The sequence below is a fragment of the Pocillopora verrucosa genome, chromosome 8 (genome assembly GCF_036669915.1).
Source record: "Pocillopora verrucosa isolate sample1 chromosome 8, ASM3666991v2, whole genome shotgun sequence".
Lineage (NCBI taxonomy): Eukaryota > Metazoa > Cnidaria > Anthozoa > Scleractinia > Pocilloporidae > Pocillopora > Pocillopora verrucosa.
Genome location: NC_089319.1, coordinates 261,277 through 525,981, shown reverse-complemented (window position 1 = coordinate 525,981; position 264,705 = coordinate 261,277). Strand labels below are relative to the sequence as shown.

Here is a 264,705-nt window from a genome sequence, read left to right as displayed (position 1 = left end):
TTTTTTCTTAAGGGACAAGTGAACCTTGGAAAATGACTGATTATCGAACAAAATACTGCGCTGTAATATTTATCGGTACTATTTATCAACATATTCAGCGTTACATTTTCTCCGCTTTGTGTCTCTTAATTAATGTTCTATTTTTAGTTCCTCCCCTCTAGAGAGTGTACTTTGGGTAAAATGAGTTCCTTTTGCTTTTCATCTTGGCAATTGCAAGCTAATGATCAACGCCTTCGTTGACCAGACGGAATTAAGTTTTCGTTAATGATGCGATGCTTTATATCATTTTGACTTCTGCAATACAAAATCGCCCTCAAATATCATCGGCACATTTAGAAGAGTAAATTCTGGGCTATTTCGAGGCCCGGCCTATTTCTGTTCACTTTCTGGTTCTATAATGTTATTAATATTTTCTTCCAACTCAGATGGCTTTCTTTAATACTGTGTAAGTGAGGAAGATTGGCTAAAAGGAAAGAAAACCAGAATGAACTATCTGGCTTTCTGGTGTGCCTTAGGTTGAGATGCATTTACAATCATGTAAATCATTTTTCAAAGAGGAAAATATTCGCCAGCTGCAGTATGTGTTAGTCTTCAAGCCAGAAAGAAAGAATAATTTTAAATAATAAACGTGTCGCATGTAAAGGCAACTATTTCTAAATTCAAAACAATCGACATGTATTCATTTTCTATTTGCTCTTTGATTGTCGTAAATACAACTGAAAAGGTGTCCTGTGTATAACCGACAAAAAATATTTAATATAGTATAGTATCATAATATGGTAGGATATAATTACCCAAGCGATGTGTTTATTTGAGTTGAAGACTCTCTAGGGCATACGAATTAAATCGCTGACCCTTCCTACAAAACTACAGTAATGATCGTTTTCAGATTCGAAGTTTTCAACTTAGGAAGGAAGGCCTTTGTTTCGGAAGTAATATTTGTTAATGGCAAAATAAATTAGATGTGGATTACGAACAGAGCTTTGTTCCTACGAAGTCGAAAGTGTCATAATCACACCATATATAGAGTTTGTTTGCAATATATGACGTCAAACGGAAGCCAATACGAAACAATAGAGGGATCGTCGGAAGCGCCTATCAATGACGTATTTACACTCAATTTAGAGCGTCTAGAGGGGCTTTTCCTTGCTGCTATCTAATTGGTTATAATATTAGCTTATTGTCTTGTCATTAAATGAAATGATTCTCATTGGTTAACGATGACGTTGTTGTCTATCTTAGAAACCAATCAGTGATGAGATTTGCGAAGACGATGCAAATATACTTTGACTCCTCTCTATGTCTTTCGCTTTACCATCCTACTAAACTCGAAGTAGAAAACCTTAGTGAGACATTTTATATATTTTTTAATAAAATCTTAGTCAACGAAAGGCCAATGGAGCTTGAAATACAAGTCGCTGTTAACTTCCTCATCGGCTACCTCGTCAATAAACTGCCACGTCGAAGAGTACAGCTTTTTAACGAGGAGGTTGTGAAGAAACTGACGAAGAAATTTGAAGGCCATTGGTACCCCGAAAAACCATGTAAAGGAAGCGGATACCGTTGCCTCCTTATAACTGACAGCCTAGATCCTGTGTTGGGTTCTGCTGCAGAAGCAAGCGGACTTAGCGCAAAGGATGTGAAAGCCAATTTGCCGGAAAAGCTCTGTCTGTGGATCGACCCACAAGAAGTATCCTTCAGAATCGGTAAGTGCTGTTTGAGCCCAAGGCTAAAGGGATTTTATTTCGCAGCGACTGTTCTTAGATTTTAAATGGTATTTTCTGACAAGTTTCGTTACCCTTTGTTTTTTACTCTTTGAAGGGATTATTCTTTGGTTGATATTGCGAAAGGGATATTTTAGAACGCGTTCGAATACTCGATTGAATAGAGTCACGTAGGGTAACTGCATGCGTAAGCAAATATGAATCCACACGTCTCGAGTTTGCTAAGGACTTGCTTCGGTAAGCATTTTCTTTAGAAGGTCAGGTTCTTTTAAAAAGAGATCCTGTTAGATAATCCCATTTCGTTGTGATCAGACTGTAACCTCGAAATCAATTTTCCTGGCAAATTATCGCCCACGCGTGTACCTTCTACCAAATGTCTTCTTGGTTGTGTATGCATGACTAATGTTTCTTTTCATTTGTTCTTTGTGTAGGCGAACAAGGGTCCGTGAAGACGATCTATAAAGCTGAAAAGAAACCTGATGCAATCTGTGACGAAACCACTCGCTGGGTGAACCTTTTAAATGGCCACAACAGCGGTAACTCAAACAGCCCAGTTCCATTCCGTAGTCAAAGCCCTCCAAGAATCATGGCGGACCGCTCTTCTCCTGTGTTGTCATCCGCTTCCAGTTCTTCACCATCACCTCCCTTGTACAACTCACAATACATGCCTTACAATAGCTGGAGCGCAGCAGAGGAGTCTTCTTTGTTTAAATTCAGGGCGAAAAGAGCTTCTCCGACATCTCTGTCGCCAAACGCGAAAGAGTTCAACTATCGGACCCCGTGGGACAACTTCAACTATGGAGCACAACAAAACAGTGGGCTGGATACCACTCGTGGCGCGTTCATTTCTTCTTCTTTTTTAGACTGGTTTAATTACAACGAGATTGGAAATTTCAACACTGCTGCCCAGCTACCAATATTAGCCTGAAAAATGTTAAGTGTTGGGTGTGCGGAGTTATACATTGCAATTTGAAAAGGTGTTAAAATAATATTTGTATAGATAACCATAGGAAAAAGATGATGTGAAATTCTTCACAGAAAATTGTAAATTTTTACAAAATAAGTTACAGTATTTCTCCAACGCATGTACATTTGTACAAAAACGTTTTGTTTATAAATATAAAATGTATAGTGTTTCTTAAAAGAGATGTACGAGGTATTTTGTTCTTGTTTCAAAGAAACTCCGAAAAAATAGAGCCACAATGGTGTTGAATTTATTATTGGATTGTATTTAAAAATTTTGAAGAAAGAGGAATAAAGTTTGCATACAATTTATCTATCTGTTTTAATTTTTTTGTCTTGACATCACAACAATTGAGAAAGTGATATGATATGTATTGGACACTAATTTAACAAAGAAATGCTAGAGGATTTTACTCCAAAATGGTTTTTTTCAAGCACCTGCATCATTCGGTTTGTTTGAGGCAATTTTATTTTATTTCTTCAGGGTTTGAGTAAGTTAAGGTGTTTTAAGTTTGGTTGCTTTCATTTATGAACAAGTCAAAACATGTACAAGCTGGGTAAATATCTGGAAGCATTTCATGTTAATGTTCAGCTGTTAGTGTCAAGGATATATTTCTACATTTATTCAATGGGGTTAACATTGTCTACATTTTATACAATGGGGTTATCATTGGTGCACAGCTGTCCTTTTGAGAAGTTAAGGGAACAGCAGAGAAGCTGTGGTTTGCTGAATGTGGTACCTCATTACTTGTCACCTTCAATACAGAAATTGTTGGTTAAATGTCTTTCAAATTGACTGTAACACATTTACTGGTTGGTGGGGAATATTGTCTAGACAACCTGTTTAAACAACACTGACAGTTAATCTTATGGATAGAGAATGATTTGACATTGTGATCGATGATGATAATTGTGTCTTCTTCATGAGTTAAATACATATTAGCTGTTGCATAATGCACATACTTGCAAGGGTTGAAAAGTATGAAACAAAAGAATTTGAAAGATCCAAGAATTTTTAAAGCTATTTTAACACACTCTTGTGTCTGTTTTTGTTCTTGAGCTAAATCATTTTCAAAGGTGCTCAGACGTTTCTCTATACCTGGGAAGAATACTATATTGTGGATGGTCTCCATGTTAGAATTTATTTAAAAGATAGCACTTTCTTTATAACAACTTGTGAATCAAATGTGACAGCTGACTCTCGTTGTGTTAGAATTCCAGGTCTGCTGTATCTAGGGTGCATTCAGTAGGTAAGATGGCCAAAGAACTGAGAAATTAAGAGAGAAAGTTTTCAATGTAATTTCTGAATTAAAAAGCAAACATTCATCAAAGTGCAAAAATGTTTATGGATTAGTCTTTGAATCAATTTTCATACATACAGACAACCTAAAGCATACTCCATCGAAATCAAAGCTACAAGCTTGTAGATTATTTATTGGTAGAGTGTGTTAATAGCAAACCTAAGCTGGAAGAGTCATTGTATTCCTTTATTTCATTCTTCACCTAACTTCATTTTACCTTATTGCATTAAGACTACTGAGCTTTAGGAAGCTTCCCTCTTTCTGGGTCATAAAGTGGTGCCAGGCAAGGTGTTACCTGTCTGACAGATCAGGCTGGGAGCTCAGGCATCTTTCAGATGACTTTCAAGTGTTTGTACCACTCAGGTGCTCTGTGATCTTCTCAAATAGCATTGGGCCTCATTGTCTATCCATAACAATGACCCTTTCACCCCTTAAAGTCTCTAGCATCCAATTTCTCCCTACACATTCAGGTCACAAGAAAGGCCAAGGAAATGATCCCAACCGAAAAAGCTTCTGGTTTTTAAATAAATTCTCCCTGTTAGCAGTTCAGAAAATGAATAGAGAGAACTGCAGAGAAAGTGCACACTAATATCACGGGTTTAAAATCCCTTTCCCTCCCCACTCCCACCTACAACTTTCTTTCGCCTTGCTACCACAATATCTTGTACAGCGGCTGATTTCTAATCTCACGCGCATTACTTATTCCTGATTTAAGATGGAAGGCGGCAAATAGTAATAACTGAAGAGCATTAGGGGGAGAGGAACATTTGAATTAAAATATAGATCTCCTGTATAACAAAGATCGGTTTTCAGCTGTACCTTTCTTTAGGTCATTCTCAATTTAACGTAAACAACTAGGTGGTATTTATTCCAAGACAGTAAAAAATAACTTACTAATGAAGGACGTTCGGATATTGTTGGTTGGTGACCGTAAGTAAATGTAGCTTCTTGTTGTTTTGGACTTACGTAACAATAAGCAGAAGTAAGTCATACGTAAATATATATGTATTTATGTTCTTTGAAATGCGTTATATTACAGCTCAAGTTGGAAAAACGTCGCTTATTCTGTCGCTTGTAAGCGAGGAATTTCCTGAAGAGGTAAGCTAAACAAGGCGCGGTATATCCAAAAAGGGCACGACGAAGCTGATCTTCTGTCAATATATATATCTGTTAAAGATCTACATTCGATCCCTGTTTATTTCATGTTTCTCTTGGAATGAACATGCAGAGACCAATTCATAACACAGGGAATGCTTTAGTTGCTTCCTGTACACCTGTGATTGCACAACTTGTTAGGTGCCGAGGAAATGAACATTGACAATCTGCCGCAGTTATTATTTCCTCTACGTCTGTGACAATTCGTCTCGTAGCACAGAAGATAAGTTATTCCCAGGTCTGCTACCGTGAGAGGAAAGGGAGCTCTTGATTTCTCTTTACCATAAGGAAAAACATATTGTATGAAATTTTTATTTACATACATGTATAATGTTTCAGGTTATAGGGTAACTGGCATGGTGAGGGAGAAACAAAAAGATTGGGAAAATTTGTTATTGAGCTTCTTTTATTGATATTTGAGCAAAACTTTTGTATGATAGTTTCAATGGCTATCACCATGAGTCTGTTTACTTGCTTTCCTTATTACTCTTCCTTCCAGCTAGTCTTAGGAACAGCAAAAAATGTTTACATTCAACCTACTTTGCTGCTAATGAGTTATCTCATTTATAATTTTTGAAGGTCCCTGCGAGAGCAGAAGAAATCACCATACCAGCTGATGTGACTCCTGAAAAGGTCCCAACACATATTGTGGACTTTTCTGGTCAGTAGAATTGTGATCATACATCTTAGAAGGGAGGGGATATCTGTGAAGTGCTGTGGAAACATAAGGAAATGCAAGGGTGTGTGCGTGATGGGGGGGAGGGGGGGTTGGGTGAGGCAGGAGGGTGGGAAAGGTAGGGTAAAACAGTGTGGTAAATGAAGGACATCCTGACCCCTTCTCCTTTCACTAGTTTGTTATCCTTGCCACATCTTTCTACTCAATTTTTTTACTAGCCCCATGCTGTCCTCAATCTTACCAATCCAATATTAAGGCAAAAAGCTAGTCAGGGAGATTTCAGATATGTCCTCCAGGAAAAAGATGTAATTCCTTTTATTTTGTCTTTTGAAGATGGGTACCCTTTTTTTTTTACCAGACCTTGATCAGTCAGAAGATATGCTGATTGATGAGATTGTGAAGGTAATATTCAAAACATGGATAATGGTGCACTATTATACATGAAATGTACATTTTAAAATCTTCCTTTGTAGCATTCCTATAGAGTTCTAAGGGCAAATGTTTCGCTATTCAGGGAATGATCATTCATAACCAAAATGCAATCCTGTATTTTTTGGTTTTGATGGCAACCTACCCTTTTTAGCCCTTTCACTTTCACTCCCCTAAATTGATGTTTTTTTACTTCTCCTCATCTTTCTGCCTGAAAATGTATTGATAGTGAAAGGAGAAATTCATTTTTGGTCATTCCTCACTAGGTAAAGGATTAATGATCAAAGTTTTGTCACAGTTATATGTGACTCCAAACCTATTGTTGGATGTGATAATCATTTAGAAATTCAGATATTTATTTCATTTTTTACGAGAAAAATATGATAATTAGTCACAGTCCAATATGATTTGACAGGCCAATGTTGTGTGTGTGGTATATGATGTCACATCAGAAGGATCACTTGAAAGGGTAAGTGTAATCTTATGTCAGTCTGCATTGAAAAAAAAATAAACATTTCCTAAGCATTAGATTATCTAAGTTACTTTAGATCAAGAATATACTTTTGTCCATATGCCCTAAACTTCCTCAAACACTTGACAATACATACTTTTGATAGTTTTCCAGATATTCATAGGATGTAATGGAAAATTCGGTTTGTCAGCAGTGAAATGATCAACATGAAAATAATTATTGAATAGAAAGCAACAAAGTTTTGTTTAGTTTCATCATTCATGAATATGAATCTGATCATACCATTAAATTATGTAAATTTATTTTGAACTGGGGTTGAAAATCAAGGTAAACAATTATCCTGGCAGGTGAGCTGCAATCTAAATAATTGCAGAAAAGAAACCTGAACAACTCTGGGCTTTGACAGGATTCAAACCCAGGCCTCCCGGTTATTAGTTGGGTGCTACCTACAATTAAGGTATGAAGCCATATGCTGGGACTGGGGCACATTATAGACTAAGGGTTCTTCTTTTGCATGGAGGAATCTGAATCATTGACAGTGAATATCAGTATACATATTGTCTATGCTGTTCTTTACATTTTCTAAAGTACTGATAAGGAGAATTTGTTTAACAATCAAGAGTTCCTTTGGTTGGTGATCACTTCCTCCACTCTTGTGACAGTAAAATTTAATGCAGGGATGATGTGGCAAGGAGAAATTAGATGCAAGTCATTCTAAGGGATCCATGAATTAAGGAAAAGCTTATTTAATAGAAAAATCCATGATGGACGTCATATATTTATTTACAATAAGCCATTTGCTCCACTGCCAACTCATGCTAAACCACTTGATATGAATGTGTGCGGGTTTGTTTGAACAGATTACATCTTATTGGTTGCCGCTGATAAGACAAACTGGAGAGGAAGATAGTTCAAAGCCTGTTATTATTGTTGGAAACAAGGTAGTTTAATTGGCATGTTTTTAAGTTATTGCTTTTATGCTCAAGACTGCTCTTTGATTTACTTCAGGCCCTTTTTGAAGGTTGGGAGGGGAGGGAGTTCATGGATGTGTTTTAATGTCAAAGAACCTTGCTTAGGTTGCGTCAAATGTTGATACACATGGATACAAAAGAGAACATTAGAAACAACCTCAACCAATTGGCTCTAGTACTTTTCTTTATAAATATAGTTATATTAATTGAGTAACATTCTAATGTAACACTACAATTACAGAACCCTTGTCACCATTGTTGAAACACTTGGCAAACAAACAATAACACCATACTGAACACTATTTTGAACACTGCTTTGCCCTTTGCCTCCATTTTATATGTAAGTTACAAGGTACTTTTACCCAAATTTTCTTTCAAATGAGTTGTTTAAAGTGTTATAATGTCTTTTTATTATTTGTATTTTTTGGTTTACAGTCAGACCTTATGGATGGAAGTACAATGGATGTGAGTGTAAATGGGCTAAAAATATACATGGTTGTTACAAAGAGGTCCTTAGGAACCTGAATTTGATTATGAGGGTGATTTTCACTGTGATGAACACTACTTAAGCAGTAGTGAAAGTAAGGCTTCGAAAAAAAAAATCAAAACATCTAGGCTAGTATGGAAGTTGAATGCATGACCTCTACGATACCAGTGCAGTGCTCTACCAACTGAGCTAACAAGCCAACTGGGAGCTGGTCATTTTGTTGGTTCATAATAAAACTGTGAAGTGATGAATGAATAACTTTGAAGATATGAATATTATAATTATGTGAACTGCAGATTGATAATTTAAAATGAATATGATAGTGATATTTACATAGGCCTGAGGATATAGAGGAATAATTCATGGTAATCACTAAAGATGAAAGTAAAATGTTGAAATATAAAAGGTGACTCAAGATTTAATTTTTGAAAGCATTTGATAGGCTACCATAAAGTCCCTGAATTAAGAAAATTTTGCATTACTTTTTTGTATCAAAAATGAAACAAAAAAATGGCAGGTCATTGTATACTTGAGATGTTTTTAGTGTTTAGTAAACCACTCTGATGCATCAGACATCTGTTTGTTTCTGTGGCATGAAATTGTGTTGAAAGTATCTTGTAATTTGTTCAAGTCTTATGAAATTATTTCAACTAGTTCTTTATGTAACTGCATTGTTCAAGGGGAAAGTAATCTGTAATTTAACTCTGATGAAGGGGTAATGCTCTCAACATCAGGTTGAGAAACTCTTTGTGGTGGCCAGTTTACGTGATCAACTTGGTTGATTAGATCAAATTATCATGTAATTATACCATTTTGATCTAGTTGGTTTAAGTATTTGTGATGTTCTTTTTTTTTTTAATAGACTGTTTTACCAATAATGAATGATTACACTGAAGTGGAAACTTGTGTTGAGGTGAGCATCTGGCAGTTGCAAAAGTTAAATTATTCACTTGAGATACTTTAATGAGTCATTACTATGGTAGGTTAAAGACAAACCTTATGAAAAATGTGGCAATTGTGTTTTGTACTTCAGTGCTCAGCAAAGGATCTGAAAAATATATCTGAGATGTTTTATTATGCACAGAAGGCAGTCCTCCATCCTACTGCTCCTCTCTTCTCTGCTGAAACCAAGGAGGTCCGTATCAACAGTAGGTTCCTCCTAAAAATGATTCATTTATAATTGAACAAAGTACTTTTTAAACAAACATTGAATACTCAGAAGATAATTATGATGAATAAGTAAGAAAACTGAAAGAAAGGATGAATAAGTAAGAAATCTGAAAAAAAAGGATGAATAAGAGTAGTTATGTGGTATATTTTTTAACCTTTGGATTGTGAGAATAGCCATGTGAAAAATTGTGTGGATCTGCATCAATCTACTTTTTTCTGCCAATTATTAAGAGATAGTTGTTCATTTTTGTTGTCTTGTTTGTTGCAGTTAAAACCATTATGCCAGGCTGCTCTCACAAGAGTTTTTAAGGTACCTTTAAAGTATTCCTCTGTATAAATTTAAATTTATGATATTTTTGTCTTTAATTGGCAATTAAAAAGAAATAACACTTACAAAACTTATCCCTTCTTTCATTTTGTAGATATCAGATAAGGATAATGATGGCTTACTGAGTGACAATGAATTGAATGAGTTCCAGGTTAGTTAGCCCTGATTGGTTTAAAACTTATTGTGTGTTGCACTGATAAAGCCACAGAAAAATGAGGTTTATTTTTTAATAGCAATAGAACACACTTTCTATCAGTTTAGTGGTGTTAACAGCCCTCTTAGGAGAACACTTAAAAAAGTGTGTAGATCACTTGCCTCTGGTTTGTAATTTTTCTGTGTGGCCCTACAGCTTTTTTGAACTATAAGGTCTGTCAATCAAAGAGCCACTCTGTGGATGTCACTAGGATTATCACTTCTCTTTGTTTTTATTATTATAAACATCTGATTGAAGCCAGAGGATGGGAACATGGGCTGTTACCATTTTTTGAACCATTGTATTGGTCTTAATCCTCTCTCTGTTACAATTTATCCATAGAATCGATGTTTCAATACCCCTCTGCAAGGACAAGGTTTACAAGATGTTAAAAATGTAGTCAGGAAGAATGTTGAGGGAGGATTACAAGATGGTGGACTTACATTAAAAGGTAACACACATAAAGTGGTCCAGAGTTTTTTCCTTAGACTAACCCTCATGTTCTTATACAATTGTAGAAGCTTTTGCCTACAACATGAACCCAAACATCTCATAGTGAGCATTTCCACCCAGACATGGTCCATAACATTAGCTTTGGGTACCATTTGACAATATTCACCTCACTTTCAATCAATAATTGTTAAGCATTTTTTGTAGGTTTCCTGTTTCTTCACACACTCTTTATCCAGAGGGGGAGACATGAAACAACATGGACTGTTCTCAGAAAGTTTGGATATGGTGATGATCTTAAGCTCAGACCTGATTATTTGTGTCTTACGTAAGTTGACATGAATTTGTTAGATTGTATTAGGTAATGACTAGTTTTCCCTCAGCAGTGGTAACAGCAAAAGGCTTGAGAGAGTTGGGTAATAAATTAAGTGATATTTTCACAAAGAACTCAATTAGTTGTGAATTCCAGAGAAATCAAGCTTTCCAAATATTTGATATTGTTACAGGATTGACATGGGGGCAGATCAAACAGTGGAATTATCAGATGCAGGATATCAGTTTCTTATTGACCTCTTCCAGAGACATGACAAGGTGTGTATGAATTCCACTGAGAGTTTGCAAGGCATGATTGTACAGGTAAAGGGAGACAGTATAATACTGTGTAAAGATAAATTATGATAAGAATTGGGACTCACTGGAGTTGAATTTTGCTTGATTTATTGAAAAAAACACTAGGCAACTGATATTTAATTTCATGATTTCTGTTGCCTATGGACCAAACTTGCTCATATCACTGTAGATTGCTGAAAATCAAGGAACATCTATTTTCAGTGATTATTATGGGTTGTTTAAAGATAGAGCCCCTCACAATGACCATGATTCCAGGATTAACTAACACCTTTATTTGTCTCTAGGATGAAGATGAAGCCCTTTCTCCTGAGGAACTTCAAGTGAGTTGAGGAAAATAATAATGATGAGAACAAATTGAGACAGTTTTTAAAAATGTAATATTCATAATATGGTAGAAAAAGTTTCCAAATGTCAGATTGTTTTCTGTTTTCTGCTTTAGGCACTCTTTGGTACCTGCCCGACAATGCCTTGGGGTGAAGATGTTCTTAGCTCTGTTGAAACTAATGCCAATGGATGGATAACTCTCCAAGGATTTCTAGCTCAGTGGGCGTAAGTGTTACTCTGAATTCCTCTATTCAACCAAATGTTTAAAAAAAGGGATAAACTGTGAGGCAAATATATAAAGAAAGAAGCAGCTTGACATGGGTAGTTTGTGCTTTGATGCTGTGAGACAGAGACAAACATCAAGGAAGCCACGGGGGATGTCACTTGTCTGTTGACTGGGAAACAAATGAACAAGGCTAAATGCTGATATTCGTTTTGTTTGCATTTTTCATTCACTGGGGTGAATTTTTAACAATTTTGAACTTTTTATGCATCAATAATGATGACTATTCTGTTTTAAAAAAAAACCTACTAGACAGTCTACCAATTAATGAAGAGCACAAAAAAAAAATTACTTCAGCGAATCTCTTGTTTTCTGTCATCATTTTTTTTTTAACAAACTTGCAATTTTTGCATTTCCCTGAGGAATATTTTTTCCTTATCATTTGCAGGCTAACAACTTTCTTGGATTACACTAGAATGTTAGCATATTTAGCATTTTTTGGTTACATTCATCAGGAAATTGAAGCTTCCCTTTCTACCGCAATAACAGGTAAAATAAAAAACACACGCTGCCTCACAAAGCATATACTTTACTCAGCCAGTGAGAAATATTAAAGTAATTTTTCATATATCTGGAAGTGAAAAGTGTTGTTAGTCAAGGGCATTCTTGCGTCAACATAAGTGTAATTTTTTAACCAATTTTCTTTTTTAAACATCCATGATTTTAGTTGATGTTTAGATGAATGAAAATAAAGCTGTATTTACTTTAAAACTGAACAAATCAAAAAGTTTAACAATAACCCTCTGACTCCATGTTGACTACAAACAACCAAGGAGCAAAAGTAACTGATTTCAATATCAGCCCTGAATCACACATTAAGATCACGAGAGTAAATAAAATGATCACCAACTAAAGAAGCTGTTGATTGTGAAAAAAAATTCTCCTTGTCACAGAGAACAGTCTGCCTGCTGATATCAAGGTGTAAAGGATTAAAGAAACTGTTTTGACTCCAGAATGATATTAAGGTTACTAATAGACATTGTCATAAGCACTTAACTAAAACCCATTTGACCCTGAAGTATTACTTATAATTATGTCATCCTGCTGCTTTGTAGACAGAAAATTAACTCAACTTGATAGTCTACTAACTAATGTTTTCTTGATTTTTTTTCCATCTATCTCTTCCAGTCTGTTCCCCTCTTCCTTTTACTCTGGTCTCTTCTGTCTCTCGCCTCATTCAGATGCGAAAAAAGTTACGACTTTTACCTTCCTCTTACTCTCAGTGGGGCCAAGCAAAAACTCAACTGGGTATTTACTACTTGTCAAAAACGTTTGATCCGGAAGTAAATTTTGTTGTAAATTCAATAACCTTAAAACATTTAAAAAACTGATTTGAGTGTGATTATCAGTCAAGTAATCTATATACTATTTGAGGTGATAATGGCAAGAGTTGAGAAACTTGAAAAAAACACACTTTGATATTGGTTCTGTTCTTTTCATTTCTGTTTCTTTACTTTTCTTTTCCTTTCATCCACTTTGCTTATTTCTTTTTTATTTCTTCTGTTCTTCATAAGTTTTGTGTATGCTGAACAATTATTGATTTCTGGTAATTTTAATTTGATTTTGCTTTCAATTATCCGTTCATTTATTCATCTGTTTCATTATTATTTTGTTTCATGTTATTTGTGCGTGCTAACTGATCTCCCTATATTAATACATGTACAACAAGTGAAATGACAGAGAGTGCTGAGTTGTGGTAAAGACTGTGATCAAGTTTTCTCTTGTTACACAGTTTCGTGCAAGTAATCATAATATGTGTAATTGAAATTCCTAACCGCTCGTAAGCACATGCGAACAGTACTTTTAATTTATTCATTTCCTCTTATCCAAGTTACTCGGAGTAAAGCTGTTGACCTACAGAAGAAACAGACATCTCGCTCTGTATTTCAGTGTTACGTATTTGGACCACCAGGCGTTGGAAAGGTACCACCCTGTTGAGTTAAATTTTACAGCAGTAATTGTATCGTCGAACAAACGGCTGTAGAATAACTCTAAAATTATCACCACCATCAGCGCCTTTGTTTGGAGGCTTGGCATATTAACTCCGCCCACACTCCTTTAAATCGTGACGATGGCGGCTTGCTTCCTGACGCCTATTCACACCTCGTCAGAAAAAAGGCAGCTAATTAGTGATCATATAAAAGGATCTCTTGTTGCAGCGTTTAGATCACCCCTGATGAAGGCACTAGACAGGAGTGTTGAAACGTTGGGTCTATAAATTGTAACTTCTTCGGTTACATTCATTAAATCTGTAAACCAGAGTAGCATCAAACCATGTCTGGCCGTTACGGTTGTTTGCGCGCGTCGCTGAGAATACGGTGATTTTTCGTGATGCTTCATCTTCATCAGATTTTTTTGTTTTTATTTCTACAGACGTCCTTCCTTCAAGCATTTTTAGGGCGAACCCTTGAGGTGAGGGTGCTATGAATTTCCATTCCTTCCCTTCCATTAACTTGCAGAAACACTCAGACTACATTTACAGACACCAAGGACAAGTCATGCATTAAGTGTTCTTGTTACCAGGCCTTGGCAAACCGTCAGGTGGAGCCCGGCTTGTCTCGGTTGATGCAATACTGGGATGAAAGTCTTCTCAGTAAACAAACACAGAATGCAGCTCAGTGACGGAAGCTGACCATCACTTTCATGTAGCGCCTCTTAAAGGTGTCTGCGCTGTTAAGAGACTCGCCCCTTGTTTATGGTAATCTTTCCACTCTGGAAAACTTCACTAAGTGCTATAGGAATAAACGAAAAAAAAAGTCGTTTATGCTTCTTGCAGTTTCTTTCATATCCTACAATTCCCACCACCAAATTATCTTTGTTTCTTTTTATTCTTAGCCTGGCGAATCAGAAAAGGAATTGTCGAATTATGCCATTAATCTACTAGAGGTGAACAGGCAAGAAAAATACCTAGTGGTGAGTAGAAGGACTGAACTTCTTTAAAATTGCGTTATATCGGCACACTCGAGTAGATAAGGTGATGTCTAAGCGTCAGACGGACGAGTTCCCTTTTTGTGAATATGGTTGACTATTGTTGTCACTCTCAGTGTCTTTATCACGAATTGATTTTTAATTCGTGAAAACAATTTGTAGATCTCCTTTGTAATGGCGAAATATTTCCAACGGATTGATGGCCGTCCTCCTCCCAGCAGGTGCCCAATAGTCATTTTCATGATCAGTCGCTTTGATAAACATATTTTCTATGGCAGTTTGTTTCAAGTTTATTCGCTGATATTTCTGATTTCATTTCTTTTTTATTTACTTCAGTTACGTGAAATCGAATGGGAAAATTCTGGATTTCTGTTGCACGACAGACGATGTGATGTGGCCTGTTTTCTTTATGACTCGTCGGATCCAGCTTCGTTTACACAAGTGGTACAACTGCGAGAGGTAATAACTATAGCTTGGTGCTAATAATGTAACACTCCAGAGTTACTGTGGATTTGCCGCTTCCAGTAACTGAAGTGCACAAAATATTACAAACATGCAAAAGGCTTCATTTTGTACTCGGGGGTCTTAATTCAGTTTTTCACGTAAAATGACAATGTCTAGGCATCGAATTAATTCATATTGTGATATTTTCTAGAAAACTGGGTACGTATTTGTCGGTAGAATCTGATGTTAGTCTTAATAAGTTTCGGTGTCCTTAGTGACCTGATTCAAGTTCAAGTAAATATTTACCGCCATGGATACTTGGTGCGTAATACAGGTCTGTAGTACTACTGAGAAGCGTCTTACAAAGGGTGTAAAACAAAAGTCAAAAACTTAGTAAGATTATGACTACGATTTATCTTTGTGTGTTTCCAGAAACTTCCCAAAACAGTTCCTTGTATGTTAGTTGCTGGCAAAAGTGAAGGCGTTGCAGCTAAACAGGTAATAATTTCCAGAATTTTCTTTCTGTAAAGAAATTTGATCAGAACTGGGATACAGGAAATAAATCACAATTGATGTGTGAGTATCAAGGCTGACACATGGTGTATTGCATTTTTTCGTAGGATTTTGAAATGCAGCCGTCTTTGTACTGCTCGTTAAACAAGTTACCGCCACCTCAGGTTAGTTATCATTTGGATTTCAAGTGAAAGCTAACAATTGAAACTGTTCATGTGGAATTGTCTTCTCTTGACTTACTTTTACAAATCTTTTAGTTTTGAACAACTATTAGGAAGACTTTGTGAGCCATCGAGAAAGCTGTAAGAATAGCAATGAGCCTCTTTGAAGAAAAATTTAAAATTTTCAAATTAAAAATTTTCAAATTAGCCTAACATTAACAACTGTTTTTGTTTGTGTTCATTTTGCAGCCATTTTCATCCCTTAACAGACCAGACATACACAGAGCTATCTACGACAGCCTCGCCCAAATGGCCGTTTATCCGTAAGTAAAGTGGATCATATGCTAAGGGCAGTTGTAAAAGGGGAGCAAAACTCTTAAGTCATGATTTGCTAACTTGGCTGTAGTAGTTCTAGTAGACTTGACCGGTTCGTCAAGTATGGTAATAGGGTTTTAAAAATAAAGGTAAATACAAAGAAACATGGCAGTCCCCGAATTCTCAGTTAGCAGGGAAAGATCATAACATGTCGTAACATGCAGGCCAACCTGGAGATGAGGTAACTGATATCTCCATTGTCTGTGTTAGTTTCTCGGTTGTTTGATAGAAAATGGACTGAATTCTCGTTTCCTCCCTCGCTCGCATTGCTTCTTCGCTCGTCTTTACAAAATGACTGCCTGGGAGAGGCAAAGATCTTGAAATACCTAGCGTTGTTGCTTTTTGTTTCGTAGGCACCTCTGCGGCCCTAATGCAGACAGTGTGACGTCATATTGGATTATGGCAGGCTTAACAGCCGCGCTCTTAGCAACCGCTGGAATAGTGGTGTTCAGATACTTGAAAAAGGGAGGTTCGACCACGTGACAAGAAACAAAGCGTATTAGGAATATATACTAACAAGGCGTTTATTTTGCCTTTGTATTGAACCACGGGGTTCAAAATGTAAAGAGGTTCTAAATTGAAAAACTATAAGCCAAATGTGGAAACAAGAGGATCAATCATAACAAAGTGGACATATTTTTATTTTCAATGGAATTGTAAAAGTTTCCTTTTTACCCATTATTGTAGTAATGTAGGAGTTTGTGATGTGAGCAATTTTTGTGAATCTCGATCTTTAGCTCGGTTAATTCTCGTATTTGAAACAAAAACCAGGATTGTTTGAATTTGTTTTTTCCTTGCGGACAAGTTTCATTAAGGAGTTCCTCCTTTGTCCGTAGCTGTGTAATATCGTCTAACAACGTTTAAATACCTGTTGTCCAGAAACTTTTAAAATTTAAACATGAAAATATTTTATTTTGTTTTGGCTTGATAATGTGGGGAGTTTTGTAACGGAACACGTAGAAATGTTCAGTTCTCGCTTTCACAATCTCTTGTCCTCGCAGATCAGATAAGTAATTCTCTCTTTTAGCTGTTAGACATACCTTGGTAAGTCATACGAGAATCTGGTGTTATAACAAAATTACACCCTTAAGCTAGCAAGTTTGAAATGTATCGAAATTGTAAAATGTCAACACTCCTTTTTTTCGTGGAGTCTTATGTTTTTTAAACCGCTTTGTTTGCTTTACCTCGTACAGTTCATGAAGCACGAAATATGTATCTATAATATTTCTACTGTTCCGTTACTTTGTAAGTGATGATCATTCATAAATATTCCATAGAGTCCTAAATCAAACTCTTTTTTTCTAAAACTTTCTCCAAACTTTTCTTGCAAGGCGGCGTAGTTTTGCAGAATTAGTGCTGAACACGGCGTCTGTAGCAAAGCCTTAAGGTAACATTGCCTCCACTTTGTTGTCTCAGGCCATGAAAGATGGTTCACTACTACTTGATCAAATATTTTCTTCTCGCAGTTCTTGTGAATATCAAAAGCACATTTTTCAGGAAGCTGTTGTATTTCTAAACGAGAAAAGAAAATTTCAGAAGCACGAAAATTGAAAGGCAAACTCGGAAGGAGAAACGTGGTTTTCTTGCTCCCAAGCCTGAATTATACAATAGAATCGATAGTTCACGTTTGGTCGCAGGCCAAATTATCTATCACGAGCTCGACCCAGTCTACCTGTATTTCATTCAAACATATCGATCGCTGAATCGACCATGGGATTCGTAACAAGACATGAACAATGTCTTTCAATGTCCCCGCCATTGAACTAGCTTAGATCAAAGGATCGACAAGAGGACGCCCCTGTGCCTGAACAATGATAAAAACAAACAAACAAATGATTAAACGAAGTGAAACACATACCCGTAGGATACTCCTTAGACAGCTTCTGTGCAGCAGCTGAAATATAACAGAAAATATTGTCTGATATCCAAGTCTTTTTAAACTTTATGCAAACGCTGGCTGTAGAATGAGAACTTGTCCTACTTCTTTGAACGCGCCGGACAGGCAAGAACATGAAGTTACGGGTGAAAAAATGGAGTTTTTTAAGGTTTTACTCACCGGAGTTCTGAATAGAGTCCTGTAGCTTTTGGTAGTCAAGGTCAGGACACATCAGTACTTTATCCACTGTTGCAGACTTGAAAAGAAGAAATCGATCCTGATCTAACAGGTCTCCTGAGCCTTCGCTTTTTTCAAAACATGTTATCGTTTTCTGTATCAAGAGGGACAAGGAAAGTTCTGAAAGCAATATTAACTGTAGATTGAGAGAATTCTCTCACAAATTGAAAATGTTGGTGAAATAAAGTAGAGCAGGGTCTGTGAAGAGGGAAAATTTCCGTACATATACCCCCCTCTGATATGGAAAAGTGATTACGATTGATGGTAGGGCATTCCCCATAGGATCCTAACTTCCCATGCCTGTAGGACCCAGCCCACCCCACCCAGCCCCCTTTCTCCCCCCCCATTAAAGAAAAAATATCAGAAACTTATAGACTTGTCCGATATTTTAAAAACTGATTTGGTAGATTTTATGTTGTTACAAATTATATTTTTGAACTGTTAACCGGCTATAACCTTTTCCTTAGTTTTCGTGAGGCTAAATATCTTCGTTTACGTTATTCTACGATCTGCCGAGCATAATCAACGTTTATGAACAAGTTACCGTATAATCGACCTCAATCGGGCAACAGTAACAACTCACTCTTCAGAATAAGCCATCGAGAAAAGTACATAGCAAATGTTTCTAAGGTGTGTATCAATTTTGACGGCATCTAGTAAAAATAAACCTATTTTTTTTCTTGTTTTTTTGGTTTTTTTTTATCTAAACAATCAAGTACTTAACGACAATCAAAATATACAGGACGGAACTGCTCGTTGATGCCGTAGAAGTCTTCGATTGACTTCGATATGGTCTGATATCCTTTTCAGGCCAGCTTCTACATCGAACCCAAGAGATTACCTGTTTTATTTCGCAAGCTGTATCAGGAAATGGAGGTTCGCCTAAGTCTACCATCAACCGATACTGGATACTGTTACAGTCCTTGATAATGTAAGTCTCTGATTTAGACGTATCAACTGTTGAATAAGCCACATCAAGGAAAAAACTACAAAGTGAGGTTAGCACTGGAAATAACAGAGCAGAATTTGGGCTGACCATCATCTTCGATTCTTTGACTGACTTACAGTTCGTGGGGATTCCTGTATATGCAAGGTTTACTTGTTCAGTCAAGAGTGTCATAACACCTGTTCAGTGATTATTACAAGAAAAATAGAACACCGGTAAATTTCTTGTTGAAGAATACCTCTTCAGATGATGAATGTAATAAAGATCGTGTAATGATGCTTACAGCTGTCAGCAGGATGTTTAGTGCTCAAGAAATTGAATTTCAACAGTGCATAGCATGGAAAACGCCAGTGCCTAAATGAGGCGGTGAAGAAAAACTCTTTGGCCTTCCAGCATACCCTCGACGGCTTTTTAACAAAAAACGATACACGCACAGGGTTCTTTGGCGCGTTGGTAAACGAATTTGAAGTTGGAAAATTTTCCTGCTCTCTAACGGCTTAGACTCAGTGATCTGACTCTCCAGAAAAGTTAGGTGCTAGAATCCGAGTTTGGCTCTAAAGATAACTGCGAGGTAAAAAGCCGTTAGACCATTTAACGACCTCCAACTTGACTTACTAAATGAAATAAAGGGAATAAGTTTCTTAAGAAACTGTGGTGCTGCGTTGGTGGGAGAGTACAACAGGGTAATTTAGTTTTATCAACCGAGTTGTAAACGTAAATTGGCCACCATAAAGGGTTTAAAGGCAGAACAGGGGCTAGCGCTCGAAACGTCAGCCTTTAAACTCTTTAAGGTTGCCAATTTACGTTTTCAACTCAGTTGATAACACTAACTCACCCTTAGTAAATGAAATGATTGCGATGTGCAGGCCCACTTCGCACAAACTTGCTTACAGTGTAATCCTACAGGTCTGAGACTTAACAAAGATGTTACCTTGTTGAATTCCAGGTTATTGAGCTTCAGTTAACCCCATAAAACCTCATTAGTTGACCCAGTGAGTTGACTTTCCCACCAACCAAACAGTTTCTGTATATGCAATTTTGTGTAAGTAATTAATAAGTTCATAGATTTGAAAGGGGGCAAAGCAGTCCTGCAAAGGCTTTGTGCTCCAGCCAAAGCAGAGAGTATTAATTATACCAACACTGCAAAGTGGATGCCCAGGGCATGAGCACCTCTAAACACACACCTAGAAGGTGTCTCATAACCACCTTTCACCGCAAGGGATTAATTGTGTAGTAATCTGAGCATCAGCTTTGCAGGGGGACAAGAAAATTTCCATCAGTGAGAACTGCAACATATACAACCAAGTGAATCCAAAAAAAGGCTTTACACAGAATTTTTCTCTGTTTATTTATAACGATTTCAGTCAGTAGAAAAACCCAAGAAGTTTTCCACCAGTGTGCTTTCTTCTGGCTTCTTCGTGATCCATGATGCCACTCGATGTGGTGATCACAAGGTATCTGCAACAACAATGTTGGCATTAAATTAAAAAAGGCAACTATTTTATGAGCAAGTACCCTTGCTGTGTCATCATCTAAGAAACAAGAAACAAATCTTTTCTCTTGCCCACTTGCACAATCAGTCAGTGTCTCCAGTGGGCCATATCCTCACTAAACTCACCTAGAGAGTCACCCTAGGAAATGGATTGCTGCTTAAAACCATTTACCATTTGATGTCACTGGCAAATTATTGTAAGAGCGTAAACAAAGCTTCATTTCAAACCATATAAATTCCTTCTTTGATTCCCAGCCTAGTTGTTTGAAAGGGGGGAAAAAACAACCATCCATGCAAATTGCTATCCATCAACAAAAACTACTGGGACATCAAGTGAACTGTAATTTAAAGGGTGGCTGGCACTATTGGCCCTTCAGATACATGGTTCTAAACCTAATGCAATACTGCTGAAGTCTTCCATTTAATCTGAAATACTTTCATCTTAGCAATACTAATACTTACCCAAACTGTCTTGATGGTAGAAGATTGCTTGCCCACTGTTCAATGTCGTGAACTTTCAAGTCATAGCGAGGACTTATGACACCACACTAAAAAAAAAAAAAGAAAACAGTACCAAAATTATTGGTTGATCATATCAGAGAAACTCCTTTATGTACTCTATATGACTGAAATACTGCCCTAAATGTACTTATGAGTATAAAGATATGGATCCTACAAGAACAAAGAACAAGAGGAAAAAGAAACAATCACAGAAGAAAGAGTTTCAAAGAAATCAATGGTTTTGCTTTTCTCTGTAAAGATCATTTATGAAATAAATGAATAAAGGATGAAAGTTTCTAAAGAAAGTGTGGTGTTGTGTTGATGGAAGGTAATACAAGATAATTTTATTTTATGACCTGAGTTGATAATGCAACTTGCTCACCCTTTGAGCACTATCCTTTGCTCAGTTGATAGAACCAAATTATCTTGAATTTATAAAGTAGTTTTCTTCCACTACAAAACAACACTTAGTAAGCAACTTCTGCAATACCTGGAGGAGGTAGCCCAAAATGGCAAATTTTTCATGATGGTTAATTTTTTTTTTTTTTAAGTGTTTAAGACTGTTTAGTGCAAGACTTTCATCACTCAAATAATCTCTTTTCACCTCTATCTGTATAGCGACAATACAGTACTAACCTTGTTCAAACGTCCAGTAAGGTTAACAACGATCTTGCCTGATCTGTGATCATCCACAATTTCAAATTCACCAATATAACCTGAGACGAGCAAAATAATACACAAAAACATCAGTTGTGATAGTAAAAGATTATATACACTTGGGGTGTCAAAAAACCACACACACTCACACATGCCCATTATGCTGTGTGGCACGTAGGGCAGCATTTTTCCATTTCCGTAACATGGGTGTTTTACAGGACAGGGTTGTTAGCCCTGTGCCCAACCCCCTAATCTGGAGGACCAGTGGATTGCACTTCATTAGACCTCTACCCTTCGACCTATCAGGCTTGGATAGCCCTACCAGGAGACAAACCTCCCGCCAGCATAGTTCTAGGGGTCTCCAAGACACTCAAGCCTGCTGACCACGACAAGGTGGCGATCCTTCAAGGGAAAAAACCATACAGAGGGATACAATTCCCACTTTTCCACCACAAATAATATTTTATATTGTTATGCATCAAAATCTATCATATGGTAAAAAGTGCCCAACAAAATATCTCCAACCACAGTTCTTGGCCAAATTGTCAAAATACTGCGCGATGAGAATTTACATGTACTCCTACAGGTCGTAACCAGGCCGTTCATCTGACCTAGCTGATAGAGAAGAACAGTTTGAAAGCTTGGGTCAAAATTGACACTTTTCTGTGAAAAATCAAATAACGAGAAAAGAACCAAGAGATATGCGAAGGCCATAAGACTGGATTACCTTTAAACTACCCTTGCTGTATTTATATGCAGTATAACCACGTGTTCGAGGAACATTAATGGTAGATTTCTTAAATGCTACTTTGGGGAAAAAACAAAGTTTCGAGTCACTCACCGTGTTTCATCATCACGGTTAAAAACTTGATTATAACCTTCGAGGAGGGCCGTAGAAGAACCTGACGCTTTCCTCGTCTTTCAGCATTGCATATGGAATTGAGAGCGTCGCTTAATACGTTAATTCGCACCATGTTGAATCCTATGATAGAAAACACTTTCGTGTCAGCAGAAGCGTCAAAACAAATCCCATAAAAAGCAGCATTCGATAAAAAAGTAAAAAAATAACGACACAGAACTCAAGAAGAGTTCTTGCTTTATTCAGAGAAGGAGAAAAATATGGGTATTCGCCATTTCAGTTGCGGATGAAGGCAGATTTTTGAGAGATCTTGCTCATACCTAGGTGGAAGTTTGCGATCGCAAGAGAGAGAGAGAGAGCATTTTAGAGCCTAGACCATAATACAATTCCCGGTTGCCTCGGTTTGAAGTCATGTCCAGTTTCCAGGCGCGGTTCACAGCGGAGAGCGGGTAAACAGAAATCAACAAATGGCTCATCTGAGCTTTCAAGTTTATTAGTGTCAATATTTGAGCTCTATTTAAGGATGTTAAGTTTATCAGATGTACTCTACGTGTAGATGGCAGAATCTTTTCGTTAGCCAGGAACAACGAGGGTTTTTAACCACCTAGCTTCACTACAACTGCAAATGTATGGTTGATCGATGGCCTCTTGGGAAAACATATTTAAGTTATTGTAGTTCACTTGGGAATTTATTCGAATTTGGTTTTCATCACTGGAGAAATAGATGGATGACTGATTGGTAAAAAAAGGTTGACAAGGGATTTTTCAGTTATGATCTGTACAGTTTAACTGTTTTGAGAGAAGTTGTATCACTGTTGTTAGCGTGACTTTTTAAGGTACTGGAAATAGACGTGAATGTCTTACAATGTTTACAAGAGAAAAAGTGAAAGTTGACCCAGCCAAAATCACTAACAAGAAAGGAAGAAAGGGAAAAAGTTCCAAAGCAGCTTGGGAGACGCTTCTTTCTGGCTCCCAAAATGATTCTTCAGGAAACATTAATGGTAGATCACCTTCCCCAGACAAGAGGAATGGATACAAGCATGTGCAATGGTCTGATGATGATGACGATGAAGAAGATGACTATGATAAATATAACTCATCCATAACGCCAAATGCTTCTCTAAACTTTTCTGGTGATCGATCACAAAGTTTTGAAAGCTTGTGGCGGGCTGCAGCTAATGGAAGATCCAGTTCATCTTTGAACAGAAGCTTTGAATCTCAACGCATTCCCATCTCTGACTTTCAGGTGCATACTGGCCAACCACCAATACCCAAAGAAATTGTTGCTAAAATACGAGAAGGAAGATATATCAACTTTCAGGAAATTCTTCCAGAAAACCTTGAAAGAGAAACTACTGACAGCTACAAATCCATTGATGAGACTGAAAGAGTGGATGACATTACTAAATGGACTGATTGCATGGCTGCTTATATTGCAGTGTTTACATGTGATCATCCCAATCGTATAAGAGACTTATTGGCATATCAGGGTATTATAACTAAGTTATACCGTGAATGCCAAGATAAGAGAGCTTGGCAAAGGTATGATGTAGCATTCAGGCGTAAAGCATCCCAGAATGAACTGAAGAACTGGAGCACAGTGGATGAGAACCTTTGGATTATGGCATCATCTAGGGATGCACGAAGAGCTGTCCTTTGCAAGGCTTGTCTTTCTTTGGCTCATGATCAAGCTTCTTGTCCATTTGTTCCCAAAGAGGAATCTTCAAGAAAGCGGCACTCTTGGTAAGGTTTAATTATCAAATGAAACCTGTTTTAGATTTAATAATTGCCAATCAATTCACCATCATAATTTGAAGTTAATAATAGAATATTTGTCAAAAACTTTGAAAGAATTCCTAGAGGTTAAAAATGTTTCCTGAGAAAGAAGCTTGAAGAAAACTCTGAACTTTTCAAGTGCATGACAAAGCATTTATGTGAAGCTTAACAGCAAAATGCTTTCAGTGTAAGCTGTTCATTTGTTTAATATGTGACTCATAATTTTAATTGCTTCATGAAAGGTTGTCTAAGTCTGCAAAGAGAGAGACAGTGTCAGAGGAAGAGCGTCCACGATCAGTCAGTCCAACAAGAGGAAAGAGGGGTCCTAATGAAGGCCTTGATCTCAAATTTGCATTTGGGTATGTTGACAATTTCTAGTTTTTTTTTAGAAGGAACTGCTTTCTAATATTAGTTGAGAGATTTCTGTAGATATCAAGCCAGAGTGCACAACAGATTGGTTGACACATTATTTTCTTTAGCCAGTATTAAGTGAATATATGGAAAAGAACTTCAGAATTTATTATATTTTATCCCTGAAAAAATAATCCTTTTCACAGTCAATGCTGTACAATCAACAGAAACAAAGTTCAATTTTTTCTTGGGAAAGAGGCTGTAAATAAGAGTATTAGGAATGAACTAAACTTGCTAGCACCTGTACTCAAGAAAGCAATTTCAGTGGCATTCTTGAGCTCAGGTACCTAGGTAAGTCAACTATTCACTAGTAGTTTCAGATTGTAGCTAGAACTGTTTATATTAGTTTACAGCTTTTAATCTGGTAGGTCTTGTGCTTTTGTTGCCTCACAGGTATCATGGATACAATGCATGTAACAATTTATTCTACACACAGTCAAACGAAATAGTATTTCATGTGGCAGCTCTTGGAATAGTATACAGTCCAGCCAGTCATCAGCAGCGCTTTTACAAGGGTCACACAGATGATATTCTGTGTCTGACAATTCATGATGACAAAGACTTTGTAGCTACAGGACAGGTCTCTGAAAGTTAAATGTTTATCATATATATTAGTAATATTATTTGCTTATAGAGCCTAATGAAAATTACATGTACACTGCAGCAACTTTACAAATTTTTGCTGATATCTTCCATTGTTTTCCATTAGCAATTCTTGTATCCACATGTACATCACTGGTTTAGTTGGGTTAAAAAGGCACTAGGGAGGAAATTCCAAGTTTGCCATGTGAGAGCCCTGAAAGTCACAACAATAACAGAAGTCAAAGGAACTTAAGAATAATTTTTGATTGATAAAGAGACTACCTTTAGTTGTGGAATTTCCATCCAGACTTAACCAAACATTTTTATTTATTGCTGCACTTTGTCACTTACTTGTTATTAAAGGTGGGAAAACAGGCAGAGACTCATGTTTGGGATGCCAGTTCCATGAGGACTGTGTCTGTGCTGAAAGGCTTCCACAGGAGAGGCGTCATATGTGTTGACTTCTCAGGTACAGTAGGTTAACAATAATTGTTGCCTATCAAAAGAAGAGTGGAATTATATTTTGTGAGGATTGTGCTACCACCATGTGCATATATTTGCATGCACCTTATTTTCAAATTTTTTAGGTGCTAATGACCAAGAATTAACTGAAGTAAGACATTCTTGATCCTGTACCGGACACAAATTGTTGCTACACTGTAAATGTAGTTGTATTATACTGAAAGCAGTTCTCAGTTGGCTTCAATCTTCTTGATGTAGGAGATGGAAAGAAATTAGCCGATGTGGGCTTGGATGATGACCATAGCATCTGTATTTGGGACTGGAAAAAGGAAGAGAAACTGGCATCAACAAGAGGTCACAAGGACATGATCTTTGTTATTGAATGGAATCCTTTCAACATAAACTACCTGGTGTCTGTTGGAGAGAAGCACATCAAATTCTGGACACAGAAAAGTAATCAAATTTGTGAAATAAGTTTGTCTCCTGGTGATTGAGGAAATATCCAAATGTACAGTATGCAACAGTGTAGTTTATTGGATCAACATAGACGCATATTTATCGTAGATTTTTCACTGTATGCAGATGTGAGTACTTTTGGAAGGAACTTAGCATGTTTGACAATAACAATCTTCTCTGTGATTTTAGATTCAAAGCTAGAGAAGCGTCCTGTGACATTTGGTAAAGCTGGTACTGCTGCAACTATGCTGTGTGTTTGCCATAGTCCTACAGATGACTTGTGCTTTACTGGGAGTGATACAGGACTAGTATATGTGTGGCAAGGAACCACTCTTCGTCGCTCAGTACAAGCACACAAAGGACCTGTTTGTGCCATGTACTCACTCAGCCAATTCAAACAACAGGTATTGTACAAGGCATTGTATAGATAATCTTAAAATACAATTCTTTCCTTCTCTTGTTGCTTCTTGAACACTTAACTATGACAGTATTGTTGTTCTTGAAAGATTGATTTCCTCAATCATAGCCTTACAAATCATGTGACACTGTTTTGAGCAAGATTTACCTAATTTCTCTTTTGTTTTTGTGAAAGCCAGATTTCAGTAAGACATTTGAAATACTGACCGCATTTGTTTGTCCTGTGCGTTTGATATGCATCACATTTCTTGGGGAGATGTAGTGATTCAATATTCATACCTATATATGTACCTCTCACTCATTGTTATATAATGAAGTTTAGTGAGTGGCTTGCAGTCAAACTTCCTTGTTAAACTAAAACCCCTACTTATCATTTCTTCTTCTTCTTCTTCTTCTCCTTCCTCTTCTGTCCTTCTGACCTCACTGTCTCTGTCTGTCTAACCAAGCAATCTTTGGCAGCTGTAAGTTGTTTAGTTTAATTGACTGTGGTTTTTAATTTTGTTTAGTTGATATCTCAACCTCTCCACTTTGTGTGTTGAAGGTTATTTTTGTGACAAGGAAAGGAATCATTGTATAAATCACAGTACCCCTCAAAGAAGGTTGTTATTGGTTATGGTATAAGTATGGGGCTACAAAAAATAACTGAATTCTCTTTGAGGAGATTGGAACCCTTGACCTTTTTATGTTTGCAAGATGATGTAGTACTTCCAATCTTTAGTGAACTAAATAATGAGCATGGTCATTACTTGTCTCATGCACACTAAGCATGCTGCATACTGCTTGGATTGTTATTGTTGAAAGAAATCATAACACTCCTTGCTTGTAACATTCAGGGCTATGTGACTGGTGGAAGAGATGGTGTGGTTACTATGTGGGATCCACTTTTTGAACAATGTCTTAAAGCTTTCAAGGTGGAAGATGCTGCCATGAATCCAGGCTCAGTTCTTTTGCAGAATTTGCCACCTGTTAGAGCCTTACACACTGATGAAGGAAAAATACTTATTGGCACCGGAAATGATGAAGTTAGTTTGTATTTAACATAGTTCTGCAAAGTTTTACTCATTCTCAGTCGTCATGAAGTCCAAAATAACTACAGCTTAGGGTCATGACATGTGATACACAGGGAGTGATTAGTTATTCTCTTCTTCACCAGTCCCCACATCACATGCCCAGCATGGTTTAAGGGTGACTGGAAAGGAATCAGTTTCAAGGAATCCATGTAATTGTGTACTTTGGATTTGTTGACCAGAATGTTTTATTCATTTTGCTAAGTAATCACTTATGAATTTATTATAAGGCCTGGGGCACTTGTTTTATTTTCGTGTTATGTGGTTTTGGTTCTTGCAACATAACATGTAGTTCAACCTTAAGGTGCGCAGAGGCAGTGATTTATTATTTCAACTAGAGTCCTTAAGTAACAATGTTTATCTTCTTTAGATCATTGAAATTGAAGAAGATGGCAAGATGACAATTTTGGTGCAGGTAGCTGTCTTGCCTTAATTTTCATCTGAAAGTTGTTGCACGTCATTTTGATAATTCATTGCATTTTCATCGTTCTTATTTACGTTTCATCAGGGCCACGGTGAAGGGGAGGTGTGGGGCCTAGACACGCATCCAGCAGATGATGAGTGTATGACCGTCAGTGATGACAAGACACTTAGAGTCTGGGACCTAACTAAACTGAGACTAAAAAAGGTGAGTTTCACAAAATCTCTGAAATTGTTTAATTTCATCATCCAGTTTCTTAGAAGATGCAAAACACCGAGTCGCAACATTGTATTTTGTAATTAATTAAGTTAATTGAAAACATTAACATCGATACATCTGTTCCTTTTTCTGTAACCTGCGTAGGTAAAGAAATTAAAGAAAGGTGGTCGTGCTGTGGCATACTCCCCAGATGGTACTACTGTGGCTGTGGGTCAGAACGACGGGGGTTTCCTCATTTTAGATGCGGAATCATTGGAAAAGATTGTTGGATTCAAGGACAGAAAGGAGGGCATTTCCGATATCAAGTTTTCACCTGGTAAACTTTCATCTGAGTTGTTTGTAGCGTTGTGCTACTAATATTAGAAATACTTCAAAGGATAGCTTGCGATTAGGCCCTCATTATCTGCGTTTCAGGAACGCGCGTTTCTTCGCTTGCGAGAAAGTTTGAGGCTTTGGGCAACGTTAACTAGCGTGAGGTCTGTAAGCGGTCTGGCACTGTTAGTTAGTGCCAGACCCTCCACAAACTTCTCTCCGACCCGAGCGGAGAAATGGTCGTCTAATGAGGACCTGTCCGTATATTAGTCACAGGATCACCAAAAAGTTGTCTTATAGGAATCTCTCTTCGCGACTGGCAATCGACTCCTGGCAGAGTCACCTGCAAAATTTCGATCGTTAGCGTTTCGATCATTTTGCAAAGTAAACCGAATATTGTATTTTTCTTCCTTTTTCGTTCGAATGGGACAGAATTAGGTAGGAAAAATTGCATGTGAATGTCTTTTTGTTTGTATCTTACTCCCACAGATGGTAAGTTATTAGCGGTCGGTTCACATGACAACTTTGTGGATATCTACAGCGTAAGGCGAGGCAGACGGACTGGTGTCTGTAAAGGAAGCTCTAGTTACATCACTCACTTGGACTGGGACACTAAAGGTAAAAATGGTATTTGTTAGTACCAGATAGTACACGGTTTGAATTGTTCACGTACAGTTGTCGCTTTAGGATGCCTCTATTACTGCATTTCCTCTCATTTGGTCCAAAACTATGATGGACTTTGGCACACGCTCGCTTTCTTGATTAGACAAGTAGTTTCTGGGAACAATGAATATAGGGGGTAACTTTATAAAGAAACTGTGGTGCTGCGTCGATGGGAAAGTATAGCAGGGTAATTTAGTATTAACAACTAAGTTGATAACGTAAGTTGGCCACCGTAAAGAGTCACAAAGCTGACGTTTCGAGCGTTAGCTCTCCGTCAGAGCGAATGTTTCTAGGACACTTGTCACATATGAACCTAGAACCCATTCCATTGCGAAGTCCTCCGCTGTTTCTCATATTATTCAGCAGATCGGGCGGCGGAATCGGAACTGGCTTTTGTTTGAATCCTTACTGGAACCCAGATTTTCTCTGTTTCACGCACTTAAAAAAATTTGTAATATCTTATTTTATGATGAAACTTAGTGGAAAGATGTGAATTTCAACGTGAAAGTGCGTCATTTTTCAGGAAAGCTTATTCAAACCAACTCCGGAGCCCGCGAACACTTATTTTACGAGGCGCCATTCGGCAGTCGAAAGACCATCAGTGTTCCGGATATTGAGAGATTGCAGTGGTCCACGTTCACTTGTGTCCTGGGTCCAACTGTTAAAGGTGTTTTCCCGCCCGGAAGTGACGTCACTGATGTCAACGCCACCTGTCGCTCTAAAGACGGAGGCTTATTGGCCAGTGGTGATGATTTTGGTCTAGTGAAGCTTTTTGAGTACCCAGTGTCGGTAATAAGTTTTTGATAAATAATTGCTTCTAGTGGTATTTTGCATAGCTTTTTGATTATTTTACGGATCAATTGAAAAGGACCAGAAGAAGTATGTGTCCATCTTGAAGTAATGCACAAATCAGGAACAACCATAGAGATAAACAAAGGATCCTCAAAGATGAAAGTACATTTTTCAATTGAATTTTCGGCGGAAAATTGGACACTAGTGTCCTAAATCCAAAATCGGACACTGGTGTCTCAAGTCCAAAATCGGACATTTGTGTCAAAAATCCGATATTGGACACTGTTGTCTAATACCGTCGCTCTCTCATTTAGATAACATATGTGGCTTCGTCTCCTATAGGAGGCAGTAGCCACAAAAATTGAACGTTTGTCTTTTTTTCAGCATCGTGGGGCACGTGGTCGGAAGTATGGAGGTCACTCCTCACACGTGACAAACGTTCGGTGGAATTATGATGACCGCGTACTTGTGTCAACCGGAGGTCTGGATACCGCCGTGCTGGTCTGGGACCGACTGGTTGTTTCAGAAGTTGATGAACCAGGTGAGAACACTTAAAGTGGTTGAAGCAAAAATGTGGGAGCAAAAATTTTGATTGTTTTTTTTGCATGTTATTTTGGTTTCTGGATCAGATATATCTGAATTTTCTTTTTTGAGCGCTTAACCCTTACCTTTTCTGCTTTAGACCTATCCTAAAATATTTCAGTCAAGGGGAAACGTTCATGCGATTTTGGATTGGACATCGCGTGCAAAGAAAAAATGTCTCCAAATGATAGATGTTTCTTCCGCCTTTGTCTTTTAAGCTTCTCAGTTGTCAGCTGTTATCCAATGATGATGTGATTTTGTTTTATTGATAATCTTTTCACAATTGTAACTGTTGTTCACAGAAAAAACCACGGAAGAGAAGGTTCTTGTTCAACCAAAGTTTATCCCAACTGGACCCATAAAGAATCCAATTGCAAGAGGAAAACCTCAATGGGACTGAAGCACCTGGCTTGTATTTAATTCGTGGTCACTTTGTGGCTGGGTCAGTTGCTCTGCAAATTATTGAACAGTTTCAATCGAGTGTCGAGAGTACTATTCTTTACATTCTCATTTTCTTGCTTTTTTCATCGAGTTTTTATGAGCCCGTTGTCTTGCTTTTTTTTGGTCTTGATGAGCAACTGGCATTACTTTTGGTTTTACGACACTCATTCGAAATGCACTCCATTAGTGACTTGGGGGTCTTTTACCCTATGGGCGACTATTGTAATCCAGAATGCGTTGTATATCGCGTTGAATCTTTTTCGTCAGATTATGGCAGAGATCTTGCCCAAATTCTGAAGACAGCTACGTGCAATAATATATTCAGTCGCAATATGTCGTATGTTTATTTAGTCTTATTTAAAACGATATTTAATTATGAGAATCATTGTCGTTTCAAAGCAAAGCGTGCTTTGAAAGCGTTGAAGAGAAACTCTTACAGTGCGGCGGAAGATCAAATTGTAACTATTCCATTTTCTGTACATTCCCTCGAGAGTTCGCTTTGGGTTTCAAGCCTTGTTTTCCCTCAACTCATTGTACATGTATTTTTCCCAGTGGATAGAAAGTGAAAGAGATACGAGACACTTTTATAACTTGCACACATTAGACAAATTCATGTAACAAGAACATCCTTACTAGTGTTCTCACTTGGTATGGGTTGTTAATAAAACGTACCTTTCTTTAAAATTCACGGGTCTGTGTTAGTCTATTGAAGAGACTGAGAATATTTTTGTACTATGATCGAACCATTCCTCTTTTTATTACATGGTTGGTGATAATGTGATAGTAATAATTTGTCATTCCAGATTTGTACAGGCGTAAATGAGATCTTTACGAGGATGGTATTATCCCTAATTCCAAATTTCTGCGAGCATTTTTCTTTGTAAATAATTAGCTTAATTAGCTGCGCAGTTACAGTAATTACCGTTACAGTCACCACAATCGCTTATATAAAGATCGACGTGCGTTATCCTCAGAATCAAGTTTTAGACCTGACTCAAATTGAGAGCCAGCGGAGTCAAAGGGTACGATTGGTGCGCGTCAGTAGGTTTATCGTTAATGCTCCATATATTTCCGTTACAATGCTTCTTTCTTTTCTTCCCTTTAATATTATTTCTCCAATTCACCGGATGTCTCTAAGTCCAAGTCTGCCACAATGTAGCGGTATCGATAGCTGTTCCTAAATCCTGTCTAAATCGTGTGGGTTGTTGCTGAAAAATACGTGAAGTTCGTGCAAAAGTTTAAAAACTTCTGGAACGCGCATTTTCATGATGGAAAGCTCGAGAGTAGGTTTAGGACAAAAACTTTACGGTTTTAGTAGACTTTAAAAGAACATAGTGTTAGTTTAAGGATATAACCTGTACTGAACGTTGAACAGTGAACAGTACTCATCATCAACCTTACACTGAATCATTTATTTAAATTAAAGTAAATTTACAACTGAGTGGTAGAATATTTACCGTTTCGTAAGAGAGTGAGGTAAATGTTCTGCTACTAACTATCGATATTGTGTCAATATACACTCTCGAAGTGTTCTCGGCAGTTTTTGAAGAGGCAACCACGGAAAGTAAAAAGTCCATTTGACAGTTGTGCACTTATGTCGTAAAATGAGTTGTGGTTATTCATTGTGGTAAATAACACTTCAAAGGAGAAATATAATCTCATGATGTGGTTGCTTCGGACGTGGATCGCGACGTTTCGACTCCATACTGCAGTCTTCTTCAGGTGCGACCTACTCGCACATCCGAAGCGACCACATCGTGAGACAAACGATTATAATTCTCTCTTGAAGTTCTGCGTTTAGTTGCCAAGCCTTTGGTCAGGAATGGTATTAATGCTGAGGCTGACCCTAAGTGACAGATCAAGAGACGTGAGGAAACAAATTAGCAGTACAACAAAGTAGTATGTATCATAACAAGGTCACCATTATACCCAAAGGCATAGCAGCTTAGCAGAGAATTGTTAAAGGACCACAATATTGTGCATGAGCTTTTTTGTTTTTTTTTCTTTTGAGAAGTTGTTCAGTTTACGCATGCGCAAACTACTGTTGTGCTGCTGTGCTGTGCTCAATAATTTATATGAATTAATATTTTATTTACTGAGCAAAAAATATGTTCTTTCTGATTGAATGTCAATCCCCCAACCCTATACATTTGGATGAGAATTGAAATTATAGGAATTGTTAGTGCTAGCCACTGAAATAGAAAAATAATTATTGATTTAAGAAACGTATTGATGCATGTTTTGAGATCTGCGTCAGCTTGATTGATGAAAAAGGATAAAAGAGTACTTCGAGTTGATAAGAAAAATATTTCGAATGAAAAATCTCATAGAAAAACGATCTCGGAACATGAAATGGCAATTTGTACTTTTGCTTCAACTAAGTAAGTTGTACATGCGTTCGCAAACACACTCAGTCATATCTCACGATCAAAGAGGAGTCAGTGATATCGTTGATGACATAATTTTATGCTAAAAAATTAAGACTTTACTTCAAAGCGTGACGGGCCCCTAACGATTTGAACGCTGAGAAATGTCACCTGGACTTTTGTCTGTATATGTGGGCTTCTTTTTCGTTCACCTGATGCTAAAGACCGACGGTTTCTCTATTTTTCACGCTTTTAACTCCCACTGTAGCACAACTAATGTTTTATGAACACTCCTCCTCTGTTAATTTCAATTTTAAAGGTTTAATGACGCATCCGATAGAATTGAAACTGCTTACATACAGGTGCACTGACAGAAAAAATAGACAAGCCTTTCATATAATTTCCCTATCTCAATCTTAAATTTGACGCTGTGAGTTTTTTAATCCTGGAAGAATTATATGAACAATATTTAAATCATTGAAGGAAAAGGAGATTATGTAAATTTGAATCAAGTTATTTGCCATTTGAAATGTTTATTTGGTAGATTTCACAGCCAGACAATACTGTATAATCTTTGCAACTTTCTATTAATTTTTTAGATAGAAGTCTTGCTTTAAATTAATAAGAAAAAAACATCACAGTCTCGTAAATGAGTCATCTCAGATATAATAAAATCGTTTTATTAACTGACCAGATATAATAAATCATTTTATCAGCTATCCAGGTGGTAAGAATACGTTCGTTTTATTAATTTTTATCCTTTTCCAATCAATTTAAAAAGTGATTTCTCCTCAAAATTCTCGCCTTTCTACAATTGCGTTAATTACAGTTCATAAAGAGTAAACAGGTCTCTCTCAACATAATCTATATCAGATGTCAGTCGATTACCAAAGCGCTTTTCTTGTTCTGAGATGAAAAGCTTGCTGAGAATTGTGCGTACAATTATCATCGGATCGTCGAGATGCAGTGCGTATTTACAAATATTTTACGGATTGGAAAAGATCAATAGGACGCTGTAACTCCTGTAAAGTGCAATCAAGGAAAAGTTTCCACGCTAGGCACTGAACAGCTTTTTGTTTTGCAAAATATGAATCGCAGCACGACGGTACTTCTTCGCGATTTGAATGAGGAAGATAAATCTCAAGAAAATCAAGGTTTGCCTTTGTCGCTTCTCCGACAATTTTCAACCAAGGAGAGAGGAGTTGCAAGGCGTCGCCAAACCATGACGAGCATCTTGCGAAGAAGCATTTCAGATTCAGTGGAAAGAAATCTCTGTTACCGTGTTGGTTTGCATCAGGTATTAAATAATGTAATGACAAAATTGGGACACGAAAATCGATAAAGAGCTGAAAAATTTACAGCAGCGAAAAGTCGGAAAGAAGTTAGTAAGACACTGAGACATCATTTTATCCGAAGCCGGTCTATTATTACCATTTCTCCCTTTACGTAAATCATTCCGTGGTGTAGCCAACAGCGTCATTGGAAGATGTGAGGCTCAACTGAATACTAACGAAAATCTTACATTTTTTATGTGTGGGGAGGAAAAGTTAACATCGTTCACTGTTATTCGTTGTATTTCAATTTCACTTGCTGCTCAAACGCTGAATCACAATTGAGTATTTGAGTATTTATTGCTGACCAGTTTCAGAAGAAATAATCAGAAGAAATCGACTCAATACTAAACTCAAAATGGATGTGACCATCAAGTCTCTGAAAAATTTTTGTTAATCTTGTTTACTAGTAATCTCAAGGAATTTTGAAAAAAAAATAAAAGAGAAGTAGATATGACATGTGCGGTATCGACTTCAGCAGAATGAAATATTTTTCCATATCACATGGAATGCGCCATACAATGATAATCTAAAATTTGTATACAATGATAATCTCCGTTCTTTTGAGAATGTGTAATTGCTGTTAAGGACAACGGGTGATCTCTTGGAAAAGGAATGAAAGCTTCCACCGATCTGTAAATTAATAATTAATTTTTCATGGAACAATGATTTGTAATTTGATTCAACTTTAGACGACTTTAAAATATACATTTATGTTCTATCATCGATCATCCGCTCTGATAATTTTCTCATTGGGGAGGAGAAATCCATTATATGCTGAAATCATTTCTTGATTTTCAAAAAAAATATATTTATATGTTTTAATTCTTACAGAGAAACACCACGAAACTATTGTCACCTACATTAAGCTTCGTTTGCTCACACTTTTACTAAAAAGTTTTTTTCTTCCTTGACAGGCCTGTCGGGATGGTCTCGTTGATATCGTTCGAGCATTACAACAGAGAGGTGTACCTACCATCAACACCTTAGACAAGGATGGGTTGGCCCCAATCCATTACGCAGCCCGTTATGACCACGAAGAGATTGTGCAGCTACTAATTGAGGGAGGTGCAGGTAATATTTCATCCGAATATTGTTTCATTTTCTCTGCGATAGTTTTCCCTCGAAAAGTTCTTTTTTTGTGTGGCAAATCGTCGCCCATTACTCTCGATGACAAGGGTCTTCTTTTCAGTGTCGTCATTATATTCCGTTTCATGATAGGAAAACTTATACAGCTCATACATTATACAATACCTAACTATAAATAAGGTAAACATACCTTTTAATGTTTTAGATCTGGACATATTCTCTGGCTGTGAAAGCAAATTTACTACACCTCTTCAAATCGCAGCAAGATTTAACAGTCCTGCCACAGCTCGGTTGCTGGTACTGAATGGAGTAGATGTAGCAAAGCAGTCAAGTTATGGACAACAAGCTTTACACTATGCTGCAAGAAGAGGAAACTTAAAAGTCGTTCAGGTGGGTTTTGGAAATATCGCGAACTTTTGAACTCTAAAACTCCCTCGATCCAAGATAACATGAAAATTACCAGACAGATAACTTTATAACAATATCTCAGTTATCTACTCTGTGTGCATGTTTTAATTTAGGTTCTGCTCAGAGAAGGAAAAGCAGAGGTAAATGCAAAGGACAATGAGAATTCCACCCCACTACATGCTGCATCTCAAGAGGGAAAGCTAGATGTTGTCGAAATTCTGGTGAGGGTATTATCGCAACGCAGAAAAAGATGAGACCGCGGAGTAGCAGTCGATCGTGTATTCTGATATAATGCAGTCATTAAAAAGGGCTGGAGACGTTAACAACGAATGACTTTACGTCAACATGAACAAAGGTTATCATCCGACTTACGAGGGAAATAGTTTGTCAACGAGTGTTAACAGTCAAGTTCATTATACTGAACTGATTGGTCAGTTTTCGCCTTAATGTTATTGGCTGTAAGACTCTAGTAGCGTAAGTCAGTTGTGATAGGTCATCTTTGATCTTTTTGGTAAGGTCGGCTTGTTACCGTCTTTGATTCATTGATTATGTTAGTGTGTTAACTGTTCTGTTCTGTTCCCTTAGCTGCAATATGGCGCTGACCCGAGTTTAAGTGATAACGACGGATACACTGCAGTGCATTTAGCAGCTAAAGATGGATACGATGATGTGTTAGAAAAACTACTTTCCACAGGTGAAAAATCGGAAATTCAAGTAGTCTGTTCCTTAATTTTGTAATTTATAGTTCATCTCGATGATTTAAAATTTTTAAAACGCCTTTGGTTCGCACAATTGAGAATTGTTGAGCCAGGATCTATTTCAAATTACACGAGCTCACAGTCAAAATATCTCAATGGTGTATGTTCATAGAATAACTGTTTCCAGAGAAGAACAAGACCTAATTTGACGCAAGTAAGGTATCATATTAGGGAAATATTACATTTTTTAAAACTAAAATTTTCCTTCAGCGAAAACCTGTGGTGTATCATGTCCAGCTATTTTGAACAAAATGGATAATGATGCCAACTCATGTCTGCATCTGGCTGTCAGACATGGCCATATTAAAGTAAGCTTGATTTACTTCTGTTTATTCGTTTGAATGATTGTAGTATATTAGAGGTGTGATCTATTTTCTATTTTTTTTCTGAACAGTATTCCTTTTTTCCACTTCTTTTTCAGTCGGCAGAGGTTTGTATAAAATACGGCGCTGATACATGCGCAGTGCAGGTAAGTTGATTAATTTACAATCCCAAAAGTAGCAAATTAACATTCGACAAACGGTGACGCGATCCATTGCTTACAGAGGGACAAAGTGTTTGAAAGTGTTCGTCTATCCTAGCTTTTTAGATTTTTGTTTTCTATATAAAGAATAGATATTGCTGTCATAAAGCAACTTCTATAATCGCCAACTAACGATTTAACAAACGCTATTGAAAGATACCTAGTGCCGAGTCAAGAGAGTAGATGTATGATTACTGGTTTGGAATTCAGTCTCAATCGCAGTTCTTATTCACATAGGATGATTTGTCGTCTCCTCTTCATGTTGCCTGTGTGAATGGTTATTATGAGATTGCAAAACTTCTCCTGTTGAACGGGGCCAACATACACGATGAAGATGCAGAAGGAATGACGCCCATTTTGAGGTAAAAAGTAAACAGATGTTTAAATCATTTAGGAATTATTTCATAATCATTGCATCAATTAAAGCTGCATTTCTCCCTTGAATGTAATTATTTTTTTTTCTTTCTTAACTCGTCACAGGGCGTCACTGACTGGAAATGTAGAAATTCTCGATCTTCTTCTCTCAGAGGTGAGTGTTTATTTCCCTCAGTGTGTGGTTGCTCTGATGGTCAGCGTGAAAAACTTTTCCCGGCACGCCTAATTACCAAATGAGCTACATGTTTTTGGAAGTTCCAACATACCTGCTACACTATTTAAGTTCTAACTACACATCTAATCTGAAATGTCTTGCGGTGCTTTTTCTCTACATAAGGGAGCTGATATTTCATCTGAAGAGAACACTTATTCCCCCTCACCACTGATGTGCGCAGTAAAGAGAGGCCATCCCAATGCAGTCAGATTTCTTTTACAACGCGGATCACCCATTGACCTGAGAGACGTAAGTCACAGGACTTCTCTTCACGTTGCTGTTTTTAGCTCTGATGCTGAGACACTGAAAGTAATTCTTCAGGTAAATCTTGATTAACTTTGAGTGATTGTTATGATTATGACATCTGAACCCAAGGTAGACAGGATTCTTACGACTCAGAGCTGAAAAATAACAATTAAGACAACCAAGGGAAATGTATCGAGTAGGCAACTTAGACCTCTACTGCAACGGGTGGGATTATCCAAGTTTACAATATATCGTGCGTTACTTTGCTTTATATAAAAATCATAACTCTAAGAAATTCGAGTTTATATTTATTTCTAGTCATTTTTGGTTTCCACGATTTTAAATGCACACACGTGCCTACTCAAATAGGCGTATCTGCTCTACTGCACAAACAAGACACACAAAATTACTTTTCAATTTGCTTCGAGTACATGGTTGAGTACATAAGATTCCCCTTAGGCAAAATTTTTTGTATCGAAGGATCTCCTCATGTCAGGAAAGACTCATTGAGCTAATGCAGGTGTGATGTAATTGCCCTTTCCCTTTGTTCTTGGCACTTTCACGTCAACAGTTTTATATGTATTCGCTAATGCCACATATTGTGACCGACTGCAGGCCGGGGGAGAATGTTTGTTAAACAGCAGGGACAAAAACGATCAGACACCACTCCACTATGCAGCGACTAAAGGAAGTTTACAGGTAAAACAATTGTCTGGACGCACAGGCTACAGTGCTGGAGGTACCACAGTCAGGCTTATTTGCATTTCTGTCTCTTTCTCTCTTCTCTTCTCTCCTTTTTCTTTTCTTCAAATAGCTCATTCAAGAGCTTCTCAAAACTGGGGCCAAAGTCGACGTCAAAGATGAAGACGAAAGGATTCCACTTCATTATGCTGTGGAGTAAGTAATACAAAATAAGCTGCAGTGTTTTTTTCTTGTTAATTCAATCGATACTTCCAGCCACCATAACAGCAAGACACCGAACGTGTGAGCTGATGTTAAACACGTTGTACAATGGATCCCTGATTTAAGTCCTATATTCTATTCTGATTTCCATAAGGTTGAGATGAGAATATCTTATTAGACGTTTTGGTGTGTAGTGTCGCTGAGTATTTTTACGATACTACACACCAAAACTTTTAATAAGTTATTTACTATCCAACTGCTTTAATTCATGAGTATTTCTTATAAAGTGGGGAAAGCGAAGCAGATAGAGAGGCATAGCGCGCAGCCGACAGGCTAACCCTTCAACGACCAAGATCCTATTGTCAATTCTCCCCTCTAGCTGTCACAGATTTCCTTATAAACTAGTTATGAGAATTTGGTGTTAAATGAGGATAACAAAAATCTACCTGATAAGTTTTAGAATTCTCATGACCTGTTTGCTGGATAACGTAGGGATATTATCGGGAGAAGTTTCATGCATGTCTCTTGTGGAAATTAAAAGGTTAAGCAGTTTTTTTTATAGTACAAAATAACCAACTACTCATCTAATATCTAAGGACATTTGTACTCGATACGCGCTTTATTTATACTCTACTTAGTACATTTGGATAACAAATTACTTATACAAAAGCTGCCAGAGTGCTAATTAAAGTTTTTTCATGCACAGAAATGGTGATCTTGAATGTGTTCGGGTGTTGTTGGAAGCCTGCCCAGAGTCAATTCACATAACCGACTTTTGCCTCCAAAATTGTTTGCATTTTTCTGCTTGGCACGGTCATCTTGCAGTCACAAAATATCTGTTGGATCAAGGAGCTGCTGTCGACAGCAGGTGAATGAAACGAACCGAGAGAATTTAACCATTTGCTTTATCAGGAAATTGTACTTCAAGATCGATATTTTGAAGAAGACATCGGTAAAATGAAACGAAACGAAGTTCTCCTAATAGTTAATACCAACTCGTTGAAAAAAATGTTCTCTGAAATCACTTTTTAAGCATACACCTTTCAATTCTTTGGTAATGAAGCGACAATTTTGTAAATTTGTAGATGTGATGAACGCCTGACTCCGCTAATTCAGTCGGCATTTTGCGGTTGTAATTTGACAACTAGCCTGTTGTTGGATCACGGAGCGAAGATTGATGCTACAGACAAGAACGGGGTACGATATTTCGGTTGGTTGTGTCGAAAACATACCACAATCTTTTTTACAGTTCAATTTCTTCTAACTGGTTTTGTGCAGACGCTCTAAGTTGTCATTTATTACTCACATTATATGTCACACTGTAGGCCATGATTCGCTAACAATTACTTTTTCACTGACACGCTCTTGAACTTTTAACTGTGTAATTTAAAAACCATACAGTCAGTCTTTTATTAACCAAACTTTATCGCTTGGAGACCAACTTATAAAGTGTTTAAAACATATGTGATTTTCATTAAAAGATAAGATGCTCTCAACTTGAAGTCGCATTCTGAGACTTCTATTTTCTTTTTAATTCAATCTTCAGTGCACCGCTTTGATTGCTGCAGCATCTCGAGGTAGGGTGAGTGTTCTGCGGCTGCTGTTGGACCGAGGAGCGGACATCCGACTTGTAACAACTGACGGTAAAAACTGCCTGGAAACTGCAATAGCTAACGGTCACCAAGATGTCTGTATGGAAATTATCAAGCATGAGAGGTAAACTCAAAACTGTTCCGATTCAGCAATCCGACTTTCCACGCGACACAATGGACCATTTCTTCAAATCTAAAACAAGTAGCAGTTTGACCAATCATTCAGTACGCAGCAAGAAGAACTGCACAGTTAGAATTTTGCCAAAATCCTAACAGCTGTTTAACAGTCAACCAGCGGTTAAAGAGATATTCTTTAGTTAAAACCTCTTTCCGAGGCTTCACTGGTGCATAACATCCATCGTTGCCTAATTTCAGGTGGAAGGAAGCTTTTCCAGTGTGTGACAAAAGAAGCAATTTCATTCCATTAAAAAGTCTCATTGAAACGTTCCCTTCTGTGTCCAAGGTAAGAGATACAACGAACCGAAAAAAGGATTTTCACCATAAAAGAAAAGTTTATTAAAAATTGGTCGTTTACTGCTCTGAATTACTGTTTTCTTTTTCAGGTGGTTTTGGATAAATGCATTCAGAGCTCCCATCACCTACGAACAGATGAGGATTACTCGGTATGAATGAAAGAGCTCCTAAAGGATCAAAATTAAATGTTTCTTTAATTAGATACCTTCAGGTGTAAAGTACTCCATAAATGTACTTATTCTTGACAGAAAATTACACTGTCACAAAATGTCTCTGAAAATATGACTTAGGTGTTTTTGGTTTTTTTTTTTGGCAACTGAAAGCGCAAATTAACGAAATTATTTTGTTATTTATTCCTAGGTTACTTATGACTTTAAATACGTGAATCCCCATCCCTCCTTGCTTAGCGATGGACGAGTCTTCTTTGCTCCAAAGGTGATAACAACGTCAACATCAGCTGATCGAGGGCTATAGAATGGTGTTTAAATAAATAGAGTAATACTCCTACCATGCTAAAGCGACATAAGGAAGCAAGATGGTGATAAAGGAGAAACTGACAGCTTGAATTACAGACGATGATTTTGATAGAGCTGAAATCAGGACTTGACGTAACAAGCCTTTCTAGGGAAAGATAGATTATTATTACCCATGACTCGCAATTAAATAAACAGAGACGATTCCGATCTAATAAGGATTAAGACATCTAAATCTGGATTTCTGGATCTCATTACAGACAATGCTGGACTATGGAAGAGAAGAATTGATTTTTCATCCACTGATCATCGAGCTGATGCGATGTAAATGGTAAGATCGTCCAACACTTTTCTTTTATTAGCAACAGGTCCCTCTCGATCAAGAGTCTGACCCGCTGACCACTTGGTCAAGCGTCTCACACGTGACACAACTAATGAGAGAAATCTCATCTTTTCAACTGAAAAACGTCTTCTTTTAACAGGCAGCACATGGGCGTCAGGTATTTTTACATCTCTGCCGTGATTTACCTGTTTTACCTTGGAAACTTGACGCTTTACATGTTGTGCATTCAACATCTTTATTTGCTCAATTCCGCCCGACCAGTTATTCCAACCAGACAGGTACGAAACCCACTGAAACCTTTTCCAGATTTGCCGGCCTATATATATATATTCTTTCACGATGGATCGTTTAGAGTTGTATCACGTGTCATCTTCTTTCAGAATGTGTGTATCTTTGCTCGCATAGAGGTCTGGGAGATTTTCATTGCAGTTATGACAGCTGTTTATTTGCTGATAGAAATGCATCAAGCATTCTGGGAAGTGAGTTATGTGTTGATTCGTTTGGCTATTTTGTAGGTTTGCCTTTCTATGGGACTGATAACTGAAAATAATTCAGTAAATGCAATAATCATTTTAAATTTATCTCCTTTAATTGATTAATTTTTTTTTAACGATCTCGTTCCTCTTTTCATTTGTGGTATCGCTTCTCCCATTTACCAAACAGAGAGCCCTGGGACCTGGGGAGGGTCATGGACGAGAAAAAAATCCAGTATTGCAAGTGTTATAGTAATTAGCAGGCCAACTCAAGAATAAACGAGTAGTTTGTGACAAAACTCAAGTCATTTTGTTAAAAAATGCAAATTTATGACAACCATGATCTGGTGATTGTTTGATTTTTCTCATCGCAGACATGGAACTACATTGAATTCAGCAACATTGCTGATATTTGCACCTTCTCAACGGCACTCATTTCCATTTTTCCTGAGCCTCTGGGTTTGGAATTTCCTGATAAATGTGTTTTCCTTGTTATTTCTGTGCTGTTTGGATATCTCGCGCTTTTACTGTATCTGCAAAGGTTGGTTAAAATGTATTACTTTTAAATCCAATATCTGTATTTACGAAGGGAAATTTGAGGGGTTTTATGCTTGAGACATTTTAGCTCTTTTGCGTTACTGTTCAGAGTACTCCGAGGTATAAAGTTGTGTAGGTAAACTTAAGTTGCGAACATGAAGGCCAATGAAGGCCAGTGCCGTCGGTGCTGTTCTTAGTTTCAGTGACAAAAAGGGATGAGGATCGAATGTATTTTGTCCAGTTCCTCTGAAAGGTCTCTGTTACTCATCAAACCTCTGGATGGCGAGATCTGCTTTGAAAGTAAATTGTCTTGTCCAAGAAGACAGCGCAATGGCCTTGGAGTGAGCCCTGTATTTTCGAACGGGAGTCCAGCGCAGTAGAAAACCATGCCACTTGTTATGAGGTTAAACATTTCGCTAAAAACGATTGAGAAAAACCAACTATTCACGATGAAACGTTATAGCAATTAAATGGGTTCTCTTTTCTTTCAGTGTATTTGAATCTGGAATACACGTCACCATGCTTTTTGTTGTGCTGAAGACATTAGGCAAGGTTTGTGATGAATTCTGAGCTTCTTATTTGTGAAAAATAAGCCCAATTACATACAGGAGGCAGTATGCTCGAGAGGTGAGCGCAGTCCGGAAGTCCTGAGTCCGTGTTTTGCTCTGACCGTAAAGTGAGTGCAAGCGAGACGTTGCATTTAAGCTTGTTAGACTTCTTTTCAGTGGAATGCTGGCCAGTTGTCTAACTATACTCACTAAGAGCACTCCCTTTGGGAAAACAAAAACTTAGAGTTTTTCCTTTAATAGTTCTGTCAATTAAATATTGTCTGATCCAGAGGAGTGTGTTAAATAACGATAAATAAAATGAATAAATAAATACATAATGAATAGAAATGGCCTCGATGCCACGTGTCTGATGTTATTTTTAGTAACAGTATTTCCGGACTATATGAAGCATTTATTGCTTGGTGAGGTGTTGTTGCTGTCTTTCTTTTCAGGTGGCAGTGATGTTCTCCATATTAATCTTTGCTTTTGCTTTGGTATTTCAAATGCTTTTATCAAAGGAAGCAAATGTAAGTGTTTATTCTTCAGTTTAATTTCGCTTTAACGCGACTGTTTCTTGTATAATTAAAAAGTATTCACTGTTATTTTATGCACGTCCTCACCTCACCTATTTTAAGTTTAACTCAGCATGATGAATTTGATAGCTTTTCTGTTCAATTTTCTCCAAAGTCAATGTACAAAATGGAGAAAGTAACGATTTTTCTTATCTGCTGTTTTGTCTTTAAATCATCCACCATCCATCAGTCATGATGCGTCAATCAATCAATAAACCCCTTTGCTACTTAGGATCTCTTGAAATACGAACTACTTTTGACCACTGTCCAATATCTACACTATCTACCTGGTAAAACCAGCTTTCTGTCCCATAACATGCAACCTAACTTCAAGCTGTATGGGCGATTTTCCTTCCTAACTTCCACCATCTTTTACAATGCAGGCCATAGCTCTCAACATGACAATGAATGGAACTTTGTTGGGAGATATTGATAAGGTACGTCAGGCAAAAAAACTTACAAATTCGTCTGACATTTCTTCCCTGAAAATGAACGTTTTCAATCTCATCCATTAGTTTTTGTTTTTTTGTTTGTTTGTTTGTTTGTTTTAATAGGACCCATTTCAGTCATTACGTTTGTCTTTTGTGAAGGTGGTTGCCATGACAATCGGTGAAATCGAATACACCCGCTTTTTCATTGACCAGCGGCTGTTTTCGCCGACCTTAAGCCAAGCAGTATTCTTGGTATTTTGTGTCATGATGCCGATTGTACTAATGAATTTGACGGTTTGTACAAGTCCACATTCATTTTGTAATTGTTATTGGTGTTTTGCGTTGTGTTAGACTGGATGTCATGTTTGTCTGTTAATTTAGATCGAAACCATCATGACTGATTGGTTAATACGATAAGACCAAAAACTCAAGTATCACCCAATCACCATAATTCGTCTGACGATTTTCCCACGCTCCTGCGTGAACATGACAGATCCTTACCAAAGTAGGTTACCGGCTTATCGCTGGCATGTTGTTTCACCTCACTCCCTTTCAGAGTCTAAATCTTTAGGTTTGATTCAAAAGCTCTGTTTGCTTTGGAGCACAATTCGTTAGTTCATGTCTCCATTTTTTTTCCAGATTGGTCTCGCTGTTGGTGATATCGATTCCATTCAGCAAAATGCCGAATTTAAACGTTTATCTATAAAGGTATGCTCTTACTAGTACTTTCCAGTCCATAATGAAATGAATTTAAATGAGCAGCCTTTCTAACTTAATTTTTGAAGGGCAAATGGCTAATAGGAGAGGACTAACATCGGTTTTCCTATTTCATTCACTAGTTAATATTTAAATATTTATTTTAAAATTCTAAAATCAATAGGGTATGGTTCAGTACTTCATTTTTGGTAGCAGGGTTTACGAACAACGAGTTGCGGCTTTGACGTTTAAAGCCATATTAGCATACAGTACGTGCTAGCCTACGTAGATTGCAGTCCCTTTGTGCGCTTTGCGGCGTCGCATAAACGAACTGCAAAGTCGTAGCAGACTTAAGACGCGGTGCCCCCCGGAAAAAAGGCAGCTACGCAGACTTTGGAGCGGGGAAATACGAAACGCCCGCAAATCCTTAAGCTTATAAAGATGAATGAAGTAAGTGGACTTTGCAGCTGTTTTCCGTGATTATAATTCCATTGAGTAACGCTTCTTGCAAACTTCTTCAGATCGAAGTTATCCACGAGTTCCACGAAAAATCGCCCCTGTGGCTTCTTCATCGTTTACATCAGCCAAAGTCGGTTAAACAGCCGAACAGGAAGGCAAAAACTATACTGCAAAAAATAAAGGTTGGTGGATGTTCACGAGACGTCTCTTACTGGTTTATGTTAAAACTTGTACATTCATTGAATTTAAGATTTAACAGGAGCCCATTACCCGCAGCCTCCATACCAATTGTACCCTTGAGTCAACCCTGTCCCGTATCTTTTTATTTTAAGAAATGAGATATGTGGGATGTTCTGTAATTTCCCGTGAAAACACGCTGACGTTCGCATAACACCCTAACAAAAATGGCAGCCAAAGATTCCTTCTCTGCGTGTGACGAAAACAATAGAGGACCACAGCTCTCTTATGATTGGCTATTATGTAAACACCCGCGAAAAACCCCATGGGAGGTGCTTCTAAAAATAAAAGATACGGGAGGGTAAGTATGGAAGATGGAAGCTCCGGGTAATGGGCTTCTGGATTTATAAATGACCATAACATGCACAGTATTAACACAACCTGGAGAAGTCTTTCTGAATAACTCCGCAGGCCGAAGGTAAATTAAATTAATCAGCTAAAAGCAGCAACAACAACAACATAAATGTTGATAGAACAAAGGAAATCACAGTGATCTGTCTCACATCCAACATGTGACTTCATGTGAATTCATGTTTTCGATTGTTAATGTTGTTTGATTCAGGGCTTAGGGAACAGACTGGTCAGCGGAAAAAAAGCAAAATACACGGTAGAGGACGCGGAAAGAAATTTGGCTGATCATCTGACAAAGATTTTGACATCAAGAATGAAGGAACAAGATGATAGGTAACAACAACGAAAACAACAACAAAAATAACAATAACAACGACAGAACCACAATAATCAACGCAACAACTGAATTTAATTCTTCAAGGCTCTCTAAAAGTTACCTTAACACAGTTAGGTACCCTTATAGCAAAACTTTAGGACTGGTTTTAAACAATATGTTATTAGAGACTTTTGCACGATGGCGTGCGGAATCAAAACCGCAAATATTTAATTGCACAGGACATTAATTTTCAAATCCGTGTGGATTTTCCCTGCAGCTTAAAAAAAAGCTAATTAGCGAAATCCCACAGACTTAAATTGAAGGCCGATGCAACGATTCACCTAACTCATAAAATCTCTGATAGCCAATTTGAAAAAACGTTTATTTTATCTTTGGTTCAAGCTAAAAACTAATAAGGCTCAGTGCAATTATTTGCGTGATTTATTATTAAACGTAGGTCTCTGCCTTTTTATCTCAGAATCAGTGGTATAACCCTGGAAATGAAGGAACAACGAAAACTGCTCGAGTCACTGCTCCAAAGGATGCCCGGGACTGAAGCACGAAGAACTTTGAGCGACGATTAAAAAAAGGGAAAAAACATGATCATAGAACAGTCAGACAACAAGGAAAAAAAAGGGTTGAACACTGACAACCGTGGGTCTTTGCTCATGGTGTGAGAGCCTAGCTATGCTATGAAAGTTAAAAGTTTCGTCAACCTTCGGCAAAAAACATCATAGTAGCCAGTCGTAGTTTTGCCTCTAGGAGCCAGGAATTTACTGGTTGATTTTAATGTTACAGATGGTCCCAGGAAAGCATGGATTTTCGCTTTTCTGACAGGGTCTCTTTCAGTGACTAAAACTAAACTGATTTATGGATTGATTAAAGGAAAATTACTATTACATGTTACTGGAGTATAGGTCGTAAAAAGGAAACGAGAATAAACAATAATGATAATTACAATAAAGGGTTTAGTGAGGTGATTACTGTTATGCGAGTCACAGTCCTTTTCCCTTTACCTGTGATCCGTTTGCATGTCAAAATCCACAAACATTGCGCTCTTCCGAGTCACTGATGTTTCTTATACATCCTTTGAATATTAGGTTTACGTTTTCAATTTTTGACGTTTTCATTCTTCTTCATTTGGAGCATTCAACGTGTGTGTGTGACAGTCTTGCACAGTTAAGCCTTTTCTTCTTCAGTCATCTATTTGCGAGTCCCAATTGTTGCGTCACGCATCAACACTTTTAGGTCATATCAAAGGGCTTGGAAGCTCTCATATATCCTCAAAATATGTCATAAAATATCCGGAGGACGACCTCGTGACACTACAGCTGAGTTTCTCAAACTGTCAAAGCATAATTATTTAAGCAAATGCTGTTTCGCATGTCACGTCTTAGCGCATTTGTTCTATAATTCCCTAAAACAAAAACTCAATTGGCTCTTTGGAAATTCTTTGGACATCAATTATGATGCTGGCGGCGTTCCCTAGACAACCTCTGAAGGGCGGCTTAGTTTGATTGACAACCAGTCAATCATAATACGATTATTCCGTTCTTTGTAATTTGGTTTAATTGCCTTTTTATGCTATTCAATTTAATTCACCGAGTGGTCCATGATATAAGGTGCTATCAAAATACACTTGGAACGTTTAGGGAAGTTCTTGCAGAATTAGAGTTTTACGGAGAGGTCCCGGAAAAGGAAATGATGTGAAGCTATGTAGAGTTGCAAAGACGACGACAGAATTAAAAAATATGAAAGTTGCTCATCCAAATCAAAGCGCAGCTGCGGCATTTTTCACCAAGTCACCAACTTCCACCAGCAGGGATCGAAGAGGTATGTAAACTTAACACTTAGGAGATATCACTTACTCCTCGAAGAAGTGGCATTTTTTCAATAACAATTAACTGGCATCTTGATGATGCTCCTTAAAGTGATCCTGTTAAATTTGCAATTGGTGGAAGACCGACCAAAATAGGCTGTCGGCTTTCTTTCAAAATTTAGCGTTCGCTTAGCTTAGGAAAGCAGTTCAGTAAATTTGAAATATCGAATCTAAGGTAATAGTGTTAATGAATGTTTTCTCTGGAGCAGCGAATCTTCTGGATGTTTATAGGCGACATTTACAGACAGAAATGTTTTGTACTCAGTTTGCATTATTTTCAGGGTTGTTTTGAGAACAAAGATACTCGAAACGTTATATCATGCCTAAGAAGTCTGTAACCCAGGAAACAACCCCTGCGGGTATGTCGTTCCTTCAGATTCCTGGGACGTCGTCTACAGCCGAAAGCGTGTCCGAAAATTCTCGAGATGGTTCGGCAGTGTCTTCGCTGAAGTCTGCTTCGATACACTTTTCAACAACAGTACGAATGCTTGCTCCAGTTATATGGTCGCGAATACAGTCCCGGAGAGCGGTTTGTTATTGTTTTTGGGTTTTAACGTTTTATGAACAGCATTGAAAGATATTTTGTGGTTTAATGTGGACTTTGGTGACTGTTACGGTTTGGATGACCCGCTTTGAGGCAGTGTGTGACGCTATGTTGTCAAAACAATCTCACAAACTGATGTTAACTGCTGAACAAGTCCACCAACAATTTATCAATCATCCCCTTTTTTGTTAAAGTTCAAGCACGTAGTTGAGACTAGGCAGGTATTAATATTTGAAGGCGCCACAAATTTGCTTGTTTTAGTAATTACCTTGGACACGATTAGAATGTGAAGAACGATAAGCTTCTTGAGGAACGCATGATTTTTTATTCGGTTTCCACATCTTGTTTTTATTTTATTTTTTCAGAAATCAGTGGCCTTCACCACCCCTGTTTCTTTCCACACAAATGATTCTTCAAACGAGTAAGATATGATGTTTCTTTTTCGATTATGGTACGGGAATTTAAAAAGAACGTAACTTAATTCAATCAATTCATTAGTAACAAGATATTAGGAATCTAAATTGCAAGAAAAAAGTCTTTCTCCTGTCCCGTGGTGGTTTATGAGGGTTCACCCACCCTTCTCACAAGACTTGTGAGTTTTCCATGAAAGAACAATTTTGGTTAGTTTGGTTTGATTGTTTGACAACTGACAATGCAGTCAAATAGTGTGTCACTTGGTTTCATTTAACTGTTTAATCTAAGATTGAATGACTGTTGGATAATAGCCTGAGTGGAGGGGAGAGGGGAGGTGGTGGTTTGTTAAGAATACAAATAAGTAAAGATTTTGTGAATACACCAAAAAGGAACTGGTGCTTGTTATCAGATGTGACTTTTTGTTTGGCTAATTTTGATGACTTCCCTTAGCTTTGATATCAACATGAAAGGACTTACATGTAAATCTTAAAGCACAGATTCAAATTTATCTCTTTGAAAAGGATGATGTATTTCATACAGTGGACATGCAACCATTCATAAGGGAAAATTTACCCATGCAACCATTTTCAACCAGAAGAAGATGTACAGGGTATAAGTGCAAGACAGACAAAATATGATTAAAAGCACATTTCCAGTTTAGGAGATTAAAATATTTAGTAAAGACAACCATGTTGATATCAGAAAGTTAATCAATACCTAGCTGATTCTGGAAAAATATTTGTGTGTGTGTGTGTTCTGAAAATGTGAGAGATGAAAGAGTGACGCTTAAAAAGAGATGAAAAAATAATTTGTCTTATTGTCTTTTTTTAATATGAGAGGTTTTAAGTTAGTGGTGGATAAATGTAGTCCTACTTGTAATAATGAAGTTTATTATGTTTGACAATTGTGCATTGATGTGGAACATAGTCAGAGTGTCTGTAATTACATTTTGCATGTAAGATTGAAGTTTAAAAACTTGCCTTTCTGAAAAAATATTTTGTTTGGACCAGTGTTAAATTGTGACATAAAGTATTCCTTTGATTTTCCTTCAGTAATCTTCCAATTTGTTGACTTATCTTTTGTTTTATTCATTGTTCAACTGCCCTTTGTCTTTTTTTAAGTCTCTGAAAACCATTTAATTACCTATGCAAATTTCAACAGAAGTCAATTTTGTAGTCATTCAAGTGTGACCATTGAAGTTGGTTAATACCATGGCTACCTACGCCAGACTACAAAAAGATTTTATGATACTTGAGAATGATTTTCACACATGGTCTAATTAATGTAGAGAGGTTATTCATCAAAGTTCTGAAATTGTGTCTGAAGAACACAAGTTAGTTCTCAAAGAAACATCAGGGATATTAACAAGATCATAACATGGGATTACACATACAAACAAAAAACTGTTATTAAAACCGTTGGTCTAAAGAAGGAATGGGTACAAGGTAGGAAAGATTTAAAGAAATCTTAAAGAGTTTTTGCTCAATTTTCTTACCTTTTTAAGTTTCTTGTGAACAGCATAGTTTCATAAAGCTGAAATTATGATGTAGATTTACAACTGATATCTATCATGGCATGCAGAGATGTTAATTATGTTTGTCAGTTATCATTATTACATAGCAGCTTTTTATATTTACTAAACAAACTTTTAAATAATACTGAGTATTTTTGGCCTTCTCTGTGAAGGACTTGATCATTTTTTATTACCTTGGAGGCATTTAAAATGTTTAAAATGATATAAAAACTAAGGATGCAATGTTATGACACGTGTTTCTTGTCTCACTCTATTAAAATTATTTGTTTTTGAAAAATGACTTGGTTGTCAAATAGGACTCTGACTCCCCAACTTTTCCTGTGGGTACATGGTATATGGTACATGTTATTATGGTCAAGTCGTATCTATGTTAAGTCAATTGAACCTACATTAGGTTTTGGCATATTTTATATTAAATTCACTTGTATTCCATGAGTAGAACAGGAATAGCTACAAGCAGCATCTTGTTACTACATTGCATATTCAACATTTTACTCATAACTGTTTAGCTGATAGCCTGTTCCAGTCTTTCAGCCTGCAAAACAGAGAAAAATGGTAAATGGCACAGTTCTAGCAGCATAGAAAACAGGAGGAAGGCACCTCCCTTGTTTTATTGCTCCTTTGCTACTACTGCACTGTTCACTATCAGGCTTCATCTTAGTGAACTCCTGGAACAGGCTATATAACTCTTCATCACAGTTGCTTGCATCCTATCAATTGCTCTGAAGATAAATGACAAAGAGAAATGGAAACTATTGATCATGTCCAGCTAATGTTGTATGATTTGTTTTTGATAAGAATACACTGCTTGGTCAGCCTAACTCCACTTTGCTTTGATCAAGGGCTAATTTTCAGAACATCAGATTTTTAAAATTAGCTAAATTTGCTTGTCTGTGTTCATCAACTTATAGTTGATAGTTAACCAAGTGCTACCCACCCCTCTTCCCCTTGCTCCTGCTTAAGAGTAATTTTTCAATTTGAGATACATTGTACACTTTGAAACATAGCAATACCAAGGGCCTGGGGCCCCTGCGGTTGGAGGAAGAATTGGACATCCAACACCTTGAGACTCTGATGTTCAAGTTTAAGACACACGTTCCTGACAAGGTGGAACTCAAGAAATGGCTGACGAGGCGAGGATCAGAATACAGAGACCAGAGCAGATTTCATTCTGCAGGGTTAATGACACAGGAAGAATTTCATGAAATGCTGGCAGATTTATTAGAAGTTGAGACATGGGACAGTCATAAGGTGGCATTATTTGAGAAGGAGATAGGGACATTATTCAAAAAGGTACACAGTACTATTTGATACAAGTTGAAAAATAATATAGTCATTTAATGTGACCAAGTATTCATTAATATAGTTATTTACCATTGTCAAATATGTTCTTTCTACTGTATATAGGTTGATATTGCGTCTGATGACCTTGTTGACTGGGATGAATTCTGTACTTATCTGATGCTTCAGTTTGAGGAGAATGACCAAGCCACAAAAGTCAATGGGAATACTTTTATTCCAAAGCCAAATATTGTTAGGATAGATTATAACAAGGTATATTTAAAACACATAATTGTGAAGGCTACAGGTTTTGATTAATGGTGTAAGTGACTCATGAATGTTATGCTTCTGGCTGCAGACAAACTGCTGATTAGTCGTACATAATTGAACCTATATTCAGAGATAAATATTTCATCTAGGTTTAAATAAATTGTACAATGTTTAGACCTGTTACTCAATACTCTTCTGTGTCATTACTGTTCCCTATTAATTGAAATGCTTTATTCCTTTATCAGGAAACAACAACAAAAATTCTCACAGATTTTAATCCTATGAGATATGTAACAGTTAGTAAGGTATGACACAAATATAAATACAATTTGTACCTGATTTATGTTTCAGTTTTATCAGTTTCTTTGTTGCTAGAATAAATCACTGAATAGTTAAGAAAAAAAATTTTGGTAGTCTTTGTGTACAATTTTCAAATGTGTGTGGGAAAGATGCCACCTCATCCACATGGTCAAGGTCAATAATTAATTTTTTAGTAATCATTGTCTTTAGGAAGGAATTATTGGTGTCTGGAGTACAGAACTGGACCTTCAAAGGAAAATTGAAATGGAGCATAATAACTCTGAGGCTGAGCGAACTTCCAACAAGAGACACATCAAGATGTGGGTTACAGATGCTGTTGCTATGCCCAACGTGCATAAAATGGCTCTGTCTACCACAAACAGAGACATCCATTTTTATGATATGTCCACACCAATTTACACACCACAATTTCATCTTTGTGGTGAGCTATTTGAATTGTTAATTTTGGTAATAATCCAGTAAAATAATTGTGTCTTTTAACACCCTGTCTATCCATTATTTTCAGCTCTGGGAAACGTGGTTCTCTGTCTTGATTATTGTTACAACAAGAAAGTAAGTTTATTTGTAGCTGTTACAAATAAATTTCAGCAATCAAAGTTTTAAAAATAACAGTTTTAAAGAATTAAGTTTACAAACTTGTAGATGATAACAATTCCAGTGTAAAGGATGAGAGGGAATATGGCATAGAGGGAGGGGGGTAGGTTGGGTAAGTATTCTTACTCCATCTGGTTATTTTACAAGTGTAAAAATTATTATAGTGTTGATGTAAGCATTTACTATCTACAGCTTCCTGCTGGCAAGTCAATGCTTTTTCTTGGAATGGACAATGGCGTAATCTTGTTCCTTGTGTTCTCTACACCTCTCAAAGGACTGTTTGAGACTCCATTCAAAAAGACATCAGGCAGTCACCAGGTTTACCTTCAGGTTAGAACAGCTATGACATCTCTTCCCCCCCACCCCTTTCCCTCCTAACTTCTGTTTCGTGTTTTGTACATGTATGTAAAACTTAACAAGGTGTTATCACTTTGAATTATAATTCAGAGGTGGTATGAGTGAGACAGAGAGATGAGGATAATATGTACTTGATACGGACTGGGGAAAGGAAAGAATAGTCCTCCATTTTACTACTTCCCTTTTTTCATGCATTTATCTGCAGAGAGGCAAGGGGGTGGAATTTTTCAATTGGGGTATGCAACTTGGAGAGAAAGGAAGCAAGATTGGAAAGATGACGAAGTTTTCCAATGTTTACTGATGTAAGTTGTAATTTTGTTCCCAGGACCTTCCAACGCACTCTCGTTTTGTATCTTGCCACACCCTGGGGCAAGTCCATTCTGATTGGGTTAGAAGAGTGAAGTATATTCCAGCAAAGGAGTTTGTTATTTCCTGTAGCGGCAGTGGAAAAGACTCACTTGTAGTCAGAGATATCGATGATAAGAAGCGGAAAACATACACTTTTAAAGTGGCAAAGGTAAACACCATGCCTTAAAATGCATTTTTTTTTTCAAGATATCAAAATAAATTGTTTAGAGACTGTTTAATTTACAACTAAACTTGGAGGGTGAGTTTGGTGGCCACAAAGTATGAAACATGCATGTGATCTGATTTTTATATGTATCCCCTTCAACTTTCAACTTCATACATTACATTGGTACCCAAGGTGCATAAAGTCTCCTTTCGTGCGACTCTTTCTGCCGTCAACATTCTCGCTGTTGTAGGGACAAATATTCTGTCTATATCGTACTCACGCAATTGTCCATGAATTGTTCATTTCAATGTAGGTATCTCGGTTCATATTACGTATCGGTTAATACTGAACGATCCATTTGTCAGTCGGTAGCCTACGTGGCTGGCGGTTATCTGCGCTAAGAGATGAACGACAAATCGGCGAGTGTTTTAAACTATTCTCTGTCACGAACCTCTCACGGGATCGCCGCTCATAGCTTTAGCCAGCTACATAGATAGTTAGTCGGCAGTCGATTGAAAGTCGTCGATAGCTGGCCGATAAAAGGTCGTTGATCTACCGACACTCTTGCGTTAGTTAGAGCCACGCTCAAGGTGCTTGCTGAGTGTTGGAACAAGTAATTGCTTTAGGGTTAGTTGACCCTCAGGCTTTTTTTCTGGGCAGGGCGTGGAATGTTTTGACTACAGTCACAACCTAAATGTTATCTGCACCGGTGGAGTGGACCATGCTGTTCGTTTGTGGAATCCTTACGTGACAGTGAAACCTGTCGCCATTATGAAGGGACACCAGTCCTCTATCATTGACTTAGCAATCCACGAGGCTCTGGAGCAGGTCTTCAGTTATGACAAGGATGGGGTAAAAGACTCGAAGAATACTGGTGTGTTTTTACTTTTCGAATTAGCGGCATGTGTTTGAACCATTACCTTTCATTCTCATATTGAAATTTAGGTATTGAAGGCTTGGGATATCAGAGAGCAAGTCTGTCTTCAAACAATACCTGTCAGGTTCCCATTTGGCCACAGAATTCCTGAACACGGACCTTTTCCATTTCTCCTCATCACCTCACCCATCAACTCTCTTTTTATTGGGAGTAACGACTGCTTGGCAGAAATCAAAATCGTGGCAATGAGTGCAAATAAAAACGCCAAAACCACTCACTGGAGACCCCTGACTGCTGCTCTGTACAACCCTAGCATGGGTCACGTGATCACGGCCTGTGAAGGGTCTGTGGTAACATTCTGGGATCTGAACACCGGACGCCAGGCGCAACACATCTCTGAGGCACATGGCACGGAGGAGATTTCTTGCATGACAATTGATCCTTCAGGGCGGCGGCTTATGACGGGGGACAGGAGTGGTCACATTCATGTGAGTTACGCCTTGTGAAGTTTAAGACTGAACTGGCGGTTACAAAGAGAAATTTTATCTCGTTAATATGTAAACGTTGCAGCGTTCAAAGTTCCTTTGCTCAAGAATTTTAACATATCATTATGAACCGAAATATCTGGGACAATCTACTATAACTATCAAAGTTGGAGGTATTATTGGTTTTCTCTTTCCAGTTTCGATTTTTCAGTAAATCTCTGATTCAGATCAAAGGATGTTCTTATGGGCATTTCTCCTGTACTTATTTGAGATTCTGCGTTCATTTTAACAAACAGCTCCACTGGAAAACAGTACACAATTTGGAATACTTAATCGTCGATGATGTAATTTTGTAAAATACTTTATTGAGAAAAAATTTTTCCTTTTTTTGCTTCACAGGTTTGGAATGCTAGCAATGGTCATCTGTTAAACAAACTTGAACCTGTGGAGGAAAATGAAGTGACAGGAATCATATCTCTTCCAGAAAAAAGTAAAATAATTACAGTGGGATGGAATCGCAAGATTTTGGTCTACTATGATGATATGCAGGTGAAGAAAGCAAAAAAACGTTCCTTCTAGTAAACGTTTAAGAAAGCTGGTGGCGCTGTAGAATTTGATGAAATTTTTAGATACGCACATGGAAGAAAGAAGTCATTGTTGGGAAGGGAACATTTCAGTGTTCTCAATTTTAATTTGGTGAAGTCTACATACTGTTTTACATTGACTTTCCTAGCTCTTTGAAGTTCTTCGGATTTTCGTGGTATGAAGCGCGTGGAAGTAATGCCACATTTTTCTAGAGGGAATGTTACACCGTGGGAGGCTACACTAAGTATTTTGTCGGATTTTTTCTAAAAATTTGAGGTTAGAGGTTCTGTGGGGGTTAAGTCTTCTGTTCAAGAAAGCAACACAGAGGTCTTAGCAAGATCACAAACCCTAATTGTCGATCAGCAGTCGCGGTGTTTCCCACTAATGTCAACTGTTTTGATATTTTTTCTCTGTTATCTAGACGTTTTGTCTTCGACCCAACGCAGGTTGGAAAGGAGGGCAGTTGCATCAGGTATAAGAAGACAATTGTTAAAATGCAGACCAATTGTTTGAGCAGTGATTTACAAATGTAAGTTTTGCGTTTAGACTTAAGTTTCCTCCATAGCTTACTGAGCTTGCCGCTTCATCTCTAGGATGACATTTTGACCGCTGCCTACTGTCCCCCAAATTACCTTGCCACGGCAAGTTTTGACGGAGATATCATTCTTTGGGGTCTGGATCGGGAGAAGATGATTCGACGGCTGAAAAAAGGATCTGGAAGTCTGTTGTGAGTTGATTGCCTTTCGTATATTATATTTCAGTCACCTCCTTGTGTGTAATATTAACTGTTATTGTTTCTGTTTTTTCATGTTACTCTACCAAGAAAAGCCAAGATTAAAAAGCTGGGTCTTATCCAGACGAAGAAATCTTAGTAAGTCGCTGCCATGATTTATTCCTTGAACTGATTTTCACGTCGCGAAGAGAGATTTATTGTTTTCTGGCGAGTTCTTTTTCTGACGCGCTGGTTACTCTTCGTTTGCTATTTTTCAGTCAAAATAGCTGTGGTGCACCGGTTGACAAGTTGTTATTTCTTACATCAAGAGCTCAGTGGAGGACTCAGGAGAGCGCTGTTCTTGTGTCATCGGAGGCTGGTACTCTTGAGTTTTGGTGTTTTTACGGCGCAAACAGACCCATGGGTATGTACCTCAATATTTGAGGTGTTACAATTGAGACAAGTGAATCCAACAATATTTTTCCCTTTCTTCACATATCTATTGCACTTGACGTGCCACAGGAAGATATTTCGCTGCCAGTGACGAGGAAAGTACTATATTTGCCTTAACAACCGACCCCAGTAACGAGATGTTGATAACTGGTGATTCCAACGGCACCATCTCTGTGTGGGACATCAGTTCTTACTGCATTTCAAGAGCAGAAGCCATTGTTGCTCAGGTTGGTTGATCATTTTTCCAGAGGAGAGATGTATTACTAATGAAAATTTGCAAAGTAACAGGTTTTTCAAACCATTTGTGAAATTTTCGGCTTTATTAACCGATTCCATTGCCGTTTTGAATTACTTTTAATTCATCAACATGAAGAAGAGCACCGGAGCGGCGGGAAAACGATAGTTATATGACCTTTCCACAAATTTGTTCTTCAGGTTTGGTCGACAACTCAAAGAGCTGGCTCTACCGATGATAACCCAGAGGGCAAACCTCCACTACTCGCCAGTTGGCATGCGCATAAAGGCTCTGTATCCAGTGTGGAGTACATATCACGTGATAAGGGCGCTTTATTGCTTTCCGCTTCTGAGGACTGCACAGCAAGGCTGTGGACACTGAGTGGGCAATACATCGGAATGTTTGGACAGGTCATTTAATTCAGCTTTTTTTGCTTTTTATCATATCATTGGAATGAGTCATACATATGTATGCTTATCTTTTGTCAACTTTGTGATTATTACTCTTTTGTTCTTGTAGAAGAGGTTGTGGAATGTTGAAGATCCAACTTCCTACCGACTTACAGGGTGAGAAGGCTGTTGTGTCATGATCAGTATTGGTATGAAGTTCTCAATTTACTCCTTTTGCTTAATCTGTATTTGTTTTGTTTCGTTTTTGTAGTGGTCTCGAAGGAAAGGAAACCGAGGAAGGTAAAACATGACCCTAATCATGATATTATACTCAGCACGTTGTTTTACACTAACTTAGTTGCTCGATAGTGTAACTAAGACGTCAGTCTCCGATGGCTCTCGGCTTCAACTCGTCGCAGTCGAACCCTACCAAATTTCAGCAATCGAATAATGCGATGCCAACATGACAATTTATGGAAATGTCAAATATGCCTCTAAATGCCACGCAAGTTAAATCGTACAAATAAAATGTGCTAAGAGATTTTTTTGGCGTCTTTTCAGTAAAGGAAACGGACAGGAAGAAAAGTCATCTGGGCGAGATGGGTGGTTCAAATGGTGACTCACCCTCCCCTCTCAGTTTAAGTCCAGTTCAACGAGGCACCAGTCCATCAATCTCTGACCCGCCTCGGTTAAGCAGAAGGTGAGTGTTTCTTGTTCTCGGTTTATCTTGGATCGATTAAAAAATTGTCCTCTGTCATGTATTCTACATTGAGTTTGAGATTTGTTTTTGCGTTGTTACATTTTTTATTTAGAATAAGAAAGATGGTCCTTTTTTTTGGAGCTCGGTAAAAAAGTAGAGAAAGATGTTTTTTTTTCTCACAAGCGTAGGACTAAGAAACAACTCTTGAGTCCCCGTGTGGAATCGAACCTCAGACCTTCGGGTTATGCGCTCTAATGCTCTACCATTTAGTCACGGAGACTCTACGGTGAGCGAGGCCAATTTCAAAGTTCATATGAGACAAGCGTCCTGCATACTGCTAGGATCAGCAATGTCGATAGTGTCAAGTTTGTAAATGGAATACGAAAGATGGTAAATTTTTACCTCGGTAAAGAAATGATGAAAGGTGTTTTTAATATTACGTTATTAAAAACAAAATATCGTTGCAGTTTTGACTTACACGCAATCACAATGTAAATCATTCTATCTCTTACGTCATTTAGCACACCCACAACACTTCGCGAGTGCAGCTTTTTGCCAAGCATTGAAGTAGCAATGGTAGGTGAAGGTGGAAGCGAAGAGGATCCATACTCCTGGAGGAAAAATGAATACTACAGGTCCATGACCAGCTTGGTGTTGGAAAGATCCTCCAAGAATTCACAGTCGTGGGTAAGTTAGTGTTTATTAACACTGAACTCGATCTTTGTCTGGTCTCGGTTGTCAAGGCGATCTAATCGTTCAACGGGAGCTTTCCAGCTTGTTTTTTTATTGCACGTTACTTACCAATCAAATTAAACAAACAAATTAGGAACAGGATCGAACAATTTGTAGCCAACAGAGAGCTTTCCAGCTTGCTGAAGATGCAAAGAACAGAGGCTTCCCATAACTTTCTGTAGTTTAATTACGTACCTACTACTACGCTCTTGTTTAGTAGTGGGCTTTATTTGCGCTGTTCTAAGTTGATCTATACGAATCTTGAAAACGTTTTTTCGAACGATTATCGTAACACAAAGGTCAGGCCTTTTTTGGTCTTCGTTAGAGGCTGGTATGAAGGTGTGCAGTGGAAATTTGGAATTCCCAAAGCGCCAAGATACCAAACTAATGCGATCCCTGATGACAACTGAGGCCAAATTGTAACTTGTTCTGTTCTTGTCATGCATGTCTTTGTTAGTCCATCCTGGGAGATCATTACAACAAGGATTTTAGGCGCCGCATGGAGACGAGGCAATCACGAAGAGATCACGTGGGTAATGTAAACCGAAAGTTGATGTGCGGAGGAGGATTGGGAAATGCCTGTTCTCCTTTCCAAGCGCTTCATATCCCTGTAAGTTGATCTAAGAATGTGATTGATAAAAAGTTTGTTTAAAGGGAATACAGGCATGACTACTTAATTTGCAGAAAATAATATTCTTTCCTTGGTGCATGAATCTAACATGTTACAAATTTCAACTCCTACTTTTCAGAAGTTTATTAACATTTCTACAACTCTAGATAAACAAAATCTTTACCATTTTATCCGAGTCCTTCAATTTAATTTAATTACAAACCTTTCTTCAGCTGAAACCCAGTTGCGTTTTCAATGGAACGGAATGGAGGCTCTAGGCGAGGCGGCGCGAAGAGCGTGTCACGTGCAAGGGGAGGATACCTCCCCTCTCGCTCGTCAAGAGCTTGTCTCCGTTCGACTGAAAAACGCAAATAATTACGCCTGTTCTTCAGGAGATCCATCTAGGGGGCAAAAAAAAAACAGAAACAAAAGACCAAAACTAAAGGAAAGCAATAATTGCTACATATGTATTCCTCTCATAACAGGACACGAAAGAATACGAGCTACCTAAGAACATGCCAGTGACATCCCGTATGACGCATAAGACGAGCAGAGCGTCAGCAGAACCCATCTGGATGGCCGTCAGACAGAGTACATTGCCGCCATTACCAGCGCTCAAGAGATCTGACAGCTTCCTCACGATGGCGGATTCTGCTTCAGGAAACACATCGCAGTTCTCGTTTTTGGTTGAATAGGACTGAAGGAAGGCCGCAGCAAGTAGAATTCGGGACCAACAGCTTTAGTGTTGTAGTGATCGGCATCATTGCAGTTACAGAAAATCTGTTTCGTAGTTGACCATACTTCAAGAAACTTAAGGGAGAACCACTGGAGATAAGCCTCATATTTCGTGAATAAGTGGATGAACTTTGTTTAAGACTGCTTAACTCTCTTCTGCAAATGTTCTCGTAAATGCGGTCATCGCGCCAATAATAAATTATATCTCAGTTGTGGAACAGCTGGTTTATGAGTTGAAATTCATAAGGAAAATGTCGAATCAAATTTTTTAGTTGATGCTGGGCACAATACAAAAAAGTGATTGAATTAGATAAAAATTAGCACCAGCTACGAGGATAACAGTGTAAATGTGTATTATAGTTTCGCTGATTTTCAGCAACAAATCCTGGGATGTATACTTTATACGGTAAATTATATTATCTATTATGAAGTTAGATACACCGAGTGCCTTATAACAACACCACGTCCGATATTTATGTTATGAAAATGATAATAATATGAAAAGATTTCTGACTGATAACGGACTTATTTGTAAATATATATTGTATGTTATGTACTATTTAGAACGTTCGTGCAGAAATTTTTTTCAGTTATGCCAGGAGTTGAATCAGGATTCAAAACTCAAATGAAGAAATAAATAGAGCATTTAACTTTTTACAAACCATTATTTTTGTCCCAGGCTGTGGAAGAATAGCGCTAAGTTATTTCGTTTTCTTTTGTTTGTTTGTTTATTTTTTTCTTAGCAGCACCTGTACCACAGGGTAGCAATTATCACATAACCACTGTTACCGGGGTAACCTACCCAAAACTGACCAATCCGATCACAGGAAACGCACAATGAATTCAACCAAAATTGTTTATTTCTCTTTGCTTGCCTTGGTCTTAAGCACCGATAAGCACAATTGAATTTAGGTCTGCATGGAATCACTGTTCGCTTCTTGTGTTGTCATCGATGAATTTTGTTCAGTGACAGTAGTGGACCTGTAGTGCCATGTACGTTTGCAAATCACATTACCTGTTCCAGGCCTCTGGTTGATAAACAGCCGAGCGGTGGATGAGGCATAGTGAAAAGTAGGGAAAGTTCCTTCACAGAGTCTCTCAAAAAGACATTTCGAGGATGAGAGGAAGGATCTCGTGATGAAAACTTTGACAATCTGAAAACAGGTTGATATAAAACTATCGAAAGAAAACGAAGATTGTTTTATTTTACCTATCTGATGTTGAATATCCGTGAGTAGATCAAGAAGAATACGTGTAAAGCTAAGTACAAGTATTAAACTAAGGAAGTCAGCCAGTAATCGCTAGAAAATTACATGAGTATTAAAGAATTTCCACTTTTCGTTGTCAGTTTAGCATTATTTTATTGTTTCTATGTACAACTCATTAGAATCTGTCGTATTATTTCAGGGGCCTTTAATGTAAGTAACAAGCAGTATCCAGTATCAGATTTGCTTTAAACGTTTCTGATTTTATCGGCAGTTTACTGTCGAGTCAAATATATGCTAGATCGCCTGAGGTGCATTTTACAGTCTTCTGCATTAACCATGCTGACATTGAGGATCGTTTGTACTTTTTTTCTGTCCATTTTGTTTTGCTATTGTTTTTTTTTTTATCATTTCACAGTTGTCTTGAACGACTTTTTGGCAATTTTAGCCATAACTGCAACTAAATCTTTTTTCGTTTGCTTTAATAAAGTTTCACTGGAATTGTTTAAGTATCTATAATGGTGTGTTTCAGGTTGTGCGTTTTCTGTATTCATCAAGGACTTATGAACAAAGTCGCGTTACTAATTTAAAGAGTGAGGAAACAGCTTTTTCTTGTTGAAAGTTTATACTTTCAAATATCCACATAAGGACTCAGAAATCATCCATCAGATTTGTTCTGTTACTGACAGGGGATCTCGCTCCCATATTGATGGAAATGTTCTCTAGGATTGTTCTTTGAGATCGCAGCTCCGTCCGTAACGTATTGAGACTAGAAATACGATGGAAAAGAGAATTCGAGTTTGATTGGATGTGTGAATGAAAAAAAAGATGAATGCATCGACGAAAGAGACTGTGAATGATTGAATAAGAGACGAATGAATGGATTACTTGAGTAAATGACGATTGGAATCGACAACAAAGAAAAAAAAACATCGTAATAATAATCATAATTGAATCGCTTAGCATAACCTTGAAGTGAGTTCCATGGCTTATTCTTGCTACTCTTACCCATTTTCTACTACTTAATGTGAAGTTGTCTTAAGAAATGTTTTTTGTGAAGGAAGCATCATTCACCTTTCTTGTTGCGTTTTGAGTTGTTCTTGAAGCTCTTTCATCTTGTCTTCTTCGTGGGATGGCTTAGTTTTTTCAATCATTCGAATTGAAGCGTAATCCACAAGCCCCAGAGACCACTGACGAGTAAAAAATGCACAAAAAAAAATCTTCAGCAGTCAACCAAGGTATTCATTATTATTGTATTCATCTTACAGCTGTTTTTTAATACCTGTAGTGCGTTATCTTACCGTTAATTTCCTCACAAAAGACATGGATCCCGAGTTTGGCCAAAGAACCAGCTTGGGAGAATATAGGCGATCTTTCATACTAGATGGCAGCTTTTTTTCAAATTGAGACAGTGACTCTATCTGTTGAGAAAGATTGTGGTTGGATTAAAAATAACAATTTTCAGTTGTCCCTGAGCTGTCGTTCTGCGCCTACCATCTGAGAAATACATGAAAGTCATTCTACGATGATGATGGTTTGCTCTCCAAAATGTGATGTAGAGGGAAAAGAGAATTCTGCTTGGCTTGTTGACTCTTGGGGTATCGTCCTCTAGCCAGACCAGAGTATACGATTGGAGAAGAACTGCAAAAATACATTTCACCCCTTTTGACCTCGACACTAACACTGTAGATAATAAATAATTTTCTGCCCTATCTCTTGTGCTGGTTGGTTGAGATTTATGTTGACTCTGTAAACAGAATGACTGGGAGAGATACGTGGACAAAAAGGATGCCAACGTGTTAAACAAAAAATCAGCCTGGTCACTAACCTGTGTCCTCAGACGTTTGAGCTCGGCATTCTTTTGTACAGACTCAATGTCCCCAACAGCCAAACCAATCTGCAAAGAAATTAGAAAAAAAGAGAAAACATGCCGATGGGGGCGTGACTAAAATAAAGCGGCACTGTATAAAAAATTGGGAATAACATTGCGATCGCTAAAATATTAACTGACATTTGACTCAGCTAATTTGGTGTCAGTATACATTTACGACTGAGAGTTTTTCTCCTGTAGACATTTCCTGAAATGTTTACAGCTATCAATTGAAAGTAATATGTATTTGGAAACCAGCTTTGAGGAGAAATGTATGAACAAATGGATAACAACACAACACTACACCACAATTAAAAAAGTTGAGGCGCGAGGTCAGTTGTTACTCACCAACAGGTTCATTAGCGAGATGGACATAACGAGGATAAATGTGAAACAAATGAAGCGGGCCAGATCTGGCATGCGAAGTTCCAGGTTCTCCACAAAGTAATGGTTGAATTCGACTCCACCAGCCATCATGTCGAACACCTTCAAAACTGACATATACGGGGAAGTATACGACAACTGGAAAACAGCAAAAAAAAAAATAATGACAGTTATGATTAAACGGGCTCACTCGTGAAGATCTCTCAAATTGGAAGCTCAGTTGGTTAAGCGGTGCACGGGTATCGCAGAGGTCATGAGTTTAAATCCCGTACAGGCCTGATTTTTTTTTCAGGCGTTATTTCTACGACTGCTCAAGTAGTGTTCATTACTGCGAAGATCGCTTTCATATTTACTTCTTTATCTGCAGTTCAAATATATGACATTTATGTATTCACAGTTGTTAGTAAACTGATTCTATTCTTATCACCTCATCTCCCAAGAGCAAGTAAAATATCAATCCATAAGCCGCAATAAGCAAGGAAAACACAACGATCACCTGAAAATAAAACCAGCAGATAAACAGTGATGTGTTTAAGATTATTTGAGGACATTTGATCCGACTGAGTCAAATAACAAATAATGAAAACTTCTTAAAAAGACAGTAAAGCCTCCTACAAGAGATCAGCGGGAAAAATCTGATGAACTAACTAACTGAGAGACCACTGGCGAAATATTTTCAGCCTTGGTGGCGATGCGCATTTAGGTGGTGTTCATGCCATGATACAAATAACACTCATTTGCTCTCACTTAAACAGCCTCATTATGACCAAGAGAAATTACAGGAATAAGATAATGTTATTAAAGATATTTAGCACTGTTTGCGATACAAACCTTGAATACAGATTTAAGGACCTCCAACAGCATTGTGACGTAGATACCTGAGCAGAAAAGTCTGAAAGGATGCAACAATAGTGTATTATTGTCTTATATATTTCCTTAAACTTTCATGTGATGAAAATCCTGATTTCTATAATTTTTCTTCGTCGCAAGGAGTTTTCATGGGCGCAGGAGAGGAGTCTGAGATAAAATCGTAAATCATATATTGGTTTTACCTTTCCTTTTCGGTGGATGTCAAAGTTTGGTATATTATGGTTTCTGGCATTATCTTAATTCAGTAAGATGAAAGGAAACCAATTTCCAATTATTTTGCTGACCCTTCTGGTCGCGAATAAAGGGGATAAGTTTCTAAAGAAATTGTGATGTTGCGTCGGTGGGAGAGTATAAAAGGCTGGTTTATATCATAAACTGACCACCGTAAAGAGTTTTAAAATTGACGTTTCGAGCGTTAGCCCTTCGTCAGAGCGAATGACTAAGGACTAACGTTCGAAACTTCAGCTTCGCAAATTTTTAAGGAGGCCAATTTACTTAATCAACTCAGCTGATAACACTAAATCACTCTTTTAATCGTGGCTCCATATGATTACAATGATCGTACTTTTCATGTCATTCTGTAAATCGAAGCCAACCTCTACTCATTTTAATAACTTTAAGCAGGACCGCTGAAAATCGGCGTTCACGAAGAGAAAATTCTCGATTATTCTCCTTTTAAGCATTAAAATTCACTTCTGATTCATCACTTATTTTAGGTAAGCCGGAAAACATGCGATCCAACTACTGTATTTGGGTATTTACTTACAGTTGAAGCTGTAGAAGCATGGCGAAGAATGCCATTAACAGTGCTATGATCCCGACAGCCCATTGGTGGTCTTGCCCATCTGGTAGAGTGACGGCCATGATTGTTGTCACGTAGGTGGAAACTTCCAAGAAATTGGTCAACTCAAAATACATCCAGCGCTGAGAAAAAATAGATGACCATGAATAATTATCTTCAACCAGTTCAAACGTTACTCAAAAGTATTAAGTTTGTTACTTGAAAGAAACGTAAAAACTCGCACATACGAACCTCGTTGTAGAGTTGGAAAGCTTCCAAAAGTAGGTTTGACGTACAGAAAATAAGCAGAAAAATCTTTTGTGGATAATTCCAACCATCATTGCAGTGTCTCTGGGAAAGAATTATATTCTGCGTTGTGAAACGAATTCTGTTCTTGCTTTTAAATTGAGTCATCCTCTTTATTTCATAATTTAAGCTCGTCGATTGTATCCCGAGGAATTTAGTTTATTACATATTTCTATTCGTAATAGAGGAAGAAAAAACATGATTTCATATCATGATTCAGATCTCTGGAACAAAAATTAAAATAAAGCTGAAAATGTACCATGCAATTATGTCATATTTGGTAAAGATGTGAACTTTCATGAATTGTAAATTTTTCTCATAACAAACAAACAAACAAACACTAGAAAGTAAAGGATGGAACTCGGTCGTACGGACAGGACTTTTCATTCAGGGAACATCCAGATAAGAAGGCAACCCTTAGGCTTTCACATTGAAGTTAAAGCAAGATCTGGGTACAAGATTGATTGCGATTGATGTTAAACTAACCTTAGAAATATCGCTTTTGCAGTAAAGGTAGAGAGAAAATACGGACAGGAACGTTAAATAAAAGATTGCTCCCATGAGAAACACAGTCAGACCAATACGTCGCCTGTTTGAAAACAAAGAAAAGAAATGAGATGCAAAAAACTGGTGTGGATTTGTCGCGAGACAAATCTTCTAATGTCACCGTAAAAAAAGTGTCTGCATTGCAGTTTCATAATTTAATTTTTTCAAATTTCAATTGTTTTGTTTAATTCTCCCTACATTTCATATCATACTCCTTTAAACAAAGGTATGTTTACTAAGAAAGCGAGTATAAGCGGAAAAGGTCATCATTGTTAGGCAGTATCATCCTACATACCATTTCATTCGTACCAGCTCCCTGGTGAGAGGATGAAACAAAAGTTCTTCACGGCCAGAATCCAACATTGTCTACGGAAGAACCGATGTGACAAAAATTAGGACCATGGGCTATCTAGAGTACACACAAGAGATTATAAACAGTTTATATCCTCTTGGTACACATGTATATGCTCTACTTACGATGTTGATGTTTTCTTGACGATGGCAAGAATAAATGTTCAGTCTTGTTATCGATAGACGTTCTCAAGCGATAAATGTTATTTGTTTCAATCCTTTCGTTCATCATACCTTTAGTCCACAATATCGTTCTTGGTTGAGGTCAAATTCTTCATCCGAGTTTGGAAAAATAAAACTGAAGTCGTAGGTGATCTGAGAAGAGATTAAGGGAAGAAATTCAGATGGCATCCTTAAACACGTTTAGATGTTCGAGTCGGTGTTTTACTTCTGCCCTTACCGTATAATTTGGATCTGTGTCCAGAAGTGGCGAATGCTCGATACATTTGTCTAGCACAAGCTGTAGATAAGATGCCAAAGAGGAAGACAGATTTTAATTGGGATGTGTGTGTGAAATTGACATTTTGGTGCGGAACTTGTTTGGAGTTATTTCTCACGTGGAGGTAGACATTGAATAAATTTAGATGGTCAATCATGAATTTTATGCAATACTGAATAGCCACAGTTTCGTTACGATTTTGCCCCGTCATGGTGCAGTGCTATGGACTGAGAGTATTTGACTGCAAGAGTTTGATGATAATTTAGTTGATGTTTAATTGGCGTCTGGGGAGCTCCCTCTATTTGAACATTTCAGGAACGACAAACGGTAAAATTGGAACTCTCGCCGTCTTATTTCCGCTAATTTTTGCTGACTTGATTGAGAATTCAGGAAAAGAGCGTAAAATCACAGTTATTGCTTGCTAATTTCGCCTTGCCGTAAACGTCATACTTTTTAACCCTCTTTTGACCCCTCACACCCTAACATCAGTATGCATATTCTCCATGCTGTTCTTGATACATTTCCTATGGAGCTGACAGAGAGAATCTGTTTAACATTAAACAGCTTCTTTCGTTGGCCGTCATTTCTTTCATTCTTCTGACCTTGATGTATGATTCAGGGGTGATATTGTAAGGAGAAATTAGATGCTAATCACTCTTAGGGGTTCAAAGGCTAATGATAAACAAACGTACTTTAGCGACATCTGGAAACCGTTCAATAAGTCGCCGCATGGGTGATACTCCCTCACATTTTGTGTTGCTTAAGACTTCCCGCCACCTGTGAAAGAATCTTTTGTTTAGTGTGAAATCAGTGGACAAAGAAAAATAAAACACTCAGAGTCTCAAGTATCATGTAATTACACAAAACATATCTTAATGATAATACATACTTTTCGTGTTTAATTATTTCCATACAGACTTCCTTGTTCCCAGCCCTGATAGCGGCATCCAGGCAGTTGTAGCCTGTCGTTGATACTATTGTCATATCTGCTCCTAACCGAACGAGCTTTCGAAAATTTTTGTTGTTTTTGAAAAATGCTGCAAATACCAACGGAGGCTTCTGCAATTTAGAAAAAAATACAACAATTTCAGACGATTTGTTAACAATCTAAATTGTAGCGTAATTGCGACGTTCAGTTTATTTTAGATTTGGCTATGTTTGCTTTTATTTATTGTAACTCAATCAACGGAAGTCTTCACATCCATAGTGTAAAGTAATTAGGTTGGGATGCTGACCTGTAAATAGAAACCTGATGATTTCAACGTATTGACTGAACATTACGATGACCGATTTAGAGAGCCTTATGCAAAGCGCTCCTTTGGCTCTGATGGACACGTTTTTTCATTGAAACACCCTCATGGAATTTAAAATTCAGTACTTTACATAAATTGAATAAACGGACCCATGCTGACTCATACATCACAAGTGGCAGACTATGGTGTTTACATGTGAATAATTTACCACGTCAATTTACTGGGCTCAAAGTCCTTGAAGTTTTTGTTTGTACCAAAAAGCCAGCTACACTAGCTGCTTTCCACTTACTCGATTCTTCTCAAGAGCATTGATATCTGCCCCATGATACAACAACGTATCCATTGTCGCAGGGCAACCACATATGGTAGCATGAAACAACGGTGTAAAACGTTCATCATCCCTGCAGCCAACAAGAAGAAATCTTCAGTGTGCATCCACAACTATGATACTCGCTCTTTTCGCGAGTCAAAATTTTTGTTCCCAAAATTCATGATCAGTGTTTTTCGTGGCAAGGAGGAATAACTGGTAACTCGGTGCACACAAATGAGAAGCATGATTAGATTACCAGCCATTAATAATCATTTCCATGTTCAGTTACCTGTAGTCAACTTCAGCACTATTTTGTAACAAATGAGTTGCTACTTTATCTCTTCCCTCGGCTGCTGCAAAATGGAGAGGCGTGCGGGATCCATAGTCAATGTCATTTACAGACTCTGGGCATGCGCTTAGAAGCGATCTCACGGCACAAAGAGCTCCAGCCCTAAGAAACAAAAAAATTAAGGAGCGCGTTATTTTCAAACTTTATTAACTAAATTTAGTCTGTCCACCAAATGAACCTTCGGATCCTGCCTTGAATTTTTTCGTTTATAAACACTAAATCTATTTCCTTAACCTTCTCAATATGAATAAAAAACCGACAAGAAAGGCAATTCCGATTTCCAATGTTTGGCGCCTATAATGTATGAGCAATTCCATAGACTTTTATTGAGCCAAATGTGTGAACGAAACCTTTTTGCTTTGAAATAAACGGGCTGTTACATTTTATTGCGCATAATGAAACTATTTTATTTTCCTTGGATGTCAATTTGAAGAGTAAATTTACTTAAAAAATATCTAATTGCGTATGAAATCGGTAAAGGACTTGTCAATGCATACTCTGCAGCAAAATGAAGAGCTATTTTTTCTTCGTTGTCTTTTGCCCTGACATCAGCTCCCACAAGGATCAGACGGTTGATTATCTATAAAATGTGAAAGGAACATGTCAAGTGCAATTAGTGTTCTCACCAGTGTACGTCTTGCTATTAAGACATGACTGAATCTAGGTTAACCGAAGACTTTGATGTCAGTGTCATGTGACACCAGAGTGTGACGGGCTTCATTTGAGATAGAGGTGAATATAATATCTGATTGAAAATAGGCAGAGTACTGCTGTCGCTGGAATGGGATTCTACCTGAGGAAAATTGGGAGGTAACCCTTAAACAACACTGATTCTCGCTGGAGAAAGGTGGTTTGCACCTCCACCTGCTTTGTGACCCGCAAAGAGACCTCTTAAATCTTGATTTTTTGTGCTTTACATAATACTTACATCGACATTACAGGTGGCGGCAGCATAATGTATTGCTGTCTTCCCATATTGATCTTTGCTCTCCAAAAGGCTATGACCTCCATTCTGAAAAAAAAAGCGTTTAAGTTTCACCACCTTTAAATCTGATGCTGCATTATTCTCTTTTTGAAGCCAGAGGTTTAACGTGGACCTAGCAAAAAATATGGATTCAGAGGGAAATAGTGATGGACCTGTAGTGTTTGTGATCGATTCAGTAACCTTTACTGCATCATTTTATGGCTGGTTTTTCCCCTTTTAAACAAACTTATTTTACCAAGGGAAGAAAAATTTAATCCCAGCCACAACCTTTTCCTTTAAGTTTTAGTTAAATTACCTCTAAGATTAAGTCTACAGTTTCAATATCAGCACATGCCACCGCTACATGGAGGCAGGTTCTCCAGTTCAGGTCTTTATATTTCAGCGAAAAACCGCGTTCCAAGAAATATCTGACAGCATTGTGTTGGCTTCGTTTCACAGCACACATTAAGGGAGACGGGGTGCAACTATCTGCGACTGGATAGAGCCTAGCTCCCTATCAGCAGCAAAAGGTTAAAATGGCACAAATGTATGAGTAAGAGTGACCATTCATGTATCAAAATTCAAAATAACTATAAGAAATATGACCACAGGACAAGAAAATGTTACGAGTGATCTAGTTGCGAGTGCTCTTAGTTTCGGTCAGATGAGTGAAGTACCGGGAGATTCAGGAAATTTATGAGCGAAAGGAAGTAAAAACCAGAGAAACTCATGGTTCGATTATCAAAATAAATGTTCAAAATTCCAAGAGGATCATTAAAAAGCTTGGAACAAACTGTTACTGAGTAGTAGTTATCAGGGAGCTAGGATATCATTCACAATAATAACACTTTGATACTTGTGCAAGAAGAAATTCGATGATTGGGACGTGCCCTCCAAGTGAAGCCCTGAAGAGAAAGTAATAATTAATATAGTGAATACATGTGTGGAAAACGGGGGTAAAATGGTGTAAGGCTTACAATGTTTTATGCATCAAGAAAACCCAGCCACCAAGAGCACAACTTCGCACGTATGTTAGCAGTTGTCAGTCTCGTAATGCACTTAATCTAACCGAGGTATAGTCCTAAATAAAGAATAGCAGGGACCAGATCCGCTGAAACTCTTTCTCAGGCTCTCTCTTCTTCCCGCCCCTTCCAGCGAAGAAGAGAAAAAACTGAGAACAAAGTTGAATTTGATCCTGGTCAAGCAACCAATTAGGAATTGGGCCACTTTCGATTGATCTATGCACTAACTCAGGGAAAGGACAGAGAGGTCTTTTCATTACCTCAACAAAGGTGTTAAGCCGTTACCGTCTTCACTTTCAATCTTAGCACCTTGTTGAACCAATAGCTTTGTAATTTCTAGGTCTCCATGACTACAAGCTAAGTGGATCGGAGTGGAAAAATCATCCTGAAATAAATTGTATGAAACAATCAGAGTCTCAGCTGCAAAACAATTTCGGTAGTCATCTATGATCCAAAAAAGGATTTATCTTTTCAAATGAAAGTTTTTTGTGCGCTGAGAAGTTTTTATTCTTTTTTCAATTTTTTATCTTCCTCGTCTGTGTTTTAGGTTGAAATTTCTCAAAAATGTTTTACAGATGATCTCGTTAAGTTCACCAAAGGCAATTTCTAAATTTATGGTATTGTTATTAAATACGGCCTCTCTCCAGGCGTTGAATTAACAGGCATTAACATTTGTTTCCTTTCACTATCATACACTTTATGTATGGTCCCGAGGGAAACAGTTGGTTCTGTTTTCCTCGACTTCGTCTCAGGAAACATCAGGACTCTCGGGAAAACAAAACTGACCAGTTTCCCGGAGGACCAACTATTAAGTACTTTGTCATATATTTAGACTTTCTCTTAAACAATCATATGGCAAAAACATGCTGTTGTATTTGGCGCGCGGGCGACAACTACGCAATTGTATCCCTGTCAGGATACACTTGAATTGTACCAAGGGCAAGTGACCAAGAATCAACCAATCACAGTGCTTGTTTTGTTTTGTGAAAGTCTAGGTATATAACAATTTCCCATGTTGGTTCTATCGAGCTGTTATGGACCACTGTTATTGAACGCTTGGAAAAGGCCATGCTAAATATGGAATAAGTTCAATACAATTATGTACATTTCTACCTGTGCTGTACTTATGTCAGCCCCAGACCCCAAACATAACTCCACGATCTGCAGAAAATCAAATGTATATCAAGTTCTATAAGCAAAGAAGGGGTAAAAATCATGATTAAACTGCTGCCCTCTGAAAATAAATCTAATTGGTCATAGGTAATTTGTTTTCTGACGAGTAATTGTTCTGATCAATTTCTAAAATTAAGTTAGAGTGACAATTATCTGTACCGACCTCTCTGTGTCCATATTTTATCGCTAGATGCAAGCAGACGTTTCCGTAACAATCAGGACTGTTTAACAGTGTCTTTGTAGACAAACCACCACTTTTGGCTGGGGAGAAAAAATACTCTCTACAATATTTTGATTTTCACAGCATGTTAGGGTAGTGCCCGACTGAATTTGATAAAATCCATTTTCAGATCTACTCCACATCGTTTCCTTTCACATTCGACTTTGTGAAATGTTACCTTTTTTGAGGATCTCCTTGAAGGAATCCACGTGACCTTCACGTGCCGCAAGGTGTAGCGGTGTGTACCCGTCATTGTCCCTACGAGCCACGTCTGCTCCGTAGAACACCTAAGAAGTAACAAGGTTCAGGGAACCAGATCAGAAATCGTATATTGTGCTGTCAAACCAAAGAGAGACGACTGAGATGTGCTGAATAGCATTTCTCTCCAGTGTTTACTGCAGTCGCCCTCTCACCCGAGAAAAAACTGCCGCGTTTGAACCTTGAGGTTTCAATGGGCTTGAACGCAGTAAATAACTCTTAAACTTTGGCCAATAAAGTCAATTTTCTCTAGAAAAATGCACTTTTTAATAAATGATTGGGATAAATTTCAACCCTCACCAGTTTCCTAATGACTTCAATCTGGCCGGCCTGTGCTGCAGTGTGCAGTGGAGTGGCTTTGTCGTTATCTTCATGGTCTACGTCAGCTCCTCCTTCATTTAGCAGAACCTGAATAATCCAAGTAAGAAGAAAATCGTCTTAAAATAACTGTGCAACTTTTCTATATGTTTTTTGTCATTGTAATCACCCTGACTTAACACCGGTAATGGAAAAGATGGGTTGTTTTTCCATCCTTGACGTTGCCTTTTGGCTCACTTGTTCTCATTCCCTCATTTTCATTTAATTTACTATTTTTTTAAAACTATTTTAAGTACTGTTTTTTACTTTTAATCTACTTAACATGCTATAGCTGTTTACCTCAAGAACACGTGTATGTCCTTTCCGTGCAGCATAATGCAAAGGTGACTGACCGTTGCAGGTTTTCTTCGTTATTTGGGCGCCATTTTGAATGAGAACTCGGCAAGCATCGAACGAGTCAAACTTGCTAGCGCATATTAGCGGTGTCACGTACATACAATTCTTAGTGGCCGGGATGTCAATATCTGTATGAAGAAGTCGCATGATTAGTTTCATGTCTCCTTTTCGCAGACAGTAGCTGGTTGTACAAGAACAAGTCAATATCGACCAATATACTTTTTTAAACGAAGGAGGGTGTAAATAATATTTAATTCTGAGACTGTTGCGGCGCTACTACGTAGTTCAAGGGAAAAGTTTCCATTTTCGATTTTCAACCAAAAAGTTACGATTTTTTGTGACACGCAGAGCTGACGGAATAGTACCTTATTTAAACAAGTTGACTCTTTTTGGAAACCGACCGTCGTAGTTTTTTGCCGTTCGCTCTACCTCCCCCTCCACCGTGACTGCAACCTTGCACCAAAATTTCAACATTGTTTGGGACCCGGTTACAGTGAGCTCACTTTAGTACAAACTTGCATTTTGCCATCAGCACATTGATGCAAACCTTAAAACTTATCCCTCACCAGCTCCAGCTTTAAGAAGCAATTTCATAATCTGTACGAAGTTTCCTCTGGCCGCATGATGAAGAGGTGCCATTCCATCTTTGTCGTATTCATTACAAACCGAAGGATTTACTCTGATCAGCCTCTCAACTACAGTAGCCAGGCCATCTCTGCATGCCTAGGATTATCACAATAACGCACTTTGATATCAACGTAAGTGACGGTTGATTTTAAATTTATTGATATTTAATTCAAGGCTAAATATCTAGCGGAGACAGTTTGAAGCCACAAAGCTAAAATAGTCAGTGCAACCAGCCAAATAACATTTTACTGGTCACATGATGTGATTCATCATCTGCTTCCTCCTTAAACCCTCTTTTAGCTCAAGTGATCAAAAAGAAGCTCTGATTGGTCGGGAATAACGTTATTTTTAACCACACTTAATTATCATGAGGTGATTTCTCTAATAGGTTCAGCTGGAGTTATTCCTCGAGGGGCATTGGAAAGGAAGTTATAATCAGTGAAATAGGAAATTGAATCATGTTTCATGAGGTACACAATATCATTGCGGAAAATTTCCCTAATATATCAAGGGTAGGTCTGCAATTCTTGTTGCCTCAATATGACACGAAAAACATGGTCTGCTAAAATGGAATTTTCATTTGAATTTCCTTTTTTCAGCTAAGACGAAATTGATAATATTTGTATTTTGAAGAAGAGCTTTCTTTTCTAAAACATTAAACGATATACCCGCATAACGTTATTTGTCCATTTGTTTTCATCGCAAACAGTGCAGAACAAAGTTTAAATGTACACAGATAGCTTTATGATGCAATTTGGAATACATAAACAATTGCAAATTTTTCGAAGATTTCAAATTACCTTCCCTCACTCTACGGGCTTGAGCAACTATTTCACTCTTTTAAAAATTTGCTTGCTCTTATATAGTCCAAATAGCAGTCCAGATCATTTTATTATATGAAAAAATTACATTGAATTAAGACCAAATAGCAAAGTGAATATCAAAATTCTAATCGCCAGGAGTTTTCCTATTGTCAACTGGTATAATCGAATGAAACGTGAACTTCACAGGATTTATGTCTAGCTCAAAATTAGTCACTTTCTTTAAATTAAAAAGGTTAAGCTCAACAAAAAAGATGTTTACAATTTTAAGTACCTGGGTGCATGATGACAGGTCGCTAAAAATAAAGTACCTGAACGAAATTTATCAACAGTAAATAAATTAACTTGCATGGGAAATGACGACGCAAAATTTAAGATTTTTCATTGAGTAGAGAAACAAGATAATCATATGGGAAAATGGATTCCTCAGTCACACAAAGTCAGACTAGTGATATCTCTACCGGAATCCATCTTTTATTTCCATCTAAAACTTAAAAATTGAAAAAAGGGGGTAATTTTGTATAGAAACTATGGTGCTGCGTCGGTGGGAGAGTGTTAACAATTAAAAAGCTATTTCATTTTATACTGGTAGTGATAAAATACCAGCTCTTTATAATTTTAAAACAATCCTCTGTCAGTTTTAAGTCATTTACAGCTGAATTTAAGAAAGGTGGAGGCTTGTTGATGTCCACGTAGTCTCATTTCTCTTACTTAAGTCTTCAATTCCTTTAAGTGGCTCTAAAATCGAGGCCTGAGTTCGGAAGATCATGCATCCTTTGCAACAAGGAAATGTCGTTTACAATGTTCAATTTTGAGTCAGATGGTCCCTTATACACTTCCATCGACAATATTGCAAGAGTTAATTAAATTAAGAGTTAATTAAATAAGTTGCATGAGAAATTTAAAAAATTACGACGAGAGCAGTTCCAACCATATTCAATGAAATAGATGGTGCAAAAGCATTTTTTTATGAGAATCAAAGGTCTCCAACAAAGTGCGCCTTTTATGATTTCGGAGCTCATGCATAACTTAATGAGTTTCCTTAGCTGCCGAAATGAGTTCATCTACCTGATTAACAACAAGCGAGCCGCCGGATAACCATCAAAATTTGCAACTATCAATCGGGGAAAAAATACTAAATGTTATTGTGTTTCAGCACAATAATCGTGTATTAATTAGGAAATCTGGATCATGTTGTTGTTTGTTTTAATATGATTAAGTCAAGAAACCCGCGAAGAGACCTTAGTGCCTAACTGAGTATCAATTTGATTCATTTCAACAGGCCAGAGATTTATGTTGAACAGTGGCCTCAGAATCCATGTCTTTTGAAATAAATCCATGTCTTTTGAAATAAATTGAATAGGAAATATAGTAAATTGGATGGAAAATCTCTTACAGTAGTCAGTCTTACAATCTAGCCTCATTTGTGATGAACAATTGTCTGTTTTCTCTCAAATGCAATCTCTAACAAACGCGTTTGAATCTTCTTCTTTACCATTGTCTAAAGAAAAATCCTCATCAAATATGAAATTTATTACATTTTGGCAACCTCACTCCTGGCGATTATAAAAATAATTTCGGTGAAATTGAAAAGGTGACAATTATACCATTCATTCCTTTTTTAAGTAAGTAACTTATATAAAACAAAAATATATGTTGCCATTAAAAGATGTACTGATGACATGCATTGTAAAATGTGTTAGACTTTCGTAGGCCAGAGGGATCCTCCACATGCTAAGATGCAGCTGTCGCTAGAGGATAACACTCTTTTGAAAGCTGAATCATACTGAGACAAAGAACCCCTTGAATAGCACACAATTAATTTGAGATAAGTTGTAAAGGTAGTGCCTTTCTAGCTGATAGCATTTGAATTTAATAGGGTGCTTTTTTTACTGTTGTTAAAGACAGTTACAGAAATTACCAACTGTTGTCTTTGTGGGTTTTCTGACTTCGAAGTCAAAACAACCACCTATCGCACTCAAAGAGCGCTTGTCGATAACAAAATTATTTGATATTCCCATCGAGAGTATTGTCATTTTTATAATGTAATAAATGCACTTGAGTGGGGCTGTCTGTTTTTGGCGTTGTCACTCATGTGTGCACCGCAATCGATGGAAAGTGATTTCACATGCCCTATATTTAATTGCTCTGAGATGAAAAAAACAAATCGAAGACTCCAAGATATTGTAATGGCTGAAATTTTTAAACATTTTGACAAGAAGGGTTTTGAGTAACAAACACATAAAATAAATACATTTTAATTTTCAGCGTAAGTAATTAAGAAAAATCTTTTTATTATCAAGTAGCATCATTTTTCCTCCCTCATAGAGACTATGTATTTGTTAGCAAACATGCATTTCCAAACTTTTATTGAAACTGATTTCTTGAATCCCCCTGACATCTAGACATTTAAAGTTAAAGTCAATTCATTACCTGATGTAGGCTGATCCGCTTGCATGGGTTTCGCTCCACAGTTTCATCAATGCTTTGCTGAAGAGAATTTTCGTTCGTTGAATTATCAGATATTCTTCGCGAAGTTCTTCCACTTAGAAGGGATTTGCGCAGAGACATGTCTTGATCATCCGTGATCAGTCCTTCCAATTTAATGTACTCCGGATCTTCTATCATTTTGCCGTTGGTAATGTCCGCCCGGGAGATAAATTATCGGACCAAGCTTTGTTTTGCAAACGTCACGAGTTATTTTGCGGCCTGTGGTTGGTCCATGAGGCTTACAAATAAAGAAGAATTAAAATTACTGTAGAAATTGTCTGTGAGAGCAGGGGTGCCATAATTTGAATTATAAGTTCACCTCAATTTCCATAACAATTGGGACTGATCTCAGAAATTACTTACTTTTAATGATTCTACAGAAATCAGTTTGTAATAAAACTTCAGAATTTCAGAACTAATTACTTTTTTTGTGAGAGTGATGGTTTTAAAAGCATTCCCCTCGGCTCATAAAATTTGAAACAGAAGGTATTATTTACCTATTTTGCTGCACGTACCGTATTGCGTTGACGAAAACGAACCGCACATCAAACATCGCTTCATCAAAATCAAGAAAATGGCCCGCGTGTCTAAGATATTGATCTTATTTCCGTTTCTCATCGAAACTTATTTCCGTTTCTCAAATAATTTATCAGGTACTATATACAGGCTTTATTGATGAGAAAAATGACTTCTTTTGAACAATAAATGCCGTTTGTCTTTTCCATTGGCATAATGTCCTTTAAGACTGTTCAAGATCTCTAGTAGCCTTTCATGAGCATATAAAATTCAACTTTCGTGAAAATTATTATTTTGTTGATTAATCGAAGTGTTCCAAGCCAAGTGGGAATCTTAAAAATTACATATTTTTTTTTCATCACACCTGTCACGTCGAGTAGCGCTGATTTGCAAGATATGGAATCTAACGTACTTTTTAATGATAAATACCGACCTACCTTAATATTATGGCCTCAGGTGCGGTCTGTGTATTAGGAAAACAAAAACACAGCTCTCACTAGCGAGTTTAAGATATCCTCAGAGGAAATCCTCTCTTTTCTTTTCTAAAGTATGTTTCCGTCAAGCTATGGCAAAGTTAATGGATTTTTTTAATCCCTGGTTTGACTTTTGAAATGAACGCTATTTGTGATGCCCGCACCAACCAATAAAATTTAAGCACTATCTACTCAATTAAAAGCAAACGTTCACTTTCGTGGACATGTCGCGAAAAATGCTTGGTCATTCACATCTCATTTCCTAAAATAAACTGATCTTTTATCATACAATACCCCGACAGGTATGCCACAAAATGAAGGTTCTAGCCGGCATTGTGACTTATCTATTGTACCACTTATCGCTGTTAATTAATTGCTGTTTGTGTTGAATCAGTCAAAAACGGAATAATTTATGTAAGTTTTCCGTAGAAGTTATGTGCACTCAGTATTTCCTAAAGGATTGACGAGTTATTTTGAATAATACCTAACCTTGCTTTTGTTGCAGTCAGAAAATTCTGTTGCCAACTCAAGGATAAGAATTGAACTGAAAAGAGAGCTGGGTTCTACACACCCTCACAGAATCAATTTCTATCCAGAATGTAAATCTGTGTTTTATTTTGTTTTTAAACGTTTTCAATTTCAAGTTTCAAATATGTGTCTCAGCTGACTTCGAGGTATTTTCGTCAAACCTATTATGGAGGTGGATATCAAATAGTAATGACTTTTTTTGCACATCCACCATCCACCTCACAATACCGATAATTATCAAGTTGCGGCAAACCATACAGAAAATCATTATAACTCATTGGAAGGAAATGTAAACAGAAAAGGAATATCACAGCGCAAGGCTTGCTTTCTGTCTTTTTTTTAAAGTTTATTTTGCTGTTATTACAAAAGGTGGGCGAGTTAAAAGATTTAAAAGCGAATGTAAATTTAACCACATCTCATTTATTTTTCCTTTATACGTTTACTTCTACCTGAAGGTAATTGACGTAAATAATCTTAATACATCACTCCAGCAAACAGGGCCTGAAAAAGACAATGTGAAGTTATTATCAAGAGGGTGCACGTGATATAAAATCAAATTCTCTAACTTATCTCACAGGGAAACGTCAACGCCTGGCTCTTAAATGGGAGAATTACTTTTCAGATATTTGAAGTTGATGGAACTGCATCGCAACAGCCTCCGTCGTCGGCTGATATGCAACATATCTTTCAGCCAGAGATGCTGATTTAGATTGGTAGTAAACAAAAATGCCAAATGAGGAAAATGGGTCATAAAGAAACGGATGGTGAAATGTGGAGAAATGGACATAGCATGGATTGGAAAAGACAGACGTGAAAGCTTGATGCTGGATTTATAAAGATATGTAAACCATTATGTAACAGGTAAAGCATTGAGTTTAGTTTACGGACTGAGAATTCTTAACGAGAGTCTGGTGTAAAAATACTATTTGTGTCGAAGGGAATGATGATACATCTCATTACACAAATGAATTAAAAAGGAGCCTAGAATCATATTCATAGTTCTTGGTCTAGGATTCCGACCGATCAGTACACGCTAAGAGCGCGCGCTGGTCAAACATTTCACAGTATTTATGACGCATGCATCTTACGTACGCATACGTTTAGTTTCACATAATCAAAATAAAATTCACCTGAATCACCTTAGAAATGTCGTTTGCAACTAGAAATACTTGCATATGCAGCAGCTGTTTTAAAAGACAGCACGAAATTATTGTTAACGACCAACGGCATGCTAAAAGCGGGAAGAGGTGTGTCATTAAGCCATGGACACCTTCCTCAGCCAAAGAAATTGAGAAAAATGTTTGGAAAGTGTATCAAGAAAAGTTGAAACTTCAAGTTACCCGTGGATGCCAGCGATTAGGTAAAAAATCAATCGGCTACATTGAGGTTGTCCGCAAAATTTGTCCTTCAGAGATATTTGTGGAAAAACCAACCAGTGCTAACAGCCGGTCTTTGATTCTGGATGTGAACTGCCAGAACTTTTGGGATTTTGTCTATGGGCAGTCATGGAAAGGAAGAGTAAGAGTTTGCGAAGGAGAGCTGATGTATAAACTGAGAGAGACACTGAAAATGCTTGTTAGTCAGGAAAAAATTGCATATTTTACTGTAACAAGGATGTTTACAAACCACGAATACATCGTCCCCAAGGTAAAAGTATCTAGTATTTGTCTTTGATAAATTACCTTAACATGATACTTTAATTGGTGCTGTTGTATCAACGTCATTTGTTTAGGGTGACTGAAACCATGCCAGCTGCACATAAGGACCTAAATTTGACGATAATTTATTCCCCTGCATATGATTTTCGAAAAGACATCAGGCAATTCCATGGTGTCCAGGTAGACACATCTTGATGCGAGTGAGCAAGAAGTTTATCACCCACTTTTAACTAATATCACTCTGATTGCCCATAGAAAACTGCATTGCAGTGATGTTAATATCCCTGATACAATTACACTACGTGAAGCTTTCTCTGTCACGGTGTCTTAAATCATCTCATACCTGAATCTGTTTTCCTATTAAGTTAGTTGTTTCTTTATGCGTTATACGTTTATCAAATTAGTCCCCAGGGCTTGTAGTACGAGTGGAACAAACTTATTATGGAGGCGTACCAAAGAAGACAAAGAAAACAGTTAGATGGAACTTGGTTCCAGATAGCACGTTTACACCGCGCCTGAAATGTGTATCACCCATTCTTAAAAATGCATGGGACAAGACTGCAACTCCTTTCCTTAAAAGTAAAGCCCCAGATGTCAAACGTTCCGATATGGAAAATGAGCCCACGATGCGCCGATTTTCAACCAACGGAAACGAGCCCGAGAGAATGTTTAATTTAAGCGAAACTTTCGCAAAAGGAGACTTTGCGACAATTTGCCTCCAAGCTACTGAGCATTTTATAGTTGTGAGAGAAATGGTCACTAATAGTAGAACCATGAATTCGTCAACGTCGTTCACGTTCAGAAGAAAGGAGAATTTATGTGGAACAAGCAAGATTGCTAAGACAATGAATGATTTCTACACTTCTGAAACCCTTGCTGAAAATTTCGCTAAAAAACCGGAGTTTAAACCAAGTACCCCTCTGCTGGAGATGAAAATTTAATCTGTGATTAGAAGAAAATTTGCCTATAATCACAAGAACAGTGCCAGAGTTACTAAATGTTCCTTATTTTTGAACTTCAATAAAGTTCGTCGATAGAACTAAAAAATGCTATCGAAACAATCGTTAACTACAAAATTAACCTTGTGATATTTTAATTCCATTGCAAAGGGTTTGGTAATTTCTCATCCATGTCTTCACCTGCAATTTCTGTAGCCTAAACGTTTAAAACTAAGCAAAATATTGACCTGTAGTTAGTTTCTTCCTTTCAGTTGTGTGAAACTCCAGATTTGTAATTAATTAAGTAATTATCAAAGGTTTTTTTTTCTTGGTCTCACGTTTGTACTCGACGATGACGGCATGGAAATTTGACATGCTAAGAAAATCTGTCAGATGTAGGACGTGCCTCAATTATTATTTATCACCTAAGAATGAGAAAATGGTGTCGAAATAAAAGCTTTCATCGCTTCCATATCACGTTGACGTCTTTTGTTATGCATGACTAGAATTTAACATCCATACGTCGTACAACTGATTCGGAAAAAAACGATGTTAAAATTTCTTTATTGGCCACAGCGAAGGCAGCATATACTCAATGAAATTTATTTAATTAACACTCGTGGATTTTCAGTTTTACTTTTTTAGTGCGTAATATAATTTATTGTTTAGGAAAACAACAAATTGGAAATTTCATTGGGCGAAGGTTTTTCCTATTCACAACGATCCTTTGTGGTCAAATTGTTAGGAAAGTGGAGACAGGTGTAAATGTTTTATCACTTGGTTGGGAAAGTTCTACGAGCCACAGCGCTAATTAAAGCTCTTTAAAGCAGCAAGTAAACGCAAACTGCGGTCACTCGTAGCATACTAGTGGTTAGTACTTGAAGCTCTTGTAAAGACATGAGGACAAGCTTTTTGTTGGGTTCTGTGCAAAACAGAACGAATAATCATTTTAAAGAAGCGAGGAACAAAATGTTGGAGCCTTCAACGGTGAATCAAGAAAAAACTGTTAATCACAAAATATCCAGTTCCTCGAAAAAGCTGTCGAGAGTGAACAGTTTTGCAAAAGAAGAGGACATGGAAAGGATTTTGGATGAGGTTGAGACTGGCAATTTGTACAGCCCCTCGTCTAAAAACGCCAAGAAACGTCCGTCTGTTGTAGACGAAGATTCGCAACGTCCAGACGAGGAACTCGAACAATTTTTTCTGGATGTGGAGAAGAGAAATGCAGAGCTACAAGAATTGCTTCAACTTGTTGAAACCACAAGACAAGAAAACGAAGGGCAGATTTCAAGAGAAGCTTCCGCAGGTGTGAGGGGAAGTACGGACTCCCTGGTTGAAAAACTCATGCGTGATTTAGAGAATGTGGGCTGGGAGAAGAGTAATTTTAACAGCGGAACCGTAGAGAGACCGAAAAGCTCGAGCGAAGCGTGTGATGGAACAAATTGCGCAAAACTCCGAGCCAGCGCATCGGAAGAAGAACTCGATGAGATGCTAGCAGAGCTCTTGGAATTGTGATAAGGAAATAAAGACCTAAAAAAGGTTATTGATTAAAGTTCGCAAATTTAATTTTGTCAATAAGAAGTTTTAATTATTAAGTTTGAGTTCTTAAGAAGAACATGAACCAGTATATATTCTAAAGCCATATGACGCAAGATTTAGATGTAAAATCCAACTTCAATCAAAAAAGAGGTGGTTGAAGGATTTTTTTTTCTCTGTTTGTAAACAAGATTTTTGAATTGTGTTTTTATAAAGTTCCTATGACTACAGCTATCTACTGCAGCGTCTAACCGCTAAAATTAGGCTTATTGTGTGATATAAGCGGTTCCCCATTTGTTAACATGCCTACTTGCATTGATTTATGTGATTTAAAGCAATCCAAATCTTACGCTCCCATAAGACAAGTCGAGGGTATTGCCTGTCAAGATTTCTTTTACAACAAAGGAATATTTGATTCTGTTCCCGAGCTGTAGGACTTGACAGTTAATGAAAAAACTGACACTAACTTATATTCAAACTTTTCATGGGGGAATATTAAATATGGAAGATCAACAAACAAATCCTTCGTTTTAAAAATTGTTTTGTATGTGAGAAAAATTTGCATGATGAACCCCCAATTTCTTTAATTTAGAAATACTCGTAATCTATTTTTCCGTCTCTTTAGTTCACTTAAATTCATTGTAGCTATGGTAATCATTCATGCTTGTCAAACCTTTTTCACCATTGACAACACATTAGTCGTTGACCAAAGACTTCATTTAGAATAAATTTTTTCCAAACCCATAAGCGCTCCAGCTAATTTAACGATCAGTCAAAAAACACTTCAATAAAAAAATTTATGTGATCACACAATGATGAATATTTTATTGATTTTCTGTATAAGGTGTAGAAATACATGCACTGATTAAAATTAATTATCGATCACTTTTAGGGCGATTATATTTGAAGAAATCACATGCTAACCAACATGACACGAAGTAAAATCTGAGTTACAAGGTCAGGTTTCATAGCCAGCTTACAAGTAACAAGGCTGGCTTCCACGCGCCCAGATAACCGTTTATTTAAGCGACCCTGGACCTGCATGATTTACATGATCATTACCTTACCACATGCATTATACATATCCCATTTTCTATCTACAATTTTTGATAACAGATAGAGCAGCATCAACCGCTCTTTATGACTGTTTTTGAAATCTCTATACATCATCTTTTTTCGAATTCCAGTCAGAAATTATGACAGGAACATCGGGATAGAAATACAAGAGTCTTTTTTTACGATACTCGCTTAGGTAAGTTACAATACTTTAATTACTCAAAATAGTACAAAGGTGCCACTGATATATTGCTTTATCACATTTGAGGGTACTTACACTCAAAAAGCTCCACCACAACATTTTACAGAATTTACTATGATTACTAGCTATTTAGACTCCAGCCACTTTGTCCCACCAAGCCTTAACAAACACATAATGTTGTCCACTATAGCGCTGGGAATGTGATTGGAATTCGATGTTTGAGTAATGACAAAACTTATTTCTTACTGTACACAGTTAATCTAGCCTAGAAGTCCCCATTAATTTGGCAGATAAACTTGAAAATTTATCTTTTTTCCTCAGTCAAAATGAAGCATATCGGTCGGGGTTAACGGCTCTTTCGATCTCCGAAAACAGGGCTTTTCCAAAGTGGTATCGAAAGAGAAGATAAAAACGCAGAGAAGCGACTATTAATTGACTTCTGCCGTGGTCACCTTTGTACTAATGTTGGAGCTTGCTGGAACATTAATCAACAGTCGGGAAAAGTTTTGTTCCTAAATTGATCCCACTGGATTACTGTGTATGGTTATTGTGTACTGAAATTGACTTGAAGGTTATGATGGATCGTTACCTGAGCGATCGGAGCGATGAGAGTCAATTTTTCCATCAGGAGGCTTTAGCGGCTTTCTTGAAAAATAGCCCCTTAATAAATGCACGAAAATCTTCCATTTGAATGAGATATATGATAACGTTAAGAATGCTGTTCGAGAAAATCAGCCCAGAAAAAAAGCACCTTGTGATAAATTGTGCTCTAAAATCTGGAGGATCTTTTGCCATTGAAGTAGAATATATGGCGTAATAATAAACCCCTGAGTTTGAAACGATAAATGACAGTGTAATGGCAACAAGGAGATATGTTCCTCGAATTGTAGCAGCCTTTAAGCCCTCTCTTATGGCGTTACTTGACTGTATATCTACTTTTCTTTTCTGCCTGCCCCACATAGTTATTGCAATGGAAATATTGAAATAAATTAAGATCAAAGAGGGAATAAGGTACTGTATTACTCCATGACTTGCGCAAATTATCTGAAACACTCGGTAAGTAATATCAGGTTTACACATGACTGTGTAATGTGTATCATCCAGATCATAAGGTATTCCATCCACTGCTGCAGCGGGGCCTAATACATGAATAAGACCTACTATCCATGCAGCCCATATTAGCTTGCGAACACGAGCAACACTAAAGGTACGAGGAACTTTACGAGTCGCAAAATACCTCTCCATACTTATTACTATAAGATTATTTATTGTAACAGTAGGAAACAGGATGTTGAAATACCGAACTAGTTTGCAAGCCCAGGTGTGCCTTTGAAATACGTCTACCGTTATCTGAATACAAAATAATGGGATAGATATCATGGAACAAAGAATTTCCGAAAGAGCTAAACTTTTTATGTACAGATTTAAATTTCTTACAAAAGCGCTTTTTTGCAGAAACCCGACGGTTTTCTTTCTTTTTGAAATAAAATAATATATAAGGCTGTTACCAACGAATCCTACGACTCCAAAATTTGCCAAAAATAAGACTGCAACTAGTTTGGTGGTGAAGCCTGCTGGTAAAAACACATAGATTCGTCCTGTTGTGTTTGAGCCATTTAGGAAGCCCGACGATCGGGTTGTGAGGTTTGACAGCTGGTGAGATCCTTCAAGCATGACGCCACAATCTGTTGGATTGGTACATAAAATTTGATTGAATGAGTTTTAAAGTCGTAAGTAAATCATTTTTAGACTAGAACGTGCACCGTTTCGTGGTAAAAAAAAAAAACCGTAAGGCAGTATAGATAAGAAATGTAACGCCACGCAGTTGGCACAGGTCATTTTTTCAACTCGTGTATTGCGCTTTGTGTCGTAGGTTTGTTTGCATGGCTGTATAGATATATATACCTGTGGCACGTTATATGTTATTCTTGGTTGGGAACTTATCAGTGCGCTCACGTACAGTATTAATATTCTAAATTACCTGACTAACTTTTTTCTTGTAGATTTAAGGTAATGTGGTAGAGTGTGAGGCATCCTCTTTGTGGGAATCGCAGGGTTTCATTTTTCGAAAGCTTCACCATGTAAAACCTTTAAGATTTCTTCCAGTGAACCCTCTAAAAGATATGCCTGGCCTGAAACAATTAGAGGTTTGACCTGCGGAAGACCAGAAATAATATCAACACACCGACTAAAAAAGTTATGGTCGGTAGCGCCGAGATTCTATACAATCATATTTGAGGCTTGTTTCATCTTCAGTAATGTTTTTCTGTTCTCTCTTTGAACACCTCATGTGTCATGTACCTTGTTGAGAGAGTTGGCTGACTCAAACTATTTCAAAACGCTCATCAAGAAAAATCGAGTGATAGAATATTTTGAAATTAAAAAATAATGTTATCATTTCATGATTGCCGTTTTATTCTCTGCCTTCTCTAATTCTTAAGTTGCTCTCGATACGGACGTATCTATATTTTATGTGTTTGTTCTGAAGCCTTATTAAAGAAGTATATACGACATTCAAGTTAGGGTTCTATTCAATCTCCTCAACGAGGCGATCCATATTAGTTTTGACTAAGAAATTTCGGAGAACGACAGATTTGAAACGTTTGGTATGTTGATTTTCTCCTTATGGTCCGGCCACCAGAGAGATTGTCCGTGTTCCATGAGAACACAAGAACGTTGAGTCTTGTATATGATTTTGCCCTCCATTAATTTGTCTTTCTAGATAACGGCAGTACATTGTAACTCGTTTCAGTTCAGAACTTTTTAAATGCATTTATTGTGTTAAGTTACGAATATAAAATATTGCTATAATGTACCGGATTCAATTTGTCGATCAGCCGAACTAAAAATGAATTTCCGAATTTGAGATGAAGTAAAAAAAAAAAGTTATGAAAACGTTTAATGTTCAATAATTGGGTTTTTTGCACAAATTTATCTTAATACCAAAAGAAATTAAGACCAAAAAGATAAAAAGAAATGTTAACGTAGACAGAAATTTTCTTGACCTTACCTTCTGAAAGAGACACCGGGTTTACACGCACAGGCTTGAAGTTGTCTCCTCGAGCTCGAAACGAATATAACTTGTAACATTTGACTGGTATGTCCCATGTGTTCCAAAATGTCCGGTGTATATATTCAGTTTGCGAGTCATTGTTGCTCAAGCCATTCATTTCTCCGTCAGCAGCGGATCGAATTTTTTTTTCTTAAAAAACAACTTTACGGCCTTATTGGGATAAATTTGCTCATTTTAAACCGGTGTTGTTACTACCGGTATTTTGAAAGAAGACTGAAAAACTTCCGTTATGAAACAACTCTCAAGTTTTGTTTTTTTCCTCAATTAATTTTCTGATAACATCAAATAAACTGATGATGGATGCTATTTACATCAAAAACATTTGCTGCGATTCCACGCACTTTGAGCTGGACACATGAACAGTGTGAAGGCTGCATGTTTAGTATTATCAACTGAGTTGAAGGCTGTTTGGCTCACGTGGTGTCATGTTTTCATCCAGCACTTGCAAATATCAAGGACTGCGTACACCTAAGACACTTCCGACAATTTTCTAATAAATATTCACACGAAAAAGTTCATATTTGTCATTGTAATTGCGGGCTCATGCAATTTTGTTAGTCTACATGAAAAAAAGGCCAGACAATGAATTAGAACGCCTGAGATTTCGACAGCGTTTTCTTTAATTTCGTGTGAGATTATTTCAGCTGGTTTGTTGAAGCAGATTACGTTTGGTAGTTTCAAACTTTTGCAACGCTATCATTTTAAAGTTATTCAAATGTACATCTGGAAATAGCCCATTTAGTAATTTGCACTCGTATAACATGAGAACTGCACTCCTTGCTAGCCAATCAGAACTGTTTTCATGTATGTTATGTAAGTAATAATTGGAAAGAGTCATTTGCAAAAAAAAAAATTGTTGGTAATTGAAGAGGTCCGGCGCACACCACTCCATTTGATCATAGTCGTGGACAGTACAAGTGCTAGGTTCAATATATTTAAGCACAGCGGTTCTGAGTGGAGTGTGCCTTTGTTGTTAGTTAAGACAAAAAAAAATATCTAAGTTACACATATAGCTGAAAAGCAGAAAAAAAAAAGAGATAAGATCGAGTATTAACTGCACCGTCATGCAATAAACGTTTTTACAGCTTAGAGCAACGAATATTTCCCTGATGGAAAATTAAGTTGCAGTCACGTGTTAGTTGTACACGTGACGTTTCATTCTTTTCCAAGTTTTCTTATTTAAGTTTTTCTCTGTACAGTGTTTTTTTACATTCTCTGAGTGATGTTTAAACACTGCTGTAACAGATGGCAAAGTTACCTAGGGCAATCCTCAATCCTTACGTGTCAGTTTACCTAAAAGATTTTCTGTCGTCTGTTTTTCCATGGATTAGTATTCGAATGAGTATCTCCAAACTTATGTTGGGTCTCAACGCACGCAAATTTTTTTTCGCTTACTGCACTAAGCTTGTGAAATGCGATCAAGGTTCCGTTCAACTACCAACTCAGAAATTCTCAAATATTTAAAAAAAGGATTTTCAGTCATGCCTTGGTGATTTATTGATACTAAAAACAGAAAAATTTAAAAAAGGCAAGCTGTTCAGTTTTAAAACAATGCTAAGTCTATAGCAAGGCATACTAAAGGCGAAAAACTTTCTAATCAACCCAGCTAAGTCTCTGGCATTAAGGAAAATGAAGGATATAAAATACCTGGGAGCGATTGGTTACTCCGTAAGAAAAGATAGACAGTTGACGAATTAATGCGAGCAGTCGGTTAAATTATATGTCTTAGTGCGGAAATGAAAAAGTAAAGAAATTATCACAATAGGCCCTTCCTTTCACTGCTGTCTTAATACGGCAGCTGAAGAAATCCCAAAAGAGTCGAACCACTGATTTGTATACAATGTTTTCAGAAAAAAGTATCGACATAAACATGACAAGTCGACAAGTGAGAAATTTCAGGAAATGGAAGAAAACAATCTTGGAAAAATTCAGGCTCAGTCGCAAGGAAAATGGGAGGGACTGGGAAATTCTTTCGCTTTTCACACCCCACAATATGGGATCCTTTCTAAACTGCTGCGTGTTGACTGTCCTCGGTTAATATATGGTATCCTCAATCACTTTCGACCAAAATATACAAAAAGTTCTCTAGTATTTCGATCTGACTTCACGAAGAAAATTACATAACAAGAAGAAAATTACATAACAGCGAAGGCTAAAAGTGCTGTGCACACAAAGTTTACGGGCGCTTTCTTTCGTTCGGATAACATCTGCCCCACAAGTGTGACAACTGGCGGTAGATTTGGTTTTTATGAGAGACCTAGCTTATCAACACGCAGTAATGGTTAGGAATAAATGAGAATAAAAAATTATCTTCCTCTTAACCCTTCACACCCTAACATCAGTAAGTATATTCTCCATACTTTTCTCCATGCATTTCCTTGGGTGCTGCAAGGAGAATTTGTTTAACAATCAAGAGCTTCTTTAGTTGGTAATCATTTCATTCGTTCTCATGACCTTACTGTGTGATTCAGGTGTGACGTTGTACGGAGAAATTAGATGCAAATCACTCTTAGGGGTCAAAGGGTTAAAAGTAAAAAAAAAACTCTCCTTTTCGGTGAAATATCAAACTCAGCCTCCTCATTTCGAACAACGAAAAATTATTTTCGTATTTTTTTGGAAAATCCACCCACCATTGCGGGATATTTAATGTATGGTTTCCATTTGCAGTCGAACAAAAAAATAAACGAACGAAATTTATTCGCGAGACAGTTTTGTCCGTGGAATATTTAACTGACAGAGAGATTCCTTATTGCCAGAGTTCAGTCCCGTAAAAAGTTTGCTTGGGTGTTCAAATGATTTCCCATGCATTTGGGAATAAGCACGATTAACAATTGTATCCCATACGAACAAAATGGCGAATTGTAGTATTCGAAAAATTGAGGACTGTTTATTTACTCTGAATTGCACGAGAAACTATTTCATCACTGGTTATAAATGTACATTGTTATTTTAGTTTTTATTTATTTCAATGTTTTTCACTAACGATCAATTTTAAATCCATACTTTTCGCACTGTGTGGAATAAGTCGACGAACTCTCGGCCAATAAGCAGGCAGAAACTCTTGCACGTGTATTGCAACAAATTGTTACAGTAAACAATTAACAGGTACATGCGGGGTGAGGAATATTCGCCAAAATTCGAAATTTTAGCAATAAATGAGAATCATGCAATCAAATCTGAAGTTGTTGAAATACAGTCGCGATATTTCAGATCTTGAGTTCATGAATTCAAAGTCGAGTGCTTGAAAAGTTTCTAAATATGATTAATTCCAGCTGTTTTGAGTTTGTTCAAGTTTTACAATTGATTATGAAAAATGTTCTCTTTGGTTGAAACAAATAACGTGAAAAGGTGAAAATGGAAGAAACCTGTTATCCGCCTGAGAAGTTCGATAGTTCAAATGTAACAAATTTTAATGCTGAAAATCTGAAGGAAACAAAATGGAGGAAAGAAAAATATCGTTATAATTGAAACTGCTAAAATGACAGGTTGTGAAACAGCAGTCATTCTATAGACAGTATAATGATTCATTCAGTTTAAGGCCTATTCCCTGATCAGCCTGATCTTATTTACAACTTCTAGACTGACTGAGACAGCTTTCAAATGAAGTATTATTATTTGGCCAGCTATGACAGCACCAGCCAATCGCTGGCAGTATTCCTCTAAATTCGTAAAATTGCAGCAATTAGTTGAGTTGTTCTCCAATTTTTTCTTCTGAGAAAATCATTTCTCGTAAACAGATGTAGTAGCCGACAACCCATCTGAAAAGTCTTCCTCTGTAATTTCCATTCTGTAGACCCACGCAAAAATCTCAGATATAACATTTTCCTCAGAATCAGCAGAAATATCGGATTCTCTGGGTAGATATTTATCGTGGTTTCCATTGCCAAAAAATTTAATTTCGTCCAGCTCATCCCTCGCTGAAGCAAAAGGCATCAAAATTTCTGATGGGAAGTTTCGTGTGATTTCTGTGACGTAAATCGGCTGCAACACTTCTCGTGCAGATGGAAGGCACAGTTCTTGATCGCTTCTCAAATGCTTGTCAGCTCTGGTCAGAAAATTCTTTCCTGGTAAAAATCGCTTGAAGTTCGTTTTGCATCTGAGCCGTGAGAAACAAAATGTTCCGTTATCGCATCTTCTCGACTTGAAATTCTTACACATCATCGCGAGAAGCAGCTTGTGAAAGATTTTTACAAGTCCTGTGATGAAGGAAACAAGAAATAATTATACACTTTAGAGTCAGCTTGTAACAGCTGTGTCAGTCGGCGGTAGTTATACTATAGGGAAATGATTGGCCGAGAAATGACATTTGTTATTGGGTTTCAAATTCAATATTCTATTTTAAAACCTGAGTCACAATTGTTTTTGGAATGGAGACATTTGAAAAGTTCTGGTATCTCATACGCATCTACCGCAGAAATATAAAAAGCCCTACATACATCAACATCAACAAAAAGCCGAAGTGACATCCGCACATTTTTACAGCAACTGACATATCAGTGATTAAGGATTAAAAGCTCTCGCTGCTTCTTCTCGCACTGACATACAAAGGTGAAGAAACAAACCACTTTCAAGCTACGAAGTAAACAAAGTTGTAATAAAACTACGTGGAAACTACGAGTTAAAAACTACGAGTTGGAAACTGTGAGTTTGTGACTATGAAACTATGAGTTAAGAATACTAACCTGCTGCACGAGCCATTCCTTCAACGAAAGTTCAAAGAGTTCTTAATTGGAGACAAAATATTTTAGCTTAACCGAGAGAATATTTTCGGTCTATACGCTACAATAATCTCTCACTTTTGTTGGAGTAACTCTATCTTTTGAAATCACTGTCACAGCGAACAGAGGAAATTCACATCCTTTCGCATTTATTCAAAGTAGACTTTGTCAAACACGTATGTAAAATGTTTCTCCGAATGATTTAATATCAGATGCCACAATGAAATTTGGCAGCCAATGAATATGAGAAAGTGCTTATCCTTCGCCCTCAAATTATTGACCACAAACCTCAACGAGTTTTAACGTCCTCAGATCTCAACCATTTGACGTCATTTCGACTGAGTCGTGCATTAGGAAAAATAGCTGACAAAATTATAAATTGTGCCGACATATATCATTCTTAAAAGAAATAGGTCAAATATTTTTCACCTATGGGCATCGGGAAAGCAAACTGACATTAAAAAAAACCCTCCGTAAAACCTCCCTATACAATTAATCCAGAAGCTCAGAGAATGTTCAATTACCTCCCAACTACGTGCAGTGTGAAAGCTATGTTTTTAGCATAAATTCCGAGACGTTGTTTCATAAACAATTTATGAAAACACAATTGGAGTTAAGATTATTAAAACTCGTTTACAACAGAAGTTTACTTTGACTGCCCGGAGTTTTAAAACAAAACTTTTGAAATGTTAATAGAATTTTCCCAGCTGGTTCACTGAAATTAAACATGCTAAAAGTTCCTGTAAAACCTATCAGTGGCTTTAAGGTAAAGGCAGCTTATACACATAAAAAGTTTTAGTTCCACCACATTCCCGCTGCAGTACTGGTTTGGTAAAGTTCTCTCATGTTGATAAAATGTTGAAGGATATCCTGAATTTCTCACTCGGCGGCGTCTGATTCAAACCCGTGTTATTTTCTCTCCTTGAATTGATTGCAAATGAATCACTGACTCGAAGGAATCAGTATTCATGGTGAATGCTTGTACATTAACAGCCTTCTGAGCTGAGCTGACTGACGAATATTTTTGCAGTATTGTCAACAGTTCACTTGGTCATTGTTCAACAAGCTCCTAAAAGGCTTTTTGCTTCACGGCTATCGATTGTGAAAGTAACACCGCTACGTAATTTTTAGAAAGCACAGTCCATTCTTTGTCTGGCTCACAACTTCTTTCAATCCAGCTCTGTTGGCTTTATCTTCTTTTGTCTTTGACTGAAGCCTGGAATTCAAATTGTAGTGAAAATTAGGCATTGCTTCCTTAGATTATGTATTCTATCGTGTTTACGTGTTTAACGCAGCCCTACCCCTCCCCAAAAAAGAGTCTCACTGAGAAGGCTGAGTCTTATCCGATCAGAGAAGATCTGGAGCACCAAGAAAATTTTCTAAAACTACCAGGTCATCAAATACTTCAAATGCCTAACAACTTTGCGTTATAAATTGTGGGCTCAGTAAGGATTCAGAGGGGAGTTTGCTCATGCGTGTTCCACAGCTTTGCTATTACGTGCCACAGACTTTCCAGTACGTGACAATGGGGAAAACAAATAGTGATTACAATGGTCTTGGTATTCCTGAGATTGCTGTTTCTTAACTTGAAGCTAAGATTGCCAACTGATGTGGGACCAAATTCTCGGAACATGAATTACGGAAAACATGGAATGGTAAGTGAGAGGAATATGACTGTACACGAACCTTATCACGGGCGATAAATCACTGCAACCAAACACCACTAATAATAAACAGTCACTCGGCACAGCATCGTGGATTTGCTGGATACTTGAATCCACGGAATGAAGTACGTCCTATTAAGAGTAAAGATACATGATTACTTTACCATTTGAAGTATGTACGCTTTACATTGATGGTACATGTGTGAGCAGTGAAAAACGTAGACCCGACCAGTTGGTTAAACAGATGGAGACGATAACATGTACACCCTTACTTGACATTGTGTATGTTTTGCCAGAGGCACAAAATAAAAAAAAAATTGGCTAAACCTACAGCCAGAGCTACAGAGATATGTTTGACCTCCTTTTATTTGAATTTAACATAGTTACCGTGAATTACGATAAGATACGATTTTGCAATCTTCTGTGCGCACTTACGTTTAAGCATGGTCGACACTTAAGTCTAATATTTGATTGGAAGATCTACACTTTTTTTTGTAATTTGCGTTGAGGACTTCAATCTATGGAGCTTATATTTGTTACATTATTTTATTGTGTTTTTTTAGGCATGGGATCGTTGTAAGAGTTCAGCTATCAAAAATGAATTTTATTTTGGAGTGCACTTTCGTCTCCTACCTTGAAAGTTCTTTGCTGATTTTCATTATTGCTTGACTGTTCCTCTGCAAACAGAAGATTAAGCATAGGCTCATTATCATACGATAAGTATGCAAAAAATGCGAAAATTACCATAACAGATAGTACATAGGACTCTAATCGCATTCTAATCAGACGAGAAGAGAGCAAAAGTCTCCGAAAGCGCACAGAAGGTAGAAAAGCATCATGAGAGCGAAGAGAGTTTCAGTTCAAGGAAGTGGTATTTTAATTTGTACAACGCATTAATCAAATTAAAAGGTTCTCCTTGCTTTTCTCGTCATCCAGTAAACGAATTATCTGATTGGCCCCTTAGTGATGCATTATCAGACAAGGATAAGCCGCTGAATCAAATTCCGCTTACCTTTGAAAAACATCTCAGCTTCATGAAGATGAGTCCAGACGATATCGGAGGACTCCATTAATTTAACCGCGCCAGAAACTACCTGGAAGAAGTGAATGTCAATATCTTATAATATAGTAAAGGAAGAATTCTTTGTAATCATGACTACTGGACTGTTTGCTTTTAATCGCCAGATCAGGTGTAGTTTTGGGGAAACCTTTCGCTTACTATTGTATATTGTGAGTCTCAACATCCCAGAATAACACATGTTCTGTCAAAGCTGACAATGTAAAAGTATGGAAGACAACCTCACGATTTGATTCTCGGGGCTGCGGCAATTTCTGTGCCGAAGCATTTTCTGATTATGTGAAAAAACAGCCTCAACAATATCAAAGCCTCACACACATTTAAATCTGTAATCTCTAGACCGTCGCATAAGTCCCACCTCTTCATCTGAAGTGCAAGTTACTGCATGTGTTGCACCTTTGCCAAACTTTTTTACTACTCCGGGAAAATCTAGGATGGATCCTACAACATGACAAAACAGACAGCTCAACACTTCTCTTTGGTTTATGTGTAAAAAGTTTTAAGAGAGAGACGATAGTTCCCTAAATGTAATTCTGTAAAGGTGCTGTTAAAAAATCAACCTTTATTTAGTTATTTCATTTGACTGAGATCATTATCAACCTCACGTCCAAAAGAGCATCTTTATTAGGGAAAAAGTGGTGGCCTCCATTATGTAATAGCACCACTGAGCCATATGGCTATAATGATGCAGGAGGGGGGAGAGGGGGAGGGGGTAATACTCTTGAAGTTATCAATATCATGCAAGGAATGGGATCAACAATCATTCAATTTCTGTTTAAAATCAACTGGACGAATAAAAGTGACATGAAGGAATTTTTTTTTACTTTGAAAGATCTCAAAGAGAGTTGTTGTAAACGGGAAAACTTTTAGTACCCTGCTAACTCCTCTGGTAGTACTAAAAAGTAAAAGTTTCCAAGAAACTTGGTAATCAAAAAGTGTTAATAGATCATAATATTGTGGTGAAAATGTGGCAAGGTTCACCAGTACAGTAGAAAACTCAGCTACCTCTTTTCCTACTACGTTCAATTTGCTTGAAAAATCTGATTAGAGAAGCAAATCATGGTTAAAAACATATGCAATGATTTATTTGATGTTGAATATCAAACTTTTAATTTTAATATAAAAAGAGTCAATAGCAAAAACAAGAGGGCTAATGTCTTCAATTGTAAATGCCTTTGCAAAGTCCTCTAAACTGTGCTGCAGGTAAATTTCGAGACAACATGTACTTCATACCCTTCCTTTCCTGACAAGGTTTTTCCAAAGTTAGGACCTGAAAAAGGAAAGAGCAGAGAAAATAACAAAGATTTAATGACAGAAAAAGATAATAAACTGATGACAACCAACAAGTTGGTAAAAATTGAAATGCTGACCATTTTTAATTTTAAGCTGAACTAATTCCATGCAGGTTCTTGCATCTTCTATTGAACAATGACCACTTTCTCCATTCTGAATATCCTTCCTTCAGAAAAAAAAGAACTTAACTAAAATTAACTGCTATGAATGTATATGTAACTTTTTTTTTAAATTTAATACTGTAGATAAAGTTTTCAATCCTGTCTCATATAAATTTATTGCCAAATTAACAGATTAGTTGTTAACCAAAAAAGTCCATCCTGCAATCAGTGGTGAGTGAATGAGCTGTGAGAAATATTTGAAAAACCTACTTTAAATGCTGACGAGCAAGATTCCGTAATGATGATTTAAACAAAGGTACTCCTTGACAGTCTCCATAAAGGAGAGAAGTATCAATCACTCTTGTGTGATAGAGCTGAAAATCAAATAGGTAAATGAACAAAGAGATCTGGAATGTGCAAAGTACCATGTTATACCATACAGATATAAGGTGTAATATTTGAGGACAAACTGCTGGAGGAGGTGGCAAAATGGTTCTCCTTCAGAGGGTGAACTCACAAGGGTGGTGGGGGGCAAAATTGCATCAGGGCAAAACATCCCTGAACCATGAATAAAATAAGATAACAAAGAAGGAAATTCAATAACAAGTAAATCACAAACAAAACAGAATCTTATCAAGAAATATTTGAACCATACTATATTATGACATGATTAAACTGGTTCTTAAAAAGAGAAAAAAGTGCGTTGCATGCACTTCCATTACAGACTGAAATAAATGTCAAATTATTGCCAACCTTAAGGGCTCTGAGGTCAAACTCTAGTGAATGCCCTAAAAGAATGGCATCTGCTGGTAGAATATCTACCAAATGTTTCTGAACATCAGTTAACGTTGTAGTTACATTCTCCAGCATTTCTGCAGTGATTCCACTAAACCTACACAAAAAAAAGTATCACAACAGGGTGGAAACCTTTATAATTGAAATTGATGTGAAAAACTAAGTTAACAAATAAAATTTGGGAAATACTGATTCAAGAGTAGTTGCTGCATTTCTCTTATAAGCCAAGTTCAAGGTCCATAATGTAAGTTAAAAACTGCCCAAACTATTTATCATGATCACACACATAGTTTAAGGTAAATTTGCCCCTGAAAATTTGTTTCTGTCACTTACTCTGTTTTGTAGTCCACTATTGGCCTGGGTGGTTTTACAAGTGTGTCATAAACCACCCTACATGATTCATCAACCAATGATATTCTTGTGAGTTCCTTTCCAAGTGATGACTTACACTAGTAAACACATGAATGACAACAAATCAATCAATGTGGCCATTAAAACTGAGGTAAGTTTTTATTGATTAATAGAACTGACTACCAATCCCACTTTACATGGAAGAACAATTAATTCTTATCTATAATTCTTGAATAATTGATATGATTTTGTGAACATACAGTACCATTTCACAATCGATTGCAAACATTGGTGACTCTGGAGATTTCTTAGACTTCTTAAATGGTTTAGTTGAAATAAACCCTAAAAACAAGGAAACTAGTGTTAATGAAACTGCAGACCGACCTAATTTTTTTTCTGCATACTAATACATGATATTGCCTTTACTTGCAAACTTGCAACCCTCATCTCCTCCCCTCCCATATTCTATATCAGATTTTTATTCCATATCCTGGTGCCCTGTGGACCAGTTGCTATGGTGACCTTGATGACACTTATTTTACATGTAAGGAGAAATTCTCTCTCATAGGAATGATAGGGTTAAAATTACAAATATCAATTACCTGTTATCATTAGTATACGTAATCATATGGTTTCTTGTGCAATTTTTAGCGCAATAAGCATGAGTAAATTTTTTCAAAGACTAACAAAATTGCACAAGCCAGTAGGACGAGTGCAATTTGTGGTCTTTGAAAAAATTTACAAGTGCCTATTTATATTTTCACATCAGTTCTTTAAGGCGCAAAAAAGTTCAAAGTCCGGCTAAACAGTTCAAGGAATTGTTAAGTCTGTTTTGTTACTTCTTTGCACTGAGTTAACCCTCTTCTGCATGAATTATCTGAAAACTGCATTTATCTTAAACTAATCAGAATTGAGTAATTTTTTTCATGTATCTTATTAATATCTAGATTATATGCATTTATCACCAATACCATCATTTTCTGTTTCCCCATTCTTGTCACTGACAGCACTTGGCAGTGGAAAGTTATTTTCATGCATCTCCTCCAGAGTTAATTTGTAATCCTCTCTACCAAATTTAGCTGAATAAGATTTCAAATTACAGGTGGATCAATTATAATCACTGATCTATACATCAAAATCATAACAAAAATATATTGAGGAAAATCATCACATCTGAAACAGATTAACATGTACATCATTTGGTTAAACACTCACTCTTTTCCAGCCTTTTCCTCAATTTCTTTAACTCTTTCTTTGGCATATCAACAAAAAGTAAGCTCTCATGAGGAAGTTTGACACTAAAGTCTGTTCCTGATGCTTTGGTGTTTAAGCCCTGAAAAAGGAAATAAAATCAAAGCAAAATTGGTTGAAACCACTTAACATTTAATTGTCTCAACACACCAGATAAAAAATCTTACCAACTCAAAGAAGCTGCTACATTTGGGAAAACAATCTTTATTTTCAATAAATTCCTTTGCTCCCACACCACTGACAAGAATGATGATGACTTTGTGGACTTTATCAGCACCTTCTATCTGACACCAGGACTGACAAGACTGGCATCTGGGATCAACATCTCGTAGGGATGCAAAGAAAATCAGATCTGCTAATTTTGAGATCTTAATTCTTTCTTTGGTGTTTTTTCCAACCCTGAACAACTGATGTGCATGAGGGATAATCTTTGGCTAAAGGATGATAATAAAATTCATAGAATCACAAATAGCTAATTTCACACACCTTTCAAATAACTAGTTTTAATTACAGTTAACCCTTCAACCCCTTAAAGTGACTAGCATCTAATTTCTCCTTACAATACCACCTCAATTCACACATTAAGGTCACCAGAATGAAGGCTCTTGATTTTTAAACAAATTCTCCTTGCCATTACCTTAGGAAATGTATAGAAAACAGCATGTAAAATATGCATACTGATGTTAAGGTGTAACACATTAAATAGTCTCTCTCTTTTGTGAGTAGGACTGTTTGAATATCTAGTCATCAATAAAAATCTCTGTTCTCTAGTAAAAAATCTGCTGAAGTCCTTCTGCTTTTTTCACTCACCTTCTGCACTTCCTTCTCACTCTTCTCCTTACTTTTTTTTCTCTTCTTTACTGGTTCTGTCACAGGAAAAAAAATTGATAACAACGAAATTTATGTTCTGGATCAATTTGCCTGCATAACCAGAAACGATTGTGATACAGTGTTTCGTGAATAATACATGTATAGAAAAAGAAAAAGACTATGTGTAACTAAGGTGTTTATTTACCAGAAACTGATTTTGGCCGTTTTCTTTTCCTTGATTTTTTAGCCTACAAAATAGAGATATCGAGTGAATAACTGCTGCATAAGGATGAGTATACAGCTGTACATAGCTGTACATGAAGGAAACACGCGTGTTTCCCTTCTGCAATTGCATTTTAAGTAAAGGTGGGATAAAACGGTGACAAGTAAATTTTATGGAAATAATTCGATTAGATAATTTTCAAAGAAAAATTGCTTCTTATTGAGGTATTAAAGCAGAGTTTTAGAACCACCTTATACACACGACCTACCGGCTTGTCGTCCATGTTGGACTTTAACCTGCGAAGAGACTGGGCAGAGAATGGTGTGTACTACTTTGTGTAAGCAAGTTGAACCTGTCCGTCGAAGTAGAGAGCCTTCGATTTTTCAAGGGGTACTACATAAAAAGGATGACGGCACTGTAGTCTACGAAATGATCAGATCGGATCGTCAAAATCTAGAAACAATTCGACCCGTTTTGGCTTCAGGAGCATTTTTTGTGATTATCTTCACGTTCCAGTTTTACAGGTTAGTATTCTATTACATTTTTTCATATTTGTTGTTTGATCAGCACCCTACCCAAAATGAGCTGTGATTTGGTAACCGGTACGTAAGTAGCCCAGCTGAGAAGATCAGTGATCACAGTATGTCTATGGTTATCTTCTCTGTTTCAATTTTGATTTTGAAGCTGTTAGTTGATTATGATCTTATAAAGTTAACAAATTTCTATGAACCCATATTTTCACGTCCAACTCAAATACCAATACTTAAGATCATGTGACATGTTGTAAGCTTACTGTAGACGTATTAAGCTTAGTATTAGTAGTTGATGTTGATGAGGGGTGTTAGTTAGAAAGGGGGTTTTTAGGGTTTGGGTCGGAATAATTTAGGGAGAGATATATCGGTAACGAGATCAACTATGAATATCGCTCTTACTCCATATAAGGAAATTAGTATCTATAGATATCTTGGATTATTCTTCAAAAAAAATTGTTATTACGTGTTTGCATCAATGTAACTCTAAGCTTTTTTTGTAACTAGTTGTCCCCCATTAGTCATTGGAATATGGATTCTTGCCTTTGGAGTTGCAGTAGGATTCCTTGTCTTTAGGTAAAGTTTGATCATCATATTCATAGATATTCAAATCTTGCAGTAAATACATGGTAATAGTTTACTTATAGTGAATGAACAGCTGGAAAGCAAAACTTACTCACTAAATCTGGGATATGATTTTAAAGGGCATGCCCAAACTGAGATGCTGATTACCAGCACTGGCTCAAGTCTAAAGAGACCAAAGTTTCATTTAACCAGGAAAAGGAGACCTGCATTTTATGTTACAAAACTTTTAAAACTTCAAAAAGTGCGCATGAATCTAATTCTTAGTTGTTACCTTAACAATAATTTTTTTCTCTGTCAAGCTTCTAAGTTGGTAGTTCTTAATGTTACTAACACTTGCATATCTTGACTTGTTTATATCCAGTTATTGTTCAGTTTTACCCTCTGTACTACTGCACTGGGGCCCTCGCAAAAAGGTACTTGACTGTATTATAATAAACTGTTTCTACTTTAGGAGCCTAGTGGTATTGTACATCAGCCAACCGAAAGAATGTTAGCCGTGTGTTAGTAGTTGAATTAAGAGTGGATATAAATAGTGATATACCTAATAGTATACAAATTTATTGATGGTTTGTGAAAATCTCTTTTTCTACAGTATTATGAAGAAGGTGAAAAGTTACAGGCATCCTCATCCAAGCAGTGTACCATTTGTGGTAATAGAAAATGCCAACGTCACAGGTATATAACAATATCACAAATTCTTTGTTCTTTGCATGCCAATTATATTTGAAAATGGCAAAACATTTTATTGACTTACTTCAGGCACATTTACACTTTTCAATTTCAGATATAACTAAATCCTTTGTTGTACATATATTGGGTGATAAAAAATTAATTTTTTTTAATTATCTTATTATTTCCTTCTTAATGCACAAAGACCAGAGATTTCAAGAGCCAAGCTAAAGGTAAAAGTATCACAACTAATATTTCACTCTTTTTGCTCTGGCAATAATTATTAATAATGTTTAAGGTCAACGCTATTCCCCTGAACTCTCGTGGGTAGAGACTAACATTGCTTCTGACATCATGAAAAGAATTCCAAATGGCAAAAGTACACTTTTAGTTCTTGGGAATGGAATGCTGCAGCTTGGAATGCTTCTGTCACTTATGAGCCCTCAACTCCCAAGATCTGATTGTTGATTCTCCCCTCTGGCTGCTAAACATTTCCCTACAAATTAGTTACAAGAATTATGTGTTAAATTAAGGTAACACTTTCTATACCTGATAAGTTTGAGTTTTCTCATTACCTGTTTGCTGGATGGGGATACTATAGGGAGAATTTACAAGTGAATCATTTCTGGAAGTCAACTATTAAGGGATAACTAGTATATTATTCTAAACAAAAGTGACTGGTGTAACTTAGGGAAAATTTCATGACTTTGAAAAGTGGCTGTAAGATGTAAGGACCAAGGTGTTTGAATGCAGGTTTGTTATCACTTAAGTTAAGATGATCAGCAACTGAGGGAATTAACTTTAGGTGGATGAAATTATCTTCCAATGGTATTTCATATTAAATTTAGCAACAAAGTGATCAAAGTAAGCCATTTCCTAATCTTGCTTCTCTTTTATCTGTAGCCATGGGAAGACCTTTTTATTCCAGAATCTGTAGATGCCGCATTACAAGAGGTTTGTCATAGAATGTGATTACTGACTTGTACTTATGGAATTCACTCATCAGACATACTACATTTTGATAAGGTATATATTGTTTGCTGATTTTATTTAATATGTAATTGTATCCTTTTATTTTCAGTTTCTTGGTCTCTTACTTCAAAACTATGTGTACAGCTGGTACAGGTAAACTTTTTCTTATTTAATAATAGAAGAGAAAGATTAATGTAAAATGTAAATAATTTATATCATAATTTACTTTAAAGTTACTCCAGGTGATATTTTACTGAGTTTCCTGTCCAATAATCACAGACATGTCATATGATTCAAATCCTACATATTTAGAGTTTATACCCAAATGTTTGGTTACATTCATATACAAGAAAGACTAAGGTAGCAATTAAATAAAAAATGAACAGTTTTCCTGTATTTCATTTTGAAATTCAATTTGTCACTAAGAGAGTTGGCTGCAAACTGGTATACCAGTTTTGAATCATGCATACATGTATTTAGATTACTTAAAATAAAACTGTTGTTAACAATAATTCTGCTCTAATTGTATCTCACTTCACTGTCCTGTAGAGAGTTAAGCTGTAGTGAAATATGTGTGGATGAAATCCGTGCAAGCATTAGATACATGGCTGCAGTGTTGTTAAAGAGAATACAAAAGGTACATTTCCTGTGTTACAAACTGTAAATGAATGTTTGAAATGTTAGAAAAGGCAAAAAAACAACTAGCATAGCCATATGACACCAGGTCTGGGAATTCAGCCTACAATGAGGCTAAGCAATGCTTCTTTGCCAGCCCAATACATGAACTACTATCAATATCTGTTCTCTCCTCAGGTTGATCTCCCAACTTTTGTTATTAACAATGTTGGCAAGGAAGGTTTGAAGCATTTAGAGATGTATTTGACAACAAAACAAAAAGGTATCACCCAGCAGTGCTCTTTATCTGTATAGAATAATAATGATAATGATAACATGGAGTTTATAATAGAAATAATTAATTCACAAGACTAAAAGTAACTGTTTGTTGTATTCATCCAGTCACAGCATCAGGCTCTGCAGCCAACATCCAGACAGCCATTTTAGATCGCTTTGGACCCAAGATGCATTGTGCACTGCAGAGTCGTCAAATGGAACTTCACTATCTGAGGAAACTGTCAGAGTCTATTATTCCTGTTATATTACCTCCAAATTCCTTGCAGTGTAGGTATGTTGTGGCCATAACATTTCTTTTTTCACCAAACCACACAGAGTACATGTTAGTAAGCAATCCATTGAATAGTCTATTATTTAATTTGTTTTTAAGATTTTCTGTATTGCTTTAACCAGATCTTATCAAATTTCAGGAGTCTTTTGTCCTTACTGCGAGAACTATTAGCCAGTGCAGTCTTTTTAACAGCAGTTGACAAACTATCAGATCCGGTCAGTTCACTGTTAAAAAGTTGACTGTAATTTATGGTCTGATTCATTTTAAATGCAATGCTATAATTTTAAAATACTACACTTTGTTATGATAACTTAATTTTTTTAAACTTTTCAGGATTTTGTGAATAACATGCTTCTTCTACTTCTGGACAAAGAACCTGTAGGTGTTTCTTTTCAACATGTCACATTGTAGTTGTTGTTTATAAAGTATTAAAGTAATTGTTGTTGTTTAGTTTTAACTTTGCTTTCATGTTGGGTAATGCTGTAAGTATAGGAAATCGTATGAACGCAAGTGCATTTCGTGATTTATGGGCACGAGTGATGTTTTGAAAGTTCTCAAAATTGCACGAGCCGTAGGCGAGTGCAATTTGAGAACTTTCAAAACATCATGAGTGACCATAAATCACGAAATGCACGAGCAGGTTCATACGATTTTTTATTTATTATATTCTCAACAAAATTACTCCATCGCGCTACTCTGCACGCCTTACGTACTACAAAAAACACTTCAATGGGTTCCAAAATGCTCACATGTTTTATTTGAACCAATCAAAAATGTGACAGGTAAATCAAGTGTGAAGTTCTTGAAAGTTTCTCAGAAAATATTACAAGCCGAACTCAAAAGCTAAATTTCAGTTATTAAATGTTGTGCTCGTATTCTTCCATTTTTGGGTTTACTTTTCGTTGAGTCGCCCATGTTTGCCAGACATTTAACCAGGTCTGTGTAGCTTTCAACGTGTTTTTGTTTTTCGCATTTTCTTTAAGTTGCTCAACGATGTTTTGGTTTGACAAAGCAAACCAGCTGTCAGCCATTTTTTTATAATTTGGTGTTCAAATTTGGCGCTTCCCCGGTGTTTCCATGGCAACTTCTCCGTATTGCACTCTATAACCTCTATTGCACTCTATAACCTATTTATGCATTCATCATTGACCAATCAGAAACGCGATATTTTGTTGAGTATATAATAAGAAGGGTTATTCAATTAATTCTCATAATATTATTCAAACCAAAGTCATGTCCATGTCTCAGATGGTTGCCTCAGAAGAACCACCCTCTCCAAAAGTGCCATTACTTGCTAAGTTTGCCAAACCAAGGACTCCAGTTATGAGCTCGGTAAGTTGTGAATCATGGACATGTCACACAGGGAGGAATTTGAATTGTGACAGAATTGATACAGATGTCACCTTTGTTAGAAAGGTCATATAATAGCTGTATCCACTAGCATTCCTTAATTTGGTACTGTTATGTTATGTTCTCTCTGGTGAAAGAGGAAGGTTCAAACTTCAAGAATATTATGGAGACAGATATTTTAAAAGTTCAGATCCTGTCATTGAGACAAAAAAAAAGCTCTCGAGTCCAAGCAATAAATTGTGCAAAAATTTAGCATGTGGAATATAACCACTAATAGTTAAGTGCCTAGCACTGCAATATTTAGCTTTCTTTCTCTTAAAGGCAAAACATCTTATCTGAGTAATGTGAGATAATTACATTTGCTAGTTTGTATGTTTGTTTATTTTTCAGGCTCTTCATCTTTCCATAGCAGATATACTTCATACCCAGTCTGCCCTGTTTCCTTTCATGCAGTTTATGAAAAGCGAAGGAGCGCTAAACATTCTCCAGTTCTGTCTTACTGTTGGTATGTTAATTTCATTTAACATTTAGATTTACCAACACTGTAATTTTTTTCCAGTAATACAACAATGTAGCATTAAAAATTGTCTATTAGAGGGTTTTTTTCCAACAATTTTGCCTATGTTTTGTTCTACAAATGTTGCAGAGGATTTCAATAAAAGAATATTTGCTTCTGAAGAAACAGAAGAAGAGAAAGTATTTATATTAAAAGAGGTAAGATCTGCATGTGTCTTAATTTATAACCTTTTTTACCAAATCACTGGTATGTATCTTTGGACATGTTTTGAGACCATTGTTCATCTTTGGTTACACAGGTCAGAGAAATCTTCAGTTCATATTTCGATAATGGAGCTGTGGACAGAATCAACTTTGATCCAGATATGGTCCAGGGGTTACAAGACTGTAAGTGTTTAAACGCTAAATTCAGCTATAAGAAAGATTTTTTTTTGCTGAAAATGAAACCTGACCGACCTGTTCCCAAGTTTTACTACGAAACCTCTTCTTTTAGATATGACGAGGTGGGGCTTGTTTACGATCAGTATTACCTTTTCTTTGTGTTGGACCTCGTATTTTACATTTAACTGAATGCAGACTTCTACTGCGGGTGTCAGTTACATAGTTTTTGTTCTTCTGTCTTGAAACTTTTCTCGTTTGTTTTACTTTATTTCAGGTATTAATGCTCCTGTTGACAAGATGGAGAGATTGAAAATAGCTTCCTTTCTGTCAAAGTAAGTTAATTTTAATCGTAGCAGTTGAAGCAATTTTACGTTGGTTTGAAAACAGATGTATAATTTTTGTTGTAGTTTTGATATTCAGGGTTGTGTTAACTAAACACAGTCTCTGTCCGCACCAACCTGATAAACATTATACTCAACCGCATCTACATGCTGTCTTTGTGATTTGTTCTCGATCGATATTTCAGGGCCTGTGAACATGCTTACAATCTTTTAGAGACAACTTTTCTGCCCCTGTTTTACCAGAGCGATGATGTAAGTACTTGTAAAGATAAATTTATTGATGTCTCATAAGTTTCCACGATGATAAAAGCCCCCTTCTTGAAATCACGCATAGTTTTACATACTTAATTTTTCCCAGATAGGCGTTTCTGAGTAGGTGACAAATGCAGACATTTACAAACAACATAAACTTTACCAAACTTACTTAAACGAAAATGAAATAGGAAGAGTGAAATAAATTTATGAATGAATTTGTCATGTGATCCTGCAAGAACCTATAACATTTCGTCACGAAAACAAAAATCACATTGTGGAGGGAATCATTTACACGCATTGTACCTTCTTTGTCGGCAAATTTCTTTTCCGGTAATTTACTGTTGACAACTGGGTTGAAAAAGTAAATTAGCCACCGTAAAGGGTAAAAAAGCTGACGTTTCGAGCGTTAGCCCTTCGTCAGACCCAATCGCTCTGACGAAGGGCTAACGCTCGAAACGTCAGCTTTTTTACCCTTTACGGTGGCTAATTTACGTTTTCAACCCAGTTGTCAACACTAAATTACCTGCTATACTCTCCCACCGACGCAGCACCACAGTTTCTTAAGAAACTTACCCCTTTATAAATTTCTTTTCCCTCTAATTTGCATTTATTTGTTTGTTTGTTTGTCTGTAGATACGTGCACCTTCGTATATAATTCTTGTAGGACACAGTTGTTTGTACAAATCGCATATATTCAGCATTGTCTTGCTAATCAGCTTACTTTTCCTTGACATGAATTTGCTTTTAACCCCTGATTTTTTACGTTAAGGCTCGAACATTCATTTCAATCTGCAGTATTTTACACTATTGTGTGGAAGCCGATTGCCGGCCAAAACTTTGAACAAACCGACTTCAAGGTAAAGAAACCTCTTCAATCGCTTCGTTTTCATTTTGATCGACGATATCTCTTATGAGTTGTCATTCGTTTGTAACTGAAAATGACGCTGACCAAGTTAACTTCGACGCGACAGATTGAGAGAAGCAAGATATTCCTTTCCATTTGTTGCAGGGCTTCAAAGAAGAAGTTCGATCCTTTGGCCGAGTTTTCAAGGTTAGCCGGAAAGTTGAAAGATAAAGTAATGAATCCGAACAAAGGTTAGTAAAAGTAAAGTGACTTTGTTTGTCGTAGGTCGAAAAGTATTATAGGTTGCTTTAAACATGTAATACGAAATTAGGTACACCCGATTTTTCCATTATACCATGTTTTTACTTTGTTTGTAGAACTTTTGGGGATTTCAATAATTCTTGACTACAGTTTCACCCAACAGCGCTGTAAATTCTTCAACGTTAATTTTTTTTATCATAAGGATACTCTTTTAAGGTATTGACTCCACTAAATTTTGTCCACTCCAGATGATTCACCGTATGAAGAGGACCCGTTTGATATCCCGGATACACCTCCGGTAACGCTCTACAACTTTTTCCCCAAATCACTAAATAGTGTAAACACTCTGGAATAAAATATATTAAAGTTCACACGGCAACCAGGTGGACAATCAGACATGGTTTGATGCTACTCTGGTTTTGAAGTTAACTTCTTCGGTTACATTCATTAAATCTGTAAACCAGAGTAGCATCAAACCATGTCTCACCCTGGAATAGTTTGGATGTTGGTTAGCAATGTAATGAACAACATTATCATGAACACTGATGTTGAAACGGGTATCTCTTCTTTTAGTTTCTTTTTATTATTATTATTATTATTATTATTATTATTATTATTATTATTATTATTATTATTAGGATTTCGACTGGCAAAGTGAAGAAAGTGAAGAAGTGGAAGAGAAGGAGACACGTGACCTCAGCTTGTGGAAGATAACGATTCCTCACGTGATCATGGAAACTAAACAGGTGATTGGTCATTCCACATTTTAGGCTTAGTTTAGCCAGCCATAACTTTCGCTTTTGCCTGCATTGCAGGAGCCTGTTTCAGGCATTCAGTTCGTAAATAGCACAAGCAGAGCGGCAGGGCTAAGACACTGTAGGGTCAAGTACTTTATTACGCGACCCAACCTCACTCGACCCAACCTCACTCGTTTTTTCACTCCTCCGCTACTATCGCGCCGTTTGCTTTCGCGTTTCGTATTACTTTTTGAACGCCCTGGAACAGGCTACCGCTGCAAGTTAAAGCGAGCAGGAAATCAATTATCACCAACCACAAAATTTAGTGAATGCAAAGCGGTTGACTTTCAATTTCTATTTTGTGACCATCAAACCAGACCTAAATGAAATCTATTGAATACGCAGTCTTGTGATAGGATTGGTTACCGTGTTGATAGATTGTAGAGTAAACATTATGGTAAATGCTTAGACTAGTGATAACGCTGATGTTTTCACTTCACGTCTTACACCAGTTATAGACATTTTTATACGAAGCGTAATACATTACATTGCTTTACAGAAGTGTATGTTTATTATATCAGTGGAAAGAGCTGATGTAGGAGAAGGTGCGTATGGTTTACACCTACATTCTGTACAATTGTCACTATTCCGAATCAAGGTGTTCTTAACAATCGTCGCCTTTTCCATCGCGAAATTGAACAAGACATACATGGCAGAATTAACTTTTACCAAACAACGAATTTTAACCTGTCCTCAAATGCGATGAGATAGCGTGTCATCCATTTCAATGCGTTGTCTAAGTTAATAGTTTATCTTCCAGTGACTTTGGCCCAGTTTACTAGACTAATCTCAATGTCAGATGTTTTTTCCCCTTCTTATAGTTTTCATTGCTTTCGACCAACGTTTCTGTGCACTTTTGAGTCCTTCTTCCTTTTCCACCAAATCTCTGGATATTTGTGTGAACTTGTTTTCTAAGCTTGCTGCTGCCTGTTGAGTTATTTGAGTTTGTTGCATGGACATTTGTAACCGTAATTCACTTTGTGAAAGTCTTTGGTCGATGTGTGCAAGCTGGTGATATAAGGTTTCAAGCCGATCGCGCATTCTCTCATATTCCATCGTCTTTCTATCGAAGTTAAGAGCCAGGCTTTGGTTCGCTTGATGTTCTATCGACGGTGTATAAAGTTTTCTAACAATCGCTTTGTTGTAAAGCGACGCCACCTTTTGAAATCAAAGGGGTATTGTTTCAGCCAAAAGCGGCTTTCTTTGCAACAAAGTTGATAATTAGAAGACGGTAATTAAAAGTCAAAATTATTATAACTATTACTATTTTAAGCTACAAATTTCAACATGTAAACGAATCGTTAAGATGAAAGATGTTATCCAGCAAAGCGCTCTTTATAAGGTATTTTTTTACTTCTTTCACCTAAATTGTAAAGTATTTTTCCAAAGCTATGTTCGAAGGTTCTTTCAAATATCCGCTCATTCCACGGTTACTTCTCGAGTGTAACTCTGATTATCAGTGTTTCCTTTCCAGCCCTATTCAATTTCCTTTAGTTCAGTATGAAACGATACCAATGGATATCAAACCAGCATATACCTTTGGTAACTAATGCCTTCAAAGCATCCCAGCTCCCCCACAATCCGCGCGTATTTTTCAAAGCTCTTATTTCATTCGTTGTCAATAGGACACACCTCTTTCAAAATGGCTGAACCGCTTTCTGAATGCGCGTAAGTGGCAACCTATTATAGGAATGGTGAAGTTATCCAAATGAAGGAAATCCCAAAGAATTTTATTATTTCTCGAGGACCGGTAAAGCGGTCTACTATTGCTTGCGTTTTGTTGAAAACGGCGTCGAAGCTCAAGCAGTGAATTCTATTTCTCTTTTTTCCTGCTTTTCTTTGCAGTTACCCGATGGGATGTTGCACGGTAGGTTTTAATTACTGTTTGTCATCAGCTACAAAGACTTCGAGCAGTCCATCCTTTTCAGCGAAAAGCACGAGTCAAAAACAAATCCGTGAAAAAAACCAACGGTGTTAGCTCGCCGCGCGAAACTATGGGAGCGAAGTGCACGCGAAAAAAGAGAATGCTCGTAGTTTATCAGTTACCAGTTGATTTGTATTAATTGAACAACAAAGAGAGGCTCAAGCTGGACAGCTGTCCTTTCATTCTCTAGTTTGTAGTGGAACTAAACGAATAACACGAATTTTGACGTTTTTCACAAAGTTGAAGTTTGCGAAAGATTCCACCTGTTTTTTCAATTTTGAAAGTGGTGAAGGTATTGGTGATATTTTTTCCTTTTTTCAGTGTAAGGTTTGCTCGTATTCTATCACCCTAGTTGCGGAAAGGAAATTATTGTGCAAGTCATTATACAAAGAAGCTAAGCCATTGCAGATTTGATTTTAACAGTTTAAGTTGCTTTGTGATGTTCATTTTAAATCCACAGGAGGTATAAGGAATTCTTTGTTCTTCAAAGCAAGTTACAGGAATTTCACGGTAAGTAATGGAGTTTATTCCATGTTTACTGAAAGAATCTAAAGTCCACCACATGAGGCTAAGATTACCCTTTGGTCAGCCTGGACTGAAGAATCTTGGCTTATCTCGGGTTATATCTGTTTTGTTTCTGTTTCTAAGCATGCGTGAACTACCCGCACAGCAACTGAGCCTCATAGATTTTAAACACAGATTAGGTGATTTTCTCAAAGTCACAGTTGTCAATATTCCGTCGCGAATTGTATGTCAGTCTCTTCTTTTACAATCTGCAATCGTGAATGGCAATATACGAACCACAGTAAATCTGATTTTACATTACAAAACACCGTGACAGGGCGAACCTTAGGTAGCTCTTCCATTGGGCGTAGGTGTGGGAACATCTAGAACTACTGCTAATGATCGTCCATTTATAGGACGCGGAATCCAAATCTGTTCACCAGAAAGAAGTAAATCTTTTAATTTTAAATAAAGGAGACCAAACGTTGGATGCTCTTCAAGTCAACTTGTGATTCGTTAGTGTTCAAAGGCCACAGAAGAAAAACTCGTAGAACTAAATAGCGTAGGCACATAGTTAGTTTTATCACCCAGCCGTCGGAGAGGAGGGACACACCTTTGAGATCCTCAAGACGATATGTTTTTCTTGGACGACACACTTAAAACCTCTATCAGTAATGCATATATTTTTTTTTGTAGGTTCAATCGACGACTCGCTTCTCCCACCGAAGCGAAATTCTTCAAAATCAATTTCACAGAAGAGTACAGCTATTTATTTTGATGCGTGTAGAGTTCAGTTCGAGAAATATTTACAGGTCAGTATGAAGCATTAATGATGAATCTCATGGCGTGGAATGAATTGTTGCAATAATTTGTGGTTTGTCTTTTTTGTAGTATTTGTGTTCTAATCCGCTGCTCAAAGGGAGCGGTTTACTCTTCAACTTCCTTTCACCAGAAAAGGAATTCAGTAAAATGTTTGGCCCTGACAAGATGGGCGATAAAGCGGGTAAGTTACATGCTGTTTTTGTGCTACTAATAAATTCTGTACATCAGTAACATAATGATGAATGGCAAACACTCGAAACGTCAGCGTAAGAAACTCTTTACGGTGGCCAATTTACATCATAAACTCAGCTCATAAAACTAATTACCTTATAATTCAACCCATCGCGATAGCACCACAGTTTCTTTAGAAACTTACCTCATGAATGAAAAAATACATGAATCAATCAATATAAGGATAAGTCATAAAGCCATGCGATGTTAGTGAGCGAACAAAGCTTGTTTGAAACATATGTGCAGCTCAGAGAAATAAGTTAATCGGAGCTAATTAGGAAACATGATACAGTTTGAAATTAGAAGATCCTCGCAGCTAATAACACTACTGAAACTAGTAGTTGTAAGTAGGACCTGAAAAAAAAATTTCAGGCCCGTACGGGATTTGAACCCATGACCTCTGCGATACCGGTGCAGCGCTCTACCAATTGAGCTAACAAGCCAACTGGGAGCTGGTCAATGAATTGGGTACAAATAAACATCCGAGCGAATGAAGATTTAGATATATGAAAATTCACATATTTGCACTGCGGTGGAAAGATGAAATTAGAAGATCCTCGCAGCTAATAACACTACTGAAACTAGTAGTTGTAAGTAGGACCTGAAAAAAATTTCAGGCCCGTACGGGATTTGAACCCATGACCTCTGCGATACCGGTGCAGCGCTCTACCAATTGAGCTAACAAGCCAACTGGGAGCTGGTCAATGAATTGGGTACAAATAAACATCCGAGCGAATGAAGATTTAGATATATGAAAATTCACATATTTGCACTGCGGTGGATCTTCTAATTTCATCTTTCCACCGCAGTGCAAATATGTGAATTTTCATATATCTAATTTCTAATTTCATCTTTCCACCGCAGTGCAAATATGTGAATTTTCATATATCTAAATCTTCATGATACAGTTTGGTGGTTCATCATGATTCTCTGTCAGAAGAATATAACGGACACTGTCATACATTTCCAGCTTGATTTTTTTTCTATATTTTTTATTCTGATTTCTCGGTTTTTCGCTTTTCTTAGGTAAAAAGATCAAGTCAATGACAACAATACTCAAAAAAGAGGTAGGCATTGAAGAACAGGCTATGAAATGCTGTACAGAAAAGTGAATGACATTCATTCTTACTCCGAGTTCTATTTCAGTATTCATTTGGCGGGACTGGATATAACATTTCCATCGTGAAACTGTAAGTTTTTCTGATTCTCTTTACAGAAAGGTCAAAACCTTGATCCATTTCTACAATCGTTCTTATCATCCACCGTAGAACCAACCAAAAGGAAGCCATTGCCAAAGTAAGTCATTCTCTTCATGCTGAATTGTTTTACAGTCATGTGACCGTAAATGTCAGGCGATCGTGCAGAACTACAAGCAGAGTCTCTTAGTTTATCTTGTCACGTGAGTCACAAGTGGTACGCGAAAACCAGTTATATTACATCTGATTGCTTAGGACTCGCACAAAAAAACGACTGTCTGGGCTTGCTGTCGCTTATTCAAGACAAAATTGCGCTGTATTATCGGTTTGGTAAATATTAGGTACTATTTATTGCAGGGGTCTTCTAGCTCAGTCAAGAAGAAGCGAGGTATGCTTTCATTTCATACGTTATTACCTTATTTCCATTTTTGCATTCTTTATTTGTTTAAGAAAAAACTAAATTAAACTCGCTTTTACCAGCCTTCAATCTTATGTCTTTAAAGATTTTGAAGTTTCGGTTTTGAAACCTTTTAAGCATTGTAATGTGTTACATCTTGTTTGAATTGCATCCAGGAGGGAATTTTTCCAGGAAGGAGAAAACCATCGTAAGTATTGCGTGGTTCGTAGACCCTTCTTTATTATCCTCGAGAGGAACAATGAGTACAATCGACAGTGTTATCTAATCATTTGATATTATTTTTCCTTTTTTTAGGGGTAGTTCGCTACGCTTGAAGGTGGAAGGTGAGCAATTAATCCATAAAATTTTACAATCGCTTTGTTTGTTTGTTTGTTTGTTTGTTTGTTTGTTTTTTCATATTTACATGGTGTAGCTCATGGGATTATAGTAGGACATGAGTGTTGGATAAAGCTGATTATCATCGAAATCTTTGTCGTTATGCAGCATCAGGAAAGCCGCTGATATCAGTGACTGGTGTCACCGACTACATCCTGTTCCTCGGTAAGTCATTTGATCAGTTTTTTTGACTGTAGTATTAAAATGTCTTGGCTTGGGATGCTTGTGTACTGCAAGTCACTCAGCCTGAGTGGTGTGAGCGGTATAAAGGAAGTTGCAACCTGTGCGACCCACCGACCGTCCATAATAAGTGCTACTTTTTACATACGTGAACAGTTAAAATGCGGGCAAAGTAATTCAAAGGCTTCATTATTACGGTTCTTGTAGTTGACTGCGAGTATGAAATTTGGCCTTAAAGTGTACATGAAGTACGTGGGACAAATTAGATTCCTTTGGTGCCAAACCACTGCGCATGCTTTTTAGTTGGGTCTCTCGCCATCAGTCAAGTCGCAAGTTACATTTGATCAATGGCTTTAGGATTGTGAAGAATTAACCAAGAAAGCATGCGACGATTGGTGTTGCTGCTGTAGAGATAATGAAAAACTTCCCTAGTGAATTTTTACCAGTCAAACCATTTATTCTCATTCTTTTTTTCCTTTTCACAGCGCAACGTCTGTTCGATGTCCCAGCCTTGTTATACAGTTTGTTAATTTGTGGAAAAGTCGCATTTCAACAGACCCTAGATGTTTACGCTGACAGGTGCTCATGAAACTTTACTTTTAACAGGACATCAGAGCGATTCTGAATATGAGACTGACATGCATAGCTGCTAGAGCCCATTTTGATTTCCACCACAATACCGCAGTAATTAGTCTTACTCCTCGAGGAGAGAGCCTACATGAGAGTGAAGTTTCTTGCCAAAGAACACAACATAACGGCCAAGCCTGGTATTGAACCTTTATTTTTCCATGCACAGTGAATTCGGCGCAATACAAGATGAGCTAACTATTTTCTCTCAAAAAGATAGAGTTATTGTGAAAGAGATGACTTCCACTAAAACGCGAACATATCAACCTCAGCAAAATCTGGTCATTCCCCTCTCCGTTACTGACCTTACCTTCTTTTTTGTATTGCAGATATTTAGCTGGTAAAGTGGATTTGTTGACGAATGAACATCGCCTGGTTATGATAATTCATTTACTAAGAGGTGACAAAAATTCTGATGTAGATCAATTTGATGTTTTTGAGATTGTTTTCATATGATATGAGCCCATCAAGAACTGCGATCAAAACCTGGTGAAAAATGCAAAGCCAAGTGGAAGAAAATTCAACGTTTTAGCTTAATTTGAATTATTTTACATACTCAAAGACACGCCTATGACAATTTTTTCTCTCTCTTGTAGACGCACTTTTCTTTGATGAAGATCCTCCACGGTAAAAAAAATTGTTTGTAAAAGTCATTTTTTTTACTGAGTTTGATTGCACGTTTGTTTGATTACTTGGTATTTCATTTCATTTCTCATTTACTTATTTATCTCTATAGTTATTTTCGTTGATTTGATTGACTTCTCTCGGTTTTTTCTTAGAACCGATACACAAAAGTTAGAAAGACGTGAAAAGACTCTGAAAGAAATGCTCGAGTTTATACCAGGTGTGTAAGTCAACGTACACGACACGAGACCACTCGCCATCTGGAGTGCGTTTGAACAAAAAACACACCTCTACCTTGACTCCACCCAAATTATGGCTAAATCACCTACATTTTGCAATGAGCTGGTGTTATTCTTAGCTTAAGTGCGTACTGTTTGTTACTTGTCTTCAGATATGGCCGTACGTGTTATTGGAGCTGACAGACATAAAACCGGGATCACTTCATTGTTTGAGCTCCTTCAGCAGCCAAGATTGAACAAACAGGTTGGTGTGTTCATTTGTGCTTTAAAATGAAAGGAATCCTTTGGTTGATGATGTAAACTGGTTTTCAATATTCCGGGATAACAGGTATTCTGCACCACGTCATACTTTTAAAGTAACTTGTTCCAGATGTTCAGTCATTTAACAACTCCTTTTTACCCATTAAAAGAAAGAAAATAAAGCAGCCTGACATTATCAGTAGAGCAACGGAAAATAAACTCATGAAGAGCGTAGCATGATTTATATGACTACGTTTTCTAAAACCTTACGCTTGGAACTGACGAATTGAGCCACAAGGCTAGTTTCGAACATATTTACAGTGGTTTTTGTTTCCTGATATATTGTCGTTGTGTTGTGTTTTGTGTTTATGTTTTTTTTTTTTTAATTTCGCCTTTTATATAAAAAAGAAGAGTTAATTTATGTATGCAGAAATGAAGAATTGCGTCATCCAATAAAAAGCCAGAAAACAAACAAAGCTTTTCAAATCAAGTCAGATAGTTCAAAGTGGATACAAGAGACGATTCGGGAGTTGACTGAATTATGAATCTTAGTATCTTAATCGTGACGTTGCTTTTTGTTTGTCTCTAAGCTGACGTACGTTCTCCTGGATAGTTTGATGGGAGAGATTTTTCCAGAGCTAAAGGAGGTATGACACTGCCTCTTTCCTTAGCAATTTCCTCTCTTCTCTGCTGACAGGCAAACAACTTAAGCTTAGAAATCCCTCAAAGTATGGCGTAGTTTTGTTATGGACCTGAATTTATTCACTTACTCGTGCTGATTGATTTATGTATTAAACGTGGATTAAGCGCGTATCCCATGCCTCTCCTACAGAGTTTGGCTCTGTCCTCAAAGTCTTGCTATTTTCTTCTATTCATATATCTAGGGGCGGAGCAAAGGCGGAAATTTCTCCCTGAGTACATGGAGTGATCAACACAATTCAAAATAGCGTTTGTCATGTCGGGCTCTACTAAAAAATTGTCAAAGAGGTCTTTTTGATAACGATTTTAACTACTCTTTACTGTTGGAAACAAAGAACTTATCAGTTCGTAACAATTTCAATTAATTCTTAGAACCGTTGTATTTTATTTTCCACAGAGTGAGTTGTTTCCAGCAGAAGAGCTCTCAAGTCGCAACTGAATCAAAATATGTCAAAAACGGGAAAATGGGTGAAAGTCAAACAAGCTGAGACAAAGTTTCTCACCAAGAAAAGAGGGAATAATTACCAAGCGGGGATGATTAAATGGAGATTCTAAAGCGTGTGGGCAGACCTAAATAGTGGTTCAGGAAAATAAGAGTAACCTTATTTTCTAATGTGAACCCAAGCGAAATCATTTCATACGGAAGAGTATATTACTTTTAAACTGTGTAAATATGTAAGTAACAATGATGAAAATTAATCTTTAAAAGCTATGATAAAATGTGGTAATTTATGTTTTTTATTTAAAGTTTTGCCAAAAATACAGGAAAGACTTGGTATCTAATTGGATATAATTATTTTTTCAAAGGTCTATGATTCTACTTTCAAAATAAATTGACATACGAAATCAACGCCCACTGTAATTTGGTTTTTTTATTTGTACGAAAATGCAACTGTTTTATTCTTTTCGCTTTTATTCATGAAATGTTTGACAGTGCGGTTGTCCACCATTACAGGAAGGTATCAGAAAGGTATTTACTTGTTGTTACTGGTCTATGACTGTATAGTATAAGACTGACGTCAGTTTACATTTCCTCTAATATTACAGCTTTACAATGGCACAACTTAAGTACCACCTCTGTCATTCATCGTTGAGTTCTGAAACCTTTGATTCTGATAGACACGCTGTAGTTAGAAAGTGGATTCAGGTGGAAATGGGTTCTAAAATGCTGAGATAATCAGCCCGGAGACGAAAGCTTATTCTAAATTTACCACCGTTTGCCTCTCCTAATTAACTCGGCCTCGTTCTGCTGCAAATAACAGCAGGCAACTGCATTAACAGATGGATATTGCTTGATGAACTAGAAACATAACAATATGGTTTTCATAATCGAAACTTTTTTTAGTACTTTTCATACCATTTTTCCAGGCACATATGGCTAATTTTCCTTCTATAGGAGAGATAAATTTCTAAGATAAGTACGGCTGACCATAAACTTATCTTTATCTTGATGTTTTTCTTTCTGGTTGGTTAAATATTTGCTCCATGAAAAATCTTCCGCAGAAAGTAGAAAGTGAAAAGAGCCTGGGGCACATCGCTAATCATTCTGCGCGAACGAATGTTAAACATGGCAAATGATCTTCAGGGTTATAAACACATGAGTTCTGTGTTGTTCCTCGAGAATGTGAGCGAAAAAAACGCTTGAGACCTGGATAATGTGTCAACTTCCCGCATTTCCAACAGCTCATCGATGCATTACCACTAATCATAAAGAAGTAATGTACGTAGTAAACAAGTTTCCATGAAGACAAAAAGAGTTTAGTTAATATGATAAATACGCGACGAGTCGTAAATGATTTACAAAAAGCTTTTATTACTTTTGGAAATGGTTATTTCCCCTAACCAAATCGACCTCTGCTTAAACCAATCAGAAATCAGTAATTTACCCCAAATTGACAGAGGTAACTAACCGATTACGGCGAATTTTATTTTCCCCGAGGACTCTTGAAAAGTTTCGCTTATATTTTTTCCTGTCGTAAGCAGACGATAGGCACCCCACGTAGTTGTGATGAAAATAAGTTTGGTTCTAATGCAAATTTGTATCAGCCGCGAGGGAAAGGAAACTTTCATTATTTGAAGGACAAAGCAGCAAGAATTGAATTTTGCAATTGAAATAACTCCATTAAGTGATGACAGAAATTGAAGACCCACTGTATTCATCTTACGTTTCCAATTGCGTTCTAAACGCCTTCTCGTCCTACTCAGCCATAATGTTGAACAGTTTAACAATCCAAGCGCTGAGAAGAACATCGTCGTTACCAAAGCCTTTAAGAATATTACTGCAGAGTCTTGCTGTTTCTGATCTTGGTGTTGGTTTGCTGGCTCAACCTCTTTATATTGCAGTTCTGTTTAAGTGGATCAATGACGTGGAGGACAACCTCCTTAATAACATCTTCGACGTGATCACCAGTTTATTTTATTACGCTTCGTTTCTGGGTCTCATGGCTCTAAGTTTAGACAGATTCCTGTCTGTTCATCTTCATCTCAGATATCAAGAACTTGTGACTCACAAACGTGTCGCTGGTCTGGTCATCTCAGTTTGGCTTTTGAGCACATTTCTTTCTTTAAGTTTGTTGTGGTTACCGAGCGACTTTGTAATCGACCTACTGGAAATTACTATTTTCGGATTTTGTTTTGTTTGTGTGTCACTTTTTTATTTCAGAATTTATCGTACTGTGCGACGCCTTGAAATTCAAATGCAAGCTTTGCACTTAGGGCAAGCTTTTCAGAATCAAAATGACGAAATGAAGAATTTCTTGAGGCTGAAGAAATCTGCCATTAGTACTTTCTATATATATGTTGTATTTATGATTTGTTACCTGCCAGATTATTGTAGTGCTATCCTGAATGTGTTACAGAGTCGACCAAACTTATTTTTAGACGGTTTTGATTTGTTTACTTTTACTCTTGTGTTTGCAAATTCTTCTTTTAATCCTGTTATTTACTGCTGGAGGGTGAAACACATTCGACATAGTATTGTGGGCATACTTCGAAATATATATCGGAATGTCTTTGGGGTTCATGATCATAGCTGATGAAATGTGGAGATATTTCACAAAGAGAAAGTGAAGTAATGATTTCTAGATTTTTTAAAATTTAAAAGTTTGTGAACACTTTATGAAGTTTATCCAGTTGTGAGTCGATCACCCGCCGATGTATTAACTTTTCTGTTAGTTATATACACAAAAACCGGGTGAAAATAATAATCTGACGAGTTACATGTCGATCCAGTGAAGTGGAACTGAGATATAACTTCGTTGATTTTGTTGAATTGAGACGTTAATTTTAATTCACCACACAGGTAAATAGAGCTTCTCGCGCGCGCTGATTGGCTAGTTGGGAAATGAATGGCAAGTATTATTCACCGACGAGTCGACACGAGCAGCAGATGAGACAAAGTCGCGCGTCAAGAGTTCAATTTCCGACACGTTTTTGGTATATTGACAGAAATAAACTAATATTTTGGTTTCTGTGTCGTACTGATACAAAGTCAGTCGAAGTCATGGTGAAATAATACACATAAAAAATTATGCACTTCTGATTACTGATCTGATAGCGCTGTTAAAATTTCGTCTTTCTTGACTTTCTGTGATGCTTTTTCATGTAAATTATTAATAAGTAATAAAATGATATCCTGTGCAACATGAAGTTGCAGTAATATTACGAAGACCGAGCCTTTTACCCTGTGGGAGGAAGGGTAGTAGGCTAATGAGCGAAATAAACCAACATTTCGCAACAAGCTGATAAAAGAATGATTTCACTGAATAAAATATAAAAAAAAAAAGAGAAATGATATCTTTTTTGACGTTGACTGGAACTAGTTATCAATTGTTCACCGAAGTAGATGTGAATAATTGTTTTAGTACAGGAAAAGATAAAGTGTATGTATTTCGATGAAAACTAAACTGAGTCATGAAGATTCACATGTGTATAAATGAATATGTATTTAACTTTTTAATACTCCCACATAATCACTATGCGTATTTGCTGCACAAATGACCTTGCAGCGTTATATGAAATCAACACGTGTAAGTTACAGCAACCATGCTAGACAAGAGTTGCTCCATCGTAATCTATCGCTCTTCACGTGCCATATTCCTATTTCAAAGTAAAAAAATAGGCTCGCTTTTTCTTTCGTTTCGTTCGTTTGAATCAATTTCCGAGTGACTTATCAGTTTATAAAAATCATATATTGTAAAACAATAAGAACAGCTGTTCACGTTATACGTCACCCCTTGAGGGTCCCCCAGTGGAACACATGGCCTCTTCACACAAAGAAAAACTTACAGATCTAGTTGAAAATTTTTGCCGAGCACGTAACATATAAAAAAAACTGGACAGAACTTATTCTGGAAAGTTTTTATTTAAAAATATGCCGAAATATTGGCTCTATTTGTTAAATAGTTCAAGTTCGATTTTAACCTTTCTATAGCTTGTCACTCAAGGCCGCACTTTAAGCGATTTCTTATCAGCAGTCGATTCCGATAACGTTCTTGAAAATCTTAGTCAAAATCTCAGTAACATTCCCACCCACTGCTCACTGGTGTTGTCTGCCTCAGGTCAGCAATATTGTTTGTGACATAGTCTAATGCGGATGCAGTGCGTCGTATTGAAACTGATTTAAGACCTCATATCGGGATTTTTGGCACTAAAAATAGAAATACAGTCCCTATGTACTTGATTAGAGGAGTCCCTTATCGATGTTTTGAACTGCTATTTAGTGAAGGAAAAAGCTTTTTTCTATCATGGACTAGTGGTGGAAAAAATGTTAAAGTTTCGAATACAATAAATGCCTCTCACTGGATGATTATGACATTTCAACATTAGAACAACTAATATTTAAGTTTACACCCTCTAGAAGACTGCTGAAGAAGGGAGAAATTAGCTGTATGAATATATACTATGATCTGTTCGAGGGCAGTCAACTAAAAACAGTGAAATGCATAGCGGAAATTTCTAAGTGTCAAACGCTGGTCAACAGACACGGTCATGATCGTTTGGTAACAATTGAAAATAATATTGATAATTAGGCCTTCAAAATACTTCCAATTGAAAATTGTAGCTTTATTAAAAATGCCAAGGAGAGTCTTAGAGCGATTAATTTTTAAATTAATTGAAAACTAGTATCTATTCTTTCAGAGGTAACACTTCAAAAGTACACAATATTCATTTTCCAACAATACTTCATGGGCCTTGAAAGGTAACTTTGCAGCTTGCATTAAAGGGAAATTTATGTGACTTCGAAATATCTGTTGTACATTGTTTTTGCCAGTGGCCTTATAAACAATCTAATAATTTCGAGAGTTTACGGAAATTGAGTGGGCGTTGAATTTGACAGACAGCTTGTCAATAGACATGATAAGCCTTCGTATTAAAGGTGACATACTATTGGTAGAAAACTAGAACCTGTTTACCTCATTTTATCCGTTTTCTAGCCAAGTTAATTACATTCTAATTCAGATGCTGCCAGCCGGTCCAAGTTGAAAACTTACGACCCGAAATTTTTAAAACCCGAATGAATTACAAACTTTAAATCGTTGATATCAAAATCATGAGACCCTCTCATCGGTCTTCCCAAACGTCTTAACAATTTCTTAAATTTGGAACCAAGTTTGAAAGGTAATCGTTTTTAGTTATACAGTATAACTAATGTTCCTATGACAACCGAGCTTGATAACAAGCTTTGCCAAAATTTAGCGTTTTATCGCCCTTACTTTGTATTGGTTGTAATAAGAGTCATACTCAGTTCGTACTAAAGTTTATTTACAACTTTTCACTATTACCATATACTTATACAATAAACGACTCCTTTTTAACTTTCCCACGATGGCCACGGGGAAAACTGAAAGGTAATAACCTTTCAGACATTATATAAACATAACGAAGGAAAATACTGATGGGCGGGGAAAACCACAATCGCCTAAACTTCCGTGATATCATTCGAATGGTTAGATAACATCAACAGCTTTGTTTGAAACTATTTTTACTTCCCTAAGGGTCACATGTATGGGTAAAGAAACAAGAGACAAATAATTTCCTTTTTTATGAGGTATACTTACAAGTGATTCTTGTCCAAAGTTCAATCGAGAGAGTAAAAGCGTCAGGAAGTTACTACTTGCCAAGATTAAGAAAAATTTAGATACAAAACTTGGACATTCCATTCGTTTAGAAGCTTTGCCAGCTAACAATGACATTATCCTATGCATTAATGGTTAGCTTTGCATTTATCGAGCTAAAATTTCTCATACTCATTTCAAATCATATTACCTAAGGAGCATTAATCATATCTTTGATGGTTAATATCATTTTTTACGAAGTTTTTGCCTTTGTACCTTGTATTCATCTTATAACTTTAGTTGGAGAGCCAATAGATCATAAATCCTTGTGATTATCATATTGAGCTACTCCCTATAACTAATTAATGCATTTCCGTATTTCCTTTTACAATTTTTAATCTACTACTCGTTGACCTTCTACTTGTAGAATAACCTTCGGAATTTGTCAACCCACTAATCGGAAAAAACACGGGGAAGTGTCACCTTCTCATTTAAATACAACTGGCCCGGCTGATCGATCAGAGAACCATTATAATTAATAATTCTGACGGCGACGAACTGACCAGTGGTTGATACTCACAGGTAAACCTTCATTTTCAATGCTGTATATCAGAAAGTTGCTTGCAAACATCACAAGCAAAAGAAGAAATGGAAGAAAAAAACCGCCATCTGTACGAGAAACGCATTGAAAGGGTTAGGCATATAATGTTATCGATTTTTTTTAAGAATCCAGTCGACAGTTTATTACACTGAAAAGCGATTCTGCTTTTAAGAAGCCGGAATCATCTGGCAATTAAAACATGGAACCTCTCAAAGCTTTGAGGGTTTTAATGAAACAAAGCCAGAAGATAAGAGCGGATTCGGCAGAATTTGGGCATGGTTCAAGGCTTGAAACTCAATACACGCTGTTTAAGGCAAAATTTATTAATTGTGGGGTTTCTGTTATGCTAATACTCCCGTTAAGGTCTTCTTTGATGTTCCGAGATGTGAAATGAAATGACTGATTGTTTATCAATCGCTGAACAGGAGTCCATTGAAATTTCGATCCTTTGGTTCATCTCCAACAAACAAATAAACGACATTGGTCGGCGTTTTATAATTGCATATCGTTTAAACATTTGTGAATTTTTGAAGATTGATTTCTCTTTTTAAGCTTGGATGCGCTAGCAATTCTCTAACAAAGACAAAATTAGAAAACCCCGCCTACTTTTCTGGTCTATTAGAAACAGCAGGATTCAATAAATTGCACTTTCTCGATCACTTAGAAAAAAGCATTTATTGATCCAGACATTTGTACCTGCGAAGATGGTCAATTTATTTTTTTCCTCGTGTAAATTGAAATTAAAAATATTATAATATCTTGAGGACGTTGAAAGGTTGCTTGTAAATTTAATTTTTTTGCTATAATTGCACCATTGATTCATATTTGCAGATATTAATTGAGGCCTGTTGAGAGGAAAACAATTCAGAAGCTCCAAAGCTACAAGTAAACGATATCAATCTTCTATTTTGTAAGAAAACAGCGATTACTATTTGTTAAAACAAACGAGTGACGTTTAACATAACACGTAGTCTTGCGTACTCCTTAAAGGCTCCTTAGAAACTTCCTCAACTGCCTTGGAATCAAATAAACTTCCTGAGTTATCTTTTTCAGGAACCTTGAAGGGCCAGCGGCCCAAACCAACGTTTAACTACAAAACACTTCACTGTGGAGATCAATAAAAACTGAGTTACATCTGACTTTACATATCAAAACATTTAAGCCATCAGTCAGAACATCTCCAAGTTCATCTCCACGGAAATAATATTTATGCGCGATCAAACTATTATCAAGGACATCATTGAAGTTGAAAAAGCTTTCATACGATCAATTTATAGGAACAGGACAAAGACACCCTTGTTGTCTGATTGATTTCGTATTTTGCTCTAACTTGGAATAAACGTGGCATAACTAATTAGCATAGGCCATCTGTTCATTACAGTCAATGAATCCGCCTTGAAACTGCCATCGGTTTTCTGTAAATTTATCACGTATAGTGATTGTTCAAAATTGTTGAAATATAGAATGGGGTTTCAATGGAAATTAAACTTGAGGAAACGCTTCCGCGAAAGAGATGAAATAAATATTTTCCATCTGAATCCGGGTAAATCGGATTAATTCAAACTTTGTTGACATTTCTATGTAAATTCAAAAGCCAATTCGATATTTATTTCACCCTCTGATGTTTATAAAAAAGACAAAGACAAGCGAGAAATACAGAATCTAAATGCATAAAAGAAAGACTTTATCAATTGACCTTTCCTCTTGCTTTGTAATGGTAAAACAAAATATATCATACACTGGAAATATACCCTGAAAAGGTTTTCTCAATTTTATGTTTGCAGGATCATGGGAGGTAGCCAAAATATGGTTTGGTAGATGGCAATTAACGTCAAATTCGTCAGTCGAGAGCACCGGGGAGTCACAGATAATTTAAAGAGTCTTTGATTCTTGAGAGGTTAATATTTTGTCCAACGATCAACCCTGTTAGTGTCCTGTTCGACAAGCCTCGCATTATCTGTAAAGCCGCTCGGTCTCCGTTTGTGTCCTAAACAATGACAAGCACTGAGGACCTGTATCATTCATCAATGGTCACCAATTGTGTGCTCAACGCATTATTATCCTACACCGCTATCGTGTTGAACATCATAACAATTTACGCGATGAGAAAAACATCGTCTCTGCCGAGGCCGCTGAGAACATTATTGCTGAGTCTTGCTGTCTCAGATCTGGGTGTCGGCATTTTTGTACAACCTTATTACGTTGTGCTTTTAGTTATAAAGCTGAAAGGCGCCGATCCTGTTGACAAATCAACGGATAATGCCATGTATGCCATCGCGGACACCTTTTCCATTGTTTCATTACTCAGTGTTTTTGTCCTCAGCGTGGACAGATTCCTGGCTGTACATCTTCATCTCAGATATCAAGAGCTTGTCACTCAGAGACGCACTGTTTTGGCCGTGATATCAATCTGGATGTTTAGTGTATTTCTTGCAGTAACCGGCTATTTTTGGTCGCTTCTTTTCCTTCAAAATTATTTTCCTGTAGTTTTAGGGTTCTGTCTTATTTGCACAGGATTAGTTTACTGCAGGATTTATTTCGCTGTACAACGCCACTTGAGGGAAATACAGTCCTTGCAAGTACGGCGAACCGAGCAGAATGTCGGTGACATGGAGCATACTGCAAGGATGAGGAAAACTGCCATTAGCACATTTTACGTTTATCTTGTGTTTTTAGTCTGTTGTTTGCCTGAATACTGCACTAATATGGTTGTTAGCCATGGCGAGCTTTCTGATTCTTTAAAAACCTTTAGGTTATACAGTTGGACTCTTGTGTGTGTGAATTCATCTTTAAACCCGGTTATTTATTGTTGGAGTATGAGACACATTCGGCACACCATCATTAACATTCTCAGAAATACACATCCGTGCAGAAAGTAAGCAACATAGCATGAAAACAAGTTAAACCTTTTTTAATGTTGCACCTGAAAGTTATTATAAGAGTGGATACAATAACACAACCTAACAACTATTTTAGTTAACAGCCTGCATTAAGTAGTAATATGATGATCCATTTGTAATACTCGAAATTGATCTTAAATGATAAGGACAACAACAAAGTAGGGAGCCGGCCTGAAGGAGAATATTTCAATTGCTCGCTGCTAATGACATTGCCACAGAAAATAAGTGCTTTGTATTTATGAAATTCTAAATTAAATGCACTCATGGAAAGGTATATATCAAAACGTATTGGTTACTATTGTACATATCTTCAAAGCCAAGGTCGATATAGTTTGAACATAAATGTTAAGCATGGTGATAATTTGAATTTGAATTTCAAAAATGAATGAAAGCGCTTCAGCTGTCTACGTTGTCTTGCACTAAAATCTATAGGAGAGCTTTTACAAAATAACAAGGAAACGTTCAAATTTTTCATGGCTGCATAAGTCATTATAGAAGATAAAAATACACGGACTGATACAGCGTCGTGGCTAAACCTACAAACATCTAATTAAATTTGAATTGACCTTTTAGTTGCTTTCAGAGGAGTTGCCGACAACTCCCCGACGAAATGACTTCAGGGAAATCAGAAATTCTATTTTTTCAAAATGCTTTTTCTTCTCCTCGAGTGGAAGCTATTATATTTTAATTTTGTGTTTTTTTTGTTGTAGTTGTGAATTTGGTTTTAATAGTGGTTCTACACTAGAAGTTTATAAGTCTTTAAACAAATAAAGATCCAGTATTAATTCTCCAGCCCTTTCTTCCGAGACGAATCCAAATGACATTCAATACACACTTGTCGTAGTTTTCACAGCAGTTATTGGAAAAAAGGAAATGAGTAGACCCAAGAACCGGATACTGCCAGGAACAATTTTATTTATTGAAGAGTTTTTATGGCTTCGATTATGTAAAAATCTGAATCATCACGACACTAAAAAGTTTTTTATCGCTTTTTTATAAAACAGCTTGGTGAAAGTTAGACCCCATTAGCTCACCGGTTTTTTCCGAATACTAAATGTGCATCAATTTATTTCTGGAAGATTCTCAATTAACGAAGATCGACATAATTATATGTCTCACTTCTATTGCAAATTTTACAGCTGCACTTTTTAGCCTTAAATTCATTTTATGTATCCGGTTTCGTGGCTGATTTTTCGATTCGTTGAACAAATTTGAATGAGTTAACCGACTCTTCGCACCTTATGTTATTCCCCTCGACATACTGTTTGGAGATAATTTAAGCTTTGGAGTTTTTAACTCGAAAAATAGTTATTTGTCATTTCGACATGAGACCCTTAGCGCGCTTTGTAACCATAGCTACGATAAGCTGTTTAGGAAAACTATCATGAATACACCTGAAATTTTTGCCATGATATCTGGTAATTTTGAGATGAAATAATTTTCTTCTAATACAAGAGGAAACTCCTGATCTCTGAGGTTCAGATTCGCTCAAAGCAGAAAATTCAACTTTCCTAAGGATTTCTTATTAGTTTTACCTCAAGCTTTATGAGTAACACACCTGTTTGTTAATTTGTTTCGTTATTTTTTCTGTCTATCCTTTGCTTTTGTTCTCGTTATGTTTTATTAATGGTTCGCATCTTTAACTATTTCTGTTAAGAATTGGCAAAACAAACCCGCACCTCCTTGTCGATTCCACCCCCTCTGCAGCCCAGGCTCTTGCTTTTGCCACTCAACCACCCTTGGCCCAGAGGGACTTTTTCTACTGGCTAAGCAGCGGCAGAAGGTAAGCTTGGCTTCTAATTGTGCAAAACTGCCCACCAGGAAAATTAACGAAAACAATGCTTTTCATGAGAAGCCATGTTTAATGGAAGATCAAACTCAAAACCTACCCTTCCCACCCATTAACTTTCGATACGCCACTGCCGGCAACATATGCAAAATTAGAATGAAGATCAATATAAACATCATTTAATCAGTCCATTTTGAAGTACGAACGTTCTTATGTTTATTTTCTTAAAACAGAATAGAGCTTCGATCAAAAGCCTCAATGATGAAAAGGAGATCACACTCTTTGTTACTGGAAATAGAAGACAATCACTTTGGAGGAATAAATTATCCCGTCGTCGCGATCATATTAAACAAGAAAAGGACCGAGAAAGTCTAAGCAAAGTAAATTTAAAGTACACCCTGGGTAGTGCTCAGAAGACCTTATGTCGCTAGCGACAATGACGGGACAATGACAACATCATGAACGGGAGATGATATCCGTTCAGTTCGTCCTGAGTTAACCCTATAATAAAAAGTATTTATCATATGCAAATTTCCGGAAATTACCCGAAACTTTTCGTAGTCTTCTCGATGCTTGCTTAATTCAGAGTTAATTGAAGGCGATAACAGATAATCTAAGCCGCCATAATTTTATTTTGAAACGTCTTCTGTCGCACTGTTCTAACATTTAATGAATGTTTAGCGAGGCAGACGGAGTACAGCGTCATAAATATGTATTTAAATTAGTTTCACTTCCTCACTAAACAAGAAGACCGTAAAAAATCTTTTAAAACGACAGTTTTTAAAGGGAAATGATTCATTCCATCCTGATAATGAATATCCTTTCTTTTAAGTACTACAAAAACATAAAAATGCATTGCCTGTTCACAGTTTGGTCTTAATATTACTCTGTTCACTTACAATTGGACTGAGGAGAATTCGAGAAAATAACCTGAACCAAAAACAAATTATGTCAAAAACGTCAGCGCGGGTTCCTTTTTGAAAATATCATTAATTGACAAAAAATAATTAAAGCAGAAATAACTTTAAGTTTGAGAGGTTCTTCCTCTATTTTTGGACACATATACAGAAATGCAAACAGAAGGAAGAAAATATAATCGTTGACTAAAGCTTAAGTGCAATTTTTTCTCAGCACTCCTTACCAAAGCTTTCTCAAGTAGTTTCGTGTGGCAATTGTTTATTCATTGGAAAAAGCTAATTCTTAAAAGGACAGGTGAACCCACCCTCGATCGAATTGACTCGTACCACAATCGACTACGTTGCGTAATTTGATTTTTAGTTAAAATTATACATTTTGAGAATTATTCTCTTTTACACATGATTTAAGTTTACCCACTAACTCTCGAAAAAGACTGCCAAAAAAACAGTTAATGCATTTCTGACTTAAGAAAATTTCAGTCCAAGTTTGATTCTGATTCCGAAGTCTAAATTTCGTTTTCTTTTCACCCCTATGCTCATTGAATAAAATGGAAATATGGAATTTATTTAACAAAGTGCATATGAAAAATATGTATATTAAAGAAACCATCCTCGTCTATCTTATCATTCATTAACCCTTCTTGAAGATCAATCATTGAAATATTACCAGACATCAACGATGATAAAATTGCAAAACCTCCCTGTTGTTCTTGATTCTATCAAGCTTAGATGAAGGACTTCGACTTGAAGTGGTATCGGCATCTGAAAGGGTACGTTATTTTTAGATCAGGTATGTAAAACGAATCCATGAACATAATATCTCAGATGTGAGCAGCTGTTCATCATTAAAGCGTATCACGTTCATAAGCCCGAAATCGGCGCATAAGATAGTTAACCATAAACTTCTCTGTGCCAACGCTTAAAGTATTTTTCTTTTTCAGCACAGCATGGAAGTCTCGCACATCGTCAATCTCGTCTTGAACGCCTGCACATCCTTCTCCGCCATTGTGTTCAACTCTTTTACAATTCACGCTTTGAGGAAAACTTCATCCTTACCGGCTCCTTTCAAAATACTTCTCCTGAGTCTTGCAGTCTCTGATCTTATTGCTGGTTTGTTAGCTCAACCATTATACATTATACTAATTGTCATTTGGCCCAAGCAAAACACCGCAGACCATGCCTTGACATCCACCATACTGGTCATTGTATGTGCTCTATGCACTGCTTCACTTCTCAGCGTCATCGCTCTGAGTATGGACAGATTCCTGGCTGTTCATCTTCATCTCAGATATAAGGAACTTGTAACCCACAAACGTGTCGTTGGTGCAGTGATCTTGATATGGATATTAAGTGTAGGTATTTCACTAGTTTGGATTTGGAAAGACATATACAAAGTCTTCTCTCTCGTCGCAATCGTTTGGAGTCTTTGTTTCGTTTACATGACAATTGTTAATTTGAGATTATCTCAAGCTATTAAACGCCACAGAAACCAGATCCAGGCAGACTTGCAGGTACAGCAAGTAGCACTGGCAGCAAAACCAAGAAAATCTGCTGTTAGTGCACTGTATGTGTATCTTTTAGTTTTAGTTTGTTATCTGCCGATGTACTGTAGCATAATTTTATATGTGGTACGTAAAGGTGAAGGCAATTCACTTTTCTACTCACGGACTGTAATGTTTTTCAACTCCTCTCTGAATCCTATTATTTACTGTTGGAGGATAAGACCAATTCGTCAAACCATCATGAGCATACTGAGAAACATATTCCCATGTAATTCGGCACACGAATTAGTGCTTAAAAGATCTCTGCAAGAAAGAATATCAACAGCAGGTGGTATCCCCACCGTAGGGAAATCTACATGAAAGTTGAGGCGGTTGTGACTTTTCTTCTTGACTTAGAAATTTTGGTTTGGGTCAGCGATTAGTACGCTTTTGGTACTATGTACACCACATAAAAATAATTATGAAAAATAATGCTTTTTTTCATGATAAACGGGCATACTAGGCAAAACAAAAATATTAATTCCAAGCGCTTTCATAGGAATTTTATCTATGTTCTTCTGGTTATGATCTCAGATTTTCTCAAACTAAGTTGTAGGTCACTAGCGCTGCATGTGCCGTTTTAATTAGTTTCATGAGACAAGTTTCATACATAGTGTTAGAATTTGAGTGTTTAATAAAGCTTTTGCATGATCAGTGGAAAATGAAGATAACATATTAGACGCCTCATAGGCGAGGACTTTTCTTCATCAGACACTAACATAATTCATACAAAGTGTAAATGGCGTGAAGCTTTTTCTCCCCGCAAATCAAGCCAAATATTCCTGAAATAAATTGTTTTTCATGGTGGCATTCTAGTGCAGAAGTTATTACCAAAATGGAGAAAATTAGGCTTAGTCTTTCAAAGAACCACCATAAATTCTGAATAATCAATATTGATTTAGGCTTTCAGTGCCTCGCAAGTTTTTCCGCTCATTTGTAGCCGTCAATCAGTCTACTACTGTTGTTTTCCTATTGGTCTACCCCGACCATACTTTGAGGCACACTTCATTCGTGAGCGCGTTTCCATTAATTAAAGTGGCTGGGAGTTCAGAGTTATTTCCCTACGCGATTGTCATGGAAGTTCTTTCTGTGGCGGCTTATTAGCTCATTGCTTGACGTCAAAGCGCGTCAGAACTGGTTTCTTTCTACTTGTGGCAGCCGTCGTATTCTCAAAAACGTCTGAACTATTACGCTACGCTGACATTTTGCCATTTGATTTTATGCAGACCGAACGTTTTTCTTGACGGAAACAAATTAAAGCGCGTAATTAAATCCCTTTGTGTCAATGCCACCTGGTAGAGGAAGTAGTAGTAATGCTTCAGGTGTTTGCGTTGAAAAAAAATGCTTTACCTTGAAAATAACTTAGATAGTACTTAGAAACTCAGGACTAAAGTAAGGGTAAGGCCTCATTTCACTTTTCTCAAAAAAAAATTGCAAGAAAAGAGCCGCTTAATTTGTGTGAATGACATATGATAAATATTCCAAACTGGCATCTCCACAGGTCACTGTTTAAATAGATAATCTTAAAATGATTCTAGAAAACTGTTTTGAAACCTGAGATGTGAGTCTCGCTGCTTCCGGTATGCATACACCTAAGCTAAACGACAATTCCACTATGTAAAGTAAGGACTCATTTCATGAAATAAGAGAATTAAATACTCTTTTATAAAATTTCAGAAATTGACGTACATTTCAGAAAAGAAACGCGAAAGTTTTGTACCAATTTGAATGAAAATATTAGGAGAAAACTAGGACTGTAGCGTGGATTTTATTGATAAAGCATTTTGATCACCGGCCTTTTAAATTAGGCCATCGGTAGCCTCCCACCGGGTGATCGGCAAGCACACTTCGTACGAAACAGAGTGTTTGGGATGGGAGTGCATGAAAGTACAATCAACCTGAAGGGTGCGAGCATCGTTAATCTTGTCTTGAACCTATTATCAGCCCCTATCATTTTGAACAGTTTCACAATCTATGTCATGAAAACGACTTCGTTGTTACCGAAGCCTTTAAAAGCATTGATGCTGAGTCTCGCTGTCTCTAATCTTGTAGTTGGTTTAATAGCTCAGCCATTATTTATTGCATTGGAGATTTCAGGGTACTAGAGCCCATTTGTACCATTTCCATTCGTCAAGTTACTCAGGGGAATTTTGCATGTACTTTCTAACACTTCGTTCCTCGGTGTCATGGCTCTGAGTGTGGACAGATTCCTGGCTGTTCAACTTCATCTCAGATATCAAGAGCTTGTGACGTCCAGGCGCGTCGCCGGAGTGGCAATTTTGCTATGGGTGTTAAATATTTTTATTTCAGCAGTTACTTTTAATTGGATCCAAGTTTTACTCCTCGTAATTTGGAATATTTGTTTTATTTGCATAACAATTATACGTTCCAAACTGTATTTCGCTTTACGACGCCATGTAAACCAAATTCAAGCTTTGCAAGCACAACGAGCGGCACCGAAATCGAATAGTGAATTAGAGAATGCAATGAAGCTGAGAAAATCTGCGGTGAGCGTACTCTATCTATATTTTGTATTCATACTTTGCTATTTACCAATATATTCTTCTCTTGCTGTCCGGATAAATTTTGGACTACGTCGCTTCAGTGGCCCACCATTGAATAATTTTTAGTTTTTCTCTCAGACACTAATGTTATCCAGTTATTTACCGCTGGAGAATGAGAGATATTGGACATTCTATCATGGGCATACTGCGAAATATATTTGCATGTGATAAAAACGTTTTAAAATTGAGAGAGGTTGGAAAGGTTATGAATGCTTCAGTAAATAAAGTGTATACTTCGCTTGCAATAAATTTGTTCCTTCCTTATTCGGGGTGCGTTTCAGAAAATTTAGCAAAGTAACGTCCCTGAAGTATTTTATGCGGATTCAGTGATTGTGTCAAGCTATTTAAGTCACCCTCCCTTTGAATGGAAACGAATAAATGGGTGCGAGTTTATGTTTATTTCCGAGCAAAATCATTCGATTGCAAAACCCCGGGAAATTAATTTCAGCGTGGTAACAGGAGGAAATGTCCAAGATTACGAGATTGTCTGCCGGTTTATTATCATTATTGGCGCAAGTGTTTATGAATAATCTCTTGAGTGGCGTCAAATTTACAGCTAAACAGGCAAAACAATTCGGTTCGTTGGGTTGGACAAAACATTTTTGTGAGCAAATTTATAATTTATGATGTATACTTTGGTTTGTGAAACTTGGAGGAGAAGGATTAACGTGAAGGAGTTGACTCCTTTTCAGCATTTACAGCGATCATTTTCAACAATATAATAATTCAAGCCATAGGTAACACTTCCTCTTTACCAAAACCTTTGAAGGCATTGCTACTGAATCTTGCTGTATCTGATCTCGCTGTCGGTTTAGTAGCTCAGCCATTATTAACTTCATTGAATTGCAACTGTTTCATGGTGAGATGATAATTTACGGGTCATCCAACTTGCACTCGCACACCCACAAACGCGTTCTTGGTCTGGCGATCTCAACATGGGTGCTTAGTGCTTTTTAGTCATCCTTTTTGCGTTTGGACCACTTATACTGAATCACAATTAATCAAAATCCAAATCATCGTTTGGAGTCTTTGCTTCATTTTCATAACTGTTATAAGCGACAGACTTTGCTTTGCAATAAGACTCCATGTAGACCAGAATCAAGCTTTACAAGTACAACAACCAGCGCATAATGGGGAATCAGCAAATGCCGTTAGGCTGAGGAAATCGTCGATCAGCACATTTTGTGTTTATTTTGTGTTTTATTTTATTATTTGCAGTTTTTTTGCAGTCTTCTTGCCAGGCAATTCTTTAAGCTTATTCCAACTTCACTTTGTTATTTTCAACTTTCCGCTAAGCACTAATGTTGGTAAAGTCATCTCTGAATCCTGCTATTTGCTGCTGGAGAATACGAGACATTCGACAGGCTGTCAAGGACCTGCTGCGAAATATAATCGCAAGGCTTATTTAATGCAGATAATCATAACGGAATATTATAAATTACTTACACCAGTCCACTTATATCTAAACTCGACATTGGTTTTAAATTAAAATTTTTCCCAGGCAGTTTTCCTGTTTTTTCTTTTCCCCAATTCGGGTGCAGTTCATTGTAAGTCGAGAGTAATGAGTAGAAAATTGTCAAGGCTGAAAATAATTCCAAGTGTGCGTTTAAAATAAACCTTACACTTCAAATGATTTTCATTTTTGATAACAATAAACGAAATTTACCAACAGGGCCTTACTGGAAAACTAGAATAAAAACGTTCGAATATATAGACACAAGTGTTGGGAATCGTTTCTACTATCAAAGTCGATTTCCTGTTTTATTACACCCATTTTGAAATCTCTGGTGGTCCCTGTAATCTGATTGGCTCTAATTGGTGCGATTTATTCACGAATCGCACCATTTTTTGCTTTAAATCGCATCTTTTTTCTAGCCAAAGAAGAGGCTACACTAAAAACAAAACAACCAATCAGATTTCAAGGCTTGCTTAAAGTAACCAATCAAATTGCAGGAAAATGAAAGACAGAGAGTGTTATGTGGCAATGAAGTCATATTTGAGCGAAAGTATGCATGCAGTCCAACATTGTTAAACCAGCGTAAGTGGATCATCTCTCTAACACAAGTGGGGAATTCTTTGAAACAAGCACAACTTTGGGTCCCCGGAAAATCAATACGGTGCTCTAACTTATGTGGAACCAAGTGCTGACTCTACTCCACAAAAGAAATTTAACACTTTAAGAGCTCTGCGCAAACAAACAAGTCACAGAGCAAAATGTTTGTCGTTTCTATTTTATTTTCACTCTGATAGCACAAGATGCTGTGCAAAATATTGAGAATTCATTTTCATTGACTTGATATTTCAAAATCCAGAGCTGTAAAATTAGAACTAATTGTACTGTCTACTTTCTTAACGGGTCAAGTTTTATAAGTAATTATTTGATTCAACTCTCTCTCTCCATTTAGTACTTCAGTTTACAGGTAGGCATCCGGGTCAGATCTAAACACGGAACAAATTAGAGGAATTAACTTATGTGAAAAGAATTCACTGATGAGGCCTCATGGTTCGCCTTGAGTTCTTCTCATTGGTTAACAGGTTGAGCTTTATACTAATTTAAGATTAACATTTTTCGTTTATTTTTAGCTCAGTCAACCTCGTATTCAATCTCTTATGAATATAAATGTTGGCACCCGCAGCGCTGGACGACATCAAAAGAAAAAACAAGTTAAAACGGGAAGACACTGGATCTAACCAGCTTAGTTAGACGCTTACTTATCGGCACCGTGTCTCTTTAAATTTATTCACAACGCAAGTTGTAGTCCATTATTGTGTCTCCTGTCAACAGCTTAAGACATCTGGCTCAGCTTGCGCATAAATAATCAGAATGCATTGTTAAATGCTTAGCTCATGCTCTGTAAAACTGTTCACAGTACGACCACCAGCTTTCGGAAAAACTTAAGAATTCATTTTGACTAACCATACATTTTCTAATCAAAGATCAAGACTTGAGAAGGAAAACAATGACTCCTTCTAATTTTCACTTCTCGAGATGGGGAACATTTTCCATTTTGTTGGTCTAATTTACGGTATTGACTTTTCAATTTGGCGCTCAGAATATGAACCACTTCTATCGTTCTCCATTCTTCAGATAGTTTTTCTGGGTTTTTTTCCTTCAGTTCCTTTAATCTTCACCGTAAGTCGCTTGGAAGCAGATGCAATCCAGTCGCACCCGAAATAGGGGAAAACATAGGAAGGAAAGACAGATAAAATAGTTTGCCTAGGGGATCGTGTGCAACAAGTGTTTTCCTTTGGCTTTAGGCTTATGTTATCTCTTTTTCTTAGGATGATCTGTGTGGCAGAAGCACAGATGTAGCATGGAGTCATGTTCGTTCTCAAGAACATTCATCACATGGTCACCTGTTTGAAGACATTGCGCAAGAAAACCGAGCCATCCTGGGTACGAACACGAGTGATGGGATTTTTCCCACTGTTCCTCTCCTAGTTTTCTTTCTTTTTCTATTTTTCATTCCTTTTCTGTCAAACCCTCAACATAGCTTTATATTAATTTCTGGCTCGAGTCAAAGAATCCTATTAGTCCTTTCTTTATTTCTTCATGCTTTTTGGAAAAATGACAAATGGCAAATCTGAGTCAATTCTCAGACTACTGCAATGGCAGATTAAAATCTTTTTAATCTGAGGGGGACGCAAGTTCTTGTTATGTAAAAAAATCCGGATGTTTGCCACTTATATTTTTTACTTTGCAACAGATTTCAGTGAAACTTGGAAGAATTAATGTCTTCCTGAAAAATTGATCACCATACAGGAGTTTTTTGGTATTGTTTCATAAAAAATCGAAAAATATATAAATATATATTGGTCACTTTTATGGTACTGTGGGATCACCTGCTGTACCACTTACTTAATAACATTTCAGAGTTTTATCCTCTTTTGAAGTCTTTTGATTCTTTTTTGCAAAACAAAGGAGCTTTACAAAATGTGCAGAGTATGGAAGAGTTTTTGTGAAGTGAGAGTTGCAAAAAAGATGTAGATGTTTTTACAAACTGTATATAGCAGAAAGAAATCAACAAAAAAAAGGGGAGAGGTAAACATTGTGCTGGGCAAGAAAAATGAGGTAGCAAAAAGAGAAAAATTTTGAATAACTGTACTTTATAACATTTTCATTTGTACAAGTATAACTTCTCTGAATCAATTTTATTAAAATTTTCTTTTCATACAGAATTAATATTATTGTCTTATCATATCACAACTGATGATAACAGGCATTTTGTTTCTAACATAGTGTTAAATCATAACCACTAACTACTAAAAAACATTTCCCTCACTAGTTTCATAGTATCATCTGGTGATGTCACTTTGTGTCCTTCAGTTCGCTCATCCATGTAGATTTCATAATCATTCCCTCCCTATAGCAAGGTGGAAAAAGAACAAAAGTTCATCAGTACTTTGAGCACATTTTATTGATCTTGCTGTCAAGTCATCCTGATAAGAGGAGTCACAAATATGCCTTGCTGTGACCTTGACTGGCATTTTCCAACCTAAATGGAAGTGATCATCAGGGTCAAATGACCTCTGCAAAGGTTATCAAAATCAGTGTTATTGATAACAAACCTTTTCAGGACTACTCTCACCTGGACAGTTAGACTACCTGATAAAAGTGAAGTATCTCTAGAGGTATGACTCTAAGATATGTTAGAAACAGTCTTGAAAGAAAACAAGAAAAAAGAGGAGTATTCATACATAGCGCCTTTAACAACTGAGATACAGAAGCAGTTACCTCATAGCATTTGTCCCCAAAGAAATGAATTTTTTGGTAACCATCACCTTCAACATGTCTCAGGCAATATGTTTTGTCCCAGCCTTTTGGAAAGACATCAAAACTTATCTGACCTCCTATACTGATATGGAGTCCATAATCAGAAAATTTTTCCCGCAAAATTGACACAAACTTTTCCCTAACTTTGTGTTCCTGTGGAAACAACAGATCACAACCATAAAAACCTTACAAAAATATTGCTGGCATTTATAACTAACATTAAATTACAGAAGGTAAGGGGACTTTTATCCTTTAAGACAAGTCACCTATGATGCAAACCAGGTAGACACACTCTTTTTCACTGATAACACTTTTAAGCTTTGTTACATGCAAGTGTGACCTACACATTGGGAATGTGATCCTTACTCAGAAATACATTAATGATTGATAACATCTAAAACAGCATCAGAATTTTAATTCCACCAAAAAAGTCTTTTTGAAAATATATGCAGTCATGCAGTTTTTGGTTTCATACACTGTACCATAATGAGAACAGAGATGGTAAAATTTTGTAAATGTAAGAAGTGGCTAGTACATTACACCAGCCCATTTTTCCAACCAAAACAAGACAGCAAATGACATTCTTAGAATACCTTATCGTACTCAAAGAAGGCTATCCTTTCTTCTTGGGAGCAGTTTCGTCCAATAGGTGACACATTTAACATGCCACTTCGAAACTCAATGAAAGTTCCCCTAAAAATAAAATGAGATTTAATAAACAAGATGTAATTGAGGTACAAGACACTCTTGAGTCAAAACTTTTTGCAATGTTTGACAAAAGAATGTAGCTTGAAACAGATTTCTAATCTCTTATATTGTAACTTCACTTGTTGCTTCTCAATGAGTATAACATTAAATAGTGATTCTCTCTATATCAATCCGAAAAGTGAATGCTCTGTGGATCATAAATTCATAAAAACACAGAGGAAATAAAAATAGCATACATTTTGAAAAGGAATGTATATAGAAACTTTACCTCTTCATAGGAATGTCCAGGTCAGCGATATATTTTAAGCAGAAATTGATGAAAGTCTTAAGCTTTGCTTCACCCATAAATTCCTTGATACTCTGTACACATAACCACATAACAAAATATAAATAAGTACAAAGATTTAGTACAAAGAACAATAGCCATGAAATGTAGCCCCCCTTTCTCCCTTCCCTTCCTCTCCCACCCCCACCCCTCCCCCCCCCCCCCATCCTCTCCAACAGCTGTCTCCATTTTTAGTCTCCATTTTTAGTGAAACACATATTAATTTCCAGCAGTGTTCAGTTCTTGCATTAGGAACATTTACAAAGTGTGGATATGATATTGTCCAAGTTGACACCCAAAGAGTTTTCCGTCTCACTTGAGGTACAATGAAATGGATAGAAGTTTGAAAAAAACAAGAGAAGAGGAAAGTTTGTTACTGACTTGGTCTTAAAAGCCGGGGGAGGCAAAACACTGACCTGTTTATGAATCAGCTCTCCGTTCTTGTAAGCTACCAAACCATTCTCCGAAAACACATAGTCATACAGGCTCGTCACTGGAAAGAGGAAAGTAATTGGACACAAATAAACTAGTAAACTACAAATCAGCGTTAACACTGTAAATGGACTCGACGTTAAAGATTGTTTGTGAGCCTACAAAGCAATTCATTGATATAAATTCTTCATCAAATATCAATCATTACCGCTATACTTTCACTGTTAACCTTACCATCGTCTCCTCCCATTTGTTCTTGAATTTTATGAAAATCAGATCCACCAACTAAACCGACGACAACCTTTGTGCGAAGCTTCTTCATGAACTCTTTCATTTCTGCGGTGACAACCTAACGATCGAGGTTACGGTAGGGTTAACGAAATTATGTTATCTCACAGAATTACCATTAAGTGTCATAAAATGACCCCTGATGTCCACAGAAAACAACTATTGAAAGAAGTTTACCAATCTGGCCGGAGTAACTGTACCATCCACGTCAAATAAACATAAGACATCCTTGGGACTATTCACGGAAGCCATCTTTACTTGCGTGACGTGAATTATGGTCAAAGTACGATCTAAGAAATTTTGATCGAGAGCGCTTGGTGACACGTCACCGACACACCCACAGAATAAGCCAATCACTGAGCAGCATTCTTTCCTGGGATCTCTCCTTCACCAAGGAGACCACAATATGTCATCCGTCGATAAATTTTCCTTTCCGGGTTCTGAGGTTTTAGTTTGTAGTGCTGATAATCACATACTTCTCTTTGTTAAGAATTTGGTGTTTAATCAGGTCAAGGATCTCTAGTAAGTATTCCATCAAATTCTTATCACCCATCTGTTAGTCAGTCTTAGAGATTTGTTGAAAGAATAAATATTCTGATCACCCCAAGGGATGAAAGGATTAACATGGAGTTGTTCAAACATTGTCTGTGAAAGGAAATGAGCTGCACTAATTCCAGAAACCGAAAACATTGAGCAAGGAGAAAAATGCTAGTTGAAATGATCAAGGCTGTCACAAAAATCATCACTGTTTGAATGTTTGATTGATAATTTTATTTACACACATAAATTCCTTCATAATCAACTGCTATGGCTGTAGTAATACTGCTTTCCTCCCATCATTCTCTTACCTTGCTTCAAGCTTTTAATTTCTTTTTGTTTTTTTCATTTATTATACCCATTTTGAAATCATTGGTGGTCCCTGTAATCTGATTGGCTCTAAATGGTGCAATTTATTCACGAATCCCACCATTTTTTGCTTTGAATCACATCTTTTTCCCAGGCAATGAGGCTACACTAAAAACAAAACAACCAATCAGATTTCAAGGCTTGTTTAAAGAAACCAATCAAATTGCAGGAAAATAAAAGACAAAGTATCATATGGCAAATTTTGCAACTTTTGTTTCCACAACTCTTATTTTTCCCCCAAAACAATGGATGAATTTAATTTCAAACCAGCTCAGTACTGCATTAATAGAACATCTGAACTGATCAAGTCCTGTATTTGGGCAATTTCAAAATGGATGTAATAAAGTGGTAATTGAACCTTGTGTCATGCAATTTTAGTCTGAAATCATACTTGTGATTACAAATCAAACTCGTGCTGTGGGCTTGTTCGATTTTTAAATCATGCATATGATTTCAGCCCAAATTGCACTCCACTTGTTCATGATTTTACATTTGGAGGAAACAGTTTAAATTGTGTACATATAATCTACATTACATCCATGAAACTCTAACTTATGAAAAAGTCTACAATTTCCTAATGCCATACAAAACCTGTACCTCACATAACCATACAAAATCTGCACTGTTTTACAGAAGTGCTCTTAAATTAGTGGAATAAGTATCAAATTATTTCCTCATAAGGATTAGGCCACTGCCAGGCTGTTGGTGCTTACACTAAAACAGAGCCAGTTGGCAGAGTTTTCACTTGTTATGTCCTTGGAAAAAATTCAACTCTACATTAATAAAATAAAAAAAGGACATTACTTCTACACATACTTATGATTCCCAATTTAATGCCTCTAGTTGTATACAAGGCCTGCAGTTGTATTTTCTCACACTTTTTATTTGACATTAGTCATTTTAAACACCCATGCCCACTGACAGGGCAGGTCAGAGGCAGACAGGGGTGGAATAATTATTTTCATTCCTCCCTTTTCTGAAAGAGGCTTCCAAGGAAACTCAACTCCTGGTAGACCAAGCAAATTAACAGTTGCATTCTCAGCAGGCACAGGTGACCCAAGATATAGTGTCTCCTCTTTGGGCCACTCCAGTGCAATAGCATATGTCAGCCCAGGTTTGCTGGTGTACCTGTGGAAAGATAGCAAAAGTTGTAACAGACCAATCTATGTATCCAGGTTTATCAGAGTAAAGGTGAGTAATAACTCAATTATCTTTTGGATTACATTCACATAAGTTTTGCTCCACTACTTGCTGTACATGTACATGTACATTCAATTCTGAAATAAACTTCACTTTTGATACATTGTGAGCACTGTAAATTTAATAAGCAAAGAAAAAATAATGAGACCAACAAGGAAAAGGTACAAACTTCTGAGTCCCAGGAAGAACTAAACCTCAGACCTTTTGTCACTCCACCACTCAGCCACAGAGACTCTATGGTAAATTGGGCCTTATTCACTTAGTTCATATGAAACACACATTGGGCATAACACTACTACTAGCAATTTGTATAAAGCTTCATGTGTGCGTTGACAGAAAAAGGAAAAGGTGGTAATTTTTTTTAAGCTCTGTAATGAAATACAGAGATGACTTTTATTCTTTGGGAAAATAATACTTACCATATCTTAGGGGTTAAGGTATCATTTTGAACTCGCCAAGGCTTGGTTCCATAAATACCTTCCCCATTAACATTCAGCCAGTCTCCCATTTGTTCAAGACGTTCCTGAAAAATTGGGTCAATTCGACCATCTGCTGTTGGGCCAACATTCATCAGCATGTTACCACCACAACTGTTCAGAGGGAGAGTAAAAATAATTTAATAAATTAGTGACTATAAAAAATCAGACCAGCTCTCTTGTGCCTCAGGGAAAATTGTCTCATGATTAGTTTTATTCCATAACCAGCTATGCCAACATCTGTATACTAGACTAAGGAAATCACTTGTTTAAAATAAGAAAAGGTGACATTATGAAAAAAAATCATGAGGAAAGTCAATAGTGATAAAAGAAAAGAGAAAAGACAGTGATTAATAAGAGGAATCGGGAGTGAGGGGATGACAAGAAGAGCAACAATGAGAGCTGGAGTAAATACTGCAGGCACCTGAACCACAATGGATAGGGAAAGGACACAGGAAAAAGAAGAATATTTTAAGATTCTAACCTCACAGTTGAAGCAAGGATACTGGTCAGGTTATCCATAGTTAGAAAGTCTGAGATAATTGTGTTTCTTCGATACCCCCATGAATCTTTATCAACTGTCATGGCATCTTCCCATTTGTGTTTCTGCAAAACACCTGAAAATGGACGGAAATACCTTTTTAATAAATCTGATATTAAGATCTACACTCCACCAACAGCAAAATGTAATGTTGCCTCTAAAATTTTGAGAAAAATTATAAAAGTTTTACAATTTTAACAAAAAGATATGAAAATAAGATTAATATACAATTAAGGGATGGTGTATACTTTTTTATACGCTACCTGGATTATATCTGTCAGCACAAGTAAACACACCACCATGGTGACACATATCACCAACACCCCAGCGGTCATTCACCACCACAGTGTCTTTAACAGGACTGAAAATAAAGTGTGAGAAATTCACTTTGACCCACTGACTTATATTACTGTCATGTGCTTAGTAAGTCCCAAAGTAGGTTCCTTACAGTACATGTTTGATGTTAAGTGGCCTTGGGGCCAGAGTTGGTCTTGTTAATCACAACTTGATGCCGGTTACTTCTGGTAGATTCTTACACAGGACACAGTCATGAATTTAAAAACTTTAAACTTGCAAATATGTATTGTGTGATTATATCAGAAGATTCTTACACAGGACACAGTCGTGAATTTTAAAACTCTAAGTTTGCAAACATTTTGGAGTAAATTCTAAACTAAGTATTTACTAATTTTTACAGGTGGTTTCACCTTAGAATTTTGTCATTTTGTTCTCCTGCAATGAAATGTTACCTGTCATTGTACAGCCATGCAAGAAATTCTTTACTCTTCCAGTAAGAATCACTAGCTTCCCAGTCACCGTCTGACCAAATATACTCTGGCTTGTAATTCTCTACAATATCATACATCTGGGGTAGCATAATTTCCTTTATTAAAAAACAGAAAGTACATATTATCCAGGAGTTTCATTCAGATATTTAGTACCATAATTTCTAGCCAATTACCCATGGGTAATCTGTTAATTCTACCACAGACAGTTGTTGGTGCAAGTTATGGGAAGGAGCAGGTAATAAGATAATTTTACAGAACAACAGCACGACAGAATATTTGACACATCAGTGAAATTTTCTTAGCTAGCACTGCCATGAGTTAAAGAGTATTTTCATGTTTCAAGGCATTTCTTTGATTCATTCTATAAGAAACATCAAGAACAGGAAGTGTGAAAATTTATTAATTGCATGCTAAAGGATATCATGTCCACAAAAACAATGGTGGAACTTTGTGTGAGTTGACGATTTTCTTTTGTTCTTAGGTACAGGTTATCTGCCAGTGCAGTTGATCTGTTTAAATTTTTTTTGTCACAATTGCAAAAATTGACATATGCAGGTAATCTGCCGCATGGGTAAATAGCCAGAAATTACGGTACCAGGATAATGGTGAAACTAAAAGTAACAGTACAGAAAAAACTGCACAGTCTACAATTCCACATCTAACAATAAATATATATTTTAAAAAAACTGCCTCATCAATATCTTATTAAGAAAATATTACACATCAATACAAAAATGCATTATTAGGTTTGGTTGACAGCCTTGAGAACAAATCCATGATTTACATGTAGCTGGGGAGAATGCAAGATCAGAAAAACATATAAAACAGTGCTAAAATGTTCATTAAACTCTTTAACTCCCAGGAGTCATTAAAAAGTAACTTCTCCCTAAAATATCTAACCATTATCCAGCAAACAGACAATGAGAATATTCAAACTTATTAGGTTCAAGTTGCTCTCTCAATCTGACACCAAATTCTTGCAACTTACTTATGAGGAAACATATAGCAGCTAGTGGGGAGAATTCATAATCAGATATTCAGAGTTAAAGGGTTAACCCTTTCACTCTCACGATCTTATCAGTAGCTCTCTTTACCATCTGCCCCACAACTCCTATAATGTTAGTTAAGAGAATTTGGTACTGAATCAACTAATAATCCTTTAATTGATTTTTTTTCTTTATTCTCGTCACCCATCAGCTTGAAAGTGTACTGTTATCGTAAAGAGAAACCTTTGTCCTGGTCACTTATGGGAGTTCAAGTGTTAAAACTGAATTTATCCTTAAGAGTTCAACTTACATCAACATATGTCTGTGTGGCAAATTTATTTTCTTTATCTTCCAGATAAAGAGGGTTAAACCATTCATAAAGGGAATAGTACAAACCAAATGTGATGTTAGTGCGCTTCCTAATGGCTGATGCTAGATCACCTGTTCAAGACAAATAAAATGACCATGTTATTTTTGCACAATGTTTCAAGAACAGTATCATGGTGGGCATCAGTTCTGAGCGTGCACTATAATAGGCCTGGCTTTTTCTTTTGTATCTGCTAACATGAAGGATTCCTATTTTATCAAAACATACAGTGGCACAAATGCAACTTTAAAGAAAGTGCCATTTTGGTTGTGGAGGACCAACTTGGAAATGTTCAGTGTGACTTTAGGTGATTGCAAAGTAAATCTGGCCTTACAAAAAGATTACAAAAAGCATGAAATAGAATGCCCAAGTTGAGACCAAAAGCTTGCTTACCAACAAGATCCCTATGAGGACCATTATTGACGGAGTTCCAGTTCCAAGAAACATTTGACCTCCAGTTTGTCCAGCCCTCATGGTGTTTACTTGTCAAAACAACATATCTATCAAAGATGAAAATAATTATAAAAGTAAGGCATTACTTCTTCCAGCCTAGTTGTTAAAAAAGTAGTAGCTGACTTCATGTTGTTGATCCTCTCTCCTAAAGAAAAGCTCCTTCTACTTGAATATGTTAGTTTCTTAAGAATAAAGTTTATTTTTGCAAAATGAGAGTTATGCAATGATTCCCATAGAGAAGGGATATTATCACAAACTTAATTGGCAGTAGAGATTGCCATCACAGAAAATGAGCAGTTGAGCATGGTTGAGAGGGGAGGAGGGATGAGCCAACAAGCCTGGTACACACACTGCATATCCCAGACCTACTTAAGACTATAGAGATAAATTGAGACTGTTGGCCATGGTATAGTCATCAACTATGCAAAGAACAAGTCTGTAGAGTAACAAGACTTGATTAAGTAAAAGGACTTGTCACCCATTAAAAAAAATTATATAATATCATCACTTCCAAAAAAATCTTAAGAGAAAATGCGCTCTCAGCAGATTTTGTTCGAATAGCTTTGATGCTGAAACTGGAACTAACATCTGTCAGATATCAAGGAATGTCTGCTGAAGCTGAATATAGCATGTTTAATCAAATCCTCAAAACTCTCAAACCAAGAGATTTAATCTACGAAAATAGGTCAAGTTGTAAACGTAAAAAGTTTCACAAAGAGAACCCTTTGTGATGCAGGTACTTATTACAAAACCACCTATTTTAGAAACCATTTCTAAAGATAACTACATATATTGCATAATTTTCTTAGTTCAGCTTGTCTCAACTGCTTCGGAAAGCTTGAAATGCCCAATTTTCGTACTATAAAGAAATTCTCTATAAATGAGAGTATTGAAAGAATGGCAACCTTTAAAAAAATCATGAAAAAATCGTCCCACAAACCTGGCACCAGATCGAGCCAACATGTCCGCCCATAGATCAGGGTCGAAAAATTCAGCCCTGAACATCGGCGCAAAATCGGCATAGGAGAAACCCGGACGATAATTCTTTTTCATAAACTCAACGTATTTTGGATCATTTTCTCCTTTCCAATGCCACCAGAACCATTCGGAGCCAAAACTCGGAACAGCATACACCCCCCAGTGCATAAAAATTCCGAACTTCGCATCGTCGTACCAGGAGGGAAGTGGCCGCGAATCAAGCGACTCCCACGTCGCCTGATATTTCGCTTGTGCAAAAAGAAAATTTAAGCCCAGGAGGAAAATACTAGTAATCGTTAACATTTTTCTAAAGGCAAGCGTCTGCTCTAAGGGAAAGATTTGAGACAAGAGGGACAGCAATCGATACAGAAAAAATACAACACATGTCGTGTAAAAAGTCATGAACTATCCCACAAATGCCACGTTGGTTCCCAGTCTTTCAAAACCAGTCGAGACTAACTTTCTGGGGTCAAAGCCTTTTAATGTTATTATGATAGGTAATAATAAAACAAAAAGTTCTCCTTTTCTGTCAAAGAAATTTTATCAGTATCACTTTCATCATCACCGCGTCATTTCATAAACTTTTGAGCCATACAGCTGTTACCTTGGTTGATCGCTCTGACGAAGGCCTAACGCTCGCAACTTCGGCTTTTATTAAACTATTTACGGTATCAACTCAGTTGATAATACTTAATTACCTTGTTACCTTGGTAACCTCATCGCTTCGCGTCGCTATTCTCAAGCTCGTTTAGCAATTTCGTGCAAACAGTGCAGGTCTTAAGTATCAACCTTAATTTTCTGATATATCTCTCTAAAATTCTGCCTTAAATTTTGAGTTATTGCTTCGTGAGAAGGAATCGCCTCCCTCAATACATATCTTCCAAGTATGCGAGGGGCAGTATATTCAGCATGATCCACCAACAATGTCCCGTCTCTGCCATCTTTAGCATCCGCAAGATCATATCCTTGTTTTATCTTGAACATTCCTCCCAACAAATCCGCTGTACTCTGAATGATAGTATCCTCTAGTATCTCCCTTGTGATAAGATGGAAAGTAACATTTTTTTCGTAGACTCCAAATAAAACAGGGTTCTCATCAATGTCAAATTCCACGATCCTTTTTCCATCTTCGCCTTGCAATCGGACTATGTTGCTTACACCAGTGCTAGAACAAAGAAGAGAAGTTCCTTAAAATATATTGAATTTGATCATATCAGATCAGTGAGGCGTAATGAGCCGAGTTCTCTGCGGTTCAATGGCCAGAGGGGGAACTTTAATTACTAAAGCGCTAGATAGCTATACATGAAAACTTATTTAGTTCTTCCGAAATGAGAAAGTAACAACTAAACAGATCGCCAAATGCATGGTAAGTGACACTTATCATAGTTGGAGTTCAAAGGGATTGCTGGCGTGGAATATAGACCAATACCCCACCTCAGGCTGAATTCAAATTCTTACCACATTGGGTGAGTCACCACCAAATATTCTGGTTCATCCATCAAAATTCGAAACACATCTGACCGCTTTGCTGGTATATACACCGGCTCTAGTGAGAATCCGACAGTGACAACTTCCAGCTCCCTGTAGGCTAAAACGCCAAGAATTGCCACTAAAGAGGTCCAGAAGATGATCCTGAGAGTCATTACGGTCGTTCACTGGCACTTGATCGGGTCACCGAGATGAAGGAGAGAGCGTGACTTGAGAGACGGTAGAAGTTTTGTGACATGTATGACGTCATTTCCAGAAATGTTTGCGAAATGTGTGACTTGAAAGGTACTTGATCGGAAAGAGAATACTGTCTCATTCTTTCCCAGCTCTCGTGTCAGTTGTAGCGAGGATCAATGTTTTCAGAAGCTTATGGAAGCTGTCAAAAGTGGAAAACTATACCATAATCCGAGATTTATCTTGGTGTTACATTCTTGCTTTAAGCCTTGTCTTTTGGTTGAGGACAAATATGGCTTCCTTCGAGAAGTCCAGAAATAGCACCAAATAGATAGTAAAACCGTGTTGTTGAATGGCTGATAAAAACGACGACGAAAGCGAGAAGTGGTGTGCTGTATGCAGTGATAGTGCCTCCGGTTACCATTACGGTGCGAACACTTGTGAAGGCTGCAAGAGTTTCTTTAAGAGGACAGTACAGAAAGAGCTGCTGGACAAATATGAGTGTATTGCTGATGAAAGCTGTCCCGTAGACAAGCAGTCACGGGCCAAATGTCAGTTCTGTCGGCTTCAGAAATGTTTTACAGTGGGGATGGTCGCAGAAGGTATTGATTTCTCTTACAGAGATTTTCATTTAAAATCTAAAGATTATTAGAGATGAAGCACAGGTAGGAATATTCCGCCAGAGTAATCTTTCGATCAAGGAATTCGACTGGACAAATGACAACATGTACTTAGTGTTTAATTATGATTTCTGCGAGTTAGACTGCAGGGAAAAATGGCGAAAATTGATAAAATGATTTTGATATACTACTAAAGGCAGCCAATCTCTGAAAAACGACCTTTAGACTGTGTTGAGACAAAATGATAATAAGTTTGACTTCAGGATGTTGAAACGAGTCACAGCAGTGTCATGTGATCTACTTCTACTTATTATGCTGGTGAAATTAACAGAACCTTCGGTTATTATTGTAAAAAGTGGGACAACATGTAAACAGAAAAGCTGTTCTGTTGTTATGCATATTTTATCCAATTATATTTTATATTTTCATTCGTCAACTTCAAAACTTAATTAAATCCCTGATTAAGCATTGAGGTTTGAGTTGCTACAAGTTATTAAGCAAGGGTGAAGATATGGGTAGGATTGGTGACTGGGATATATTTCAGACTGTGTTTCATGAAATGATAATCATTTGTGGGGCTGTCTTGGTGTACCGGTACACGGGGGAATTCCTATTGTTTTCATATCCATACATGGAGTTGTGACGCAGTTCGTTAATGTTTAGTTCCTTTGTGTACCGGTACACGAGGACACAACCTCATTTGTTTTTATTAATATTCTTACATAACAATCAATTCCTCACTTCTAGTGAGAGAATTTGAGCATAGGGTTAGTTGTAAATGTAAATTTACACATTTTGGAAAACAAATTTGGTTTCAAGTTGTGTTTCTTTAGACATCTTTACCCAAACTCTTTGGCCATCTTCAGATATGTTTGTTTCCCTAAAAGTTATCCTGACCCTCTCAGTACTTTGCTTTAAGGCTTTTTTTTTAAAGCTACAGAGTAGGAGTCATAAGTAGGAGGCACTTAGACTTAAGAGCACAATACTAGTGGAACCAGAGTCTGAAGATTCTAAATAGTTCCATTTCCTCCCAATCCTGCTGAGGAATCATACGTTTATGATCAGTTAAGAACTAAATTGTTCAAGCAGCAAGCAGAAGCAGAAGATTCAACCAATCAGAGCACAAGTTCTAAGGTCATCAAATGGCTTAATAACCTAATCAACCTAGATTTCAAAGATCACAGACAATTGAGGCACTAATGGCAATGGAATACTGCTTCCAATTCTGTTGTTGTTGTTATTTTTTTTTTTTTTGTCATTAGTTTGCATCTCTCTGCACTTCTAAGAAAAAACTCTAGCCCTGATATTTGTGAAAACCAGCCTGAAGTGTAAAAGGTTATGTCATGCATTCAATGCAAGTGACAATTATTGCTACATGTTTACTTTTTTATTGAAATATTTATTTTTTTTCTAGGGGTAAGAAAAGAAAAAAAGCGTGGTGGACGATCATTCTATCCACTAAAGAAACAGAAATGTGATGAAACAACTGAGAGAAATGTGAATCAAGACACAAATATTGTATATTGCTCTGAACTCATTGAAAAACTTATGGAAAGTAGTCCTTGCATCATTCCTCCTGGAGAGTCAGATGAGAATCCAAAGGAAGCAGATGGCACAGAAAGCAGGGAAGGAATGCTTACCAAACTTTCCACTGCAATTACCAAAGAACTATACTTGATTGTTGAATGGGCCAAACTGGTACCGGGTTTTGAAAATCTTTGCCGTAAGGATCAGATTGCTTTGTTGACTGCTGGAGGAATGGAACTGATTGTGTTTCGAGTCATTTACAGGTCTATTCCTTACAAAGAGTATGTGTACATGAACTCAACCACTCTTCTTGAGAGAGAGGATTGTTACAGTGTGTTAAACAAAGAAATTGTTGACATGATTCTTGATGTGGTAGAAAGACTTAGGCCCCTTGCCATGGATCAAGTAGAATTTGCTTGTTTAAAGACTATTCTCTTAGCTAATCCAGGTAGGGATTTTCAGTGCATAACTTTACATTATCAACCTTGGTCAGTCTGTCTAGTAGATAAATGTCTGTCTATTTTTTCAATTGCCTATCTGACTATATTCTTGCACAGTTACATCCATCTCTCTGTCAGAAAAATTACCTCTGTCCGTTTGTCTATGTATTTGCATAAAGGGGGTAAGTTTCTAAAGAAACTGTAGTGCTGCATCGGTGGGAGTTTATAACAGGTAATTTAGCATTAACAACTGAGTTGAAAATGTAAGTTGGCCTCCGTAAAGAGTTTAAAAGCTGATGTTATGAGCATTAGCCCTTCATCAGAGTGAAGGGCTAACATTTGAAACATCAGCCTTTAAACTCTTTATGGCGACCAATTTACGTTTTCAACTCAGTTGTTAACACTAAATTACCTATGTATTTGCATGTCTGAGTCTCACCACATGCCTCCAGGGTCTTGCATGCTTAGACAGCTACATGGTACATTACTACCTTACCGTAAGCTTTATTCTTGTCCTACATTCTGAATCATTTTGTATTATTTTCAAGCCAAGAGGAATGGTATGCCAAGAAACCAATAGAAATTGCCATCTACTACTGACAGAAATAATTTGCTGTCTTAAATTGAGTTGTTGTCCAGAGCAGAATGCCACTTAGTCTTACATTTACATTAAAATCTTTTGAAATTAATTTTACCATAGGCACCAACTTTTCTGACTGATTTTTGTGTAGTGGAATTTGGCAAGTATGAAACTAAAACTGTTTAACCTGTAATTCCTATGAGTGACCGAGCCAGAAGTTCTCCATACAACATCAATACAACATCAAGCAGACAAGTAATGAGGATAAAGGGAAATATCAATTTGGTGATTATTAGTTGTTCCAATACCAAATTATCTGAATTTACATTATGAAAATTCTACGACAGACAGTATAAGGAGAATTTCTGAAGAGATCTTGGTAGTGGAAGGGTTGAAGGTGGAATTGGTAACTAAAAAAAGGTGAATGTTAAATTTTGCTTCACCCCTCCAATGATTTATTAGAACATAAAACAAATTCAAATCATGGCATTCATCATGAAGGCTATGTTCTTCAAAAATTACAAGAATCTTGGACCCTTAAACCATTCCATCTGTGAAGATTATAACCAACTGATTTTTAAAAATGTTTTACAGAAACATCAGGACTTTCTGACAAGATTGCAGTTGAAGCACTTCAAGGGTCATTTCTTGCAGCTCTTAAAGATCACATGGAGTTAAATTACCCTGATCGTTCAGGACGCTTTGCTAAGCTTCTTCTCCGGTTACCAGCTCTTCGTGATGTTTGCACTAAAGGCTATCAGTATTTCTTGCTAGTGCGGGCCAAGCTGGAGGGAGAAATTCCAATGTCAACATTACTACAAGAAATGTTTGAATCTGCAAGGTTTTAGAGAACATACCTCTAACCTTCCTTGGTACATAATATAGGGACATTAACTTGGAAGTTACTTCAAATGGAGTAGTTTTAGAGAAAATACCTTCATATTGCTGTCCGAGTCATTGGAATATGGACATCTTCATCCCATGGAAATGTATGTTGTGGCTCAAATTTTTACCTTGTTTCTAAAATGTTACAAATCAGTTTGGCTTTTTTCTTTTCTTTTTTTTTTGCCTTGTATTCATTGGTGAACTTAATATTTTGGAATAAAGGTAGGTAACACTGGTTTATTAATTCTTAGCACAAGTGAAAAATGTGAACCACATCATATTTTTGACAACAAAAACTTTTGAGAAGCTTAAGCTGAAAACTTGTAGGTAAATGATTCTCCTGTTCTCTATCAGATTCTCCCACTTTTCAGGTTGTATAAAGTTTGTTAATTCTGAGAGGGACATATTGGTACATTTTGTAAATTCTCGTATTTCCAAATTTTTTACACAAGCTTGTGCAGACTGCTCACATTCATTTTGCTGATAGGATCAGGTTATACATGTCTCTATCTCCATATTAAGACCTGCTGTGAGCAGGTTAGGAGAAGAAATAGTCATTGTTGGGAAAAATAGATTGTTTACTATGGACGTAACGATTTGTATGAATTCAATCAAGAGAACGTTGTACATAACACAAATATCAAATAAGTTGTATGATTTGTTTGGATCGAATTAAAAGTAATGAATTGGACTCTGAAGGGTTTTATGGGCTTATAGAGCCTAAGTTATGCTCAATCTGTGGCATAGTGCGACCGTCCTATTACCAGCTATGAGAGGAAAACTGGAGAGGTTTTGTCGTTGTACTGTTGGTGGGGCAAGAACCTAAATCACTGAAAACAAGGACTTAAAACAGTTTTCAACTTTATTCATAAATCAACTCAAAAACAATTGTCAAAAATTATTTTCTCGTAAACCCATCGTTTTTCCTCAGCATTCATTGAAAAGTTTGCACTCCGCGTGCAACATTTGTGTAAATCCAACATCTCTCGTAAGATGAACACCTCTCTGAGGATGAACCACTTTAACCTATAAAAGCAAGGATTTCATGATAAGAATCTTGATTAAAACTGCGAAAATGAAACAAGAATTTATCAATTATCACTTTACATGTGACAGTGGTTAAAGTAGTGGTGTCCTACACGTCTGGTGTGGTCTCGAAATCTTCCAACGCAACCCCATCACCATACAAGTACGTAGATTGCAGTCTTTCCGAAGAGGACAGGAGAGAATGGTTGGGAAGTCTAGACACCCTGCACCACCTTGTAGGTTCTTCAACTGGAGCTTCACGGCCCAAGGAAGCGTGATCAGCACGGATGCTTTTTCTTGGCTTCACCGACCGCTTAGTTTTGCCTTGGAAAACTAATGTTTCCTCTTCATCACGGAACAATTCTGGAATATCTATGAAACACGAAATACTACGTTTGCATAGTGGAAACACCGAAAAAAGAACAAGAATTTACGCAATACGTAGCATGCCCCCTACCTTCAGACGATGAATCTGAACCAAAGCTCTTTTCGGGCTTTGACCAAACTACTCCAAGACAATATCCTTGTCCACCTCTGCCAGGCGGCCTCTCAGTGGGAACAGGATCCCAGTGCGCTGGGTAGCGTGGAAGCGTCGCCGTCACTGGTCGCTCAAGGATTCGTTTCACCTCGTCTGGTTCAGGTTCACCAAAACCCTCAAAGTCCTCCTCCATCTCTTTCTCCTTCTTTCTCCGGTACTTCTCAAGGAAGTCTTGAACCATGTCGGGCTTCTTTTCTCGCTTGATTGAAGGCAAACACGGTCCAGCCCCATGCCATTTCGGCTTTATGTCAGGAATAGGAGGTGAGTTACTTGCGCCACCTTGAAAACAGTCCGTGCTCGTGAGCGCACGGAATTGCTGAACGAATGTTGACGGTTTCCTGTCTACCCAGTTGCGCCTCGTTTTAAACGTTGAGTTGAATGTGGCGCTGTTTGGTTCTTCGTTGAAAATTTCAGGTTTCAGTTTAAATCTCACCCTCTTCTTGATTTTATGACTCGGAGAATCTTTCTTGACGCACTCCTGCCTACCTGACAGAGAACTTTCATAGTGACAAATTGAGTTAAGATCATATTTGTTCTCGGAATTGAAACTCCTTTGCAGCTCCTGTAATGCTTCCTCTCCTTTCTTGTTCTTTTTACTTTGTTTTTTCTCTGAGCTCTTCTGGCAAAGTTTAGACTTCGATACCTTCCTCGAAACCGCTGAAGGTTCAGTGAGCCCGCTTTTCATGTCTAGTGTACTAAGTTGTTTCTTCTTAGTAGCACGTCGCTCATTGCGTTTTGTCACTGATTCTGCTTTGTCTTTGCTGTGCTCTTTCCTGGAGGTATGGCCGGTGCCAAAGTCACTAGCCTCCAATGAAGTTTGTAATGAGTCACTACTTTGGCAACATGAGGCTTTAGGCATTGGATTTGTGGCGTTTACCTCCTTTCCCATTGCATGTAGTTTTAACGCAGATTCCTCTGAAGTGTCTTCCTCGTAACTATTTGACTTTTCATCAACGCTTACGGCGGGTTGGTAGTCAGTATGTTCTTTGCTTCTCGGATTGTCGTTTACGATCTCAAAACATTCTCCTCTCTCCACTGTCGAACTTTGTTCATTGATAACGTCTGCCTCGGGGACCACAAACTTAGACACACTCTCCTTTCTCTCTAACGCCAACCAAGTCGAACATCCATTAGACGAGGGCTCATCATTGTTTAACGATGTCCTGGATCTTTCCTTTCTTATTTCCAATTCAGGATTGGAAGAGACATGTTGCTCAGTATATCTAATGTCATCTGCCGCTACTTTCTTGAATTGCACAGAATGGTCTTCATGGGCGTCATCCTTCAAATCATAGTATGGAGCAGGTGCAACAGAGTTACTCCTCTTTTTCAACCATTTCCCTAGAGAAGTGCGCGGCCGTTGTTTTCTTTCATAGATGGGATTAATCCCGCTTTCAGTTCCATCGACCCTGGACTTCTCTTTCAGCTTTGCGCTGCCCTCTTGAAAGTCATGATTACCGCTGATGATCTTGGCGCAGACATTTCCATCCAGTACAGTTCTACCTGTTGGTTCCTTCTTGTTGGTCTCACCACCTTGTTTCTCTACGTTTTCGGAAGCACCGTCACTAACAACTCGATTTTTTCTCTTATTTTTCTTATTCTTTTTCTTCTTTGGAAGGTTCGAACCAGATTTGTTGTCGTGTGTTGGAGAACTTTCGCCCTCCATGATTTGACGAAAGTAAGGATTGTCACCAACCAAATGTATTGGTATGCTTCCCGTGGGGCCATAAAAGGAAGGTTGTCGAACTTGGATCAGTGGCTTTCCCACAGTGGAGAAGATGTCTGGGAGACAACTTCTTCCACGTGAGTGGCAATCCTCCCCTGCTGCTGTCTTTTTTTGCTCTAGTTTACCAGGTCGTGGCTCCTGGACGGCACTAAAGCAGGGCAAGGTGTCTTGCTTGTTCAAGACATGCTCATGTATCTTCCCGGGACCTTCTCCTACATTTTTCTTTTGTGAATCGTTTGCGGTACCATCTTTAACAAACCTGCTCGCCAGAAAAAAACTTGAGGAATCTGGCATTTCAACTGGGGGGAGTGAGGCTTGACATCTGCAAGAATCGAGCCTCGCGTCGGCGAATCTCGTTCGTGGTATATTTCCTACATTGCCAGGGGGAAGGAATTTTAAATCCTCGACGTTATCAGACAGGAATTCCTTATTTCTCCCTATTATATGTTCACCGTCTTTGCTATCCCCCAAGAAGGACTCTTCACCGGCCACGTTTGTGGATTTCACTGATCCGGTACACTGTGAGTGTTTCTTGATCACTTCAGTCTTGAATCCAGACTCATCCTGTAGGAAAACAACTTTATTCTCTTCCTCCATTCTCCTCGGAGAGTCGCTTCCACGTTCCACTCTTCCACTACGTCTTCCGGTGACAACATAATTTTGTAAATAACCAAAAAAGGAAACGAATCTATCCATTGTAAACAAATTTCAACCAAGAATTGAAATCGCGAATTTTTTCTCGTAAGCTCACGAAGATGAGTTTTTGCTCTATGACGTCATTAATTGCATGTGACACCAAATGAACCGAGCACGTGCAATTTAAGAGAGGTAGAGTATCAACGGTAATGCTTTCGGCCGAGATGAAATTCTTGAATGAAAGTTGAATATAAAACTACAACTGATCACACGTTTACAAAGTTTTTTCTCCATTCGTAGAAATACAATACTCCAGATCGCCCTCGCGAGCATCATGCTGATATCTTTAAGTTTCAAAGTGTTCGCAAAAAGTGGCTATTTAATCAGTCAGACAGAGGCAGTCCTAACAAAAGCGTTCCGACACATTCTCCCTGGAAAGTTGATACAAAATTCCAAACCTTGTCGTCCGCTATTGTTCATAGGTAAATTAAAACACTTTATCCCAAATGATCTTTACCTGGCTAAAATCGCCATAGCCCTCGGAGGCACCTATTAAGCACAGACCATAACCGAAAATCGTTAGTTCACAACATTCCAATTTCTCTTTCCGATTTCCACGGCCGAATAGATCTTTCACAAATGTAAGGCGCATTATTTTCCGCTCGTCAACTAAGATTTGTCCCCAAAAAATTTCTTTGACACCTGTTTCTCCATCGGCACCAGAATATTTTGCTACTGATTTTCGTCGCGTCGAGACTTGAAAGTTTGTCTTCCACGCAGTTCTAGTTAAGTTCTTCTTAAGACAAAACTGGCAGCCATAACATACCTTTAGAATAAATTACTTCTAAATAAAGTACTTTATCCATATCAAGTAGCCAAATCATCAAAACATCCCTTCTACATCCAGATTATATTTTCAGATATTCATCCTGTGTACATATTTATAAATTAATCATATCACAGAAAATAACCCACGTGAGGTGCTGAGAAACGAGAACGTTTTATGAATTCCGAGCCGAAGGCGAGAGATTTTTCGAATTTTTTCTCCCATGCCCCCCGAAGGCTCCTATTTAGTAGAGACCATAACCGAAGTCGTTACTTCACAACATTCTGATTTATTTCTTCCGATTTTATATTTTATATAACCATCATACTAAGTGGGTTTTACGACGGTGAATCAATAGAAAGTACAGTCACGTGATTTTATAAAACAGCTTTTTTTTTTGAAAAGTCAGAGTGTGATTTGTGTATCCGCTATTTCATAGATGTAAATATGTTGCATCAGGATTACCGAGACCAAACGATTCATATATGAAGTCAATAAATATTAACACTAATAAGCAGTGAAAGCCTTTTGTGTTACATGGACCTGAATAGCAAGGTTGTTCATGAAATGGTAAAATTACTTTATTAGCCTCCGTTGTCAAGAGGGGAAAAACATCGCAGCAAACCAAATTGAGCAATGCAAGAGTATGTCTGAATGCTGTATTAATAAACACTAGAACAATTATCTATGGTTGAAATTGTCGTTATATTTTGAGGTCTGTCGTCTTCAGGAGAAAGGTAGGAACATCATTCTGGGAAAAAACGTCTTTCTGCGACATCTGAGCTCCAGGGAAATAAGTTTGAAAGAGGCAAAATTTGATGGGACAATCATTTAGCTCTATTGTGCGCCCACTGAGATTGGCTGTTTGTTTTCTTGAATTTCTCCATGCGAAAGTAACAGCCAATCAGATGCGCTTAACATATCCCTGGGCATCGGTGTAGAATTATTCGTACAAGCTTTTACAGAAAAACGAAAATATCCCCACTCAGCCCAACAGTGAGGTAGATTTGAAAATAAATAATAATTCGTAATCTTTGGAATACGAAACTAATCCCAAAGACACTTCGCACTCAGACACTTCAAAACTATGGCGTCGACTGCCCGGGAAAAAGGGCTGTTATTTCAAGGATAGGTCGCCATCGTCAGTTGAAAAAAGGAGGTACACCCGTCGGGAAAGTTCGGGTCCAATTCTTCGACTACTTGCCAGTACTCCAGCGCCACGACGGACCTGAAAAAGAAAAAAAACATAAGTCTAACTGTGCGTGGAAAGCAAGGGATCATTGCAATTAGGGATGGGGAGTATTTTGGACAGAACACAAGCTTTGATTGATGTACAAATAAAGTTATCACGAAACCCGTGAGAAATTTCAATTTTACTATCAAAGCAAACTGGAGAGCGAAATATTTTCTAATTTCTGAGAGCTTACCAAGATGTCTTGAAGAAGTTTAGAAGCTTCCTCTCTACTGCTACAACCTTGATAGGCCTTAAAAAATATATCATTACGTTCATTATTAAGATTCAGAATTTCTTACGTGATAGAATATAATATCAATAGCAACTAAAAATTAAGTAAGTTCACAAGATCTACGACTGTTAGAGTGCGAAAACACTTGATGTAGGCGAGATGACAGCATTTACAAAAAAAAGTCATAAAAAAAGGTAAAACAACAAGATGCAGTACCTTGATGAGACTCTGTGGAGATGGGTAAACGTTCGTAATGGCGGCCGCCATCTCCGCTGAAACATTTCTCAACTGTTGAAAATGTTTCTGCCAGACTTTCTTCAAACCCTCACCGTCTTTTGACACCTGCAGAAAGGAACAACCTCTTGGCAAACAGCTACAATTGAGAGATAGTGGAGAATTTGAAAGACGTGAGATTTAAGGAAAATTGATGAAAACGGTTGGCAGATAGCAATGACGGGAATATTCTGGTGACATCTTCTCGGCCTAAAATGGCCCAAGTTTAGTTGACCCATCAAAGATTTTAGTGCCACCATCTCAACCCACACTATTTTTCAAGATTCTCCTGAGTGGAGAGGAGCACTGTTCAAGTTACATATTTTACCCAAGAACACAACATAATATTCCTGCCTGGGCTTAAACAAGACGTTTTCATATGGAGTACAGCGCATCAACCACAAGGACAGCGCATCTTCCTCAATACAGAGCATAGAAGCATTATATCTACTTGCCCCACCCTTCACTCCCTATGATAATCCCAACTGCATACTAATCCCCCCCTGTAAAATCATGAAACATGTGCTGAGACATAGTGGAGAGTATTTATTGATGACAATGGGCTTCAAAGTGTACCTTCACAGATCTTTTCTGTCCTTCCACACAGAAAGAAAATACTTCCGGTTGTTTTTTCCTATTAATGCAAAATGTGATTTTAATTCTTTAACCTCTAACAGAACATGTGGCAATAGACACAAGGAATTAATGCAGACGTGATCTTACTTAAACGGTGCTTCAGCAACAGCTTTAGTTAACATGGCCAACAGATCAGCAAACTCCTCTTCAGTTTCACACATGCGTATTCGGCAGTCAGGCTGTTTTATTTGTAAGTCCACAAGAGCTTCTTCTACATCAACCCTTGACACCATAACACTGGGTACAGATTCTTTGTTTATTTTCTTTCGTCGCTTACTGCTGGAATTATCATTATCTGAGGAGCTTTTCCCAAGAACAGCTTTTCGAAACTGGTGTTTTTGAGCGAGTTTAACATCTCTTTAGAGAAATCAAAGAAACAAGAGTGACAATTTACTTTTAGCCTTGTGAAATCTTCCTTGATGCAGCCCATAAAGAAAAAAAACAAAAATCCAAGAAAGGTGCTCTTTACTATTAACACTGCAAGGTACCATGGGCACCTACTGGAAGTGCACTTTGTAAAAGGTATAATTTTATTATTCTTACTTTTATTCTTATTGTTATTATTCATTATGGTAATGTTAATGTTGATAGTGATAATAACAATGATGATGATGTCAATTATTAACATTATTATAAATTTCAAAAAGACACACCTGAAATACTTTTCAAGACCCATGACAATTAAAGTGATGATTTTACCAGGGTAAATTGTCAGGGCTCTTTCAAAGAATTCAGTCAAAGTTTCTTCATCAGAGAAAACAGATACTGCTGGATTTTGAATCTCCTAAATGAAAACAATGGAAACAAAAAAAAAGGATTTGCTGCAATCATGTTGCTTTCAGGCCCCACAACACAAAGAGGATAAAATTGTCAGTCTGCAATCATAAAGAGGATAAAAGTTTAAAGATACTGATTCCTGTTTCCTTATTTGATCTCACCTCACAAGATCGTAAAACCATTTCCACAAACTTGACTACTGACAGACAAAGTACTGCATGGTTTTCATCAGTGACAGTTGTTCTCGTGGAAATCTAACAAGAAGGATTTAAAAAAAACACCAAAAAAAAACTATAAGACAGAGAACTGTTTCAATGAATACTGAGTCAATTCCATTTTTATTGTTTGATATTTCAATTTCTAAAGAACACTCACTTAAAATTGTCTCTTGAGCACACTGTAAACTACAATCTTATTACTACACAAAACAGAGCACATAAAATCAAAATACAAGACACAGAACTTAGAGTGATCCCAAATCCTTTTATCAATTATTTTTTTTCTATTTCTTTCTTTTCTTTTCATTTTTCAAGGAGAAGAACTGACATAGAAATGAGCCTTCCCCATCCTAAATTGTGTACATATAAAAGTACCTGAAGTGTCCCCTCCTGTACATCATGCTGCACACAAGCTCTCTGCCATGTAATACTGCTGGGAAATAGCTGTGATTTTATCTCATGACCTGCTCCCAGTGTTTCTAATCTTTGAAGGAGAAGATTTTCCCCAGCAAGCTGACAACAGCTCACTATTTCATGATCAATGCAAACCACTATTTGCTGTTCGAAAGAATTTTAAATAAAGCACTTAATCATGACAAAAAGTTGGCATTTACCAACACCTGTACCTCAAAAGGATGAAAATGAAAATGAAAAGAAACAAAATACACATGCAACATTTAACCTTTAAAAGAATATATGTAGTAGTATGAAGCAACACATTTTGGGACTCAAGAAAAACATTTTTTCCCCATACAGTACCTTGATACAGCCATCTAATCGATTGTTTGATTTCTGATTCATTCTATCTGCCTAAACAAGAAATAAAGCACAAAACAATAAATATAGCATGAAACCTAATGTAAATCCACAAAAAATAAATTTAAGAGGAATAATTTTTTTGCATTCTTCCGACTAATTTCCTCTCCTTAATGCAAAACAGAAGATTCAAAGGCTTCCTCATTAAATGTTTACACTTTAACTTAAGTACCTACATTCTTCTTTCATTCTTTATACACTTCTTAAGGTACTGACAAGGAGAATTTATTGAACAATCAGGTGCTTCTTATGTTGGTGATCATAATTATCATCCTTGTAATGATTAGCTATGATTCCACAATCGTCAATTATGTAATTTCCGTTTTGAGTTAAGTGTCATAAGGTCAATGAAATTAGAGAGAAGCTTAGTTATCCTCAGACACAGTCCATTAAGATCAAAGCTACAAGATTAAGGCAGTAAAATAATAAGAATTCTAACCCAAGAAAAGAGGTATGATTTTGCCAACATAATTTCTATTTGCATGTTCTCAGATTATATTTGTTATCATGGTTATTGCACGTGATTTAATTCTAAAATAGTATTATCATGTATGCTCTATGTGTACAAGTTATTTCACAATAGCACATGTTATGTATAGTTTCTAATTGTTCTTAATAGTATGTTATGCTGCAAATTACCTTACAGTTTTTTACATTTTCAAGTACCATACCCCAAGAATAAAAGATAATCAATAAGATACAAAAATGAGTGCTTGAAGTCAGTAAATCTCCACCTCCGACCAGATATGTTTATACCTTGAGAACCTAAACCCGCTACAATCCTCCTGACCTTAGTGTTTGATTCAGTCATAATACTGTTGGGAGAAAATCACCATCACTTTTCATTCTTAGGGTGAACCAGTTGGCCAGATTTTTTCACAGTAGGTGTTGGGACCATACAACTTCATAGGGTAGATAACAGAGCCCCTTGAGCAAAAAGGACTAGTATCCAAAATGGATGGACAAGATTTTTCAGATCCCAAAATTTCATTAACAAACCATTTTCAGTAGTTTGTCCCTGTCCTTCTGAATTTTCAACTGTTCCCTGGCTTGTTTTCTGGCATGTTGTTCTTTTTCCTTTGCTTCTTTCTTTGTTTTTTTTTCAAGTTTTTTTACTTGTTTCTTAAGCTATAAATTGAAAGTGAATAGTAATGCAAAGAATTATAAATATTTTAAAAACTGTTACTGTATAATTGCAAAATAATTGCAAAAATGATTCAGGATTTTGACAAACTGAGATGTTGAAAATGGAGATTGGAGCTTAAAGATTATCTCCCAGTTTAGTTTCTACACTCCTTATAACTGTTCCTGACATAACAAATGACATAGTGATACTTACATGAGCTTCATTTCTCTCTCTTGTAATTTTGTGTGGTGACCCTTTCTTTTTCTTAACAGGGATTTGAGAATCATCCTGAGAGTCAAAGTTGCTTCCTAGAAACTGAGAATCCCTACTTTTATAATCATCTGTGCACGAGTTTGAATGTGATTTAGCAGACAGGGTGCCCCTATTATCTGTGTGTAAAGATGGTAGAACACATGGAAGATCATCACTATCAGAGCTGTAATCATCAGATTGAGAGCAATCTACAAATATTTCTCCACTTCTCTTGAAGTACTCCTCTGCAGCTTTCCTGTTCTCCTTTGGTGGCATTTGATTGCTTGAGTTTGTAGTTAGTGTTTTAGCAGCAGGTGAATGTAAAGTGTAAACATCCTGAATATCCTCTTGCTCATTATCATCAGAGAAGGAAAGATCAATTATCGAACTTCTGCATTTGACCATTGTTTTCCTTCCCGTTGCCTTTCCTTTTACATGGTAAGAGGTAACCTGTGCACTAACAGATGACTCTAGAGCTTTTGACCCCTTTTGAGGACATTTTCTAGATTCCTTTTCATTCAGCCTGCTCCTTAGGGCACTGAACAAGCTTTTTCTCTCTTCAATTGCTACAATGATATCATCATCATTACTATCTGCATCAATGTCACTGGAATCATCTTTAATTTCTAAAACATTTGCTTTGTCAACAGATGGCTCTGATTTCTCAAAATTCCTTATATTAACCAGATTTGCTCTGGTATGATCCTTGGCTTTGCTTTCATCATCAACATCAATAGTAATTACGGCAGGAAACTGAAAAACAAAGAAGTCTCCACAGGTATTTATTGTGAATATTAATCTCTATTAATATGAATCTAGACATCAATGACGAGAGGCCTGGACTGGGTACAGGCAAGGTGCCTATTAGTATTTTCCCTTTCCTTAAAATGGAGCAATTTGTTCAGCATATCAGTCATAAGACTTGGGTAGAGCCAATGGCTATTCACCACGCTAACGCATTTCAATTGCAAAATTACTTTCGTATATTACTGCTTAGGCATCTGTGGACATGTTATTTATAATCTAGCGAGTAAGCAAGTAACAAGTTTATTTCTAGCTTTAAGAAAGTTTTAGTTTCCCTCCCACCCACATCATCAACACTTTTGATTGTATCTTAAACTCATTTGTGTTTGTAATTTATTCGTGATTACTGGATCGTTGGTTTAGTGCATTTGTCAAATATCTTTTATGTAATAGTCTAGTGTGTTATTTATGTAGGATATATACATTTAATAAACTGTCTGGTCCCAAAACAAGATTCTGTCTGTTGTGGTGTTTAGTTGGAGACTCATTAAACAGTTCATGGAATAATATACAGTATTTTATGAATTTCTTTCTTTCAAATTTGACGCTTGGACATTCGGCTATGTCTTCAGTTGCTCGCACAAAATGTAAAGGAAATGACAAAGAAAGATTTGTAAACAGAGTAACGTTTTAAAAAAAATCGAATTTGTGAAAGTAGGCACAGGTACAGTCCTGATCAGCAGTTAAAATAGAAAAAACTCATTATCAAATCATACCTAAAAGAAAATTCCTACCAATGGAGTAAATTAAATGATTTTTATGTTACAAACGATGGTTCAAACTTTTAAGATCGGTTTCCGGTTTGTTTTCCTTTTAATACCATACTGACCTGACCATCCAGTATCCTGTTAACAGTTTTCACTGGACTTCTGGTGATTTCCAAATCTTTAGCTATATCTATTGGATCAACATCTGGATAGACTGACAATACATTTTCGATCATAGTATGTGCTACAGTCTTTCTACTAAAAGGAGAATAAGGCAGATCGTCCTCTTCATCCTCCATTATAGATGGCGCGCTTTTTTGAAGAACCGCTGTTTTCATAAAGTGTGGGCGTCGATGAGCTGAAGGTAGGGAGGGGTGGGGGAGGAATAAACCGAGAGTGTTCTTATTTTGTTCCAAGCTTTAGGCGGATTACGCTGGGGGGAAATGCGAGAGAAACTAACTGCAATCCTAGAAATTCATATCAGACATATTCTGTATCCAGTTTTAAGTGCATATGTCTTATTTTACAGGGCATTGTTTCATCCAAAGTGTGACCATTAATCATTCATTTGTGCTATTGGTCAGGACTGGCAATATTTGCAAGTCCCAGACTCCCTTGCCAAGCAGTGAAGACTAATCAGTTCTTAAACTTAGTCAATTTTTACGTCTAACGGCTCCATTTCTTTGGCCGTTTTACGGCTACCGATTAACTCTATTGAGATCCTCTTATAACTGGAAACAGTCATATGGCTTCCCACCTCTTCTTTATCGAAAACCGGCTGGTTAATAAGATTCGTGAAGTTGGTTTAAAAAAAAATGGAGCTCAAATAAATCGAGTATATTTTTTTATGGACAACATGGTCAAAAAGTTGCCCAGTGAAGGAAAAACATTAACAGATGGATAAACTGACTGAACAGCTTTTCACTCAGATTGTACCGCTTAGTGATAGAAGGCTAATCTCAACTCGAGTGAATGACTAAGTCGAGCTTGGTTCTACGTTATCAATAAGGCTTTGATTTCATAAATTACTAAGCTTCCGTTAGGAAGTATGTATTTAATCCAGAGAAGAAAAGATTTATCACTAAACTCACATTCTAACTAAATGCCTCTTCCTTTAAAACTTCACCCAGTCGCAAAAAGTCTTCCGTTGTTTAGAATAAACTGAATCAGTCCTTTTTGTCGCTATTTCACAACGAGAAGTCGACTCAAATTAAATAGCAAAGATTTAAGCGAAGATCTGAAGTTATAAAATTCTAGGCTTAGTGCTAAAGATAGCTTCCTCGGATATGACGAACACATAAATACTTTCTTACGTTTGAGAATCAACTGAATTTATTAAGGCACACTTACAGTGCTCGAGGCAAAACCAAAATCTAAGAAATGAATAAACTTGTAAGTATTAAAATGCCCTGTGGTGTTATCATGGGAGGTAGAAATTATTTTATTTCGGAAATGATAAACAGAAGTTATCAAGCGGCCTTGAAACGGATAATGACACTGATTTCTTCACAAAAGGCAAATTAAAACGTGGCTTTCTATTGCAAACAGCATAAAGTTAAAAAAATAAGAACAGCGTTGTTTTGTATGGTTTAAACGGAGGGATTTGCACTGTGATTGGAGAAAAGGCTGTCGAGTTTGGAAATATACTTTTCAAAGAAAGGAAGCGAATATGTGCTCATTAGAAACCCAACTTGAATATGATTACCAAAGCTCTTCACAATATCCGTCATTGAAGACTTCTTTTTCATTCAAGAGGAGTTTATAAACCTTGAAAATTAATGTAAATGATAAAAATGGGCTGGGAAGAGTTTTTATTGAATAAATTCTTTAAAATTTTTTCATTTAACGAAAATGTTAGCTATTTAGAGAAATTGGAACTATTTTGTTTGAAAAAGATGGAAGCAATAGAAATTATGATGCGGATGTTTGGGCCGGTAAATAAAATGTGGCCTATGAACAAAGGAAATCTCTCTTTTCTTTTACTTCCACTGATTAATATCGGGCACAAAGAAATGATATTGAATGAAAAGGCGGAGAAGTAATTGTCGATAGGAATAAATAAACATACTTGTTAATGAGGTTTCACCGGATGCCCTTTAAACTGCTAATTGTAACCAGTGGGAGAACGTTTGTTCCGCGTCAGCCGAGAAGAACATTTTATTTAATGATGATAAGTGAGACTGTAATTAAAAATATAATTGAAGTGTTGACAGTGAAAATGCTTGGAGGGAATTGTATATTAAGAGCAGTGTTTTCAGCCGAGGCTCACTTTCAGTCGGTGCCATCAACACGCCACATTTTGTAAATCTGCTTCCGAGACGATTTTTCATTGACAAGGAACAGGAGTGAATGCTCAGGTAAGAAGATTGTGTGTGATAACATTTCATTTACAATGATGTTTGAGTATTTGTTTTTTGAGTGTTGTTTTTTCGCATGGGCATGCTCTTGCCTTTCATTATCTGACTGCCGAGCCAAGTTTTTAAGATGATTCAAAAATGCTTACCATGAGCTCAAAGATGATGTTAGATGAAAACGCTTTCACCATTTTTTTGTGTCATGTGTGCTCTATTTTGTGAAGCTGGTCTGTTCAATTGCATAACACCCAACTAAAACTTGGTTTGTACCACGATTTTTTTTTCTATTTTTTATCATTTCTAAACTACATAAGATAAATTCATGCTTCGCGTAAGAACAAAACAAAAAAGAAAAAAATAAAGAAAATAGACTTTGAGAGCCATGTGTTATGCTTAGGAAGAAAAAGTAAAGTTCCCTTTTTGCGGACCTCATGAAATAACAACTAATTTTTCATCAGATATTTTAAAATCTTCGCTGCTTTCTTTTGTAATTATTTGGTCGTTTGCGAGTACTAACGATATATTATAACAATAGTTTAGAGCACATGTACAGAATTTGTCACGACAAAGTCGCATTGTTCCTGGAAATCCTCTGATTTTCTTCTTGATTGCCATCTCTTGGCTAAATGGGTACCACCCAAACCAGATATTGAGTATTAATCGTTGTGAAAGTTCCTATCAACGATAAGATATTTTCAAGCTTTTGTGTTTGCGTCTTTCCCTTTTACTCTTTGTGTCAATTAGGTGCAAAATTCCTTCTTTTTTCATGTCACTTGTTTGACTTAATCATTCCTGTTAAAAGCGCTAAAATTTGCTGATTACATCTTTATTCTCGGGATTTAGTTTTGCTCAAAGAATTCTCCTGCTTTTGTCTGGTTTATACTGAAGACAAAGTAATGAGTTTCCCACAATATGGAACACTTATTTTGAAAACGGTCATTAAAGATGGAGAAATATATACAAAAAAAAAAAGTATCCTTAAAAGTAAAGAAATTGTTAGTGCTTTATTTTATCTTAATATCCAGCTGCCAGAGTAAATCTATCGCGCACTTGCCTCCAAGGTCTTAATTAGCGACTCCTGATATTGTACAGAAAAATTTGGTGCGAGCCTGATAGGCTAGTGGACCTTGAAATAATGGCCATTGTAACCATTAATTATAAAAAGACGAAAAGACCTAATGTTTGTATGTATCTCTTTACAGGTCAATGATGTTTTTAAGACTTGCTGTCTTATTTTGTGTGGTTTGCTTAGCAAGCAGCGAAAAAGAGAAAAACTCTCAGGATCCGCCCGGCTTACTTCAAGCATTAAACTCTAAATATTTTGGTCACATCAGGGGCAAAAGAACGGTTAGTACATGATCGCTCTGTTAACATCTCACGTTACAGCCTGTAACCACGCACTGATATAATGATACAATACGCCTCGTGATTTTCATCCTATGAATTAGATCAAAATCGAAATTTTGAAGAAAAGGAGTTCCTTTTTATTGAAATCTTATGTTGTACTCAGATAAAAGGTCGGTGAAAGAGACCTCTATACCCAGCCATGGAAAAAAAAAATCAGTTCTCATAGTAAAACAAAAGTCTTTTTTCGTGAATTTTTCCGACTGTAAAGAGGATTTCAAAGAATAGTGGCTAATGGGGGCGGCTCTACCATGGAAAATACACTGAATATCTATTTTTTTAAACTGTGCATGGTTTCCTTGTGTCTCTGAGCACTGATTTGCTTACATTCAAATACCGACAGGTACTATTTTAGTTAATCAGCTTCTAGTGTAAATGAAAAAACTCTCAATTAATTTGACATTTCACTGATCAAAACGAAAGGTACTTTTTACTTTTTTCGTTACAGATTATTCAATTAACTCGAAGTTCTCTTTATTTTAAAGGGCAAGGATGATTATCCACCCTTGGAACAGGCACTTAATAATGCTTATTTTGGACATATTCGTGGAAAAAGAACGGTAATGCCTGGCTTTTATTATGACAGTCCAGTGACTGCTTGTTTAAAGCAATCTCTTATTCGCTTAGTTTTGGCAGTGTTGAGCAACATATACACTATACAGCCGCTTGAGAAATGTGCGTTTTTTTGTCCAACTAGAAATGTTTTTGGATGAGCTTTAGGGATTTTACACCTGAACTGCAAGTCCTTAATGTCATTTGTTATTATTTCAGCAATCAGATGATTATCCGCCACTAGAGGAAGCTCTCAATTCAGCATATTTTGGACATATTAGAGGAAAGAGAACGGTAATTGTTTCTTTGTAGTTAAGAACATGATAACCAACGGTGAATGGGATAATAAGTTCCCTGAAGAACAACAAATTCAGCTGAACCGAACTTAACCCTGTCAAAGAGAGGAAACAATAACCAAAGATTATAACTGCAGTTGCCTCATTTAAGAAGGAAACATTCGTCAATGACTGTTGCCTGTTTTGACCTTCATGGTTCACATTACAATCTGGATCATAAGAGTTGAAAATCTGCGAAAATTTTCTCGTTTCCTCTTTGCAGTTCGCCTGAAGCATGGGAAAACCATGATAAGAGTTTCGAAATTTCTATATTTGATTTGCTGAACCAGCCACTTAGGTGCAGGATAAGGCATAACAAATGTAGTGCCCTGCCGGAAATCTTTTATCCAGCTTAATAACAGAGCTGATAGTCAAGCAGGTGAAATGACTCCCAGTTCACTTGATGGACGTGCCAACTTCTCCTAACAAGCATTGTATGAATCCTGTAATAATCAGTTAAGAGAATCTGCATTTGTTTTGCTTTACAGCTTCAAGGTTAGGGTTATAATCCTGCGCTTCGTGAAGCACTCAATAGGCAGTTTTTTGGCCGCTTTCGGGGAAAACGGACGGTAAGATGAAAAGTGAACAGGCTGGCTAAGGCATTTCGCGTCGCATAAATGAACTTAAATGAGAGTGGTATGCTCCTTTAAACTTTGGCCACCGCTGCATTGTGTGTTTGTTTTGCAGGGAGGCTGGGGATCAAACAAAGATTTATTGGAGGCCTTAAACAATGCTTACATGGGACACATCCGTGGGAAACGACAACAGGTACTAAATTGTGCTGACTTTGAAACGAGTAGGTGTAGCTAATTAAACACATTTGATTTGTTTTTTCGTTCAATGTAGGTATGATAATCTTGTAATAGTTTATTTAATAGTTTACTGTATGATAATCTTGTTTCTTTTCTCTTTTGAATTTTTTGTAGGAAACAATGGATAAGTCAGTTTAATGACCACCCCTTGAAACCATGCCATGAAATTGCAATCGAAGACACTGCCAGTGACCATTAGAAAACATAATATGTACTACTGCCATGAAAACTTGCTGAATGCCAAAAAAGTATATTTATTTCCAGAAGATGTGTTTCATTACAGATTTTTAATGAATGGGCAAAGTGTCAAATAAAGTCGGAACATTAGATTATGAAATAAGTGAAATGAATAAAAGTTGAGCAAAGAGACTACAACATCTTGTGCTCTCTTAAAAGTGTTTTATCCTTAATGATTAAGTTAAAAAAAGACAGTTTAGCGATAAATAAATTTCATTTTAAGGTATGCATTGTATATATGTTAGGGTTCAATTTTATCCTTGGTTCATATTTTCTTTTCCTTTGTTTCAGACTCATTATCATATATTACAATACCCAAAAACAAAAGAAGATAAAATTTTAACCAAGGATAAAATTGAACCACAACATATACATGAAACAAAAGAAACGATAATTCCGACAGCATACCTCAGATATGTTTCGAAGGGGCGCATTTCAATATTTCCTAATTTTTATCAACTCCTTGAAAAATTTTGACGCATTTCTGGTGTTAAACGGTCTGCATCACCGCAAATCGAACTTACTTCGCTCCAGAAATGTAAACTTTCATCATTTATTCACTTATTTAGTTTTGTTAATCGAACAGCACTCACTCAGTATTTCCCATCTGTATTTGTACAAAACATAATCAATCAGTTTCCTTCTTGTTAACTATTTCCATCTACTCGAGGCGGACTCGGTGATCAACATCAATTTATCCTAGTCCCGTTCTGGTGACGTGATCCCATAATCATGTTTTGCCCGAAAGTAGGAATGCCTTAAACTACGATTAAAAAGCAAACACGATCGGTACTTGTACAAAATATACGTAAGCTGTTTCCATCTTCCTAACCATTTCAATTTGCCAGTTGTTTGTATTTCGTGATGCATTTTTTTTGTGAGGCTGCGGTCCCTACCCGATCGTAACAGACACGTGATCAACAGAGCTTTGTCTAGGCTCATTAGTTTGTCACAGTTCGGGTTCTGAGCCTGCACTCATGATACCGCATAATGCAAACTTTCCGCCTTTTACAATCTTAAAACTTAGTTTGTGGCTTCCTGGTTTTACTAGACGCGCTACATTAACGACTCGTGTAAATCCATATGTGGAATACGCATCAGCATAGACGCTGTTGTTACGTTTGTCCAATGAAACTTCTGCTTTTCCTCCATAACCGTTTGTTCGGAAGGCTATAAGAACATCTCTAGTTTGATTATCCCCAGGAATGCCATTAAAAGGTAAATCAATTCGTAGTTGTAAAATAGAGTCTACTTTCTCTGCTTCCCATCCACCAAAACCATCAGTCCGCACAGGCCCGAGTTTATTTTCCCATGAACTGCTTCTATAAACACCGATAGGTAGATTTTGAATTCGTTTAAATCCCGTATTTTTTATATCTGTGACAGAGAGGGATGGATTAAAGAAAGTGCTACTTACGTCGGGTGTGAGGCGAGTGTAACAGAGAGGGCCTGGAACAGATCCCCCTTTGCCCGCAAAATAAACAGGTCTCGGTAAGTCGACGAATCGTAAATAAAATAGCCCTCGATTGGTATTTGTTATGGTGTTTGATAAAGCTTTACGAACGCTATTGATTATCATTAAAGCGATTTGTGCATGGGCAATATTACCACTATGAACTCCATCCGCAGTGAAAAACGCTGGAATTTGTCTCTCTCGATCATCTGAACATAACGACTCGCGCATACTGAAACTTGTAATGCCATAATGCCAGGCTAGCATAGTCTGCCCGTGATTTTCCAGGTTGTCGCACATGGGAATTTTATTATTTCCGGGAGTAAAATTGACATATGCCACTGCCGAGGAAGATTTTTCCCTAAGTATCCGCCTCGTAAGTTTTTCAAGAGATGACGCTCTTGGCTTTTGAGAGTCCTTAAATTGAAGATAATCGTTTATTGAAAGCTCAAGGAGGATAATGTCTGGGCTATCATTAGGTCTCATCAAAGTTTTGTAACAATAATAAAAAAAGTCGCTAGCAGTTCCTCCAACGGCGAGATTCTGCAATTTGATGCGAGATCCAGTAAAAGGTTGTATGGCCTTCTGCCACCAATCGACAAACACACGATAATAAATTCCTTTTAGATTAGAGAAATCGTTGATTAATCCACCTCCAGCCGATGTTGATCCACCTATTACAATAAGGCCAATATCTTGACCGAGTAGAACTTTTTCCATAAGATTTTTAAGACGATATTCTGTTGTTCGTCGTTCAACAATCTGGTTGTTATACTTTTCGGCCGTAAGGAACAAATCTTCCAAAGACTTCAACTTATCCTTGAAGTACCAAACTTCGAACGGATTTCTTTGAATCGAACGCTTGAGATAGTAGATTTTGGTCAGCTTCACTGCAGGTGGTTTGTTTCTTACTTCAGGCTGCTTGTTATGTAAACCGGAATGACAGTCTTTTCCTATTTGTGTTGATGTTGCACTGTACATAACTTGAAGGATTAAACAGATCATTTTATGGAACATTTTAGATTTTTGTCTCAGGTTTACGTGGAATATAGTTATTTTATATGTCAAGTTAAGTTTGAAAAGCTTTCAGCTTAGCTTATTTAACCTGTCTTTAGTGTGTGCCAAAATTACAACCTGCAAAAAGTTTCAGCTATTATCGTAATTTGATGATGGGTCCCTTGACGATGACTTCAACTGCAGTAGACGGGTGAAGATCACTTGTCGATGTTACAGGTGTTTATCACACTAAGCGATCTTCAGTCATTGTTAATCGCCACAGATATTTTCACACTCAGGTTAATGACATTGCTATCATATCAAGATATCCTCCAGAGAAATATATTCTGGGCAATTTCAACTAAATTTAGTCTCGCTAGGCTAAGTCAGTCGCACCAGCAGCCCACGGCTAACCTCATAGCCCACTGCCTGAGGCCTCCGTTGTGTTCGCGTGCCAAGTAAAGGTCAGCGTCACCTCACCAAACTGGGGGACTGATATTATCAAAGTACCATAAGAACTCACCATCATTTGCATTGCATTGTAGGCGACGATGACCTTTGTTGGACAAGGCAGCAGGGCAATCGACTACGGACTGCGAGCCCTTAGGCTTTTTTAAAAGGCGGCAGGTCTGCTTTTAGCAAGACCCCGTTTATTAGCCCAATTTCCATATAATCTATCAAAATAATCATCTCAGGAATGTGTCATTTGTAAGTCGGTCCAGCCATAACACCCGATAAAATGAACACCCCTGGGGTTTCTGTTCTGATGCTAATCACATGCCGGCCGGGCATTACGTGACTGGCAATAGTGTATAGTTTAGTGTGACCAAACAGTGAATAAGTGGTGACTAAAATTCCTCTTTCTTCATGTTCATTTAACCACACTTTTGCCTGTCCACCGTTGCCGTGCGTTCGAACAGCTATTGCCACCTTTCTTGTCTGAGTTGCAGCGTCCATAATGCACTGCCTTGAGAGAGACGTGATTGGTAAAAGTATTTCTAATTCCAGCATTGAGTTTTTAGACTTGGACTTCCACCCGCCATAAGCATCTGTTCTGTGAGTCTGGATTTCACCAAATTGCTTAACTTCACATGTGGCATTAGGTAATACTACATTGTTGATAGCTACTTTCTGAAACCCCTCAAATCCAAAATTTCCAATTGCTTTTACTTGCAGACTTTGATGTGCTGTGATGTTTCTTGTACAGTCGGGTGTTATTTGAGTGAAACACCTGGGGCGTTCCCGCAGATTTTGACGGTAACTCATGAACAAGGTTTCTGGAAGATTTCTAAATTTTAGAGGACAGTCTGGTAATATTATCCTATCGCCAATTGATGGAAGTGACATTTTTTCAACAGTTACTTTCACTTTTTTGGTTGTGATTAAGCTTTCGAGCACGTTAAGAATTAATTGCCGCACATGGGTTATCATCATAAATGCCATTTGAGCATGGCCTATAATGCTGATGTGATTGCCGTCAGTTGCAAACATTTTGGAAAGCTTTTTCCGTTTTGCTGCAAAACCTGAACATAGCAACTTTCTCAAGCTAAACGTTGTTATTCCATAGTGTTTAGCGAGAAGTGTCTGGCCGTGGTTCTCCAAATTGTCACATTTTGGACGTCTAAGATCGCCTTGAACAAAGTTGACGAACATCACAGCGGGAGAACTTCCTTCGCTTAAAACTTCCCTAGTAAGTTGTTCCAGTGGCAGAGCCATTGGAAACATGGAGTCTTTAAACTGAACATAGTCATTCACGGTGAAGTCAAGAAACACAAGATCCATGTCAGTTTTAGGGTTCAAAAAGACACTATAACAAAAAGCATAAAAATTGCTGCTGGTTCCACCAATAGCGAGATTGTTAAGTTTCAAGTCAGAACCTGTGAGTGGCTGCACTGTTTTGCGCCACCAGTCACTTAAAACTCGGTAATAGAGGCCTCGTAAGTCTTCACCATCATTTGTCAGACCGGCACCTGCAGAAATTGACCCACCCATGACAGCGATGTTAATGTTCTCACCCTCCAGTGATCGTAGGATTACATCTTTGAGGCGATTTGTGGTGCCTTTTCGTTGGAATACGCCGCTGTCCCAAGGTTTGGAAACTATGAGCAAGTCTGCTTTGGACTTAAATCTGTTTTTAAAAAACCATGTTTCAAACGGATCTCTTTCAACAGCGAATTTTAGAAGTCTGAGCTTCACTGGAATTAAGTCCCCGTTCAACCTTGATCCGATAGAATCATCACGAGAATCAGTTTTGTGTTCCTGTCGTGAAATACTGGCTGCATTTCCCATGTAAAACCAGTGTGCAGTTTCCCTTTTGGTAATAAACACAGCCAACAGTAGCACAACGAAATGAGATTTCCAATCAAATCGCGACATCAAAGCTACTACACCAAATATTATTAGAACTGAGGCGACCATTAGATATACCATTTAAATCTGACACCCGAACAATTATTTGCAGTGTTACTTCATGGATTGTGTGATCGCTGTGGGTCAGTTTTAATTGACATTATATGGTTCCTGTCAAATAGAGAAAACTGTCACCTGCTAAGTACCTAACTGGATTATGAGACACTTTGCAGTTACCCGTTAAATCTATTTTCAACACAGCCGTCATGAAGACGGCCTCTGGAGATCGCCTCTAAGACTAATCGTAATCATATAAAACTTATAGGTGGTCAATCTTTAAAAGTAGAAAGAGCTCTAGTGGAAGATATTTCTATAAATTTCAAACAGCGAGCGTCAAAGAAACTTGGATTCTCAAAAAGGTTTTTCCACAGGAAGAAAAGATCTGTGTAACCCATAAATCTTGAACTTTTTTCCCCAGATTCTCGGTGTTTCCTTTAAGCCAATTATTCCATGTAGGCCAACCCTTTTCAAGAATTGCAAAACGAAATCCAGTCAGATTAACCGTATGAAAAGTTCATCGTATATGAAAGAATGAAAATTTGAGGGCTGGCTCCTAGTCTATTTTTTACCCCAGATCCCCACGGTATTTTAGATATATGTACCTCTAAGTTCAGTGGTCTTTGAAAGTGTATATTTAAAACGCCTCCACTTACGAGCTGTCAGTCGATGTGCATCTTCATCTTTGATCATGTTCTTGACATCGTAAGGCTTCGAAGTTAAGAACTGAAGTAAATTTTCATACATAGTTTATTTGCTGCAGATTAAGTGGCGATCTCTGTAAGAGCGGTCCAAGGCGTTTCGCATCGGAAAAAAGTTTTGCCTCAAACTTTGCCCATTAAACTATCTTTTGTAGTAAGTAAATAAAACCACAATGGTTTCTGGATATACGTTAAAAATTTTTTTCAGGGCTCTTACAGCTCTAGGCATGTTGACAAAGACACCTGTCTAATGGAAGTAGGCTTCAACACCACTGAAAAGGCAGGCGGCGGGTGATTGGAAACGTTGGAGAACAAAAACGAAAAGTTAGTAGAATGTAAATATTTAAAACTTTAACGGGTACCTTTGCTGTGCATAAAACTCCCTTAATAATAGGTTAGAAGTCCTTGATACCATTGTAGTGAGAGTTAAAAATTTAAATGAAAAGATACGCACATGAATTGGAAGTATTATTTCGTTATCATCATTTTCTCTGTCACAGATTTTCCTTTCAGTTTGTCACAAATTGGACAGTTTGGCTTCCAACCTTTTTCAGACCAGTTATCACGAAGGAAATACAATGCTCTTAAAAGCTCAATCAAAAGAGACCCCTATGAAGTCTGGTATCACAAAGACAATTACAAATCCTTGGGGGACATGTCCATTACGCCTGAGATATATATAAAAGAAACTGTGGAGCGAGCATCAACCACACAGCGACTTCAAAATGTTATGGCAAAGGTTTTGCGCGGTAAGAACATTGGCTTCGTAGTCATGGGGGGATCTATATCTGCTGGCGGTGGATTAACCAGCGATTTTTCCAATCTGAGAGGGATATATTATCGAGTATTTATCGATTGGTGGCAAAAAGCCGTGCAGCCGTTTACAGGATCTGTCATCACACTACACAATTTAGCTCTTGGAGGGACTGCAAGCAACTTTTTCTCTTTTTGCTACAAAACCTTTATGAGACCTGGAGATACCATAAACATTGCACTCCTTGAGTTTTCTGTCAACGATCACATAGTTTTCAAAGACTCTCGACATTCGAGAGCGTTATCTCTTGAAAAACTTTCAAGGCAACTGCTAAGTGAAGAATCTTCCCCAGCAGTTATATTTGTGAATTTCATTGGTGGAAATAACGCAATTCCTGTATGCGACAACCTAGAAAATCACGGACAGACTTTTCTCGCTACTCATTATGGTATTACCAGTGTTAGCACGCGTCAATCCTTATGTCCAAATTCGGGGAAGGTCCATGTTTACTCCATGTTTTCATCAGATCACAATCATGCTGGCATTTTAGCACATGCACAGATCGCAATGATGATTATCAACATCTTTCGTAAAGCTCTGCTAAAAGCCATAGAAAGTTCTGAACAGAACTTACAAAATCATTTAAGTTCATACCTATTACCAAAATCTGCTTTTTTTAAGGACGACACGGAAACTCTCCCAGACCCACTATGTTATTCTCTAATTACACCAGATGTAACTGACAGATTTTTTCGTCCTTCGCTTTATGTCAGGGAAATCGCAAATACGGGGTTTACGAATATTCGTGGTATTCCTATCGGGTACCGTAAAGAAACTGTTGTACAAACTGAACCCGCACCAGTGCGAAATGATGGTTACAGTGGATGGAAAGCAGAAGCAGCGTATTCTACATTAAAGCTACGATTTTTCGTACCTTTCTCAAGATCTGAAATAAGCAATACCGTTGTCATAGCGTTTCGCACCACTGGTGGAGGTGGAAAAGCAAAGGTGTGGTTGGATAACGACGAGGCTGGTGTTATGGTTGACACTTCCTCTAACTTTGGACACACAAGGCTCATCCCCGTCGCCCATCACGTGCCCTTTGGAAGTCACGTGCTGAATTTCAAGACAGTAAATGATGGGAAATTTGTGCTGTGTGGTGTAATGCTTGGAGCTAAAAGTCATCTAGTTAATGACATGAAGTAAATGCATCAAAGGAATTTCCTTTTTCCCATCGCTGGCGAGATGAACTAATGTAGGAGGGCCACGCTGGGAATCGGACGATGAGAAATGAAAGCTGGATTAGGTTTTTCCAGTTTCCTATTTCAAAACCAACCAAACCTTTGCCAATCCTGCTACTCTTTTTAATGGATTAAGTTACTTAGGCTGGGGCTGTTTGTGTTAAGTGGACAGAATCGACTGAGATAATTGCAGGTGTAAAACAGTGTACATAGGGCGCGCTTAATATGTAAAGGAACATCTCATGATAAAACTGTCTATGTTACAAATTTTGGATTAAAGTTAAATGTTCTTGCATAAAAGCTTTTAAATGAAGTCAAATTCATTAATGGCTATTCCAGAAAAAAATGTGCAAAATGGAGCTTGAAGCATTCATCTTAAAAAAAAAAGAAAATGTTATTCTACATGTACTAGGTAGCTAACTCCTTTATTTTTACGCTTTTCTCTCCATGAAAGCTTAGAAATGTTATGCGTTCACAAGAAATAAAAGAAATTCAATTCCATTCGGCTTTACACCAGTTCTAAAGTTCTGGGAAGTGTTATAGATAGTGACTGTAGAAATAAGTTTCTAGAAATTTCTAGAATTCTTAGTCATACTGACATGCACACCAAAATGGAACTTTGTAGAACATTCTACTAGTTTAATGATAAATACTTAATAATTAACACTACTAAAATACTTGTGTGTAAGCTTCTGGAATGTTCTGGAACACTTTGTAAATGTATATAAGGACTCGGCCGTGTGATAATAGTAGTTCTTGTTGTTGCAGTGTGTAGTCAGTCGAAAGTAACTGTGGCTACGCTTTCATGAATTTTTTTTTTCTAAGTCCTTCTCGGACAGTAAAGAGAAGCAAAGTTTTCGAGATTCGCAACTCACTTAAGTAAAAGGTTATTTGCATTTCTTCTCGCATTCTTCCTTGGTGTCAAAGTTGTTTGCGTTACCATCGCATCCTCCATAAATGAACTGCTCACATTCTCCTGTATCACTGTTGTAGTAGAATCTTGGTATCGCTGCTCTGCAAGGGCCTTGAAATTTCGGCAGGTTACAGACTTCTGGATTTTTGGCATTGGTCCCAATTGAAACTGTCAACAAGACAAAGGGTTTCTGAGGATTTCTTAAGATTTATTTTTTAATCTATAGAAATTAGGGTTAACAACTGACTTTATAGTGCTTTGGATGAATTGACCAGACTGTCAGACTAGGAGATAGAAAACAGCCGCTCAAAAGGAAACGTGATCAATCTACAACAATCGCTCCAAGTGAGTTGTGAACGATTTATTTGGTGCTCTGGCCCGACGTTTAGTGAAAGAAATACAAGTTTTGTCTTCCACCCCTGAAGTCTAAGTTAGAAACCTTGTACTATTCACCATAAAAGTGCGCACGCGAACATGATAACACCCTTTTAGGCTACTCACCTTAGTCACTGTCTATCGAGGAATAAACAGCGAGTAGCGTAGCTAATCAGATAGTAGCACTAATGATTGAACTCTAGTAGATATATTCTAAGCATTCTTAGCCTCGCTTTCGAGTCGCAAGTCTCTACTAAGTAAGGTTAATCACAGTACGGGAAGAAAATATAAACAGTCTCAACCCTCAATCCTTACTTCCGCTGAAATTGGAGTAGCTTTCGTTTCGACTCGAATAATCTGTAACCTCTACCAGCCAAGAAAGCGAGGGGTCTCGGGGATAAGTAAGGTCATTCAACAGAGAGCAAACTGTTTTTTTGTGCTCTTACCGTGGGTAAAAAAATGGGACACGAAAAAAAAAATACTAAATTGCTATTTATACCTAAAAACTCTAAATGCGTTACTCCAGCGAAAAGGAAATAATTCAGACATTGAACCATCATCTCATCATGTAGTCCCTCCTCCCGCGTCTTGTGGTTCCATTCAAATGTCAGTGCTACCAGTAGAATAATTATTTGGAATAACACATTTACGAGCTGAAAAAGCAATGTTCACTCGTAGTTTCCAAATGATTAGTGAGTCAGTTGCTTCAATTAAATTTCAGTTCAGTAAAAGCGCAGTTTATTAGTGGCGTAAATTTTTAGGTAACCAATTTCTGTGCCAAATTCCGGCAAAAATAAAAATGCGACATGGTACTATGAACTCATCGTTAGATAGAGTGGTCGAACTAGGATCAAGCGATATTTTAGGAGTATGTACTCAGGTATCGCACTGAAAATTATTTCATAAAAAACAAAAACCATTTTGAAAACAAGCAGTCGCCTATGTGCCTTTGAAGAAGGTTCACTTACTTACCGTACTGACAGGTTCTCTGCGATAAAACCAAGGTTATAGATTTAACTTGTATTGATCTGTTTTTTCAACGTATTTCCTCGCGATGCCTATCCACCGAAAAATAACAGCTGAAGATGAAATTTTCTATACGTGGAATTCTAAAGCTTATTGTTGTTATAATTTTGTCGTGTAGACACAAAAAAGTCTATGAGTTTGAACTAGAGTATATTTCATTTCACGGCTACTGGACTAATCAGTTTGTATTTAAACATCCGCTCTATAAACTCCCGTTGTGAGCGCAATACGGAGTAATTAACTATCTTTTAAGCTTATGTTTGAAAATGAGAAGAAAGCCTAACAGATGTGTAACTTAAATCAAATAACAGTAGATGTTCGTTTAGATTAAACTTACCAACCGCGAAGAAAATCAGTAGTAGAGAGGTTTTGGTCGTCATTGTTTTCTTGTGTATGTAACGATTTAAGGGATTTTAAACTGAGTACTTCGAAATAATCCTGTGAGCAGCTTTGACAACAGAGTTATTTTGCAATTGAATAAACCACAGATAGGAGGAACAAGCACCATGAAAAGCATTGTTTTGTCACTAACTTGTGGCAAATCTTTGACAGTAAGTGCGAGCTTTTCTTATCAATTTTTACGACGCGAAATTTGGTAGTGGGATGGTCGGATATTATGATCTCATTCTTATATTTCGGGTGCTAAGCTACCTAAAGTCCCCAATTCGTTATAACCGGTTAATCCTTTCGAGCTTTAATAGAGGGTAAAACACTGCCGGAGCTTATTGTGTACGGATTGGCCGTAGTTTGAAACGACAAGAGTACTGATAGTCCATTAAAGTTTTCCCCGGCAGTTTGGTACCTTTTTTAACTCCCGCGTGAGGAAAAAGACTCCGAGAGTAAAGTCCTTTAACTGCCGAGAACACATCACAATGCTCCCAGACATGATTCGAACCCAGACCTCTGAATGCACGCTACCCTTTTGGCCACCCGATGTGCTTCTTTAAAGTAATGGCTTAAAACAGTTTTAAGTTATATTCCATGAAAAGGATCGGATCGAAAATTTCTTGCTAAGACCACGAAATTCTGTCAACAATACTCTTGCTTATTAAATTGTAATGTCTGTTTCCACGGACACAGTTATTTTTTCGTAAAAGTAAACGTATTCTGAGACTGGTTCAGTTGGAACACCCCAAGATAGAAACAATAAAGTAATAGTCTTATCTAATGCTACTGTGTAAAACATAACCCTTTATTGATGTTCCTTTTCAGAATACGACAAGAATCGAACAGTACATCTTGTTAATCTAGCAGAAATATTTCACCGTAATAACATTGTCATCATCAAACCATAATGAATGGCTTTCATTAGCTGAAAATTCGAAATTTATTTACTTGTTCAAACACACTAAAGGTCACCATTGTTAGAACCTGAAAAAGAATGAAATTGTTTGAACAGACTTAGCTATTATAAGGAGCCCAGCAAGGTAAAGGTGGAAGGGAGAAACACTTCAGATTTTTAAATTTTATTACATTGAAATGAAATAAATTATATTTGAACCTGTTGTGGCTATTCACAAACTCCTTGCAAAAAAGAACACGGAGAAAGAAGAATTACACACTTTTAATGACAAACTGATTTTTGTTTAGTCACCAAAGTACTCTAAATTGTGGAGTTGGTTATTGTCACGCACAGCAATTGACGCTGTATGAACTAAAACGGAAGAACCGAAAAATTCTGAAATGTAACATTTTCTTAAACAAAATGTTATATCCCTATTTTGATAAGTTGAGGAAATCTCGGAGACTCTTTCCTTCTCATGTGTCAGTCTTTGATGTGAAGAACTTTAAAAGAATTACACGAGTGGTTTCTAAATTAGTGGTTTGGTAAGATTAATTTCAAGATATAAGACAAGGAATATTGGGATCCAATTACGAAAAGGATTGAAGAAACCTTGAGGAAGTTAACATAGGTTATGTAAGAACAAGTAAAATCCTAAAAAAAATTTGAAGAAGTGACGTCTCGTAGAACCAAGACGCCATATACAACAGACCTCGCATGCAATTGGCAAGTGCATCTTCTAACCTGATACACTTTTGATAAATTATGGCCAAACTTGTTTTGGGTGAGTTTTCGAAAAAAGAAAAATAACTGTATTTCACGGTTAAACAGTAGATAACAGCGGACGGAAGTCTCGTATATCTAGTTTTTTTCCCTAAGCCTCACCCTAAATTAACCCTTTGGCGTAATAAAACGGCATTTGACAGTCCAGTAAGTGAAGGATAATAATTGTTGCTGCAGACCTGTTACTGACCACAAGCTGATTTGCATTCTGCCTCGCTATCAAATCTGTTATCATTTCCATCACAGCCTCCATATGTGAACTGCTGGCAGGATTTTGACCCAGAGTTGTAGAACCACTTAATAAAGAGTCCCCGGCATGGTCCTGTGACAGATGGTAATGAACATTTTCCACCATCCGCCAGCGCAGCATTTCTGGAGAATCTTGAAAAACCTACATAGAAAACAAAACCTGCGATAATGTCACTGAAAGCCATGACATGATCAGAGAAGAACACCTGATCAGGAAATTTGAAGCTTGTTCTTGAAAGAGATCGTCAGTAGGGGAAATTTATCCCCAATCAGCGTCTTCAATTCTATTTCATTGAATTTCAACTTTTTTTCTTTGTCAAAACTTCGACCATACAGGAGTTGTCGTCAGCATGACGTCACGTTACCAATGGCAAACGGGACGGGAATTGAAATATTCCATGTGGAATTTGGCTGTTAATCTCACTCATGGAAAACTTTGTTTTCTTTTGATTAACTGTTGACAGGATAATTATAAATGACAAATGGCTCACACGAAACGATGAAAAACATCCCTGTATGGTTAATTCATTTCTACGTTTTATTTGAGTCTCCCAATAAGCCCTTGCTTCGAGCTTTACGGGTAAAACCTGCTTCTTGGAAAGAAATTAAATGACTATAGAGGCAAAGAAGTAATCGAGCTACCTCGAATGGTAGAGAAAATTTTGCATAGTTGTCATAGCTAAGACTCGCAAAGGTGTGTTTTTAACCCGGTGCCCTATAAACCTGATTGAGTTTCCTGAAGATGACAGGTTCTAAGTAACTCGTCAATTTTACTGTTTGCACAGTTTACGACGACAATTATCTTTGGCCAAACAAAGCGGCGTTTGAAGTAAACGTATTCAGATATAGATGTGTCTTGAAATGCACTCGAAAGATTATGCGTTTAAAAAGCACCATAGTTTTTGTGTCGGATGAGCTACAAAGATAGGTTTCATCGGTGTTGGGATGTTATTTTGACGGCATCTGGCCTGCGTTTCGATTTCCTTAACTCAGCGGAATAAATGGTGATAAACTCTGACGAATGCTGATAGGCTGTTTCCCATCATAGCGAAGAGCTGCTTTTTTTCTTAGTTAAAAGCAACTGTAACTCAAAAACAATAAAAATTAATTGTAATATTGCTGTTAGTTACTTTTGCTTCAAGACTCGACCGGAGGCAAATGTGAAGTTTTGGCTAAACGCAAAATATATCTTTACGAATTTAGCCTAGATAAAGAACCGCTCTCTTTGTGCCTCGAAATTAACCCTGGGAAAGCCATGTGATCTTCATTATACATACAGTTTTAGACAAAGAAACAATAGCGGAAACAGTAGATTGCCTTTAAGTCTACAGCTTTGATATAGAATGGTATGGGCTTATACGGAAATCTTTCCTAACCTTGCGCAGTAATTTCACTTTTCTTACCTGTCGCCATCAGGACGGCGATAAGCAAAACAGTTTTCACCGATACTGGTGACAATTCTTGCATTTCTAGTAACGACGGATGGTCAGAAATAGAAATGAATTTCCTCCAAGCAAGCGCTACAAATCGCGCTAGACTTTTCGAATCTCTAAAACGTGTAAAATGAACAAGGTTGCCACTTTATGTTTGTCGTTTCAAACCATATATGGAGCATTACATAAATAGAGTAAATTTAGGTGTTAAACCGTTCGTATGAAAACAATGAAACATCTGCTGCGTGCAAAAGCTGAGCAAAGAAAAATTAACTGGCCATTTGAAAGATTTAGTGTAAAATTGCTTTGTTTAGAATCTTTGAAAGCGCAGTTGTTAGAACAGAACTTTAAGCAAAGACGGTATCCTTCTTTGAAACGCGTGCAGCCGACAAAAAAATTGATATGGCAAGTAACCTCGCAAACTGGTAACAAAGCGAAAATAGACACAGGAGAATGGTCACAAACAACCTAAAAGCCTATCGCTACGTATAGGTAATCACATGAGGCCAAGTACTATTAAGGATTAATTGCACGAGAGTTTTCAAAATTTTCCAAAATTGCCCGAGTCGCGAAGCGACGAGGGCGATGTGGAAAATTTTGAAAACTCAAGTGCAATTAATCCTTAATAGTACGAGGTCTCATGGGATTACTTGTTTATCAATAAAGGGCAAAATTTATACGAAGGAAAATCATGCGCGCAGTCTATTTTTACCAATAGCCTGTGCTTCGTTTTGTGTTTTTGTTTTCACTTTCGCATTTCAAAAGTTCAATAAATTCCTCGTCCGCTTCAATAAAACGACAAGCCATTGTTGCAACAAAAACTTGATAACAAATTTCAAGATAACGAACGGTTGCTATGCAACGGATTAGCCAATCATTAACAGGTAATCATGCCCTCTCTTGATTACTAAAAATGCCCTCGATTAAGAAAAAAATGCCCTCTCTCTCAACCAATCAGCGCTCAGTAATTTTGCCCTTTATTGATAAACTTCAGGAAGCGTTATTCTCAGACAGAACGCTGATTCAAGTTTTGCGGTGCACTACAAAAAGCAAAAAAACCATCCTCGATGAAATATACCGGTAAATTAGTTAGGGATGAGTTGTCTAAGAGGGAGGTAGTTCTGTGAGTTTTGGTTCTGCCACAGTTGTTAAAAATCATCATCCGTTTCATTTCGTATCAGACTGATTTCATATACACGTGCTTAGAGAAAAACTCAGCCTTTTAAAAGCTTTTAACTCTTCAAACAAACAGATCTGCATTTTTATTTACAAAACCTAAAAACTTCAGCTTTGCTTCCATGAATATGTCAGCCCTTAAAACTCTTGGTTAATTGGTTAAATAGATCGAGGGCGTTTTCTAAAAGGCAGATAATACGAAGTCTCCTGAGGGGATTTTTTCCTTTATGCGTCTAGGAGTCCTATAGGGGTTAAATGATTGTTGATGATTCTTGGATTCTTAGGCTGCTGGGTTGGGAAACTTACATGAAAAATCTTTTCTTATCCTATCTCTGATATTCTGTCAGGCCCAGTTTTAAGAGTTTTTGTTTAGTTTGGTTTTTGTCGTGTTTTTTTTATCTTGTAGTCTTTGTTTTCATTGTCTCATTTTGATTTCACTCTATGATGTTATTGCATTTTCCTCCATTCACTTGAATTTAGAATATAAACATAATACAATATTTTTGTTGAGGTTTTATTTTCAACCGCCGGCGATATTTTTATTCCTGACCAGACTGTAGATCTGTGAATGAGTATAAATTCTCTCCCGACCAAAAACCTCCCTGAACTGCACCTTGAGAAAGAAAGAAAAGGGAAAAAATTCATGTTGCGAGAGTTTATAACATAACAGTATGACTAACGATCCTTGAATTCCTTCCATTGCAGAAGATTTAATCGGGTTTTCTAGACTGCACATTCCGCAGATTGTTCTTTTTCTTCTGGTTAAGTCTTCAAATCGGATTTTTGTTCTTAATCTCATTTAGGAGTCGCGAAAATCTGATAAAGACAAAGGTAAGAATTTACCGATTGAACTGTGGTGCTGAGAAAGGTCACCACTAAGTAAGTACGATGAAGAACAAAATGATCCTGAGACATTTAATATGTATATGTATTACTCTCCGAAAGTAGTGATTTCGTAGTATTTATCTGTATATTCATTCTAATCACGTATAATTATAATTTTTTATTAGACGCTGGGTTGCCCCCGTAAATCCAAACCGCTTTTAATCAAATCACAGCTTTTAATCTGCTACATAAGGGTGAATTCATCGCGTAGCATTGATTGCATCAACTCTAAAGGGCTTTGAGAACAGTTGTGCTTGAATATGTACGTATTGCAAACCTAATAACACTCTATTGTACAGCCACACCACGCTGGAAGTTTAATCGCCTTTGAGGAATACTTTCTCTATCACACGGCAAATCAAATTACTTTTCAATACCAGTATTCGGTTCTTTTATCAAAATTCACATATTTTCGGTTTTGGTCAATGAGTCACCATTACTGTATCAGTTAAACTGCCCACGGCATTGTGATTGACGCCAAAGAGGTCAAAGATGATCATTTACACCCAAACAAAATACAGATCGATTTTTCCAGCATTTTTCAACTCCTAGGGAATTCATCGAGTTACGACACGAAATTTAGAGAATGCTGTTTGAAAAATCACCCGACTTCCACTGAAGAGCTTTGATTCATCCCGTTTGGTAACAACACTGGATATTATAAACAATGATAATGTAACTTGTATTAGTCAACTACATATTATTACAGGTCGGAACAAATTTTGCTGAGATACATTGTTTGAATTAAAGACGTATTTTCTAGAAGACAGGGTACTTAAGAATCCTTATGTAAAGTAACCGCCCTACACGTCTACCTTGTAAACTGAAATCCGTATAGTTAAGGGATTATGAACTAGGATTGCCTTAATTTTTTGGAGGGAGTTGAATGCACTTTTTCTAGTGCAAGTTATGCTTCAGACTAAGAATTTTGTATAACATGAAACATAAAAGCGAAATTGATGAATCTTTGACATTGAATTAGTAGAAAAATATTCATAACAAAGAGAATTGTGTCAGCGCAATGGAGCGAAGCATATCAACTCTCTTTTGCCTTAAAGTTCTACCTGACATAGCTATTGTTCTTTTTTCGATCTCATCGCAAATCGCGTTTCGACGCTTCATCAGTAACGGGCTTGGAAGCCAACACTTTACTTCGCCACTAACAGCTGTAAGGACATGCGGATAACTGCCGCATGTGTCACGAGATCCTGGTTTACACTTCACTTCAGTCGGCGCTCGAGTTGTTGCAAAACACTGATTCTGTACAATTGAGCTTGAGCCTTTCACAGACTGAAGATCTAGAACCATCGAGCTCAAGCAACTTGGATCAAATAGTTGTTTCTGTTCAGCGGCCTCGGGACTGTTTCCAGAGATTATAAGAAATCTTGTCTCATCGCAAACAGCTTTCTTCCTTTCCACAAAGCTCCGTCGATTTGATATCTTGGCTTTAAGTCGGGCGTTCATGCTCTTTAATTACTTTAATCAGCAAGAGAATAAAATCCAGACACAGTCTTCCTCTATCTATTCAGGAATACGGCTCAGCAAAGCTCCAACGGTCAGCTTCTCCTAGACAGTTTCAAGATACCTTCAGCTGGACAGATCGAAAAAAGTTTTAGTAAAAGTTCTTTCCTGCTGAGGTTCACTGAAGGTTGTAATTCATTGCTCTTTTGTTTAAGTCCACTTGCTAAAAAATACGAAATCTTTGGTGTAAAAAACAAGTCGTGATTCTCGTGAACACTTTCCTTGCAGTCGAGGTGATCGATGACTGACCTTGTACAATTAAAGCAAAGCTTGCTTTGATTACCGGAAATAAAAAGATGAGTCGATACCGACACGTTATTATTATGCGGAATACTTCAACTGTAAACAAACAGGAACCGACTTCGCTACAAAGTCAGGTGAAGGTTATCTTCAAATTTTCTTATCGGCCCAAGAATGTGAAACAACTGGCCGTAATGCGAATTTAAGAGGACTGATTATCTTCACCCGGTATTTTATTCAAAAAGGTAACTGCTTGAGAAACACTGTCATACAAAAGAATATGTGCAAATCTTTTCAGGGAAAGATATCCGCAAATAAGCAACTCACAGGGTTACTTACAGAAAAACTGTTATCTCAATAAAGGTTTTCAACAGATTTTTCTCTTCTTGGTGTGGTTGTGTCCGTCAGTTATCTAAATCGCACCGCAAGTCAATAACATAATCTCGACTAATTAGTTATCACTCCCAACCATGTGACCACTTTCAGTTACAGTGTGAAAAAAGAAACAGAAAATACGTTCTGATATCCTTGATGAACTGGGTCTCCCAAGAAATTTGTCATCGAAGGTCTTCTACATACCTGATATGTCCCAATTGCCTCGATTTACTTCGTGTTTTAAACCTCAAAAAAGTGTCATACAACAGGATCTTCAGTCAAACTGACATTCTTTCTATTCCATCACGCTACGGTTATTCTCTCAAGGGGGTTTTCTGCTCACGTCACGAAATCAACGGTTCACGTATGTAAACAACTCATTGTGCCCACTCAGCGCAGCTGAACTTGAAATTTGCATTGTTTGTTTTAGTTCCACTTCCATCTGTTAAACGAAAACAACTCCAGTCTTATCTCTAAGCAGGAATGCGTCTTTACGTTGTGAGAGAACTCGTAACAAAGCATGACGTCATTCACGTTATCAGAAAACTCCCGGGCTCAGTCTATCAACATCTGTAACCCAGTGATAGTGAACTAACGCTTTAATTTTTTTGCCTCATAGGAAGCATTCCATCCTGTATTTCAATATTGACGTAGGAAAATTTCAGACCTCGACGTAACCATGATAAACAACTTTCCACAATTATGAACATTTGAAGCAGTATTTAATTTGATTCAGTATCTTTACATTTTGTCATCAAATACTGAGGTTGTAATCAGCCTATCCGTATCCGCTTGGAGATTGTGAGTATTTTATTAAAATCTCGTGTATTCCTCAGAACCGCTGATTAACTACACATAAAGAGGATCAATTTACAGAGATATTTTGCAAAATATAATAATTGAAGCTCTTGGTGGGCGCTGCCGCAGGGGTTTGTGAACAGTGAGTGAGGCTGCAAGAGGGAAGTTGTTTATAGACCAATCATCTGGAACATCAAAAGCTTTGCTTCAATGTCATCTGCGTATAGAAGAGATACTGTGTGGGTACTCCTCGTTGTTTTTATTTTCTTTTTTTTTTGGTAAAACACAAACCGTTTGGCTAGAGAGAGAGAGACAGACAAACAGACAGACAGACAGACAGAGACTGTGCAATAAATACCCCAATCACACCAAAGCTCAAACATGCATCAAAGCCGTTTTGTCAATCACTGTTAAAAATTGTTTTCTTCATAGAAGATGCTTAAAGCGATGTTTGTCGACTGTAATTTAGAACATTGAAAATACAAGGTAGTGATTGCTTGAAACCTAGGGAAGATTCAGTGTCTCAGTTCTCTGTTTCTGATTTTCATTAAGTTAAATCTGGTTTAACTAAACATGTTTTTGCTTGTATGAATAGGGCCTTAAACTTTAACGCATTATCATGCAGGGTTTTTACCTTCCGTGACCTTTGATATCCTATGTACGTCACGCAATCTTAACGTTACGTTACATAACGTCAGACGGACACTGGTAACTACTTCTAGAATACTTCCGCTTACAGCAAGTACTGCAGCAACACAAACGATGTGACTGGAGATGGCTTCCTCTGATAAGGTAAACTCTAAGTAGTATCACATCTCAAACCTTGTGGTTCTTCTTTCTGACAGACAAATGTTTTCTGTGTTTCAGCAATTCCTCCTGACAGGGGCTCAGACCGATGGTAAGTCAGAATTGTTTATTTTACTGATTTGATGAATCGTTTTGTGTTGTTACTATTGATTCGTTCCGCAAATGTATACATTCTTGGCCCTTCGAACAAGGCTTAAAAGCATTCCTCTGCGCTTACTTAGAGCATCTCGTTAACATGTCTAGACTGATAATTCGCTTTTCACGAATAGTTATAGCTTTCCTCCGTTATTTCACTGTTAGGCTAACCCTGCAAATATTCCAGCCACTATATATATTGCAGTTTCATTTTGTCTTTTGCAGTATTGGAATTACTTATGCATGTACGTGGTTTTTGATAGCACACAACATGATTAAATCGTTATTGTTTAAAAGCGCTTTAAACTTTTATGAAGATTTGCGACAAATCGATTGGCTCTTTTCTCAAAACAAAACCATTGTTTTCTGTTTGACCCGTTTTGCTTTCAAAGCAATCAGTTCTTTTAACTCATGCTCTACGTGTGTTTTTCCAATAATTATTTGGTTATTTCACTTTAAAAACTACTCAATGGATATGGAATTTCCGGATCAATCCGCCTTTCGTGATTGTGAGTACTGTGTACACTTTGCTGGAGGCGGGAATCATTTATAATTCACGCGCTGAAGGATTTAAAGTTTTCCATTCATCACGAGTGAAAATGTTGAAAGAAAAGCGTAGTTTATAATCATTGAAAATTTCCGCAAAAAAAGCTTATTCTGTAACTCAGAAACTAACGAATGACTAAATGTCTCTCATCTTGAAAAATGTGTGTTGTTTAGGGAGTTCTTCTCGTTCTGTTATAGATTTTTGCGTTGAAAATGTGAGACCATACAATAACCATTTACGTTCAAATGTACTTGTGATATTTTATCAACGATAAAAAAATCTCATGTACGACGCGGTGAACTTTTGGAGCCAATTAAAATAACGAAGTTGCTCTGGTCAAAAGGAATCCTTGTTTATAAAATTCTAGCAGATCTTGGATAAATGTGAGGTAAAAAATTTGGCTCTTAACCAAATTTATTGTGGTAGGAAGGGAGTGTCCCTACAAGAGAGCTTTCTTACCACCTGTCAAACTACTGCTATTGTCTTGTGTCACATGGAGTCAATCAGTAGAATGGAATAAGCACTTGAAGTTGTTTTTACAGTATGTACTGGCTTCAAAAATGTTGTTTCATTCATAAATCTTAAACTGTATAGGGTATTTTAGTTTAATTGTTGTTCAGTTCTAATTTCAAATTGTTGACATTTTAACTTTATTGCATTAAATTTGTTATCAGTGTTCATACTATTGTACTGATGTGTGCTAGAGATTTGAAGTTCTTAAGTTTTAGTCACAATATTTTTTTTTGTGCCAGCCTGTTTTCCTGATATTTTTACCATCCAAATACTACAAGTTACTTGACATCCATGTAAATTCTGATAAATAAGGTCTTTGTTGTACAGGTGATAACTTAAAGTTTCCTTCTCCCTGTCTAAATAAACAGTGTTTGTCTTATATTCCTTTCATTTTGTAAAATGCACTCCACTCTGTGTATTTTATTAAGAGTTATTGTCACAGTGAGAGTTCCAGTTTGAAAGAATTGTGTTTGATCTGCTACTCCAAATATATCTTTTATCAACCCTGTTTTTTGAAATCCTAAGGGGGAGCAGATGGGAGGGGGAAGGGATCTCTAGGATGGTATGTTATAAAAGGGACATTTCCAGAGGGGACTGGGATTGAAACCAAGCCAAATGTCCTTGAAGGTGAGTGATGAATATTTCATCCATGGATAACAAAATAACTTTCTGTATGTTTCAACTCAATGTTGTGTTTAATTTTTCCAGCTTTGTCTAAGGTGTTTAAGTTTGCTGATGTTGAGGAGACTGGGTATGTTGATGTGGCAACAATCTCAACTCTTGCAGTACAACTGCTGGGAGCTCAGCTCAGTGAAAATGAGAAAGAAACAATAAACAATAAAGCAGAAAGCAAGGCTGAAAAAGGTGCAACAAAGCATTTTATGGTTTGATTTTACTAGTTGAACAGCTCATTGGGTTTTAGCTATCCATTCTTACCAGACACCTCAGATTATTAAGGTATCAAGTGCCAGCCACATGCATCAAGATCATATTGATAGTGAGAAACTAGCTAAATTATTGTACATGACAAAGGATACTCCATCTTGATTTGAAAACATCTTTTTAATACACAGTCATCCTTGTCATTACTTCCTCCATCGTGTTTCTTCATTTTTGTCTTCATTTTAAGAAGAAAAACATGAATCATATTCATAAATGGTTCCAGCTACATGCAAAATCATAGTTTTGGCCATGATACTTGTCTGTTTAGAAGAAACATCATTGAACAAAGGATCAGTTGTAACAATCATGACTGTTTTCCTGTTTGCTTTAGGGTTGCTTTCTTATCAGAACTTTATAGAGATCATGATGGAGACAATGCAAGCTATGACACATTGGGGAAAGTTGAAGACAGTTCTAGAAGGTTATGTTGGATTTGATACAGTGCAGGAGCAAATCCGCAAAAAATCTCTCAAAAGAGGATTTGAATTTAACCTCATGGTTGTTGGTAAGTTTTGTCTTTACCATTTGTGGTTTGATTTTTTGATACCTTTAATTCTACTTTTCATCAAGAGAATTTAGTTCCAGTGTGACTACTATAAATGAATACAAAATGTTTTACCAGGTCAAGTCAGTGTAGAATACATTTAGCATTAGTTTGGTACATGAAAAAAAATTCCTGTCATCTTTTCTTACTTGACATATATAAGAAGTATTTTTCTTCGCAAAAATTACAAAAATTGTTTCCTAATTCAAAGTTATGAAGAACATAAAACCATAAGACTCCTTTCTTGTGTTTTCCAGGTGCAACAGGCCTAGGTAAATCAACCATGGTGAACACTTTATTTAAAGGAAGATTGAGTAGGATATCTTCCACTGGAGCCACTCCCTGTATTCCCAAGACTGTTGAAGTCAAATCAGTTAGTCATGGTGTGTTTGGTTTCGTTGCTATCTTATACTTAGCTTTGTTTTTTCTCTGTTATTTTTTTCTTTTTGGGTGAGATATGGTACCTGGAATGTTTATGGCAGCAATAATGTAAATCCTTATAAATATCATTATAAATTTAAATTTTATTTCTTAATTTTCAGTTATTGAGGAAAAAGGAGTCAGATTGAAACTTACCATCACAGACACACCTGGGTTTGGTGATCAGATCAATAATGAAAGTTGGTAAGGCTGTTGTACTGTTCATTACCTAAATAAGGTTTTGTACTTGCACATCATGTACTCTAACTCTTATGGCAAATCCTGCCAATTGGTTGTAAGTATTTGAGCAGCATTTCATGGCATATGTTCAATTTATTTAATCTATGAGATTTTACTCATATTTACTCAAACTTGAATCACTTGTATTTAGTGGAGTGGGGAATTCTTTAGACAAAAATGAAGGTAAAAGAGGGAACATTTGAAGGTCTGTTTGATAATGACAATAGTTATTTCATGTGTTTTTGTATAATGTTGCAACAGCTGGGACCCAATTCTGCAGTACATAAATGAACAGTACAACAAATATTTGAAAGAAGAAACTAGCATCAGCAGAAAGCCTCGAGTCCCTGACAGCAGAGTTCACTGCTGTCTGTACTTTATTGCACCAACAGGTCACAGGTGGGTTCATGTTAAGAACAGAAAATATATCTATTAATTCTCTAACAAATCATCAAAAGTCTTTGTTGTAAGTTACTGGAATACTGAAAAGTTATGGACAGCTTTATATGTAAAAGTTTGACCAAGTACTGAAGTGTCTTACTTCCAATTTTCTTTTTGTACATTTAGGTATGGAATGTATGTGAAGTTTCTTTTGCAAATGTTAATAAACACCTTTACATGTACATCTGCCATAACAACTGTTTGCAATGCACATCAAGAAAAGCATTCGAGGTGTTAAAAATGAAGTGGCTGGCCTACTGATAGGTGATGTGCATTTGTTCATTCCAATCAGTGACTTATGTCTTGAAATTTTTACAGGTTGAGGCCTATTGATGTGGAATTCATGAAACGACTAGACAAGTGCGTTAATATTGTGCCAGTGATTGCAAAGGCAGACACTCTAACTGTTGAAGAACGTGAAGCCTTCAGAAGGAGGGTACAGGCAAACTTATGTGAATTTTCAAGTATTTCCTGGTTGATTTAGTTTTCCATTTTTGGACAACTGGAACTAAAATGAAATTATCACATATGTTCATATTGTAGTTACGGGAGGATATAGAAAAAAACCGCATTAACATCTATCCCGTTCTTAATCGACATGACCTGGATGAAGAAGAAGCCCGGACAACGTCCAGAATAAGGGTCAGTAAGTAATGGAATTTATTTTCATTGTTACTGTTACACAATTAACTTAGTACATTGTTAAGTTCTCCAGAAATTGTAATTATCATTAAATGGGATGCAGTGAAATACAACATATGTTATTTGTTGTGTGTTCATAACTTAATCACTACTTTTACATACATTATTAGACGTGATGCAGATAAAAAAATTTTGTTGAGTTCGTTTTTCGGCTTTTGAGCTACAAAGCCTGAAGGAATAAATACTGATGTAGTTCACATTGCCTGGCTGTGGTCTATCTCAACGTTAGCTTGTTCGCTTTTCAAAACGTTCTGTTTGCGCCATGTCTTTTTAGGATCAGCTGCCTTTTGCTGTGATTGGTAGCGATCGTTACGTTACTGTGTCAGGAAAGCCAGTTCTTGGAAGGAAGACAAAATGGGGTCTGATCGAAGGTAAGGAGAATTTGCAGACATTCTGGCTAGTGTTAAAAATGTTTCTGTTATTGTTGTGCATTTTCTAGAGGTAATTTCTTTTATTATTTCCTTTCAGTTGAAAACAAAAACCATTGTGAATTTTCTCAGTTACGGGACATGTTAATCAAGTAAGTGAAATTAGTGGACGAGCATAAGCTTTTAGAAGATAACCACCCGGGTCCAGTTTGTCACGGTCACGGAAAGAACGTGTGGGGACTACTCAGAGTAACCGAAAGCCAGGATGGTGAATAGTTTAAAATAGAAGACGCTTTTACTTTTGGAGATTTGTAATTCTGTAAAAGATTCAACAAACTGATAGGTTTTTTTGTTGTCTTTTTTTCCATAGAACACACATGCAAGATTTAAAGGAGGTCACAGACAACATTCATTATGAAAATTATCGCCGCACACATCTGACAGAGGAGAAACATGAGCAAATAGTTTTAGAAAACAATGTGGTGAACATGGATGACGTGATGGGTCAGGAAAGCAAAATTTAAATAAAGCATGAAGAATAAGCAGAATAAATTTTTTACTAGAGATTCTCGGTCTTATCAGACTCAGTCAAGAAAGATTCAATACTATGTAAGTTGTTTGCTACTCCATATATGAACAATTTAGTCTTTGTTACAATTATCAATGTCGAAAATTTACTTCTTTGAAAGTTTTCATGGTGCACTATGTATTGAGAAACTCCATCGTAAAGGTTTGTTCGAAATGGTGCGGCTAACTTTTCTCCATCCCTATTATATTATGTGTAGGAATTCATTAAGATTTGGAATTCGTATCCTTTGGCTGCCTGGATTAAAAGAGTTATTGATATCAACAATTTCAAACATTATAAGCTTTTTATGAATAGCAATTTGTTAAAATAAATTAAACTCAAAGTTGTTTCTTCAATAAAACGTAAGTGACAATACGTAGCCATTGTTGGTGTCAGTGGCCTGGTGTTAAACGGTATACGGGGATGTGAATGGCGTTCCCGTCAAACGCTTGTTTCGGCAGAGTGGGGATGATATATCCACATTTTGTGCCATCAATGACTCAAAGTCCTAGTTGTCCCAAACTGTAGCCGCTTGTCTACTGAGTTTACTTGAAGGAAATTTTAATTCAATCACACCACGTGATATCCCTGAACAAAAAATCACCCACGCTAATCCAGGGCGGCGCGAATGGCAAGTTGTTGCAACATTGCAAGGAATGGGGATTTTAATCAGTTCTTTATCTCTCTTTTTAAAAAAACGCTTCAAACTCAATGCCGGAGTTTGTGCGCTCTTAATCAATAAAACAGCAACTGTGCTCGGATTCAAACAACATCAAACGCTTGTTTCGGCAGAGCGGGGATGATATATCAACATTTTGTGCCATTAATAAATCAAAATCCCAGTTGTCCCAAGCTGTAGCCGCTTGTGCACTGAGTTTACTTGAAGGAACTTTTTATTCAATCACACCACGTGATAGCCCTGAACAAAAAATCACCCACGCTAATTCAGGGCGGCGCTAATGGCAAGTTATTGCAACATTATAAGGAGTGGAGATTTTAATCTGTTTTTAATCCCTTCTTAAAAAACGCTTCAAACTCAATGCCGGAGTTTGTGCGCTCTTAATCATTTAAACAGCAACTGTGCTCGAGCCCAAAAAATCTTGATGTCGATCAGAGATACGGTCAGGTGAGGGCTTGTCATCCCTGAGGCTTTGTATTATTCCAAAGCACGAATGCTTGAACAGGTAAGAAATGATTAAAATTTCCTATATCGAGTTTAATTATCAACCCCTACACCGTCTGACAATTTTCGTCTACCTTCTCAGGCCTGTTAAATTTTTTAAGGCCTTGATTTTTATTGTAACAATCACGGTACCAGCTAACAGGAACAATAGATTGACATCGCTATTGAAAAGAAAAGGAAAATGTGATTCTTGTTTTCGACTCAGTCACGGGTTTTTTGAGACCCAAAAGTAGTCATCGTTATTCTCGCTTTGTAGGAATAAACCGATACCTTATCACCGAGCCCGGTTTCAGTCTTCCCAGAAGTTCCAAAAGAGAAGCGCCCTTCCTTCATTCAGTGCGTCATGTTAATATGTGACCACGTTGTCGTGGGCCCTGGGGAGATCTTTGCATTCTTCTCAGTTGGTTTTTTGTTGTCAGTACGCCGCTGTCGGTGTGAAACTTGAACTTTAACTTTTTGTATCCTTAGCAACGAATTGTGCACGCAAATCATCCCTGAAAAACAACGATAGTTTCTAGAAAATTGTCATGATCGATTTGTTCTCCGGAGCGGAAAGTCGTGAGTATCATTCTCAGGTAAGGCTTTTTTATTGTTCAATGGACACCGCAGTTCAAAGGACATCAACACCAGTCCCCAATGCTAAACCTGTTCATATAACCTTTGTTTTGGTATCTCGTTTGAACAAAGTCTTGGCTCTCGGTTCTTCTATATTCGTAATGGATCACTTTTATGACTTGCGAAAATATTTGTTTATGTTGAAACGCAGCTGCCGAGAAGTGCTCTCCTCAGTGGATTTAAAAACTGCGAACAGCAATGAACCGGACCAGTATTGAAAGACTGTGCCTTTAAACAAAACAAAACAAAAGAAGATTCGCAGAAGTGCCTTCGTTTTAACACCTTAAGTTGCATTGTCTGAAGTCTCGGACATCCTGGGTGTAACATGGTAATTTGGTATTATCAACTAAGGTGATAACGTAAATTGGCCACTATTAAGAGTTTCAAAGCTGGCGTTTCGAGTGCCATCCCTTCGTCAGAGCGAAAAATGAAAATGAGTAAAGGGGGCGTTAGCACTTCGTCATTCGCTCTGACGAAGGGCTGACGCTCGAAATGTCAGCTTCACAACTCCTGACGGTGGCCAATTTATGTTATCAACTCAGCTGATAATACCAAATTACCTTGTTATACTCTCTGTTGTCGCAAAAACGCAGCACCACAGTTTCCTTAGAAACTTATACCCCCTTTATCCTTTCTGTAATTTTCCTTTTAAAGTAGATCCAGAAGAATTGAAGTTTAGTTGCAATGGCCTTTGAAATCGCCGTATATATTGATCACTTTATAATAAATGGATTAAACGGATTAAGCCTAGACATGATTGATCGCACCCGCACGGTCTTTTTTTCTATTATTATTATTATTTCGACAGATACTGCCCCAAAATATACGTAAGTGTAACTTAAAGCCCGTTGTATTATTAGATCCTCTTACCGGTAACATTTCAATACTACACGTGGATAAGACAGGATATTTACGTCACATGCGTTGTCATAAATGCTTAGAAACCTGTCCTCTTTGCAAAGAAACACTTTTGCCACAAGTCAACGACTACGAAACCTACTTGATAGGGAATAATCAGTAAAAAGCCTTTTATGAAAAAAAGTACAGGGGGCGCTGCTCAGTTGCAAAATTAGTAAAGGCGAAGGATTAAACATGACAGGTGAATATTGGAACAAAAGGTGGGTTAGGTGTCAAAGGTATTTAGGCCATGAAAATACAATCAGAGATGCTTTGGAATTTTTTGGCTTTCACCGCGCAGTATCGTGCACGAGTTAAGAGAATAAACAGGATCCTTCGCTGAGGAAAAGTAAACTGATTTAACATGCCTCGTTCATTCACAATTAGGAGACTGCCTGAGCCAAAACATTCAAACACATCACAAACTGCTGGTAAGGCTTCATTTTACCGAAATATCGTGAGATTTTTCCGACTTTTTCATTGATGCAGCATTCTTTAAATTTAAGTGACCGGGATACGAGGAGGTAACCAATAAATGAGAGGAAAAAAAGAGCCTCTTTATTAGGCTTTGTATGTGGTGTTCCCCAAATAGATACCGAGCTTTAAACGTAATGGAGTATGTGAAACGCTACCGATAATTCGAGATAAAAAAGTTCAAAATTCTTCCGAAACATCCTTTGTCCACAAAATAATGAAGTCTATAATATTCACTGGTAGCTTCGGTTTTGAAGTCGTCCGCCTTTGAAGACCTTTAGAATATGCTGGTCATGAAACTTTCCTTTCCTTTCCTTATCATTTGTAGGAAAGGATAAAAGTGAACGAGAACCAAAAGTCCTGAGACATCCAGATGCAGATAACGCAACAGTGGGAACTGAAACTAGCCAAGCAGGAAGTGATTGGAGTGTTACACAAGAATCAGTAGATAGGAGCCAATTGCAGGAGAGTGCAAGGGAATCTGTAGAGGGTCTCTCCTTTTCCATAGAAAAAATCCTAGCGCGGCCTGCCTCTGAAGCAAAACGTACCACGCGGAAACCTCTTATTAAACAGTCCAGCAATAGGACAAAGTACCACTGCCCTCACTGCCGAAAAGTCTTTAAAACGAGTTACACTTTTGGAAAACACATGAGAATGCCCGAGCACACGAGTGACAAGCCATTTACATGTCGAACATGTGGTAAAGGTTTTCGTCTCTCCAGTACGCTGTGCAGACACAAGATCATCCATACCAATCAGCGACCCTTCAAATGTCCCGTGTGTGGCAAAGCCTTCAATCGTCAGTCTACACTAAACACACATCACAAAACCCATAAAGGTCTAGTAACGAATGACAACAGTGTCGACCAGCAAAGCTTCGGCTGCGTTGAAGTCTGGTATATTAATCAAGGTGTTTGGTTAAATCAAGCATCATTGATTTAAATCTCACATGAAAAACTTCAAATAAATTGCGTTAAACTTTATGATTGTTTCATCTCACTTTTCCATCGTGAATAATTCTTCAACTGACTACTACAATTGTGAGGGGGCATTAAGGCCTTTTAGAAGCCGCAAAACCATAGAAAAAATCATCCGAAACCGAAAAACCGAAAAAACAATTCGATCAAAACCGAAAACTGCATGAAAACTGTCGAAACCGATACATTTTCACATCCTAATTGTTAAAACCCTGATCGATCCGATACAATGGTGACAAGTGGAGCATAAAGAGTAAACTACACTAATTTCATTACAGTAGTTGTGAATGCCATGGACTTGGCATTCGTATCTTCTAGTACCTGCTTAAACTATAGACTTTATTTCAGCTGCTCTCTCGAGGACCTCGAGCGTGGTATCTGCGGACTCAGCAGCTGGTAATGGAGTCCTGCTAAACTTAGGAAATTTGCACCAAAGTCCTCTAAAGTCCTCTATAGGATTACAATTTTAACTTTGCATCTAAACTTCTCTTTCTCTCTGAAATTCTCGCCGCCTTTCCCCTCTTCGTAAAAAAACGCGACACAATCAACAATTGACCGTCTTCTATTGCCGGCGCGTTTGGCACGTTGGAAGACATGGTTCGCAAACTGATCGACCTTGACCTAAGTGCTCCACATTGCAAGGTCAAAGTCTTGGGCGTCATTTAAGACGCGTAAACCCCTACGGATGGTCAAAGTCATGGGCGTCATTCAAGACGCGTGAACCCCCCTACGGATCCCTGCAATATTTCAATTAGTTTGTCACGCATTCCTCTCAATAACATTTGCGTCTCGCGAGATCAGTGGAGGCGCGTAATATTGCCGCTCAGATCGAAGAGTAACCGAAACCCAAATACTGTAGGTCAATTAGGAAAAGCTGAAAACCGCATAGGATATCAAATCCGAAAACCCGGTATTTTTCGTGAAAACCGAAAACCAAATGCTAAAAAATGGAAAATCCGCAAACCGCAATGAACACCAAAACTGAAAAAACGAAGGTTTTTGACACAAAACCGAAAAACCGATATAAAAATAGCCAAAACCGCAAAACCAAAAATCCAAATGCCCCCCTCAAGTATCATTGAGCACCATCAGGCCCGCTCGGAACTCATCTTAGTTTGTAATTCCTTCAAGTGTTACTTCTTTGAACCGAATATAGGTAGTTCTCATAAGTCATATCCAAGTTTCCCCTTTTTGCCTGAGATACAACTCAGAAATATACGGCCTGCCAATGTATTGTGAGCAAATATTCGGTGGACTCTGGATGCATGTGTAGATTGGCTCTAAATTTTCACATGGTCAGTTTTACAAGTTCTCTCTTTTCAAAAATCACTGTGCATTTGGATCGAAGACACAAACTGTTTTCCACAATTTGCAAACTGTTAATTCGTCAGTGCTGGTTATATGAATCACCCATAACCGCGATCTAAACTTCTTCTCAATTTAGCGGGAAATGTAATGTCACAACATAAAAGTGCTATCGATTTTTGGCTTCAAGATGGCAAGCCGCAAATTAATTCACCAAAGAAAGAATCAACCATCTAGCGGTTTTTCTTCCTCTCCTCAAAGCAATTTCTTATTTCTGCCAGGCGATCCTAAAATTAACGCACAACTAAAAGGGTTAACAAATAAGATAAAAGATATTCTTCCTCAGTGGGTGTTTCCATCGAGACAATTTCATATTTTTTTTAGGCAGTTTATTTTACAAATGGTAAGTTATGACAACTGACAATGAACGATTTTAGAACGACAACGAAACCCAAAAAAACGTCAAAACAAAGCAAAGACATTCAAAGAAAAGCGTCGGTTTATTTTGAAAAATTGACCTGCCAAGCATTATATATTAATGAGATTTTGTGTCTTTGACGTTAAAACAAAATGCGGAAAAACGTCGTCTAAAAAGTGAATCCTGAGAACGAACATCTGCCGTTTAAATCAGAAGAATCTACCTGGTTAATAGTTCTTTGTGTTTCCTACCAAAATTGTCATTCAACATTGGTATCAAACGACTTGTTTATAGCACCTGTTCGAGGAAACGCTGGCCATATCCAAGTCTCAATTGAATTAATAATTTACCTATTACCTACTTGATGTGCAAGAAAGCTAGCCAGTCAGTAATGTTCTTGTACGCCTATGGCAACATCTACCACTCAGTGAGCGTGTTACACCCATATTTACTAAGTCACGGAAAAAATCGTCGTTTATTTTGGTCGGGCGAGACTTCTGTCAAGAGGAGGATGTAACGTAAATTACCAACCCGAGGAATGTTTTCTCACAGAAATATCTGATATGCTGTATGAAATGTTCAGCATCGTGTATTTTTTATCTCTTCTTGGCACATCGGCGACAGTGAGCATGGTTTCATACCCAAACTGTGACCAGCTCTCGTTGACCGAGCTAAGTTTTGACGTAGAGTTCTGGACGACAAGACCATACACAAATTGCCGAGCCCCTTCAACAACAAAGCAGACGAGCTTGCAGTCCTGTACAGAGGGTTGAGTATAAATATTTTAATTCTAAATATATGCAGTTATTACTGTTCCCAAATCTACCTTAAAATGCAAGATAACACAGAACAAACTGACTACGCGGAGCACTTCCCCACCATATCTGAAAGTACATCAACAACGTTTTTTTATTGCACCATACGATCAAATCCGTTTTAAGATTCCAAGAACAGTTCGCAAGCTCACTTTCCTTGCAACCCAATCAACGACTGTCACTGCGGTCGATTCTATATTGTTATTCTCACTGTGGTTAATTTCATCCCTGAAATTACGAAGAATAAAACCCAAATTACTGTCAGATAACGCATAGACGGATCTTGCATAGGGCCGGCTTCTAAATTAAAATTTCAACGAAAATAATAGGAAATGTCGGTCTTCCTGTCTATATACACAGGAAGCGAAAAAAATACGTGAGAACAAAGCCTGTTATCTAACTGAGAACTTTTCATTATTTTTTGAGCGTAATTTGTTCCCCGGAGAGTTATGTCTAATTTACAGTTTGTGTTTGAATCAGTCTACAAGCCAAGCTAAATACCAGTTCACGTTGTAAAAGCTATAATTTAGAATAACTTGCAGTGCGAAGAGCAGAAAGGGATGTAGGTTTATGTTATACAAATAGTTTCTTAAAAATATTACTCTACAGCAATTTCTTTTTCTATTGATTAAGTTAATTTCAGTTTGAAAGGAAGTCTTTGTTCACTTAAGGGAAAAACGAAATAGGTATTGTTTCATAAATGTTATGCGACTTGAACAAAAACTGGTAATTGCGACGTTATGCAAAACTCGGGTAAAAAAGGTAATGTTATTGAATGTTATTTCAAATTTGGGGGGGCGGGAATTTCTTAGAATTAGTTCACAATATAATATTACGGCTTTGACTTTGAACAACTTAGAAAGATATCAGCTAGAAATGGTATCCTAAATTTTCGTTCTCATGTTTCCATAGCGAATTGCTACCGGAGCACTCTCACACTGTGAGAAGTATGACAGCTGGTGAAAAAAATGAAATTAAAATCACCAAGACAACCGTATTCAAAATTATGTTAAACCACCAATTCTCACCCTCTTTCCCCCCCCCCCCCCCCCCGTTACTTTTCCGGGGAAGAGGCATCTTTCGAGGTGAGACGCCATAATGTCTCTCAGCGCAGTTCATCTTTTGAAAGTAGTAATGCTCTACCTCGAGCTGTTTTCACATTATCATTATAACTTTCATCCGCCATTGGAATTCAAAACGTTCTTATTACAACGAAATCATGGGGTAAAACTAGGTCTGCACTGCGCATATGTGTCTAATACAAATTGAAATGAATGTAATGCTTGATAACTTCATGCTCAGAGCTGTGCGGCACTTTCAGTCTATTTGGAAGGTCTGCTTAACAAATATCAATGGGTGCATAGGTGTACCAAAGTGTATTAGTTTTCAAGGAATTTTTATGGATAAACTATGAAACAGTTAGATTGTGAGTTCCGAGTTTTCTAAGCAAATCAATCACGGGAAAGTTTCTAAACTAATCAGATCATGACTACCGAAGGAAAAAATTTTGCAAATATTTAAGGAATGGCAAATAAAATTTAATATGAAATCAGTTTTTGGAAATATGGGAACGGAAAACAAAACAGAAAGATTTGAACATGAGGTTTCCGTAAAATATTATTACGACAGATCTTCCGACTTATCACGACAGATCTTCAATTGGTTACCAATAAATTAAATGCCACTTCACTGGCATTCTTGTAATATTTATGCCAGTGACGTGGCGTAACCAAATCGCTTACATCGTCACGTTCGGTTAACTTCCGTGGTGTCCAGTTGCTACACACTAGACGTAGAAACAGTTCCAGCTACAGCTAGGTACAAAACAAAAATAAAACTCAATTTTTTTTTTACTTCATCCTAGTTAATAACATAGCAAGTGAATTCGTGAAGTCAAATTCAATTGCGATTGTGCAAGCTGATAACGCATTACGTACGGAATTTCTCCCAACAAAACATTGCATCGATTACCGCTTTGAAACTCAGCATTATAAACAAATTGGTTCATAGCCTGCTCTTCGTTCATCGAGCAATTCTTACGCAACTTTCGAGCTCTTCAAATCTCCCGCGCTCTATATATCTCGCTGAGTGCACGTTGACGCATGAAACACTTGTCGATTTTCCTTAAATCCCTTTCTTAGAAGAGGACCTATATGGCCAACTTTCAATATCGAGCCCTATACTTTTAGGGTTAATCCCCAATGAGCGCTTCTTTTATTTTGTGGAGGATTATTACTTTGGTAAGTGATCAAAGCGTACTCGTACTTTCTAAACCTCATCTCTATCCATGATTGCAGGCCTTCTTGGTAAATTCCTTCACCAGATGATCAGGCCCTCTAAGATATCCTTCAAACCAACTGGAAACATGTTCCAAAAGACTTCCTCGAACAGCACTAAAAATGTAACCATCGCCATACCTTTTATGATAAAAAGGAATACGAACGATCCATGTGAGATTAAAGTGCATCACTCCAAAGGACCAGCCTACATCGCTAAAAGAAATCAGATGCAGCCATTGACACAACTTGGACGGTCGTTTATTAACGGAGGACAGATTATAGGTTTAACACTCATTCTGACGGTTATATCCGGGGTCTTTATGTGGATATTGGTAAGTGGATGGCGCATTTCAAGTGGTTCAGCCAAAATTTACACAAATTTGCCTCGAAATCGTCTGATTTTTGTACTGCTCTTAGTTGACTGGTTCAAAGGAATTAAATTTGGTAATTCTATCTCTAGGTAGCCCAATTTTGCGGCCGATAAGGTGGTGACACTGACCGACAAATAAATTAGTCGTCGTTTGTCCAGCATTTTGTTTTATAGTGTGAAAAATGAAACATTTCTTTCAACAGGATCGCCACAAGAATCCTGTGGACTTCCCTCCTTCATTCATCAGGGGTTCCTGGCAGGGCTTTTGGTGGGCTTTCGTCACAATGACTACTGTTGGGTAGGTAATATTTTTTACCCTTAAATATTGGCATTTTTTTCTAACTTCCATACTAATGACGTGAAAAAGAAACTATTATGATTATCATGATGATATTGAGAATAATAATAAATTGATAATGAAAAGGATGATAAAGATTACGATAATTTTGTACTTATATGAGGTGATGTCTGTAGGTATGGGGACACTTCTCCTAAGTCCGTTCCAGCTCGTTTGTACAGTATTCTGTGGATGTTGTTGGGTATGGTCGCCTTCTCGGTTCTTACAGCCAATTTCACGAGTTCTTTGAATTATGAAATTGAAGAAGACTTGAATCTATTTGGAAAAACGGTAAGTGGTGTCTATTGATCGTTTGGCACATGATTTGCTGAGCAGCATCGGCAGTAAGTTTCTCAAAACGTCTTTTGGGATGCGTGTCTTGAAAAAAGTCAATGGAGTGTCTGAAGAATAGAATCAATATTATTTTTGCGCCCCCGGCTTCAGGTTGCAGTTTTGAATGGAAGTTTGGCAAGGCAAGTGGCGGTGTCAGAAGGGGCAAAATACAAAGGTAGGCAAAGAGGAACTGATATTGTGAATCATATGTGAGTCCAGAAAAAAAAAAAAGAGGCGAAAAATAGCGCCACAGTCTCACTCGTACCTCTGCATTCAGAATGAATGGCGCTGGATTGAATCAGAGAAAATTAAATCTAAAAATAAAACTCTGCCCTTCGCACCCAATTTCGATTAAATTACCTCATGAACAACGCAAAAATGTAGCTTTTGAAGTGGTTCTTCCTTCCAAAACCTAACCGGCCGAGTTTGACAGGTTCCAGTTGTGATGACCGGTGAATAAGTTCGAAGAAGCGACTATCATCAGAATTCCGTGGCACTGGAACACCAAGATAAGGTTTAAAGATGTTTTTCATCGTCTCTCTCTCTTTCAGAATACAAAGACCTAGATGCAATGATCGCTGCACTGATTAAACAGAAAAACCCACCCATAAATGGTTTCTTAATTGATAGACATATGGCTGTAGCAAGTCTGGAGCAACTTAAAAACAACACCCTGGCTATTGGCCGGACTATTGACTACGATTACTACATTGGAATGAGCGTAACTCCTCCCTACAACTCAACACAGTTGTGCAACGTGATAAAGAAATGCGCAACGGATGTTCTAAAGAGCAAAGACTTTGAACTAACAGCGTTACAGGTAATGAACACATAAGACTAAAGTAAACCTAGCTTGTCAGTATAGAATCGTTTCGTTCGGTATAGAATTGTTTTTGCCTGAAAAGACAGATAACTTGTTATTTCTTGTAATATACTTTTCCAATCCTTTACGACATTAATAGCATTCATTTCTTATGCAGTGGGAGAAATAGAAATGTCGATGAATTTTTCAGAGGTTGGTAGAAAAAGTTCTGCGGATTCTTCCCAAAGTAAACCGAATAACATCCTCCGTTGTTTGATTTTCCTTCCTCCAGGAAAACTTTTCTTATTATCACTTTTTTTCTCCCATTTTTCGTAGATTCTTTCTCATTCAGTTCCTGTGATAGAGACCGTAAAACAGACAGCCAGTTTATTTGAAGATTACGAGTTTCTCATCATTCTACTTGCTTTGTTTGGCATTCTTGTGGGCGGTGGCCTTATCTGGGAATATTTTTATTATAAACCCAAAATGGAGCGAATAAACAAAGTAAACGGTGAGTCTGAGATTAACCATTCTGTTTTTTCACTTTTTTCACACTTCCATCTATCTTTTTAGAAGAGAGGCCGTGAAGACTTTTGGCAATGGATGAATGAAAATAGGGAAACAAACTAAAGCTTTGAAGCACAATTATCAGCACGCGATTCGAATAACCTGAGTAACCATGTCTTTTCTCACTTTCGTGTATTCTATATGAGGAAGACTTTGAAATGGAAGGAGATGAAGGAAGAAAGGAATCAGAGAGGGCCATCCTGTACACAAATGAAGTTGAAGAAATGTGTGAGGAATGCAAGGCGAAGGTAGAGAACATCATGAAAGAGGAAGGAAAGAAAAGGTGGCAGAGCATGCAGACCATAATAAGTCCGTTGGAAGGGTTTTCTATTATCGGTAGTCAGTTGAGTTCTATCCCTGGTGTTTCATCCATCAGAAGAATTGGTTCAGAGATTCCCCACAATGTTCAAAACTTGACGAGAAAATCAAAAAAGAACAAAAAAGATGGAATGCAACCGTAAAAGCCGACAATTAAAAAAAAAACATTGATATCTTTCCGTATTTCAGTATTTGGAAAGTATGGCTCCGGAATTGTTCCAGGAGACTGGACTAACAACTAAATTCCATGTGATGTTCATAAGGAATTAGTGCATGTGACCAAATGAACTGATTTTTTCCTAAGTAGAGTAGGAGGTTCAAACCATATTGAACACGTCTTGGAGTGTAAACGACCCAAACTTACACATACTGAATGATTTCGCCTGAGCAGATTTATGAACGGCCAAGGGCTGCCATTTAAGCTTTCATAGAACCCGGCGTCTCTTTTAGAAGTATAGTATAGTATAATATAGTATAATCTAGGCAGAGAGATCACATTAAGTTCTTGTCCCAATTTTTTGGTCCTAGTTTTCTCAGTTTTCTGAATTCTCCTCTCACCAAATTGCTCTTTAAATTCGTTTTGATACAAATAACTTTTTTCACCTCAAATCCATTTCAAATGATCAACTAACTGTGAGACAATTTTGTCATCCATGTAACTATCTTAGAACTAATGCCTTCAACTAAATATTTTGTTGACGTTTTTCTTATTTAGTAGTTAGAACCGATGCCTTTAGTTAAATATTTTGTTGACGTTTTTTTCTTGTTTAGTAGTGAGTCAATGAAGGTATTTTCTATAACAATACTTTAAATAGTTTATTAGTCTCCACACAGTGGATGGATTACATTTTTCACAGATTTAACAACAGTGACTAAAAGAAAAGACTCTGCATAGCAAACAAATTAGCTTTCTCATAAACGTAAGGCGATTCGTAACAGAGCAGCACTGTCATGGTGTATTCTAGAACTACGATCGTAAGTAGCTATATAATTTTGTTATGCAAATCGTTAAGTGTCCCTGTGGAAATAAATTTAAAATATTGTAAAAAATTTGGTAACAGCTGTAATAAACACGCCATTGACAGATTTAATCTGTGGGGGAAAATACAACGCGACTCGTAAAATAATGTCAAATAATGGAATAAGGTGTATGTATCTAATGGAAACAGCGTAGATGTTTGTGTCTATTATTGACTGGACAGTGTGGATAGTTGTTTATACTGTAGAGAGAAAAAATATCCACCGTAGACAGTGTAGCTTAATCTGACCAATCAAAGTGATCCAAAAACTTGTTCTGTGAGTCTCCTTCACACCATCCATCTAAGTATCTAACGACAATATCACATCTGGCAAAACTGAACACAAGCTTTAATCCACCGAGAACTTAATCAACTCACAAAACTTTTGTGCAATCGACCGTACATGAATGACGCATCAAAAGTGTTACACCATTATATAAAATAGAATAATGAAACAGAGGAAGAGGCTGATATTTGCAGTGTATCGGGCTCTATATCGATAAATGTCGGTCTTTTTTTGCTCACTCTCCCCGGTCCCTAAGACGGCTGTATCACCTGTAAACGGTATTAATATCTACTGGACAGTGTAAATAGTTGTATTTACCGTAGTATGATCCACTTTTGACTGCATCACCTGTAAACGGTATTAATATCTACTGGACAGTGTAAATAGTTGTATTTACTGTAATATGATCCACTTTTCCTATAGACAGTCTAAGTGTGGTAAACTCAAACTGTTACCGTCCTTGTATTTATTGTAGTATGATCCACTTTTGACTGTATCACCTGTAAACGGTATTAATATCTACTGGATAGTGTAAATAGTTGTATTTACTGTAGTATGATCCACTTTTTCCTGTAGACAGTCTAAGTGTGGTAAACGCAAACTGTTACCGTCCTGGCATGAAGGATAACCCTCACATTGTGGCTAAGGAGACTATAGTTAGTAGGACTGGGAAGGTCAGCATTAGATTCCATCCACCAAAACCACCTCGGTCGAGAGGGACTGAGATGGAATATTTAATAACTTGCAAAACATAACCGAAGATTCTCGGAAATCCGCAAGTGATGTAGCCGAACATTCGAAGCTGTAAATCCCATGATTCTTGAGGAACAAACAGAAACAGCATAGCGAGAATTTTAAGTCGCGAACCATTGCTTGATGGTAGACATGCAGATAATTTAGGATACGTCAATTCTGTTGATGAGGCGCATAAACTTATTGCGGAATTTGAAACAAGATTGACGACGAAGTTTTCTTTCTCTAAAGCTGTCAAAGGTTTCGGGAACACCGGTGTTTATATATATATTGATGTAGCTCTTTGGCATTACAAAGCTTTGCTATCGCTATTGTGCATTCTCACTAGTTTATCTAGTTCAAGTCCTCTGGCATGGCTTGGATGATACCACAATTGTGGAATCATTCGGGTTAACTTAATGCTTACACCTCCTTCCTCGGACAGAAGTCACAAAATACTCGGGGAAGATGCACGAGATATTTAAGGAGCAAAAATTCGTTTTTTACTGGTGTGCCTTTCCTAATTTTGGGAAGGAAAGTGTTCAATTGCCAGCACGGCATAGATAGAACAGCTGGAGAGAAAAGGAAACGAAAATATGCAGAAGAAGTACTGTATATAATAATTTCTTTTTATCCTCAACCTTTGTGTTACTGTCAACTATGGCTTGCTAATTCGAAAGGTCAAATACATGAATGGGTCATATGACATTGATCTCAGAATACTTTTATGACCAACGTGATAACAGTTCAATCTTGGCTAAATTGAAGATGGTTAGAAGTTAACAATTATAAGAACTTTTCACTAACATATGCTGCTGACAAAGGAGAAAATATATGCAATTCTGCATTTTTTGCTTTCTATCAAGCAATCATATATTGGCTCCTTATCACACTATGACACTTCCGTTTTGTCGTATTCCAAAAAATAACTTGAGAAATACACTGTCACTCGTCTTACACTGTTATATTTACCTATTACAGAAGGCTGGAAACAAATATTTTGTTTTCAAGAAAATAAGATATCTTGTCCAAGACACAAGGAAGTTTGACTGCAAAACACAGATAAAAATGCAAGAAATTTTATTTCTTTCAGAGAACAAGGTAGTTCTACTCATGTATAAACAGAACAAATCTGGTTTAATAAATCAGTTATGCGGCATGACTCCTTTTCTTCCATCCCCACTCAAAACAAGCAAACACACTTATAGACTGAGGTTCCAGTCTGGTCTGCAAATGAAAAGGAGGAAGGTGATCACTGCAAAATTAAGCATTAGGGTTCTTATTTATAACATATTGATTATTGTATACTGATATCAAGAAATTAAGGTTGCAAGTAGCAGCCAGCTGAGTTATAGTTTGAGTTTTATCAAGTCCATCACTTTGTTAAATTTAGAGTAACCTTGTCTTGAGAGAGGGAAATTGAGGAGCTGTAATATACTTATCATCAATTAGGGACCACAAAGAAAAATTTATTTATAGAGACTTTTGAAGGAGAGGAGTAAGACTTGTGACAAGCTGGCAGACATATACTAGATAAACTTTACTGCTAAATGGGTTACAATATAAAGTGCTCAGTATTTGGATCAGCTATGGCTCAACTTAAACTTTGCTTTAGCTTCAAGTTTAATCCTTTGTGGTTTCCTTTCTCTGTGTTTGTTTTTCAAGTTATGTTACACAAAAGAACACAAAAATGACAAGGAATGCTTTTGAATATTAAGAGGCTGGAATAAGCAAGAAACCAAAACTGAATTTTAAACAGTACAAAGTTAATTTGATCTTCCAATGTTATTTAATTTTAACCATTAATAGAATTTGCTATTTAAATTTATCCCCTCCATTTTTCTGGATATTGTGAGCAAAAACAAACAATAATCACAAAATGCATGGTATACAATGGTTTGATTCACCAATGTGGCAAAGGCCTTTCACTGTCTATCCATAAAAAGGGAAATAATTTGTAAAATGTAAGACATTCTGCATCTTGAGTGTATACTTATTCATCAATGTGAAATTAAAGGTTACTTGAAATAAATGTGAAAGATTTATAGGATTTTCAGACCCCTGATAACAATTTTTGATGTGCTGATTTGTTGTACTTAAAGGTTATGATTTTAGCAGAAATAGTGGAAGAAATTTCTGGACCTGGGATTTTGTTGCAAATGTCTGTTTAAGTCAGTTAAGAACCCTCCTGTTTCAAGATTACATGATTGCCACACCAGAACCTTTTGCATTCTATATTGTGCACCATGTTATGATTATGGTTTCAGTAATAAAAGGTGCTGACTCAAGAACTTTGCAAAATATCTCTACATACAAAGAAATAGATTGTGGTTATGTACTCCAAATAGCAGGTCACATCAGTCTTTTGTAAGGAAGTAGCAGAAATTGCTATGGTGGTTTTGGTGGATGGAGAGAAACATCCACCAAAACCACTTTATTCTATGTGTCATGAGTTATGATAATCATTAAGAACGTTTGGTCGGTCAGCAATTGTGCACCATAAAAAAATAATTAGCCAGAGCACTAACTGCTAATTATTGGTATAAATCTTTTGTCTCCCTGAACATCTAACAGTGGCTATAGCTAAAATTAAAAAAAATATATTGTTGATGGTTTTGGTCAAAGTTTTGGTGGATGTTCCCTAATGACATCCACCAAAACTACGTAACATCTGGGCACCTTTTGAATACGTGAAATATCTGCATAAAATTGCGTAAAATGTTTTATAATACTACAATCGAACAATTAATTAATACTTACCATTTCGTGAGTAAAAATTTTTGACGCAATTTCCCAAGCAAATAATACACTTAGGTCATCGGGATAAGTCGGCATGTTGTCGTAGCTTCGTAATTTTCATTTAGTATAACAAGTCATGAGTTGTCCATCATTCCATCTCAGTCCCTCTCGACCAAGGTGGTTTTGGTGGATGGAATCTAATGCTGACCGACTGGGAACTACGCTGTGTAACCTAGCTTGCTCAAAATCACCCATGATGCTCTAGGTTATTTGTATTTCAACATGGCGGACGGCATGGATGGTGACTTGGATTCGACTGTGGCGTCAGTTTTGTCCTTAGCAGAGAAAAGCAATAAAGAGAAATATAGATCAACAGAGGTCACAAGGGATGTAGAACCAGACCTAGATATTGGGAATTTATTAGCTACAGATCTTCAGCCTGTTGATGGACAAGAATTTAGGTGAGTTTACAACCATTAATTTACTTCTTTTGTGCACGTGGAAAATTGGACGGGAAATCTTGAAATGGTTTCAAATTCATCCGTAATCAGAAGAAAAATTTATTTAGGCTTGGCTTTGCTTTTAAAACTCCTGTTCATTTATAGGAAAAATAAAGAGGACTTTCTTAGAAATCTTGCCAGAGATAATACGCAGCTGCTGTTGAATGCTATTTGGAAGGTATTGTATCACGAAATAATCCTATGAAGTTTTTCAGTCATGAATTTACAATTTTGTTGCATGTATGTAATATAACTAGTACGAGGCTGGGTAAAATTTCTGCACAGCCCCATACTATTGTAAAACAAATCTGTTCCCAATGGCAATGTATTGTTTTTGTCACTGTTTTCTCTCTCCAAGAACTGAATGTATAATGTAGGATGGGGCTGTGCAGAAATTTTACCCAGGGCTGTCAGGGCTGTTATGAAGGACTTGTCATAGTGTTGTGTAATTTAACATCTAACTAAGTCGACCAAAAATCTAAAATATAAAACGATTAGCTTTATGTACCACAGTATTGTTTGCCTCTACTAGTCTAACTTAGACAACTCTGATCCTGCCTTTGTTCAAATAAACCGGAAAATGCTGTTAATGTATAGAGTTAACTAGCTTTCATGCAAGTTGAAGTTTTCACTCTTTCAATGTGATTCCTTTGCAGCTTCCGCACGAAAGATCTGAAGGAGTTGTTGTTGTAAAGGTATGTCCATTTATAACATTCATCCTAGAAGTTGCTATTTTCAATTTCAATTCATAGAATTAGGCTTTTTGTAAAAAATATCTAGCACTTTTAATTTCATCTGTTTTTCACACCTCACATTAACAAAAAGCAAATTTCCTTTTACTTATCAAGGTGCATGAGAGAGGAATTGTTTAACTATTTATTACCTGGAGGGGTGGTGTAATCCTGAATGAGCCATCTTTAATGAGGTCCAATGATAGTTAGACTCTATCATGCATGTATATCTATAGCTGACCATGATAGTTGACAACAAGTGAAAACGAAGCTGTTTTGTTTATAGTCAAATGTATTAATTTACATTACTATCAGAATGACATGAAGCACTCATTATGTATTTCTTTTTAATTTTTATTCATGGAAGCTACCTGAGCCATATACGGTTATTCCCAGAGAAAAACCAGTAAGTATGTTAACTAAAAAGTCGTGTGTGTAGGACCAGTAAGCATGTTTAGAGTCATCAGTATGTGTAGGACCAATAAGTATGTTAAACAGTCATGTGTGGGTGTGTGTGTATGTGTATGTGTGACTGGTAACTATGTTTAACAGTCATGTGTACATGCAGGATGTGTAAGTATGTCTAATAGTCATGTGTGTGTGTTATAGGACCGGTAAGTTTGCTAAACAGGCATGTGTGTTTAGGACCAATTCATTAATTTCTAATGATAATTGGAAGCTAGTTAATACTTGCAATCTACCTTTTTTCGTTGTTCCAGTTTATATGTATTATAAGTTCATTTTTTTTTTGGATAATTGTCATCATCTCTTGACTTTTCAGATCCCAAAACCAAAACTGCCCTCAAAATGGGAAGAATTTGCCAAAAGAAAGGTACTGACAAAGAAATCATCCACCTTTGAGTTGTTCAAATGTTATGTTAATGTTGATATTTTCTTAAGCTTCAAAAGAGTTTAAGCTATTGAGAATCTGGAGGATTTACTCACTGCTAGGAGGCATTATAATATGTCTTGTTTGCACCAGCAGGTTTATGTTTGGAAGTATCACATGCAGTTATGAATAACAAGTGATTTAATTGTTGTCTTACAGGGCATCACAAAAAAGAAACGTGAGAGGATGATTTTAGATAAAAACACTCAAGTTAGTATCAGTTTGTATAATGATTGCAGTAAGGGCCAAGTTGATGTACCTTTTCAGCAGTAGTGCATTGATTTCCCATGGACATCTATGTGAAGTTGATTTCATTTTGAAACTGGTGCATAATGTATTCAGTGTTGAAAATTCAGATACATCTATTGTGTTGACATAAGGGATAATGAAATTAAATCCAAGTCTCAGCAAATTTCAGTGTTTGTGTTTGCAATTTTTATCCTGGAACATTTTCAAGTCTAAATATATACTTTTGTATCTGCTTCAACTATAGAGTTGTCTGTTGTACAGGTATCTGTACCTATTTAAATGTATCTTCAGGAATGGAAGCCACGTTTTGGATACAAAAGAGGAAATGATGAAACTCAGGAGTGGCTTTTGGAGGTTCCTCAGAATGCAGGTACTGAGTATCATAAATTCACAAATTTGTGATGGTGACTCCAAAATATTACATGGTTTAGCTTCCTTGTCTTTGTCAAGTTGTCCATGTGTGTAAATAGTGAAGAAGGGGTTTGTAGTCAGGTATGTTTAAAGAAAAATATTGTTCACTGGAATATCACATTTCTTGGAAAAATTACAAGCAGCACTCAATTTATCCATGGATGAACTGGCCCCAGTGTTCTCTGACCAGACTCCTGATTCCATTTATTGTGAGCAGCCATCATCTTGAAAGAACATGGTTCCCTTCTTTTTCAAACACACTCATTGTTTAGCTCAGTATTGGTGCTCTAATGTAAATTTTAAGAGTAAGAAAAACTTCTATGGAGTGATAGAGACCAATGCTTAAAGTAAGAATTTTAATTTTAGATCCATATGAAGACCAGTTTGAGAAAAAATTTGAAGCAAAGAAGGAAAGAGTTGCCAAGAATGAATACCAAAGGCTGAGAAACATAGCAAGAAACAGAAAGATTTCTGGTCAGTGGGACTGCTCATGGTTTTGTTGTGAAAGCTTACTTTTATTGAATTGTGATGGATGGTGTTTGCTTTCTAAAGATATATGTCCTTAGTTATGTTCTTTTTGATTATTTGATTTTTTTTTACTAGTTCCAAATAAAGATCTTGCCCCTTCATCTGGACGACAAAGCAAAGAACAGGTAATTTCTTGATTCTGTATGTTTGAAATCCTTTCAAAGTCAACATTTCAACTTCCAAACTTTCATGTGTTAATTTTAGGAGAATAATGGCACTTAAACAAACATGCACATCAAGGATTGTTCTTTTTGTGTTAAAAGTGACTTCTTTTATAATAATTATTTTGGAAGGAAGAAAGAGTGCATATTCTTGGTTCTTTTGGGTTTATGTTGCCTTAAGTGATTTACTAGTGTGAACAAATTTTTTTCAGATCTCAGAAAAGTTAAACATCAGCAGACTCTCTACTGCATCATTGGGAAAATTTACTGAAAAACTGGTAAGAAATTTGTGCAAGAAGCACACTTGAAAGTACAAGTTTGTATCCATACTTAAGTTTATGACAGAGGTATTTGTTATGTCTGACAGTAAACATTGGAAAAAAAAGACTGACCCAGATATCAAAGTTTTAATTGCATTTATTTAATCTTCAGCGTGATGAAAAGATTTCAAGGAAAACTGGAAAGAAGCGAAAGGTAAAGAAATATACTAGCTAATTGATAATTAGGGTAAGACACTACCACTACAATCAGATTCATTGGCATTCTTTTTATGCGGACTCACTCAAAGTGTCATTCTACAGATTATTTGATCTTGTAATTTCACTTTGGTCTCACCAACTGTGAGAAAATTTGCAATAGATACACAGTCATCCCGTTTCTTTGGCCCTTGCGGGGTGCTCCAATTAAATCTGTGGGCCATATCACACAGACTTGCGGTGATGACGTCCCCATTCATGTGTGTTGACCTGAATGGGATTCATCTTACTTGGCTTTCGCCGGAAAAGTGTCACAACCAAGATTGTGAAAATGATTTGAATGATTCATCTTACTTGGCTTTAGAGAAGTGTCTCAACCAAGATTGTGAAAATGTAGGTAAGTGACTATCATTGTCCGAATAGATCTTCTTAAATTCCTTGTTGTTGTAATTGCAGTTCGAGCCTGTTGTGGGTGACTTGTCAAATGAACGGAGCCGAAGCAGAGAACTGGCAGAGAAAATAGCCAGAAGAGGTCCCCTTGATGTCAATAAGGTAACTGACACGAACATGTGCAAAGCAACAGTAAAGTCACTTTTGAATAAAGATTGTGAATGCATGCAATAATACGGCCCAGTGAAAGCTGATGAGGAAGCAGTGCACGTGGCTGTCAATCCTGCATCTTATTGTTTCCCTAACTGTTACTTTATGTGTCAATGGCCCAATCGCTAAAGCTTGGTTTTCACTAGCAAGCACAAGTGCAAGCACAAACTCAAGCATAAGGTAATTGTGCCGAGTGAAAACGCCAATAAGGCGGTAGACACTTTAAAGCGTCGAGTTCTGTTGTTTCTTCTACTCATGCGTCGAAGAAACAGAGAGCGGTTACAAAAGAGGAGGAGAAAAAAACGCGTTTGGGTTAGGGATATTTTTAAAGAAAGGTGAAGCTAATGTGATTTTTCAACCACCAAAGTTAGTTCACGCCGCAAGTTTATTATGACTTAAGAGTGGTTTTAACCGAGACCATTTTCTTGCGGCACGGTTTGATTTTAAGAAAAAAAAAAAACCCTGGTACACCTCGTTAATATGATCGGTGCTGGACTTACTGCATCAGAATGAAGCGACAACAACTTAATATCTGTAGTGTTTGTCTATATTGTGAAAACCCACAGGACAGACAGAGAGAGTCAAAACTCTCAAGGTGTTGCCATCTTTATAAGATGATCCGAAGTGTTCTCTCTACGGAGCCAGGGTCATCATGTGTTACAAATATAAATTGTTGAATTGCTTTAACTCTTCCAGGCAGTAAACCAACACATAACAGAAGCACAGAAAAGGTAGGCAAACTGCCAACAGAGTTAAAGTGTAATGTAAAAGAACCGATTTATTTAAGTATCGGTCAAAGGTAACATGACAGTCTCCACTCGAAAATTAAATTAATACTTGAACAGTTAGAGGATCAAGAGTTGAGTACGGAGACTGACCCACGTTCGAGGCACTCTCAATTTTCCTTTAAATGAATCAAGGGGGTAATTTTCTGAAGAAACTGTGGTGCTGCGTCGGTGGGAGAGTATAACAAGGTTATTAAGTTTTATTAACTGAGTTAATAACGTAAATTGACCACCGTGTAGTGTTTAAAAGGTGATGTTTCGAGCGTTAGCCCTTCGTCAGAGCGATGGTAGGAATTGTGAGTTCTGTGTAGGTTTATATGCAATTACGTTATCAACTCAGTTGATAATACTAAATTGCCTTTAAATGGTTCTGTATATAGCAGAATGACTTAGAAGTCAATGATTCATCTCTTATTTAAGAAAAACTAAAGCCTTCCGATCATACAGCCCGCGTATCTCCAAGGGTTCAAGAGAAGGTAGTGTTTCTTGCCATCCACCTCAATCCCTCGTTCAGCGACTAGTTCTTAATGTTTTTTTTTTCTATTTGCTGCATCAAATGATGGCTGGTCAATTTGATTATGTTCTGTTTTCTTCATATCTATTTTAAAACTAACTAGAGGAAGCGAGTTTAAAAAGAAAGGAGCTGGAAAAGGGAAGAAAGGAAAGGGAAAGCCTGCTGCTCAAAATAGAAACAAGAAACCAGCTGGAAAATCACCCAGAAAATCGGGCAAGAAAAAAGTCAAGATTTAAGCTGATACAGAACCGTCATTATTACCCTGGCTCAGAGCTAATTCCAAAGAAAATGGAGAGGCAGATGTAACAACTACATAACCATATGGTTTTTATTATTCGTTCACGAGGCATTATTTTCAACACTGTCAAGAGATTACGTTTCATTCTTCACCGTGTAATGTTTCGAGATACTGCTGTAGAAAAAGGTACTAAAGGCGCCAAGAATGTTACGCATGTTCAACAATGTCGCTCAAATGGCGTCAGTTCGCAGTAAAAGTGACAGAAATAAAGGATACGAATTATGAATAAACAATCTGCTTATGTAGTACAATGAAATTATATATTGTTTTAGTCGTTTAGCATTGTTAAATAGCTGTAATTCTTAATTTTGTATTCACTTTCATAGGTGAGGGGTAAAGGTATGTTTTTAGCCCACTTAAACATTGGACTGAATGTAATACTTTTGCCTTTTCCGCGTGAAACTAAAGAGGTCTCTCCGTTTAAATCGAATAGAAATCTAGACCTTAGTTTTTGGCGATACAATGAACTGCCCATTTCCACTGCACTCGCCCCGAAAATAGAGGGAATCATTACTCCGCGAGTAGGCCCTCATAATCAGTGCTCAGAAGACAGAGGGAATCATTAGTCTGCGAGTAGGCACTTATTATTGGTGCTTAGAGGGAATCATTAGTGTGCGGGTAGGCTCACATAAATGATGCGCAGAAGATAGAGGTTATCTTGAGGCGCCGTAATAAATAGTAAACACGTCCAGTAATTCGCGAGATTCCAACTAAAAATATAAATTATTTTATAAATCGATGTCTGTCTTGGCGTTGTCGTCCTAACTGCCAAAGGTTTCTAATATGAGGCCAGGAAGAACGCGAGCCCGCTGGGACCGTTTTGGCAAACACATGACTAGATAAGAGACCTCTGCTCGACCCCCGGCAAATCTCTCCCCAACTCGTCTGAAATCTTCCCGCGGGCGGAGAAACGTGCGTCCTTTAGCACTAATATGGAAGGGCTAACCGTAAGTTAAGGGATTGTTTGCAGTCTAACTTGATCATGCTGAGTTACTGCGGGAAAAATGTTTGATGTGTATCTAAATGGCGATTTTACCGAGTAAAAGCTGCTTCTTAGACCCAGTCCAGCTCAACTACTATTGGCCAGCGCAGGGATGGACTGGGCATGTTGGTTTCGATAAAAATGGCGAAGCTGGTAGAATGTGCAAAACCAGGAAGAAAACTCGTTTGAAAAAGCTATAGAATATGGGAAACGTAACAGCTGGAGGCGTTAACGACGGAGAAGACGATGAAAACGAGTACTATGAGGTATTATTTTATGTTTCTTCGGCTATATGTTGATGCAACCAGCTATGGGATACAGGTCACATCTGACCTCGACGAAATGCACCGACTTAAAAAGTCCTACCGAAAAATTGATTATGACATCCTTAGAATTGATAGGACTAATTTGATTTAACATTTTATAACCAGCAGATTAAGCGACAAGTGCAGCAGTTCTTGAACTCATTGTGCCTCAATTGATACAAACACAATTAATTAGCCTTAAAAGAACCTACATTTACATAACTCATTGCACGTAGTGACTACCTTTCTCGAGTGAACGGAAGCTGTTCCCAACAGCTGGGTGTAGGGACTACAGTAGCGAATATTTCCAGAAGTTTAGCAACCCTGGATACCACTAGCTTTTCAGAACGCTTCAACCCCAAGTTATTGATCCGAGATTATTGTGATGATCCATTGGTTCCTTAGGTTATCTTCAGTTTCTCTGAGTCAGGCTAGAAGTAAATAGTGTCAACATAATGCATGCTGTCAGTCTATTAAGTCTCTGATAATCTTTGTAAACTAGCAGTTTTCTAATGTATCGTATTAAAGTTGGATCTTTTTACATCAATGGATAGAGAAACCTTGAAATGCCTAAGAAGATCACAAGGCCTTCACTAGCTAATCAACACTGTAGAATCCTTGTCACTGAAACCTTCCATTACTAGAGCCTCAAGCCTTTTTTTTCTTCAGGCCATTTTCCATGTTCAGGTAGCCCTCATTAGCTCAAATTCTTGATGAGGTTTACCTCCAAAGTGACTTTGGTACATACTGGAGTAGTCAGAAGTCAACTGTCTTTCATTATTTATTTATCTGACATAAAATTGAAAGTCATCCTTTAAGTGCTCATTGTTTTGTCAGATAATTTACAATTTCTATTTCTGTAGGATGGAACAGAGACAAGTCCATCTTCAGGTAATTGTGTTTTTTCTTTGTATAGCAAACTCTATTACTTTCTCTTTGAAATTTGAATGTCATACAACCATTTGATGGGGTTATGTCACTATTAAGGAAGTTGTCACACTTCCATTTTATTAAGTGCATCTTTAGTTTTCACTTTCTAATAGTAATTTATGCACTTAGTGAGGATAATTATTTCTTGGGACTTTAGGGGAGATCACTGATGGAGCTTTAGACCTTTCTGTGTTATTTGATCATGGTTTACTGCGTGAAGCTGCCTCAAAGATCAAGTAAGACATTAATTTAGCTTTTTTTATGTTTGGTATATTTTTTAATTGTTCCTCAGTAAATATACTTTATTTTCTTTCACTGCACTGCACAAGTGAAGCAGCATAGCTTCACATTACAAACTCTGTGTATTCAGTTATTGTTTTCTTTTATAGCATTTCCAAAATGTATGTAATTTTTTAAGTTGTTACTGATGTGAGATCATGCTCCAACAAAACAGTTCAAAAAGAATATATCTGCAATTGTTTTTTCTTTTTCACTTTTTCCCTTTTTATTTTTTTTTTGGAAGGGAGGGATATTCTCTATGAATTTAATCTTTCTAGTTTTGGTTTGACATAGCTTAAATAAACACTAGTGAGAAATTCCTGTAACACTTGGTTGTTTTAAAATGAATTGATTGTTACCAGTTATGTCCTCCATGCTATATAGATTTCATGCTATTTGTTATAACTGTTCCCTATGCAGTATGCAGCTTTATCTTTTAGGGTACTTGAGTAATAATTTAGGTTTACTTAAAAAAATAAATTTTATTAACACTGTACTTGTGTTGTTTGTTTAGAGAGGAACCAAATGAATCCTTTATGCAGCAACATTCAGGCAGTATTATACGGTGGCTGGAAGAAAGAAATTCCAGACATGAGGTTTGCTCAGTGCACTCTTTTAAGTAAATAGTGTGATATATTGAGGTTGAGCAATGATGACTTAGTCCTCACTTAGGCAATTAAGGGTGAAAGTTAGGTAAAACTTGTGGAACTCATATAGCAGAGCTCTATAGTTCAAAAGGAAAGTGTAACCAGTTAAGTGCCTGAAGTGAGCATGGACAGTTCATAGGGGGAAAAGTGGCAAAGAATTGTATATTTTCTGTTGAAATAATTTTCTGGTTTATTACTTTGTTTTCACTTGTAAAGGAATATGTCAGTCTATCACAATTCACTGACATGCTGACAGGAAGGGGAGCCAGTAAGGAGGAGTGCATAGAGGTTAGGTTCTGAGAAATACAATAATGTAACATAAACATGTGTTTTAAGATAAATAATCCATGGATCAGTGTACCTCTGATTTCCTTTTTCAATTTGATATCTTTTATTATGTACAGTAGGTAACTAACTCAACAACATGGAATCCATTTGGTTTGGTAAATTCCTGTGAGAAAAAATTAAACAGTCATGGTATCAACTACAGGGCCTGTCTAGATTACTGAGAATCTTGAAGGACATTGAATTCTGCAAAATATTTCTCTGGGCCTGAATAGTCATGGAATTTTGGTTTGGGTCATGGAAAGTCATAGAAGATGACCAAAAATGATTGTGTTTTGTCTAAGTATAGAGTACTGTAAAGTACTGGTGCCAGGGCTTGAGTTTAGCCGTTTCACTCTCTGCTTACCAATTAGGCCCAAAAAATGGCTTGGTGGAGTCAAACATAAATTGCATTTCAGTTAAACTTTGAACTAATGAACAGTTAGTAATGAGTTTCATCATAAAATTGATATTTTTGTTCCGTATTTCAAATTTATTTGTAGTTATTCAGTCAGTTTGATGCTGATGGAGAAGGCTTTGCAGATGTAGAAACATTTTTAGAGGTTTGTTTCTAACTGAATAATAATTACTAGGAAGCAATAAGGTATTAATTGAGGAAATTACATAAAATGTATTATGTGTGTCAAAACCTCATACACATTGTTCAATCTCTTAGCCGGCAAGCTTTTATTAGTTTAATCAGTCATGTATATAATCACAGATTTTTCTCAAAGTGGTCTGATTTAGCCAAACTCAATCAACAGTTGTAACATTTTAGTTAAATTTTTATCACAGACTCTTCAAACCCTTGGAGGTGGCCTCAGTGCCAAAGGAGATTTAAGGACTTCCATCAAGACACTGCAAAACTGCTGTCTAACACCAGGTACAGAAGTGAAAATTTTCCCCTTTGCTTAGGGGACCAACTCTCCCTCTTTGTTTATTGGAAAGAAAGATTGTTGGGAAATGAATTTTGAGTTCCACTGGGATTCCAGGAATAGCTTAGATCAAATAGCAAATAAAATATTAACCTTTAAAAATCCTTGTTACTAGTAATGATCATTTTCTTGTAAATTTTAAAACAATATGGAAGTTGGTGTACTTTACATGTGTGTAATCAAATCAATATTGGAAAAGATGAGCTGTTTCACAGCTTTAACTTAGTATAAGTCCTCTGTTTGATACTTTGTGGAATAATGTAGGATTTTTGGATGCTTTTGCTGACAATAAGGAGGCTGTTATGAATCACGGTCAAAAACTCCTGAAGGTAAAACTTTCAACACTTTAAATTCCAGTTGTGTTATTTCTTTTCTCACCTGTTGGAGTAGCCTATTCTAGCTCTTGACTTTGATGGTTAGGTTTTTAAAACTTCAGTCACTAATTGCAACAACCCAGCGACTCCAAACTCCAATGGGTTCCAAACCATTTTTTGTATTTGTTGAGAATGATTACTGAAAAATCAGTTTACTTCAATGTATTGACTTGACATTTTTGGATGTTGTAGTTCTTGCTGCGAAACAGAGCAAGTAGTACATCTCTTCCTTTACCAGCCTTGGATGGATTCTGTAATACATCTGAGATGAGACTGAAAGTTTTACAAGCACACATAGAGGCACTAAAGGAAAAAGGTACAACATTTCAACATCAAATGTCCATTCCTACAAACATATATTACCAGTACATTTTCATTGATTTTATTGCATAAAGATGTTTGGAATGCTGATTTCTCAACTGTAGCCGCTCTATTTCTGCATACAATTCAGTTAAGTCTAATGTTTTAGAGTCATTTGAAATAAAATGATTTTTATCTTATCTTGTCAGCTGAAGTAAAGAAACAGGTTCCCTCAGTTGAAGAAGGTGAAGTGCTCAGGCCTTTAATGAAGTGTTACATGACTCTTGAAGTTTCCAGTAACAAGGGAGATATATCCAGGTAGCACAGGCTTTCAGATAAGAAAAGCACTCTTTCTTCAGGTTCTTATCCAATTTTGTTGGTGAAAAGAAACAAACAAAAAGTATAGTTGCATTCTATATTCTGTCTTGTGAATGTTTCAGGTTAACTAATGGGGATGCAAGTTCATACTGGCAGTCAGATGGACCTGCAAGGTCACACTGGATCAGGTAATGTTCATCCTACTAAACAGGAAAAACTATCATTTTTATTACTGTTGCATTAATGCTGCTTATACTATTTCCAATTTTAAATCCTTATTATTTGAGGGTTAGTGATGATGCAATGATGAAATCCCAGGTTTGATGATCAACCCCTGATGTCAAATGTTGGTTGAGTTTGTTGCTTGAACTCCTGTCAATTAGCCAGGATTTTATCTAGGGTCTGTTATCTTCCTCAGTCCATAAAACCCAATACACAAAATTCGAATGTGACCTGGAATCAACACAGAAAGAGCCAACTCATGAAAGTTCCACTGCAGAATTCCAATATGTTGCTATTTCTCTTTTATGTTTTTTTTTTGGTTATATTGCCTGTTCTGTAATGTGGTTCAGTCTGCTGTTTCATATTATTAAATATGTGTAGGTGTTAAGATTTAACAAGGGCATCCAAGAATTTCATGACTTTTGTGGTGTTCTCCTGTTGTATGTTTCAGGTTGCGAATGCGGCCAAATGTTGTTCTCAAACAGCTGTCAATAAATGTAGGTTCTTCTGATCAGAGTTACATGCCACAACATGTTGTTGTCACAGCAGGACGAGATGAACAGAATTTGAGAGAAATTAGTGACTGCAGAATTCCAAGGTATTACAAATGAAAGTGTCATCTGTCCTCAATTATATCTTCTTTTTATAACACAAGTTAAAGAGCATTCTCAGTACTGTGAATAAAAACATCTGATTCCAAATTTTGAAATCAAGGTAGGGAAAACTTTTTATAATTATTAAATATAACAAAACTCAATTCTAAACTGAGCGTTTTATACTGATCATTCTCACTTGAACCAGTATGGTATGTAACAATTACTGTCAAACCAGATGTTGGGGGTTTTTATTAATTAGAATACATTTGGTCTAAGGAAACATTTAAATGCTAGCCAAAGGGGATCTAGCATACTTTTTAAACTGTTTCATCTAGTTACACTACTCACAGTTATATTAGTAATGTTAGAACATTTGACAATCACTGAGAAGCAAACAAACACTACATGTATTTCAGAAATTATGATAAATGAACTTTGAAATTTTCTATTAATTTTAGCCAAGTCAATGGGGATTTTGTTTTAGTAGAAAATGTAAAAATTCCATATCCAGGTGAGTAATAATGAACGTTTGTTTAAACACATTTACTAGATAATGAAGTAACATACTCTTCATAAGTTGATTGTTTCATAAAAAGGAATTTAGCTGTTCCTTACTTACCTAAGAACCTCCATACACTTTATTGAAACAAGAGTTGTTGTTTTTTGTGCACATTTCAAGTGATACAGATCAATATTAGAAGATGTCACAGTGATGGTTGTGATACAAGAATTCGTGGAATCAAAGCTGTTGGATACAGGTGACACCTCTTTTTCAACACTAGGAAAGGGAGTTTGACTAATTTTTTCTTTAGAAAATCATTCCACCTTTTCATTCACTCAGCCAGTGCAAATTAATAAACATGATTTTGTTAGCTTTTGTTAACCCATCTCAATGGTTTGGTCCATCATACACATGTAAGGAAAAGCATGTGGTTCACTTATTGTCATATTTTCTTGAAATTTCCAATAATACCTGAAAAGTGTTTCTTAATTGAGAGCATCTTGCATTATTAAGGATTAAAATAAATCATTTCTATAAAGAAATATACAAGATCTCATTTGCATCTCTCCAGCAGCGAAATGTTATTTAAATATCTTGGCTTACAACTGTAACAGTTTGCTTCAAGTGTCTCTGATGAATTGTATTTCAGAGTCTTAAAAAGTAAAGGTATGAGTGTTGGTGATGCATCGGCAGTGTGGTTCCTCTCAGTTCTTGGAGCTACTGCCACTGCAGCCCTTCCAATGGCTCCTCACCTTAGGGATCTTATCTTGTCTCACACAAAGTAAGTGCTGGTAGTATTGGTATTCACTCATTTAGGGCACTGCTGGCTCAAATGCACTCACAGAATACATTGATTTGACTTACTGTAGGTCAGCATTGAGCCATATGAAGCCAATGTCACTATCGTTAACATCACCAGACAGACCAGTTGCCCTCTCTCAAAATGTTCTTGAGGAGATTGAAAATTTCCTTCATTCTATTGTGAGGTGAGGTGTACATGTATTTTGTTAGTTTTTTCTTTTTTAGATATAGAAATTGGTGTGATGGTCAAAGTATGTCTTTGTTACTCATTCTTCGTGTTCATGTACAAGTAGTTTATTCACTTCTGTGGCAGTTGTGTGACATGCTAGTTTTTATCTCTTTATGTCTTTGTTACTCATTCTTCGTGTTCATGTACAAGTAGTTTATTCACTTCTGTGGCAGTTGTGTGACATGCTAGTTTTTATCTCTTATCCTACTCTTTTTGTGGTTGTGTGACATGCTAGTTTTTATCTCTTATCCTACTCTTTTTGTGGTGTCCATTGCAAAGCATTTCCACTGTCTCTATCTAATTATTTCTTTAACTTGTGTTTTCCAGACATGTTCTCTTTGTTAATTTAAATAACAATTAATCTGTGTTATTTTAAAATTTCTTTCAGGTTTGAGGGAGCAATTCAACCAGAGAGTTTAAAAATTTTATTGGAATTTTCTTTAGCACGTGGAAATTTAAAAAGTATTTTTAAAGTTCTTAAATTATTATATGGTGAGTAATACAGGAAATAAATTTTGTTTTCTTTCTTGCTACAATGATGATCATGTCAGTGACCTTAGCTGTATTTGTTATTTCATGTACTGAAAATAAAAAGTTGTAATTACTTATCATACTCAATCCAAAAGTGATGAAGTATAATTGTTCATTGAAATAATGTATTTAGGTTTCATTGATAAAATGTCACCTAGCACTGCAGAATAATCCATCTTCAGTGTAGACAACAGATTGATATTTTGCCTTTACATCCTCATAGAAATTGGTTATGAAGATTTTCCTGCAGCAGAAATTGTGAAATCCTTGGAAGATGTTCAACTTAAAGCTACAAAGCAACATGGTGAGACTTCTATCTGACTTTATTGGATTTGGAAATAAGCCAGTGATTAACTTTTTTGGTGAGAATACTGTTCCTAAAACTGGCATTTGGTGTAAACCATAACTCAAAGACACCTTACATACAGTGGGCAAGTTTATAGTGTTACAAATAGGCATTTAAGCAAGAAAATGTTTGTCTTTTTGTAAATGTAGATTTTACTAGTTGTAAATTGTCTTACTGCTTGTCTGTTTACTTCCCTTAGGTGCAATTTTAAAGATGTCCTTGTCATCTTGTGATGGGGGTCACAAAGACAACCTCTCAAAACCAGAAAATGTTTTAACAGACAACTGGTCTTCTGAAGGTAATTCATCTTCTCTCTGTTCTCCAAGCTAAATTGTTCTTATCTAGATATTTTATTTAAAAGGTTTAATAACAGAGTAAGCAATTTATTTCAGTACATATATAGCAGCATTTGTTCTCTATGGTGAATATGCTGCCAATATGTAAAACCTGTTTTTCTTTTTTCAAGCTTTCTTATCAGATTCTGGAAAGACAAGAGTGTCAATGATGTTTTCAAGTGCTTCATCAGTTCGTGTAAAATTAACAAGATTAATCATCAAGGTAAGCTACAAGTTAAAGTCCAGTGTATGATTTTTGTCATCCTTGAACCTTAGAGCATCACTATAATGTTTTGATGCCTTGCTTTGTTAAATTTAAGGGAAGGTTTGATTGCTTTAGCATGCAATGAATATGTTTCATTATATAGGTGTCCAAAGGAGCAATTGGACCTTCGCATGGCTTGGTTTTTGTGCTGGATGACTTTAAAAGGTACATAATGAAAAGAGGTTTTTGCAAGCTTTCTATTCCTAACTAGTTTTAACTGTAATGAAACCTGCAAATTAATCACCAAAAAAGGCAACATTTAAAATAGTTGACAAGGGAAGTCACTTTGGAATTATGCCTTCCTACTGCACAGAGACTCCAACTGTGTTACAATATCCTTTAGGTAATCTTGAGTCACTGGGCTCAAGAATGACTAACCATTGATCTTTCTACACCTCAATCGGTTTTATTTGTGAAAAAGTTACTTCACTTTTTGTCCATCTGTATTATGTGATATGGAGAGTGTCATGATTGGTGATAACTGAGACTTTTTATAACAATAATTATTCCAATTAAAATGAATGAGTAAAAGAAGAATTATTGACAAATAAAAGTTGGTAATAGTTTAACAGTAATTTAATGGAGGCATCATTTGTCAGGGTGATGGGGGGTCAATGGTGACTGAAAGATAGCCTTTACCAAAGTATTGATGTTATTTCTTTTGCTTCAGAAATGAAAAAGAGAAAGAACAAGAAGAAGGAGGAGGACATGAAACAGATTTATTGAGCAAATACAATGACTGGACCAAAGCTAAATACTCTGAATATGTTGCAAGGTCTGTTTAGATCCTAAAGTTGTACAGTTACAGAGGTTCACCAGTATCTAACTTCATGTGTTCAGGGTGTCAACTTTTTTATGAAATGTTTTGTTCATGACAACATAGAAACAACATTAATTAAAAATGCAATTGTTGTTGCTTCATTTATAGTTGTAAGGGCAAATCAGAGTTTGGTAATGATGAGCCAGTTGGTTTTTTCACCACAGAAGAGGACTGGTATGTTTAATTTTATGATTTTCTACAAGTACTTGTGAGTTGACAGAACAAAGAAAATCATTTAGTGTACATGCTAGCTAAACATGCTTATAGTGTGTATCTCTCTACCATTTTAAAAGACTTTGTCTCATATGTAAATTTTTTTTCCTCTTAAGACTTCCTTGTGTTCTGTGGTAATATCTTTTCTCTGCATCATTTTGAATGCCATGTTTCATATGGGATCATTGAATTACATAATGAAAGAAAACTGTAGATACAGTGATTTATTTCCTTTGACTTTTCAGGGATGAGGTGGAAGTTCACGTCGATAGAATTGTGACTGGGAAGGTATTGTCTGCTGATCATGAGCTTTTGGTTTTTACTCTGGATGATTTTAATCACCATCTCAGCATCAAGACTGAGACAGTTTCACAGATAAATTTCTTTTAACCTTTCAATAAACAGCAATAAATGGTGATTGAAACTATTTTTTAAGGCTTTTATTTATTTTTATTATTGTTGTTTACTGCAGTATGTTGTAGTCAAGTTTTTAGGAGCAAGGAAAGAAAGTGCTGAGAGGATAGGAGTGTTGGGAGTCAACTTCTTTGGTTATGAAGTCAAACCCGACTGTCCACTGAGTGATGAGTTGAACTTGGTAATGTGAATATCTCTTTTGAATTTATTATTAATGTTTGATAACAAAATTTCAGGCAAGAATAACAGGTCTCCCAGTTAATGAGTAACTTCACTGGTAAGAGTATCACAGTTAGGTTTGATTTCTCTAATTTATCTTCTTCTTAAAGAGAAATTATTTTTAACATTTTTTCCAGAATGAAGTTGCCCCTTTACCTTCAAGCAACATAGTGGAAGGTTCAACTTTGTTCATTAGAATCTTGTTATTTCTTGATGAAATGGCAAAGGACCAGGTAGACAGCAGAAGATTACAAACCTTATTATTTTTCAAATTGCTTCTTGTGTTTCCTGACAGATGATTTTATGCAATATAGTCATTATTAAAGATTAAATTTAATTAATTTGGTATAGTTTCAGTTACATCTTATATTTTACAGATTCACCTTAAATCAAGACCGAAAAATCCCCCTCTGTATAAAGAAAAGGTATGTGCAATGTGACAGCAGTGACCAAACAGAAAATGAGTTTGGATATATTTATAAATGAGTAGTGATATATAAAATTCAGATTCAAACAGGCTTAGACCTAGATTTTCAGTGTAACATGAGTTTGTTTTGTGTGTAATATTTCAGGAGGGTCAGCTAGAGATGAGTAGTGTGAGTCTTGAACTGGTCTGGGATGTTTACACACTTGTAACACGCAGGTAAAGTACACTGTTAACCATGTGCCATTGGAACAGTTGCCATAAAAACGCATGTGTATTTCAAGAAACATTACATATTGTGTCTCTTCACAGGGGAGTAAAGCACAAGAAAATCATAGCATCTTGCCTGCTGCTTCTTCGATTGTTTTACCAAAGCCTCCCTTGCTTAAAGTCCAACCTTAGAGAACTGGCAGCTGACTCTTCTGATAAGACAGCATTTGAAAAGGTGATAGCCGCGTCAGTAGTTCATTCCCTTGCATGTAAATGTGGTAATAATGAATATTGTTTTGGTTTTCTCAGCAACAAGAACTGTCCTCCAAAGTATTTGCCCACTTATGTGACGTTGTGGATGATAACGAAGGGTACTACGATGAAAAGATTCATCAGATTTCAAAACTGATTATCTTAGAAGGTAACTCTACGGCTAACTTCCCACAACGCAACACTACCAGTGTAGATATCATATCTGTACGTTATTCTATTTCTAAACTGGTCTTTATAAACGGACTTACGTATGATTTCTAATTAGTATTTCTCTCAGTTACGAAAAATTGTCAAAGTTAAGTCCTAGAGCATTCTATAGAACAGTCTAGAACCCGAAGTCATCCAGCTGTGACCTTCTTGTATAAGAGCATTCTGGAACGTTCTGTCTCTTATTTAATTACTCAGATTTAGAAACCGTGTTAATCTACTAAATTTAGTTCTTTATAGAAGTTTCTAGATCCTTGGACTTTATGTATATAATAGCGATAGTTTCATAAAAAAAAACAGAGAAGTGTGAAGAAGCTTAGTGCTGTAAAATCGAGAAGCCAACTGCGTGGAAATAAATCAGTTTGTTGCTGATACCGACGACCCTGAGTTTTGTCTAGGAACAACCCTGCTCTACATTGACACTCGTAATACTCCCAGTTTGAAATCATGTTGATAGAAATATCATTTTATCTGTCCTTGAAACAGGAGCAGAGATTTTCTTCCCAGACTCGAAAACAAGGCGGAGTCACTTGTTGTCTATGGTGGATCAAGTGATGGAAGAAAAGAAGGCGGCATCTCTGGGACTCACATTTGAGTCACTCTGTAGATTTTTCAGTAATAAAGATGCCAGTGGTCTTCTTGGACTTCCCGATATTGTGACAGAGGTAGTCGAATTAGGTTTCAACGAGCTGGTAGTATTGGGTTAGGATGAGACCAAGTAGAATCAATCAGTAACATGAGTTGATAACAAATCTCTAAGTTAAGAAATTAGGAGAAACTCTTTTAATGAAAAACCCCTTGGTTTTTTCAACGTTTTTCAAAAAGGAGGAAAAAGGAAAAATTAACTCAAAATGAAAACACGATTGTGGGTGATAACGTGATCAGTCGATACAAGGGGAACCAATCATCTAGAATTGAAAGAACTTCAGATCTGCAGTATTATACTAAATGAACCGTCTACCTAGAAGGACCATCTTCAATTAGATTGACACACCCAGCAGCAAGTACGTTAACATTTGGTTGTCCAGCATATGCATGCAGTCGGTTAAAATGCTACAAAAAACAGTTTCTTCTGTCATATCTAGAGAGGATTTGACTGTGGACAAGTTCTTGCCGTCATGACAACGTTGTTGTCTGTGGCTTATCAAGAGGTGTGTTAAGATCTTATCTGTGCAATTTCATTTGTATTTCTGTCGCCTTGTTCCACTTACTTGCACTTTTCAAAATCTGTTTTCATAGCAAACCTTTTCTCTTAAATTTTACATTCAGAGCCTGAACTGCGTGACAGCAGCAGATGATGGAAACCAAAGCGAATCGACATCCAACCTTGTTCAGCTGTTGTGTGCAATGCAAAGGAGTCTGTTAACATGGTGCAGTACACAAATGAAATCTGGGAGTTCCTTTGGCCAAAATGTCGCCACGGATCTTATAATAGAGTGTAAGTTTTACATGTCAAGATTATCAAGTGCATGTTGTAGTGAATACTGCACACGTTTATTAAACGATGTAAAATTTGGTAAGATAATTTGGTTTGATGCGTTTGTGGAAGTCTGATTTTACATTTTGTGTTTTGTTGTTCTAGATGTTGGTATTCTGGCCAACAGAGTGTTCATGTCACTACAGGCTGTGAATGACGCTTCAGACCAATTGGTTGTAATAGACAGACTTGAACATTCGTATGTCGCGGCAGCCATGAGACAGCTGGTGAGTTTTGTATGGGTTTCATACTGTCATCGTAGTCTTGGCATAGAGCTTCGTTTTCATATTACATAAGATTCATTTGACTTGATATAATAATCATTATATTTGTTGTATTTGTTGTAGGTTTTGTTTCTTAATCTATTTACAAACGTGGATTCCATTTGTATGCCAGTACTAAGACATCTACAGCCAGTTTCTCTGGAGTTGAAGAAGTGTTCAAACAAGTATCCACAGCTGTTCTTCAAAGTAAGGATTTTTGAAACATCCCGGCTAGTTTATGCAGGGACCGCGCAGCAAGTTTTTGAGACGGGGGGGGGGGGGGGCTATTTTTGGCTCCGTTATTTTTAATAATTTATTTTTATTTTTGCAAAAAAGGGGGGGGGGGGGGGAGGTTAAGGCCCCCCCAACCCCCAACCCCCAACCCCCAACCCCCAACCCCCAACCCCCAACCCTCCCTCTCTGCGCGGTCCCTGCATAAGTGTTTTAGATTGTGATTGTTTTGTTTAATTCGTAAATACTTTTTCAATACAAACTTAAATAAGCGCTTAAAAAATTCGGAAATCAAATACTCTCATAATTTTGAAAGACTCGTTGTCATAAGCAATAGATTTAATTCAGATTTCTGATACTTTGTGTTTGGTGAGTAATCTTGATTGCTTGAATTTGTTTCCATCAGATTGATTCTGAAGAATGGAACAAGACAGTGGGTCAGACTGTACTCAGAACATGGCAGATGGAATCTGCACATAATTATGAAAATAACCTGGATGTTAAAATGGTGTGGATTTGAACATTTGTGTACAGCTCTTTATTGTTGTTTTTCTTTGCTCCTTTTGTCATTTTCACTCTTGTGTTAAACTCCTATGTACTCAGTATCGCCATTTTCTTAATTGTTTCAGGTCTTTAACTGTCCTGGCTGCTCGGAATTTACTGTTGACTTTGATGCGCGCTGTGAAACTGAAAGAAGGTTGGATTTTCTTAGTGCACTCATAGATTTGAATTTTGCGCACGTTTTGTTGAAATTGCGAGATAAAACCTACAGATTTAATTTTTTTAGTAAGAAGGCTCGTCAACATAAATGTTAGTTTTTATGAAATCAATTTAAGAGTTCGACTTCGATGTCTTGCAGATATGATTACTTGGAATTTACAGATTCAAATGGTAACAAGAAACGCTTTGATCAGAAGGTTGACACTGAGAAGTGGCCAAAAGTGAGTGACAAGATCTTTTCTGTGGTTCCTTTCTGTCTATATCAATGGCAGCTATTCGGATTAGTCTGCCAAATTTTAAATGTCCGCCCTTTTCCGCGTATTTAAGACTTTTTTCCATTTCTCAGCGTTTTGATTGTTCAAATACAGTCTCTTCATCAGCCAACCGTTTTGTTTGTTTGTTTGTGCAGAGTTATACATTCAAAGCCGGAAACCGCTTGCTTTTTAATTTCCATTCAGATGGCAGTAATAACGAATGGGGATACAAATTCACGGTAATTAAAATGATGTCAAATTTCATCCTATTCTTTCCCTCCCATCCCCTCTCCCCATAGTAATCGATAGAAATATTCTGAATTTCGTCAGGTGACTGCAAAAGGTTCACCAGATGTGGCTCTATCGTGGATTTTCGACCTGCAGCTTGGAATGGCTCGTCTGTTTGGTCAGCTGTGCAGTGCGGCCTTGGATAGTAGGAAAGGTAGACATGTATAAATGACCGATATTTTAATTAGATTCTTAAAAAGTCTTATCCAATCAAATTCCTACTACCAGTCAAAATTTCATTTACGAGAGCTATCAAGCGTAGTTCATTTATCAAGTTAATTGTACAAAACACTCAGGACCCGGTTCTTCAAAGCTGGGGTAAGATAACCCAGGGTTGGGGTGAAATCTGATCAGTTAAAAATTCAGTATCATTCTTTTCTGTACAATTTAAAGATTGGATGCTCTAAAAAGAATAGAGAAAATTATCTGAAAAAAGTTTTTGAACAAGCGAATAAAGGAACCCAGATTAAAATTTGACCCTGAGTTGGCGCTAATCGGCCTTTGAACAACTGGGCCCAGTAAATTAGAATGAACTTTGTGGGGAAAAATACTGTTTCACTCAACTATCATCTTCATTCTCGAAATAATATTTCCATTCCAAACTGTCTACAATGTGGTCAATTGACGGTGAAATTTATCTCATTTAGCCTCCCCAACTCTTTCGGATGTTGACAATGAAGAAGAAACTAAGTTGCTACAAAGCGAAATTTGGACAACACTTTTCCGTGGTGGATACATGACAGGCAAGCTGCAAAGATCTCTCTCTGGTCATCATGTGAGTCATTTTCAGTTTATTTATTGCTCACTGAACTTTTATAACCCTTAAGTATTCATGACATAACCACTTTCCTCTGCTTGTTTCATAGGCAACAACAGCTTCTTCAGTAGAGAATTCCGTCAACTCTTTTTTGCACGGATTTGACGGTGGAGATAATGGAGCTATCGAAGAACTAATTAATAGGTTGGTTTGCGTTTAAATGCCTCGACAATGTGGTAATGTTTCAATGCGGTAGCTTACGCTAAACCGTTCCTGTTTATTGTCACGCTCTTTTTGAAGCATGCCGTCTAACGTCTCCTTTAGGTGTCGTGAGAAGGCTCCCGGTCCATTCATCGGAGGTCCCCTGGTAGACCAGGCCGTCAAATCTGCTTTTGCTGCCCTTATTTGGCACTCGCAGGAGTTAAGGGACCAGATAGTTCTATTTGGTGAGTAGAACCGTCAGCACTGCATGTTTCTCTACAAAGCAGTTTTTGTTTTCAAACTTCAGTGCTTTTAAATTTTTCGCTCAGTTACCTATAGGGAATATTTTAAATTTTCAGCTAACAACACTCCTCCAGAATCTGTCCCAGAAGGCGTTCAAGAAGCTTATATAACTGCTGAGTCTCTTAGGCGAGGATTGGTAAGTTTATTTTGGTATTTCAATTCAATCTTTTGTCGTGGAGGATACTGCTGTTTGTTATTACACCTCTGTTACACCTCAGTTCTTAACCTCTTATTGTCGTCCTGTTTTGTTGCAAGGTGGATCGTCGCCAGCGTCTGATTCTGCAGGCAGAAGAGGAATCTAGTCAGGACAGCAATTCACTTCAAAAAATCAATCCTGACTCACAGGGTATGTCAGGGTGTCTACAATGCTGTAAATCATTTTTGACTTTGTGTTTATGTTTACTGAATTCCATCTCCTGTATAGAGTGACAACCTTGTCTGTATTAATCGATGTTTCGTGTTTTGTTTCAGTGATTGCCTGCAAAGAAAAGGCGCAGTTTCTTCTCAAGTTTGCAGGGCTGCAGAGGATCACTGACAAAACCTGCGAGGTACAAGAACAGATCGCCACACATTTCCTAGTCCATAAAAATAGACCTTTTCTTTAGCAATCTCTGATACGTTTAAATTCAAACCCGTTCATACATTGTAGGTTACTGCCTGGCAAGTTTCGGCCTCTGTTTCGTTTGGAAGGAGCAATCGACTTTGCACGAAACTGTTCAACACGCAAAATATTTATATTCTTTTGCAACTTCAAAATTTTCGGTGTTTTGTTTTGTGAGGTGTTGGTGTTAATCTTGCGATGGTTTTATGGCACTTGCACAGGGGAGAGAAAACAGACGATCCAAGTGGCTGAACAGAAAATCGTCTTGGCAGAGAACATCTGGCGAGCACAGTGGGAGCATTTTGTCGGGACCTCGACAGGTGAGAAATCTGCACAGTCTGCTAAATTATTGAATCAGTTTACCTTATCTTTTTGGATCCTGTTTTCCTTACATTTACTGAATTTATTTTTGGATACACCATAAAAGCTTTTCCTGGCGTCGCAAAGCGTGAAACAAAAGTATTATTGTTTCCGCCAGAGAACCCTGTCCATCGAAGAGATCAAGACGATAGACAAGCATCCAGCATTCAAACTTATCCTGGACTTTGTCACAAATGATTCCTATTCTCATGAAAGGTATGTTGATGGGGCTTGGGTCAGCTCAGGCTGTACAGTTATTCCTGTTTCCATCAGCTTTTGTTGTTTACATCTCTGGTTGCAACACAGGTGCCAATTGGTAGAGCTGCTCTAGTGCTTTAATTTTGATCTTTATTTCACCTTAATTTTTCTGTTCTGTTGAAGAATCCAAGCCCTACTGCAGCAGAGAGTGAAACATGCAAACAATGTGGCCGACATTTATCTCTTCGCTGCGGATTTTCTTCGTATTTCTTCGGAAACAGATCTTGTCCAGGTGATTTCTTTATGTCTCAGTTAAAAAAAAAAAAAAAGAGACTTCTTTCCTCAACCCATCCAATATCTAATTCTCCCTGGAGCATCCCTCACCCATCAAGCCTGAGGTTTTTTAAAGTCGAATGTCAGGTCACCTTTATTTGAAAGCTTCAAATTTTATTAGTAGACCCAAAAGGTTGACTGAAATAAGTTATTTTGATAGCTATTTTATGTGAACCTGGGCCCGAACTTGTTTGAACCTGTTACATAGGACCACGGACACTTTCAGGGCGTGAAATTGCGCCTAATACAGGCGCCAATGCGACTAAATTTTTCACTTTGGCGACCAAATCCTGAAAGTTTGTCGCCAAATTAGCGACTAGAATGTTTCATCATAGCCTTACCAAGAGATATAGTGAATTAAAAAGATTTGCAAAGATAAATCCGCGGCAAACTTCCTCGTTATGTTTGTTTCCAAAACGTAGCACATGCATCTCGATCGATAACTAGACGCCATCTTGGATTTAGGTGAGCTTGAACGTTGTACATCATCCATCCTAGTGTCCACTTTGTAGCACGTTAGAGATCTTTTCCCTTACTTAATTTTGGAGGGTTTATGTAGAACGCTGACAGCGTAAAGAAAGGTCTTGTTTGTCTTTGAAAATGGCGACCACCTTTTTTTGAATTGGCTACCACTTTGAAGAATTTAGGAGCCAAATGGCTATCAGAAAAAAGAATTAATTTCACGCCCTGACTTTACATTACTTTAACCAAGGATGTTAAAATTCGTTTCATCTGTTTTTCACTTTACAATAGCTGTATTAGTTAAAAAAAAATCTTTATTGTCGAGCTCCCTGAATTGTTTTTGTTTGTTCTTTTCTTAATCCACTCAGGCCCCAGCCGTGCTCTTCTTGCAACAGTTCTTGGCTTCTCAAAAGTTCTTTCCGAGGTAAGACTCGCCGTTTTGATAGAAACCTTGACTGAAGTATCTGTGCACTATGAAACATTAAATGTATCACTTGTTGCAAGAGAATAATACTGTTTGTTGTAGTAATCCCGGTTTTTTAAAAAGACACTTAATTAACGACCGTTACAAATCAAACTCACGATACGGACTAAGTCGTAATAACTTAGGAACACCATAGTTGTTTACATGAAATTTAAATATTCCTCCTGAGTTTTGCGAAACATTGCTCTTTCACTTTCAAACGGCCTCATTAGTTACATTACAACATGACATCTCACTTTTACTTGTTTTCACGAACGCTCTATACATTAGACTTGCTCAAAGCGAGAAAATTGTCTAAAGGAGCAGCTGCGAAGAGAACTGGTGATTAACATTTCACCGGTGTGCATTCTGGGTCAGTTGGAGCGATCGTGGAGTGAAGTTTTTTTTTTATTTGGTAGACACTATGCGGATAATCTTGATGGTTGTGGGTTACATCTGGAGAATAAAGTCCGCCGAGCGTACTATGCGCTGGTTAGAAGATGTCTGGAGGGAGTCAAGTCTTACCATACACAAGCTTCAATTCGTAGGTATGATCACTAAACTTTAAAAGGAAATGAAAGACGCTATGGTCGTGTCAGGATGGACTGTGAAAAGAAGGGCAACGAGGAAAAGACTTCCCTGGCTTTGGTTAGATTCAAGTTACACTCGACCTAAACCGTTTGTGTTTCATTGTTTTTTTTTTGTGTGTGTGGTCTTTATTTTTTTTTTTTGTAAAGAGCTGCAATGTTCAAAACGTTTCAAAGAAATTGAGTTCGTGACTAGGTGATATTTTGTGTGTTGTGTCTTATTTCAGACCGAGTTCTGCAGCATTTGAATGTCTCCGAGCTTTTGTTCTCCATCTACTTGATACTGACTGGAAGGTTTGTGATTTTGGATTTTCTTAAAAGTCCGCGATCTTTGTACGTTTTCATGAAGTTCTTATGATATTCTTTTGTGTTTGCTTATCAGGGTTACGATTACACTTTTATTCTCGATGTTCACCTCCCTGAGTTCCTTCTGGACACTGCAAAAGGTGATTTGCGATCACTTTCTACGCGCTCAAGATTCTGCCATTAACTTTGTGACTCGTATAAATAGAAGCTGAACAACGCTTTTCCCGAGGCTGAAGTATCTCTTGAGAAACTTACTTAATGTTTGAATGGAAAACTCTGATAGAATACGGATATGATGTCTCGATATTATATTATCTTGCATGAGCTTTCAACGATATACCTGAAATTTTTGCAAGGGCCAATGGAACGTTGCCAAACGTTCTTATTTATGTATTTGTTTATTTATTTTTTAATTTCAATTTTGCTGAGCATAGCATAACCTCATTTTTAATTGATTTACTTTATAGAAAATGATGGTACAGGTTTTTCTTAGCAATTCATTGTGCTGTGTGTATAACATGTGTTCTCAAATTCTTGTGTAGCGACCGTATTGGAACCTAAACAGGATGTGAAGGATATGAATGAACAGCAAGAACTGGATCATTATGAAGAAGGAAATGGCTGGCTACAGGAGGCTAAACGAGACATATCTTGGTTCTCTCGTCTGCAGAATGAAGCACAGACAGATCAGGAACGACGGGTTAGTGTACTTTGAAAACCACCAAACAGAATCCCCATATGACTACATACATTTTGCCCCTGTGACGTCCCTCTCTCTCTCTGCTTGTTTCGTTTTCAATTTTCTTAATTTTTGGCTTTCTTGGTTGGTTTATTTCTTTTTTACTGTAGTTAGCTGTCTTAAACATTCATAAGAAAGTGTTTAGACCCGCAGATTGTTAATTAGTAGTTACCATAAAATTCGCTTTTTTCCCCTCAGAGAATGCATCTATTTGTGGCACGTTTCTCAGATATTCTTGATGTGTCAATAACCTGTGATGGCTGTGATGTCACCCTGTCGGGCAGGAGATACCGTTGCCTTAACTGCATGGATGTTGACTTGTGTAATACGTGTTACCTAAGTGAGTGAATATCGGGCTTCATGTAATAGCCCTTCCTTCGTAACATACATATTTAAGATGTTCTTCAAGACGTGAACCGGTGTCTTTTGAAGCCAACATGATTTATTTTAGTTCAGTTTCGCCAGGTATGTGATTGTGTTATAAGCTGAAATTCACCTGCACTGCAATTTTTGTTGCGATGGAAGTCGGATTCTTATCAACAATTGTTTCTTCCTTCATACTTATCTTTAAATTGTACTGCGCAGGTGGAGTGAAGCCCGAAGGTCATACAGACTCTCATGATGTTATTGACATGAGGTTAGTGATCATTACGTGATCCTATTATCGGCACAGGACAACCATTTTTAAATGGAGGAAGCATTTTACTGAACTCTTTATTGCAAAGTTATACGTCATATATCTTTACCTTCACCATTCTGTGCAGCCTCTTGCCATACATATCCCTATTCTCAGTGCTTGGATTAAGTTTGATCCAAGGCGAATTGATACTCATGTTATTTTAGTGATAACGCGATATTTTTTTCTCAAGCTGCCAGCAGCAGCTATTGAATGACGAACCAAGGTGTGCTGAATTTTGCGTGAAGAGAATCAGCGAAGACAAAATATTTTAACTAAAAAATTAACATTTTACTCTGAGGTTAATGAAGTATAAGTGTTACGTGAGCAGACTCAGATTTTGGTAATGTTTTATTTTTCAGATTCAAGTGTGACGAATGTCAGAGTTTTATCGTCGGAACACGGTTCCACTGCAATGAATGCACAGACTTCGATTTATGTTTTGGTTGTCATTCATTTGGCAAGTTCCCACCGAGGTAAGTTAATTCGTCATTTTTTAACATATTATGTCATCTACCAAAATAGAGCTGATAATCATGTCTACCGACTGAAATGATCATTATGTTTTCTCCCAGACACTCTGCGACCCACAAAATGACCAAATTTCCGCTTAAGACAGGTGAGGTAGAATTTTTAACGTTTGAAAACGTTCAAAGTCTAACAATCTGGTGTGGATATGTTCAATTTTTGTCAGTAATAAAGAATGATTGCTTTAACTTTTTTAAGGTTCACTTCTAGACACGAGTGCAAACGATCCAGCGAGCCGTGTACAGCTGTACACTCATCATCACGCTTGGCTGCAGTTTACCGCGTTGGCTCTTACTTTGGCAAATTTTATTAATGAGCCAAACAAGTCTGGTAAATATATTTTTCTATACATCATTCTGTAATCAGTCGTTCTTTGAGTTTCTAAGTTTGTTACTCACAAGTAGTTTACTTCATTTCCACTACATGTTTTTGAGACTCGTATCACAGATATAGAGTACAATAAAATGAACTGGAATAAGGTTTTGTGAGAATGTACCCCGTCTGAACGTCTGTTTGCAAGTACGCGATCTTACATATACAAATCCTTTCTTTCCATCCTGGATCCGCCATGGCTTCTGTTAATGATGAGTATTGCAGTTAAAAGTATTTTATTTTAAGTTGTACGAAGAATATCAACAGAGGAAAGTAAAATTTTTGTTTTGTTAACTTGTTTGTTTGTTCATTTAGTTTTATTTTGTTAGTTGTGAGTTTAGATTATCTCCGTACCGCTGGCCATCTTCACATGGACTGCCTGTCTTTGGTGACTAAGTGCCTAAGCCATGCCTGCTTTAAAGCACAGACCGGTATGTAAATGTTACGTTGGAATAAATCTCACCTTAGTTCACTTAAATTTCTGTTTAACCCTTTAACTCCCAAGATCTCATTAGTAATTCTCCTTACTGTCTACCATATAGTTCTTGTGATGTTAGTATTGCGAATTTGGAATTGGATCATTGATATTTTCCCTTATTCTCATTACTTGTCTGCTTGACATTGTACTGATAGTGAAAGGAGAAATTCTGTCCAGGTCACTAGTGGGACTTAAAGGGTTAAACACCCGCATGGTAAAAACAAAAGGAAAGGATTTTCTCGACAATTAGTTTCAAGTAGCCCCACTCAAACTTACCTACAAGTAACGTCTGTAGTAAGATTTATTGTGGCATCAGCCTCTTGGGTTGTATTAAAACCTTAATGCCAAAAGATCCTGACTTGTATCTCTGTGTCCACCAGTGTTTTTTTTTTCTTTTTTCGCGTAGTGTGGCATTTATTATGTTTTCATCTTGTAGGTGAGGATGGCACGGAATGTGGGGCATCCTCTGGGAAGGAAGTTGTTTCTGTTTCTGCTCATGAATCAATTCCAGAAGGAGAGAGTACACATGACGTTGAAGGAGCGGCGACCATAAATACGGCTGCTGTAGCTGCTACTGCATCTGCTGATGTTATGGCGATAGATAAGGATGCATGTCGATCATCAGGAGATGAACCTCACCAAACTGAAGCCAAAGATCATAAGGATACGGCTGCTGTAATGGAAGAAAAAGTACTTACGGAAGGAATTTCTGAAGTGGACACAAACACAGCAAGTGGTGATGGGACAAATGTAGGTGTGGTGATTAACGAAGGGCCTTCATCTGAGAGTAAAGTGGAAGGATCTGCTACACGGCAAGACATAATAACACAAACCATTGAAGATGTTGAAACATTGTTTGCCAGCAAAACGCACGAAAGACTATTAGGACTTCTTGGGGCTGTTCTTCCGCAGGATTCAAAGGTGCAAACATGATGTTATATCTACTGGGTTATCTTCTTAGAGAAAGGAACTAGCTACTAAGGATCGGAATACTTTTAACTCGTTGATCAACGAATGCTTCTTGATTTTTATTTCGCTGAAGAGTTTGATAGTTAGTTACCTTTTTCTCGTAAAACGTTTGTGCCTGCAATCGTTAATCATTCTTCACCATTGGCGAAAAAAGCATTAATGATTTAGTTTTATTGTTTCTTATGTTATCAAGTCGTAAGAGGATAAGAGTCACTGATGTAACTGGGATAAAAATATACTCTGAATTTTCTTGTTATGTAATCGCTGTATGTTTTTTCCTCTCCTCAGTTCAATCGCTGGACATCTTACTGCTCTGGAGTTGAAGAGTTTATATCGGACAAATTTCTTCCAACGTTGTTTAAGATTATTAGGTGCGAGCCATTTTTAATTCTCGTCACGAGAAGATTGAGAAAAGTAATGCTGAAGTGGTGTTGTTTTTTTTTGAGCAGGGACGGCGAATGTGACGACAAAACGAAAGCTCTTGCCCTTGGAATTCTTGGAAAGTTTTTGCAGTGCACCAGCCCTGTGGTGAGTGTTGTTTCTTTTAATGGGTGTGTTTGTTTGCCATTTGAGGCTGCGTTTCCATGTTGTGATGATTGCAGTGTACACTCCACCAAACAAGCATTCTTTACTTTGTAAGTAAATTCTTGTAGATACCTCCCAGAAGACACAAAACAGAGATATCGCCAGGCAAAGTTTTTGCCTCGTCCCACTAAAGGGTATATGTTGTTATAACCACAGTCAGGGTTACAGCACCACCTACCCTTTTGATTTATTGTATTTTATCCCAGTGTGGTAATATGTTTTATCTTGGTGATTCTGACTTCTGCGTTATCGATAATTCGACAGTCTCCATTACTGACTGAATTATTTCTTACTGTGGTATTCAGGTGTCTGATCGTGGTGTATCGCTCTTTTACACTTTACCTGTCAAGCCGGAAGGTGAGATCAGCAATAAAGAGGGATCATCAGGAAACGCCACTGTTGAGTTTCTCTTTCACCTTGGAGCAGAGTATTTAGCGAGGTGGGTATTATCATTTTGATGTATCAAAATTAAAATCATAATCACAGAGTGATGAACAGATATCTATATATATATATATATATTTATTTATGTATAGGAGCGTTCTCTTTAACTGCCATCTTTCACCCAGGCCAAACAAGAGATTGAAGGAAATTCCTAACTGCTTTTGATTTACTGTTACCTCAAGGCTTCGAAATGGTATATTTTCAATCTTTGGCGAACTCGCTTTGTTATTATTTTCTTTGGATATAACGAGAGAGGCGAAAGGATTAACAATCGAATTTGTCCGTTAATTTGTTTGGTTGGTTTGTTGCAGATCTGATCTTAATGCGTCCTCGTGTATGGCATCCACATTACAACAATTGGCAAGTTCATCTCACTGGCAGCCAAGTGTAGCAGATTATGTTGGAATGTGTCTGGAGCGTTTGGCTCAACCGACTGAGGTAAAAGATTCACAAAGTTTTCGGCCCTCAAGTAATGTAACGTTTTTATGCTAACGTATCTGCTGATTTTCAAGTTATCCTACTTATTTATTTGCAGAACGTAGATTTAAGTGCATTGTTTGGACTGCTTGTCTTCGCAAGATTTCCTGATGTAAGTCTACTTTACTTGAAGGGCGATAAGTTGGGACAATAAGTACAACTTTTATATCAAGACTGGATGAGAAGTGACTGACGGAGGGGAAGCTCGATACTGGTTCAACAGGGCTCTTAAGCGTATTTTCTTTTATTGTTGTCATTTCAGTTTGTTCGTATGGGGTCCGTGGTTGAAATGAAGGATCCAAGTGGAGAGAAGCGGAGAGCGGTTGTGTTCAAATATTACCTTGATAAAGGAAGTGTTACAGTAATTGATGTCAAATCTCGTAAAAGGAAAACGGTAAGAAACTCTTCTCACTTGCTCTCGTACCAAACACTTCGCTTTGACGCACAAATTTTTATTCATTAACAGGTCAAGGAGCACCTTTTAGAAGAATCCTCTTCTCTAAGTGAAACTTTCAAGACTTCAAGGTTTTCTGTTCTTCTGGACATCGTCGTAAAAATTCTTCATCTTCTTAAAGATAGTAAGTCTTCAAGCCTTCACATGCAATTGCTCTTTAGGTTAATTTCTGTAGTTGGCGCTGCATTTGTTGGAGCCACTTTCAACCAAGGAACCTTCCAATCTAAAGAATTTGGTGCTTTTTTTTTTTTTTTTTTTTTTTTTTTTTTTTTTAACAGAAAAGACTGTTCCAGTGGAGAGAATGTGGGTTCTATATCTTGGACTGAAGGGCCTACTTGGTAACATTAAGGTATTCTGATATTTAACACGTTTTAATTTAATTTAAATGAATATGAAGGAATGTGCTGATCCAGTCAATCGATTTTGAAACACGTTAGTCAGGGAAGAAGTCGTGTCTTTCGAAATAATCTTGCGCCAACATCTGCCACAAAGTAGCTCAGTTTGGGAAGTTTCTATTATTATAGTTTAGAGAAGCACTATCTACAGCTTGATTAGAACTCGTAGCAAAAGCATCGAATGCATAATTGTTTCCGTTTAGGTATAAAAACTCTCATAATTTTCCAGGCAAATTCAAGTTTAAGTCTGAATTCAGAGATGGTGGCCAGTGGTATCGTTCCTTTGCTTGTTAATATTGCCTGTCAAGGGACTACATTCAGCAGTCAGTGGATTTTACGAGATTTGGAGGCGAGTATAGCCATTAGCAACAATCATTTCTTCAGAGCGTTCTACTACAAATTGCAAAAAAGCAACATACAGTTGCTAAAAAGATCAGGTCTGAACACCGACTGGAGAACTATAGCGAGTTAGACCTACTCGCAGGCAAGGTAACACGCAGTTTACTGGGGGTGGGTTAGGGGGCGAGGGGAGCAGATATAGCACAGTGATGAGTATGCTTGTCCCCATCACTCAGGTTCGGGTTTGATTGCTGGAGTTTCTCGTCAATCTTGATTGCTCGGAGGTTTATCTTTAGATACTCCGGTTTTCCTCCCTCCCAGAAACCAACACTCCGAGTTCCACTTCGACCGCTGATAACAGTGGACTTAGAACCACCTCGTGAATTTGCCAAAATTTCATATCCCTGTCATTTATCTGTTTTGTTATCACTGTTATTCATTCTTATGGTTAAGATAGTGACATTTTCTGCTGAACGAAGCCAGCCTTTTTAATACCAGCGGAATTCTAATCCAATTGCTATCTGTTGTCACTAAAACAGGTGTTGTCTCTCAAATTGTACAAGTCAGAGCGATTCACCACACCATCTCCATCTAAACCGGCTGAAAAAGATGAAAGTAAAACGACATCGAAGACTTCACAGGAAGCTGAACCAACAACAAATGATACCTCTGCAACGGTAGAGACAACAAAGACAAATAATTCAGTGAAAGAAGAAGAAGAAGGCGGGGGTGATCCCTTTGAAGGGCTTGATGATATCACCAAGACATGCTTCGAGGTTTGTACTCTGTTAATGCGAATCTTGGCTCACTTATCTTGATAATAATTCATAATTTTTATCTTTATTTATGGATTTGGACTTCTTTTCACCTTTCATAGACTATCTACGAAGCGATGAATGTTCCTTGTTCCGTACTTAGAGCCATTTATGAGAATGTAGAACATGATCAAAGCCGGCTGCTGGAAGAAGTGCAGAGAGGGTCAGTAACTTAATGGGACAAAAATCTTCGAATTCTAAGCGATTGTAGAAGATATTTAACAATCGGATTTTTACTTTGTGGTGCGTGGTTTTCTTGCTCTTCTTATCCTGTTCTATCAAGAAACACCAGAATTCACTTTCGATTAAGACGTTCGCGAAGTTAGGTAGGTAGGATGATTCTGTGATGAATAATGATTGACTCATCATGCAACATTCGTTCCACTCAAAAGAAGAGGGGAGCCTGGAGCCTTGAGCCTGGAGTAACGTTTTGGAAAAGGAGAATTGCTTTACCCAGACACAAGCTAAGACGGTCAAAATGTCTCGTGACCCGCACATGGACTGATAAACAATACTGCCATTTTTTTTTTAATATTCCAGGTTTGATGGCGCAGGTTTTCAAGTATCGGACGAGGTTAGAGAACAAGCTAAGAAGTGGTAAGTAAGTATTAATTCATTTTGCCCATTATACGCACTTGGTTCGAAGCCTCTTTCAATTACTCGGTTGGTTGGTTGGTTGTTCATTTATTTGCTTCATTGCCTTTTTATTCTTCGGTTAGCTAAAATGTAAAATGCTCAGATTTGTTTTTAATCTCTGCACGATTGTTTTCTTTTTCTTTCTGAAGTTTTGCTTCTCTCATCAGGGTAGCTATCCAAAAGAAACCTGATGTGAACTCGGCGCCAGGCTCTGTTGTTGACGTTGGAGTTGTTCGTTATACGACCAGTGAGATATTACCAAAGAATGTCCAGGCCAAAGCTGAACAAAGCGAAGCGGCTCAAAAGTTGATTCCTTCGCTTAGTGATGCGGAAATTGAAGAGGTAAGTATTACTGCGTCAGGCCACGAAGGCGTTTCACACGATAAAAGAAACTTAAAATAAATACTTTTTTTTTTTGGACATCTTTGATTCTTTTAGACTCGCGAGAAGCAGGCTCGCACTAAATCAGCTGAGTTGTTAAAGAAGGAACTCGAAAGTGAAGAAAACTTGGGAAGTACAGAGTATCTTACCAAGGTAAGGATGTCTTTGCTGTTTTACTCTCATTGCTGGTGTTGCAACTTGCCTTACCGGCTTCTTTATTTGTAAACAGTGATAGTAACAAAGATAAATTCAAAGAACCCGAAAGTGTTGAATTCGTCATACAACCTCAAAATCAAAAGCGTCCACGCAGCGTTAGCGATTCCATTCCCTTTTCAGCAATTACGTGTCCATAATAAGATTGTGTGATCTCAAAACTAATCACAACATTCTTAACGAACTGTAGTCCTTCACTAATAAACATTAACAAGTGGCTACTTATTTGTTTATAGTTTGAAGTATGATAATATTAAATAATTTTTATTATTTGTAACGCTCTCTGATGCTTTTATTCCTGATATAGGTTAATCTTGCTCTGTCAGTGATCTACTCGCGGCATTTGATCGCCATTTTGCTGGGACAATGGCCACAGGGTCTTGTGATCACATCTGAGCTGATGGACAACAGTGATGAAGTACAGTTCATTGGTTTGCTGGACATATTACAGAGACTGGAGAATAAAGAACTGTTTGAAAAGGTATGAGACCTGCCTATCCACTCTTACAACCTCAGTTCTTTACTAACGGTATTTGTTTTACTTTAGTAGAAATAAAGATGTTTGTGCTTCTTATTGACTTAAAATCTTTGAGAATTTTATATGAAGGAATAATCCCTAAGCCTCTTGAAACAATATATTTTAAAATGCTTTCTCTTGCAAAGACGACATAATGTTTGCATAAATTTCTTCACTTTCATGCTTTCTTTCTCCAAGGGCATGTTACATTCCTTCCAAGACTCCATCCTACACTATCCCCCCCCCCCCTCTCCCTCCTAAGGAAGCCTCCGCTGGTCTAAGCCTCACCCTTGTAAAATTACCCCTGTTCCACTGCCTGCCACCTGGCTGCACCCACCAAGTGCTAAACAACACTGTATCTGCTATGTCAGGTGGTGAGTTCAGTTGTACGGTGTGGAGACCCTAAACTGGTTCATCCTTTGTCTCTTGCTGCTGCTCACTGCATGGGTGAAGTGACCCTGTCAACTGAGACCAGAGAGTCTGAACATAAGTATCCGAATGATACAGTGAACGAGGTAAGACTCCGCACTCAATGTTTTGGGTAATTTTTTTACTGGTATCATCTTGATAGGAACAACTTTATGTATTTCCGAGAATCTTTTTATGGACATCATCTTAACTTAAGATAAAACAAATCTTAATACAACATTATACAGATATGTGAAAGTGACAAACACATCTGCTGCCCTTTTTTGTTGTTTTTTTTTTACGCGCTTTTTCCACGTTGCCCAGAGATGCGCTTGGCCTTGAGAGACAGTCAGTTAGTGAGTAGGCTCTTTGCTAGTCCCATCTAAGTCCCCTACTAATGGACTTAGTGTCTCGAGACACTTCTATATTTCCACGTTTCTTTCGCGTTTAAGCAAAGGCGAGTTACAGCCGCCTCTTCTTATTCCGTACACAGGGAAAAGTACACATTCCTGGCGCTGCTACCCTCTTTGTCAAGTTTGATCCAAGGTGTGTGACCTTAATGTATTGTTCTTTAGCTTTTTATAAGTTAATTTTTGGTCAAATCCAACGTGAATTTGTTTCATTATTGCACAACCATCAAATTGTGAATCAAATTTGTCATTTTTGTTCCCTTTCTTGCCTTTTCAGATGTTCCACCGAGGATGGATGCGATGAACTGCGGATTGCATCCTCAGCTGACTATGAACAAAACAAACACGTGTTTTCTGGTCCCAGTAGTCGATGGATTGATTTGGAAATACCAGGTTTGTAAAGCATCATGGACTAGACACAGATGATCCGATCCTGAACATGAGAAATAAATACATTTTTAAAACTTTATGTTTTGTTTCAGGTGACACTTTGTATTACATATTCACTTCCGACAGCAGTACCAACGACTGGGGCTGGAAATTTGTAGTCACTGGCGGCCAACTGGGAAGGTAACGGCACTTACACATTGCAAAACAACACCTCAAGGAGTGACTCGCACTTTGAATAGAAATGCATCTGTTCTAGAGTGCTATCTGGCCATTGAATAATTGGATGAAAGGTTTTTTTTCCCTTTTTTCACGTATGTCTGAACTTAAGAGGGGTTTTGTTTATGCTTTCTTTTAGATTCAAGACTGGCTTTACAATGCTGAATGCTATGCTGTCACTGGATAACAAAGTTGCCAGGTATTTCTTGATGGAGCCAAATTTTTGTCATCTAGCAAACCCCTTATGTGCTTTCATTCTCTTTAAGCAAACTGATGTTAACATGGGTGGTTTTTTTTATCATTGAATTGAATTTCTGTCACTGATGGGCTGATTTTGTTCATTCCCAGGTCCTTGCCAATCAAGACGTTATGGGTTTGGTTGGTATCGGTAGCCTGCTGCCAGACTGGTCAGCAGCGTCTCATGGCGACTGGCTTGCTGCTGCGACTACTGTTAGTCGTGTCAGGGTAAGACATGTATCATAGATCGGTCTTTAGACACGGAGCAACTCATTTTAATATCACAGAACAGTTAATAAAAATAAGGTTACTACTTGTAGAGTTGAGAACTCTGCATGAACAGATGATACGATTATGTAATATCCGTGGTTCGTAATTTTTTTCCATGGCAGACAAGTGTTGGAGAGAGATGGGTCGTGTTCAGTTCCAATGGAGACAAGTGATCGGCCAGACCTGAGTTTGTTGAGGCCCCTGTGGTCTCTTTATACCAGCATGTTGGAAAAGGAAGGAGGTCGGTATACACAACGCCTTTTTAATTTTTTGATTAATCACTTATTTGTACCAATTCTTTAAGAAACCTTTTTTAACCCTATTTCTAATAGCTTATACGACTAGAGAACTTTTAATTACGTATAATATATTACTTTTCGACGTGTAACGCATCAACCCGGTGTTGTTTTCCAAACTGTTTTATTTTTGTATTTATCCCTTTAAGCCAATCAGTGTTGGCCATTGAATGATGTTCCTCTTCTATCAATAGGTTCTGGATCAGTTCCTACTTTGGTGTCTCCTGTACTTCGAGGACTCACTGAACTCTTTTTGATGGTGGAAAACCTCGCACAGGTCGCTGTAACAATTTACTGATTATTTCTTAATCTACATATGGTTATATAACTGTAAATATTCTTTCTGCAAAGTTCTTTACTTTCTGACTGATTTTACATTTTACTTTCCTCAATTAGGACTGGGGCACGGCTGAGGACCTCGTGGTTGGTTTTACAACAAATGAAAGTTTGAAGCGATGCTTCTCACAGGTAAATAAAGATAATTAGAAAAGTTACCGGCTTTAAACTTTTTCATCCTAAGATCAGTATGCACATTCTCCATACTGTTTTCTATATATTTCCCAAGGTGCTTACGAGGAGAGTTTGCTTAATAATCAAAAGCTCCGGTATTTGTTGATCGTTTCCATTATTCTCATGAATTTAATGTTCGATTCAGGGGGGATACTGTGAGGAGAAATTAGAGGCTAGTCACTCTTAGGGGTTAAAGGGTTAAAAGTAAATACAATAACTAACAAATTACTTTATTATCTCGAAACTCTTGGAAGGGAGTTGCTTACCACTTAGAAATCCTCATTTACAGTCTTATTTTATCGATGTTTGGAGAAATTAACGCAATGCTCAGAAATAAATTTGTGACTTCGTTGAAAATTTTTAAAGGGACACAGCTGTAGTAAATAATTACACATTAGTTGTCTCACTCGCCATAGGCCGTGCAAAAGGTTGGTCTCATTGGTCTTGCTATTGGACAAACAAACAAGGCTTCTGAAGCCCTTATCAAGGCTGCCTCTAATCCACAACCGAAGGCGGATGAATCCAAAAAGGTACGGAAATCCGTTCTGTATTCAGACTTTGTATGTTGATAAAAGTTGAGCAAGTCATACATTTTCATTTTTCTCAACAGGAGAAGTCAAAGGTAGACTCCTCTGTAAGGTGAGTCAGCGATCTCCTGGCTTTTGAAGGATTTCGCCATATTATCTCAGTGACTTTGTTGAACACAACTGATATGTTGTATAGTTATTCTAATTATGCAGCTGTTTCTAGATTTGATCTTGAATATTAAAGAAGGATGCTCTATGGTGTTCACTTGATGAAATCAGTTTTAGGTCCTCGTTATCTCACGAATCATAGAAATGAAAACCTAACTTTTAAGAATTATATTGACATTCCACTTCACTTGAATTGGCACAAATGTAGTTTCCATCCTGTTACAAGTTATTTTCTGTGATATTCAGCTTCCAGCTACCTTTTCCTATCACCATTGGCGGGGATGATAATGAAGATGACACGACAGGAGATGGATCTAGTGATGACTCGGACGATAGCAGCTCCTCTGACTCCTGGAACTGATCACGTGACTCAATGTCACAACACCGACTGGCTGTCAATTCGTTTATTTGAAGTCACGTGAACACTATTCTGAGGAAAGTGAAATGATTCAAGAATTAAACATGATCATTCTGAGGATCACGTGTGCTCAAAGGATGAACAGAACCATCAAGTAGTTCAATTTCTCTGATCTATTGGGTAGTGGCTTGATTTGGTATTTTAATCACTGCCTTAAAAACAGATAAGTATGGATGGACAGTGATTCTTAATGGAAACTGAAATCCTAGGTTTGAATGATGCTATTAACTGTCAGAGACTGAAAAAACTGGCAATCATTTTCGCAGGTTAAACAGGAGTTTTAAATCCTGTTTTTGTCAACATAGACATTCAATATTGCAGTTTTATAACGTCAATCAGGTTATCGGCCCTGAATCATCTTTAATTTTCAAAAGTGCAGACTAAAATTGAAACTCAAGTGTACCACCTCGGCATGGTACGTCGACCGATCCTCTGAACTTAAATTGGCTATTATTGTTACTTCCACTGTTACTGTTACTGCTCGGGGTCAAGTCACGTTTACTCGCTTTGGCAATGTGTAACTCGATGAATGTAATTCATACCCTTATCTTGAGACCTAAAGATGAAAGAAGTTTCGAAGAGTAATCTGCACTTAATCAAATCCAAGATTAGTTCTTATGCTAGAGCACTTTAGTTGAGAATATAAAGAAAAACTGACGTAAAGCGATGAGCTTTTCAGGCAATCACCCCAATAGAATTTTATTAACGCTACTTCTCTGTATTGAATGACGTACTCATTTGGCATTCAGTGTAGTACAATATTTCTGAATAAAGACACTTCGTTGGTGAAGAAAAATCTCGCTTGTTACGTTTGTTATGGAAAGGAAATCAGGTTTTCAGTTTGCTGATGAATTCTCTGGTAAGCACGTCGAAACTGTTCAAAGGAATAGTGGAGGCTTTTGAAAACGCCTGATAAAAATGTGTCACATGCTGTTGCTTCCATCTTTTCTTTATAAGATAACGAACACTTATGAAAACACTTTATTGTGAGCGTGTTTTGTTTGCCCTTTATAATAGAGGTTGCACCAGTGGAATCGCCTTTTGTCACCTGTCAATCAATTTTTCAGGACGTAAGTTGCCTGCGCAAATTTGTTAGCAACTTTCATTGAAGTCGGCGGATATGACAAAGAATTCTTTTCGTGCACAGAAAGAAGTTGGGAAGTGAATCTGAGTGTTTTGATTGTTTGATAACCTCGCCTGGAAAGTATGAATAAATTTTCGGAGAGAATTCCGACGATGTTACCGGAAAAAAGCTTCATCCTCTAGCAGTGGACATACGAGAAAACTCTGAGTACAGCGAATTGTGGGTTTGTAGAAACGTATAACCTGATTACCACCATCTAATACTATTCATCAAAGGAGTTCAAAGATATTAACTGAGGAATTAAATGAAATCTTTAATAATTTGTTTGAGAAAACTGGAAAGGTTGATGTTGAAAACAGATCACTCACCCAACTAAAGACCACCTATGTTTGATTGACATTGACATTCTTCAGACATTCTGTTTCAACAAGAACTACGTTTGGAAGTTTTCCCTTGCTGGATCCTTTGTCTTCAAACGCAGAAGCAAAAAATGGGTGCAAGCTCATCCGTTATGGATATCGTTTGAGAAACTAGTCAACAAATTAAAAGGTATGGTTAGGGGAGGAGGGGTTACGAAAGGAGGCGGAGGCCGGTGGGTGCATGTGAAGCATGCCGGAACTGATGTTATTCTTTGGGTTTCATTTATTTTGTGGACCAAACACTCTAAAGTGGTATCCCGCTCTTTATGTTAAGAGCTCTGTTCCCTCCATACTTACTACTGTTATTTCTTTAATTAATTTTTTTTTAATCGTCCTAAACAATTCACGTTAGTATAGATTAGACTGCACGTTCCAACATCGGTGTTACCGTGATAGCATGGCATGTTCTCAACGCTTATTTCACGCTGTGGTTTAAAATATGTTTATTCATGACGTTTATGTCTATTTTATGTAAACTTAACAACGCTAAACTAAGTAAGTACTTTTAGCAGCTCATTAATGAATCAAAATGCTACATAACTGCGTTAGTACTATGGTATACTCCACATTAAGGTTAAGGGAACTTAAATACTCAAGTTACATCGCAAAGGGTGAAAGGCAAAGATCTAACCATGCAAGTGCCGTGAGAGAAAAGTAATATATGCAAAGCTTGGTTTCAGGCATGATAATAGTTGAATTAAACAAGGCAGCAGTCACGCCATCTTACAATGAGAAAATTTCCTAAATTACAAAGGTTGTTACTCCACTGAGAAACCCAGGAGAGGAAATTTAAATCGAAAGGAATGTTACTTGAAATCCATCAAATAATAATGCATCACTATCTTCATATCTTGATTGTTTGGACCCGGTTCCTGTTCCACAGCTCCTTCGTCTGCAGACCCCGACCATGCCGGCATATCTTGTTTCCCAAAGTATCGAATGGTGCACCTTTCGCCAAAATTCTCAGTTATACTCTTCTCGGAAAGAAACTTGAATTGCGTCGGCGTATTCTCTGGAGACTCAGGAGCAAAGAACTCAAGAAAATAACGGCCATCTGGCTTGAGGCAGCTGAGCATGATGTCTGTGTACTGCTTGAGTCGACCTTCCCTCATCATGTTGATTGCGGTCATGGATCCGCGATCCCAGATAAAATCAAATTTACCTCCAGCTATCTTGGCCGAGAAATCGAAGATACTACACTCGTACAGTGTGATATTCTTTCCATTGTTTTTGAAAACGGTACCTTGATTCTCAGGAGACAATGACACGGATTTCTCGTTGTAGGTCAACTTGTTGTCACGAAAAAATAACTCGATTCCCTTCCGGATCAGTTCAACACCTACAACTGAGTGTCCTTGATCGGCTAACCAGATCATGTCCAAGGACTTTCCACAAAGAGGCACCAGGACTCGGAGATTTTTTCTTCCACGCGTAACTTCGTCATGATGTTTTGTCAACATGGCGTTCACTTCGTTAGTGTGAAATTCAGGGTTGTCGGTTTCCCAGTCTTGAGCCCATGTCTCTTTACTTTCCATGTCAAATGAAGCAATGTGTTCTAAGTTTTCTTTAGCATCCATTTCCACCGCTTATTTACTCCAGGCAGAAAGATCGAGCTTTCTGGAGTTTTCCAACGAAGACGCTGATAAAAATACTCAGTGCTGGTTGAGACTTGAGTCAAAGAGAAGACTGGAACCAACCAACCAACCAACATTTACGCATCTTCTTACCGACGACCAAGTCACGAAAGAAGCCATTTTTCTTTCTGTGATTGATAGCGGTGGTGATTGCGTTGGTGATTAAGGGAAATTTGCTTTCTTGTATCTTCTGGCGTGATTTTTATTGCGTGTCGTTATATTCGTGACTGACTGAAAACGGATGTAGCCAATGTCACGCGACGATACTGTTAGAAACGTTCGCACTACTGAATGAATAGTAGATTTTATGTGTGTGCGTAAGTTAAAGCACAGCTCTGGTTATGTCAACTGAATGAAGTATTGGTGTTTTTTGAATAAAAATTACGTTTACATGGGAAGATTAGGTTTTTCTAGCCCTTTTATTTGGGTTTAAAAGTCAAACTTCGACAACTACACGAGTTTCTTTGGATTATTTTGACTTTTGGAAGAACTTTCAGAGAATTGAGTTAAGAAATTAAGTAGGCTATTTCCAAGGTGATTTTTCATACCAAATCTGAAGTGTGGAAAATTGACGTTTCATTGTAGTCTCGTATACCATTGTTCAATGATTGCATACGATATCTTCAATTTGACAAGAAACGTCATCTTTCGAAAAGCTTTATTAATATGAAAAAGTCGGTAGAAATTAAGATCACTCATGACGGAATATAAACATTTAATTTACTGCGCTCGCTTCTACCTCTTTATAGGCTAAATTAAGGCAGTTTTTCTGTTTTTTTTTAATCTTTTTTTTTTTTAACTCGTACTTAGACACAATTTTCAGTTTTCATCGGCTGTTGAAATAGCGCTTTTGCTCAATTTACATTGCATCAGAGAACAAATAGAAATTTTTTCTTTTAATTCAAATAGCAATACAATAACGAAAAAAAGTATGTCTGTCTGGAGATCAACACAATAATGAACCTTGGTAAGGGAAAATTCTATTTACTCTGGCTTTAATGAAATCTTTACAAGGAAATAGGTTTACCTGCGCCATTTTTTTTATGTGAAAAATCTTACGAGGATCATGAGGGAATTCCTGTGTGACGCGTTTCTGCGATTCTTATCCTCAGGCGATGATGTTGAGGGATTTTACTCGACTATTGTCACTAACTGTGTTTTGAACAGCTTCTTATCTTACACTGCTGTTATGCTGAACTTTGTGACAATTTATGCAATAACCAAAACTTCGTCACTATTAGGACCTTTGAGAATGTTACTGACAAGTCTTGTTGTTTCTGATCTGTGGGTGTGGGTTTGCTTGTGCAGCCTTTTTACGTAGCACTGATGGTCATGACGCTACAACAACAGCAGGCAACATGTATTACTTACTCTTTCTTTGTTGTTGTTGTATACATTTTTTCCGGAGCTTCGTTTCTGAGCATCATATGTGAAAGCGTGGATGGATTCTTGGCAATACGGCTGAATTTACGGTACCAAGAACTTGTGACTTCCAAACGTGTCACTGTTGCAGTGATCTTAGTTTGGCTGTTGTGTTCCACATGATCCATTGATGTTCGCTATACTTCCACCGAGAACTGTTCACATTACATTCGTTTCACTCGGGTTAGTCTGCATCCTACTTAATTCTATGGTGCTTTTGAACATCTATTTCATCGTGCGACGCCACAGCAGACAGATTCAAGCTCAGACACAATAGCTGTCGCAGAATGGTGCAATGTCAAATACTGCAAAGTACGGAAAATCCGCACTTAGTTTGTTTTATTTGTACCTTCTTTTCTTAGTTTGTTATTTGCCACAGCTTTGTGCTTTTATCGTAATGATAAAAAATGGAAAGTCTTCGTGGAGAATGCGGAACGTTCTTACTTTCACAATGACTTGGGTATTTTTAAAGTCATCTTTAAACCCTGTTATTTGTTTTTGGAAGGTGAGACATATCAGGCGTGTCATAATGATTTCTCTACGTAAATTACTACCAATTTGAGAATCAAGATTATCCATATCGTGAGATCGCTATAAAATGATACTATGGTTATCAGTGGATTTTCTTTTATATTCACGGAAATTATTTAATTCATCTGAATCAATGTATTGAAGGCTAAACTATTAATCTGAATCAATCAGTTAGTTCTAACAGACATCATGAGGCTTTCTGAATTCTCAAGACGACTGCGATCTGCTTGGTTTTTAGGCTTAAAAGTCACTTAATTAGCTACATAAAAAAATAAAATAAAATAAAAAACAGTGATAGTAGTAGGTTGCGTATTTTTGTCATAGCTTGTAAAGTGATTTTTCAGAACTCCAACAACATATCACAAAAAGTTGACTGTTCAATAACGAGATGCAATTTGATTACCCTTTCCATAGGGATATACAGTCAAACCTGTATTAAGCGGTCACCCACGGGAAATGGCGGAGTGAATGAAATGAAAGTGAGAAGGATACTCTGAGGTGGATTTCTATATCTCATCTGCTTTTCTTCTATCATTACATTTGTATCACTTCCATCACTCCCTGAACTACAAATTGAAGTTGAGTTCGCTACGAATTTAACGGCTGTCGATATGTGTTCGTGTGATGGAGTTGTGAGCGTAAATATCTAACAAGCAAATGTCCGTATGAGTGATGATAGCAAATCACAAGTTGGTAACAAGTTGCAAAAGTGCAAAAAAAAAATAGGTCATTGCCGGGTTGAGTCGTGAGCGTGCTGATATTATTTCAGGCACGTTATGAGATTTGTTTAATAAATCCTTGATGTCACATTGGAAAACGGTGTAAAAGATCGCTTCCGTTATTGGAGTCATAAAGCGAGTTAAGCCATTTGTGCCTCAATCCACCCTATTCAATATATACAACTCACTAGTTCAATCTCACTTTGATTACTGCAGCCTAGTATGGGGTAATTGTGGCAAAACATTATCTAACAAGGAACAAAAACTACAAAACCGTGCTCCAAGTGTAATAGCTTCATCAAACTATGACGTAGAAGTCGATTGCTTGTTTCACAAACTCAGCTGGAAAGATACTCAAGAGAAATTTCGTATGTCCGCGCGGCCATGTAATATCCTTGATCTATTTTAGCTTGACTGACTCTATGCATTGGTATGTCTTTTGGGATTTACTTTCCCTAAGGTTTTCAAATACTTTTAAAAGTTTGGTCGCCCTTTCTGATATTCAAAGATGTGGTTTAATTTTGTTGAAACAAAAGTGTATTCAATTAGTAACAGGAATTATTTAGCTCAGGTTGTTGCCTTCTGTATATCTATTATTTAACTCACATTCGTCTACCAAAATCACACGGAAAATGACAGAAAGGCGCTATCTGTGAACAACAACAACAACAACTTTTTCCGTGTAAAGAAAAGGAAAACGTGGCTTTTCTGGTTTACTTGAAATTTTCCTGACAATAGATAAAGTAGGCTATCAGCTGGATCCTAAGGATCGCTCTGGGAAACGGACACAAATTCTCACGTAGTTGAATAATACAGTTTTCACTGGTTCCAAACGTTCTATATTTGTGATGTGAACTGGGCACATAGCCGTAACAGCAGCCTCTAACGTCATCCTAACCAAGGACATGAGATACAAAATGCAGAAAGGTAAACTTCTTACCCTGATTTATGTGGCGTATATTACACTTATCTGTATAGCTCTAGAAAATTGACTTAAAAATATCTAAGACTATTCAGCTATACGCGGTTATAAGACCCCGTTTACTTTAATTATAAGTCATGGATTCCAAGAGGAAGTTGTCTTGGAAATATTTCTCTCATAATTCCGCATTTGTAAAATTCATTGAAAGAATTTTGTTGTGTTGTGTTTGTAATTAATCCGTTGTGAAATACTCCACTTTCTTTATATATCAACTCGTGAAACTTCGAGTCATCCACAGATAGTTGACACATAATTTAAGACTTGTTTGTTTGTGGATACTAGGATGGCAGACTATTTCCATCTCATAAGAAAAGCTTCATTTGACTCAAATGAATTGATACACACTCGAAAAAAAAGTATATGGTTTCTAGTAAACCTTTCACCTTCATACCTGCGGAAAACAAAATTTTGGAGATAATTTATTGGAGTCAAAGAGGTCTTTGGAAAACTATGACATTAAATATCCGTTGCTTCAAGACTGATTTCCATGATAAAGCAGTTCAATCAAATTGTCGGAATTTCATCTAGAAATTAATTGACATCCTTGACTTTGTCGTTAATTTGGAAATTCACTTCTAGCACGAATTTTTAATAAGGAAGAGTATGTAAATTAAACTTTCAGTGTTTCTTTGCAGTAGATAAGCATATTGCAGCCGTACTTCTAGGTATTCATATTTCATTAAGGTTACAACTGGAAAATTTTCGTCGAAGGAGCTCTTGTCGAGCTTTGGTCATCAATTGTTCGTTGAATGTCAGGGAGTAAAATAAGTCCCCTTGAACTTTGCTGCTTTCTGAATTTCCAAACAGTGAAAAAAAAATGTCTTTCTTCTTAGGGTGAAAAGCTAAGATGATAAAGAAAATTATACAATTGATATTGGTTGCAACCACATGTGTGATTTTTGAGGCGTTTATTGCACACACAGTCGCCACAACCGGGTTTGAGATCACTTTAACACAGGAGAAGATTTACGAAAGACTGGAAGGTAACGCCACCAACTTTGATTGTTCTAGGATCTTTTTTATTTATTTATTTACATCCTTCAGTACAGTTTTGAAAATTGACTAAAAGCTATCCAAAAGAAATTTTAAACCTACGAACAGTTTCTACCTCTCACTCAATTTAGGATCCTTTTTATTTCAATATATTTCATATATTTTAAGAGATGAGATATTTTCCTTGACTCAAAGTTTTAAATTTCACGATAAAGCATTTTTAACCAGTTGAATTAGTAATCAAACTGCAGGTGAAGTTGTTGTTATGGTTTTTTTCCTCAACTTGTGAAACTTCGAGTTCGTCACAGATGTTTTACGTAAACAATTTAGAAACTTCTTTGTTTGTGAATACCGAGATGACAGCCTGTTCTCGTCTCATAACAAAAGCTTGTTTTGATAGAATTTAATAGATAGAAGCCTTTCACAGACACTCCATTCCGTGCTCCCCCGTTGTTCAACTTCCAAATATGAATGATATTTCGAACAGTACGGCGGTGTATCCTTTAATTTATTTTCAAATTTTCCTTGAGGCGAGGAGGTGCGCTGCACTGGAAATCGAGGGCTACGAGAAGAAGGTGCACTGCACTAGCGTTCGAGAATGGCTACTTCATTGTGTAAATAAGACGGATCCCGTTCTCTGATTGGCTAACTAAGTGAATAAGACAAGACGAGTTCCTTGCTTTGATTGGCTAAACGTGCGAGCAAGATGGGTCTATTTTGCCCAATACATGCTTTCATACCGCTAATATAACAAACACATAAACAAATAAAAGTCAAGCATATTGCCTCCAAAATATCTGCTAGGCTGGAAATGCTTTGGCAAGTTCGCAAAGTCATTCCTCAAGAGGCCTGTATCACACTCAATGACTCCATGATACCTTCACTGTTCGACTACTGCTGTAGTCTGAGAAGGCTGCGGTAAAACAAATCGGGACCACCTGGACAAATTGCAACTGCGAGCAGCTCGTATCATCAAAGAGCGTTAAGTGGAAAGTACAGGCAGTACTTTTAGCTGGCCTTCTTTAGAAAATCCTAGGAAATATCACACTTGCCTACAAGTCTTTAAACACCTACATGGTCTCGCGCCTGCCTATCTTTTGAGTTTTTCTCCCGCCCATATCATACCTACAATACCAGATATAGAGACCTGTTGCGATTATCTCTGGCTAAAACATCTAAATATCAAGGTTCCTTTCGCTACAAAGGGGCAAAGGCGTGGAATACTCTGACTAATAAACCACGAAACAACCTCACCGCCTAATTTTAAGAAACTTCTCAATTTCACCTATTTGATTAATGTAATATTCTTCGTTATGTAACGTATATTGTATATCTTATGAGTAAATTTTAATTTGTGTCATGAACTCCCTTTGTATTTTATATTTCTAAACAGATTTTGCTTTACTTAATATGTCCTAAGCAGGCCCCCATTCAAAGCAGCTTTAAGCTGAAGTGGGCCAGCTTGCATTAATATCGCTTATAAATAAATAAATAAATAAATAAAATAGAAGCAAGCAGACAAACAAGAGAAACAAAACAAATGAAATAGGAAGAGGGCTAGTTGTTTGTTATTCTTCTTATAAGCCGTTCATGTGGAGGGGACGGGGGAGAAGGGTTGCATGCGTTCCCAAAGTACGGTTAAGGATGAGACTATCAAGCTGCTGAGTAACATGAGATTTTTTTTTCCGTTGGGATAAAGTTCGTTTTTAGCAGTATTCTTGTTTATGGAATGCAATGCCAAAACAGAAGAACCTTTTCATCATCATCATCATCATCATCATTTATTTGCCTTTTTAACTATACAAAAATTTTTTTTACAGAAGTATAATTTATAGAAGGCAAAGAGACCCAGGAAGCCACCGGGCTTGTGGGGAAGGCCTCCTGAACTAACTTTTCGCATGAACTAACAAAAAAGAAATCTTATTTCTCAGGATTTAAACTGGTTGGACACGTCACTGAGACCTTTTTTGCTGATGAATTTGAATGTGGACTTCGTTGTCTGACAACCGAAGGGTGTTTATCATGTAACATTTTCTCTGACGGAAAATGTCAGCTGAGCAACCTTACGTGGCAGTCGAGTCCAACTAACCTAAAGGGTACTGGTGAGCTCAACGTATTACGGCAAAGGTACCTGACAAATTCCATTATGGTCATTAGGCAGTTCAAGGAGTTACTATATTGTGCTTGAAAACGAAGGTAGCTTTGTTTATATATGCATACATATATTCTCCCTTACCCTAGGAGGCATTAAAAAGACTGATTGATGCATATTATAAAAGAAAGAAAAAATACAATAGAAATGTGTGTTAGTCAACCAGTTTTCTGCTCTTTGCAAATTTGGAGGTTAAGGGATTGAAGTTCATCATATAATCAAATTCAAGAGAAACACTCATGGCGATGATTCTGGTTTTTGATTGGTAGTCATGGTTGGGGTAATACTCAACATCATCATAGCAATTGGTCAAGTGTTCCGCTAGGAAGGTTTTCTCTTGGGAAAAGTGTTTTATCTTAAACTTAGATTATACGAGGTTGGTTTTCGTCAAGACCTGCTATTTCATGCAAACACATTGTGGACGCTGAAGACTCAAAAGGAAAAGGAGAATATTGGATCGATCCCGAAAATGATGGAAATCCACTAAAAGGTCCTTTGTGACATATCAGATGACGGCTGTAAGTGTTTGATGATTATGACGATGAATTTAAGATGATTATCATGAGTTCATGACGATGATAAAAAAGGTAAACGATAAAGGTTTATTCTGATGTTGATTCGATGGTCTAAGCTATGTTCTTTAAAAAACTTTTTTTCGATCGATATTAAAAAAACGTAGAGCAACGAGATGGTTATACCCAAATCAAAAAGAAGCTTCAGGATGAAGGAAAAAGTTTCTTAACAAATCAATTCAGACTTGATTCAAATTTTAGAAAGTCAATTCAAATTCCCGATAATGACTGAAAAAAAAGGCCCGCGTCGCACGTAAGAACAAAGACATAGCAGTAGGGAAATATGGAGAAACTTTTACATCAAGCTGACAAAGAAAAAAACTCAAGAAGATTCATCCCTGTTTTCTCTCTTTCAGATTTAATCGGTTGGCATCATCAGCATCCTGGCTATTCTTGTAGGCACATTTTAGAATCTGGTGGCTCCGGAGAAAAAGGTGTTTACTGGATTGATCCCGAGAGAAATGAACAGCCTTTACTTGTGTACTGTGATATGACTACTGATGGTGGTATGTGATGTTTTTGTGTGGTGATTGAATGTGGTGATGTGCTACATAGCCGCTACTCTTCTTATATTTTTATTCCTTGTAGTGCTCAGTTGAAAATACGTTCATAAAACTTTGGTATATTTGATGCAATTTCTTTGCAATAGTTTTCTGAGCTTTACTAGGCTGATTTTGTTAACGGTCCCCTGACACTTCTGTTTTCAGGAGGTTTGCTTCTTGTTTCTAACTATATGATTACCGGTTCAACTGCTGAAGATGGAGTCAAACTTGAAGGATCTTATCGTAAAATCTCCGAATATTACACCGAGAGGATGGCACTCAACTTGAATGCCATGAAAGAACTAAAAGAGTTCACGAATTTCACTCAGTTGAGGTTCTATTGCAGTAAACCTGGGGTTCGAACGCTTAACCTGGTCACAGCTCTCCAACAGCACTGGTGAAGCTGTAGTCCAGTACTTCAGCGGTCAGACAAATGTCCAACCTGATGCCTGTGGTTCATTCATAAGATTGGATGATGACAAACTCCAAATTAGCGCAGTCATGCCCACAGGTGGGGTAAAGGAAATAATGATATCTTCTATGTTGGCAAATGGGGGAGAGGAAGGTCCCAACGAGATTGATTGACTTCCCTATCTTTGAGTACAGTGCATTACGTTGGTCTCTTTACCACCACTCAGGCAAGTTTTGACTGCGACGACAAGGGCGTTGCAGCCATACCTGGAAGTTTCTGGCAAGTCTTCGTTCGCTTGAGAGTTCTTTTGTTTTAATCATATAATTTCAAACAAAATTTGTGCCACAGCTGCAAAACCATTCAGTGTTTTTTATTGCAATTCGATGTTGGGAACCTGAGTAGCTCAGATCGTGTGCTGCCGCTTGGCCGTGGAAGGTCTGGGTACAAGGGTATAGCTCACCATATCCTATCGGTGATTTTACGAGTCATATTTAATTATCATTTTTAGGAAAGTTAAAAGATATTGCATAAGTTAAGTTATTAAACAGACGTATTAGTGTGAATAAATGAAAACGCCTTTCGATCAGTTTCGATTGATTGTCTTCTCATACATCCATCTGTCTGTCATAGACATTTTTTTTTGTCCCTGCCATCAAATCAATAAATATTTCGTCACAGGTGGCTCGATCTACCAGTGATAATGTAAAAAGTCTACTTCTTGCAATACGAATCACTCATTACTGATTCAGTCAGACGTTAATAGGGAAGTAGTTAGTTTTCTCTTCCATAAAGTTAATAACATTACACTCGGTTAAAAATGTAATGCTTATGAGCAATGTAATGTAAATGAAATATGGTTATTTTCTACAAAGCTCACTGTATTGAGATTGGTAGAAAGCATAAAAATTGGAGTGGGCAAGTCTTTTCTGTTTGCTCCATATTGTAAACTGAGTATGTGTTCAGCTTTGTAACATTACTTGTATGTGTAAATAAATCAAACAAAGAGACATAAACCGAGGTCACTAAATTTTTCCACTAATGCGTCTAATAAAAGTTGCATGATTCAACGAAAATAGTTTTCAGCATTTGGCCAGGACTAGTCAAGAAATAGAAGCAACTAAGAGTTGTTCTGTTCTCAGTTGTGATCACCCTTTAGCTGATACACATCCACTCTTATGTCTTTGAATATATTGTACAAAACGTGTTTCTCTACCGGCCAATAGAACTTGACTTCATCTAAAATACCTTTTTCCGACCTTTCTGCGATTATACATTTCATTGTAATCTTGTATTGAATTCTGATTTATAAGACACTGAGTTACACAACAAATGTATATCCACCGTAGGTTTCCAATCCTTCGAGCCCCCACCGCCCGCAAACTTATTACGCATCTTCACATTGGTGTTGTATTGTTTCGAGTTTATCCCAAGTGCTTCAAAGAAGACATCCTATCACCTAGCCTGTAAAAAAACAATTAATACTCAGTTGTGCACAACAATAAATTGTCCGATAATAAGAATTTGTTACTAATCACATAGCTTTTAAATCCCTAGAGACTACAATTAAGGTCCGCATTATGTTCTGTATTTCCATTTTCGAATGTGTCTCATCTTCCAGCAGTAAATGAACAGGATCTGAGAAACGAATGTTCTAAAAAACACAAGACTCCGTACATAAAGTTCGGGATTCACTAGTGCTTGAGTTTATGGTTTGTCGCTAACCATATAGGAATATATACGCAATACACTGGCAAATAACATAACCAAAAAGACAATCATATACATATTAAACAAGTACTTATCTGCAGTTATTTTTCACGCCGGTTTGAAGTTTTGTATCCCATAATTTTACGCTCCCTGTCGAACCTAGTATGGCTGGAAATTTGGCTCTTGTGACGTCGAACAGCAATATAAATCCTCACAGATAAAACAAATGCTGTAAAAATAAAACAAAAAGTCATAAAAATTAGCGACAATAAAGTGCGGGAATGACGCTAGTAACCCAAAGCTCGAGCACTGGAGTCAAAAAGGACACTGCACTAATGAGATCCAAATGGGAGGAGATTACTAACACAGCAACAGCGTGTGAGTCACGTGCGCTTGTTGAGTCACAAGATTCCTGACTATCCGAGCTAATGACAAGTGCACAGCTAAGAATCTGTCCCCCCGCAAATGATGTGCAAAGAACACACAAGAAAAGAGGTTTCACGAGACAGTTACCTAACCAAAAGCGATAAACGCCATGTTAATGTTGCAACGGAAACTCTCCTAGGACTAGCCAGTGTGTGAGGTAAGGTCAAAATAGAGACCATTGCAGCCCAAGTGAACTGACGCAAAGATCAGAAACTGCAAGACTCAGCAGTAATAGTTTTAAAGGCAACCCCATACACATTTGAAATACGACCAGGGTTTTTATTTTCCGTGATATTTCCGAGAATCGTTAGCAAAATTTTGGTCTGCCCCTCCTTGATTCTGACGATTATTGATCAGCAAGAGATTATAAACTCATGTGATCGGTAGGTTTTGTAGCAAAAGTTAAACGACCTGAATGGCTTAAACTTTCCTTCCAATTAGTTCGCATAACTTGCAGTGCGGCTTACATAACTGCAGCTTTCCACTGTCTCCTTTCTTACACTGAATATTCTCCACAGAACAATAAAAACAGCTCGTCTTATGTTCCTCATCTTCCAGCAGTAAACAATGGGATTCAGAAAAGAATTAACAAATGTCAAAGTCCAAGTGAACACTAGCACACGTTTTATTGCGGTCAAAGGTCCATAGAAAATTGCTGCTACAAATGAACAGTTCTGCGGTAAATAACAAACCATAAATACAAGGTACACGTAAAATGCACTGATGGCAGACTTTCGAAGGCTGTTAACACTAATCGATTGGCCATTTGGTGCAACTTGGTGAATTTTCAAGGCGTGGATTTGATTCGAGTGGCATCTTACTGCTCGATAAATTTTATAATAACAAATTGTTACGGCCCCAAGGCAAGTAAACTGAATAACAGTATGTAGCCCTAAAGTAACATTTCATAGACTCCAAAAGGCCAACAATGGTAACAGAATACTAAAAACTCATATTAAGATAACCACAATAACAACTCGTTTGTGAGTCACAAGTTCCTGGTATCTGAGATGAAGATGAGCAGCCAGGGATCCGTCGACAGTTATTGCTGTGACAAATAAAAATAATGAAGCAGTGAAACCAGTCATGATCATTGTAAAAACAGAGT

At 37.2% G+C, this 264,705-nt stretch overlaps 28 protein-coding genes and 3 long non-coding RNA genes across 42 annotated transcripts; 16 read left to right on the top strand and 15 right to left on the bottom strand.

Moving 5' to 3' along the window:
- Positions 1-1,303: 1,303 nt before the first annotated feature.
- LOC131785868 (protein BTG2) lies at positions 1,304-2,999 on the top strand. The gene is made up of 2 exons (XM_059102826.2): positions 1,304-1,706; positions 2,156-2,999. The coding sequence occupies exons 1-2, from the start codon at positions 1,397-1,399 to the stop codon at positions 2,650-2,652; spliced, it is 807 nt and encodes a 268-aa protein (XP_058958809.2). The 5' UTR covers positions 1,304-1,396; the 3' UTR covers positions 2,653-2,999.
- A 1,710-nt stretch (positions 3,000-4,709) lies between these two features.
- Positions 4,710-16,894, top strand: LOC131785810 (mitochondrial Rho GTPase 1-A-like). 2 transcript variants are annotated; one of them, XM_059102756.2, is made up of 26 exons: positions 4,710-4,918; positions 5,028-5,086; positions 5,723-5,804; positions 6,178-6,221; positions 6,664-6,717; positions 7,581-7,661; positions 8,127-8,156; positions 9,041-9,091; positions 9,212-9,313; positions 9,617-9,658; positions 9,771-9,827; positions 10,212-10,320; positions 10,527-10,647; positions 10,826-10,910; positions 11,234-11,269; positions 11,389-11,498; positions 11,945-12,045; positions 12,685-12,804; positions 13,388-13,479; positions 13,930-13,968; positions 14,392-14,469; positions 14,821-14,943; positions 15,361-15,426; positions 15,549-15,605; positions 15,852-15,925; positions 16,331-16,894. In XM_059102756.2, exons 1-26 carry the CDS (start codon positions 4,885-4,887, stop codon positions 16,458-16,460), a joined length of 1,977 nt encoding a protein of 658 aa, XP_058958739.1. In that variant the 5' UTR covers positions 4,710-4,884; the 3' UTR covers positions 16,461-16,894. The 2 variants fall into 2 exon arrangements, with proteins under 2 accessions (XP_058958739.1, XP_058958740.1); XM_059102757.2 differs by lacking the exon at positions 12,685-12,804.
- Positions 16,895-17,045: 151 nt separating this feature from the next.
- On the bottom strand, positions 17,046-20,216 carry LOC131785811 (uncharacterized). The gene is made up of 5 exons (XM_059102758.2): positions 19,968-20,216; positions 18,932-19,215; positions 18,034-18,184; positions 17,836-17,871; positions 17,046-17,489 (listed from the first exon to the last, which is right to left on the bottom strand). Exons 2-5 carry the CDS (start codon positions 19,208-19,210, stop codon positions 17,194-17,196), a joined length of 762 nt encoding a protein of 253 aa, XP_058958741.2. The 5' UTR covers positions 19,211-19,215; positions 19,968-20,216; the 3' UTR covers positions 17,046-17,193.
- A 143-nt stretch (positions 20,217-20,359) lies between these two features.
- LOC131785813 (small ribosomal subunit protein uS8A) lies at positions 20,360-22,937 on the bottom strand. Its single transcript, XM_059102759.2, has 5 exons — positions 22,866-22,937; positions 22,528-22,668; positions 21,666-21,745; positions 20,991-21,076; positions 20,360-20,494 (listed from the first exon to the last, which is right to left on the bottom strand). Exons 2-5 carry the CDS (start codon positions 22,658-22,660, stop codon positions 20,401-20,403), a joined length of 393 nt encoding a protein of 130 aa, XP_058958742.1. The 5' UTR covers positions 22,661-22,668; positions 22,866-22,937; the 3' UTR covers positions 20,360-20,400.
- A 59-nt stretch (positions 22,938-22,996) lies between these two features.
- Positions 22,997-31,813, top strand: LOC131785809 (echinoderm microtubule-associated protein-like 6). The gene is made up of 14 exons (XM_059102755.2): positions 22,997-24,288; positions 24,564-24,680; positions 25,126-25,312; positions 25,678-25,783; positions 26,035-26,229; positions 26,422-26,636; positions 27,483-27,671; positions 28,087-28,131; positions 28,225-28,344; positions 28,501-28,672; positions 29,158-29,286; positions 29,855-30,120; positions 30,508-30,664; positions 31,008-31,813. The coding sequence occupies exons 1-14, from the start codon at positions 23,411-23,413 to the stop codon at positions 31,103-31,105; spliced, it is 2,874 nt and encodes a 957-aa protein (XP_058958738.1). The 5' UTR covers positions 22,997-23,410; the 3' UTR covers positions 31,106-31,813.
- A 2,612-nt stretch (positions 31,814-34,425) lies between these two features.
- Positions 34,426-47,792, top strand: LOC131785807 (transient receptor potential cation channel subfamily A member 1). The gene is made up of 30 exons (XM_059102752.2): positions 34,426-34,809; positions 35,761-35,917; positions 36,138-36,322; positions 36,454-36,561; positions 36,926-37,034; positions 37,309-37,406; positions 37,520-37,567; positions 37,859-37,983; positions 38,102-38,150; positions 38,334-38,531; positions 39,072-39,155; positions 39,271-39,353; positions 40,066-40,227; positions 40,445-40,556; positions 40,906-41,075; positions 41,327-41,414; positions 41,515-41,574; positions 41,786-41,860; positions 42,159-42,229; positions 42,381-42,519; positions 42,622-42,720; positions 43,089-43,255; positions 43,743-43,803; positions 44,252-44,326; positions 44,755-44,808; positions 44,926-45,096; positions 45,442-45,510; positions 46,020-46,139; positions 46,757-46,878; positions 47,340-47,792. Exons 1-30 carry the CDS (start codon positions 34,600-34,602, stop codon positions 47,443-47,445), a joined length of 3,375 nt encoding a protein of 1,124 aa, XP_058958735.2. The 5' UTR covers positions 34,426-34,599; the 3' UTR covers positions 47,446-47,792.
- Positions 47,793-48,477: 685 nt separating this feature from the next.
- Positions 48,478-62,432, top strand: LOC131785806 (cilia- and flagella-associated protein 337). 3 transcript variants are annotated; one of them, XM_066170970.1, is made up of 25 exons: positions 48,478-48,694; positions 49,022-49,269; positions 49,650-49,705; positions 52,240-52,525; positions 52,640-52,786; positions 53,029-53,088; positions 53,294-53,525; positions 53,610-53,656; positions 53,891-54,028; positions 54,381-54,572; positions 55,230-55,421; positions 55,515-55,934; positions 56,331-56,480; positions 56,938-56,988; positions 57,110-57,243; positions 57,340-57,387; positions 57,507-57,652; positions 57,751-57,908; positions 58,117-58,326; positions 58,436-58,482; positions 58,577-58,605; positions 58,867-59,005; positions 59,527-59,692; positions 60,195-60,347; positions 60,833-62,432. In XM_066170970.1, exons 2-25 carry the CDS (start codon positions 49,060-49,062, stop codon positions 61,040-61,042), a joined length of 3,621 nt encoding a protein of 1,206 aa, XP_066027067.1. In that variant the 5' UTR covers positions 48,478-48,694; positions 49,022-49,059; the 3' UTR covers positions 61,043-62,432. The 3 variants fall into 3 exon arrangements, with proteins under 3 accessions (XP_066027067.1, XP_066027069.1, XP_066027068.1); XM_066170972.1 differs by lacking the exons at positions 48,478-48,694; positions 49,022-49,269 and adding an exon at positions 49,282-49,505; XM_066170971.1 differs by lacking the exons at positions 48,478-48,694; positions 49,022-49,269; positions 49,650-49,705 and adding an exon at positions 50,242-51,143.
- Positions 62,433-62,441: 9 nt separating this feature from the next.
- Positions 62,442-79,109, bottom strand: LOC131785808 (transient receptor potential cation channel subfamily A member 1). 4 transcript variants are annotated; one of them, XM_059102753.2, is made up of 30 exons: positions 78,989-79,109; positions 77,979-78,273; positions 74,664-74,820; positions 74,041-74,225; positions 73,684-73,791; positions 73,304-73,412; positions 73,069-73,166; positions 72,846-72,893; positions 71,993-72,117; positions 71,567-71,615; positions 71,027-71,224; positions 70,675-70,758; positions 70,244-70,326; positions 69,687-69,848; positions 69,377-69,488; positions 68,724-68,893; positions 68,527-68,611; positions 67,796-67,855; positions 67,630-67,710; positions 67,340-67,410; positions 66,985-67,087; positions 66,445-66,543; positions 66,178-66,335; positions 65,373-65,433; positions 64,969-65,037; positions 64,506-64,679; positions 64,116-64,184; positions 63,589-63,708; positions 63,362-63,477; positions 62,442-63,056 (listed from the first exon to the last, which is right to left on the bottom strand). In XM_059102753.2, exons 2-30 carry the CDS (start codon positions 78,171-78,173, stop codon positions 62,939-62,941), a joined length of 3,267 nt encoding a protein of 1,088 aa, XP_058958736.2. In that variant the 5' UTR covers positions 78,174-78,273; positions 78,989-79,109; the 3' UTR covers positions 62,442-62,938. The 4 variants fall into 4 exon arrangements, with proteins under 4 accessions (XP_058958736.2, XP_066027071.1, XP_058958737.2 ...); XM_066170974.1 differs by lacking the exon at positions 78,989-79,109 and adding an exon at positions 78,533-78,570; XM_059102754.2 differs by lacking the exons at positions 77,979-78,273; positions 78,989-79,109 and having other exon boundaries at positions 74,645-74,758.
- Positions 79,110-83,024: 3,915 nt separating this feature from the next.
- Positions 83,025-84,445, top strand: LOC131785866 (uncharacterized). The gene has a single exon (XM_059102824.2). It carries the CDS (start codon positions 83,046-83,048, stop codon positions 83,661-83,663), a length of 618 nt encoding a protein of 205 aa, XP_058958807.2. The 5' UTR covers positions 83,025-83,045; the 3' UTR covers positions 83,664-84,445.
- Positions 84,446-90,901: 6,456 nt separating this feature from the next.
- Positions 90,902-92,837, bottom strand: LOC136283086 (uncharacterized). Its single transcript, XM_066171303.1, has 2 exons — positions 92,698-92,837; positions 90,902-92,211 (listed from the first exon to the last, which is right to left on the bottom strand). The coding sequence occupies exons 1-2, from the start codon at positions 92,711-92,713 to the stop codon at positions 91,736-91,738; spliced, it is 492 nt and encodes a 163-aa protein (XP_066027400.1). The 5' UTR covers positions 92,714-92,837; the 3' UTR covers positions 90,902-91,735.
- Positions 92,838-92,921: 84 nt separating this feature from the next.
- On the bottom strand, positions 92,922-100,597 carry LOC131785844 (uncharacterized). Its single transcript, XM_059102800.2, has 18 exons — positions 100,568-100,597; positions 100,282-100,324; positions 100,077-100,132; positions 99,434-99,700; positions 99,231-99,348; positions 98,987-99,094; positions 98,281-98,357; positions 97,998-98,113; positions 97,623-97,761; positions 97,140-97,243; positions 96,846-96,934; positions 96,709-96,745; positions 96,481-96,515; positions 95,834-95,916; positions 95,410-95,491; positions 95,031-95,074; positions 94,420-94,529; positions 92,922-93,949 (listed from the first exon to the last, which is right to left on the bottom strand). The coding sequence occupies exons 1-18, from the start codon at positions 100,580-100,582 to the stop codon at positions 93,850-93,852; spliced, it is 1,623 nt and encodes a 540-aa protein (XP_058958783.2). The 5' UTR covers positions 100,583-100,597; the 3' UTR covers positions 92,922-93,849.
- Positions 100,598-100,681: 84 nt separating this feature from the next.
- On the top strand, positions 100,682-117,912 carry LOC131785835 (sorting nexin-14). The gene is made up of 40 exons (XM_066170886.1): positions 100,682-100,823; positions 101,337-101,405; positions 101,776-101,827; positions 102,007-102,089; positions 102,289-102,316; positions 102,987-103,037; positions 103,165-103,208; positions 103,605-103,692; positions 103,869-103,953; positions 104,073-104,238; positions 104,378-104,453; positions 104,572-104,616; positions 105,487-105,570; positions 105,979-106,093; positions 106,235-106,302; positions 106,404-106,491; positions 106,760-106,817; positions 107,012-107,078; positions 107,877-107,938; positions 108,091-108,176; positions 108,435-108,484; positions 108,825-108,932; positions 109,483-109,528; positions 110,829-110,850; positions 111,368-111,417; positions 112,108-112,223; positions 112,303-112,414; positions 113,491-113,531; positions 113,681-113,760; positions 114,018-114,048; positions 114,234-114,265; positions 114,373-114,401; positions 114,562-114,618; positions 115,119-115,212; positions 115,590-115,660; positions 115,857-115,887; positions 116,040-116,104; positions 116,276-116,367; positions 116,954-117,010; positions 117,460-117,912. Exons 1-40 carry the CDS (start codon positions 100,729-100,731, stop codon positions 117,499-117,501), a joined length of 2,736 nt encoding a protein of 911 aa, XP_066026983.1. The 5' UTR covers positions 100,682-100,728; the 3' UTR covers positions 117,502-117,912.
- Positions 117,913-129,921: 12,009 nt separating this feature from the next.
- LOC136282944 (adenosine receptor A3-like) lies at positions 129,922-131,713 on the top strand. The gene has a single exon (XM_066171088.1). The coding sequence runs from the start codon at positions 130,273-130,275 to the stop codon at positions 131,185-131,187; it is 915 nt and encodes a 304-aa protein (XP_066027185.1). The 5' UTR covers positions 129,922-130,272; the 3' UTR covers positions 131,188-131,713.
- Positions 131,714-137,563: 5,850 nt separating this feature from the next.
- LOC131785863 (uncharacterized) lies at positions 137,564-140,324 on the bottom strand. Its single transcript, XM_059102822.2, is given in 9 exon segments — positions 137,564-137,794; positions 138,166-138,357; positions 138,798-138,897; positions 139,181-139,272; positions 139,654-139,730; positions 139,904-140,018; positions 140,135-140,253; positions 140,256-140,288; positions 140,291-140,324. Coding segments are annotated over 9 exon segments (870 nt in total). The 3' UTR covers positions 137,564-137,686.
- Positions 140,325-140,705: 381 nt separating this feature from the next.
- LOC131785854 (alpha-L-fucosidase) lies at positions 140,706-147,031 on the bottom strand. The gene is made up of 8 exons (XM_059102815.2): positions 146,615-147,031; positions 145,615-145,721; positions 145,165-145,295; positions 143,830-143,963; positions 143,344-143,441; positions 143,024-143,156; positions 142,483-142,653; positions 140,706-141,991 (listed from the first exon to the last, which is right to left on the bottom strand). The coding sequence occupies exons 1-8, from the start codon at positions 146,953-146,955 to the stop codon at positions 141,745-141,747; spliced, it is 1,362 nt and encodes a 453-aa protein (XP_058958798.2). The 5' UTR covers positions 146,956-147,031; the 3' UTR covers positions 140,706-141,744.
- Positions 147,032-147,121: 90 nt separating this feature from the next.
- LOC131785862 (uncharacterized) lies at positions 147,122-148,334 on the bottom strand. The gene is made up of 2 exons (XM_059102821.2): positions 148,111-148,334; positions 147,122-147,817 (listed from the first exon to the last, which is right to left on the bottom strand). Exons 1-2 carry the CDS (start codon positions 148,293-148,295, stop codon positions 147,430-147,432), a joined length of 573 nt encoding a protein of 190 aa, XP_058958804.1. The 5' UTR covers positions 148,296-148,334; the 3' UTR covers positions 147,122-147,429.
- Positions 148,335-148,417: 83 nt separating this feature from the next.
- On the top strand, positions 148,418-153,057 carry LOC131785860 (retinoic acid receptor RXR-gamma-A). Its single transcript, XM_059102820.2, has 3 exons — positions 148,418-148,916; positions 150,349-150,909; positions 152,076-153,057. The coding sequence occupies exons 1-3, from the start codon at positions 148,667-148,669 to the stop codon at positions 152,327-152,329; spliced, it is 1,065 nt and encodes a 354-aa protein (XP_058958803.2). The 5' UTR covers positions 148,418-148,666; the 3' UTR covers positions 152,330-153,057.
- Positions 153,058-157,213: 4,156 nt separating this feature from the next.
- LOC131785831 (crossover junction endonuclease EME1) lies at positions 157,214-164,492 on the bottom strand. Of its 2 annotated transcripts, XM_059102783.2 has the most exons (12): positions 164,316-164,492; positions 162,644-163,435; positions 162,304-162,432; positions 161,248-161,298; positions 160,864-161,046; positions 160,432-160,524; positions 160,147-160,277; positions 159,581-159,850; positions 159,434-159,491; positions 158,801-158,926; positions 158,546-158,602; positions 157,214-158,346 (listed from the first exon to the last, which is right to left on the bottom strand). In XM_059102783.2, exons 1-12 carry the CDS (start codon positions 164,490-164,492, stop codon positions 158,236-158,238), a joined length of 2,178 nt encoding a protein of 725 aa, XP_058958766.2. In that variant the 3' UTR covers positions 157,214-158,235. The 2 variants fall into 2 exon arrangements, 1 of the variants encoding a protein (XP_058958766.2); XR_009340319.2 differs by lacking the exon at positions 157,214-158,346 and having other exon boundaries at positions 158,801-158,957; positions 164,316-164,491.
- Positions 164,493-166,410: 1,918 nt separating this feature from the next.
- On the top strand, positions 166,411-170,019 carry LOC131785845 (uncharacterized). Its single transcript, XM_059102803.2, has 6 exons — positions 166,411-166,550; positions 167,750-167,894; positions 168,437-168,511; positions 168,723-168,797; positions 169,526-169,606; positions 169,765-170,019. The coding sequence occupies exons 1-6, from the start codon at positions 166,543-166,545 to the stop codon at positions 169,786-169,788; spliced, it is 408 nt and encodes a 135-aa protein (XP_058958786.2). The 5' UTR covers positions 166,411-166,542; the 3' UTR covers positions 169,789-170,019.
- Positions 170,020-170,274: 255 nt separating this feature from the next.
- Positions 170,275-172,371, bottom strand: LOC131785867 (uncharacterized). Its single transcript, XM_059102825.2, has one exon. The coding sequence runs from the start codon at positions 172,355-172,357 to the stop codon at positions 170,837-170,839; it is 1,521 nt and encodes a 506-aa protein (XP_058958808.2). The 5' UTR covers positions 172,358-172,371; the 3' UTR covers positions 170,275-170,836.
- Positions 172,372-172,376: 5 nt separating this feature from the next.
- Positions 172,377-174,834, bottom strand: LOC131785853 (uncharacterized). The gene has a single exon (XM_059102813.2). It carries the CDS (start codon positions 174,764-174,766, stop codon positions 173,039-173,041), a length of 1,728 nt encoding a protein of 575 aa, XP_058958796.2. The 5' UTR covers positions 174,767-174,834; the 3' UTR covers positions 172,377-173,038.
- A 577-nt stretch (positions 174,835-175,411) lies between these two features.
- LOC131785852 (uncharacterized) lies at positions 175,412-177,983 on the top strand. The gene is made up of 3 exons (XM_059102812.2): positions 175,412-175,447; positions 175,704-175,767; positions 175,944-177,983. The coding sequence occupies exons 1-3, from the start codon at positions 175,412-175,414 to the stop codon at positions 177,401-177,403; spliced, it is 1,560 nt and encodes a 519-aa protein (XP_058958795.2). The 3' UTR covers positions 177,404-177,983.
- A 2,946-nt stretch (positions 177,984-180,929) lies between these two features.
- LOC131785865 (kunitz-like toxin PcKuz1) lies at positions 180,930-183,650 on the bottom strand. Of its 2 annotated transcripts, none has more exons than XR_010718540.1 (3): positions 183,470-183,627; positions 181,997-182,208; positions 180,930-181,123 (listed from the first exon to the last, which is right to left on the bottom strand). XR_010718540.1 is itself a non-coding variant. In XM_066171293.1 (3 exons), exons 1-3 carry the CDS (start codon positions 183,531-183,533, stop codon positions 181,101-181,103), a joined length of 306 nt encoding a protein of 101 aa, XP_066027390.1. In that variant the 5' UTR covers positions 183,534-183,650; the 3' UTR covers positions 180,930-181,100. The 2 variants fall into 2 exon arrangements, 1 of the variants encoding a protein (XP_066027390.1); XM_066171293.1 differs by having other exon boundaries at positions 182,008-182,226; positions 183,470-183,650.
- A 2,201-nt stretch (positions 183,651-185,851) lies between these two features.
- LOC131785822 (uncharacterized) lies at positions 185,852-188,269 on the bottom strand. The gene is made up of 2 exons (XR_009340318.2): positions 187,901-188,269; positions 185,852-187,151 (listed from the first exon to the last, which is right to left on the bottom strand). It is a non-coding gene; the product is annotated as an uncharacterized lncRNA (long non-coding RNA).
- An 890-nt stretch (positions 188,270-189,159) lies between these two features.
- On the top strand, positions 189,160-195,100 carry LOC131785821 (neuronal-specific septin-3). 2 transcript variants are annotated; one of them, XM_059102768.2, is made up of 12 exons: positions 189,160-189,286; positions 189,362-189,392; positions 191,205-191,360; positions 191,770-191,943; positions 192,240-192,365; positions 192,525-192,606; positions 192,904-193,041; positions 193,402-193,519; positions 193,627-193,725; positions 194,060-194,156; positions 194,254-194,305; positions 194,524-195,100. In XM_059102768.2, exons 1-12 carry the CDS (start codon positions 189,269-189,271, stop codon positions 194,675-194,677), a joined length of 1,245 nt encoding a protein of 414 aa, XP_058958751.2. In that variant the 5' UTR covers positions 189,160-189,268; the 3' UTR covers positions 194,678-195,100. The 2 variants fall into 2 exon arrangements, with proteins under 2 accessions (XP_058958751.2, XP_058958752.2); XM_059102769.2 differs by lacking the exons at positions 189,160-189,286; positions 189,362-189,392 and adding an exon at positions 189,453-189,945.
- Positions 195,101-201,031: 5,931 nt separating this feature from the next.
- Positions 201,032-207,502, top strand: LOC131785840 (uncharacterized). The gene is made up of 8 exons (XM_059102796.2): positions 201,032-201,358; positions 203,703-204,016; positions 204,258-204,352; positions 204,529-204,682; positions 204,836-204,899; positions 205,276-205,544; positions 205,863-206,037; positions 206,244-207,502. Exons 1-8 carry the CDS (start codon positions 201,154-201,156, stop codon positions 206,552-206,554), a joined length of 1,587 nt encoding a protein of 528 aa, XP_058958779.2. The 5' UTR covers positions 201,032-201,153; the 3' UTR covers positions 206,555-207,502.
- A 2,009-nt stretch (positions 207,503-209,511) lies between these two features.
- On the bottom strand, positions 209,512-211,392 carry LOC136283147 (uncharacterized). The gene is made up of 2 exons (XR_010718592.1): positions 211,209-211,392; positions 209,512-209,675 (listed from the first exon to the last, which is right to left on the bottom strand). It is a non-coding gene; the product is annotated as an uncharacterized lncRNA (long non-coding RNA).
- A 76-nt stretch (positions 211,393-211,468) lies between these two features.
- On the top strand, positions 211,469-217,652 carry LOC131785826 (ribosome biogenesis regulatory protein homolog). Its single transcript, XM_059102775.2, has 14 exons — positions 211,469-211,648; positions 211,793-211,865; positions 212,344-212,382; positions 212,786-212,824; positions 213,200-213,250; positions 213,467-213,517; positions 213,848-213,926; positions 214,334-214,441; positions 214,571-214,620; positions 214,869-214,934; positions 215,089-215,130; positions 215,589-215,684; positions 216,429-216,463; positions 217,135-217,652. The coding sequence occupies exons 1-14, from the start codon at positions 211,470-211,472 to the stop codon at positions 217,265-217,267; spliced, it is 1,041 nt and encodes a 346-aa protein (XP_058958758.2). The 5' UTR covers position 211,469; the 3' UTR covers positions 217,268-217,652.
- A 795-nt stretch (positions 217,653-218,447) lies between these two features.
- LOC131785818 (zinc finger ZZ-type and EF-hand domain-containing protein 1) lies at positions 218,448-250,798 on the top strand. 3 transcript variants are annotated; one of them, XM_066170846.1, is made up of 88 exons: positions 218,448-218,577; positions 219,480-219,507; positions 219,704-219,782; positions 220,340-220,421; positions 220,689-220,760; positions 221,300-221,359; positions 221,592-221,679; positions 221,996-222,060; positions 222,298-222,421; positions 222,615-222,723; positions 222,846-222,911; positions 223,397-223,543; positions 224,000-224,052; positions 224,221-224,299; positions 224,693-224,824; positions 224,913-225,029; positions 225,462-225,565; positions 225,828-225,908; positions 226,150-226,248; positions 226,417-226,508; positions 226,654-226,715; positions 227,221-227,325; positions 227,479-227,544; positions 227,829-227,871; positions 228,056-228,178; positions 228,354-228,449; positions 228,594-228,641; positions 228,789-228,859; positions 228,953-229,085; positions 229,160-229,271; positions 229,817-229,995; positions 230,416-230,481; positions 230,600-230,768; positions 230,913-231,034; positions 231,155-231,277; positions 231,708-231,809; positions 231,931-231,998; positions 232,161-232,242; positions 232,431-232,514; positions 232,606-232,717; positions 233,211-233,338; positions 233,430-233,524; positions 233,645-233,766; positions 233,881-233,960; positions 234,080-234,170; positions 234,296-234,372; positions 234,647-234,745; positions 234,904-235,001; positions 235,167-235,275; positions 236,147-236,202; positions 236,661-236,789; positions 237,056-237,122; positions 237,211-237,274; positions 237,677-237,834; positions 238,072-238,213; positions 238,459-238,510; positions 238,912-239,025; positions 239,125-239,168; positions 239,288-239,407; positions 239,779-239,880; positions 240,364-240,848; positions 241,185-241,267; positions 241,346-241,424; positions 241,787-241,920; positions 242,237-242,363; positions 242,461-242,514; positions 242,665-242,796; positions 242,869-242,980; positions 243,135-243,205; positions 243,481-243,600; positions 244,130-244,366; positions 244,468-244,568; positions 244,946-245,002; positions 245,209-245,383; positions 245,480-245,575; positions 245,943-246,116; positions 246,524-246,667; positions 247,054-247,106; positions 247,248-247,363; positions 247,453-247,540; positions 247,716-247,775; positions 247,925-248,041; positions 248,206-248,324; positions 248,574-248,656; positions 248,776-248,847; positions 249,306-249,419; positions 249,500-249,528; positions 249,831-250,798. In XM_066170846.1, the coding sequence occupies exons 1-88, from the start codon at positions 218,515-218,517 to the stop codon at positions 249,943-249,945; spliced, it is 9,000 nt and encodes a 2,999-aa protein (XP_066026943.1). In that variant the 5' UTR covers positions 218,448-218,514; the 3' UTR covers positions 249,946-250,798. The 3 variants fall into 3 exon arrangements, with proteins under 3 accessions (XP_066026943.1, XP_058958748.2, XP_066026944.1); XM_059102765.2 differs by having other exon boundaries at positions 239,276-239,407; XM_066170847.1 differs by lacking the exons at positions 245,480-245,575; positions 245,943-246,116; positions 246,524-246,667; ... (9 more) ...; positions 249,500-249,528; positions 249,831-250,798 and having other exon boundaries at positions 239,276-239,407; positions 244,946-245,006; positions 245,209-245,331.
- Positions 250,799-251,769: 971 nt separating this feature from the next.
- Positions 251,770-253,350, bottom strand: LOC131785839 (thiopurine S-methyltransferase). Its single transcript, XM_059102795.2, has one exon. It carries the CDS (start codon positions 253,080-253,082, stop codon positions 252,312-252,314), a length of 771 nt encoding a protein of 256 aa, XP_058958778.1. The 5' UTR covers positions 253,083-253,350; the 3' UTR covers positions 251,770-252,311.
- A 6,966-nt stretch (positions 253,351-260,316) lies between these two features.
- On the top strand, positions 260,317-262,100 carry LOC131785849 (uncharacterized). The gene is made up of 3 exons (XR_010718597.1): positions 260,317-260,456; positions 260,867-261,016; positions 261,218-262,100. It is a non-coding gene; the product is annotated as an uncharacterized lncRNA (long non-coding RNA).
- Positions 262,101-264,705: the final 2,605 nt, after the last annotated feature.

Excerpts from the sequence above, each read along its gene's own strand:
- LOC131785831 (XM_059102783.2), bottom strand. The coding sequence starts at position 164,492 with ATGGAGGATGAAGAGGACGATCTGCCTTATTCTCCTTTTAGTAGAAAG. Across the intron at positions 163,436-164,315 it reads ACAGGATACTGGATGGTCAG|TTTCCTGCCGTAATTACTAT; the intron begins GTCAGTATGGTA and ends TTTGTTTTTCAG. Across the intron at positions 158,347-158,545 it reads AACTTCTTCAAGACATCTTG|GTCCGTCGTGGCGCTGGAGT; the intron begins GTAAGCTCTCAG and ends TTTCTTTTTCAG.
- LOC136282944 (XM_066171088.1), top strand. The coding sequence starts at position 130,273 with ATGGAAGTCTCGCACATCGTCAATCTCGTCTTGAACGCCTGCACATCC.
- LOC131785840 (XM_059102796.2), top strand. The coding sequence starts at position 201,154 with ATGCTGTATGAAATGTTCAGCATCGTGTATTTTTTATCTCTTCTTGGC. Across the intron at positions 204,017-204,257 it reads GGGTCTTTATGTGGATATTG|GATCGCCACAAGAATCCTGT; the intron begins GTAAGTGGATGG and ends TTCTTTCAACAG. Across the intron at positions 204,900-205,275 it reads AGAAGGGGCAAAATACAAAG|AATACAAAGACCTAGATGCA; the intron begins GTAGGCAAAGAG and ends TCTCTCTTTCAG.
- LOC131785826 (XM_059102775.2), top strand. The coding sequence starts at position 211,470 with ATGGCGGACGGCATGGATGGTGACTTGGATTCGACTGTGGCGTCAGTT. Across the intron at positions 213,927-214,333 it reads GGAGGTTCCTCAGAATGCAG|ATCCATATGAAGACCAGTTT; the intron begins GTACTGAGTATC and ends TTTTAATTTTAG. Across the intron at positions 215,685-216,428 it reads GTCCCCTTGATGTCAATAAG|GCAGTAAACCAACACATAAC; the intron begins GTAACTGACACG and ends TAACTCTTCCAG.
- LOC131785862 (XM_059102821.2), bottom strand. The coding sequence starts at position 148,295 with ATGACTCTCAGGATCATCTTCTGGACCTCTTTAGTGGCAATTCTTGGC. Across the intron at positions 147,818-148,110 it reads GTGGTGACTCACCCAATGTG|CACTGGTGTAAGCAACATAG; the intron begins GTAAGAATTTGA and ends TCTTTGTTCTAG.
- LOC131785865 (XM_066171293.1), bottom strand. The coding sequence starts at position 183,533 with ATGCAAGAATTGTCACCAGTATCGGTGAAAACTGTTTTGCTTATCGCC. Across the intron at positions 182,227-183,469 it reads CGCCGTCCTGATGGCGACAG|GTTTTGTTTTCTATGTAGGT; the intron begins GTAAGAAAAGTG and ends ACATTATCGCAG. Across the intron at positions 181,124-182,007 it reads AGAATGCAAATCAGCTTGTG|GTTCTAACAATGGTGACCTT; the intron begins GTCAGTAACAGG and ends ATTCTTTTTCAG.
- LOC131785809 (XM_059102755.2), top strand. The coding sequence starts at position 23,411 with ATGTTTACAAGAGAAAAAGTGAAAGTTGACCCAGCCAAAATCACTAAC. Across the intron at positions 25,313-25,677 it reads ACTTTGTAGCTACAGGACAG|GTGGGAAAACAGGCAGAGAC; the intron begins GTCTCTGAAAGT and ends TTGTTATTAAAG. Across the intron at positions 29,287-29,854 it reads CTTGGACTGGGACACTAAAG|GAAAGCTTATTCAAACCAAC; the intron begins GTAAAAATGGTA and ends GTCATTTTTCAG.
- LOC131785835 (XM_066170886.1), top strand. The coding sequence starts at position 100,729 with ATGATCAGATCGGATCGTCAAAATCTAGAAACAATTCGACCCGTTTTG. Across the intron at positions 108,485-108,824 it reads ATATCCCGGATACACCTCCG|GATTTCGACTGGCAAAGTGA; the intron begins GTAACGCTCTAC and ends TATTATTATTAG. Across the intron at positions 114,619-115,118 it reads CGACTACATCCTGTTCCTCG|CGCAACGTCTGTTCGATGTC; the intron begins GTAAGTCATTTG and ends TCCTTTTCACAG.
- LOC131785818 (XM_059102765.2), top strand. The coding sequence starts at position 218,515 with ATGGGAAACGTAACAGCTGGAGGCGTTAACGACGGAGAAGACGATGAA. Across the intron at positions 225,030-225,461 it reads TTCCTTCATTCTATTGTGAG|GTTTGAGGGAGCAATTCAAC; the intron begins GTGAGGTGTACA and ends AATTTCTTTCAG. Across the intron at positions 233,767-233,880 it reads GGACCAGATAGTTCTATTTG|CTAACAACACTCCTCCAGAA; the intron begins GTGAGTAGAACC and ends TTAAATTTTCAG.
- LOC131785867 (XM_059102825.2), bottom strand. The coding sequence starts at position 172,357 with ATGTTCCATAAAATGATCTGTTTAATCCTTCAAGTTATGTACAGTGCA.
- LOC131785852 (XM_059102812.2), top strand. The coding sequence starts at position 175,412 with ATGTGCATCTTCATCTTTGATCATGTTCTTGACATC. Across the intron at positions 175,448-175,703 it reads TTGATCATGTTCTTGACATC|GCTTCAACACCACTGAAAAG; the intron begins GTAAGGCTTCGA and ends TAATGGAAGTAG. Across the intron at positions 175,768-175,943 it reads TTGGAGAACAAAAACGAAAA|ATTTTCCTTTCAGTTTGTCA; the intron begins GTTAGTAGAATG and ends TCTCTGTCACAG.
- LOC131785844 (XM_059102800.2), bottom strand. Across the intron at positions 98,358-98,986 it reads TGGGGAAACAGAAAATGATG|GGTTTATTTCAACTAAACCA; the intron begins GTATTGGTGATA and ends CCTTGTTTTTAG. Across the intron at positions 97,244-97,622 it reads TTGACCTCAGAGCCCTTAAG|CTCTATCACACAAGAGTGAT; the intron begins GTTGGCAATAAT and ends TTTGATTTTCAG.
- LOC131785854 (XM_059102815.2), bottom strand. The coding sequence starts at position 146,955 with ATGTTAACGATTACTAGTATTTTCCTCCTGGGCTTAAATTTTCTTTTT. Across the intron at positions 143,964-145,164 it reads CCACACAGACATATGTTGAT|GAAATTATGCTACCCCAGAT; the intron begins GTAAGTTGAACT and ends TTTTTAATAAAG. Across the intron at positions 143,442-143,829 it reads GCATGGCTGTACAATGACAG|TCCTGTTAAAGACACTGTGG; the intron begins GTAACATTTCAT and ends CTTTATTTTCAG.
- LOC131785813 (XM_059102759.2), bottom strand. The coding sequence starts at position 22,660 with ATGGTGCGAATTAACGTATTAAGCGACGCTCTCAATTCCATATGCAAT. Across the intron at positions 21,746-22,527 it reads AACCGTGATGATGAAACACG|GTTATATTGGTGAATTTGAA; the intron begins GTGAGTGACTCG and ends TGCTCGTCTCAG. Across the intron at positions 21,077-21,665 it reads TTACTGGACGTTTGAACAAG|TGTGGTGTCATAAGTCCTCG; the intron begins GTTAGTACTGTA and ends TTTTTTTTTTAG.
- LOC131785839 (XM_059102795.2), bottom strand. The coding sequence starts at position 253,082 with ATGGATGCTAAAGAAAACTTAGAACACATTGCTTCATTTGACATGGAA.
- LOC131785853 (XM_059102813.2), bottom strand. The coding sequence starts at position 174,766 with ATGGTATATCTAATGGTCGCCTCAGTTCTAATAATATTTGGTGTAGTA.
- LOC131785866 (XM_059102824.2), top strand. The coding sequence starts at position 83,046 with ATGAGGACAAGCTTTTTGTTGGGTTCTGTGCAAAACAGAACGAATAAT.
- LOC131785807 (XM_059102752.2), top strand. The coding sequence starts at position 34,600 with ATGAATCGCAGCACGACGGTACTTCTTCGCGATTTGAATGAGGAAGAT. Across the intron at positions 37,407-37,519 it reads TCAGACATGGCCATATTAAA|TCGGCAGAGGTTTGTATAAA; the intron begins GTAAGCTTGATT and ends CTTCTTTTTCAG. Across the intron at positions 39,354-40,065 it reads CCACTTCATTATGCTGTGGA|AAATGGTGATCTTGAATGTG; the intron begins GTAAGTAATACA and ends TTTCATGCACAG.
- LOC131785806 (XM_066170970.1), top strand. The coding sequence starts at position 49,060 with ATGCCTAAGAAGTCTGTAACCCAGGAAACAACCCCTGCGGGTATGTCG. Across the intron at positions 53,526-53,609 it reads ACCACAATTTCATCTTTGTG|CTCTGGGAAACGTGGTTCTC; the intron begins GTGAGCTATTTG and ends CATTATTTTCAG. Across the intron at positions 54,573-55,229 it reads ACACTTTTAAAGTGGCAAAG|GGCGTGGAATGTTTTGACTA; the intron begins GTAAACACCATG and ends TTTTCTGGGCAG.
- LOC131785860 (XM_059102820.2), top strand. The coding sequence starts at position 148,667 with ATGGCTGATAAAAACGACGACGAAAGCGAGAAGTGGTGTGCTGTATGC. Across the intron at positions 148,917-150,348 it reads AGTGGGGATGGTCGCAGAAG|GGGTAAGAAAAGAAAAAAAG; the intron begins GTATTGATTTCT and ends TTTTTTTTCTAG. Across the intron at positions 150,910-152,075 it reads TATTCTCTTAGCTAATCCAG|AAACATCAGGACTTTCTGAC; the intron begins GTAGGGATTTTC and ends AATGTTTTACAG.
- LOC131785811 (XM_059102758.2), bottom strand. The coding sequence starts at position 19,210 with ATGACACTCTTGACTGAACAAGTAAACCTTGCATATACAGGAATCCCC. Across the intron at positions 18,185-18,931 it reads CAGCTTGCGAAATAAAACAG|AAAACGATAACATGTTTTGA; the intron begins GTAATCTCTTGG and ends CTCTTGATACAG. Across the intron at positions 17,872-18,033 it reads GGACTCTATTCAGAACTCCG|CTGCTGCACAGAAGCTGTCT; the intron begins GTGAGTAAAACC and ends GTTATATTTCAG.
- LOC131785821 (XM_059102769.2), top strand. The coding sequence starts at position 189,537 with ATGTCTAGACTGATAATTCGCTTTTCACGAATAGTTATAGCTTTCCTC. Across the intron at positions 193,042-193,401 it reads ATTGCACCAACAGGTCACAG|GTTGAGGCCTATTGATGTGG; the intron begins GTGGGTTCATGT and ends AAATTTTTACAG. Across the intron at positions 194,157-194,253 it reads AAAATGGGGTCTGATCGAAG|TTGAAAACAAAAACCATTGT; the intron begins GTAAGGAGAATT and ends ATTTCCTTTCAG.
- LOC131785845 (XM_059102803.2), top strand. Across the intron at positions 168,798-169,525 it reads ATATTAGAGGAAAGAGAACG|GGAGGCTGGGGATCAAACAA; the intron begins GTAATTGTTTCT and ends TTTGTTTTGCAG. Across the intron at positions 169,607-169,764 it reads TCCGTGGGAAACGACAACAG|GAAACAATGGATAAGTCAGT; the intron begins GTACTAAATTGT and ends AATTTTTTGTAG.
- LOC131785808 (XM_059102753.2), bottom strand. The coding sequence starts at position 78,173 with ATGATAGAAGATCCGGAGTACATTAAATTGGAAGGACTGATCACGGAT. Across the intron at positions 65,038-65,372 it reads TCCTTAAATCTGTATTCAAG|GTGATCGTTGTGTTTTCCTT; the intron begins GTTTGTATCGCA and ends TTTTATTTTCAG. Across the intron at positions 64,185-64,505 it reads TCTCGCTAATGAACCTGTTG|ATTGGTTTGGCTGTTGGGGA; the intron begins GTGAGTAACAAC and ends ATTTCTTTGCAG.
- LOC131785868 (XM_059102826.2), top strand. The coding sequence starts at position 1,397 with ATGGAGCTTGAAATACAAGTCGCTGTTAACTTCCTCATCGGCTACCTC. Across the intron at positions 1,707-2,155 it reads AGAAGTATCCTTCAGAATCG|GCGAACAAGGGTCCGTGAAG; the intron begins GTAAGTGCTGTT and ends TTCTTTGTGTAG.
- LOC131785810 (XM_059102756.2), top strand. The coding sequence starts at position 4,885 with ATGAAGGACGTTCGGATATTGTTGGTTGGTGACC. Across the intron at positions 10,911-11,233 it reads TCTTCCAGAGACATGACAAG|GATGAAGATGAAGCCCTTTC; the intron begins GTGTGTATGAAT and ends ATTTGTCTCTAG. Across the intron at positions 11,499-11,944 it reads GGATTTCTAGCTCAGTGGGC|GCTAACAACTTTCTTGGATT; the intron begins GTAAGTGTTACT and ends TATCATTTGCAG.